The 288,358-nt window shown below is 45.4% G+C and overlaps 2 long non-coding RNA genes across 3 annotated transcripts; both read left to right on the top strand.

Annotated features, from left to right (window-relative positions):
• The first annotated feature begins 127,728 nt into the window (after positions 1 to 127,728).
• LOC135397206 (uncharacterized) lies at positions 127,729 to 260,432 on the top strand. 2 transcript variants are annotated; one of them, XR_010423612.1, is made up of 5 exons: positions 127,729 to 128,014; positions 142,522 to 142,639; positions 143,743 to 143,806; positions 248,789 to 248,995; positions 260,402 to 260,432. It is a non-coding gene; the product is annotated as an uncharacterized LOC135397206 (long non-coding RNA). The 2 variants fall into 2 exon arrangements; XR_010423611.1 differs by lacking the exon at positions 260,402 to 260,432 and adding an exon at positions 260,273 to 260,323.
• On the top strand, positions 131,201 to 132,596 carry LOC135397202 (uncharacterized). The gene is made up of 2 exons (XR_010423609.1): positions 131,201 to 131,263; positions 132,314 to 132,596. It is a non-coding gene; the product is annotated as an uncharacterized LOC135397202 (long non-coding RNA).
• Positions 260,433 to 288,358: the final 27,926 nt, after the last annotated feature.

Here is a 288,358-nt window from a genome sequence, read left to right as displayed (position 1 = left end):
GTTTGTCGCTGTTGTTTTTGTTACCTCTCTACCGCGCGGGTACGCTGTCGGTGCGAGAGGGAAAAGCGAATGATTTCCCCTAACTCATTCGCTGGGCGAATATCATTCGCATGTATTGCCATTTGATTTCACCGTGGGTCACGAACCAAATGTCATTCAGTTGCGAATATCATTCGCTGGGAATGACATTGAACTTGCCGTGTGACAGGGGTAGAACATCTATTAAGGAGGATTGCAATCTCCTAGGCTATGCGCTAAAATAGAGTGTAAAGGTTCGAAGTCCTTACCCCCTTCCCAAGTTTCTTCTTGCACTTTTTTTTCGGGGCTCACTCTTTCCTTTACGCGGCATGACAGTTATGGCATAGCCTGGCGATTCGTTCTTATTTGTGGATACAACGTAAACAACGGGAATTAGCCGGGGCAGCCTCTATTTAAGGACAAACACAGCACGTGGCGTCAACATCTTTTTCCTGAGTTGTTTGATTTCGTTGTTATTAGTATGGTTGATTTATTATATGGGGTCTCCAAACTGTGAGTATACTGTATCGTCCTTTTGCTTCTCCATTTCAGATTCGTGTTAGGTTCCCAGCGCTTACACTCAACTTCTCGCAGGGCAACTGGCTCTTACAGCTGGGCCGAAGTGTTCTCGGAAGGTTAGAAGGATTTGCCCGGCCCCATAAAGTAAGTTCCATTCCTTTCTTTTTCTTCGTCGCCATTTCAGCACAAATAATTCACCTATTTGTAACGTCCGACAAATGACCATCGTATGCAGGTTCCTCATAACGGGAAAAACATCTCGTACAATGTTGTCAAGTTACTGGGTGACGACACTAATATACGTCACATTACAAAAATCCAGGAAGCACAGACACACAAAAGAAGGGACATACCCTTTTTGTCATCGAACTCTACCACGTAGTAGCAGATGAGGCAATTAAACATAGAAGAACAAACACGACACAAGCCTCACAACGCGCAGCTGCATGCTTCAATTGAATAGTGGCAGTTGAAGAAAAGCCGACTGCTGGTGCCTTTTCTTCAACTGCCATTGTTCAATTGAACCTCTCCCTTCCCTCGCAAATACGTTAGACAGGTTCAAGTTCACACATCCATAGCTGTGCCACGACTCAAGTAGCTCATACCGTTAATGATGACCACCAACTCAGAACATTCATGACCAGTGTGCTGACCTTCATTCACGGAAGTTTGAACCGTGTACCTCCAAAAAGAAAAAAAAAAACATCCCCATGGAGACGGCGTAATTCCCCATTTTAGCCACGACCACGTTGAAACACTGGGAGAAATTAAGCCGGGGGTCTGTTAATGAATTATGAGGGACGTGGTTGCTGCTGAGCAGAAAAATGGCGTAGCGCAGAGTGAAGGCTCATTACGTCTTTTGAGCGGGAAAAATAGGCCCGGGATTTTTGTGCTTTGTTAGGCGGTTCCCGGCGCATTGTCGAGATTTATGGCGCTGGCGGTCTCACGACCAGAAAGCTCATGGAGCGGAACTTTGCTGACTATTCGAACAACAAGCCTAAACTTTCAGCAGACCTTTCCCAGTCATTACTCACAGCGAACACACGGAGCGCCTTCATATTTTGAAAAGGGAAAAAAAGCGAAGCAGTTCACTAATGTGAAGTCGAGGGATCGAAATCGGAAACACAAATGAAATGAGGGACGTTTTATAAAGCCACTCGAGCTATCTTCAGCCACTTTCTGAAAGCAGTTTGATTTGTGGCCTTGCCATGATATCCCGCTGCGGTGGAATGACTTTTTCTTGCTATTTTGCTGGAGTGACGACGAAAATGCTTGTTAAACTTCGGACCAGAACGACGTGTCTTTGCGTGACTGGTTTTGGAAAGCGGCTCTTTGCAGAGATGTTATTCTGTACATAGTCGGACATATATTGTAATTGTTGCGTCATTAATCTTTCCTTCGCTCGTACGTGGATGATTGTGGAATCTCTTATATGCTTACGCTCGTTCGCACTCCCAATACTTGTTACAAAACGATGGCGCATATAGGACATGAGATCCTGACGTGCGGTTACCTCGCCACAGGATCTTTGATCTTAGGGCATGTGTGGACACCCATATCAGCTTGCTGTTGCCCGATAGTTAAATAAATTATAGTCATATCGGAAGTTTTAAGGCATTTTTTTTAGGAGAGAAAGGCGGGTCGTCTCTGTATAGCAGTGCCATTGGCAGTAGTGTTCCACATATTTGGCATCAGACTATAAAATGGAATCTAGCAGGGAAGTATATATTTTTTTTTTCTATGCATGGTCATTTTGTTTGGAACCCAACTGACGACAACACCTGGAAAACTTATCTGTCCAGTGTACGCTCTGCTTGCCCTGTGCAAGAAGGTTTACAGAAGAAGAGGAACTCTCTATATAGTACATTTGGAAGTCCAACTCCACCTTTCCTTTCTTTTTTTCTTAATAAACATATCCCCCCCCCCCCCAACTCCACCTACGAACCAGTAAAGCCTACGCTTACTTTTCCAAAAGGACAACACACTTTTTAGTTTGGTTCGGTTTGGTGTAGAGCCGGCTACTCCAGTTCAATTAAATATCCAGTGAAGTAAAGAAAATGAGAGTCGAGGAGTGAAAATATAAAGAAAATAGCAGTCGTGCGTCACATACGTCACATAATTGTCACAGTGAAGTCACAGTCACAGCACGCCCACCAGCTTAGTGTATCTGAAACACTGCTCGAACGCCTGCAGGGCTCGGAACTGTTTGGCCGGGTCAGCATGCACCTTGCGTCAGACTTGCTGTAGTATATTTGACGGGCACGACCGACGCTCAAGTATATTTAATGTATGATAAATAGTTTACGCATTTGCTGTTTTACCATGATTACTTTCATTTCCAAGTATTTGTACTTTATCTTAGTTACACTGAGTACATTTTTCGTTCACTATATCGTATGTTAAATAGACGTAATAGCGGAGAATAAGTTGTTATTCATCATTGGGTGGTCTTATTTAGCTGTGCCACCTTTAACTTGGAGGTGCCCGGATCTCTTGGGAGCAAGTTGTGCCGTGTTGTTTGCCCCGAAAATAATATATAAACGCTACATGAGCAACTCAGATGTATTATGCGCCCGGAAGTAAAAGTGTCAGGGCAAATTCAGGTAAAGAGTTGGAGCTATTTCATCCCGGAAACGAAGTGGTGAGCAGAGAGTGAAAAGGCTCAACTTCACATTTCTCAGGTGCATAAACTGTAAGGTGCCGCTTCTGTAAGACGCCGTTAAAAATGACCGAGCGAAGGAAAAAATAGAAAGGAGCAGGACAAAGTAATGCACGTATTCCAAGTACTCTAATCAAATAAAAGAGACCCTATGGAGCCCGCAAATGACTTCGAAATTAAAGTTGTATACCTCGGTGAGTTACGTGTAGATACCGCATGCAAAATTTCAAACAACAGAGCATCGTTGTTTTTGTGATAAACAAGGAAAAACAAATGACAATGGACTGCTACACCATTGCGGACGCCATGCACGATGGAGTGTCGATGAGATAAATGTGATTAACAACAACAACAACTACATGAATGACGATATAGGATGAGGCGTTTCACCGCAGCAATTGCGATACCATACCTCAGTGCACGTGGGTTATTATATAAGTGGGATGGCGATGAAAAAGATGAGGCATACACACACACATGACAGAACGCATAGCAAATGAGAGGCTATATAAGGGGGCGTCGTAACTGTCGATGTTAGCAGTTCACGCAGTTGGTCACATGTGACGTAGTGCGATGAGGTTAAAGGAGATCAAGCAGGCCGGTAGATGTCAAGAAGTTATGAAATAAGAGCAGGCATTGCAGGGTTAGAGCAAGGATTCAAGATTGCGGCAAGGCTGAACGTAATCCCCTCCACACTCTAACAAAGCAGCCATTCACTCCCGCCGTAGAAGCCCGTACGGACCCTTTCTTCCCTCCGGGCTGTTGACCCACAATTCGCATGAACCTTTAAACACGTCACACCTAACCCTTTAAATACCATACCAATGATGAGGACGGTGCCCAGAAGAAGAACAGTCTCTGTTCGAAATATCGGCGGCTTCTGTCCTGAGGCAACTCCCTTCCTACATCTCCACCGGTTCGCTGGATTTCTACCCATCTATGTTGTTGATACCAGTCAGCTAGGACTGAAACATAGCTCTCTCCGAACTGTATATAGGTGACAGTCGATGAGAACGTGCTGAAGATCTTCCACCACGCCGCCGTTGGAACAGCAGCTAGTTGAGACGTACCCTAATCGGTGTATATGAATTGTGAAGTGAAAGCCACATTGAGGCGAAGCTTGTGAAAAAGGGAGGAGAAACAGCGGGGCAAACGGCCTGGGAGTGAGAACGACGAAGTTGGACCCACGGTGTACAGCACGGACCTGTCTGTAATGTCCCGTCGCCATTGTTGGGTCGCCATCGGTTGAGTCATAGCCGACAAGAATGTCGCCACGAGTCAACATATTCGGTACAAATGTGATTAAGAAGGGTATACGGACGTTTTGGTACAAGATATTTCGGTACAGGACATTCTGGTACAGACACCTCGGTACACGGACATTTTGGTACGCGGACGTTTCGGTGCACGGACATCTTGGTACATATACATACACATCTCGGTACACAGGCATCTCGGTGACGTGGCGCGCTGTGTTGCGCCCGTCGAGTTTGTAAATGAGGGTTAAAACCGTGCAGAATAAATTATCTTACTCAAGTGTTTTTTGTAACACAAACACCAAGGTTATTTGATGAGTCGAAAACACTTATGCTCATTCCTACTTACAACGTACCAAATGCTATGCATATGAAGAAATACTACGCGGAGAACACTGCGAACAGTAAGTCTCTGTTTCTCAGCTCTCAAATTTATTTTTGGCATGGCCGTTTCCCTGGTGGAAGGGAACAAATGAACTCTTCAATCAATTATATAGCAGTCATATTTATGAACTAATACGGCTAATTTTCCTGAAGTTTTGTCGTCTTTTAGAAACACTCTGCGGGCATCTAGCATTAGCTGTGCTTACTAGGGCTGTGTGAATATGAGGATTTTTTGAATACTGAATAAGCAAGTACTTGTGTATCCGATTCGAATTCTTCTTTTTTTTTAAAACTGTCGAAGAGTGGAATGCCCTTTCACCAGCTGTTGTGTCCGTCTGATCTCTTCCAAGCTTTGTCAACGAGATAAAGAGTTTGTTGGCATAGGGTCTTTTCTTTTTTTTTTCTGTTTATTCTTGTTTGTTATCATGTTTGTGATTTATGGTGGTTATAGGTTGTCTTCTTGTGAGTCAGATTACGGTGTTTGTTAACTTTATATCAGTTTGATTGTACGTTACCGTGTGACTGCTTTGGCCCGAGAAAGACCTGCAGATATTACTGAATAAATAAAATCGGAATCTAATGTGGAATGCTACATTGGAATTTCGAATCGCAGCGATTGCCCTTCGAAACCGAATATATTGGAATAGTTCGAAAGCTGCCCACGTGAGCCCGATAACGAAAAAAAATTTCGTGCTCCTAATGTCAGAAATATAACATTAATTTAATTGAGAGCTTGCCTGAACCTCAGCGGCGATCCCGATCGCCACAAAATTCAGCGGAGACAACATTATACCCGATTTCATAGAGTCCTTGAAAATTTGGTGTTTTGTCTTTCTATAGGCCCGCTGCCTCAGCCTCAAATCTACATGTCGAAAAAATTCCAATGTACATCCCCCTTTCCAGCTGGGCATTCGGTTAATTTATCACGAAAGCTGGAACTTGTAATGGCGACGAACCTGCGTGCAAACAGTTTCTCTACGCGACAGTTCTTGTACCGAGATGTCTATGTACCAAGGTGTCCATGTACCAAGATGTCCATGTACCAAGATGTCCATGTACCAAGATGTCCATGTACCAAGATGTCCATGTACCGAAACGTCCGTGTACCGAAACGTCCGTGTACCGAAACGTCCGTGTACCGAGATGTCCGTACCAGAATGCCCTGTTTTCGAAACATGTCTGCTCACTGTGGAACGAGACCTCCTATGTATATATTTTTAATATTGCGTGTTAGTGACGCGAAGCAACTGGGGCTATGAGTGGCGTACAGACGTGGACAGATGGAGTGTGGACAGCAGGAAGGAGTGGCGCGACAGGAGATCAGCATGCGGCCTGGGCTGACTTCAGGTGGAACTGTGCCGACATTAGTCTTGAAAGTCTGCCGAAAAAAAAAAAAACCCAGGGAATCCTGAGACAGCACAGCCGGTGCCGGTATTCGAAGCCGCGTCTCCTCCCAGTCTCGGCATGGAAGGAGATCATATACTAACCACGAAAAGTACGGTGTCATTCTAAACATGGCATATTGACATGATGTCGAGGATCGGTTTCTAGCTCCTCTGACCATTCTTGGCATGTGTTGTATTGAGGGATCTTGTTTATATGCCAGATAAAATGGCATACGCGCAAGGTAGCTTGTGGATCAATGATTAATAATTGGGTGTTTACGTCGCGAGACAACTGAGCGTGGATCAATGAGGGGGAAGCCTGAGCTTGAACTCCGTGTGTGGCCAAGCTCAGGTTTCCCCCCTAATGTTTATGTGTCTTTGTGAAGTAGGCATATATCGCAGACTGCTATTGTGAATCACAGGTACGGTTCGTTACCAATGAAGTTAAAATGACGCACATGCTTGGTATTAACTCGGGCTAACATAATAATGTTAAAGAAAAGCAGGATGCATCATGCAAGCGAGCTGGTGACAAGTAATCTGGGCAAGGCGACATTTCCTTGAGATTGAGTTACGACAACGGACGGACATGTCTTGCTTGCTTCATGTCCGTCCGTTGTCGTCCCTCAATCTTAAGGAATGTCACCGTGTCCTAATAATAGTACTCGTCCATTGGTTTTTATACATCCTCTAATGTGTAGCATGCTTGCTGTTGTCACTTCACTACGTTCGATCGTACTTTTATTTATAGCACACGCTTTCAATACAGTACAAGTATAGTATCTGCCGCTGCTCATGAACAGGACAAACACATTTTGAAATACCTCGTCAGTGGAGTTAAAACAATAATCCGAATTTTATTTTGCTCTGACTAGCTTACACTAGTCAGCTTACCATCACATGCGCTTTTCTCTTACCGAGCTTCGTATTCCTCTGCGCAGCCGGCAGATCATTATCAGAGTTGGAAGCATTTGTAAGTGACGAGCAAATCTTACAGAAATAATCGCCGACTTGGTACTTGATGATGATGTAGTACTATACGCTCTGGTTATATAGAGAGAGACGCTATGCACGAACTCGCAACGAATGTGACGAAACATTAGTTATTCAGGCGTTCATTCTGTTCCCCGTTAATTTACCTCATCCTTCTTTCATCATCTGGTAGTTTTTCGTTTTTCCTACTTCTTTTTCTTTTTCTTTATTTCTTATTTCGTAATTTTCTTTATTTATTTCTTTTTCTTACTTTTTTCCCTTTCTTTATTTCTTTTTCTTACTTCTTTATTTCTTATTTTATTTATTTATTTATTTATTTCTTATTCCTTCTTATTTCTTTCTTTCTTTCTTTAATTATTCTCTTTTCTTTTTATTTATTTATTATTATTTCTTATTTCTGGAATAGCAAGCCGACGTCCCGTTTGGCTGACCTTTCCCCGTTTTTTTTCCCTTTTTGTCTAATAAACATATCCCCCCCCCCCGTTAATTTATAAAAGAACTCCGCGGTACCCTGTTATCATTCTCAAATAATGGGTCTCGTATACCTTTTTCTTATTCGCACTTTTCAAAACTTGGGATCACGAATTATAAAACAAGCCCATCAGCACTCCTTATTTCGACGCGGTATATTTACTTCCGGATTAAGTACTACGTTATTAACCTCTGTCAGGATGGTGTAAATCAGATTGATCGACGTTTCACGAAGAAAAGAGAGAAAGAGCTTGATCCCTGCACGGAAGGACCCGCTAATGCCACATGTGAAACCACTCACATACACGCACACTCGCTCGCACATTGATTTATTGCATTATTAATGGGGCCTGCAGACATGATAAAATAAATCATAGCTCTCAGCATAGGAGAAGTTTCCTTGGGTAAAAAATGCAAGTCCCAGAAGAGTAGTAAAGTGCGGCAGCTAGAATATTGGGGAGTTTTAGTGCGCGCTATCGCCTTTGCGTACGTAATGGATAGCGGGGTGGTTCTGCGCAATGCGCGACGCTCTTCTTGCGCCTTGCGCGTGCGCAGCAACACAAACATTAGTGAGTTTTATTATATCGTACGCTATCGCCTCTGCGTACGTAAGGGGTAGCGTTGGTAGTTGTGCGCACACGCAAGACGTAAACAGAGCTTTCTGCATTGCGCAGAACCACCACGCTATCTCTTACGTACGCAAAGGTGATAGCGTACGGTGCACTAAAACTCTCTACTATCCCTTACGTACGCACAGGTGATAGCGTACGACGCACTAAAACTCGAATCGTACTTGGACTGTATGGCATGATGACCACACAAAGTAGTCATCTGAGAAAGGGATACAAGTAAAGACAAAATTGAAGTACCATTGCAGAGGAAACCCCGGGGTTGCAAGAAGCAGTTGAAAATGACTGAGCGAAGGAGAAAAGAGGTTTGAGAAGAAAGAAAGAAAGAAGGAAAGAAAGAAAGAAAAGGGAATTGGTGGCTTTGTTACTCGGCAGAAGAAAAACCGGAAGCTACTGACTGTGACATCATGGCGGTGACAGCGGCATCAGGGGCCATAAAATTCAATTGTAAATAATAGGCTGCGAATTCAGTTGAGATATTTTGTAGGACAACTCAGCATTTTCCAGCGCTCCATTTTCCCCCCCTTAGACTATCAGATCACGTCACACAACTCAACATAGTAAGAAAGCATGTGGCGGCGTTTTCAAATCTAACTTGAATGTTTTTGTAGTAATTGGTAATTTGAGTAGATTTACACGTAACGGTTTTTGTAGAAATTCGAACTCATACGTAGTTATTCTTTCGTAATACGTGCGCATACCGAAGACAAAAGGAAGAGACAAGACAACACCTTTCTGCTCTCTCCTTGTTTTTTTTTTTTTTTTTTGTGTGTGTGTGATGACATCTGACGTGACATTTCAGTCTTATACCAAAATGATTGATAATAATAATTGGGTGTTTACGTCGCGAGACAACTGAGATCATGAGCGAATGATTAAATTTCATGTCAGAGGGATCTTTCCAGTTTATAAAATTAGTGTGGACCCCGAAGATTTCTGTCTTGCTGTAGTCCGGTAGCTTGCTGTGGTCTTTTTGTTTATGTGGCATGTTAGAAGAAAATCAATCGAGTGCAGTGCAAGGAATATCACGCTAACAAACAGTCAAGCTGTTGGTTGTTTTCGCCTTTCCGAAGGCAGTTTGTTGCTGGACCCTTGTCTCGTTTATTGTATTTTAGAGTAGAAGTCAATATTCTAAGTATTCAAGTTTCGAGATTCGTTTGTTTGTTTGTTTGTAACGAAAAAAAAAAGAGAGGGAGGATAAATTGAACTCGTCTCCCGACTTGTTCTGCTACTGCTAACATAAATCCCCCCCCCCCCAAAAAAAAGAAAAAAACTATTTCTCAGGTGCTCTACCTCACAAGTTCGCTATTCACTATTCACATGTTCGCTATTCAGAAGTCCACTATCCACACGTTCACTAGAAGTCCACAATTATCCACTATTCATAATTATCCCAAGATCACGCATAGAGAATCATAGAAGGTTTTATCCATACCACAGCCCTGAAAAAACGTTTTGTTGTTGTTGTTGTTGCATAGCAGTATTTGTCCACTTTTGCCATTAAGTGCCCGGAAGATACGTAACCGCATTTATTACGCTGCTTAGCTATATTTTCGCACAGGCATTTAGTGACTGTCTCAAAACTTCTTTGAGTATATGTTGCAAAGCATTCAGCGAAGAAGCTTACACAACAGATGTCTCTAGAACGGTCTTAACACTCACGCTGATGCTCAAAAGAAATGGAGCTGCAGGTGCCCACCAGGGAGGCCACCTAGCTCCTGATACCTTTCAGTTAGAAGAAGAAGAAGGTTGCTATAGGCACTATCCTGCTTCTCAGGAGAAAATAATTTTGAAGCAGGCTTCTCTATGTACATTGGTGCCAATCAGTTAGCTATACAGTCAAACTCCTTTACAACGAAACTCAGGGGACAGCAAAAAAAATTCGCAGTACAGGTATTTTCGTTAAAAAGGATGTCTATTATTGGACCTATAGGCTCCAGCGGGACCGCAAAAAAAAATTTGCTGTAGTGGTATTTTCGTTAAAAAGGTGTTCGCTATAAAGGAGTTTGACTGTACACGTGACGTTGCGAAGAAATACGCACGCATGGAGAATGATGTCTTCTGGTCTTTATCCTACTTCAGATCGTCAAGAATCGACTTTGATTTCGCGATTCGGAACTGAGATTAAGCCAAGTGATAAAGAATACAACTGATCTTCCGTGCGAATAATCTTGTGAATCGAACTCACGGCAGGGCTGTGAAACCCGTGTTCTATATCAGGAATTATTAGAGTTGTGGGGGAGGATCTATTTATTTTGGCAGGAAAAGCGAGCCCGAAAGGACTGCTTGCTATTCCTTGGTAAAGAATTCCTTAGTGGGTAGTCAGAGTCAGGCGATGTGGGGTCAGAGGTCGTCCGCCGTCTCACCTACGATGTCACAGGCTGCTGAGGAGACCGGTATCCCGCAGGTAGTGGAGAATCGCTGCGGTTACGCCACCGCTGCGTGTGCTAAGTAATGTTGCAAGAGTTGGAGTATCCGAGGCTGGGTCAGGCGAGACTTGAGCTTGTCGCAGAAGGACTTGAAATGGCCACAGTCGAGACTAAGGTGTCGAATGTCTGCCTCAGCGTTGCAGGTAGAACACAGGGGTCTGGCTTGCTGGTCCATTTTGAACAGCAGTGACGGAGTGCGGGCGACGTTCAGGCGGAGCCGATGGATGACAGATTCTTCCCTCATCAAGACACGACTGCAGATATTATGCGCAATCGTTGGGTCAATGGACCCCAAGAAGGGATTGGTACTACAGTTGAGCTTGCACTTGGAATTTCGAGTACCCGTGAACAATTAGTTTTCACAGATCGCGCAACTACGCGTTTTTTGCTTATAAATCTACCAGTATAGTTGATCACCTGGCTCGGTCTCCTGCGTCTAAGGTCAGTCTGTGATTGCGCGGAGTAGATAGGGAGTAAAAATAGAATAGGGTATGGGGAAGGGAATATAGAGTGGGGGACGGAAGAAAAGAGAAATCCCACTCCGTTGTACCACCCGTAGGTATCGCAACGAATATGGAATATAGTTAGAAGAAAGGAGATGGAGAAAAAGAAAAAGTAATAGAAAGAAATGAGATATCCCACGAAACCACAGCCTGGGGGACGGACGGCAAAATGCGGATTTATTAACGTTAAATATTGAATACATGCATGAGAATACAAGAGTATTGCTTCTTGGCTTTATACAATAACTACTTTGTTGTTGTATAAAATCTGTTATACAGTGTCTTTGATTGTTGTGAGAGTTCAGACAGTAGATCTTCCCTTCAGGAGCAATCTTCTCTTGTTTGAACAGTTGCCCTGTTGCTTGTGGCTCAGTGATTGTGATGTCGTCTCTTCAGTTCTTCTGCAGGTTTTGACAGGGGGATGGTATAATCTCGGTAGAAGGGCAGAGCGGCTAAGCCGTTTGTAGTTGTGTATGCCGATCTCCTTGATTATCCATTGTCAAATTTGGGGGTACGAGAGTCATATTTATATACTGTATTATAGATCTTTAAGTAAAGTCGATGTCCGAGGATGTGTTATTATTTTCGGTACACATTTTTCGTCTAACGGTCTTCCGACTTCTGTGCTCAGTGAATTTCTGAACCATATAGTCAGCGAAAGTTTCATGTACTCAAATCAAACAACAACAACAGATAAATTAATGATGATGAATGGGGACGTTCGCCACACGAGGTGCGGCCCGCTACCCCAAGGGCAATGGACGGAATGAGATGTGACATGATGATGAGACGATGAACGACGCTGAAGTGAGTGGTCGACAGTCAGGGGCTCAAATCAAAGCAATACAAATTTTGCAATGTAAAATATGGAGTGATTTAAGCAGATACTTGGGTTGGTTCCAGTATTCCATGTCTTGTCAGTATTGCTACAGATAGTGTAGCAAGGGCAAGGGTTATGCTGAGCAGGTGAAGCATCTGTAGGCTGCCAGCCCTACTATTATTTTAATTTCGTACAAACTGAACCTCGCATGAACTGGCGTTGACGGTTATGCGACGCCTGTCGTGCGCCCATGACGAAATGCCCAGAAACTCCAAGCCAACCCTTCCATGAACCACGACGTTTATTTACGAAGGAGTTGCACCGAGCCTATCTACATGCCGCCCCTTAAACGTAAACTGAAACGGAAGGAGAAAATAACGAAGGTGTGGGGTCTACCCTTGCATCGGAAGTATAATAAACTGCGCGATCGAATCTTCCTGTTGTGTGTTGAACATCTGTAGTGCGATATCATGCACTCTTAAGCGCTATGATCGAGAGCTCCGAACAACATTATTTTCCGTCTCCGTAAACTACGTTTGCACACGAGATCAAATCACTGGAGCTCAATCCCGCCGAACACGTCCTACAGAATCAATAGTTGAGGGAGAGATAAAAAGATATAGAGAGCGGCAGGAAAAAAAAAAAGAAAAAAAGGAAGATACAGGCCGTAATCGCTTCTTTGCTGTCTATCTCCTCCAAACCTTATGTTCTCCGTTGTGCAAGTGCGTGAGAAATTCGCCAGGTGAATAAACTTGGCGGTGGTCCGTTTTTATGAGTGCCTCTATCCGTAAACACGATGAAATGCTGCATCTTCTGAAGGAATTCTCTGCCTTCAGAATTACGAGGCAGCATTTTCTCTAAATTTTCTCGTTACAAGGGTTGCTTCGCGCCGCATTGTTCCCGTTGACGGGGCTGCAGGTGCTAACGCAGATCTCACCATGGAAACCCTCTTCTTTATCACAACGGTAACCAATTATACACTGAGAAAAAAGAGAACACCTTTGCGAATATCAAGCTTATACGCGAGGGAAAAATTCTTCGAGTTGCGCTTCCCGAATTCAATTGTGCACGCTGTACAGTATGTATTTCGAGCCAGTGAGATATGAAGGCGAGCGTACGGAGTAAATTTCGGGCCCGTGATTGAACGTGTAAAAAGCATAAATTATTGTTGAGCCTGTAGCGTTACCTAGAATCAGAAACAGTCTGCTGTGCTTGCAGCTTTAGCAAAACGCGTTATACAGGGTGTTCCTTTTTAATTCGTTCAGATTTTTTTTTAAATTAAAAAGCTAGAGCAGCATAGATGCCGTTTTCACAGTTGAGTTACACGGCCTGGCGGACATCCTTTCGAAGGGAGTATGTAGCTACTACACCTGTGACGCACGGGGACGCTTGAATTCCTTTCCATTAGGGGTCCTTTACAGCTGCAAAGGACACCTTCGCGAAAGGAGTTCGTGCCGGTGAAACACGGCAAGAGGGAACTCCTTTTCGTGTTTCGTTTGAAAAATATAACCCCAAGATATCGCTCTAGATATTTCCATTAGAACCAGCCTACACGTACGGCATAGTAACAGTGAACATAACCAATACGATCAATGAATTCAAAATACGTACTGCAACTGCAATATCTGCGCGCAGACTCCGAGTATTTGAAAATTAAAACACGGTCTAGCCTTCGTTCAAGAATATTCTCGTCGTATCGCCCTTCGTTCGAGGCTGCGCAATACGCCTTTACATGTATGAAAAGGAGATCGCCTTTATGCTGTGGTGGTGGTGGCGGCGAAAACCGGCTTGCCGTTGTTGGCCTCACTCACCTGGGCAGCGTTACGACTGTAGCCAGGATGATATGAGATGATATGATAACGCAGGTAGGAATGATAACGGCCGAAAGTTAATAGGACGGTCACTGCCAGAATTGGTGGTGGTGGTGGTGGTGATGGTGGCGGCGAAAGGGCTCGCCGCTGTCGGCCTCACCGAAGTGGGCAACGTCACGACTAAGGCCAGAATTGGTGAGAAGTATGCTATGCAATACTCGGTACTATGCAATGCTCCAATCATGTTCATCGCTCCAAAGCGCGCGCTCGTTTCGGGAGTTTTTAACAACGACAACAAATAAGTAATAATGATGTAGTGGGGTGTGTTGAGTTTTTAAAAATAGAATGGCAAACATGGAAAAAATGAATTTCAACGGGGATTGTCTCTCATTCTGCTGTCTCACTTTTGCCCGAAAGCCTCCAATTAAAGAGTTCATTAATGAATTTTCTCTAATTAGTCATGTAGTGATTACATACTCTCTTCAAGAGAATGTCCGCCTGGCCGGATAATCCCCGTGCAAAAGCGGTATCTACGCTGCTCTCATAGTTAAAAAAAGAAGAAAAAAAAGTCACGAATGGAAAAGTACCTTGCATATAAAACAGAATTGGAATATTTGCAGGAGTGGAACGAAAATGGTGGCCTCCGATACTCAAGCCTGAGCAAGATTTTAGTGCGTAGAGTCTTTCACGTTTTATTTGATAGAAGCTAACTTCGTGTGATTTGTGTGCGGACAACCTTGAAGGACATGGCGTCGGCTCTAAAATGGGAGAGCACTGAATGGAAGTCCGCACTCCACGGAAACCCTTTTCGAACTCAACTTTATTTTACAGAATGAGAAAGGAAACAAAAAGAAAGGCAATTCTGAAAGAGGAAACTGAGGCAATAAATCCTCCGTCATCGAAGGGCACCGAACCCACTGCTGGGATGTCGCCCCTGCTTTCTGTGATGGCAGTCTCTTTTTAGTTCGCATTTCCCCTCCCATAAACGCACAAACATACACTGAGTTTCAACACCCTTCCACTTAATGAGCGCACATTTTTTACGAAGTCCTGTACCGTAGAGGTGCGTGACGGTGCGTCATTACTCTTCTCTAGTGGGTAGGGCGAGTTTGCAAGACCTAACAATTGCCTCGTCCCGGGATGTTTCAATCGTGTGCCACATCCTCCACATGCATATGAAGGCGCTCATCTTGCGACACCTTTCTAGAACCTAGGCACTGGTCGTGCTCTGTTAGCAGACCTCGATTCGTGCATCTACTCCTTTTGCACGGAACTCTCAATCGCGATGTCTGGTCTCTCCCGCTCCGACTGATGTCATACTCACCAGGCGGCCGTGTTGCCGTCGTGCGATGGGTATAAGCAAGACTCGTCGGATTCTGACCAATCAAGACACATGCGTCGGTGTAGAGCTATCTCAGTGGCCGGCTCACGGCTTCCACCTACACCAGGACACCTGCTCGCTCCTCGAAGACTAAGCTAAGATTGGTACAGCGCAGCCAGCGCAGCAAAGTAGACAAGGGACAGAGCCGCGTTGTGTCTTCCTCTGTCTTTGTCCCTCGTCTACTTTGCTGCGCTATGCCAACCTTATCAACATATCAACTACCCTGCGTCTCCACATTGCTACAAGTTCAAGCTGCCGGGTCCTGGAGCCTTTTGTATGGCAGTGGGTGTATATGTACGTAAACGGGAAAGCAGATGTTCTCAATAGGCAGGGTAATCTCGATTGTTCTTATAAGTCTCTCCCAAAACCCACTCCACCTTTTCGCTCTTTCAACAATGAAAATTCGCATGTTTGTGGTTTATATATGGTAGGCTTGCACATCGTCGCTCTTGATGCCCTCCAACATGGCTTTTAGATCTTTCGATGCACACTTGAAGGTTGTCGCGTTGTCCAAGTTCCCCTCGTGCAACAAAGCGCCTAAATGCCGCCAGAAACATACTCGTTGGTAATCTGTGAAAAGCTCTATCTGGCTAGAGTAACAGCACAAATAAATAAAGAGGTTTAACACTTGAAACCGTTGTCGTTCCTGTTGTAGCAAAGCTATCTAGGGAAGTCGATGCCTCTAACGTCAAAGGTTTGCTTCTACTCATTCTGTCAACACGTTTCTGTTTCAAGTCTGTTTCAAAATCTGTCAATATTACGTTGGCCTTCCGGAGCCACACAGGGCGATTCGCACTCAGCGACAATTGCTGGTAGCTTAGCCTTTTTTGCGTCTCCTTGTCCACCAGTGCATGAATAAGATTGAATGCATATTTAAAGAAAAAATATGGAGATGGTATAGTTCCATAAACGTGGATCCTGTTGTTCCATAACAACATAAGGCTGACTGCTCAGCGACTGCTTCAGATTACAGGATAAACGAAGGAGAAAAATTGAAAATATTAGAAAAATGGAAGAAATAAGATAAAAAAGAGTAAAAGAGGAGTGAAATTATGCTGTCGCACGAGCGCGCGAGACTATAACGCGACGAAGACGGACAAGTTCCACTTTCCTTCACTGAGATCCCCAAGGTTGGGAACTTCGTTACTGCCTCAATATCCACCATGAGTGCATATTCGACATAACACCGCTGTTTCTGCCACAGATGACGAGGATTGATTGATTGATTGATTTTAAAAGAAAAAAATGGGGATGGTAGTCTCGAGCCACTCGGGACTGGCTACTCCGTGACGCGTTATTAATAAAAGAAAGGGAAACTACACTAAACTCGACGCTTTGAAACGCTTTGAAAGAATAAATGAGAACATCATCACCTAGCTTGGCACCAAAAGCGAAGTCTCAAGGCACTAAAAACAAAGAGCGTCACAATGTGGCAAAGAGGTCCGTCGAAATTGCACAAGGGCGCGCATGGCAGGTATGAGCTGATTTGCTGGTCAGCACCCAAGAACCTTTTCGGTGGAGTATGGCCGATTATCCAGGCGAGACAGGGACGACACAAGGGTACATCGATGTGCACTGTACCTCGGGCAGTCTTGGAGTATATGATCCACGTCGTCAACTACATCACACAGACCGCAGTTGGGGGACGGTACCATGCCGAGCTTAAACAAAAGTCGTCCACTGTATGGCACGTTGAGGCGAAGCCTGTAGATGAGCGACGTGATGGGTCGAGGAAGCGCTGACGGCATATAAAAACGGAGATCTGGGTCCAACTTGCGCAGGAACGACGTAGAAGGGACACTTCTGCGCCAGTGTTCACTGCACAGACGTCTCATAAGAGTACCAATTGCTTGCTTCGCGTCCGCTTGGGTGAAATACGTAGGGTGCGTCGGTACGCCACGTGCCACATGAGCCCGTCTTGCAAGTAGGTCGGCAGCCTCATTCCCAGGGACGCCACAATGACCTGGGATCCACTGCAAGGTGATGTTATGTGTCTGTGTGACAGCACACGAATACTCCCTGAGGACGTCACACACCAGTGGAGCGAGGGAGCTCGAGCCCAGGGTGCACTGCAGAGCTTGGAGGGCGGTTTTGGAGTGACTGTATATGGTCCAGTGCATCGGTGGTTGATGGGACACAATGAAGGAAAGCGCCATAAGAATGGAATGCAGCTCGGCCACAGCAGCCGACGTCGGGTGCGACAGCCTAGCGCTTCGTTCAATCGACAGCTCAGGGATTACGAATGCACAGGTAGAGCCGGTCTGTGTCGATGAGCCATCAGTAAAGGTTTTAATTCTGCCTTCATCGAGATGAAGCAGGCTCAGAGTGAGTTGGCGAAGAACAGTTGTTGTAGCCGATTTTCTGGAAGTCAAGCCAAGGACATTGACATGCACAGGTGGTGCCTGAAGGGCCCATGGTGGGACTGCGGGTAGAACCAGTTTTTTTATGCTTTGGAATGAGGCTGCGGTGAGCTAAAACAGCTTGGCAGTATCCGGATACTGGTCGCCGAAGAATGTCGCGCACTATTGTGTGACGGTAGTGGCGAGTGGAGAGCCTAATGTAGTGCCCAAGAGATTGTGCCGTCCGCATAAAGACCAGCGAAGGCTCCTTGGCTTCAGCCATGACAGGGGCAGTTGGCGTTGATTTGTGGACACCAAGGCACTGTTTCATGCTCTTTGCAAGGACGGTTACCAACACTTGTTCAGATGAAGGACAAAGACTATGCAACACTGGAAGATGGTACATTAACATTTGTTGTATGAGGGACCGGTGCAGACCAAGCAATGCTCTTGTAGAAAGCCCCCAGTGGGCACCACAGAGGTATCGGAGGACACTCACTCGAGACTCAGCTCTACCTCTCAGACAACGAACCTCCGCTCTCCAGGACAGACAGCGGTCAAGAACCACACCAAGAAACTTATGGTGTGTAACACGCCCCACGACATTCCCACCTATATGAAGCTGAAAGTTCTTCAAATGACGGCGAGTAAAAGGCAAAAAAAAAAAACTCTTCTCAAGAGAGGTCCATGCCTCTGTTTTCCAGCAAAGCAGCAACAACATCAAGGGCACACTGTAAGCGGCGCTGGCCACTGCTTGCCGGCAGCATACAAACTGATGTTGACGAGGATGATAATACAGTTACCCGAAATTCTTCAGCGCGTCATCAAAACATTCCGTCCACGAATATATGCACCACTCTCAGCAAGAGCACGGACTCATTGTTTAGCTAGAACTCTCGTATGAGCTGTCGTCGAAAAGAAACAACTCCACTTGAGGCCCGCCTGTCATCTTTTACTGCTCTACAATGATGAGCTCCGTCAGCTTGTCTGGACCTGACGGATAGACTGCTTCAAAAGGTCTTCACGAGTCATTCGCGCATTTTCTTCCTTATTCAGGCCTTGAAGGGTGTGTCGAATAATGCTTGCTAGTTTTTCATTCGATACTGTTGCAACTTCTTTCATTTTCTTCTTTTCAACATAGAAGGCAGACTGCACTATCGTCTGGTGGCAGGCTGTGTGCCGCATTTCTGAATGATGGCGCCTTTGCATTCGCATCGCTTTTCACCGTGTCATCGAACTCCACATTTTGTGTCGTCCGTCTGTTATGAATGAAGCCTTCCATCACGTTCCTTTATTAGGTAACACATATTCCAGTCTGAAAAGTGAAAAAAAAAGAAAGAAAGAAAGAAAAATGTGACTGTAATGCTATTGATCGATTGTGGGCACAGACAATTGACAACAGTGTCAAACGTATTAATCACTGTGATGCATTAATAATAATATAGAGGATAGCTATAACTATGAAAGTTTACCCAACATGACTTCCATCTTGATCGTTATCCCATAGGGGCTTGGAGTTTTTTGGTTGCAACAGATTGCGATGTTGAATCGGTTTGAAATTTAAATTTACGACGAAACGTACCAATTAGGGTTCAACGCGGACACAGGAATTTTCCACCTCCATTGATTAATTGGTGACTACGGCGCGCCAGCACGAGCAAACCTTTATAGGGAGCTACATCAGTGTGACACATTCGAAACAAACTCGTCTATAGATGTATAACGCTGCAAAATCCTGATTTGAATGTACTCAAAACATGTGTATAATGTAGTGTACAGTCTGGTGCAACGTTGACCACAAGGCTTTACCAACGAAACGCACAAGTAGCACTTGATTTCACCCCGAATTGGATTAAAAAAAGATTGACCTGCCGAGTTTGTGAAAGGCATTTAACCCGAAAATGTCGGGCCTTACTTATGTAGCGCTGGATCGCTCTCGTGTGCTCCGGCACGACATTTTGCTGCCGGCAGCTCCTCCTCCTGCTGTGAACACTTTTATTTCGCAGGCACTATTTCGGAATCCTCTTCATTAGAAGTTGTGAGGATCGGATCACACGTAAAAGTCGTACGTTTTTATTTCCTAAGCACTTTGCGCGTTTCACCCATCTCGAATTTCTTCGATTCAAGGATGTGTGATTTCGCTTCAGCTGCAAGAGGATCACATCATGCTGGAGAGAAGATATTTAAAATGTGAACGTGGGCACCGTATAGGGTCGGATTGTAAGTCGCGAGCAAATTTCATTAGCCTAGGAAAGCTTGCGAAGATCCTTTCGCGTAAACCTCTGTGTTAAACGGCCCGGTAAGACTCACTGGCAATGAAACTCTCTGCTCATCATCATTTAAATAAAGTTGTTGTTGTTTATTGGTTCATGTTCATCCATTCCGTTATGCTACCCTTACGTGTTTTGCTTTTATTGTTTAATTAATTTGGGAAGGGAATCAACATGGTGTCATAAAGCGCAAACATTATGCGTATGCCCTATGATACCAAATGAGAAATGGTATAGTATCGCCAGAAAATAGTAAATAAATTCACACGAGCATTGTAACGGATAAATAGGGTTCCGAGTTTTCGGAGTTTTCATTTTGAAAAATTCGGAGGGTGTTTATCGGAGTTTTCAACTTTTCCGAAATTCGGAGTTTCTCGGAGGATTAAAAAGTCTGAAAAATGAACGGCGCCGATTTCGGAGTATTTCGGAGCAGTCATCGCAGAGACAATGAAAGGAAAGAAGTGCAAAAGTAACTGAGAGCGCACGATATAGCGCACTGATGTTTTACTACGCAGAGCTATTGAAGTACAAACAAGCGTATTTGCGCAAATTGTGAATCGTGCCTTGGCTCAAAATGAGTAGCAGCTGCGACGAACACAGAACTGTTCTATTCCAAGCTAGCCCAGTGCCCGGGGTCAAGTAGAGTCACTAGGATAGAGGATGCATAGAACAGACGGGACAAATGTGTGTACTATCCTCCTTTTGGGCCATTCATGCGTCCAGCGTCCCTGAAGTAGGCTACCACTTGTGACTCTTTTTTTTTTTTTGTAGATCAGTTTGAAGTCGAAAAGTAGGCATGGAAGAAGGGGGGCAAAGGGAGAAGGAAACAGGAAAGATCTTAACGCCGCCAAGTGGGCGTTGGAAAAATCGGAGTTCATCGGATAAATCCTATTTTTTTTCGCAAAAAACATCGGAGGGAGTTTATCGGAGTTTATCGGATAAATCCGAAAAGTCAGAAGCCTACAGATAAATAATTCCGAAGGACGACGCAGTGATATTTTTGTCCAATTTTCCCTTTCTATTTTGAGCTAGCGAACTTAGCTTTGTCGCCGATGTCGGTGATGTATTGTGCACGCAGCGCAGTGGTAAAGTGTTCTCCGTGTACGCTTTATTCTTTTCCTTTGCTCGGAATTGAGCACAATTGCCAGTACCAAAAACCTAAAACAGTGGTGGTGGATACGAGGACGGCTTGCTGTCGGTCTCACTCAAACTTTCGTATGTGGCATCCTCAAGAACCACATTCCGTGTTTTTTGTCTTCAAATGGAGCACAGATGCTTCATTTCCCTTTTGCTTTTGTATTTTCTCATTGATACTATAGACGATACTTCAACTGAGAGGAAGACGCTTAAGTCACCGATGAGAGAAACGGACAGGTAAGGAATTGCTCCCATATCACCAATCAATGAGATCAGAGCTGCTCTTATAGACTGCGAAGCTGCGAACAGCCACCGATGCGAGATTTCGAATAGAGGCCGTTCCTCGGAACAAGTCCTTTTCTTCCTATGGTAGAAGAAAAGGAGAAATGCGATTATTGATTTGTTTTTTCTTGGTTACCCTTGTGTGTGGCATCTGTCATAATTATTAAATTACGATGTGTACAGTCTCTGCAATAGCATGTTTTGCATCCTCAATGTTCTTTTTCCTTTCCTTTGTCCGTCCTTTGTCGGCGGCACGTAACAGATTGAACTTGTGTTAGGCTCGTCGGTGCTTATTGTATTTGGGCACATTATGGTGCTTTTTTGTGAGCACTCGTGTGCATTTTCAATTCGCGGTCCCCTCTGTAACGGAGCCTGTTTTATGTAACCGCGTTTGTGGCTCTCTGCATCAGCGTTTCTCGCTACATTTCTGTCTGTGGAGTTGCGGGCTACAGTCTATTTAGGTGGCTTAGACGTTGATCGTGTAACAGTGATGAACTGCAAAAAACAGATAAAGTTGGGGCAGTAAATAAATATATAGTAATAAAAATCCGTAAGTAAGTAAGCGAATTTCATCGATGATTATTTATTTATTTGTTTATTTATTTATTTACCCTCAGGACAAGAAGCGTTACAGAGGGGAGCTGTGTTAGGAACTTTCACACTTGGGTAACATAATCACAGACAGCGGTTTTAAATAGATTAATGGGTGAAATCGATGTAAGACAACCAGGAAGGTGGTTCCAATCCTAGCCTGTGCGGGGAACAAAGGAATTGGCGAAGCATGTAGTATGCGAAATAGGTACGTGCACTTTTTGGCGATGATTGGTGCGATGGGAGATGTATGGTGGCAGGACGGATAAGGTTAGTTCGCAGCGAGTCATTGCGGTAATAAATTTTGTGAAAGAGGCACAGTCGGGAAATTTTCCGGCGCACCGCAAAATCAGTTAGCTGAAGGTTAATTTTCATAGAAGTGACACTTGCGGTACGTTGATAGTTCCCGAGGATGAAACGCGCAGCTCTGTTTTGGATGGTTTCGAGGGCGTTAGTAAGCGTTACCTGGCCCAGATGGAAGCTGCATACTCGAGTTTAGGTCGAACGATGGATTTATACAGGGTTAGCTTGAGGTGAGAAGGTGCCTGATGAAAGTTTCGTCGAATGCAACCTAGAGAACGTTCCGCGTTGCTAGCTAAAAAGTCAGTGTGAGTTTTTCGAGACAAGCCTGATGAAATGAATACGCCTAGATATTTACAATGCGGAACTCTTTCTAATGTAATGTTGTCCAGTGTGTAAGAGTGGCGACATTTAATAAGCATTCGGATACACCAAGGTACATCGTTCACGGGCGTTACATTACGATGCGATACGATACTACGAGCAACACTATAATACCAATCCCACGCTACTAAGAGTTCTATGAGAATGCTAAGTTCAAGGCGCACAACAACAGACAACCCTCACGGTAACCAACAACAGGAGAGAGATACTCGGTCCTTAATGAGGGAAATGTATCGTGTAAACGAACGCCGCAGAAGCTCTGTCTCTCCGAGACGCATCAGTTGTGTCTCCAAATGAACGATGAGTTGCTCATGTAGACACGTAACAGACACGTAGAGACGAATTTTATTATGTACAAACAAAGTCAGATATACCGGAAAGTGAAACACGTTACTGCATCGCTGCATATTTCTTTGATAAGTGATATCGACGCTCAGAACTGAGAGTGTTCTTTTCCCAGCTGCCGACTGCAGAAATGGAAGGAACGGTGCAGTTGAAAATAAATACGTAATTAAATATTTCCTGTCGACCGCACCAAAAATGTAGTGTTCCTATAGTCATAAAAGTCATCAGCAATGGGGCAGAATATCGCCCCTGGCGATGAAACTCCCCATTCATCATCTTAAAAATAAAGTTGTTGTTGTTTGTTCTCCGTTCCGCACGGCGACTGCGGAGTGAAATTAAATTTCGGGTGCCTTCTGATGGTGGCATGTCGTATGGGTCAAAGAGACACCCTCGGGTTTCAGCGCCGTCTAGCGCTGAATGATATGGAAATGAGCGTAGAGAGATAGCATTCTGCTCCACCAAACAAAAGGGTGCAATAAAGACACCTTGTACAGACGCGACGGTGATAGGTCACAGCTCTTCGTCGGATAGTGTGAATAGCACGCGAAAGTTGCAGTCGTCTGTAACGGGCTCTGCTAGCCCCGCTGATTATTGCTTGCTTGTGTGTTTCTTTTTTTATTTCTTTTTCATTGTGGATGTTCAAGCTAGAAGCCGTTCGGAATGATGATACGATGTGGCTGTTGTAGCCTGAAAGTTGGGTCACTGTTGCATGCAAAACTACAGCGGGTCATACAGACCATCGTCAAATATACCGACACATATCGGTAAAATATCGGACACACGTCCACGGAGATTTTCGCACCCCTACACAGGCAGCTTCCACGCGTCACATACACAAGGCCATGGGGCCAGGTTGGAACCCAACGTTTGTTCTAAAAGTTGACAGCAGTTCAACAAATTATTCCAGGCCCAGCCTGTAAGGCAATTCACGTTTCTCCCATACACATACAGAGCTGTAGCACTCGTCTTTTCCATTTTCGTTTCACTTGTGCCGGGAAAGTTATTCTATGCAGGCCAACGTCTCCGACGTGCTTGGTCGCCCACTGGAGATGGAATCGTGCCTGTATTGTGGCGAGCGTGTTGGTTGTAGATGCGCGCATCGGGAAACGGGTGGCCTTTTCGAAATGCGAACTCTGGGTAGACTTTCTGCGTGGGAGTGTGCGCTTTCCCGAGAAGCGTGACCCTGGATGTTGTTCGGTAGATCTGCGGATTCTGTATGTGTATGCAAAATGGACCTATGCACGAAGCTCAGGAAGAGGGGAAAACTCCTTCAACTGACAAGGCAGTGGATGTGTATTACACTGCGCTGTAGTACGTATACGCGTTTTGGGTCCCCGAGTTCTCCCAAACGCGAGTGAAACACATTGTATTCTTTCATTATTTTCATTCCTAGTTTCGTTCTTTGCAGATGTTCTTTTCGTGTAAGAAAGTACGACGCATTTTTTTTGGCGTTTCACGAAAATTATCACAGTGAAATGTCTAGCAAGCGGCTGACTGTATACTGTAGAACTTAATTTGGATTTGACCTTTTTTGAGGGCGCCGCAATTTTATGTCATCAAAATTTTGCGTGGCGTTTTGTCACACTTGAGAAAAGCGCGTCATACGTGGAAACCGTTTTTGCTTCGAGAAATGTCGTTGCCGCTGTTTGAGGCTTGTGCGCGGTACGATTGACGCAAAATGTCGCGTATTGTGTATGATGGCAAACCTCGCCAAACACCTTTGCCAAAGACCGTTGGCGGACGAACGACGACAAGGATAAATATAATGACCGACCGAGACCCCAAGAAAAGCAAACTGACAAACAGAAAAATCTCAGGGCATTAACTAAGGAATATGATGCAAATTTGTCCGACGCCATCAATATCTGTGAAGACATACATTACTGCGACAGAACACGGACGGACGCACGCACGCACACGCATACGTTAGATGATGATGAGGTGGGCGATTCACCGCCGTTATTGCGGTACACTGCCCCATTACATTGTAGGAACGAATGAGGGGATGATGATGGAAAGGGTACTCTTAAAGATCTGTCGCCACTTTCTGTCGAAACACTTTCATGTGCATGCATTGTATAACGCGCTTTTGGACCTTTTTTTTTAGAAATGCGTACGAACGCTTCCGCATAAATTGTCCGACCTCTCCCTTTAACTATGGAAAATACTCGTGTAGCTCATAATAAATTATATTCGCTAAGCGAAAACCGTCTGTTCAGCATGGACAGCTGACCGCACAAACTTTGGGAGCCAACTTTATTTGGTCGAATGCATTGTCGGTCGCAGAGCTCCTTATGGAGTGCTCGTTCTTGCGTACTAGGTAATGAGCGTTAATGAAACGAGGTAGAGAAGCTCGTTAATCGTGTTGCAGCTTGTCCTCCATTCTCCCTTCTTTCCTCTTAGTCACCTTAGTTGGCTCCATTAACACCAATCCCGTGAGAAACATCGTGTAGTAATATGTTTAGCTATGCACCTGGCAAGAGTTATCGTCGTGCGATCTCTTTGGCGAGCGTTTCTGCGAACTGGGCAAGCCTGCGTGCATGTATGTAAGCGTGCTTCTTTAAAATCGGCGTGAGGGGCTTTGTACGCTCTGTAGGACCTGCGAAAGAGTTCCACGTTTTTAAACATATGATCTATTGCTACACTTATATAAAAGTGCAGGAACCATGTGATGACTCTATAATGAACCTTCAAGCGCCCCTATTGTTTATTTATTGCGTATAAACAAACGGAGCTACACACAATTCGCGAGAGTGCCCACAACAGTTACAACTCTGCGGTTTGTAACTATTGTTTGAGAATGAATGGTTCTGAAACTATGCGGCTTAGGTGTTTCTCTCGTGCCTATGAAAAATAATTTTGCACCGGCCTCGGTGGCTCAGTCCGTGGCGTGTTCGCCTTCTGATCCAGAGATCGCGGGTTCGAACCCGGCCGAGGGTACAAGTTGCTTAGACACACCGTCTTCCGCGAAGGACGTTAAATACGGGGTGCATGCCCAAGATTCGCGGACAAAAACTTCAAGCGTGCTTCGCCTGCATTACACCCATAGACGCAATGCATAAGAAACGTATAATTTCATTTTGACGGAGAACGCCGACACTTTTCACTGGTTCGCCGCTGGATCCTGTGAGATCTATATACAAGGAATTATGCTGAAAATGAATTATCCGTATATCTATTAAAGGCTTTTGTTCCCCCGCCGTTTGAAATCAATGTACATTGTACTCAATGGGACCGAAGTAGAATTCGCGCTCCACCGTGATTTCACAGTTACATCAAAATATATCCGCTTTAGGTAATTTTCCACTGCAGTTTCACAATTAGGCGGACCATGTTGGAATCTAAAGTGAAAGTCTTGGTTTTGTAGCGAGCCAATTTTGTTCCCGAGAGCATCAAACTGCGACTAAAATGTGAGACATCACACTTAAAGAGGGCTTAGCCTATCGACACTTCCGCATGTAGGAAAGCTGACTGAACATTGGAGCACGTGTAAATGGGAGGAGGAAAGAAACTCGAAAGGAAGGGGAATTATCAGAGTTCAGCGCGCATTCTCCTCTGATAACCAGCACCGCAAGAGGGGTTTGGTAACAACGTCTACAAAGTAAAGGTGCATTCAATGCGAAAGAGGCTGAAGAACATTTCTGGTGACTTCTGCTTGAACAACAGAAAAGACAAGGCTGCAGATACTGCGTTCCCCTGAGGTTCGCGTTGCATTCACACTGCATGCTGCACAAAGGTCCGAGGGCGCACGGCCAAGACGCTGCCTCATAACTGGTGCAAATGCAACATTCGGCCGCATGCGGTGAAGAAGGGATGCGTAGTGTCGCGGAAGGCGATCAGGAAGCGACAGTGAAAGAGAAGGATCCACTGCGTGGAGCAGAGAGTAGGGTGTAATGTCATGCAGCCACTGTGATCTTGTCTTGTCTGCAGAGAGAGCACAGACGAGGGCCTGACGATCACCTTTGGGCAAGATGATAGAGTGGGCTGAAGCTATATGATGACACCGCAGGGCCGCCCGGTCGGCCTCTTCATTGCCGGGTACGCCGACGTGACCAGGTACCCACTGTAATACTATGCAGTGATACAGATCCAGCAGCTCCTTGTAAGTTTCAAGCACGTCAGCAACAATGGACATGAGAGGACCTCGAATGCCAATTGTTGCGAGGCATTCGATAACAGCTTTCGAGTCTGTGTAGAAGACCCATGGCCGACCTGAACACTGCAAGACATGCATCATTCTGTGCAATTGCCTGCTTATTTTAGCGTCAAGTTTTGCGCGTGAAATAGTACACCCTGGGCGATTTTTGCAAACAGTCGAGGTGACGTTGTACTTCGGCTTCGACAAAGTACTGTCAATAGACTAAGATAACGTTACCCCAATATTCCCATCATCATGGCGATATCCGATCACTTTTCTTTTTCTTTTTTAGTGTACACCAGGGGTGCCGAACTCATTCGTGTCTGCGGGCCGTATTGAACTTTGGAGGAACTACGCGGGCCGCATACGACTGCTTTGGGGTAGCCTGCTTGTGGTATGCAGGGTGTCCCAGAAAACGTGTCATTGTATGCTAATAAAAAAAACTACTCCACATAAAAATATGCGGTCAACGGCATTTGATTTTACTTGGTTTTTGCCACCTCCTGATGTGCCTGTCGTGTAACCTAAGTTTAATTATGTAAATTTCTGCGAAGTGAACTTGGAAATTTGTCAAGTAAAAGTCACTTTTTACCCCAGCAACATGAAGAGCGTGCCGAATTCTGCCGTTTTCTGGGACACCCTGTAGATGATCGAATTCACTCGGGAGATCACCAAGCCTACCGGTCCGTGTCTAGTAGCTTTGAAGGCACTAATATTACAAATCGGCCTTGCAGGGTTTGCTCAGAAGTTTGGTAGGAGTGTACTAGTAATACAATCGAGTAAAAATCTGACGCTGAGACGGGTTTAGAGAGTCATTAGCCAAGACGTCGAAAGCAACTCAGAGGCAGACAGGAAATATCGAACTTTCAACTTTTTATCATATGATTAGAGGTAGAAATAACTTTTCATAAGTTTCTGCGCAACGCAGAACGAAGAAATCGTTTGATTGGAGTCGTTTTGATCAGGTAAACGAAAAGATTCCCTGACATCGCATTTGTGAGATTCCTTCACGATACCTGTGTACAGGTTGGGACAAAAGTTTACGGAACATGCGAGTGGCGTATTTTTTCTTCGGTGCGACACCCTAGCGGCCCGGCGGAAGCGGGTGAGTTCACTGCTTCGGAGGGGTGGAAGCGACACACAGGAAGACACACAGTGGTAGTTCCCTTGTCGCTTGGGTGTGTGAGCTGTAAGCTACCGCTGTGTGTCGCTAACAGCGCACCCTTCCACACCTCCGAAATAGTGAACTCACCCGCTTCCGTCTACCGCTAGGGTGTCGCACCGAAGAAAACATACGCCGCTCGCGTGTTCCGTAAACTTTTGTCCCACCTTGTACAAAAAAAACGACGCTAACATAAACCGGTGCGCCGTACCAATTCAGCACTGTTTCCAGAAACGCCCCGATCAAACAGCTCGCCTAAGGTGAAGCAATTGCGGGCTTCCAGTGACTTGTACGCTTTCACAATATCAGCTATGAACCGGCTCGGCGAAAATATTAGATAAAGTACAGTGTAATTGTGATCGGCGGCATGTTTTGTCGCTGGGCTGTCCACTTATCGATGTGTAGCGTAAAGAGATCGTCACGTTGTATACCGTTCTTGGTCTTGTAGCGACACTTGTCTGATTCCTTCATAGCTCTAAATTATACTGATATTGTGGAAGGAGACAGCCGAGAGCGGTGTAGCAGTGCAACACAGCCGATGTCGCACCTGTGGAAAGCATTCGCACGGCTGTGTTTATTTTATTTTTCAACACCACCTAGATAGCATCAGGCCTGCGCGCTTACGTCACCCCACGGAGGCCTGCCTGGCTTTTCGACCGCTTCCGGTCAAGAGATCCAACGAGTCGAGAGATCCATCGAGTCAGGAGATCCAACCGGTCACGTCACGTGACCGGTTGGATCTCCTGACTCGATGGATCTCTTGACCAGGTTGGAACTCTTGGCGCTTTGGATCTCTTGACGTGGAATCCTGTGCGACCTGCTTCAAGTTTTCTTCTGGTTCGCCCTTTCATCGACATCATAGCAGCATCCACAGCAGACTTTCCTGTGTGACGCCGTGTCACGTGGGAGCAGGCCTGATGCTACCTAGGAGGTGTTGGTTTTTCCCACACCAACTCCGCGCATGCGCTGATGGCGCCTCTTGTTTGAACGAACAGATTACTTCTTTTCGTGTGCGTTTGTGCTGCTGTTGGCCGGTATTTGGAAACTTTCGGGGCACTTTTTTGAAACCGGGGAAACAAAGAAAATAGAAACAGAACTGAGAGGAGGTACATAATCACAGGTAAGAGTATCGAAGACCCCTTACCTCTCTACAACTCCGCCATTGACAGTTTTGCTATAGTCCCTGCAGTTAAAAGGATCACCAAATAATTTTAATTAACGAATTATGTAATTTACGAGGAAACAAAAAATAGACTGAGTATCTCTGCACCCTTTCTAACATTACGCACTAAGTCTCGTTCAAGTGCAATGCACCATTTTTATAAAAATGTGTGACTCATTTTAAACGAAACGCTCTTCAATAATAGTGAAAACAGAAAGTGTCGGAGGTATGATGGCACTGGGCATGCCATTTGTACCAGCGATACTCCTCTAAAAAGAAATCTGGCATTTGAAAGCGAGGAAGCAGTTTGAAGAATCCTTATCAAGCTCGTCACACGGTGCCCGCTTTCACCAATCTAAAGGAAGTGACCCGTGATAAGTGTACGCTCTCTCCTGTCCACCTCTTTCCTTTCAGTTTTCATGCCTCCTCTCATCTATACACGAGTACTAACGTAAAGTTGTCTTACTTACACAACACGTGCTATTAGGCTAAGCGCACTTTAGGGAGACGTGTCCGCGAATCTTGGGCATGCCGTGTGGTGAGCTTTCATCGCTCGTTAAAGAACCCTCAGGTGGGCAAAAGCAATCCACAGACGCTGTGGCGTCGCTCATGATCTCAGTTGTTTCGCGACATAAACCCCCAATTATTTTAAATAATTTTGCACAGATTGAATACACTTTTAGGCTTGACGCACTTGTAGCTATGTTACGCTATCTGACTCGATTGATATTACAAGATGAGAGTCCCAAAAGAGGGAACGTCGCCAAAGAACAAGATTCACAGACGCAAGAACAACGACTGCGGTGTATTCTAGAACGTGTGTCTCGGCGTCCCGAGAGCTGCGGGAACGCGGATGGTGATAGCAGAAGCCCGCGAAATACCCATTGAAGTCTTACGGCAGAGGGAGACCATCCGCCATTACTTGCGACTCAGAGCTCACCACCCGTTTTCTGCAAAATCAGCGGTGTCCACGACGCCTGCGTAGTCGCTTCCATTACCATCGATCTCACTGTCAATTCCTGGCCTTAACGTCAAAAGAAACGAAGTGTCTACGCCAGTTCTCAAAGAGCTAGCAGCGGATATGATGCATAGTCGATATACTGACCAGACTGCAATTTTCACTGATAGATCCACCAGTCATGAATGTTCATCGTCTGCGTTTATCCCAAAGGATGATGTGTCGCATGGATACCGTCTCTCACACCGCACATCATCAACGTCGGCTGAGCCATATGCTATCCTGTTGTTTATGCCTAACACATCGTGTGACGATCCACGGACCTGGGTCATTTACTCAGATTCAAAGTCTGCTCTTCATTGTATAGCCAACATGGGGATACGTGGATCGCTCGCCCCAGTTGTCACTGATATACTCCATCAGGTTCAGCGTCTGCGATCACGGTCATCATATATCCCTGCAGTGGATCACTGTGGTTTAAGCGGAAACGAAGAGGCTGACAGAGCGCCATCGGCTGCCCAAGTCTCAGAGTCTCGGACGGTTGTACCAATAGTGTTGTCAAGAGGAGACAGGAGACCACTTCTGATTGAGCTCATCCAGCCACTAGCTCGCCAGCAGTGGAGTCGGGACATCACTGACAGGTCTCTCATGTATTCGGTGGATCCAACTTTGTCTTTCTCAGTTCCAGACCCTTTACCACGCTATTTTACGACCCTCCTGCACAGACTTCGTCTCAATGTAGCCTTCACTCCTCAATTCAAGTACCGGATCGGATACTGTGACAGCAGCCTATGCTCCAAATGTGGCGTCGTAGCGAACATTGAGCACGTCCTAACAGAATGTGAGCTCTACGTAACGGAGAGGCGGCAACCCTGTGCTCGTTTGAGTATTGCTAGCTGACAAACGTTCAACCTGGATGCAATTCTTGGCCCATGTCGGAGCCACGTGCAACACCGTCGATGTCTTCTGATGTTCTTGGAGTTCCTCTTGTCTACCGGATTGCTCCAGACGCTGTAGAGTCCTACTCTGTACCTCAATGACCGTTGGTGTTTCTTTCATGTGTGTTTTTTTTTTCTTTCTTCACCTTCCCTTTTTGTGGCGTAGTGCAGCGCCGCCAGTGGAGGAGAGCTCAATTGTTGTACTTGCACATAACTTTAACTTCATTCTCATATCTCACATCTAATGTTTCGCGTGTAATGGGGTGGTGTACTGCTTTCCAGTGGCGAATCACCCCAGGTCATAGTCATGATTTATTTGTTCTTGTTATTGTTGTCGCCAAAGAGCGCTACTGGCGAGCTCAACCACATCGTATTGCTTATTTAAACAGGAACATTGTGGTTGTGGTGGTGTCCTTGCTACCAAGCAGTTTGCTTGCCTGGCATGGCAGCATGCTGCTCGGGGGAATCGTGGGTCGTGGGCCGACTTCATAGGAAACTGTGCTGACAGTTGCCTTGCAGGAAAGGAAAATATAATCGGACAGGCACAGCCGGTGTCGCGATTCGAACCCATCCCACCAAGCACGTGTTGTCTGGTCTCTCTCTCTCTGTCTCTCTTTTTGTCTTTATCACATGTGTGACAAGATTCTGAGAGCATCTCTTCACGCTACCACTTTACCCACATTCCACATATGCAAGCAAGGCCGATACTGCAAGGCAGGATGTCGTCATACAGCGAAGACCACGCACAGTGCATTTTACAGTGATCGTGATGATGATGGTGGTGGTGGTGGTGAAAGGGACCTTAGACTGTCTGTTGCCTGGTCAGTGGGCTGGTTTGGGCAGCGGTACAAAGAACTACGACCTTTGAAAAGTGGGTGTGTCCGCCTGCGCAACATCTGCATCCTCGAGCCAAATCGTTATCCACCTCTTTCTAATCATGTCGCAACCCAGCGGCTCTTCATTGAACTACTCTTGTCACGGGCCGAAGACAAATCCAAGTGCATAGCACCCAACCATAAAACCTGTCTTGGAGCTTCGCCATCCGTGCTCCCGAGGTTTGCAGAAGTGTTCCGCCTGAATCAGGTGCGTAAAAATCCCCTCTGTCGAGTGCAGAGAGAATGTTGAGTTGCGCCTTGAATGGCATAGGCACCACGCGCATGCGCGTAGACAATTATGAAAGCGGTCAATTCGTGTTCTTTCCAGGGGCTCAACATTCCCTCGACTGCATTCGTCCATTTCCGGTGACATCTGGTCAACTATAAAGACGTTGATATGGCAAGATACACGCGATAGGTCCATTGAAACAGGCGTATACACGGCCGTGTTCTGCGTACGTGTATGCCTTCAGCGGCATTCCGCAAGCCAGGTCGTCGAAGTCAATTTTCGTCCATAATAGCAGGAGTGTCGCTTATAACAGACTTGTGTTATGCCATGAGCCCAATACCCGACGCGCGGAAGCAAATGCGGTTCAGACTGGGCAGTGACTGCCTGACGACTGAGGAAATGCAGCCCATTAGAGCTAAGCACGTGGTGGAGACAAATAATAGGATGCGAGCCGGTGGACTATAGGCATTCGGTGACATTCTATGTCGACGACACAGCTCGACATGGAGGAACGTTGGCAAAAGAAGTAGGCGGTGCAGGTTTCACGCGTATCTTTTGCTCCATTGTAATGGAGCTTCGTAATCGCACGAACGATTAGATAAGAAGTCACGGTGTTACGGAATATCTTTGAAACGCGTGCTGCCGATGTGTTTTTGTGGACTTTATTTGGATCGCTGTATGCGGTTACCGCTTGCGACAGCATGCTTCCCAGTTCCCAGGTTGGTCATGCGGGCATCCGAAATGCCCGCCACGTTCGCTCGTGGAACGATAGCACGTGGAGCGGTCCTATTGGCTGCCGTCGAGCGGCCGCTTCCGCTCTTCGCCGGATTTTTCTGTCCACCGCTGTCGTCGAGAAATCGGTGAAGTTCCCATTGCTCGCGTTGGCTCACCGGAAAAACGGTGACGGTGGCCGGTTTTCCGTCGAGAATTCGTCGTATGCGGTTACCGCTTTATGGTTCTTCGACGGATTGGAATCGGAGACCTTGGTGTTAGCTAGTGGAGACGTTCGCAGCTGTGCTACCTGAGCCAAATGAAGCATCAGGTGACGATAATAGTACACGGGTCAAATATTGCGATTTTCTAGCTCCGCACGCGGAGGAAGCGTGGTCGTCTCAGGTCAGTGTTGCCTGCTGTGGCGGCCATATTAAACAGGAAGAATAGACGATTTCAGAAATTGCATGGATGGCCCGCCAGAGAGCGCCGTGTTGCGAATGCCCCACTGCACCTTGGGATTTAGTTTTCATGTGTCAGACAGAAGAAGAAGAGCGCAAACGGTTTCGGTTTTCCCTCCTCCCTTCGAGCAACAGGCAGGCAAGCACGAATGCAAACCATTTCCCACGACGCATTGCGCGATGCGCGTGACTTGGTCGGTGGATGGCCCCCGTGCGGAGCACAAGGGCAATATCTGAAATCGCCTATTGGAACGAGTTCGTAATAATCTATTCCTAATCATAATCTATAGTTCCGTTATTTAATATGATGTAATGACATGAATCTCATGGAGTGATATGAGCATATTACAAAGCTATAACAACAGAAACGAAGGCTAGTCGAACTTTTTGAGCCTGTTTACATCGTAGAGGCCTAGCTGAGTTTTAGAAAGAGGTAAATTAGGAGGTGGAGAATGGTGGTGTAACTGCTTGGCCGTAGTTGGCCTCCTGAGGCGGGAAACGTCTCGACTAACTCAGGTCCAGGAAAGCAGAGGTGTGGGCTCGGTTTGCTTAAAAATTAGACATCATGGAACCTGAAAGAGAGAGAAACCCGGTCAAGAGAACCCGGCCCCAGCAACTATGTGATGCTTCGCTTCACCTTGCGCTGTCTGTGTGTTTAAACAAGGGCCTTGTCTACCTTACCGTCAGCCTTCTGACTCATCCTAATCTTAAAGTTAGTCTCAATCTTTTGTGGTTATGTTTCACAGTCTCCCGCGTTCCGTGTGGGCAATGCAATCACCTAACGAGTGCACACAAAAAGTACAGTGTGTCTGTACTTTTTGTCTGTGTATGTAGCCAACCTCCGTATTTTTCTCTCTTTAACCTACTTCGAACCTTCTTCAACTAACCGTTCATCACATCAACCCTGTGACGCGTAACCCTGTGACCCAATTATCACATTAGGCTTATGGAACATGCCTCTTCAATTGGAAGAACCCCATCCGGTCACTTGAGCGTCCATTGCCGAGATGGTAAGTGCACGCCGTTTTTCGATCAGACCGAGGTGCTGGCAGTTCATAAAGATCAGTTGGTGCGGGAGATAATGGAGGCATTTCTGCTAGCCACGTGTAATGACAGATGTGTCAGCTCCCCTTCTGTCACGTTGGCAGACGTGAAAATTGATTTTCTACGTATGGATACGACGTTGAGTGCTATCTCCCAGCCGGCAGCATAAACCTTGTCTTCTCTGTACATTTTTTAGCCGGTGACCTAGATGTTAGCGTTTAAGATGCTGTGTTCCTTGATTAAACGTCAGTTGAGAGTCTGCAGTCGTCCTGTCTACTTCTACCCTGTCCTTGTCTTCTTGCTGCTATTCGTCATCATCGAATCAAACATTTGTTGTTTGGCGCATTATAGCCATTGTTGCTTTTGCGCCAGTAAAAATCAAATTCTTTCTCTCTCTCTCCAACTAACCAACCAACCAACCTATCTTTCTTCGGTTATCCAACCTGCAGTGTGCCTGCAAGGATAGTGCTAAATATCAGGCGCATGATGAACTGCTGAGAATATAGTTGTGCATCAAGTAGTAAATTATCACTCTTTATAAATATACAAAGAACATACAACAACAATAAAGGAATGAAGGGAAAATGATGATGACAGGGGACGCGTTTCCTCGCGGTGGTTGCAGGACCCTTCCCCACTTCAAAGAGGTTAATATGAGAGGATGAATTATACTTCGCCACATGTCGACACTTACTATCATGGTTTACAACTGCTTTTCATGCCTCGTATAATTCCAGCTTCCCTATCAGGTAAGTACCATTCTGTGAAACTGGTAATTAATGGTGAGCGCAAACAGATGACAGGTCGAAGTTCTGTTTAGAGCTCTTCGAGGAGGCCGGTAGCTTGAACGAAAGTAAAGAGGTAACGAAGAGCCCGGCACTGATGCGTAGGGGTGCTCCCTGGACCAAGACTTTGGACAAGCTGAATGGTCTGTAGTCCAGGAGTTCAAGTTGGCGTCGGAGCACCCGTCGTTCACATGTGTACCGGTCGCAGTCCTCGATGATATGGGGAATGGTAGCTGGGGTATGGCAAGTTGAGCATCGTGTTAAGTCTGACCCGCATGGAGCGTTTTTTGCACGCGAAAACGCGACGCGCGACAAACTCCGTCGCCGACGCCAACGATGGTGCCCCCGCATGCAGCGAGCGAAAAACGCCGTCGTCGGCGCGTTCCCGCTACGGGATCTGTCCATGTTATTTGTGCAGATATAAAAAGGCGATCGTTAAAGAAATACATATTCAAAATGAGCTTGTAGTTGATAGCCAACATGCCATTTATTTTCTCTTACGGTCTCACCAAACTACGATGACGCCCTCGTAATCAAAACGGCATTCTCAACTGGAGAAGCACCAGGGCTATGCTGTGCTTGGTTATCCTGTTGTCCCAGAATACGTAGTGCTTTTCAACTTCGACAGACGGACCAGATAAGACGGAGTCTCCTGCAATCACGTGATTGCTCAGCCAGCTCTCATTGACGAAAGCTGCTTCCTATTCATTTCTGGCAACATCGTGACACCGAGCGGGTTTTTCTAGCCCACCTTGATACCGGATCGTCGACGAAGATCTGCGCGCGCGCGTCAGGACTTGGCGGCGTTGACGCCGACGCGCGTGAATCGCGAGGAAAATCCATACGGGTCGGGCTTTACTGTAACCCAGCCTAGCCCGGAACACAGGGGTGAAGGCGATGTTGTGTCGTAAACGACGCCCATGTGACGTAAAACTGCGAGGGAAGCCACCTGGCATCTTGAATGATAATGACGGGTCCACTGCGTACAGGAGTGACCATTGAGTGATGTATGGCACCATTGCTGGCGGGCAAGCGGTTACACCAACACAGGCAGGTGGGAGCGCCTATCTCCGTTGGTTACGGTGGGACGCAGCAGCCGTCAAATCTGCGCACCTCGTTGCCTTGAATGCCAATGTGGCCGGGGACCCACTGTAGGGTCTGGTGTCTGGATTTTCCCCCAGAGTCTGGAGCACAGTGAGGACACTCACTCCCTCCGGGGCCAAACAGCCACGGATGCCCATGCTTCTGGAAGCTACAGCTCTTCTCGCTACATCTCCGAAGAGGTCGACGAAGTACGTTGTGACAGGCGAAACCCACATGGTATGGACTCGTCCAATATAACAAAGGCAGCGGAGGAACCATCCGTCGTAGGAGCTATCGGGGATCTGGCTCTTCGGCCCCATGAGGCCAGGAATGTACCGTATGCCGAGAGGGATGGGCTCGACAGTGTCCATGGTGCCACCGAAGGGGCGCTCGCGGCCACAGTAAAGACAGGGATGCGGCCCGTTGCTGCTTGAACACTTATCGAGAGTTTACTACACTTCTGCATACATAACCTTTGTATCAGAGGGTGGCGCCGGTGGTGAGCGAGCAACAGTCGGAGGTTTTGGGGGATATAAGCGTTCGGTTCATAATAAACAGTTGCTGTGTCAGAGAAAATTTATTTTGTTCTTCCGTGTCTACGGTTCCAGCCCTCAAGAGGGATATCTCCAGCGTCGGCGATCACCATCCGCGTCTCAGCGTTGCGCGGAACACCAAGGCACGTCCGCAGGCTGCGTGGCAGCGTACACCGAAGCAGGGCCGTCGGAAGTCCCCCATGGCGGGGGGGAGCCCTAACCTAACCCAACCCAACCTAACCTAACCTAGAGAAGCCTTTGATGTGCGTATGAGAAACGACTCGTACATGCAATCCGATGACTGTGGAAGCCGTAACGCTATGGGAAAGGCTGCTCGTGTTCTTGATTACGTTGAGGCGATAACGAAATTCGCGTTTCAGCAGCACAAACTGAAATATTGGTTGATTGTCTCATTAAGTGCGATAAGACAAATAGAAGTAAGCGAGCGGTGGCGTGTTCTTTTATTTTTGATTTTTGTTCTCGTCAAAAGCGCAATGTATGGGTGTAATTATTGTTACACTAAAAAGGCTCTGTCGTGTTCTGCCTATGGCTCTGACAAAGACAGCGGATACGCTACACATGCCATCAAGCACACCTGCGGACTGCTTAAAGACTTGATCAAAAACAAGTCGACGTCCTTTGCTGGAGCGAAATCTGCGTTTTCCTGCATCGTCAAAGTAAGGCTGCCTCTTCGCGCAGCAGGTTCGCTCTTACAGTATCACATAGGATAATTGGGTGGATGGTACCTATTCGGGTGAATTTACTCTTCTACTATTTAAACGGGTGTTCGTTTTCACTCTGCCCGGTAACAGAGCTGAAAGCGAGTATGTCTCAGTCGACATCACAGATGAAAAATGGGGTGTCGGGACCCTCAGAACGAAAGTTCGGGGGGGGGCAACCGCCCCTTCTGCCCCCACCTTCCGACGTCCCTGCACCGAAGCTTGTGTTCAGACGTGGGTGATCGACCGTGCAATACGGGCAAGCTCTATAACTGAGTTGAGCTGTATATATTCTGGGTTAATGCCAGCTGTGTCGTCCTTTCAGTCCTCAAACTCAAGGTATGAATCTTCAGTGCAAGTTGTATAACATGGAGCCACGAACAAGGGTTTTGTATATTACGAAAAGATCGCGCTACGTGGAGCCCCAGCGCATACCGGCAATGTGGCGTATCACATTTCCTTAGTTTCTGGACCTTTGAGATGATGCAGTCAGTGTGCCTCCTCCACGAAAGGTTGCTGTCCACGATAACACCGAGGAACCTGTGAAACCTGACTTGTCGGAGGGGACAGTCGTCGACACGGAGTTGTAACCTACACATCTCTCTTCGCGTAAAAAGAAGGACAGCGCTTTTTTCGGTGGAGATATTCATCCCCGCGATCAAGATGTTGTTGATGGCGTCCAGTGCACTTTGCAGTCGATGTTGAAATGCCGGCCGAGACTTCCCGACAGTCCAGACATCTGACATCGTCCGCATATATGGAAAGATTTACTCTTCTCGGGAGACATTTTTGGAGGTCAACCATGACAATATTAAATAATAAAGGGCTTAGGAGACTTCCTTGAGGACACCCCGCGGTACAGCAAACTTCTCCGTGTCACTCTAGCCTGTTCTGACAAAAATTTCTTTTGACTGAGGAAGTCGGAACGCCATGCCAGCGCTTTCCCAGGCACCTGGGACTGGAGCAATGCATGAAGAACACAGGGGTGACTTACGGTGTCATACGTTGCTTGACGTCCAAGAAGACAGCCATCACTATTTATTTCCGGGCTTTCGCTTCCTCAGCAGCAGAGACCAAATCCATGGAACTACGATGCCTGCGGAAGCTTGACATTTCCTGGGGGAAAACAAATCTTCTCTCAAGCCACCACTCGAGCCTATGCAGTGCCATCCGCTCAAGGACCTTGCCCAAGCAGCTGATAAGTAGAGCTCGAAAATTTAGGCACTAAAAACAATGGAAACAGGCAGGCATGTAGTCCCTCAAAAATACCAAAATAGGCAATAAAAGGCAAAAATAGGCACGTTAATCTGGTGCGCTCTTTGGCTTTGTTGGTGTTTCAGAATGCCCCATCAAGGAAAACTTGCTCGTTTAAAGGCTACAGTATACCATACAAGCTTTGACGTCTGGTACATGAATGCTGAGGCGGCCTGGAACCACGCTATATCGAATAATACTTTTAGTTCTCCGGCCTGGAAGATCTTGAAAGGCTCAGAGAAGTCACATCTTTTGATCAAATGTACACGAACCCCTCATAGCAAACCAAGGTACTGAAGGAAACCAAACGCAAAAAAGGAACAAAAGGCGCAAACACGCCGAAACAAAAAGCAAAATGCAGCACTCAGCACGAGCCTGAAAGGCGCACTCGCACTTACACCTCTAAAAAAAGGCTGGTATGGCGTCTAAAAATGTTAAAAAGACCACAATCCAACAGAGTCGATAAAAAGGCAGGCAACCCAGAAAATGTCGCATTTAGTCGTTTATAGGCATTTCTAGGCAAATGCCTAAATATCCGGGCCCTACTGATAAGGCAGACAGGTCGGAAAGACGCCAGATACGAGGGATGTTTTCCCGGTTTCAGGATGGGGACAACTAGGGTCTCCTTCCACTAAGAAGGGATTTGCCCCTCCATCCATCATCCGTTGTAGATCTCTAAGAGTACCAAAAGGCAGATATCATTCAGGTTACGGAGCACTGCATAGGTGACGATGTCCGGGCTAGGTGACGAATTTTTCCGAGAAAAGGCTAGGGCAGCCCTGAGCTCTGCAAACGTAAGGTCTGCATCTATGTCGGGGTCAGAAAAGGGAGGAGCTAGCGAGCTATAGCTGACAGCTGAAAACATGTTATTGAAAGCCTGCACATTTCGCTGCCACGGAACTCGCTGCTATGATCTTGCAAAATTCGTATGCGACTTCCTTTTCGGGCTTGGAGATCGAGAGAGACAGAGATCGCAGCGGGTCTTCGCTGGAGGAGCTTCCCTGAGACCGCGAACAACCTGCTATACCTTCGCAGGGCCGATAAATGGGGTCAGGGGCGTACAAAACTGACGCCATCTACGTTCGTCCACGGCCTTCGGAGCCTTCTGTACCATTACGTTCGCACGACGCGCATCTTGGGCATCAGCAAGTTGGCACGATCGCCGAGCCTTTCGATCCGCCCGTCTCCTATAAACACGCCAACGTTCCGCTGCCGGATCCATACCTGCGTGACCCGCTGCGACCTTAGCAGTCGTGGTGGACGACGTTAGGCATCGCACAATGAGGTTCAGCAATTTTACCTGCCGTCATTCTCACCATGCACATCGTTCTTGTTCAGGTCGCGGAATGATTGCCTATTTGTCAACCGAGCGATCCTGGGCCCGTACCGGGAGCGTACTTGGAATACGAGATAAATATGGGGAGGTGGTCGGTGCCTCTGCCGTCCAAATCCATACCATCGCCTAGTGAAGTGCGGAAAAATATATCTGGAGCAAAGCCGGGCGAGACGTCTAGTGCGTCCGTAGAGAAGTCCCGACGCAAGAATGTTGGAGACCCATCATTTAAGACGCAAATATGCAGACTTCGATAAAGTCGCACCACAGGGACCCCTTGCCATCGCGCTTACGACTCCCTCACAGAGGATGATACGCGTTGATGTCACCAAGAACAAGGGATCACCCAATCCATGAAGAGCAGACCGTAAGTCATGCATTGTCACCGGGTCTGACAGCGGGACGTACATGCTCAGAACAGACAATGCAGTTCTCCCAAGCTGCATGGCCTCTGCAATATACATGGTCGAACGGCAGTGGCTTTGCCATGTGTATCGGCGTTGCGGACAAATCTTGCCGCACACAGAGCACTGTCCTCCAAGCTGACATCCCGTGTTGACAAAAAAGACATTGCAGCTACTAAGGCGAAATTCTGATTTCACATACGCTTCACTGGTGGCCAAAAGGGGAGTTTCATATTTCAACAAAAACAACTTGAGGTCCGGTTGCTTCGTACGCAGACTGCGTGCGTTTGATTGGAGGAGAGTAGCCCGTCTATGCAGATGTCCCATGCCTCGCTGTCAGCAACCTTGTAGCCGCGAGCAAGGCCTGCACCTCTGGGAGTCCAGCAGCACCCGGAAAAGCTGCTAAAATTGCATTGAGTAGCACTAAGACCAAGGGGAGTAGCACCACTGTCGGGTCACCACCGCTCGTTGCCACGCGGCCGGGTTGCCTTGTCTGGGCCAATAGGGAGTTTTATGAAAACGTACAAGTTTGACGAAAGCGTATCCGAAAACATGATAAGCCAATCGCCTGATTCTTTTGGGGTGGATGACGTCACGGTGCTGACATCTGATTGACTAACAGTGATACGGAATCGGAATCGGAGCGCGCTTACGATTTCCTAAAACCCCCAATACCTCTCGACTCCTACGTGTACCCATTTGGGTGACCGCGGCGGCCCTCTCTGCGACATCAGCATATGACTTTGGCAAAGGAGACGACGACGGAAGGGGGCCCTAAATATTCATCTCAAGCATGGGCACTTGTTAGCTATTCAGAGCCCGGTGATTCCGACCTGGGGGAGGTGCATGCTTGAGGGGACGCGCCAACCAGTGGTTTGTCGCTTCTATCGTGCTGCCCCAACCGACGAGGCATCGTTACCACTACTGGGCACAGGACAGACTACGCTGGGGAGTATATCCGTCTGGGAACACTGGATCGCCGATCTCTTCCGAGGACACAGATAATGTGAGGCTGCATGTGGTCCACCACAGTTAGAGCACTTTGGCTGACGCAGTACAAGCAGATCTTTCATCGTGTGGGCCAGCGGTAGTTGCGCCCAAGATGACCGAAACGCTGGCCATTATAGCACTGGATTGGGCCATCCACATACTCTAAACGACAAGTGCGCAAAATCCCCAGTGTACCTTCTCAGGAAGCTTCAGGGTAGGCTTAAACGTAAGGGTAAGGCTTGACGCTTGCCTACGAGACGTTGAAGCCTACTTGACGTATGACCAAATAAATAAAATAAATAGATAACGCTCCGAAGAGGAATGTAGCTGTCGGTACCGTCCGCGTGGTAGACATGACGAACTTGCCAGCGTGCAGACAAGGTCAGCGTTGTCATAGTCCAGTGGGACATCATAGATCTTCCCCATATTGTTCACGTAGGATGATGGGATTGAGATAAATACCGCCATCTCCGCCACAAGCTGAAGTTCTAGGAGGTGAGATACAGCTCCCTCAGACTTCACAAAAACACATAAGCTGCCATCCTTGTTTACGCGGTAGTGGGAAATTGCGTCTTGTGCCGCTGCGTAGACGTCTCTAGCCACAGCATTTGGGTTTACTATCTAGAAGGAACAGGTGACGTCGACGGGTTTGAAGATTCCTTTTGGCCGGTTCTTTCGCTATCTGACCAAAGTAAAGCGGTCCGCCATCTCATCATCTTCAGTGTCTTTTCCGGGGTGTGTACGGTACCGTAGTCTCCGACCAGTCACGGTGCGGTAACTCAGGGTTAAGAAAACCACTTGCCTCTGTCATCTGACAATCAGCACGACTTGCGCCGGGTGGACTTGCACCAGGAGGACTTGCATGGGGATGACGGTCCACTGGCGATCTGTCCTGCCATAAATATATTGCTGGACTTGTAGCAAGCGGGGTGTCACGCCTGCCCTACCCACCAGGCCCAAGGATGGACCTAAAGAGGACCTTTAGAACCTTTACTGTTCTGCATGATTCGCATAATTCGCAATGCTCTGCAGTTTTCGCATGATCCAAAAGAAATATACCTTTTCGTGCCAGCGTCACATCAGTGATCAGCGTCAGTCTCATCGTGATGGGGAGGTTTTTTAAATGTCCGCCGATGTTTCGCGCTCGTGTAAGCTTGGGTATGGCTTGGGCTCCCGAGCGAGCACCCCTATCGCAGACGCAACGTCACGCTGACGCAGAGACATCCGTAATACCGGGGCGGAGTCTCCGTGACCTGGCGGTACTCTAGAAAGAATAACGGAGATCGCAACACCCCCGTAAGATGAAAATCATGGACAAATTTCTGATCGGCTCTCCAACCACCCACAGTGACGTTGCTCAGCGACATTTTGAGACATTACAATCTGATAGGATATTTTAGATACTGTGTACGTCGTTTTCGCAGAAGTGAGTTAAATCAATAGGGGCAGTGCCAGACGACGTCGAACAAATTTAAATGAACGAAAATATATTAATAATATTTGTAGTGGCTGAGGCAATTAAACATTGATTGCAACCAAGCTGGTGTACTGTAGAAAGAGGTAACATTACCTTGAGTTTGAGGAACAAACAATACGAAGAGGACAACACAAGACTCAAGACTCAGAGTCTTGTGTTGTCCTCTTCGTATTGTGTGTTCCTCAAACTCAGACATGCTACCTCTTTCATCGATTAAACATCTCTGACCAGCAATGAGAGGGTGTCGGTTCGAATCGCACTGTTGGTGCCTTTTCTTCAACTGCCCTCTTACAATTCAATTAATAATATTAATTATTAATACTACGTTACATTTTAATATACAGCTTCATGAAATGTCACCACTCCGTTCCAAATATATATTCATTACGTATACCCCAATAATCATTCAAGCACTGTTCGAAAAGTGACGTCATCGTGACGCCACAGTGACGTCATCGAACGACATTGATTTTAGAACAGAGAAGTCTATAAAAGGGTCACTCCGGGGGGGGGGGGCTGAAATATACGCATCGCTTCTATAGAGTTTCATTGAACGACGCCGCAAAAAGAAACTGACATGCAATAAATAAAGAAAATGAAAATCTAGGTTACACCGACAGCGAGTTTTTCAAAACCACTTTCCATTTTTGTTTTCCTATCGAACACGAAGTGGGCACGGGTTGCGGCCTTTTAAAGATTTTCGATCCAATGCAGCCTCGATTTAATCTTCTTTTTGTTGAATGTGTATTTTAAAGGTCGTTATTTATTTATATATATATTTTTGCTACAGCTTCAAACGAAGAGAATTCTTGAATGCGGTTGCGGGATCCCGCTTCGAATGTCGTTTTGTGCTGGAACGTAATATTCTTTCAATATGAGAATATATCACGAACGTCGAGTTGGATCATTAACATTTTTCGTGAATGCGCAACCATCACTATTTCGATAAGCGACTGTTTTATAATGTGTTCAGGAGCGTAACTCTGCGTTCCAAACATCGTTGATCGATTGGTCTCTCGTGTTGTATTTCATCGTGAGGAATGGCACTTTTGCTTAAGAGCTCTTCATAAAGCATTGAAACGAAAGGAAGTGTCGGTCGACGTGGCAAGGTGGCCTCTTACAGCGGACGACGAATGAACCATAGTCATCGGTCACGAGGACCGGAAACCATTTTTATCGTGGCCCCCCTTGGAGTCTAATGACCCAAAGCAAGCCGTTGCTTCAACAGGAAATTGACTACCCTCCGGCCCTGGCTTCACTGGTGCAAAGAGTCCCGATGTCTCTGTCGAGGACTGCTTCCTACTGCGTCTACTCTGAACGGAAACGTTCTTCTTGTGCGGACCACGCGTCTAGCGATCACCCCCTGAAAACCTTAGTGAGACACTACTTCGTGTGATACATAACGTAATGTAAGAGGCCTAATTAAAAAGTTTTCGAACTTCCGTAAATGTACTCCAACAGTTTCTGGCGGTAAGACGCGACAGAACTGCTAGCCATAACCTCGACGAGCAACGCCTGTATCGCTCTGTGCCATCTTGAACGTTTCGTGTTCTGCACGTTATGCGCTTTTGGGGGCGCTCCAACGTGGCAAATCTTTTACCGACTAGCGTTGCGATGTTTAGACCGAAGTTCAGTATTTTAGATAAGATAAGGTCTATTTTCATTTGTTCAGATGAGAGAGGACACCTGAAAAAAAAAAAAGTGTTTTTGGCATCTTGATGATTTTCGGTGGACCATCAACACTTTGTCAAGACCGAAAGGAGCTTTTCTGATCATGTCAAATATAAGAGTCGCATTGATGCTTTTCTCAACGGTCAGGGAGTTCTGTATCAAGAATTTCTGCCAAATAGGCCAAATACTCTGCCAAATACTCAGTTGTCTCGCCAAGTAAACCCCCAATTATTAATTAATTAATGTGACAAAATGCGAAGAGGGAAAGAGCTGGGAAGAGAGATTAAGTAGCGGCTCCGGAGCGCATGGAGCACGCTCCTTTTTAGTAAATGGGACATCTCACTTTGCAAAGTGTGGCTGTCCCGCGCTCCTACCCACAAGTCGGAGTGCTGCTCACGCTCCCCACCCTCCTCTCCGGTTGGACCCACCTGCACCGTAATTAATCTTTTTAAGGCTGCAGAAAGGCAGGATCGGAAGACGGTTCTACTGGAAAATAACATTCAGTGATACCCAGAGGCCTAGAGGCGCTTTGCACACGTAACGTGCACACGCAACGCTCTCTTGGCTTAAAAACCCGTTTAGCAGAGGCTCCGGAGCGAGAGGGACAGAGTAGATGGAGCGCGCTCTGCAGATGCACCCCATCACTTCTTCACGGGGTCAATGCACAACCGCACGCATCTCTGTTCGCTACCCAGGCAGCACAATGTACTGAAAGTCGAGTGCAATAGGGGTGGACGGGTAGGTGGAAGGCCTTGAACGCACTCATGAAGCTAAAGAACATTGATAAGACACATACCGTTCACCCATATTGCACTCGACTTTCAGTACACTGTGCTGCTTGGGTAGCGACTGAAACGTAAAGAATATGACCATGTTACTTCACAGTCCGTACACTCCCAACACGGCACCTGGAGCTCAGTGGAAGTTGATACCTGCGGCGGCCTGTGGGGGACGTCGACCAAGACGCGTCTCTGTCGCCTGCAAGCTTCAGTTCTGTCTATCGGCATGTTCCGGGACTGACGGCCACGGCTTGAGAAGCTCCCCCCGCTCACCTAGCTCTCCAGGACATTCAATCATCACCGATCAGGACTCATGTAGAAAGATCCACCTGCTTTACATCTGTGCTGGAGAGAGGAATATTCGTATTGACAGGGGAGGTAGCCGTGATCCCCAAAAACAGCGTTCCAGACACACCGCTTAGAAAGGCGCTTCAAAGCACGAGGGCAGTGTGCAGAGGGAGACGAGGCCCAGAAAGTTACAGGTAATGAAGGCTATTTGCTTTTCCTAAAAAATTATAGAATATCGAACTATAACAATTACCGAGGAGAAATATCGGAAGCGTTCTAAATATACGTTGCACATGCCCCTGAAAACATCTGAAGTCCGCAATAGCGAAAGACTACACATTAATATCAGTACAAGTTATTGCTCTCTCTCTCTTATTTATGGCGCGCAGACAGCGCCGCACTTATTTCAGTGCTCGCACGTGTATAACCCTATATTGTCTGCGAATGTCTGCAGCTGTTCGCATAATGTTTGCCCGGGAGGACGCAATGTTATATGCCCGGCATAAAGTATCTCCCCCCCCCAGAACAGGAGCCTATTATAGGAATTAGTACGGAGAATTCACCAGTGGTAGGATACTGCTCTTCAGCGGGGAATCACTCCGTGTTATAGTCACGATTTATCTGTTGTTGTTGTTGTTCACTCGGGAGGACATCCGCAGTGACAGTAACTGTCTTTCCTTGAGTGTTGTAATGTCAGAACCACGCGTCATTGTAGGAAAAAAAAAAAAGAACTCTTATAATATCAGTAATATCCACCAAGGAACGGAAAAACCTTTGTTTCCTTATCGAACACAAAAGCCTGCTAGAATTTTGTTAATTATGCGCAAGGCCATCTCTGGGGGAGCGAGAACCAGAAAGCCGTGCCAAGAGAAATTGGCTGTCCTCTGCTGGCCTTATTTAATTGCCTGAGCTGAACGGGGAAACGCAGTCCTATTGTATTCCCCCGAATCAAAATCGCATCGGCCACGGACGTGGTTTGCAAGCACATGAACCGGCCTACGTGACGGGGCTGCTCAACTCGGAAATATTAAACAGCAACGTCGCCTTCCTCTTGCATCTCTTCCGAGGAACGTTCGGAATAAAAAAATTGGGCTTTAAGCAATTTGATTTAGACAAACGAGATATATTACGATGAGGCTTCCGAAGTTGCGCTTATCTGAAAGTGATCCTTCCTTGCTCTTTTCATAGGCGGCCTTCGGAAAGAGAAATAGGTAAATATGTGGATGCATTATCTCCTTGTTATTTCTATGCGGAGAAGGAGAAGCGGATTAGAAAAAAAAAAAAAACCCATACTTTTCTACAAAGGCGCATCTGAGGGAAAAACCTTTGTTTATCTTACGGCGCAATAGAGATGCGGGACTTGGCGTGTTCTTCAATTGCGAGCTCTTCGATGTGCTGAGCTCTAAGCGAGCTCCGCTCTAGAACCGGAGAGCTGGCACGCCAGATCACTTTCGTTTGCGGAGTACCGTGACGCAATACAAACAAAGGAAGCCCGTCGATCATGCACGAATAACGCTACACTATTATGCGTTCTTGCGCAGAAACAAAAAGTTTCTTCGTTTTAATCTGCAAGCGAAGTCTGGGGTTGGAGACGGCATTCTAAACATTTGTATGAAGGGCTTCGCGGCTATAGAATGCGTATATCCGGGAATTGATGATAAATGTTTGCCGATGGGGAGTCAGCTGTGGAAAACAATAGTCGAGCAAGCCTTAAAATCGTTAAGTGGCATTCAGCGACAGCTTCGAGGACAGCATGCCTGAATTACGATACGTAGGTGTTTTAACTGTAAAACCTACAACTTGGAAGGGCTAAAAAAAAAAAAAAACAAGAAGAAAGAAAGAAAACAAACAAACAAACAACACAAACGAAACAAAAGAGTTCGTACACGTTTGATAGCTGTGCATTTTGGACGGAGGTCTGTAGCTGCAAAAACAGATGGAAAAGAAATAGATACAATTTAAGTGCCGCATTTCGAGTGAAATACTAACCCACCTTCCCACTCTGGACCAAAACGAGCTTAAATTTGAGATGCAAAAACATTGGAACAATTTCTTCGATTTTCTACTCTGTAATAAGTATCATGTTCTCTCATTCCGCAAATGGCAGGTGGAAATAATTGCCTATACCACGAGCGGATATATTTTTAGTTAAGGGAGAGGAAAACGAACGGTTGGTTTCGGAAATCCGCCATCAGTCCGCGTTTGGATAGTAAAGCACGGTTCACAGTATTGCGTTCTTCTTCTTCTTCTGTCACATGGAGAATGGCCATTAACCACAAGGGAGATGGGCCAGGGCTATGGAATTGACTATCTAGACTATGACTATAATATGACTATGACAAACTGGATGGAGAATGTGATAGTGGGTGGATGAGGGATGATACAGGGTGGGCTAGAAGTACCGCGAGCGGGAAAGGAAACGCGCGTGCGGCTGCGTGCGTATGCGTTGACATCCTTCTTCTTCTTTTACCTGGAGTGATTTTTTAGTGATTAGTGATTTTTTTTTCGAGTAATTAATCGGTTTCGGTTTACATGTTTCTTACGCGGAGCAGTGCAGCAATGCGCTCTTTGTATCAGGTATCAGCTGTCAATTTCGTGTTCATCCGCCTGGTTCACGCACGGGTGTGGCGGAAGATTAGGAACAGCCACAATAGACGCTTTGGTATTCCTTCTCAACGCGACTGGTAAACAGTAATGCCGGTTCTGTGGTTTCGTAAGTCAGATAGCGTGCTCTTAGGTGTTGGCTCTTATCATGGATGATGACGAATGCGCCGCGATTACTAGTCGGGTAGAGAAGGAGAAGGAACACCAAAGCGTCTCTTGCTTGTCTTGTAGCTGTTCCTTATCTTCCGTCAACCCCGTGTGCCAACCACGCGGATGAACACGAAATTGACAGCCGGATAGCTGATCCAAGGAGCACATTGGTTCACTGCTCCGCGCAAGAAAGAGACCGATTCATTACTCGAAATCACTAAGTGTTGACGCGTTTTTTTTTTTTTTGGAATATTTCTCGCTGAAGGTCCCAATACGTAAAAGAGTGGTTCCCAAAGCGTGCGAAGTAAAATTTGAAGGTTAGGATGTTTATTTAATTATTGAGCGTATGCAAATGAGCCGCTCCCTACTAAGTTCATGCGACGTCCCAAGGATCATTACCAGAAAGAATGTTTTTCGATGGCGCCACCTGTTTACGAATTATTCAGCTGGGGGACCTTCGTGAAGCACCCGGTATATAAAGCAGTATAGACCGGCCTCGGTGGCTCAGTCGGTAGCGTGTTCGCCTTCTGATCCCGAGACCGCGGGTTCGAACCCGGCCGAGGACGCCAGCAACTTGGTGGCAGGGTACAAGTTGCTTAGACACGCCGTCTTCCGCGAGGGACGTTAAATACGGGGTGCCGTGTGATGAGCTTTCATCGCACGTTAAAGAACCCTCAGGTGGGCAAAAGCAATCCACAGACCGACCGCTGTGGCGTCGCTCATGATCTCAGTTGTCTCGCGACGTAAACACCCAATTATAATTATAAAGCAGTATAGAGGGGAAACAAACATTGTGACAGCGTTCACTCCACAAAGGGGGATATTTAGAGTTAAAATACGGGAAATACAGGGATGTCCTCTTACGTTTTTCGTTTTTGCAGCGCGGCGGTAGTGATGGAACTGTAGTCGGGATTTCTTTCTTAATGACGCAAGAGGCGAATACAAGGTAAATGTAAGGTGGTAGCGAAAGCCAGCGACAATACCAAGTCTGACCCATCGACACGGTCATCTTCAAAACGCGCGAGCGATTCTGGGTGTTGGTAGTAAAACTACGGTCATAAATAGAAAATTTTTACGACATGAGCATGATTTGTGTGTGTACTATTAGTTTATTCATAATTTCAATGAAGGAAAAAGTAATGTTGCCCCTTTTGTACACATATACAAAGTAGGGAACCGCCTGAGCATGCTTCCGGATCCTGCTCCTCTGCGCATGTGCGCCTTGTTTATCCGTGCTCACCATAGACCGTCTGCTTGTGTGCGTGCGTCATAATATGCAGTTAGTACTCGTTTTTGGGAAAATAGGAACGCAAGGAAGCGACGCTCACATCTCGCAGCTGTAAGCAAAGATTAATACGTATGAACAGATGAGCGGAATATATCCCCCGTTGCAGGCCTTACGAAAAAGCTTTCACCATGGGGAGATCGACCGGCCATGATGTCTGCATGAATGCCCGCAGGGACCAGGTTCGCACCAACACTGTCTTGGGGGGAATATGTGTAATAGAATGAAAAAAAGAAAAAAAGAATTGAAATGTCAGCCAAGCTAACGCCGGCTTGCTATTCCAAAACAAGAAAAACCCAAATAAACAGAAAGAAAAACGGAAAAAGAAAAAAAAAAGGAAAAGAAGTTAGTCGGTGCAGTACAGGCACGACATGGCACAAGAAAGCCCAGTGAGGGGGCAGACGCAAGGCCTCAGTCTTTCAGGAAGCGGAGCAGGGCTGTGGTGACGGCCCACTGGGTAGGCCGAGGGACGGGACCAAGCAGGGTGGCCATGGACATTGTGTTGCAGCCAAGCTGCATTAGACGACGACGGAGGGCTTGCCGTTGGGGAAGGTGCTGCTGGCAGTGCTGAAGATAATGAGGAATATCGGCCGCCTCGCCACAGCTGGAAAACAAGGGGGAGCTGGATTGGCCCATTTTGTACAGAAGCAATGGTGTGCGGGCAACGTTGAGACGGAGGCGGTGGAGAAGTTGCGCAACGGACCCATTGTGACCAGCTATTGGAAATATGCAAACTGATAATAACTACGTGTATATTTACCTCTGGGTGAAAAATTGACCTTAATTAACCTTCCTGATATCTGTGTGGTCATTAGGATGCCCCTCCTGCTAAGTGTTTCAACACCTGTGGAATCTGTATGCATTACGAATTGCCATGTGTCATCAAACCCGTTGTTAACGCGACTTCACCTGGATCAGCGTGTTTTGTCCGTTCTCGACTGGTACTGTTGCCCAGGGTGATAGGTATGGGTTGGTCCGGAAAAGGGAAAGATCCTTTAGTCTCGTGAGCCAAAGGCTTTCGAATGTGCTCCAGCTGTTCGTTATTGGACATAAATAAAACGCAAACGACACGCGCTCGAGCAGACACACCAGGGCTAACTATGCCTTGCTTATTATTTCATGCAGATGACGTCATCTTTGACGTCGTTTGTTCACAATCGTAGTAGTCCGCACAATGAAAGGATTTCGCTGACGGTCTTCAATAATAATAATAATAATAATAATAATGATGATTCGGGGCTTTGCGTCGCGAGACAACTGCGACCACGAACGACGCCACCGTGGTCGGGTCCGTGGATTAATTTTGCCCACCTGAGGATTCTTTAAGGTGCGCCGAAATCTCGACACACGACACACCACATTTAACGTCCCTCGCGGAAGACTGAGCCGCACGTCTGAGCAACTGTGTACCCTTCCACCAAGTTGCCACCGTCCTCGACCGGGTTTGAACCCGCGATCTTGGGATCAGCAGGCGGACACGCTGCCGACTGAGCCGCCGAGAGCAGCTAGTCTTTATCATGGTGTCCTTCTGAAGGCACAGGGGCCTATGGGAGTTTCGCTACCTGTCTACATATACATTGGCGAATATGCATACGCGGGCTTTCCGCATCACGTTTATCCGCTGATCTAATTCCTTCTCTGTATGAAAGGTATCACGCCAGTGCATCTGCTGCGCCGAGGAATTGAACGAGGTTCATCCATTCATCTCTGCGAATACATTATCCTCTATCGGAAAACAGGGTACGTTCGTTCCACATCGATGTGGATGAGTCTTTATGGGGCTTAGTTTCTCTCACAGGCGTTTTCCATACTCGTTTTCTATTGCAATGCGGGGCGGACAAATTGCACGGATTGTACGTTCACACCTTCATGTTTCAAAGATGAGAGTCCAACCAACGAGTTACGACTGAACCTTGACTAAGCATGTATACACGTGGCGCTCGTGATGGGCAGCTTATCAGCAAAATGCATGGCGGAAACGGATGTCGCTACTCGCCACTGTTCATCAGCCGCAAGCTCTGTGACACAAGTGACGGAGTCAACACTGGCTTGCGTGAACGCAGTTCGGAGTCGAGGCGTATCACCGAAGTCTGGACCGCCGAGATACCGCGGGACAAAGTGGACTTCGTGACTGTGCTGACGGCCGTGGTGAGGAGCACCTGGTTTGCATCGTCGCTTATTTACTGCGCGCTCCGCCTTTTTCCAAACAAGGTCCTGCAGGGTGATTCGGAACCAGGTACTATTTACATAAGGCACTAGGGAGGGATGAAGTAGTCCTTACAACGGCGAAGTTATCCTTTCGTTGCCAGGGCCCATAAAATCTGCTCCCTTACTAAATACAGATGGCTGCGTTCAAAGTTGCTCGAGTAACAGTAATGGCAAGCGAACGGGCAAATAATACGATGATGAGAGGGTTGGAATTCAGGATTACGGGCACGAAACACGGGCAGTGTTGGGCAGTTGCATAATGCAGGATAAATAGAATATTAGCCTTTACCTAACGGTTTGAAGGGATGAAGAGGGTCAACGATAACGTTGCGAACGACACACATGATTGCACCTAGTCGAAAGTACTATCTCAATGCTTTCAGATCAGACGGACAACCTGTCGATGAGTACGCGTGCGCTCCCGGATGACATATCCGTGTTCTTATTTTATGCGTACCGTGCGCTTCCAGAATTCCACTACCGATACCACAAGCAACAAGCCGCTATACTACTGCAGTCATTAGCATAAGCATCAGCATTTCACCAGAGCTGCAAGCATTGCGCCGTTTGTCTTCGTGTGTCTGTGTGTATGAAGGAACCCCGAGACGAATCGGAACCCAAGTTCTTTTGCGGAATGCCGTCTCTCCGCACGGTGCACCTATACGCTTGTGTCACGTGACAGGTGTTGAACGCGTAATCCAGCAAAGGGAAATTGCCGAGTTTGTTGTGTGCTATTGCAGTGCGCATCGACATAGGTGCATTACCGAGTTAAACGATGGTATGGTTGCCCTGCGTAAAATAATCTTTTTTTTTTCATTTGATTCGTTTAGCAGAAGGGGGCCGTTCAAACTTACCTCATCATAGTGCGATATCATGATTCGGGGAGAAACTGCATTTGTCGTCTGCTATGGCTTAGAGAAGACACGAACCAGCCTTACGGACGGAAGGAGGTACCACCAAGGACAAATTGAACAAAATTGTAAACGAATAACTGTCTCTAACCAGCCTGGTAACGTGAACAACTTGAGCGCACATTGAATCCCGCAGTGCAGTGAAATGTTACGTTCATGTTGAAATCTGAGCAATCTCGACGCGTAGGTTACCATGTAACCAACCAAACGTTATGCTAACACCGTGAAAAAGCTTTCATTGGTCTCCCAGACCTATAAGACATATCCCGGCTTCTGATCTCGTTCTGCCGAGATTCTGCCGTAAAAGTTTCCGCGCCCCACTCGAGTGTCCGGCATAAAATGATGGTCGTTCGCAAAGCAGCTGCAAAGAAAGGCAACGACCATTGGTAGATCGATTGTGGCTGATGGCGACAGACGCTACACAATGATGGGAGGAGATTTCATATAAAAGGGTCGTTTGCCGGCACCGCCACGCACTGAAAGTCATCGTTGTATACTCTTGTTTACCAAAACAAAATGGTCAGTGTCGCCCATATTTTTTTGTTTCCATTTTGAGCACGTCCCTTTCTTCTCTCCTAGAGATGAGATGGGAATTCAGATGGTGTGACAACGTTGGGAGCCGTCGTTACTGCATGAGGCGGTCGGATCTAGCGGAGCCTAGTTTCAAAGAAAAAAAAGACATCGGCCTCTGTGGTTTATGCCTCTACGTCGAAATGGGGAGAAGAATGAGAAACGAATGTTTAATGATGTGGGAAGGAACAAAATACAGATGAACTTGATATGGGTGTGTGTGTGTGTGTGTGTGCAAGAAGAAAGTATAGTGCTAAGATACGCGCAGGTGCATAATGGGTTACCTTCTCTTCCCCCCCCCCCCCCAAGTTTGACATATTGGAAAGAAGATGGTGGGTCGATGTCTTGAATCATGATTTCGTAGCATTAGGGGAAAAAACTGTCATTCGGAAATGTTATCTCAGTTACTTTACGCAAGTGGTCTCTCTAATAATGGTTGTTTTAGCGATGTCACTTTTTTGTGCTTGTTTTTATTAACGCTGAGATTAGCATTGTCAGCACGCGTATTGAAAAACCTCAGTGTAAGTAATATTGACCGACAACTCTGGCGTCGCTCATGATAATTGTTGTCTCGCGACGTAAAGCCTCGAATTGTTATTAGATTGACCTCAAGGAGCAGGGGGGGGGGGGGTGTTTGCTATTATGTTTATTATTAAGGGGAAAGGTCAGCCAGGCTGATGCCGGCTTGCTATTCCAAAAAAATTCCAAATCAAAATCAGAGCAACGACAAACTTCGTATGATTAACTAGCAGGCCTGATTTTGCAGTCTACTATTTCATTGCTAGTTCTTCGAGGTATGTTCAGTCGGCCGCGCACACAATATGCACAAACACACATTTGTAAGCACAACATGAATTGAGCGTACATTGCAGGACACTACCCTTAGAGTAAGAGCACATAGCGCTACTGAGATATTGTGGTTAAGCTACTCATTTTATATGTATATTTCTACTCTTGCGTTGTGATAATGCCTTTGGGAATATGTACTGTCGCAGCGCGCGCCATGAAACACGTGGCTGGCGCAACTTCGCGTGGCTCATAATATATGCATCAACGTACGTTCACGTTTCAACGTAATACTCGCATGCAGCTTTGTCCTATGGCTCCTTGCCTAACAAGCGTGTCTGGACACGCAGTAGGTTTGCTGCAGTAATCTGTCAAAAGGAGCCTGGCATTGCGTGTTGTCCTGATTGCAGCTACCGGAGTCTTCACACAGAACAGTGTAAGGGACAGCGTCTCTATAGATGCGAAAGTGTTGAAACTTGTTCCATAGAACATTCAGTTAGGTCTTCCACAAGTCGGTCGGTCTGAAAAACTACCAATCCGCATGAATTATGTTCAGGTACGTCTTTGCACCTTGCTGTGGCGGTTCGACATGAGCTTTGCGTTAACTAAGTTGTTCAAATTGGAACTAAGTCTACCTATAGCGAAAGACATGTATCTGACTCTGGGATCAATATGAAGTCTGCAGCGCCGTATTCCAAGTCAAACAACGCGAATCTGCAAAAACGTTTGCGAGTAACAACTCGTCCCATGAGGCACGCTCTCGGAAAACAGACGTGCTGGCCTGCGCTCATCACAAAGTACCGCCCTCAAGCGCTGAAGCGCAGGCATGTCGGGTGCTGAAGGTGAACGTTGTAATATATTCTGATTACAACGGAACTATGAAAATAACTTCTCAAAGGCAAGTGTAACCCCAAGAAATTACAGGCACAACATTTCAAACACTAGGTTGTCTTCTGATGGTTAAATATAGGGAGAAAAAGATGTAGTCGCAATGCCGCTCTTAGATTGAACACGACTATTTTTTTTCTTCTCGGAACTTTTTCCAAAAGGTCATTGAAACCACAATAACAACGATTTTATTTTAATGATGGTGATTGGGGATATTCATCGCCAGTGGGGCGATACTGTACCCAAAAATTCGAAGCGCGCGTCGAAAAATTCGAAGAGGTTCGACACGTTTGCGCATGCGCAACGCCCAAACATGCAGTTTTGATAAGTTTTTGACAAACTTCATAAACAAGTACACAAAGCGTTTGGAAAGCAAGAAAAATATTCATATCTTCCGAACATGCATTCCGTAACGATACTAGCATGGAGAAATGCAGACGAACTCCTCCAAACAGTGTTCGTATCAATTGAAAGTCTCCCATTATCGTGTTCGTCATCAAGAACCGCGGTCGAGTTCAGATGGCATAGTATAGAGTTCTCCGCACTCCTTCACTCGATTCACATTCCATTGTGCAGCCCCCAGGTGTCGCACCAGAATAGATTCTTTTTAATTGCGCACTGCTATAGCAATTCGCCTGAGACGAAGGCGATGACATTTGGAGAGGACACGGAACAGCCTTCTACTTCTGCCCTACACTGACCGTAAAAGGTCGTCACCGTATAAAGCACTGCAGCTCATTCATCCTTTAGCTCTGAAATGACATCGAGCCCTGCAAACCTGCTCGAACCTGCCACAAGATTCGAATGTTCTTCAAACTGTTCAAACCCCAAAGCTCGACGTCGAACTTTGAGGTTCGAATGGTTCGACGAACCTTCGAATTGTGATTCTTGAGTCGTGTTTGCTTTGACATCTCTAGTCACAACGCGAGGTGACTTCTGTGCTGTTGCAAGGAACCGTAGAATAGAAATCTTAAACGCCTTGTTTTTCTCACAAGCTTAATCCATGAAGTTGCATCCGATTGGTGAAAGAACAGCTGAAAACGCTTCACAGGCGCTGTGAAACCTGGTGTGACATTCACTTCAAGTATTCGTCCCCATAACTTTCATCCCTATTTGATTGGGAACAGTTTTAATGTTGTTGCCACATGATCATCGTAGAGTTCCCATAAACAGCCCAGGAGACAGAAGGAGAACTTGCATTAGCACACAGCACACAACAGCGACATATTCATTACATGAGCCTCCTGTGTTCTAACTATTGCTTCTCGTATGCTGCAGTGATTGCTATATTCCTTGAGGGGTACACTGGCCTGTGAGGTTTATTCCTATCAATGTGGGCATCTTGAGGGCTGCCCGTAAATAATATAGAAGTCGAACATGGAGCCAGTGAGCGCAAATAAATATCGACTCGATATGCACAGAGTTCATTTCCTCACTCGCCGTCACTACACGCAATGTTTTGTTTTTGGTGGTTTCTTGTATGTCTCCCTTTCTGCAAAGGTCGGGCATCGATGACGGGCGGCAGAGACGATAAAGCGAAGAGAGGAAAAGAACAATGGAGATAAGACACCACGCTACGTGTTCGCATCTATCGCTACTTGGAGCAAACCAATTGGCCTACTGGCTTTCGGAAGTTTCCAGAGCTCCTTCAGTTTCACTTTATGGTGTGTTGTAGAATGCTTACTACGTATCGACCTCCGAAGTTGTGTGTTCTGTGATGTGCCTTTCGTAGAAGCGAAAAATGACCAGTCGGTGACACGGACACTATATCAGCATTCTCGTGTGCTCAGATACTGACAGTAGCGCAAAGGTAAGGCGATAATTAGCCGACAACTTGGTCCCCTGTGGACACTTGCCAGTTCCTGCATTCTGATGGTGGTGAAAATCTCGCGTTCTTGCCACAAGACGTAGTGCTTGCAGCGCTGAATTGGTCAGCGACACAACTATTGTTTTATTTATTTTTTGTTTTTTTCTATCACGCGGAAAGGGACGCGGTACTCTGAAGCGGAGTTGGACTGTAAGGAAGACTGAAAGTCGAAGAACTGCGTGCGTGTTATGGCCAGTACGTCTGCGAGAGTTCATTTCACTGCACAAAAAGATGGAAGTAAATTAATGGAAGCGATATTAAAAGAAATAAATCCTGACTGATCGTTGAAAGGGCAAACATTGAAACGCTAGAGCGAATATAGTTTGGCCGCACAAGACAGTTCATTCTTTAGAGAAGTACTTGATGGGCTGTGTAACATTGGAGGGAAAAGAAGGGTGGGACAGAGGATAATGTGGACGCAAAGTGTAACGAAGGCAACGGGCGTGTCTCCCGGAGACAGTAGAGGAGAGAGAGCCGGGAGCGATTAAACACACGCACAAACACAGCCGATGTAGCGATTGTAGTCATGAATGACACAAAACAGCAAGCAAGCCACATTCTCAATGAGCGACTTCAGCACATCGCGCGACATGACTTGCTCAAGTGTTCAAAACAGGCCCATTGAGCATATAAAACCTGCAAGCCCCCCCCTCTCCCCCCCGTGTCAATCGTACACTATGCGGTCCTTGCTCCAGTGCTATCAGTTACAACACGATTTCATCAGCTGTTCCTAATTCCTTTGATTATCCTCATGCATGCCTGCGATAGGCTCTTGTTGGTGCGGCAATAGAACAGAGCATCTTTGGGTTACTTTGGCTGTTTGACACGTCATTTTCATCGTCATTTTATAGAAGTCTTCTCAGCGCATTTGAGGAAAACCAAAGACATGGTTGGTTAAAAGATGAGAGGCATGTGATAAAAATGTATCAGGCATATTGGAAAGCGCAGCTCGTGACAGATCGCAGCCTCCAGAAAAGTGTGGCTTTTCCTGCTCAGAGCAAAATGGGCTATGCATATCTTAGAGGTCGACAGCATGATCCCCTCCGAAGTAATAAAGCGCTGTCAGCCTTTACAACCTCTCGGAGCCCTTGGGCGTTCATCGTCGCTGCCAATGGAAACGACACTCTAGACGGAAAATGGCCATGCAGCTCTCGAACTCCCCACGGTTCCCAGGACGCCAGGCTTTGCCGCGCCTTAAAATAATAGGAAAGGAGCTTCATGGAGCAAGCAACGAAGAGAACCTATTTTTCCCATAACGCGAAAGTTGTAAAAATACAGAAAGGAACTGGAGAAAGTGACGCAGTCTGTGATTTAGTCTCCCGAGTTGGTGAGTCCCACTGCGCAGCGTCGGCGAGTCAATCGCCTCTTCCTCCTCGGCCATTTACCGCTCGCTCCCTTTATGGCAGTTGGACGTATCGTTCTGACCTTGTTCTGTGAAAAAGTATTTTGAGCCCAGCTTCTGTTTGGACGCTGTATGTCAAGAGGCGTCTCTCCCCCATCACAGAATGGCAACTCATGTTGTGCTTTGCTCCGTCTCAAAAATGTTCCAGTTGTGTAGAAGATGAATTAGATGCACCAGTCATGTGCAGAAGCATCTGATTTTTTTTTCTCGAGTGTTTGCCGGAAAAGTTTGACAAATGAACAGTTATGATGATGATGAAATATATGAGGTAGATTTTAGTTATGATTTTTGCATATGAACGCGTTTCCAAGACAATTACAAATGCGCTTTGTACGTCCACCACTTTAATGGATTAAGGCATTACGCTATTGAAGTGTAGCTCCACTCCTCTTCGGGACCTCTGACCCCACATAGCCTGACTCTATCCCAGGAACTTGACTAGCCACTAAGGCATTATTTACAAAAGAACAGCAAGCCGTCCTTTCTGGCTGACTTTTCCCGTCAAAATAAATAGATCACCCTCCCCCGCCCCCCCCCCCCCCTCTTCGAGTGTCACGCAAAGGGCCCAATACGTTTCATAAAAAAAGTGCTGCTGGGTATATAAATAGCTTTTTTCGTAGTACAACCATGAGAGTACAGTATTTTAAAATGTATTTTACATTTTGGGTATTTGAAACTTCGCTACAGGTTTTAAAAGTGTACCTTTCCAGGGCTTCAGAACAGGCTTCAGGGCTTCGATGAAGCTACGGGTATGGTAATATGCCGTGATTAGGCAATCGCTCAGCAGGAAATCTGAGTGCAGTGAAGAACGCAAGGCTGCCCTGAGGTTTGCACAGGGGGGGGGGGGGGGGTGGATGCCACGATATTCCACCGTTAAGAATCCACCGTTTAAAATCCCAGATGTTCAAAATCCCAATCCCAGCTTTCTTAACTAAAGCTTTAATGTGAAGAATGGCGGAATGATAGTGTTGAATAATTTACATATTACTGACAAACCTCGCAGTATTGCGTGATTTTTCAGTAGAAGTCATTGTCGTGAATAAAAACCAGGTTCTTGGCGACCGTTAGGCTTAGCATGGCGGTCACATCAGAGCCTCAAAAATTATCAGATTTTGGTTAGGTTAGTTTAAGTTTTCACCGGTTAGGTTAGTTTAGGTGTTTTTTGACAGTTCACCACGCCGTTGGGGGGCTCCCCACAGTTGGGCACGCACGCAACGCTACGCCAGCGCCGTTTGGGATTTTGAGCATATGGGATTCTAAACGGTGGATTCTTAACGGTGGCAATTCGGGATACCCCCCCACTGGGGCTATCAAGTCCACTTCTTGAACTTCTTCACAAATCGATATTCATGTACAGGGTGTATCAGTCAACGTGTTAAACAATTATATTGAAAAATATAATTGTCTGAAAATTATGGAGTCAACGACGTTTATCTTGGGCAAAGTTTTGCTATGACTTCCGCACACTTTTATCCATTGAATTTTTCTGCATTGAACTGCGAAATTTGCCAAATCAAAGTAAGATTTTTTCGCCAGAAACAGAATGCGCATGTCTGATTTCCCCCATTCTATTACAAAATACGTTCCTTACCAAAATCAAAATAGCTGAAAAAAAGAAAGAAAAAAAGCCAAAACCATAACGAACGACCAAAACGAAAACCAAGTTGTCGGGTGAGCTCTATTCTCCGTCAGGTTAACGCAAGATTCGACGGAAGAAAACTGTATCCCGCCGCTCCCGGTTTCCTTCTCACTGTTGTTTCAGATGACTTTGCATTGTATCCATACTGCAGTTATCAGCAGAAGAATGAAAAATAATAAATAAAGGGCACCTGTCCATGTCGTCCTCGCGTCGCTTCTTTCGAAGATCTGGGCACGGCCGACAATTTGCGCGACTCGAAACGACGGCTTTCGCTTTTTTCTTTTTTTTCAGCTAGTACCGTTGTTTTAGGGAATTTATTTTGTAATGGAATGGGGTAAGCTCGGCATGACGCTTTCTGTTTCTGGCAAAAAAAAAAAAAAAGAAAAAGAAAGAAAAGCAAGAAAAAAAAAAAACTCGCTAGGTTGACTTGGCAAATTTGGGAGTTCAATTCCGAAAATTCAGTTTCTCGCGATTTGAAATTGATAAACCTGCTCGAAAGTCATGGGAAAAGTTCGCCCAAGATAAATTGCGTCTACCTACGCGATTACCTCTACATTTTCAGACAAGCAGTTATTTTTGTCATTTTTTTAACACGTTAGTGAAACGCCCTGCATATGTGAGCAGAATTCAGGAACGACCCATTTTGTGGGCATTTGCTCGTGTTTTTCCTCAGCTCCCCTCAAAATATGTATTCCAATGACAGTTCCGTCACCGCAAAGTAAAGCGCTGGTCTCGTACAACTTTTTCTTTTCGATTCTGCAGCACTAGCCTGGGACTTCGGCCAGGAAGACGTTGTACGGTAGCTATTATAGCGGGGGCGATACTGTGTTCACAGCAGCGCTGTAGTCACTTAAAATTTCGGAATACTCCCAGCCCTACATAGGCAAGTTTTTTTAATAGTGAATATTGCGCTCTGACGGAAGAAATTTTTTGAGAAAGCCTACATAATGAAGAGCGGACTCATGCTGGGCGTGTCATAAATAAGAGCCCGACCGCCGGTATTGGGCTGCGCACTTTAATACACTGCTTTGCATGGAAAGCGCACGCCATTCATGTAAATCTCAAGCACGGTGTTCCGAGCATTAGATAAGGATTTGCGAATACGTCTCGTCCTACCTATTTTAGCGTCAGTTATTTATACCGAGGGCCCTTTAAATTGCAAAACGAATTCTTATTAACTCGGCCCTGTTCTGATTAAAAGGCTGGCGATGTAAACACGGTATTTTCATTTGTTTCGTTAGGTTTTTCCATGGTCGACGTAAACAGTATTCTTTCATCGAGTTTTTTTTTTTTTTTTTGCTTCTTTCGTCCGTGTCTAAATTATTCCTTCCCGTTAATGCAACACCGAGAAAAAAGTATGACATGAAAGGCTTCAACGGAACAAAGTGTGTCTACAAACTTGGTTTGAGGCTTACGTAAGCGTAAAGGTACATTTGCGAAAGGGTATGAACGTTAGACCTGTCCAAAGTGCCTCTTTACGACGTCAAGATAAAAGCTGGACTATTTTTACTTTCCAATCCAACCGCAAGTGGCGGGTGGGTTTTTCTGCACATGACGGAAGTTGCGCAGCCAAAGCCCGCTTTACAGGCGCTCGCTTTCTTCCTTTTTTTCGGTATTGATGTGGTCACGAGCGAACACGCGTACTAAAAACAAAACTTGATCTTTAGAACATCATACCACCACCACCATATTATAGAGGGCTACAAATTAATTCGGAAGATTTGGTCATCTGCGTGAGGGATGAGGCTTGGCCTCCTTAGTTTTTCCAGTGGCCGACGTCTTTGGACCTGAAAGAATTGTGGAAGAAAGCCTTTGTGGCATCAATTAAACGAACATTGCGAATAACAATTATTTTGTACCGCTAGTTAATAATTGACTTGGGGTCTTCAGCACAGCGAGCTTCTGTGTGAGATTATGATACTATATTTTATATAAAAACAATCGTTTGTTGTTTGTACGTGCGTATCTGTTTCCAGAAGGGGGTATTAAGGCCTGCTTTTATGAGTCACATTTCTGAGCCTCTCTGTCCTTGTACGAATACAACAATCTTTTCAGTTAATTGTGCTATTGATGTATGAGATATCATTTTATCGATACATTATTTCCATTATTTGGTTGCCGACCACTGGTATTTTGGCATCGTTCGGTCTCTCTGTGCCACGACTTTTATTTAAGAAACATATCTTTTTATACCTTTCAGAGTAAAATGTAACCCTGCTTTCTCGTCATTGTTATAGTCACAACAGCTACCACAACAACTACACTACTAGCTATCAGCTGACATCCACACTGACAGCACAACGTTGAAGCATACAGTATTGCACTATGCCTACTTGCGGTCACTCTCGCATTGGTCGGCCTGCTCTGTAAAGAAGGAAATCCCAGCGGGCTCCCGATGGGGCTTTGTAGCGATTTGTGTCCAAACTCCGGCCGTAATTATCTGCACGGTGTCTTCGGCAGCGCTTCCCTATCCGGAGTATCGGGGCCGCGTGCAGATCGATTTGTCACGTGCTGGCAGCGACATGCTGGGGACGTCGTTAGCGGTTATCACATTCTATGATCTAGTAGTGTCCTGCAGGGCACTGCTGTAATTAATGTCGCCAGCTTCCTCTAGCACACGCGGGATTAGCATCGCCGTTTCGACTTTTACACCTCCTCGTTGCGGGACTCCTCTTGCACAGCTTCCTGAAGCGTCTCGGCCGAATGTTGGGCGGGTACAGAAAGAGAATTTGAAGTACGATAGCGATTTGAAACTTTCCTACATTTTGAGAAACTGTCGTGCTCAAAGCTCCCATAGACGTCTACTGGATACACCAGGAGCCAACACGTCGTAGTCTGTGGACATTGGCAGAGGGAACAAATCTCGTCGGTTTAGTCTCGCTTCTACTAACGTTCGTATGTTGATGATCGCTTCCACGCCAGGACTGTATGGGAGGTAAAGCGGGTTCGAATCTTCGCACCGGCTGTGCTGTCTGGGGCTTTGCCTGAGTTTTCCGGCTGACTTTTCAGACGAATGTCCTTCCACAGGTCCCCCTGAAGTCCTCTCGATGTCCACGTCTGTATGCTGCTCATAGCCACAGTAGCTTCGCGGCGCTAACACGGAGTTAAAAAAAAACGTCGTCTCTTCTATCATGAGCGATTTACAGACTTTCTCACGTTTGCTCGTCGTCACTGTTTTCTCTCTCTTTGCCGCCTGTATGAAAATGGTAGAACACGTGACCAGAAATCGAAGAGGTGTGGGTTCGAGTCCCGCCACCGGCACTCGATGACTTTTTTGATCAAGTGCCGTCCTGCAGATCATTGCTTGAGCGTTGGTGAGGCTTAACTGTTTTGTTGTCCTAATCGTTGTTCGTTCAGCTTCTACAGTTTACGTTGTATCCGTGGGCATTCCCAGAATTTTTTTTTTTCAGGGGGGGATTTTTTCAAGCGCTTCCAGGGTGCAAAGTGTGCAGCCCCCTCACCGGAGACGGATGCTGCGCACTGTTTTTGCAGTGTGCTGTTTGCTCTTGTTGCGCACTGTGTGGGTGTTCAGACGTTCATATTATTATGATATCTGAGAAAAGCCATGACGACCTATGGATAAAGCGTTCATTTTCACAAGTGACCTTGAGCTCCAGGAAACACGACCCCCCCACTCTCAGGCTCTCCTCTCGGTACGCCCATGGTTGTGTCGGTCCACGAGAATGTGCCGTGCAAAGATCGCGCGACCGACGTTTTGCGTTTGCCACGGAAATCGTTTGCTTCGTATCGAAAGCGAAGTGTCTGGGCAATTCGCTTACCATCCTATACCTGAGCCGCGTCCGCTATACGTTTGTCCCAGAATAAAATATATCAAACCCGCGGCGCCGTATACAATATAACTTGGGTTTATGTTTTTTAGTTTTTTTATACTTAGAACCATCTTTAAAGAGCTGCTTGAAGCCCGTTGAGCCACTTTCCTTGCGAGAACCGTTACATGTTGGAACGCCTTCTTTGCACTTTGGACGGTTCGCTCAGAAGGAATCGATCATGGCCCAGTCACGCTATGCCGTGTCAAACGAAGAGTGTTCTGCCGTTCTTTGTGGGGCCGTCGTTCCTATGCTCTTGGCCGTCAGTTCGTGCACGGAAAGGGGGGCGTGGAAGGCTGCGCATCACAATACTAGCACGACTGCCCCTTTCGTTTTCGTTAGGCGTGTGTGAGTTTCTCAGAAAGGATGCAAGAAGGAACTTGGAGTACGACCTCTGTTTCTGAGCGCTTCTGCTCGAATAGTGTGAATGGCGTACTGGCAGACACGCCGTCAAATCGATACCGAGATGATTATTTTGAAGAGGACGACTGTAATTGCATGAAATTTAGACACAAACGCTTGAGCGTTGCTTGGACCAATGCTCGAAGTTTCCAACGCAAAATCTCTTTTTGATAGTGCCAGCGCAAAGTGCCTGAAAATGGGCACTGAAATGGCGGTGTCTTTCCCACTCGGGCTCGCTCGCGTTGAGAGTGGGAAAGGACATTCGAGAGGCTGTTGTGTCGGTCCGCTATACGTTGAATTAAGGCTGCTGCGGCTGCCTTTATTTCGTGTCTCTTCGCGTCACAATATTCTTTATATTACTCTTGCATGTATGTTTATATGCGCACAGTCAACAGAAACAAAAGCAGCATCGTCAAATCTACCACAAAGAGAGAGAGTGAGTGAGAGAGAGAGAGAGAGAGAGAGCGAAAGAAAAACTGTTGTTCTGTTATGAGACATGAACGGGATACAAGTAAGCATGATGAGATAAGAAGTGAGCACAAGACGCCGCATATCTTGAATAACACGCGAAAATCATATTTTCCAGTAAAACAACGCGATTTAATGTCGTTCTGTAAAGCGAGAGAAACAGAAGACATGAAAGGGGGGGGGGGATATTTAATAGCCTAGAAGGAACGAACGAAAAGAAAACGGAAACAAAATATGATGTGCAATTATGATGGAATGTGAATGAATTGCTTCGACTGTTGTGGCTGAAAACATTTGCGACAGAATGCCCCATATCAGTTGGGCTAATGCTCATGTTTTAGCAGTGCCCCTATCGGGTTAGCTTCATGTGTCACTAATTTCGTAAGTGTCTGTTCGCCGTTCTTAGTTACTGACTATCGGGAGGTGAATATTGTGATGTCGTGAAAATCTGGTACGGAATGTTCTACAGAGAACGATGTGCAACTAACAATATTTGGCCGAGCCATCTTCACAGAACAAAATCAATTAAGGAATTGGTGCAATATTTTGAAGGATATTAGAAGAGACATTCTCAATCACCCGTTTGAGATGACAGCTAAAAGGTATTTGACGGTCCACCTGGTAAAATAGTCCATAGATATATTTGACTCCTGTTGTTTCTGAGGCCTGACCTGATGCCTACATTCAGTCAAGAAATCTCTTACCCGTATTTTTCTTGCATGTTCGTTCGCTTCTGCACTTCCCACACTTGCATTTGCACGGTCTCGCCTCCCACGTAAGAAAAAAAAAGACTATGAAGTAGATTGCTTACTTTCAATTCGTTATTGTGTTCTTCCGCACTACAGTTGCCTCTGAAAACCAGCAAAAGCTAAACATCATAGCAATAATGACGCTTTGGAGGGAGCTACACTTCATTCCTATCACCCAGTTCGTCCAAAGAGAATGGCCCAACCCAATATATTATTAATGCCATACCATACACGCGATCTCCTACGGGGTTCCAGACCTTCACGATCCGCTAGAGGACCAACACACCGTCCCGTCCCACGGCACACACGAGACAATTTGACAGTTTAGTGTGTATTGTTTGAAGACGATGGTCCAAGATCATATTCTGCGTGTAGTTTGCGCGTATTAACGGCGGAGAATGACCCACCACATCATCATCCCATTTATGTGTGTGTGTGTGTGATGGTTGTGGCCGCACCTGAGAAAAGGAAGAAGCTCCGGGGAAAACGTGCAAGGTGTGACGTAACGGGCACGGACGGATGGGCACGGGCGATTGGGTTCTGGAAGAGAGGTACTCCTGGCTGACCGTCGGCATCGTCTCGGGGTCCTACCGCCTGGCTCTGGGTTTCTGGTTCTGGCTGCGGGTCTGCCCTACCAGGTTCTGGCTGCTGGTGTGCTCCACCGGGTTCTTGCCTCCGGCTCTGGGTTGCGTGGTTGCTGGCGTTGCGATGTCCGCCCCGAGGGTTACCCATGCTCACAGTAAAGTTTCTTATTACAACCTTGTTTGACTCTGTCTCATGCTGGCTTCTATCCGAACTACCCTGAGGGCTCTGGCGGCCACGTCCAGTGTAGGCACTGTGAATTGACCAGGTGTCACGTAGGTTGACTCACAGCCTGCCGCATCACAGTGTGTGTGTGTGTGTGTGTAGTTTACTTCTACTTTACATTCAGTACAGGTGCCTTTAAGTAACGTATCTTTAAGTAACGTGCCTCGTAACTGTTATAAGAAATAACACTGTGCGTAAACAGAAATACTGAGAGGCATGAAACGTGGGACAGCAGTAGAAAATATTGGACGAGTGCCTGTCCTAACGGCGCGATGTACTGAATGCACCAGTGGATAGACGGGTACTTCTTGCGACGCAAAGCACATTCGAATACCAGGGTGGATACAACACCCGCTCGTTGATGGCTACTCAAAGTCATGATTAAGATTGATGGTTGGATCAAATCCCTTCTCGGGCTGTGCTGTTAGAGGTTTTCTCAAGGCTTTCTAGTGAGATGTTGGCAGTGCTTTCAGTTGACCCACGCTGCATATTAGCACCTTGTTTCCCCCTCTTTTCTGCTCTCGCTCTCGCTTGTTTTGCTCATGTCTGTGCACCGCTCACGACTTAGTTGTTTCGCCGTGGTAGCACGGAATAAAGAATTTTAAAAAGATGCAAGAAGGTGGAGAGCATGTTGGTTGTCCATAAACGTGGTTAGAACGCCCAAGAAACACACGTAGAGACTGGGAGGTGACGCGGGTTTGAATCCCCGCACCGGCTGTGCTGTCTGGGGTTTTCCCTGGGTTTTCCGGCAGACCTTCTAGACGAATGTCGACACCGCTCCCCATGAAGTCGGCCCAGGAGCCAGGACATATACTAACCCCCCTGTCCCCCACTCCTTCCTGCTGTCCTCTCTCCATCTGTCCACGTCTGTTGCTTCGTGGTGCTAACACACAACAAAATAAACAAAATAAACACAAGGAACAAGGGAAGGAATAAGGAACAAGGGAACACGGACAGCGTTCGCTGTCCGTGTCTCTTTTTTTGTTTCTTTTGCATTCTACCGTGTTGATATACAGGGTGTTTTTTTTTTTATATACAGATTTTTCATAAACTATATGGGCTAGAGACATCCTGTTTTCACTTCTATCTCTGGGCCGGCGGACGTTCTTGGCCATGTGTTGCTCAACCGTCGAATGACTAATTACCTAAAAATCGTTAATCAACTTTTTAATTATAAAAGCTATGAAGTTGTCCCAATGAGGACATCTGGTCCCTTGTTTTGGTCACCTGAGCCGTTCTCAGAACAAAAATCCGTTCGATACATCGTGAGCAAAAAATTCGTGAAGGAACACCATTTTTTCTTTATTTTGTTCACTGCGCATCTCCAGAAACGCGTCTTCCCTTCACTCCCAATGTGAGAGGGTGAAGGAGCACAGTGCCGCCTCATGCGTCGAAGATGAGCTTTAACTTGAGGAAACAAGACAAAAACAAATGTATTGGGTGACGCTATCGGAACTGCCCTCATCTTGGGTTGCATTTTCTGTTTTCTTTTAATCTTTTTCCAGGACGCAAGAGGCGATAGTGCTCTTCCCCCTCTCACATTGGGGGTGAAGGAAAGACGCACTCCGAAGATGCGCAATGAACAAAATATTTTAAAAAATGGTGTTCCTTCACGAATTTTTTGCGGACGATCTATCGAACGGATTTTTGTTCTGAAAACGTCTACGGTGTCAGGTAACCGAAGGGACCAGATGTTCTCTTTGGGACAACTTCGTAGCTTTTATAATTAAAAAGTTAATTAACGATTTTTAGGTAATTAGTCATTCGATGGTTGAGCAACAGATGGCCAAGAACGTCCGCCGGCCCAGAGATGATAGAAGTGAAAACAGGTGGTCTATAGCCCTTAAACTGACACCCTGTGTAAATAGATGAACTATGACTATTGAAGACAGAACATCCATTGTGATTATTTCTAGTTGATGTTGCTGGCCCAGATATTTTACATAGAAGACATCACTAGTACAATGAGTATCAAAAGTCAGTCTCTAAATAGCACTGCAGTCATTATTTATTCTGGCGATAAATGAATTCGAACACCGAAATCTTATTTCGACGTGCGAGAACTCTGATTTAATTGTTAATTCAGTATGCAAACCAAGGAGATGAAAAAAGAAAAAGAAGAAGAAGAAGAAGGAAACAAAGTTCCTACGCAAATACCGGAATGCCCGAGCATATGCGGCAATTTGCACTCAGGCAATGGCAGATTGCCTCGGAGATCACCGGAAGAAACCTCCTTGATGAAGTACCACTGATGTACGGGGATCCTCTTCGCTCTCGTTTGTCTTTGCAGGTGCCCTCACGCTACTTCGTAACAAGCCGTGCATATTTTGCGTCTGTGAGCTTTCTGCTTCTGTGCTTCCCTTGCCAATCGTGTGCTGATTGTTAAGAGCAAGCAATATCTACGAGGAGCCGCTCGCAGCACTGCGAGAATCGTAGGCGTTACTCGAAAGTCTCGTGTAATAAGTTATGTGTCGTTTTTGTGATGAAGCAGGAGCGAACGTTCGGGCAAACTTATTCAAGCGCTCGCGTAGCATTAACATGCAGGTAGGAAGTTCCTGCGAGCGGTGATGCAAGTATTGTGAGTTCGTTGCCAACTAAGGAACGGAAGAAACTATAATGGGACGCAGATGCGGCTGCGCGTTTCTTGTGAAGTTTCAAGCGACCTACTTCCGTTTGCTTTGAGATGCACATTGTTCGCACAGGTGAAGAGAGAAATGCAATTCACCCCTCCGTGACTCGCAAAGGCTTAGAGGATGTGGTCGGGTCGTCAGGCGCCTCGCGACAGCAGATAGGGCATGTCACTCTCGCTGACGGGAAAGTCAGATTGAAAGTGGCCAAAGCAAGATTGCGAGTGGTCCTCAGACCAGGCATTTTATAAGCTGTTTGAAGTGGACGGCTAGAATCTCGTTGGAAAGAAAAAGAGAGAGAGAGAGAAAAAAAGGAATGATGGAAGGAAGCCGAACACAGAGATGTAGTTATATATGGCCAATGGTATTTGTGAGTTGCCGGCTTCTTGACGCAAGATTAGAGACCGCGAGGGAGGCCTGCAGTGGCGGGGGTCTGCTGAGGCCACGATAAGAGGCTACGCCATTTGTCAGCGAGGGCCCCAAACCAGCGCTGCTGTCGACGGTCATGAAATCCGGCCGTGGGTGGATGAGTGCCGCCCCACCAGCTAGGACACCACGCACCGTTAGGCTTCAATAGAACTTGTTTACGGCCTTTACCGGTCAGCGAATAACGATGGCTCAGTGTACGAGCGATGCAATATAGTCCTCCTAACTTTTGCAGCGATGCTCAAGTAGGAAAATGGATGAGAGGCGCACATAGAGCTGTAATAACGTCGTTGTTCACGAACTACTTACCTTCCTCTGGAATGATATGATGGTGTAACCACTGATCAATTTTTATACGTGGAATAGACATACACAGTGGTTAGTTACAGTAAGTATATTAACACGTCTTGGCACAGTTAAGTTTTGGCGACGGAAACACAACAATGCTTCCTTTTCCCTTTCATCTATTTTTCTAACTGGCTGTTGATGTGTTCCACTGTTGCAATGTGTCGCGCAGAATGAAATTTTTAGCGGTTCTTTCCGGTTCTTGTTGGCAATGATACGTCGTCTCACATTGTCCATTAATGGTGAGTGCGCACAAATGAATTTTAGATTTTATATCCTCTTGATTGTGAGTTCCTCATTCAACAAAAAGGGTTTTGTTATTGCGGAAGCTTTTTTTTTTTCTACACTCGCTACGACTTCGTTAATATCGCAGGAATACCGCGTTGGATCAACTCACCAGCGACGTATTGCCCACTATAGGCGTGAATTGCTCAAATGTCGCCGTGGCAGCACGTGGACTAAGACTGGTACCGGCCGGGCAAGCCGGAGGTCCACCGGCCCTGACCGGCCGGTGGGATGGGTTCGGGCCACCTATACATGTTCCGCTGCGAGTCTGGGCCTGGCCTGGATTGCTCTATGCATTGTGAATATTCTTTATTCCGAAAACAAGTGAGAATTGGCGGTGGAAGTGAGTGGATTTATTGGCGGATCGAATTTAGAAGCGGTGAGAATTTATGTTAGGAGTAGCAGAACAAGTCGGCAGACGAGTTCAAGTTCTACTTTTTCCTTACAAACAAACAAACAAACATTGCACACGGCTATGTCCTCCGTAAGGAATCACTTTTGTGTCTTTCCGAGACGTGGATGAAGACGGAGAGACCGATACAAGTCGACGGCTTCAAGTGCTGCTGCGGGGCGCGTCGCAGTGGCACGGGCAACCGAGCGGCCGGAGTTGCCATATACCTGCGTGCTGGAGTACCGGCTATACACCACTTGAAGTCACTTTCCTGGAGACGACGTCGGAGAATTTGTGCCGTGCAGCTTCCCACCGCTCGTGGTGGCTGTGTGCTACTTCTCGCCTTGCGCGCCGCGCCGGAACGCATCCGTGACTTTATCGTGTATGTACTCGCGCCTTACCACACGCACAAGCTTCTCATCGTCGGAGACTTCAAGGTGGACGTTGCACTGGCCAAGAACCCCGCGTTCCTAAGTGATATCTCCGAACAACTGGACCTTACGCTGTGCATCGATATCCTCTAACCCTCAACTAGACATGGCTCATGCATAGACTTGGTGTTCCAGAACAGCCCCCTCGTTCAGGACACCATTCACCTCGCCAACCATTTCAGCGACCACAAATCAATACTCATCGCGCTTAAATAAAGTTGTCTACACACTTTCATCCGGCCCATTTCGCCACACGCGCAGCTGACGTTGAATTTCGCGTTATACGAGTCGTAACTGTCCTGTAATTTTTTCATTTGTTCTGGTGCCAGTGTGCCTCATGATTTCGAATACTGAATGTCCACCCCCAGCGTCTGGGCCATTTTCAGCACTGTGAATAATGTGGACGACATAATAATACTGTAATGCTGCGGACGACATCATTTTCTTGCGCCATAATCTTTAAACAGCCAATAATGTCCTTGTGTGTTGGTCTGTGTGCGCTTGGACGGTGTCCCTTGTGCGGTGTCCGGCGTGCTTGGGTGATTTTTCAGCTCCTAGCGGCCGGGCGGGCCACGGTCGGGCCTTGTCCTTCTCTGACGGACTCGGCTCGGCCCGGCCCGGCCCTCATTTCGGAATGTCCGGGCCGGGCTGGGCCAAAAAATAGCATCCCGTGTCAATCTCTATCGCGTCTCTACTCGTCAGCATGCTTTACTCGGGTTATGTTGGACAAGATGGTGCTTGAGGGTCACGTAAGCGGTGTTGGCTTCTTAGCGGCGAAGGCGTCCCGTTCTTGGTGCCTCAGCATGTAAAATATGTAAGCCGAATCCAATTGGCTAGTGCGTTCCAGTATGAGCGAAATTGTACCGCAGATGTTATGTCAGGTGTAGAGGTCTAACAAGGTTGAGGAACAGAGAAAAAAGAAGGCAGGTGGAGTAGTGGCACCAGGAAATGAAAGAATACATTTTTCGGTGACTGCTGAGCTTCTTACATTGGCGCAGGCGACATAATAAAGATAACTTGTACGTTTTGGACTAATGAGATCGTTCAGTCCAGTTCATTTGCTTTCGTTTTTTTTTTCTTAATAGAAACGATGCTCCGAGACAAATGCGTATACGTGGGGAAGACTAGACCCTGAAGGATTTCATGATTACAGTGGCTCCGCGATCGCAGGACCATTCATCGTTAGTCTTTTTCTTTTCCCATTGGAAGCGCTCGAAAGGCTGGGGTTGTAATTAGACCTCCTATTGTCGTAGCGTCTTTGTGCGCCGCCGATGTCCCTTGTGCCTTGCAAATTGCCCCGACATTCCTGCAGAATTGATGCGCGATTGACGTTGAAAAGTTTTCCCGCGTAGCTGCGCTGATCTGATCATCAAGCCGTATTGCCAAGTGCGTGTTAAAGCTCACTACGTGGGAATGTCAGCTAATTTAGTGCGTGGTTTTCGCTTAAAGGATTTTGAGTGTGTCATGGAAGACAGGCTCTGCGAGGTCGCGGTATTCACATTATCGTGAAGTCCGATGGGTTAAAAAGTGGGTGAAGAAGATTTTGTAACATCTTCCTCAACGATACCTCGTTTATCAAGGCCGGCATCATGCTCTCGAGTTGGAATGTTAATGATGTCCCTATACCCATGAAGCCGTCGCGTTGATCTGGTTCTTGACCTATGATCTGCTCGGCTTCAGAACTCTGTCGCCGCTGGGCAGGGATTTTATCTTGATTATTATAATGAGGTTTACTGTCATATGTGTTACCATTTGCCAATCTGGAGGATATCAGTGATTGGAACAGTTTCCGGAAACTGACAGGTGCTTTCATGCTCTTGTCTTGAGTCTTCCGTCGAGTGTTTTCCGTCCGTTTTAATAATTAAATAAGAAATCATGACCAGCATTTCCCGTTCATTCTATGAGGTTAATTGGTAGACTTACACACCGCATCATAATCTAGTCGTTACCACCCTTGCATAAAATTTATCGACGCGCCCTAGAACATCGTCGTTGCATTCAGTCCGTCTTAGCATGCCGCACTCATCACGGCGATTTATAATATTTTGCGATCTGCCTTCTTCTGCCTGTACTCTTAGAAAGAAAGATAGAATTTTCTACCTATGCGGGTAGAACGACAGTATTTGTACGGGCCGCGTTGAACCGACGCGCCCGTCCTCCTCTCTGGGTATAAGCGGGAGCCTCCCTTTCCCCAGTCCTCTCTCCACTTATCAAGGCCCCAGTTGTCATGGGAGGGTACAGCGCCAGCCTCGGTAGTTTCGTCCTTTTGAGCGAAAAAAAAAAAAAGGAAAGCCTCGGTAGCTCTGTCGGTAACGTGTTGGCTTGCTGAGCTCAAGATCACAGGTTCAAACCCGGCCGAGGACGGAAGAAGTGTGGGGTGGTAAACATTGCTTCCAGCACCGTGTGTTGGAGATTTCCGCATTGCGTCAAAAGAACGCAGGACTGGTCTGCACGTGCAGGACGTGCAGACCAACCTCACGTGTAATATAACAGCACGCCGCCTACTAGTCCCGCTGCAGTCCTAGGGATGGATAGATTCGCGCTTGGATGCCGACAGCCAGATTTCCTCAAACCGTATATGTATATAATTTTGTTATAATAACGGTCGAACTGTTTTGAGTACAACTGTTGTACTACCAATTCTACTCAAACCAGTAGAAACGTTTGTATATACCCTTGCAGTTTCTGGTTTCAACGCAGTTCTACCCAGACGGGTAGAAAGCTCTGCTTTTTTTTCTTCTTATAGTGTGCCTACTGTCTCTGCCGAAACACAACGTGGCGTATGATACACACACTCGAGTGCACAGAGTCATGTATTGTACATGGGTGACTCCGTTGAACTGCCGGGACAATGGCAGAACCAGTTGGTTACGGAGCAGGCCTGAGAGGGACTATGGAAGGCATCGTGGTCAGTGAGATTTTAGAACCAAGCAAGTGGACAAACTAATTAACCTTGCGACCTTTAATGGTGACACGGCCACGGTATCTGAGTTGAGTTCCCCTCCTTTAGGACCTAAGTGTTGAACTACAATTGTACTAACTTTTTTTGGCCGATGATCAGCAAAATTTTAGGTACATCATCTTATTCGTTGGTCGTTGCGTGACGACCAAGAAGTATCCATAGATACTTCAGCTTTGACTGTACGGCATTCCGAGACCCAGATATGGTTCTTGAACATAGGCAGAATAATCTGCACACTGAATATTCCTGTTGGTGTGCTTGCATTGCTTAATGCCTATCTTGATAAGCGTGATAAATGTGTTCTAATCAATGGTTCTAAATCTCAAATGTGTGAAATCAACTCAGGTGTGCCGCAGGGGTCGGTCCTTATTGGACCACTCCTGTTTCTTGTCTTCATTAATGATATCACTGATGGTATTTCTTCAAAGATCAGACTATTTGTAGATGACTGCTTAATTTACAGAGGAATTCGTGGTTACGAGGACGGCTGCTACTCTTCAAAGTGACATTGATAAGGTCTTTAATTGATCTATTGATTGGAAGCTATCCTGAACCTGAATAAGTGCAAGGTCATGTCTTTCACTAGGAGCGAAAACCCCACCGACGACTACTTATTCCTCAGGTAACGCAGTGTTGCAAAATGTCGAAAAATACAAGTATTTGGGAGTCATCCTTTACAGGAACCTTAAATGGCATAGTCATGTGGGCAACGCAAACACCAAGGCGAGGCGCACTCTTAGAATGTTAATTAGAAACCTTAAAAACGCACTACTGAGTACCAAAAAAACTCTCTACTTCACGTGTGTACCCATACTCGAGTATGCTTATATTGTGTAGGACACACCCACTGTTGGATGTATTAATCAATTGGAACGAATTCCAAATGGCGCTGCACGGTTTGTATGTTCTCGGTATGGGCGGGACAGTGCATCGAGTATGAAGCCCATTTTGCGTTGGCATCCCTTGTCTGTTCGTTGAAAGAATCTAAAATTGAATTTTTGTTTATACTTTATATCATGGTTTATATCGAAACACAAGTCGGTTTAGATAAGTAACTACTGCAGCAGTTACTTATCTAAACCGACTTATGTTTCGTCTAGAGTTGATCATTGCAAAAAAAAAAAGAAAAAAAATGTTGGAATATGTTTGCAAAACTGTATTTAACTACTGTATTGTACTCATATTTTCCATGGACAATATCAGCTTAGAATGCTGCTGCCTGCTGGCCGGTATCAGCCCCATCTCATTATCGTTTCCTTATGTGTTTACGTGGAATGCTTTATATGACGAAACTGTTTGTGTACATATATACATGTGTTCTATTCGATATTATTTTATTCACACTGATTTGTATTTTGATCATCATGACGTGTGCTTATTACATATTGCTTTATACTGTTATGCTATGTCATGTTTCCCTCCCCTCCTACCGTAATGCCTATCCGGCGAATGTAGGTACGCAAATAAATAAAATAAAGCCCGCCAAATAATGGAAAATGTGAGTAGGTGTAGCAGTCATGTGGTGATGAATGCGCTGGTCTTATTCACAAGTTAGCCAATCGCGTGACCAGGTTAGCCAGTTAAATATGCCTGGAGTATGTAGTAAAAAATGACGAATAACGGAAACCAGATTATAAAGTGTAAAAAAATATTCCAATGCAGTCGTACGAGCGCACGGAAGCCGATTAAGAGTAATAATTTTCACGAAAAGAGACTTATCGGATATCAGATAGATTTTACTATTCCGGAGCGTCTCATCATGGAACGAGGACAATAGTTAGTGCACTATACTCTTTCAGACACACTAAACTAAACACATACACACACAAAAAAAAACTCGTCCGAAGGAATCTTCTTTGACCGGAATATAAGAGAGTTCACGTTTCCTGAACGTGTAGGCGCGAAACAAGCCGTATACATAATACCTGACCCTGCTGAGTGTACCCGCATCAAGAGCAATGTTCTGTTCGAAATAAACATAGCTTCCGGGTCATTTCAGTTAGCTTAATAAATCAAGCCCGTCCCATTTTATTTCCCGGGCAATATTGCACTACCATCCATTGCTACACACAACAGAGGTTTTCTGCTGAAGAGGACGTGACAGTGGTGAGGGAATAATAACTGGAGCCGCGTCCTGCACTGGAAAGCAGGTTCTTTTAATGATCGTCATGCTCCATTACCCGCACAATGCCTGCAGCTACGTGTGATCTGGAAGATGTCAATAAAACCAGCGCTATCTCCACTCTCTTTATGGAGGCACGTGACTGGAGCGGCGATAATGTGTTGCCCGTCTCATATACAGCCCTTGAGCGCTGCACTGCTACTCTGACGGGGAGCATCACGGGGAAAGATTGCCTTTGTCGGAAAGGTGCCGGTTCATATGAGGCCAACTGAACAGAATGACCGCACCAGTCAACAATACGCCGTACGCAATTGTGGCGCCAGCCGTGTATAGATTCTGTACTCATATATTCCTTAAATCTGATTTGAAGTTTCATTTGACATTTGCAAGCTTCTTCATAAACGAGCTGTGATAGTAACTATTAACTGATGACAATAAGTAGACCGCGGCGTGATATGCTTTCGTGTCGATAGTAGGGACAAGCAACGACTGGGCAGATTGGTACAGATCCATGCATAAGTGATAAAGAGATGACCGCACTTGACAAAGTTTCTACATTCCTCGATTGCGTCTCTATACATTAAAAGATTGAAATTGCGACTGTATTTTTGTGTGTGTCTGTACCTTAGTGCCTCCAGTTTTTTCTCTTTTTTTTGTCGTTCAAGTATGGATAATATGGACATACTCGTAAAATACACACTTACAGCTTAGTGCACCTAAATGTGAGCTGTAAACGTGGTCCAGTCAGGATGCAATGTGTCTTTTATGCGCCACATACCCATTGACAAAATAACGACCGTTGGCGTCTAGGTCTGCACTCATTTAATAACAATCGTAAGGTTCTAGTATCTGGTCAAAACTTCAAGTAATTTATTTATAATTGGTGGCACGTCCCGAGGCAACTCGAAAGTTTAAGAGAGTGATCGCTTAGATGGTGAATCAGTTTGAAAGCCGTTTTTATCATACCGTAATCGAATTAACGCAGATGTCACACTGGGAAAGCCGTCGAGACGTGGCTCATATTACGCGCTGCGCAGCCCTTACTTCTGTCTTAGCTCACAGAGTAACACAGATGCGGATGACATAGCAAAATCTTGAAGTATCTAGCTCGCTTGCGTCCGTTTAGTATGTTCTGATTGTTTGCATATTTTCTTTCAGTCAATTATTTTTTCATCTGTTTGGCTTCATTAGTCTCCTGGTAATTTCTTTCTGTGAATGGCTCTCTTCAGTAGGGGCCGCCCACGGAAGCTTTCTCCAACACCAACGTTGCAAAAAAAAAGTAAAAGAAAGAGAGAGAAAAGGAATAAAGCCCCTGTAAAGCGTGCTTCGCCTGCTTAAAAAGGTAAAACTGCAACGAAGCCTACCTTACAAATTGATAATTGAATAGGCGGGGTTTTCATACAGATTTCAGGTTTGTTCTTTCAACACTTAGCGAATTCGTTTTTGCAATCGAAGAAAATAACCGGTGTATATTTTTTACTGCCTATGATTATTTTTTAATTAATTCTTTAAATCTAGATTTGAGTTGTGCGTGCCTCGTTGCTATTCACTTGAAACTTTGTGTAACGAATTAACGACTTAGGTGCGTTCGGTGAAATACGCAATCAAGCTGCTATTAGCAGCTTTTTACATACATTTACAGCTATAAACCGATTACCTGGATGCCGTGTGAACGAGTTCGTCAAATTGTTACTCGTACTTTGCTGATCTTTCCTTTCGTACTGGCTTCTACCTACAGCCTTCAGATGATCTTAATGTTAAATGTATTCAATGTCACAATGTTAATTGTAAATACCATACCAACATCGCACGATCACCGCATTGTATTTGTTACAATTAGAGGCTTATATAGTCTTATAACCCACCAGAAAGCTTTGAGCTAAGGTGTATATTCAGTCTGCACTGAACATTTTCATAGAGCCATCGCTCAAATTGTATTGTTCTGCGCATGGCCACAGGAGGTTGCATGTCAGCAGTCATATCCCATGACACTTCATCTCGCTCTTAAAATGCTAAGGGACCAGCAAATCCCAGTCTGCGCTGGTCCCATAGTCAAAATTGCGCTGTGTCGTCCCTAGAACACGTTGCGTCGCCTTAATTATGGTTTATTGCGCACGTTATCAGAGCCATTCTTGCTCGGAACAATGTGCTAAGTTGCTTTGCTGAAAATAATGTTGTCGGCGGGAGCTTGCACAGGGGATTTTCAGAGAGGATGAAGCAGGGAAAGGGCACCTCAAATATTGTACACAGTACCCTTCTTCTTTTGCCCCTGGTTCTATATCGCTTTTCCTTCAGCTTCTGTATAGTTCCATGAGTAAGATAGGAAGTCCAGTAAGAGCAACATGAGCACTAGAAATATATTTATTAACACACATTAATTTCTTACCCTTTATGTGTTGCAATTACAAGGGTCGTTCAAGGTTGACCAATACTTTTTTTTTTTTAAATACAATGGAAAATTCAGGAAGCACCAAACTACGTCAGCTTTTCAAAGTATTCACCGTGCGCATCTAGACAAGTTGCCATCGCTGTGGCAACTCTTTGATGCATTTCGTATATCAAGAAGTGGGCTGCTGTCGTAGCCACTGCAGGACATCGTTCTGGAGGGATTCATCTGTGCAGAACGTCTTTTCCTCCAAGATGCTGTTTAATCCCAAACAAATGGTAATCGCTTGGGGCTAAATCTGGGCTGTAAGGGGCACGGGGCACAACCTCTCAGCGCATTTCGGCCAGAGTTGCTACTGTCCAGTTCGCCCTGTGAGGCTGGGCATTGTGATGAAGAAGAATGACCCTTCCACACAACATCCTAGGCCTTTTGTTAAGAATTACGTTTCGCACTGCACCCTTTATCTACGTGGAGTAGTACTGGGCATTAATCGTGACATTAAACTGGGCTTACTCTAAGAAGTCCACCTGGATGACATTCCGCTTGTCCTAGTCCTAGAAGACAGTTCGCATGGGGCTCCCAGCAGACGGCTGCATCTTGCGTTTCTTTGCCGGGGGGGGGGGGGGGGGGAGCCTTTTTTGTCGCCATTCCATGCTGCTTCGTTTTGTCTCGGGTGAAATGATGCATTCAGGTTTCACCACATGTGATGATTGATTGCAAAAATTTGTCCCCCTCGGATTGAAGCCGGTTCAGCGGTTGCTCAGAAATTTTCATGCGCGCTCGCTTCTGGTCACAAGTGAGGCGGTGGGGATCTCATCTTGCACAGACTTTGCGGAACAGTAAGTGCTCGTGAATATGATTGTCTCCACACTGCGGGCACTAGTATTACGCTGGGCTGCAATGTCCCGAATGCTTTACTCACCAGTGCTCAAGGATGGCTTGCTCAGCGCCTACAATGTTAACTGGCGTGACTGCAGTAGGGACGTGTCCATGTGGTTCATTCGTCACCATATCCTGTCCTTCGCCAAACTGCCTGCACCATTCGTACACTCTTCCCCTTGACATCTTTGTTCCCCATTCTATGCCTGCAATCTTTGCAGAATCTCAGCTGGTTTGGCGTTCTCCTTCCCAATGAACTTGATTATGCATCGCTGTTTCACAGCTACAGACACACTGCTCGCCGCCATGCTAGCTGGCTCTGCTACACGTACACTGCTGCACGTGCAGTTGACCTGAGGAGGATTGCACTTCGTCCTCCGAAACAGTATCTTTATTGTCATCCTCGGACAGCAACGGATATATGCAGTAAACCCACTTTGATCCAAAAATTGTGTAACATCCTTCTCAGAAAACGGCGTACCTAAGAAGTTTAGCAAAATTGCTAGCGAACACTAGAAGTAAATTCATACATTGTGCTGACACGTCACGTTTACTCACTGTTTTTCTTTTCTTTTTTTTAGGAAAAGTCTCGGTCAACTTCGAACGACCCTTGTATTTCGTATTGTACGTTCTTCTTCATTTGGTGCTCATACTTCATAGATGTGTGAATGAATACGCAAGAAAAAAGGAAAGACTCGGCAGACTGAGACCAGATACTCCTATTTTAATTTCGTCTTTGCAGTGCTTCCCATTTAGTTTTGCGTGGTAAGTGTGGATCTACTAAAATTCATTAGTGTCAATTCTTTTTCAACGTAATTTTCGTATTTTAAAGTAGCAAGGAAACGATATTTATTTTTTAATGTGTGGCTACTATTGAATGTTAGAATCCTTGGCTACAGATGCATGTCGTCACCTTTTATTCGACTCGCCTGATGAATTTTGCGCATTAGAATTTCGCGTTTTACTTATTACAACAAAGTCGTAACACCTGTGAACATTAGAAAGAACAGAGCAGGATTGTTGCGCGGTTATGCTGTCCTGAACATGGGAAACGTTTTTTGTGGGCGACACTCGTCACGCATTCCACATCACTGCACGCTAAAATGGAAACTGGCTGCGGAGTTTTGCGAAATCCCTCGCACCGGCCTCCACTTGTGAAGTCATGACTTCGCATTTGAGGGGGTGTTAACGTTGCGTAGACGAGCAGCCTGCCTGCCTAAGCGGGCGGCCCGTTGCTTGGGGAATGGAGAGTGGGGGAGGGGAAGAGAAGGTACTGGAATCAGATGATTGTGTGACTTTTTCTGTATGCATAAGAACTCCTAGAAATATAGTTCTCCTACGTTACGCATTAGTGAGTTTTATTGCATCGTACGCTATCGCCTTTGCGTACGTACGGGATAGAGTCTACGCAGGCGTAAAACATAAAGAGAGCTTCGCCCATTGCGCAGAAACACTACGCTATTCCTTACGTACGCCAAGGCGATAGCGTACGATGCACTAAAACTCTCTACTATCTTGCGGGCGAATCGCGTAGCGAGAAGACCCTTCTTGGAGTCTTCGCGGACGAAAGAGTCCTTGCACGGGAAAGGGGGTCATCTCCCGTGCTTTCCGTACATACTTTTTTCCGGACGGGGTTTGTATGGGCCTGCGATGTTTCCTTTTTCTTTCTTTTGCATGCACATAAACCAAAGCAGACAAACACCGTGAAGCAATCATGTGGAATGCGTAAATTAGGTGCGCGTTTATGGGAGGAAAATTGGAAGAGCGGTTCGCGTAATCTGATTCTCGTAAAAACGCCGTTATCATTGTATTATATATTCTGGTACTCTTTCTCCTTCGGGTAAATATGAAGATTGCTCATTGTTATTCGTATATATCACATATATCATATCGATAGTCATATACGCTATAAGAATGACATACAAAGTGACGTATCGCTTTGGTCATAACATTAGCATTGGTAATTTCATGTCCCATGCAACCATGGCCGGAGTCTACTTTTCGCCTCCGGGGGGGACAAGTGGGAAATCCCCCCCCCCTTATTCTTGAATTACTTTCCCTCTTCTGTCGCCCTATAGCGGCTTCCTGCCCGAAAGGTGTCTTTTGGAGTTCCTATAGGCGGGCTCAGGGGAGGGGGGGCGGGCGATTGTTCCCCTACCCTCCCGTAGACGCCGGCACTGCATGCAATGAACATATGTGCAGCGCCGCCGCCGCGCGATTAAGACAATGCAGCTTCGTGCCTGCGTATTAAAAGGACACTAAAGTGCAAAAACAACTTGCTCTCAAATGAAAGTCCGTGTTTCAATTGGTTTAATGCAAGCAAAATTAGTTCACACAGCACTGCCGTTTAGAAGAAAAACGCAATGAAAACAGGGGCGTCTGTGACGACAACGAATGGATCCTCAGGAGGCAAAGATTCGCGGCATCCAATGGGACAGCAGGAGAAGCGGCCTATCGTGGCCGTGTAGACTTGGAACGGGTCCGATCTTAGTGTTCCGTATATGCGCGGCATGATGCGCGCTGCTGCATTTTTCAATACCGCTTCACTGAATTGTAGCCCACAACAGTTCTCGCGAATGTTCCACTGACAACATTTATCTTCACGTCCTTCGGAGAGCGACGCCGGTCTGCTTCGCAACGTGCACTATGTTTTTCACCAGGACTGCTCCATGGACTCCAGGACTGCGCGTCCACACGCAGCGTGGACTAAAAACGCCGATGCACGAGCTGAAACGACATTCACTGCTAAGATTTCGATTGTAGCTCCGTAATGGAATCGAAGTTTTGAATTATGATAACAGGTACGAAATTAACATAGCATGGAACGTAATTTGAAGTTAACTTGTTTTTGCATTTTAGTGCCCCTTCAAATCAGTTGTTGCTGGAAGCCGAGCGTCTTGGTTCTTCATTTTGTAGCTAGCCGATACCACCATATGCAATAGACCCGCTTTGATAAAAAAAAAATTGTGCAACATCGTTCAAGGAAAACGGCGTACTGACGAAGTTTAACGAAATTGCTAGAAGCACGCAACCGAATCCCGAAGTAAATTCATACAGTGTGCCGACACGTTAACCAGTAGACCACCGAGGCTAACGTCGCTAAATACGCTTCGTTTTAGAGTAGAGGCTCTAAGGTCTGCGGTGAAGCAAATCGACGCCATTTTGTCTCTGTTGGTTTCTAGCACCTCCTAATGACGCTTAGAAGGGCATCTGTCGGACACATTGCAGATCACTGTCAGCTGAAATAACATCAAAATATTTTTTCGTAACTCGTAGACTATCAGATGGTATTTAGTGACGCTAACCTGTCATTAATGTTTACAAAATGAATGGCAAAAGTATAACGGAAGACAGAAGGAAAGAGAGTAGAGGCATAATCTATTTATCTAATGATCGTCAGTGATCCTTAGCTATCTCAATACACATCGATACCGAGGGCACCGATAACTTTTCTCCCCCACACTAGCCCCGTAGCCGTAGTGAAAAACCTCCAGAGGGGTGCAGAAAAGACAGTGGGACCTTTCTTTTGAGCAACGTAATAAAGGGGTTCCTGCATTTCTGTCGCTTGCGTTGAGAGCGCGTCCGGGGTAATGATGTGCTTTCTAATTAATGCTCGGCACCACGGATTGCTCTTTTCTTTCCGGGAAACACCGCGTGCTACAGAACGAAAGATGGAGAAAATTGCTCCAATCGACAATTAGGAGCCCAGCTGTAAGTCCGTGGCTCAGTTCGCGATAAAAGCAAATAGCGGTCAAAGAGAAGGCGAAAGGTGGAGGCTGAACGCATTGGGAATGGTGGTTAATGTAGTGTGGCCCGTCTCATTAAGTTTTGCTTTTTTTGCCCTGCCTTAGTATTATTTAGCGTTTTTGCTTTGTCTGACTTCGTCGCATCCGTGGCGCTAATTTCTTTCGGGATAGAACGAACCGTTGCTGCGTGATTTCACGGCGCTGTGCAGTATTCCGTTTGGAACCATAAAGGAAGGTAATTTGAAAGGAATTCCCTGTTCGTAATTTAGAATGAGCCAGTGCATGTTCACGTGTTCGTTGGTTTTGAGTTTATCAATGTGCGTATATATTGGAATATGCTGATGCGTGCTTTATGGCGTAAAACAGAAAGCAAATAACGTAGGTCAGTTCTTCACCGCTAGCGATCCTGTGGCAATTTTTGCTTGAGTATCTTTTTAGGACATTGTTGTCTCGCGACATAGAGTAACGAATCATCGTCATTATCTTTTTAGGATACGTAGAATCATGAATTATATTTCGTTAATTTTTATTATTTCTCACCAGCTGCCGTGAGATGGGGTGGCCGCTTTCCACGCTGAGACTGGGAGGTGACCCGGGTTCGAATCCCCGCACCGGCTGTGCTGTCTGGGGTTTTTCCCTGGGTTTTCCTGGGACTCTCCAGATGAATGTCGGTACTGTTCCCCTTGAAGTCGGCCCAGGACGCATACTAACCCCTCTGGCCCCCACTCCTTCCTGCTGTCCTCTCTCCATCTATCCACGCCTGTACGCTGCACATAGCCACAGTCGCTTCGCGGCGCTAACACAGGATAGTAATAGAAATTATTATTTCTATCAAACTTTATTGCAAACAACGCCTACCGGGTGCAACACTCCCATCCGGGTATCGCGCAGGTCTTGTCTAAGTAGGACAGGTCTTTCCGCCTGTCTCCCGAATTTATAGATGCGTTTCGACTTGCTCGAGCTCACGTCCTACAACCTAGTGGTGGTGGTGATGGTGAAAGGGCTTGCCGTTGTCGGCCTCACGTATGTGGGCAACGTCACGACTGACGCCCTGGGGGAATGTGCGTCCTGGGCCGACTTCTAAGGGAACTGTGCCGACATATGTCTGAAAGCGTCTGAGGAAAACCCAGGAAAAACCCCAGACAGCACAGCCGGCACCGGGATTCGAACCCGGGTACCTCCCAGTCTCGACGTACACCTACACCCGCTTTTCGTAAACGCTTGGGAGACACGAGAAGCAGCTTCCTGGGATGGTAACAGCTGCACCTGCCGAGTAGCGCTAACGTTACCCACTGGATCTCCCCGACGTTACGTATGGGTTTTTCTAAGCTTCCGAAAGTATTATAGTCTGTGAATACTCCCAAGAAGTATGCAAATCATGTTGGAACTGAATGTGAGAATGTCTAATATTAGCCACATGTATTTTCATCACCATGCATTATCGCAACCGTTTCATGACTTCTTTGCTTTGCAGCAACGACTATTACATTTGATTTTTCATCGGCACACATTCCAACCCACTCTCCATTCATGCTCCGACGCGGTAAAGCCCCGCAACAACGAATGATATGGGACTCCAAACCTGAAAGGGATATCCTTATGATTCCTCCAATCTGTTCTTCAAGTCCTGGAGGCACTTTTCGTTTACGCTATCAGTGTAAGTTAAGCTCGAGTGAAGCTCTTTTTGCTGCTTTGCTTCCTTGCAAGCGTCGTAATTGGAATAGGGGAGCTCGGGAAAGCGTGTCGTTCATTACTCCCGTACTCATAAATTTCAGGCTCGCTGTCTGTTGTCGGCCATTGAGAAATCGATAAAGACCTACGTTGCAGGTAGTCAGAAGGGGGCAATCTCTTGCACCCGCGATTGCTCAAGGAAAAAAAAAAAAAAAAGGGGAGAGGGAGAGAAACAGCGGCGAATCTCTAGAAGGGGGAGTAAAATTTACGAATCGCCTATCAATCACAATGGGAAGAGCAGATGGAGCTGCAAGGATGCCTTCAAGGTTCCTCTCGCCGAGGAAGCTTGCCCCCTTTCAGGTTCCAAAGTGCACGAAGCACATCGATATTGGATGCATCGCAGGCTGACAGAAATCCAACCGCTACCTCAGGATAGGCGGTTTCGTTTTTCATCTCGTAGCAGAGACGAGAAACTTGAATTGGATTTGTATTGAGTTCTTTATTTTTCCTCTTTTTTTTTTCTTTTTACAATGTGGGTAGCCAGGGCAAACAGCTGCAGGCAGCAGCTTGGTTAACACTACAACACATGATAACACTACTATAATCGACATATCACTTCATACGTAATGACGCGCTTATACATAATGATATCTACGTGGTAACCCTTGTCATGCAAATACATGAAAATATTACAAAACAAAGTTCTGGAGAAAAGGAGCCAGGGAAGTGCAGGTCACTTGGAACTACTGCGGTCATTGCAAGAATTCGCGAGTTTCTTTAATTGTTGGACTTGCATCTATTTGAAACCTATTTAAAAGTATGGGGGTTTGAAAAGATAATATTTCGTCATCATACTTTGTTCTAGAAAATGAAATTCTCCATTTTTTTCTGCGGCAAATGTGGGAGTTTCAAGATTCAATAAGCAAAAGAAAGTTATTGTACACCTTGACAACACTTCCGTACGATAATAATAAACGATATTGATATACTTTTTGAACGGGTATCATACTGTATTAACAAAACACGCGTCAGCAGTGTACATAGATGAATACTTTTAGCAAGGTTGCACCAGACGCTTTAGTTTTTTCTCGTGTTTTCATCCTTCCCTTATCATCTTCATATAACGTTCCACGTGCAATGGGGTAGGGTACCGCACCACCGAGGTGAAACACCCCATGTCATCATCAGCATTTATTGTTGTTGTTGTACTTTTAGCCGTCTCTCTCTCTCTCTCACACACTCTCTCTCTTTTTCAATACAAATAGAGAGTGGAGGTTCCCATATCTCGTTGTAGCTCAGGTTAGACTGCAATAGTTTAGATATGAATGCAATAAAGCATTATAGATAATTAACTTTTATGGTTTGATGGGCACAACGTTACTATTTCTGGTGAGGATATACCAACAGCTTCGGACACTTTCCTTCTTATATACCTGGCGTGGTTATCTCAGGTGATCTTGCTTAGAAAGTGAACACCAAGTAACACTAACAAAATCGACACTATCATCCCGATTTTGGTCGTGTGTTTCAGCAAGGCTCGTTTCACACGACCGTGTTTGTCGTCCGTTTGCTTCAAAAATAGAAGCGAAGGGCAATCGAGCCCGTAGGTTCCATTGGGTCCGTTTTGGCTCCGTCAAAAACAAGGATGAGGAAAACGTTCGTCTGAAATAGGCCTAAATTTGAAAATCGGGTTCTCGTGTGCACGTCTGCTGTCTTAGCATGCACTGCGCCCTGCAAAAGTGAGCGGAAAGGAAGTTCACGTGTCTTTGCCTTGATAAACACTGGGCTGGATGGCGCTACAGACACGACGCGTAACCGTTTTTGAGGGAACCGTTTTTGCGGGTCATGCTTGTATGCGTGTGTGTATGCTTCATGTTTTTCATCGTCATCCCACTCATGTATTATCCCACATGCACTGATGTCATGCACTCATGTATTATCCCACTACATGTATGGCACCAAATGTAGAGAAACACTATCTCCTCTACAATTCATTGAGTGGCATTCACCACCAGGCACTTTCTGTTTGTAGTAAACATGTTATAGATTATTGCTTTTCTCTCTCTCTCTCTCTCTAGCCGGTCTATTTCCGAGCACCAAATGCTATGCATTCCAATTATTTGATTTCTAATACAAACGCCACGAAACTTAGGCATTTACATACAAACGAAACATTAAAACGGAATCTTTAAAAAAATCGTGCCTTTCCTTAGCACTGTTTTCAAATTGCTGCTCCAGATCTTAATAATATGCAGAGATGGGGAAGTTACTCGACAAAAGGAACACGTTACCAGTTAAGTTACTGTGCAAAAAGTGCAACTAAGTTACTACCGAAGTTACAGGTAATGAAAACTTACGTGAAGTTCCTAAACTATTTTGAAGAAGTAACGAGTTACTTTCAAGTTACTTGCTACACTTTTTAGTTCTTGACCCTTCTATAATTAATTCAGATCTTGATCTCACAATGGGCGGTGCAAGACGTTTTTGTAACAGTTTTGATATTCGAAAGCTATACCAATATCTGATATGACGAAAGGAGCCTGTCTTTATCTGCTTCTTTAGGAAGGAATTTGATGATTTGATCTCGTAATAAGGTTGTTGAGCGGAGCACAAAACAGTCATTGAAAGTTTAGGTTCCATATGAGTTGTCCTCTACGCACAAGTCGTAGAATCGCGCCAAGTTATAATCCTGCTACGCAATGCCCTCTGTCATTATTAATGCACTGCTCGTCGCTATGATGAGCGTCACCTGAGCCTCCTAATGTACGGCCAAAGCAGACTTTGTAACGTTCACGGCGTAACAACATGGGAGTCAGACGCGCCGTGCACATGCGACCGGCGTGCACATGGCTGTCGTCTCACTGGGAAGGAGGATGCAGCTCGCGATGTTTGTAGACGAGAATCGAACAAAAGGAACTTGAATCTCCCCCCAAGTTACTTTGACAAAGTTACCGAAAAAAAGTAGCTTAGTTACAATAACGAGTTACCCCCAACACTGATAATATGGCAGTGTTTTACTGCCAGTGCCGCTTCTGCATCAACCTTTTAACCGGAGTTATCGAAAGACGCGCGTCATGTATCAATTGTGTGATGTAAAAGCCTTGAGGTTATATTGCTACGGCTCACGAAGCGCAAATATAGGCCATTGTTCCCGCGTTTGCTTTGTCCGGTTTATGGCTACGCGGCGTGTGTCACCCGCTCCAGACTGGCATTCCTCTTCATTTTGCCTTGTGTATTTGCCTTACGTTCGGCAAACATGTCGGTTCCAAAGTGTATACAGGGACGAACAGTTTGCACAGCTCATTACGGCGCGTCATTCACTGCAGGACTTCAAAGAACTGCGCGCTTCGAATACTGAGTCGGTGCCTATACCTATTGTCTTTCTGTAGAGTTTGCTTCTCACGAATGTTCTTGTGACAATATTCGGAATACACGAAGGGCAGGGTGGAGGAAGGTTTGGATGGAGTCGAATATGCTGTTGCTCTTCAAGGAAAAGATTAAGGAATGTATCAAAATTTGGTAACTGCGAAAGAAAGTCAGAGCGCTCTGTGCTTGGGGGCTAGCGAGGTACTGGTGAAGAGTGGATCGTTGAACACATTTTAAAATATAAGAGCCAAGTTGTATGTTGAGAGTGTGCTCAGCAGAGCCTGTTATAAACCTCTTATTACACTGTTACAATTTTAGGTTCCTACCGCAGTTAAAACTGGCTAGTGTGTACCTTCACAACGAACCTTTGTACGAATTGGGCCTCTTCTTCTATAAACGCAGTATTTAAGAAAAGCGTATGTAGTAAAGTACACGGAAATACGTTGACATACCCTAGCTTGTGCATATGTTCAGTTCCACATCCTTTCTTGCAGGAGCAGTCTTCCTTTTCCTTCAGGGAATAGCAAGCCTCTTGTATGGCTAACCTTTCCCTTTTTTTCACCATTAAACAGATCCCCTCTTTCTTTCATTTCATCCGGTTATTCTTTTCTTTTTCGTGGGTTAATTCTGCCGTTTTACATTATTATTTTTCATTTGCAGATGTTGAATTGAAGCAGCCAAGCTGGGAATTTCGGGGCGGGCGTCCTCAGATTCAAGGAACCGTCGCCGTCTTACATGTCGCCCTAAAAACTGTCACCCTAAGACGACATTCACTTCACATCCGAATTGCAAAATATATTACACTTCCCACACTGAAAAAGACAAACCGCCCGCTACCACAAGTTTGCCACCGTTGTCTTGCAATGCACCAATACGGCAGCCGTCGCATTGATTTTAGAGCACCGTACGATAATGAAAAATGCCTTCACTCGGTATCTTTCCGCAGTCTCCCTGCAAGAAACTGCTATTATGCTCGAGGGTATCCACGCAACGTGCATTGTGCTCAGAAAAGAAGCCTGCTCCTGAGCGATGTGTCTCTCTCATCGAGGACTCCACCGCACTATGAAAGGAGGGATTCCCCGTCTGCTTTTCCGACATATAATATCTGTCACCTTACTACAGGTACGCGCTTCCACCATAAATATACGTCACTGTGTATACAGCGCCGTATTATTTCATTGGGCCGCGCTCTGCGCTCGATAATCATGATGTCCATCCATCAATAGAGATGCATGGACGGCGCAAGCAATGCTGGTTCACGCTCCGTTCGTTGTTTTTTTTTTTTTTCTTTTTTTTTTACGACGTCGGGAAGCTGTCTGTGTCTATCTCTTCCCCCTTCATAAACTCTTCTCTATAACGACGCTTTATAGTTGACGACGAGGCAGAGGACCCGTATAGTTTAAAAATGGCGGGTTCGTATAGCAGATGACAATCGTAAATGATTTTCTTTTTGTGGGATAGTTGGTGTTGCAAAATCGAGCTCAGTTTTTGAGAGTGCAATGTCCGTTTATTAGCTATAATATTTTAAAGGAATGACGTTGCATCTCTGTCAGTTGTGTGGAGCACATGCGTAAAAGCGCGATTGGTCACGCCTAGACCGTTTTCGTTGTGGCACGCATCGTTTTTTTTTGTTTTTTTTTTGCCGACAGGAGGCACTAGTGTCATCTCTGCTACGTCATGTTGATTGTACAACGCGGGCACAGCCCTTTATTATTCCCTGCTACTCTTCCGGCGTTGTTTGACGATCGCGCTTCGCGCTGTTTACGGCCTGGATAAAGTGCGACTGTTGTCGTACCTGCAAATGTTAAACGTTTCTACGATGCTATTGCTACTGAGAATCGTGCGAATAACTTTTCGTTTTTTGTTGTAATTCGCTTCAGAATGCATAGGCTGTAAAATCGCGACGGCTTTTAATTTCTCCCGGTGCGCTAGTTTCGTCTCGGACGATGCATCGAATGCGTGCAGTACGCAAACCATGTAAAGAGATCACGTTGTGCTATAAATACTGCAGTTGCGTAGACACTTAGAGAATTGTTCTTTTTCGGTTTTTTTAGTGCTTGGCGAGGAACGCAATTGGAAGCACAAGTGAGCTGCAGTTCAAACATTTTTAACGATCATACGTTCTACTACGGATAGCCAATGCTACGTAGAGGCAACGAATAAACTGCATCCGGAACCTCCTTCCTCTGAAATAACGTTCTCCATCACATACCTCTATTCTTTGAATCGGGACTCATTCCTCCGTTGTTTTCCCATCTCTCTCTCTCTCTCTAACCCACCCCACCAAACCCTAACACTTCGAAGGGAAAGGGGTGGTATTGAAGCAGCCATTCCGATGACAAACGGGGCCGATCATCAACAAGCTATACCGGGTGTTTCACGAAGGACCCCCGGTTGAATAATTCGTAAACAGGTGGGGCTATCGAAAAACTTTCTGTTCATTGAGCATCCCTGAGACATCGTTCAAGAACTGAGCAGTGAGCGGCTTATTTGCATAGGCTCATTAATTAAATAAAACTCACAACTTTTAAATTTCACTTCGGACGCTTTCGGAACCTATGTTTTTCCGATCGGAACCTCAAGCGAAAAATCTTCCAGCAAAGAAACACACACACAAAAAACACGTCGGCACTTGGTGATTTTTTTAGCAATTAATTGGTTTTAGTTTACATACTTCTCAGTTCGCGGAGAAGCGTACCAATGCGCTCTTTCACTCAGCTATCCGGCTGCCAATTACCTGTTAATTGTAGAAAACCGGTGCTTCCTTGTTTCGTAGCCGGTTTTCACAATGCGAGAGATTTTTCACAGAGCGAGCGAGAGCCCAACGGTAAGCGGAAGAGGAGCAAACAGCAGGCTCTCGGCTTCAACAAGAAGAGGCGTATAGATGATTCGTCCGCAGTATCGCAGGATCAACGAGCGTCGGTATTGGAGCCGGGAAACAATTTTAGCGGTGCTGTCCAAGGCACGCAGGCGGCGGCGGCGTCTGGGGTGGACTATATTCCATAGAAGGAAGAAGACGTTATGCCTTTTTTTCCCTGTGTTAGCGCCGCGAAGCAACTGTGGCTATGAGCGGCGTACAGATGTGGGCAGATGGAGAGAGTACAGCAGGAAGGTGTGGGGTACTGGGGGATTCGTATGCGCCCTGGGCCGACTTTGGCGGATTTGTGCCGACATTCCTCTTGAAATCTTCGGAAAACCCAAGGAAAACCTCAGACAGTACAGCCGGGTCACTGAATCACTGTACACAGTAAAGGGGATGTTGTAATGGTGTGATGTATCTGAAAGTATCGTATGTATATCTCGAGTACACGGTATGTTTTCAGTGAAGAGAGGGAGCTCTACATATCTGCTGCTCGTCATGGTGAAGAATCTGTCCAATAGGCTGATGTCACAGTTTATCGCGGCTGGGTTCGACTCTCGGCGCCTAGTTTTTCCTGCGTTTCCCTCAGACACCCTATTGCAAATACCGGTTGCATAGTTCCTAATGTGGACTGCCCAAGATGCACTAGGTCCTTCTTCGTCAGTCGTGACATTGCCCACCCATGCGAGGCGCAATGGAAAGAAGTTTTCAACCAACACCACCATGGCAACTGCCCCCAACATAATTGAAGCCAAGAACGACAGACCAAGCCTGACTGCTACTGTGGTGTGTCTGAAGACGACGCTGAAAGCTACAAGCGCCAACCGCTAGTGCGCGGTGGCGCGTGAATTAAATCATTCAGTTTTCGTTCCTCTGCCGCACGGGTCGTGTCGTCCTTCTGTAGCGATACGCTACACTACCACCGTGGGAACTTTTCACACATACAAGAATATACAGATGTGTCGAAATGTTCGTTTTACAATTTGGGGCCCGCCTTCAAATATTCTACATGTTGCGCCTACCTTCCAACCAATTCGCTCTTGTTACTCGCCAAGTGTTTCACAAATCTACTGTCTCATTGTCTAAGCATTGTGTTTGTAACCAGTGAGAAAGTTGTCCCTCTATTTGTGGTATAAACACATATATAAAACGAATAAATGTTTCGAATTAGTTTAGAACCCCCTAAACTGAGAAAGAAAAGCCCCTGTTTTAGATTTACTCGCATTCCTTTCACCTGCCTTTCTATATCGTTTGTCTAGCGACGTAAAGCCCCGGAATTATAATATTTTTTTTATCACAAGCCTTCTGACGATACGTAGGCCCGAAAGCACAAATTCGTGACTCTCGGCTTCGTCTTCACTCCGACTCTTTCTTTCTTTTTTGACACCATTCAGTTCATACATTAGAGAGAAAAGATGTTTGATTATTTCATGCCCTAAGTACCAACTGTGAAAAGAGAGAAGGTGGAAACAGCCGTCATATTCTTTAGAAAGACTAAATGTTCATAAAGCAAGCGTATAATGCAGTGCAGCAAATTTCGTGCAGCCATCGTTCCCAAGCTACAACCCTTAAAGCTCTCATTATTAAAAATGACAAAATGTGTTCAAGAAGAAAAGCTAAGCAGTGCGTTTATTATATTCGTGTTATTACTATTAGAACAAGTGAGTAAGGAAAAAGAAAGCACGCTCAGCAATCGAGTCCACGACTTGTAAGTCCATGAGCCATTTGAAAGAAGTGCTTGGAAGAAGTCCTTACACATTGATGAAGTTTCCTATGGGCCGATTACTTTTCGCGCAGTTTATAGCTGCTCTCAAGAGCCAAGGCTGGTTGAAACTGGAACCGCCTATCCTACAGTTCCTTACACATTGGTGTTGATACACCATGTGTTGTTTCCCGCAACCCAATGTGCTGAAAGTGTGTAAGTCGACAGGCTAGTACATAGAGATGTTTTCCATCATGAGCTACTAGTTCTGGATACCTCTAGTACGAACGCTGATGAGACGCGATCCCCGATCATCTCAGCTTCCAGTATCTACATTGTGCACCGGCTCTCAGTGCCTTCATTTCTATGCGCCAGTCCATCGCTATCAACGTTGGATGACCCTGTAACCACTTCCTTCCGTACAGCTGTATTACGTAATCACTTATGCTCCGCAGATTCAAATTGACCAGCGTGCCGGTGTATACCTCAGCGCTCTAAGCGCCGAAAGTAAAACATGAACAACCAAACAAAACAAAGGAGATATCTAGCTCCTGTCTGGCATTCCAGTTACTGACAAGGGTGAGTCACCAATGTCGCGTGATCTTCTAGTTCACCGAGGACGATTGGCGTGACATGATGGTAAGAAAACCCTCCGCCTCCGCTATGAACGCTGCTGAGCCCAAGGCATAAAGTCACAGGATTGGTGAATTTACAAGGCAGTCTTCCGTGCGCCACCTCTCGAGCGTCGCTTGCGAACGGCGAGCGGTACCGCCTTAATTACTCGAAAAATCACTAGGTCGACGTGGCCTCCATAAAAAAACCCGGTATAATAGCAGAGCTTTTTCCTGTACATTTAACAGTTATTGGAGTAATTAACCGTACAGTGTATTGAATAACATTTAACCTGTCAACCAGCAAGTTTGGAACTATTTTCAAACTGTCAGATGTCACACCTTTTCGTTCGATTTTGTTTTGCACGCAGATTTACGAGACGTCGCCCTGTAGTGTATTTTAATTGCCGTTTCGCGCTTTGCTTTTCGTTTTTCAGTGTCTACTGTATGTATGGACTGCGGTATTATGTTTTACGCATTTTGAGTCTGATAAATGGCACTCAAATATGCTCAAGCAGCAGTCAAGCAAACTGCACTCGCGTCGAAACACCTGTTGAAGGTCTTCAGTAAGAATCACTCGCTTTTTGCTCTCTGGTTGCATTAGCGTTTTAATTACGCAAGCTATCACAGTACAAGAAAGCGCATACTAGACCTATAGCTAATCCTTCTGTACTACTAAGCTTGTCTACCATCACAATTGGCACAAGTCGTATGCCAGCGCTCTTGTTTCGTTTGTTCGAATTCAATCTCTCTATTTTTTTTTTTTGTCAGCATCAACATCAACATCGTTTGTGCTAGTGAGTGTTGTTACTTCTCTTTGTTACTGGCACAAAAGAAAAAGAAAAGGAGAAGAAAGAAGCACGTACGCGACACAACAGCTGTCTCAGTGCAAAATAAAATCGGAGAAACACAATTAATTGTGGGCTAGAGCACGTAGCGAATAATCTTGCGGAAACTCTGCGCCAGTGCGGAGGTTGCGCTGGTTATCGAGCGCGGTCGTTCTGTTTGCGTGGCAGAGTAAACAAATGGGTGCCGCGCATTTTTAGGCCGTGCTTGGCTCGCAAACGGAATCTCGCACTCGACGTGTTGACCCTGCAGATTCTGAACGAGTGCTCGCTTCGCTGAACCAATTCTGTACTCCACATTAAGAGGCTAGGAAGATGCTACTTGTGCACTTGGTAGACTGCAGTAGAGTTGCTTCGTCTCTCCAACCTGCTCCGACTCTTCTGGAAACAAAGTATCTCTCTCTCTCTCTCTTTCTCTCTCTCGAGAGAAATCTTTAGCTCTTTGAAACTTCTGTATTCAGAGGCTGTTCTGAAAGTTTGATTAGGCGATAACGCATAATTTGATTCAGACAGCATGCGTAACATAGCCGAATGGGGGAGAGGGGATCTATTGGCAGAAAATCAAGAAAAAATGAAAGGAAAAGGTCAGCCATGCAGCACGCCGGCTTGCTATTCCCTAAACGAAACAAAAAAAAAAACATAAATAAGGAAGAAAAAGAAATAACAAAAAGACAAATAAATAAATAAAAACAAGAAGAAAGAAATGAAAAAGAAACTCGGCTCACAGGAGCCCAGGAGGCCCGTATCACGCAGAAAGCGGAGCACCGCTTGACCAGTGGAACCGCTTTTGTGACTCTCCACTGGTTAGCTCGCTGCACGGGGCCAAGGAGTGTTGCGAGAGAAACGTCTGTCCGTCCGTCCGTCCGTCCGTCCGTCCGTCCGTGCACCCAAGATCTGAGAGGTGTTGCCAGAGCACGGCCCCATGATGGTGGTTACGCTGACAGTGGAGGAGCTGATGGGAGATATCGTCTTCTACGGCGCAGCAGGGGCAAGTGGGAGATGGGACGCGGTCCATTTTGAACAGGAGTGAACGGGTGAGGGCAACGTTCAGCCGAAGACGATGTAGAAGGGACTCTTCCTCGCGGGTACACACTGTAAGAAAATATTCCGTTTCAAAACGGGAACGAATGCTGCTATCCGTTGATGCCAGCCAAGTGCCCGTAGTCTTCCGTTACGGCTCTGATGGTAGACGGCGAATGTACAGGAATGCATCCGTAACTGAGAAAAACGGTGTTGAGTCTGTTGTGAACTGCCAACGGCTACCACTCAGTAAATAGTACATCATCACCGAAGTGCCGTTTGGGCAAGGTACTGCTATATATCAGTAAGTATAGGAAACTGTACTCGTGATGTGCCTCTTCATTACGGCAGCAATTTACTAATTATAATGACGGGGCGCTGTCCAGTAATGAAACGATGATTCCGCTTTAAAACAGGGATAAATGCTGTCGGCCATGATGCTAGCTGGTTTCCTGTTGTTTTCCTTTACAGTCCTTATGATGAATGTGAGATGTCCAGAGATTTTGTTTCATTGTTAATTGTTCAATGCTCATGTTTGTGTGTCCAGAGAGGATAGCTTTTCAATAATAACCCTTTATTTTGGAGATTACTGGAAAGACTACAAATAACTTGTGCATGACTTTGGTGGCGGAACATTTGACCGCTATGTATCACATGAGCTGAAAAGAAAAGAAGGTATTACTGAGCCTCCTTAGTCATAATACTTCCACGGCAAATTAAATTATTTGATAAATAAAGAAATGTAATATGCTCGTAGGAAGCATTTACAACTTACATGTTCCCACTTCTTGCTATGTTCAGCTGCTGCCCTCACTGCCTCACGCATTTATGTATGTAGCCCTCTTGATTTTTTATGCCTGCTGGCTCCCTTTGTTCTCAATGATACCAACCAGGTGCCTAAAATCACAACCAGTTAATAAAATTTCCTTATGAGTATTCAAAATAATTGCATGAAATATTCTTAGTTTCACATGGTGTAATGATCAGGACAAACACTCCATTTCTCTACCAACTATTCCAAATAAGTTTATGAAGAACACTACACGTCCACCACTGCAAGTGGCACAACAAATTTCTGAGCACATAGATAGGATTTTTTTCATCCGTGAAACATGCTTATCAGCATAGTTCAGCATGGCAGAGACATCACCATATGTGAAGCATATGAATGTCTCTGAAAGGTTAGCAGTTGATATGGCCTCTGCTATACGTATGTGTTACATCGCCTGCTGTATTTACTGCAGTATGTATCGTACCAGCCGAGTAAATATGTAGTATAATATAAGGAGGGTTCTTGCGAGACAGGCCCGCAGATACTACTACTACATGACGTGAGTTTCAAAATGATATATTTTACCTGTATGTGATATGCTCTCCTACAACATTTCAATGCATGTCACAACATTTTTTTTTATATCTGCTGTACTCTATCCAGGTAAGCCATGCAAACAGCAAATATACCTGTGAATAAATATCAGGAGTGCCTCCCACCTTCAATGGATATGCAAGGCCATGACGCTGCCATGTGTGCCACTTCCTGTCGTTGAGAGGGAAGCAGAACATTGTCTGCTTCCAATGCATCAAGTACTGTCTTGCTGAGGCTCTCCCAAGGGTAATAAATTCGTGAGAGCAGAGGAATTTGTGGGATTGGTGAAGGTGCACTCACACATGTTGACTGACCTAAACAGGAAAGCAAAACAAAAAATGGCACTTAAAGCCCCAAGCAAGAGGGCAAAGTGGCATCTGGAGATGTATGCACTATACCTTGTTTCCATAGTCCATTTTTAACAATGAAAATGTCATCGAGGCATTTCTCAGCACCAGCAACCATACAGCGAAGTGATAACTCATCCACTAAAAACACCTAGAAACAAATAACTGGTGTCACAAAGATTTTTAGAACAACAATGCAATTGAAGCTCATACGAGCATTATAAACGTTATAACAAAAGTGGCATACCTGTATGTCGACTTCCTGACAAATTCGATGACCCACAGCAACTCTGATTAGCTCCTCAAGACATGTTACTGACACCAAGTTTTTCGTTTTGTGATCTCTACTCCTGATCTTCAGAAATGCCTAGTAAAAAAAAGAAAGAGAAAAAGCAGCAGCATTGAGCAAGCTTTGAAAACCACACACATATGTAGCAATCACTGTAGCACGCATAGGGAAATATATGTACCTCTCATATGGAACTTTCTGTGTCAGAAAACTAGAAGTTAGTAAGCGAAACCAGAAGTATTGTATATATTTGGCAAAAATTTGGTTAAACAGACTATATATACCTCCATAATCATGGTTGAGCAGTGATATTCTGGGGGAGACAACAATAGAGTTTATTACTTCATAAGCTGAATATGGATGACTGTCCATTAATTCTGAGGGTCGCACACAACAATGTTCACTTGTACCTGAGATTCAAGATGGTATAGCATGAGGTCTAGTAGGAAGGTTGATGGCGTTATGCGAAAAAGAAAAATTGGCATCACCTCCGGTCCAGTTTCCACAAAGATGTGTACCAGTTTCCCATAGCACAGGTTGTACTCGTCTCTGGAGACCACAAGGTAGTGTCCTGTTGTATGTTGAGTCCCATGGATAGTGACTGTCGAAGCACACAAGAAGGGACTGTCAACTCACAGTGCACGATGCATCTGTAATGAGGTGATGATTTCAGAGTGCAATATGTGCTTCCTCACTGTCCACACTGCTGGCTGCAAGAAGTCAGAGAGCAAAACTTTTGAGACAATACTTTTTGTGTTGAATGTGTTGGCATTTCGTCAGGATGACACCTGGAGGAATTGGTTCTATAGCTCTTAGAAGCAGCATTAGGTCCCTCTATGGTGCAAGGAACACCACTTGCAAAATTTTCATGTGATAGCAGATGGTCGAAAAGAGCTCGACGAGATGAAAATTTCTGCAGGAACAAAGTGCACCCGTATACCACCTACCAAGAGAGTGCAAAAAAGGGATCCATTTATGTCCAGCCTTCAGCTGTGCGAGCAGGAAACTGTTACTGGTGAAAATTTTGACGCCGCTTTGACTAGTAAAGGTACATTTGTCTGGAAAGACTGTGAAATGTGACCTCTTTGATGAATTGTAAACTGTAGAGGATTGCAATTTTGCAGACAGGAGGCCTTCCTATAGTGCAAATGCAACAGATTTCAATGGAAAGTATAACAGGCCATATCGGAATGATATCCACTTTGGAGATTGGGACACCTTCAGGTGAACCTTCCACAGCAAAGGAATTCTGTTTACTCCAGCTCCAAGGGGGAAAATAAAGTCACAACATTTATCAATTTTTAGTGCGAGATTACAGCAAAACACAAATTATTTCAGTAGCCTCCCCCTGAATAACTAAAGGTTAGGCAACTCTTTACGTTTCTACTCATGATCCACACACAGTGACACACACAAACACTGCTTTCCTGCTGTTGCACACCGTTGCTGAAACGCGTCTGCAACGAAACAATTTTTTCAACCATGCATAAAAGTGGTGCTTATTTGACTTGGTATATAGTAGTGGAACAACGAAACAGAGTTTCAACTCACCTTTGCTTTGCGGGGGTACAGTCGGCCAAAGACCAAACACTAGATGCACTTCTAAACACTTAAAACTTCACGGAGCGTCTCATGCGTCTACGAGGAAAGAATTTCGCGGGCTTCCAGTTAGCGGCTCAGGTGACAATGCTGTATTGCTCCGTGCTGCGCACTCGCTGACGGCGAGACGCCGGCGTCCTTGAGCCTGCCACATTCATCCGAGCAAAAAGTTACGCCCGAATATCGCGATATCAGTGTTGGATCGTTTAAAAACTGTAAATATGTGCTTCGCTGAAGACATATGTATCGTCTTCCATATTTCTGCTTGTATAATCGTGACGTGGTCTGAACAAAATATTTCATTTTCAGCGATATTGCTCTACTCATTCCTGGAAAAGACGACGGGATAGCAACGGTTCATGTGCCGCTACGGAATTGGAGCAGCAATGAAAAAGAGAAGCTCTGGTTCCGTGGGCGCTTTTCCGTAAATTTACGGTCTTTTTTAACAGTGCAGCGGCAGCCGATGACAAACTCCAGTGAGGGGTCGATAGACTGCAGGAATACATGAGGTCGGATAGCGTCTACAAGAAACTGGCGGGTGCCGTCGCCACAGAGACGCCGTATTAGCAGGCGACACGCAGACACCGGGAGCGGCAGTAGCGGCAGCGGTGTGGCCGCCTCAAGCGCGGCGCGTCCGAATGGGTTTCAACTGTGCCATATGCGCTAACGTGTAGCTATAAAGTTGCTTTCGCAGTATGAAATGGTGGCATCTAGCGGGAATTTACGCAGCGACTACGTGTGACTCGCCTGCAGATTTCGTAAAATGACCTTGTTCGTACGCAGTACTGCGCACAAATTGCGGAGAATAACCAAGCTGTTTTACTGAAGGTCATGTACCTTTAGTGTAAAGTTGGACTAATATAATTTATTGTCCCTTTAATTATGATATATTACTGGAGTGGACTGCTTTATTGTGCGGAATGAGTCTGAGCACCACAAGCATGCGGTAACAAAGCAAATATTCCGGACCAAAAGAACTTTCATGAATTCCAAATTAGGTGTTGTGCACCTGGCGCAAATGCGAATGGACGATTCGCAATTGCTCGAATTGCTCGATTCGCTTACGACCGAACGGCCGGTTCGGTCTGTCTTGATCGACTTGGCTCGGTCGACTTCATCCTTAAAGAGCCCTACGAAGGTTAATCAAACAAAAATGCACAACTTGAACGAACATATAGGACCGCGGACGTTGCACAGCAATCCATAAAGCAGTGTCGTATAAGGTATATACATATCAACCCTTGTCAAAAGGGTAGCTGCAGGACAGAAAGTATGCTCTGTACAATGCAGTACTCAGTATCGATTTCTCTTGCGTTGTTCCGTGCCACAAAAAATAAAATGTAGAAGTCTTTATCACAAAGCAGCTTGCATGCAATGCAGAAACATCTAATTATTACGCAAATACAGTGCATCCAGTGCGCAACTTTGCAGGTGTTGTCGCACCCCGGAACGCCACGTTGTCTCTACAGACGACAAAGACAAAGCATAATGACGTTGAAAAAAAAAAGAAAAAAAAAAGCAGACAGCAATATTATCATCTGTTTAAGCGATTCAGTAGCAGCTGGTAGCCGGTTGCGCCATTTGCTGGGGTTCCAGGATATTACGCTCAGGTAGCTGCTGTAGCCGATCGTGCTTGGATGCAGTGATGGGCAAAGTACAGTCGAACCCTGTTTCTCCGGGCTTCGCATATCCTGCGCTATCCAGACGAAAAACATGAGCACAGATGTTAGTTCATAAAATTTGCCTTAGTTTATTCAGGTTCGCATTTTCCAGAATTTCGGAGGATTTCGAGGAACTGCTGAGCAAAATATCCAAGAGCGGCGTTCACTTATCCGCATGGATAAATTGTTGGCGGGGCTTTTTGTAACGGGGGTCAGCACAAAGTGTGCTACTGGTTGATTGGTTGGTATAAAAAAGAAAAATATGGAGACATGTCAGTATAGAGTGTGGTGTGTGTGTCTCTGTTATGTCTTGTGTTGAGTCAGAGACAGCGTGCGACCTCCATTTCGTCAAGCCGGGGAGCTAACCTTGAGGAATTTTCCCTTTTCCTGTTGTACCCATGTGCCCCACATTGACCAGTGGAATCATTTGGCGCCGTTAGCAAAGATGACTCTGTACCTGTCGACGATGTCCTCATAATAGCAATTAAAATGCAAAGCGAAGCTGCAATATGCAAGAAGAAAGAGAGGGGAATATGTTTAATAGAGTGAAAGAAAAAAGGAAATGTCATCCAGGCTATTGCCAGCTTGCTATTCCGAAAAAGAAACTGAAAAATAAACAAAAAAGAAAGAAAGCAAAGGAAAAAATGAAAGAAAAGCAGGCACGCAGTGCAGTGCAGTACAGTACAGGCACGAAAGAAAGTCCAAAGAATGTCCAGTCAGAGGGCAGACGCAAGGCCCGAGTCTTTTAAGAAGCGGAGCAGGGCTGTGGTGACGGCCCACTGAGTAGGCCGAGGGACGGGACCGAGGAGGGTGGCCATGGACAATGTGTTGTAGCCCAGCTGTATTAGACTGCGATGGAGGGCTTGCCATTGGGGAATGTGCTGCTGGCAGTGCAGAAGACAATGAGGAATGTCAGCCACCTCGGCCCAGCTGGAACACAAGTGGGAGCTGGATTGGCCCATTTTGTAAAGAAGCAATGGGGAGCGGGCAACGTTGAGACGGAGGCGGTGCAGCAGTGATTCCTCCTGACGACTGCAGCGAAAGAGAGCTTATGCATGATGCTTCCGGATATCCAGGAGTGGAGAACCCAATGTTGTGACTCTTGCGGACGCAGGAAATGCACTGAGAGGGCCAGCTACCTCAAAATTTTACTTACAGCTATACCTGGTGTCACTGGTATTTAAGTAAAGTACAGTGCTGGACAAAAGTTTACGGAACACGCCTCTGAGCATTCCTGCCTCCAAGTGACACGTCAGCAGGGAATGGGACCGTACGGAATTACAGACATCTGCTTAGGTAACCCAGTCACCTGTTTGCAAGTCCGTACGATACCATTCGCTGCTAGCGTGTCACTGTGAAGAAGGCATGCGCAAGAGCGTGTTCCGTAAACTTTTGTCCAGCACAGTACAAAGTACTTTGCAGAGAGGTGGGGGGTATATGTTTATTAAGAACAAAAAGAAGGGTAAGGTTAGCCAGGCAAAGAGCTGGCTTGCTATTCCAAAAAAGGGAAAAGAAAAAAAAAACGAAAAAGAAGGAAAGAAACTTTAAAGTACCCGTTAAGTGCACCGCAAACATGTTTGTATCGCTCCATGTTTCACCACTTGCTGATGACCAAACATAGGGAGTAATTATGTCTTGAAATTTACAGATAATGTTTCGTGCTCATTTTTGCCAGATTTGCTGCTTACACGTGAATGTCGACTAAAACAGATGGCTTAATCTGTATGACACCTTCGCAGGTAATCTGTGGCTTTAGTGCAACATTCTGCCCGAATGTTCCACTAGCGCCACAGATGAACTAAGAATTGCATGCTTTCACACGCACACAGACACACATACACGCTCAGAAACACAAACAAACAAAGACAAGTCCAAGGTAGCTATACATTTCTGAACACTTACCGCTGCATTCTAACATGTCCCATGCGCCATGTACAACAATTTATCGCTATCATCCTCAATTATGAGAGGATATAAAGCTCAATGAAAAACACATTTTCTATAACCATGTGAAAACGTAAAACAAAACACGTACATGCCTTCTGCTTTTACTTTAGTCATATAATAATTAGGAGGCAGTCAGGAATTTTTAAAGTGAATGACTACTGCACATAAACTACTACTCGAACAAGCCAAATGGGCATTGCAATAATATCTTGGAAACACGAAAGGTACACACACGCCACCGTGCTGCAGTGGTGATGGTGATGTGATAAAGAAAAAATTGGGATGTGAGTTTTGACGAAGTCCCATCGTAGTGGATAACATCATGTGTGTTTATTTTCGTGCTCCCAACACCTAAACTGTTAAACGATATAAAATTATCACCTCCTATGACTTCTCAACATTTCAAGCCTGTCATTTTCAGTTTCAAGAATGCCCTTTCCCGTCTCAAAAATTAGTTGGTGGTATTTCCAATTTTGTCTTCGCGTTACTAGTCGAGTACTTGAATACTTCATGGCAAAGTATTGGAGAAAAAGTACTTAGAGTATCAATATAAAGTGCGCAATTAGAAGTGTACGTGAAGTAACGTACAAATACTCTGAAATGTACTTAAAGTAGTACTTGAGTACTTGGTACTTCAAGTACTTCCCATCACTGCTTGAATGATACTGCGCATAGGAGTTAGACTTGTCCTTTTGACTTTTGTCAGGAATCACTCCATGTACCTAACACTCATTTGACTACGTAAACAATGCAACAGGAGTGGGAGCTTCATCTATTGAACACAATTTTCGCAGACATGTCTGTGTACACACACATAATTGTGCGATATCTGAAGATAATTAAGTATATGGAGTATAAAGGTTCCGAAATACCATCACAAGATTTAAATATTCGTGCGCCCGTCAGACATGATACTATAGAAATGTATTTAAATACGAGCCTAAATACTGAAGCGAGAATGTACTTGAGATACAGTACAGATACTTGTAAAAGAAAGTAATTAGAGTAGAATAGCAAATACTTCAAAAAGTACTTAAGATGCATTTAGGATTTAGGACTTAGATGCACCAAGGAGAAGGAGTCAATAAGTTGCATGTACGTCGACGGCAAAGTGGTGTCTGGCAAGTCGCTAGCTGACGCATTTAATTCATTTTTCGTTAATTTGACAGAGTCACATGCTCCATCCTCGGAAATTACGTTACACTCCAATATAAGGGAATCCTTATTCTTGGAACCCACTACATCCACGGAGGTCATCTCTGTTTTTATTTCTGTTAATAACAGTAAGAGTATAGATTTTGATGGGCTCCAAGTGAAACCGCTTAAGTACGTCATTGATATTTTAGCTCCATATCTTACACATATCTTTAACATGATATTAGTAACTGGTATATTTCCTGAAAGCATGCAAATTGCGAAAGTGTCCCTAATACACAAAGGCGGAGAGAAAGATAATATGACCAATTACAGACCGGTCTCTATACTTCCCATTTTCTCAAAAGGTTTAGAGAAGATAATTCACAAACGGCTAATGGGTTTTTTGGACAAACATAAGTTGCTATCTAACGCCCAGCATGGCTTCAGGAAAGGTATGTCAACCGAGTTAGCTTTGCTGAATCTAAAGGAAACCATTTTAAGTAATTTTGAGAGAAAATGCATAGTGCTGGGAATGTTTATTGATTTCTCGAAGGCATTTGACCGTATTGACCATGATATATTACTAAAGAAGTTATATAAATACGGCGTGAGAGGAAATGCACTTGAACTTTTTCGAACATACCTAAGCAATCGAAAACAATGCGTGCAAATTGACTCTGCAATCTCGGACCTCCAAAGGGTAACTGCTGGTGTGCCTCAGGGTAGCATCTTAGGCCCCCTTTTATTTAATTTATATCTTAACGATATTGTTAATATCGATAGTGTAGCGTCTTTCGTTATTTATGCTGACGATGTGAGTATTCTCCTATCAGGGTGTAATGCAAATGAATTAATACAAAAGGGCAACGTCATTCTTAAACACCTCCAGTCGTGGGCCTTCAAAAATAATTTCACAATAAACTACAATAAGACAAAAGCTATGATATTCCGACCCATTAACAAACGAGTAGAATGCGACGCTCAACTTACAATTAGCTCCAAGTGTATAGAGATCGTGAGTAACTTCAAACTCTTAGGCGTATATTTTTCAGACACTATGTCTTGGGATTACCACTACCAACACGTACAATCTAAAATTTCCGCAGTGGTTGGAATCTTGTATAGGCATTACTATTTACCTATGCAGGTTAAACTTACATTATATAATTCATTGTTCTTGTCTCATATTCAATATTGCCATCTAGTATGGGGTACGTCAAGTAAAAGGAATATACATGCCTTGTTTCTTTTACAGAAAAGGGCAGTTCGTGCGATCGTAAATGCCGAATATTATACAAGCACAAAACAATTTTTTCTTGACCTATCCCTCACTAAAATACCCGATATGTATGAGTATCGTTTGATTATGACATATAGACGCTCCCACCTTCAGAACAATGCCCCTTTCTGCAATCTAGTTGCACTTGTGAGGAATGACACTAACGCATATACATTCCGGGCCCCCTTGCCCTGGCAGGTTAGAAAACCGCGTACGAACTACGGTACACAGTTGACATCATACACGCTACCCACACTATTAAACAGATATAAGGAAATGGATTTTAGGTACACAAGCGTCCGAAACATCAAACTCCTTTTCCTTGGTGCGTAACCACTAACCCCGTATTGCTGTATTTCCATTCTTGTCATTGGCGTATCTCCATCCTCGTCATATTTGTTATTACTACCATTGTCGAATTAATAGTTGTAAATATACCCCTGCAGTGTCAACTATTCACGCATGGTATGGAAATGTATCCATATATGCTGTATCTGTTGCTGTTTCTTCGCGTTTGAATGCCATTTGTACTCACTTTCTACATGTATTTGTATGCTCCGCTGTGTGAGGCGCAGGGTCTGGGACTCGTCAAGCTACCCAGTGTAGCTTTTTTCCCAGTACTCTGGGTCCAATGTTGGATCAAATAAAGTCATTATTATTATTATTATTATTATTATTATTATTATTATTATTTAAGATGCTTGAGTATTGGTCACGAAACTGATTACCCCTTTTTTTATTGAAGCACGGACTCGTTGTAGGAGTTGCGTTTCGCAGCGTTAGTCAGTGAGCCTTAATTATCTAGTTCGTCAGGAAGTCGCTTTCCTTTCCACAACGCATTGAAAAGCAGAAAAGACAATGGAAGCAAGTGTACCTTGTTGTCAAGCTGAACATGGTATCAAGATGATCAGACAAACGAAAAGTAATTGGACTATTGAGTATCGAAAAAAGTACGAATATACCTTTCTGGAAAGGTACTGAATAATGTACTAACAACAACAACAGTTATATTTTGACGATGAAGTGGGGAGGTTTTCCACTCTAGGAGTGGAACGCTACCCCATAGCTAGGGGGTCTAATATGAGTGGTGACAATGATGAGTGATGACGATGCTGAGCGGTGACGATGATGAGAGATGACGGTGATTATCGGAGTGGCGATGGCGATCGTGATCGTGATGGTGGGAATGTCCGAGAGCGCTGTTGGGGTCGCAATGACTCCCTTAGGCCAGTCGCCTGAAAAAAAAAAAAAAAAAAAACTACATGACGTAAGGCCGCCCTAGAGTGGGCCGCGGTGTACCAAGGGCCGCGGATGCTCGAAAACTTGAAGGGGCGGCAGCCAGGGGTGGCAAGCTGTGACTGCAGTGTACGCCTTTAGTTGATATAGGTCCGACGGCGGAGGAGTATGTGCGTTGGCAAGTACACCAGAGTCGTTGCACATAGGGCTAGCCTCACAGCCTAGCTGGTAGCGATAGAACGGAGTGAAGGCCACATTCAGACGTAGCCTGTGCATGAGCGACTTCAGGGGACGAGGAAGCTTCGCAGGCAGCCGGAATGACAGCTTTGGGTCAACACTTCGCAAAGAGGACCTGGTTGGAATGTCGTGTTGCCACTGTAGGGTAGACCAGGAATCTTCTGAGGAAAGGAGGGATCTTCTGTCTCCTCTCGAGAGTATAATGGGCATAGAAGGCCATTGTTGATGTGCAGCGGCAGCGGCAGCGGCGGCCTCGTGGTTCCCAGTTATTCCGTAATGCCCTGGAACCCACTGAAAGGCAACGGAGTGGGAGCGATCTTGTAGAGACTTCAGGGCGCACAGGATAGCTATCACCACTGAGGAAAGGGAACCGCAGAAGCCCATGTTTTTAATGCACAGGAGAGCTGCTTTGGAGTCGGTATAAATTACCCATTGCCGCGGTTCACAGTCTTCCGCATATGTCAAGAAGAGCAGGATAGCATAAAGTTCAGCGGATGTCGATGAGGTGCGGTGAGACAGATATAATGTACTAAAATGCTAAGGAAAGTATTTAAAATACATTATCGGAACAACGACATAAATATATCGCCCGAATACATAATTACTCTCCTACACATAAAATACAAACAAAAAAGCATCGCCTTCCTGTTTAATAAACGCCTGTACGGCGTCTGTTGCACAACACTGCTCTATTGTGAGTAGTTCTTCCTGGCGAATGAAAATTCGATTCCGAGGCTTGATCTCGAGATATTTCCCACATTCCAGCAAGCATTTCACCCAAAGAGCTCTCTTTCGGAATGCAGTAGTACAGCAAGAGCCGTATAATGCCGCGCGCTGGGCTGAAGAAAGTGCCTTCGGCGACATATAACTGGTGAAGAAATATAGACCCGTGAGCGCGTTATTCCACGTATTTTGCTCCGTGCAAATAAATACGCAAAAGCGAGACGTCCACCCACCGTGATACTGCGTGTACACGCTGAACTCATTGGTCCTGGTGACTGGAAGAATGTTTATTAAAATTCAGGCACCAAGCGATGTCTGCCTCCACAGTTGACAGTGGATATATATGGCTTTCGATATTATCCGCTGTCTAGCTCTCACCGACGGTGCTAGGATATAAATTTAATAAACATCGTTACAGTATTGCGTATTTTATATTCTGTCGAGTATATTTGACATGTGGCTGCGAAGAAGAGTCAGTCTGGTGATTTGTTTCAAAACCGTAGAGCCAGGATACTATTTTTTTGTACCGTGATTTAATAAATACAAATAGTGGAGTGGAAAGCTGGTAGCTTGGTGGAAAGAGAAATTGGGGAGGGGATATGTTTAATGCTGATAAAATATAGAAAACAGAAGGGAAAGTTTAGCCATGATGTAGGCTTGCTATCCCTAAAAGCAAGCAAACAAACAAACGAAAGGAAGATAGAAGCAGCAGAGACACGGAAAAGTATGAAGAAATACAGGCGAAGACAGCTCCTTCACTAATCGTTGTGCAGACAGTCATGTGGGAGGTATCAGATAGTGCCCAAGAGTGCCGAAGAAATCGTGTCAGCGCAGGCGTGACTTCAGCGTGCTGAGTAGGGCCAAGTACCACTACCAGGGAAAGCTCTCGGTAGCCTAGATGAGCGAGACGGCGCCGGAGACTGGACCGGTGATCTTCGTGATTGGGCATTTCTACTCAGCTTGTGTGGATCGTCTACGCTTTATATGTTTGTATTGTTGACTTGACTAGGTGAGTCGCCATATAAGGGGCGTTATCAATGCCTCGTAACAGAACGCTAATCCCGGTTACCTTCTTGACGTTTAAGTAGCGACATTGTACATCTTGGGCAAAAGTTTACGGAACACCCCTGTGCCGCATTTCTCCAGTGGAGCGACACCCTGGCGGCAAACAGGAGAGGACACACATACTGATGGCCGAGACTGGGAGGTGACACGGGTTCGAATCCTGTCACCGGCTGTGCTGTCTGAGGTTTTCCCTGGGTTTTCCGAAGACTTTCCAGACGAATGTCGGCACAGTTCCCCCTGAAGTCTGCCCAGGACGCATACTAACCCCCTCTCTGTTCCCCATTCCTTCCTGCTGTACTCTCCGTCTGTCCACGTCTGTACGACGCTCATAGCCACAGTTGCTTCGCGGCGCTAACACGAAATTTAAAGAAAACACACATACTGATGGATGGATAGCATGGCCGGTCACCCGTTTCCTGTTCGATCTCTTCCTGATAGCTAGTATGGGGCCGCTGCAATGGAGAAATGCGCCAGTACCGTGTTGCATAAACTTTTGTCCAAAGCTGTACTATGCAAGCGCGAAATGAATCGTGTGTAGTTGCACGGTCACTTTTGCGGAACTTGCTCATTGCTATATGTCGCGCATTGCTTTTACCGGAACATCCTTGTACTGTTGTTAACCTGCTAAACGCCGTAATCCCCTTGATTTTTATTCAGCCGACCAGCGCGTGTTCTCGGGTTAAAAATGTGGAAGTACTGCTTGCGACACACTTGTCCGAAATCTTCATTCGAAAGTACAGCAGCCCGTATTGGCTTGCCCGCCCCTGAAGGAGCTGTACCATTATTGCGTTTGAGTGTGGGCAGTATGCCGTACGCGCCTATTTGTCAGAAGATTAATAATTCCGGGCTTTACGTCGCGAGACAACTGTGTATTTGTCAGAAGAAACAACCTTGCAACTGCTATAGAAATTTCAGACCGGATGAACCGCGAGTTGTCGATTTCAGACAAGTATGTCGCAAGCAGTACAAGAAGAAGACACGTAGCCACGTAGCGTTTTGGAGTAGCCAGTCCTGACTGGGTCGGGAGTCGGGACTAACCTCTCCATATTTTTCTTCCTTTTTCCAATCCCATCCAAGAAGACACTAACGCCATGACAATTTTCATCCCTATAGTGGACGGTACATTCGAAGTGTACCATTCACTGGAGGTGAAAAGAGAAATCTGACTTTTTTTTTCTGTCTCTCTCTCTCTCTCTCTGTCATTCATTCTCACTAGGGCTCTAAATCCCGAGCCCTTTTTAGAGTCCAAGGATTTTCTAAATGTGTATATTGGGATCCCGGAACGGGATCAGGATTTTTGTGCCATTATCCGAATGAAGTCGTATTTGACTGTAAGCACTTGCGCATCCACGCAGTTTCTTTTCTTTTTTGTTGTGTTCTCCATGGTAACTATTGTATTCTGGTCCGGGGTAGCCGAATCTGGTTTTCTGGAAACGCGGTCTTCATTTTTTTTTCTTTGGACTTTTCTAATCAACCTGTTCATCAAGATCAAAAGAAGAAAAAGAAAAAAAAATGGAATGGAGAGCGAGAGACGCACTTTTGCAATATTTTGTGTTGCCTCACAGATCGGAAAAATCATTGAGAAGTATTAATGGTACCTAACGGCTTGATGGAGAAATGTTAACGTTATCGCGTTTGTCACGTGTCGTGGACGACGCAGTTTGTTCGGCTCGGGGTTTCGGATTGCAATGGATATTAGTTGCGGGAAAGACGCCTGAAGGACGCCTGGTGATGCTCTTACCTTGACTGGAGACATCACGTTCTACGTGACCTTCTGACGCCAACTACTCAAACGTTGCCTGCATGCGCACTACTGACCATGTCCCGTGCTGAAGCAGCTGTCTTACGGACACTAATCTGATATGGCGGCGAAACAGCTGCCCGGCTGGTATGGCCAACAGCTAGTATGGCGACGTTTGAGTTTTCAACGCCAGAAAACAAAGGTCGGTAAGATACTGTTCTTTCCTTCTCACACGTACAACCAACCATTCGTTGTCAGAAAAGCAAAAATTAATAACACATGAAAATATGCCAGGATCCAGGGATCTCGGGATCCCGGAATCCGAACCCTAATTCTCACACCTCGTAACAGTCACAGGCAGTTTTTGTACACCGTGTGGCTGACTAATTTACGTGGTAAATTCTTCCTGCTTTAAAATCCACAGCGTGTGTTACGAAAATCCCCAGCTGAATAATTTGAAGACGGCTGAATTTATCGAAGAACTTTCTTTCTTTTTTTAAATTCCGTGTCAGCGCCGCGAAGCAACTGTGGCTATGAGCGGCGTACAGATGTGGACAGGTGCAGAGAGGACAACAGGAAGGAGTGGGGACAGCGGGGCTAGTATGCGTCCTGGGCCGACTTCAGGGGGAACTATGCCGCTATTCTTCTGGGAAGTCTTCGGAAAACCCCAGACAGCACGGCCGGTGGTAGGATAACTTTCTTTTTGGTGAACATCCTTGAGACATAGGCCATCGACCTCTGGCGATGAAACTCGCCAATCATCATCATCAAATAATAAATAAATAAACAAATAAAATAAAGTTCTTGTTGTTGTTTTGAGGAGTCCGCGCTCGTCTTCAGGAGGCCATACACGCTGCTAGACTACGCTTCGTTCCTCAATATAAAAATCGATGCCGTAAAGCGTTCCCCTTTTGATGCAAGAATGTACCCAATATAAGTAACAGCCGATTTAACCTGTCGCTACGCCAGGTAGCTAAATTGCTCAATAAAGTTACCGAAGTTCTAGTTGGCCATCGCCTTCGTCGACTCCCTGCGGTACACGAGAGGGGAACCTGCTCCGCTGTGGCAAGTAAAAGCTTGTTTTTGAGTAATGACGTCGTAAAAGCAGACGACACCGTTCCTGTCTTACACTTGTCACATTGTCATAGCGTTTATTTTTGTTGCGGCCGAACGTTTGTTCCATCTCTTAATTCCTGTAATGGCAAGACTGGAGCCCAATTTGGCGCACGCCGAATTTGGTGTGCTCTGCGGCTTGCGGAAATTGGTGAAGGAATAAAGTAATCCCAGATGTGTAGGCCGTGTTGACGACCGGCCATAAAGGGAGAGGCTTCGCTGCGTCGCTGTAGTGAACCCTTGGAGCGTAGTTTGAACACGAAGCGTCGCCTTTCGTCGTATAGGTTGCAATTTTAGCATTAACGCATTCGGGAGTGACGATAGTTCTCAAGAGATGGTGGGTCGATAGCGCACCGATCGCTTTATGAACTCCAATGTGCTCTTGTAGCAAAACTTGTGATGTGTTGTAGCAAAATGTAGGATTTGTAAGAGGAAAGCGAACTGCCCTATATTCCATAAGCTTACATTTTATTTTATTCCTTTTTTTATTTCGAGGGGGAGAACATATAAAAAAAGGTATACGGAGAGTCATATAAAGGATCCAAAAAAGGTATACAGAGAGTATACGGAGATGGTCACATACAATGAGGATTTTTATTCCGCCTTTAGGAGTTATCTATATTCCGTGGGAAATGGAGCCAAGTGCTCAAAGTGGAACTTTGTGTGATACACGCAAATTCAACGCACCAGCATTGACATGGTCTTCGACATTAAGCGTCTTCATGCATGTCGCACAGTGAGAGGAGTGCATTACCGCAGGGACAGTGCAAAATAGTTGTCCCGGATATGTGAGGAAAATCTAGGAAGCAACACTGTTATACGGTACTAGAATGTCGATTTCACCTAGAGGCCATCATCATCATCATCATCATCATCATCATCATCATCACTTTCTCATCTCTTCCACAAGCGCAATGGGGCAGTGTACCGCCATAACGGCGGAGAATGACCCACCACCATCATCATCCCATTTATGTGTGTGTGTCACCTAGAGCTTGTTTTTTTATAAACCGTTTACGTTTCAATGACAAAAATACATTGTAAAAGTTTTTAATTTCTCGGTCTTAATAATTCGCGAATTTGTCTGGGAACGCGTTTCGGGAATATTTCGCAGGACCTTAATTTTGCGAATTCGAGTGGAAGCGGAAATCGCGGGATCAGCGTGATCGGGGGTTCATGACACTACCGGCAGTGTCATAAACTGATGACATGTCCGTCGGTCATGGACGACGTTGTCACAGCAAAAACTGTTGGGCATTTCATGTCAAAAATTCAGCCATACTTGTAAGTGATTGTTCAAGTCTGTTGGTGTTTATTTAATTGTGTTGGTGCTTATTTGAGTGTTTTTGTTTGTAGTGTGTTTGTGCTTTGTTCTCCTGTACACCCCACTCCTACTTGGGCTTCTATATGGGGGCCAGTAGTATTTGAAAATAAATAAATAAAAGCCTCAGCATGCCAGCTGGCGTAGAGGCTTACCCTGAACTCGAATCCCGTGACAATGACATACGTGCTGGTTTTGTGAATGCAGGTATCTGCAGTGCCAAGTGATACAGTATGCCAATAAACTACTGATGTTGAAGTGGCGTTTCAATTATAGCATCGTTTGACAAGAACAAATTTGTGAGAATAAAGATCGTCAAGTAAGATTTGTCTTTGTGGAGCTCATATCGTCGCGAATTCCAATGCTAATACTTTTTCATCCCCCCTGCCTATATTTCGCGGAACCTTAATTTCGCGAAAAAAGTTCGGTCGCGAAATTCGCGAAAATTAAGTCCTCGCGAAAATTTCTACTGTTACATATTTCGCGTATTTGCAACATATGTCCCACAATGCCTTTCCCCATCTTCATTTGTTCTTTAATAGGCTGTATGAGGAAGAACCAGTAAACACGCAACCGAAAACAAACTATTACAATGCGTGCCAATGGAATGAGGCATCACTTAGAACACTCAATTAGGAACTGCATAAAAGTGCTTCCTGCTCCGTTATTATTGTTCTCCTTAATAAAGCCACCGCAGTTCTAATTGTGTTTAGCGCGGGCCGCTTAGCTCCGTTATTGCTTTTTACTACCGTGCTGCCGTAAGTGGCGACACAAGGATGTGAACGATGCGAAAGACAAAGCGCATTCTTTCCTTAGCTTCACTCCCTATACACAGTGCAAGTTTCATCCAGCTAAGAAGCAGGGAAGGGCTATTCCTCGGGGGAATCCGAGTCATGTTGGCAAGAGTGATTTCTTTTGGCTGAGCTAATCAGTGCTGGTACATCAAGCCAACAATCTGCCGCCGCTTCACGTGGTCGAGTGGCCGGCCACTCGAGCGTATGTTTGCGCTGCTGCCGCCTGATGAACCGAAGGAACCATCTCCACTCTAGGAGAGATAGACTGCCCGGGCAGTGAATAAGGCTCAGCTTACGTCACAAATGACTACAAACAACGAGGGCCTTGGCGAAAGGAAATTTAGGTATTCGTATCATCGTGCTCATGTGTATTTGTATTGCACAGCTAAAGAAGGGCTTCGAACCACACAAACTAAACCATTACCAAAGCTCAGTGTTCCGTGAGAAAATGCTGCGCGCCATGTTTGCAAACTGATGAGTTTATTTTTTGTGAGTCTAAATATTTAACTTACGAGTTTAAATAATTTTCATTTATTGTAGGCGCTGAAAAGCGATCGGTGCCCCTCCTATAACAGACTATTGCCAGGAACTCTACGCGGACAATGTGTCAGCTAATCATGTGAGGTGGCACTATTTGGCCTCTGGTTGTCCTTGCGCCATAAAACACCACACCAGATATACCGAGCGATCAGCGCTGCATAAGCGCCGCATACTATGTATGTTAGTATACCTTTAAAAGTCGACCATTTACAATCGTCTTAGGAGCTCTCCACATATGTATGTATAGCAGTGATCGGGTAACTCGTTACAGTAACCATAACTTAATGTTTTGTTACTTTTAACTTCACTCATTACTTTTGTGTTCCAGTAACTTCTTAAGGAATTCGTTCCGTTTTTTATATAACATTGTAACTTGGAGTAAATTCCTAGTTCCTTTTGTTCAAATCCGGTGCACAAATAACGTGAGCGACCAGCTCCTGTGGCATAGTGGTTAAGATGATCGCTTTCCACGCAGAGACTGGGAGGTGACACGGGTTCGAATCCTGTCATCGGCTGTGCTGCCTGAGGTTTTCCCTGGGTTTTCCGAAGACTTTCCAGACGAATGTCGGCACAGTTCCCCCTGAAGTCGGCCCAGGACGCATACTAACCTCCTCCTGTCCCCCACTCCTTCCTGCTGTCCTCTCTCCCTCTATCCACGTCTGTACGCCGCTCATAGCCACAGTTGCTTCGCGGCGCTAACACGGAATTTAAAAAATATATATAACGTGAGCTGCGTCCTCCCTCTCTAATGAAACGACAGCCATGCTCATGCGCGAGCCTCCTCGTCCGACTCCGATCCCTTGTTGTCGCGCAGTGAAACGCTACGAATTCTGTTTTGTCGTGTGTTTTGAAACTCGTGTGGCCTTCATCATAGCGGCGAGTAGTGGGCTTCTAATGACGGAAGGCACTGTGTAGCATATGTCACACTTGACGCGGTTCTACGAAATATGCGTAGAGGGTTAGAACGTATCCAACTTAAAATTCCGACGCCCGCTTTGTGCTCCGTTAAAGGAGTGTATTAGTTACAAGTTTATTAAATCATAAAGCCTAAGCAAGCACAGAAATGCACGGCTCCTTTCATCGTATTGAGGATTGGTCTAATGTTGATGTATCTAAACAATTATAAAACGTCTTGCTCCACCTCCATTGTGACATCAGCTGATTACGCAGAGTTCAAGAACTAAAGAGCGCACATTACGTAGCAAGTAACTTGAAGAGACCTCGTTGCTTTTCCAAAGTAACTTGGGAACTCTCAAGTTGCTTTTCATAACTTTTAACTTCGTTAGTAAGGTGTGATGCTCTGCAAAATGCAAGTTACATATGATGCCCCATCTCATCGTCTCTTTATGTGCGAGCGTGTGTTTGTGTACATATGCTGCTTGCGTGGCATGCTACAGTGGTGAGGAAGTTACTCGACAAAAGGAACTCGTTACCAGTTAAATTAATTTAACTGGTAACGAGTTCCTTTTGTCGAGTAGCTTCCTCTTGATGATGAGATGAGGCAGCATATGTAACTTGTCAAGAGAAACATGCATTTTGCAGAGCATCACACCTTAATATCTGCTGTACAATGGCGTTTCCCTTAAAACTGCTGGCTCTTGATTTGTCTCTTCCGTTGGTCATGCCTGGCTCGCGTCATCCACGTCGTCGGTATATTATGATCTGATACAGCCAACGTGAAAGGATGCTTTGCTATCGCAGGAGAACAAGGGGTGCTGTAGAGACTGTTTCTGTCTCAGAAACAGTCCATGACAGAAACAGGTACGTTTCTGTTATAAGGTGTATAGCTGTGTGGCGCGAACTCCACTGCTGGTCTTTAAGATGGGCCACCTTTCGTCACCCAATTGCCCCACCTGTCATGGAGACATCCCGCACTTGCTGCTCCACTGCACCCGTTACCGCCAACATCATCTTCTCCTACGGTCGCGCATGGCTCGCCTCAGGATTTCGGACATTTTCCGAGCTACGCTGCTAGGCCCCACACAACATAGTCAGGTGACAAAGGCACTTGTCCAGTTCCTGCGGATCTGTGGCGTTCTGGGTGAACTGTGATCAATTTCGTGTTTGTTTTCCTTTTTGTTTGGTTGTTGTTTTGTTTGTCTCTCTTTTTTTCCTTACTTTCCTGGGAATAACAAGCCGCCGTGGCGCAGACTTACCACTCCTTCGACACCTACGCATTGATACGCCCCGCGTGTACGAAATGTCATCCTGTGCCCGGTGGCCGGTGGGAAATGAAAAACGTAACAAGAATAACTTATAGAAACGTGCACCGCTACGAACCAAGCACTGCTTCGACGTCTTTGTCTGGCGTGGCCCTCTACCTTCGACACCTCCTACCGATGCTCTTCACAAAGCCGTTGCCGTCAATTGAGCAACACCCGTGAGCTGCACCAGCCTGCATTTGAATCGCATCGCTCGATGACGCAAAACGATGCCTGGGACAGCTTCCAGACACGGTCCTCATCATTGCCATAATTGATGACAGCGCGGTGCGTCGTTGTTTTTACTATTGTTTTAGTCACTTACCGTAGAGCGTCTCTATAGTTTTTGCGTATGCTGCTTTGTAGACCACGCGCGTTCGAGTATTTCTTGCCCTGATAACTCACCAATGTTGAGGATCCTCCATTGTGAGTCTGTGCCCCATCTTCTCTGAGACGTTGGACTTCGCACGGACAACACAACTCGAGTAGGAACCACAGGGGTTGAGACACATGGCCGACGTACCATATTTCTAATAGACAGTAGCGTTGACTATATTGTACTACATATTATATGCGGGAAAGTAAAAGCCGATGCCGTCGTCTTGAAGGGCAACAGCATTCGGACACGGAAGCTGCTATAGTTCGTCACTAACGCCTAGGAAAACTGTCTACCTGAAGCACGATGTTCGGCTGTTTTTACCAATGCGATAGCTCTTCAATATTCCTGTCAATTACATTGAATTCGAGTAAATTCGGCACGCTCTTCACATTGGTGGGGTAAAAAAGTGACCTTTACTTGGCAAATTTCAGAGTTCATTTCGCAAAAATTAACATAATTAAACTGGCGTGGCGAAAACCTAGTAAGAACAAACGCCGTTGACCGCATGATTCTAGGTGGTGTACTGTTTTTTATTATAATTCAATTACACGTTTTCTGGGACACCCTGTATGCACAGGAATAAGAATAATAATAGTAATTCGGGGCTTTACGTCGTGAGACAACTGTGATCATGAGCGACGCCACAGTGGACACAGGAATGACGCACGCACGTAATGATATGACACACACACACACACACATAAATGGGATGATGATGTGGTGGGTCATTCTCCGCCGTTATGGCGGTACAGCGCCCCATTGCGCTTGTGGAAGGGATGAGAAAGTGATGATGATGGAAAGGTGTCCTATTAGAGTTCGTCCATTAGTCCAGTGCTGGAGAGGAACTAAGCAACAGCTCGTAGGCCTTGCATCAGATGTGAGGGGTCCGACCATGGCCCGATAATTTTGGCTAATTCGAACTGGCGTTGATCGACGCGTTGGAGAGCAGTTTCCATGAGGGCGCGCTCGCGATCGTACTGCCCGCAGACGAGGAGGACGTGATGGAGGTCACCGCGCACAGCACACGTGGAACAGAGGCTGGACGCGCCGACACCGAGGAGGTGTTTGAAAGCCCGTGTAAAAGCCCCATTAAGTCTCATGCGGTGGAAGACTGTGGTAAAGAAACGCGGCATTCGGCGGGGGAGAGTAAGGGACAATGTAGGGTCAACGGAGTAGTAATGATATGAACCAATAGTCCTGCTATGGAATTAGCTGCGTGGCCCGGCCGGGCTCACGGAGACATGTTTGTCGACGGGTCCGACCCGGGCCGAGCACAGAGCAAAGAAGATGCGCGACCCGACCCCCGGGGCCGGTCGGGGCCCGTGCAGATCTCTACCTCAGGGACATGCACTTGGAACAAGAGAGAAACTGATGTTCTGAGGCTGGAACAACATAGAAGGGACAGATACAAACAAAGCCTCAAATTGGTAGAGCCCTGGACCGGTAATCCAGAAGATGTGTGTTCGATCCCTACAGCTGGCTAACCTTTTCAGTGACTTTCATATTTCATGCACTTGGAAGTTTGGCATGGTCATGCTCCCTCTGAAAGCTGTACAACAAGAATTATCCATGCCATTATGCGTTAGAGCTATCATCTTGCAAAATCTTCAGGAAAGTCTCAAGCTAAGCTGAGGCATCACAAAGGAAACGTAATTATTACTTTAAAAACCTATTCTCTTTTTCTTTTTTTCCAGATGAGCTGTAATTGCAAGCAGTACTGCTTCACATGAAACAAGACCGTAATGGCATAACAAAATGGGGACATCAATAGCTTGAAACGGAAGGTGTCAACTGTGCCCCAAACTTTCTATAAGAAACGAACGTTCATAGGATCGTTAAGACCTCTGCTGCATCGAGAAACGGCACAGGGGTGATGAACGACTGAGAACATATCACGGTAGCGTATAGTGTCATTTATCATCCATCTCTTGTCTTTAGATGTACCATACCATTGCGAAGGCCTCACCTAATGTCCCAACATGACAGGTTCAGCATTCAATGTATCTTCTTGTCGCCATAGAGGTCGCTTCCTTGTTTTTTTTTTTTTTTTTCCCGAGAAACAGGCTAGAAACCATCCAATCATAGATATTTGGCATTCGCCAGGCGCGGTGGGTGAAGGAGTGTCGACATAGCGGAAGAGGAAAGAAAAGGGGCTTATGTTTTGTTTTTGACAGGATAAAGCCCCGTCTAAACGTTCATAATGCTTTTAAGGTAGTCTGTGGTGTATTTAGAAGTATCATTCAATATTCACTAAGACAATATACACTAGACATCCACCTGTGCCCTCGTTTTGTCACCACCAAATCTTTTGAACACCAATTCTCCGAATGTTTCATTTACCCGTACACTTTCTCTTTCCTGATTCTTATGTGACGGTTGCTCACGTGATGCATTGTATTACTGTCTGGTTGTTTTCTGTTTACTTGGTTCTGGAAACATGTTTTATTGTATCTGTTCTCTTGGGTTGTATATATACTTGTGTCGCACTTCGTTTTGTAACCTGAAGAAGTGCAGTCTCTTGCACGGAAGTTCTTGTTCAAATAAATCTTAGTTGCTCCTAACCGTTTTTCATGTTACGTGTGTAATATTCACTAACATAGAATGTAACGAAAAGCGATAAAACCCCGTGCCGAGGAGAGAAAAAACGACAGGACGGGACAAAGCGCTGCCAGTGCCCTTTGCCCCGTCCAGTCCTTTTTTCTCTCTTCGGCACGGGGTTTTATCGCTTTTAGTTATGAAGAACCAAAGAGCCCGATTTTTAACTGGGCTTGTTACGAGCAACACAATCATGTAAGGAAACTAGCGTGCAAGGTGCGATCTAGATTCCCCCGCCTTCAGTCACCTCTCGCGCTGCCATCTAACCAGTTCCTTCTCTCTCATCGACCCACGCGCTATTATTTTCTATGTGCAAAGGGTATAGATGTACATACAGGGTGGCCCAGAAAACGTGTCATTGAATTATAAAAAAAAAAAAAAAACTACGCCACCTAGAATCATGCGGTCAACGGCATTTATTCTTATTAGGTTTTTGCCACCTCCTGATGTGAATGTCATGTATCGTAAGTCCAATTATGTAAATATTTGCGAACTGAACTCTGAAATTTGCCAAGTAAAGGTCACTTTTTTACCCCACCAATATGAAGAGCGTGCCGAATTCACTCAAATTCATGATAATTGACAGTGATATTCACGAGCTATCTCATCGGAAACAATAGCCGAACATTATGCTTTTCGGAGCACCGGACCATAACGCGCGATGGCTTTTTGAGCGCAATCGCTCTCACTCCGACGAAAGCAGGTTCCAAAGCCAGTCCACAGAGTGATAGTAGAAAAAGTAAGAGTTCCTAAAATTGGGAGAGGGAAAGCGTTATCCCAGCGAAAGTCGGATGCGATAAGCCATGCCTGTGTTATTTCTTTCTGCGATGCCGGGGTGGGCTGGGTTTCCAACCTCCTTTCGTCGGACTTGCAAAGATTGCGCTGAAAAATTCATCGCGCGCTATCCCGTGGGAGCTCCGTAGAGCACGATGTTAGGCTATTTTTTCCGATGGGATAGCTTCTGAATGTGCCTGTCAACTATCATTAACTTCAGTAAATTAGACACGCTCTTCACATTGGTGGGGTAAAAAAGTGACCTTTACTTTGCAAATTTCCGACTTAAGCTCGCAAAAATTTACATAATTAAACTTACGTTACACGACATTCACATCAGGACGTGGCAAAAACCTACTAAGAACAAATGCCGTTGACCGCATGACTCTAGGTGGTGTAGTTTTTTTTATTATAATTTAATGACACGTTTTCTGGGACACCCTGGAGATGTACACTAAAAAATTGTTTTGTTGACCGAATTGAATCCAATCAACTCAGGATCACAGATTCTCGAGATCTGCGCCAAACATGTTCGAACGCGTCAAAGCGAACAATAATTATTCGATTTGAGTTCAGGCACAACCAACATTACAGATATTCAAGCCTATCTACTATTTCTTAAAGCTACCAATAGTCTTCATACCAAATTATGACACTCGCGGCAAATTTTATACTGTGTTGATATAAACCGAAATCTGTGGGACGAAGGAACAGAATCCACGCGGGCAAATAATTTTTTCTACCTGACATATCATAATCATTTCTTAAAGCTACCAGTGGTCTTCATATCAAATCACAACACTCACTACAAATTTTACAATATCATTCGAAAATCTGAGTATGGCCGAGTGGGTAAAAGCATCAACTGGTTGGTGGCCGCTGAGGCCGCTGAACACTGGGAGGTGGTGGGTTCGAATCCCACCACAGGCTGTGGTGTCCGTAAGACAGATGTTGCGCCTTACCTGGGACTGGGAGATGCAGGGTGTCATCCATTGGACTTCTTGGCGCAAGGGGTTACGATTAATGCCCAGTACTAGTCCACGTCGATAATGGTGCCATCCGAAACTCAATTCGCAAGAAAAGGCCTGGGATGTTGTCCGGAGAGGTTATTCTTTTTCATGACGATACTCGGCCTCAGACGCCGAATTTGAGGGTAGCAACCCTGGCCGAAATGCGCTGGGAGGTTTTGCCCCATGCCCCTTACAGCCCAGATTTAGTTTCAAGAGATTACCATTGTTTGGGCCTCATAAAGAAGCTCTGAGGTGACCCCCCTTTTTTTTCTTTTTTTTTTCGTTGTGGACTGTTCTGCAACGAATAAAACGCAGATGACCTACAGAGGGAGCGCGAGGCCTCTGTACCGCACTATTTTCAAAAATCCTCTCCTCATGAAAAGAGCGCAGCGCAGAACGAGAGGGTGTCGTGACGTAACGTGATCCCCCGGCACGTGATCCATGACGTACACCGGAACAGTTCAAACATGTACAAGCGGCGCGTGAGTTGAGAAGAAAAAAACAAAGAAAAAAACGGAAAGGCTCGGGGCTCTCTCCCCGTCACGCGAGGATCGTGTCAGCCGTCCGGGGCTGTTTTCTCCGACTGTTCGATTGTGCAGCTATAATACACCACAGAGCGGAAATATTTTGCATGGCGACTCCTGGTGGACAGCTTCACGGATGAGGCAGGGTTTCGATCCATGTTAAATGTCACATCACTGCTCATCAAAGGAGCACCATGGAGGAAAGACGTTCCATACAGATTGAAGCCCTTCGCAGAATGATGTCCTGCAATGGCTACGACAGCAGCTCACTTCCTTCTACGCCAAAGGCGTCAAAGAGTTGACACAGCGGTGGTAGCGGGGTCTAGATGCGCACGCGAATACTATGAAAAACTGACGTAGTTTGATGCTTCCCGAATTTTCCATCTTGAACGACCCTTGTAATTAGTCCCCAAGGTGACTAGAATAAAAGCTGCGCAACAGACAATCACTGTTACCTCATTTTACGTTTCCCACTCTTTCTACTTTTTAATGGCGTACGGCTGAGTAAAAGCATACTCGCCTCACGCTGAACGACAGTCTGCCCCAATGGATAGGTCGCCCTTGAATGTTGGTGTCCGGTGCGATACGCTGCATCCTCGTTGAAGAATATTATGCATACACAACGGTTCGGTATCCGTCGGAAACTGGCTCGTTGACAAAAGAACAATTTCGTTTCGATCATTGATCACAGTTTTGACCCACCCATGCATATTTCGGAACGTTCATCCATCTCAACTTCGGTCCGCATGCCTTTTCAAAAGTACACTTTTGTGCTCGCTCCTCTCCTAGGTGGCTGTAGGGTACAGAAGCAGGATGGAGCAAAAGGATGGCGATACGAAATAAATCTCCACGCGGCTTGCTGGTGTCCGCTCTATAAAAACGGGCTTTCGGCGATTTGAAACCCAAGTCCAAGATATCGACCCGCTACGCTAGGGACCTCTTTTGTACGACTCCAAGAAAGATCCATGCTGGTAACTTGGTTGACGGCGCAGGCTAGATGGAGAAGAAAGATTCACGCAAGAAATGTTACGACTGACTGCAAAATATTGGCTACATTTGTATGGTGTTCATTCGCTGCACGCTAAAAATAAGGAACGTAGGTGCTGTGCGTTACGGCTACTCAACTCGGAATTTGCGTGGCCATGTGTGTATAGAGTCTCTGCGTTAACTGTGTTCAGATTTTTTTTTGTAATTAAGCATTTTTTTAGAAATAAGTCTTTATAAATCTGTTTTAATATTTTTTAAAGTCTGGAAATACCTTCTCTGAAGTACGATAACTGGTGGTATGTTCTTGGTTAAGTGGGCCACCTTATGGCAGCAGTTGCGACCTCCTGGAGCATTACTCTAATTAATTTTCACTAATGCACTTAACAATTACGAAAGATAGAAGTTCGGCCCAATGACAACATCCCATTTGGTACGCTGATGCTGTTGCCGTTTTCAGAAAAAAAGGATCGAGGCAATATATCCCAAGGAAATGGCCCCGGAAAAACGGCAGATATGGAAGCCATTTTTTTCGCTCCCCCAGAAACGTTCTTTTCCCTTGCCCAAAAGCAGTCTTGGGTAGTAACCAAGTTACTTTTAACTTGTAACTATAACTAGTTACTTTTGGGGGTAACTAGTTACAGTAACTAGTTACATTTCCAGAGAAGTAGCTTTTAACTGTAACTAGTTACTATTTCTGTCAAAGTAACTGCAAAATGTAACTAGTTACTCGAATAAATGTCGTTCTTTTTTTTCTTTGCTCTACCTTCCCCTACTTCCCCCTAACAGTGTCTTCCTTCCTTTTATCCCTAATCTGTATGTGCCCCGTGCCTTGGGCTCTTGACCAAGCGGGGAATTCCAGCTTTGCGAACAGAAATTAGTTGAAGTTAGAGACCCTCAACGGTCGGAATGAGTCATATATGAGTAATAGTGTCACTGCCCTAGCACGGGATACTGCCTCCTGTGGATATGGACAAGGGAATGATTATGCCCAAAGAAAAACTTCCCGGTCAGCTCATTGCGCTCCGACCAGTGCAATGGCTAACCCTCCTCAGGTTGCTGCTACCATAAGCTTCCGTGGCCGCTCTATGAAGCAACCTTCGAGTTTTTATCGTGGAAGGACGAGAATAATTTAACTGTAAAGTGCAAGCTATGGGATAAGACGTACTCGGCAAATAGGACGTCAACTTCAAACCTGAAAAAGCACCTGAGACGAGTTCCTTGTTCTTGTGTATGTCTCTCTACACGCTACGAAACGCGTGCGTGTCACCTTGCTCTTCTTTTTCACCGCGATGCGCCAGGTCGCATGCACATGTCGTATTTTTCCGTGTGGGATAACCGCGTATTAACTTATACTGCTTCTGGTTAAGTGCAAGGAAACTTTTATTGCGCTTCAGTAAATGTAAATAAATGTATGTTTTTAACAATTGTATCACCCTCCCATGGTCATTTTTATAAAAAGTAACTGTAATGTAACTAAGTTACTTTCTCTCAGTAACTGTAACTGTATCTAGTTAATTGACCAAGAAAGTAACTGTAACTTAGTTACTATTTTTGGCAGATCAACTGTAACTGTAACTCGGTTACTTTTTAGAAGTAACTTACCCAAGACTGCCCAAAAGTACGAGGGAGAACAAGCGGTAACTATTGATCTCCTTCGCATTTATGGGCACGGGAAAAGCGCATTTTTGGGGAAGCAGCAAAAGGACCAGGAATTTCGCCGTATCCAGTGCGCGGCCATTTTGTGGCGACTATCGCCACCATGCGGGCATTGCCTGTGGGGACTTCGGGCGCTTCGGCTCAATCCATTGGCGAAGGCGTGCGCTCGCGATATAGCTCGTCGTTCAGGCACCCCTTTTGCTTTAAAGGTGCATAAGTATATGTTTTTTATATGACTGCGTTCAATAAAGCTTAAGAATAAAACAGAGCAAAAACCCAAGTTGTAGTAACCCCTCAGGAGGAATAACACTCAAGTCGGAGGCCAGAGAACCACGGGTTAATAACAACATGTCACGGCGGCTCGAATCCTCGGGGTCCGTGCCAGGCAGCAGGTGAAGCGTGGGTGGCAGGCATGCTCGTCGTCTTCAGCAGCTACTACACAAGTCAACAAAAAATCTGCTATCTAATGAACTTCTGCGATGCTGCAAGTGCAACATACGATTCCCAGTTCGTTGAACCATACATCGAACATAGTTATTACTTTTCTTTGTGCACATGGTGTAGTCTCTTCGCAAAGCTTTTGCAGTGTGGCGCAAGGGACTATAACGTTGCGGCTAGTACTCAATAGATATTTTCTGTCATGGTATGATTCTGTTTTCTCATATTATTTCACCCGTGAGCTCACTGTTCCTCCTGTTCACTGTTCTCATTTCCAATTAAGTACCACCGTTCTTGAATACCAGAATATTACTGTCACATATTAAGCATTGCGGGCACTGAAATTTGTCGCGCAGGAAGGCTTGCTGCGAAGCGCGCAGCGGAAGCAACGAAAAAAAAAAAAAAGTTGTTGTTTCTGATACATGGACTTCAAAATGCTTGCAAACCCTGCTACGTTGCGCTAACAAGGTTTTCATAATTTTGTTTTCGGCCTTGCTTACTCAAACTTGTTTATGCTGTGCACAACAGGAATTTAGTAGTTTGCGAATAACACCGGGTAGTTCGCTGTGGATCCTGAATTAAAATTTGCTTGAAATTTCGCACAGACACACATAAATGGGATGATGATTATGTGGGTCGTTCACCGCCGCTATGGCGGTACACTGCAAGAGAAATTTGAATAACGACAGGTGATCACGGAAACCTTAATTGAAGAAAGCATTGGCTGCTGTGTACACATTTTGCATTAAAACGTGTAATAAAAGAGCCTTCGGACTTAGTACCACAATGTGTGCTGGATGCGGGCAAAATTAACGAGTTATTAACTATTGCATCGCAGTTTCATTTGGGTGAATACGTAAAACACTGTGCATCAACATGAAATCGTTAGTTGTTCCTACAATCAACCACAGTGCAGTCCCATCCAGATAAATACCTGTTGTTCATTGAGAGCGATATCTGCACGAAAACACTGCAAACCAATACCGTACCTACAAGGAAACTTGCGTTCCGCGCGTTTCTCCCGCAGTCCCCACGCCGCCCGTGCCTGCAGGTGGCGCGCTGCGTCGAGAGTAAAGGGGGGGGGGGGGGGGGGAGTCTCGTCCGCGCTGGTTCGTAGCTAAAATTCTTGTCTATATTGCCTCGAACCTTTTACTGAAAACTGCAATGGCGTCAGCGCACCAGAGGGAACAGATATTGTTATTGGGCCGAACTTCTATCTTTCGTAATTCGTGTTGTTTACTGTGTTGTTTGCCGGTGCGCTGAATTTATTAAACATGTCTACTCCCGGCCTCTGGACTATATTCTTTCGTAATCCATAAGTTCATTGGTGAATATTAATGAAGGCAATGCTCCAGGAGGTCGCTAGCGCAGACGTAGGGTGGCCCACTTAACCAAGCACATATCTCGAGTTCTTGTAATTGAGAAAAGGCATTTCCCTTTCGTTTTTAAATTCTGACCGCAGTTAGTGCGGACGCCCTGTATAAGAACATGCAAAGGCATCGAAATAATTGTCACCTCTCCAACAAGGGTTTAACCAGGTCTTTTGATTTTGAAGTCAAATGCTTTAGAACAGAGCTACTGCCTTTTTTAGACATAAACATCACCTGTCAGCAGCTAATTACAGTGTAGAGGTGAGTACTGATGGTCGGTAGTATACATATGAGTTACTGTATGTACACGTGTAGACAATGCACCAATACATAAATTGCTTATGATGTGCACGTACATATGGTACCATGTCTTGAGTAGGGTCATGATGCTCGCAATGTGTACTATTTAAGACGGACAACAACAACTAGTGAGGTACATACTACCGATGCGATAGTAGATACTCCTGGTGACTAACCCTCGCGCACATTACCGATTACTAAACTAATTACTGAATGCAGCTTAACTGCGCTCAGTAATGAGTTGAGCTGGAAACAAGAAGCTCGAGCCAGGGTACCAGGAGGGGGGGGGGGGGGGGGGGCATCGTCGGTGCGCAGCGGCTGCGGCCTTGGCAACTCTACAAGCACGGTAGGTCGCGGTATATGCTGTCCACCACAGTTGGCGCACTTGGGCTCTCGTCGGGCCAGACACTGCTTGAAATGATGCGGGACTGAGCACACTTCACAACGCTGGGAGCCTCGGCAGTCTCAGGCATAATAACCGTGAGAGAACTGATGTTCTGAGGCTGGAACAACATAGAAAGGACAACAGTTGAAGCGCTGGACAAGGGGGGTCAACATACTCCAAGACAGGATAGTAAGTGAAGCCGAGTTGGAGCTTGGCACTGGGCGCGCGGCCAGGCTCAAAAGCGAGAAGGACACTTGACTTAACGATGACGTTGGCGGGAGCCATCGCTCTCGCGGGAATAGGCACCTCTCTCTTCACCCCAATGACGCCGCTGTCCCGGAAGAAGTCGAGGAGCTGTGCATCGCTATACTGGCGGGGAACACCGACTATTCTGCCCGTGGTGCGAAGGTATGGTTAAGGGGTGTAGAGGAGAGCGTCGACTCCAGCAAGTGACCGGAGGGCCACTAGGCGGCGCGCCGAATGTTCAGATGGCACATGCACAATGAGGGGTCTGTTGCACAGCCTGTGCAGGGCAGGAGGTATTTACAGAAGGAAATCAAGAAGCTACGGACGGGCTGCTGCGCTTGTGATATGTACTCAGCAGGTCTGCGGTGTGTTTTTCTTCAATACACGCAGGTGCTAATGACATTGACCAGGTATTCGGTGTTGTCACAGCTCATGAAATTCGTATCCCAAATTATTTACTACATTTTAAAGAATGACAGGTTCTGCGTTAAACTGCAATACAGGCCTTGGAATTTTCCGAGAGGCAGCGGTACTGGTCACATAACGACGTTTAAAACTTGTAAAGTCGTAGGTACATAAAAATCCATTCGGTAGATATGTATTTCGCTGGTGCGGTATTATAAAACGGGTATGTCAATGGTACGTCCAATTTCTTACTGATACATGTAATACGAGTTCCATAAAGACACCTAACTAACTAAAAAGCTAACAGCGTTCTCATTACACATGGTCTAGTGGAGAAGAGATATCATTTGGTGTCGCTCATTGCCTTTATCGTGGTTACATTACGCATCCAATTAAACAGGAAAGGGGGGGGAGCAGAAAATTCAGATGAGAGCACCCTCGACGGGAAGAAATGTTTTCTGTTGAAATACATTTCGTGCATACTTTATTGTCCGGAATCACGCATTACTTCTGTGAAACTAGCTTCCGCTCATCCTATATGCCACATTTCTCTTGCTACACCAAACCTCATTCTTCTCAAGTCATTTTTGTAGGGATGGGAATGTGTTCTAGAGCTCGATATCATCTCTGCATGTGGATGTACGTATATAACGCCTAGAATATGTCGTCCATTTTCTGGATATCAGTAAATTATTGGTTTCTCTGGCGACCATCACGTTAGCCCTACTAAACTGTACTACCCCCAAGTGGCGACTATTCATCATCACTGTATCATCCACTACCGTTTATAGCTCGAAGAGCGCGGTGTAGGATACATTTCTCGTACTTTTTCTCGGGCTTTTCCCATACATATGGAGTGCCGTATTGTTGTTTCGTGGGAAAAATAGAAGAAGAAGAAACGATCTATCTTTTCGGAGAAGTTGCACGGTGCACTCATCTCTATGATGGTGTGTGGAGGCCCCAGCGGAAAGTAGTGCTTTGTAAATGTGTGCTTTGATGCATAGTTACGATGGGGTGGTAAAAAAAAAATTGCAGGCGTAGGAAGGGCGCCGTTTTGGCGCAGAAAGTCAACTTTCTGATCTTGGGAAAAGCTTCCGAAAGAGGCTCTCAAATTGGGGACCTGGCCCCGAGAGTAATACTCCAATGCAGTATGGTGCGTGTAATCGGCCTGTGAGTGCGTCTGTTGGCTGCCCCCATCCTCTTTTCCTCCGGTAAGCCTTGCGTGGTTCCGTCGTCCGCTGGGTAATGAACATAGGCGCCGACTGACGCTAGATCGCAGTTGGAGAAGGATTAGCAAGTGAATAAGGAACTTCCTCGTCTATGTGTTTCGCAACATCAACTTATAAACGGTGGCATCTTCTTTGGAGACCCGGTCTTACTGCGACGGCACTCCTGTATTCAAGGCACCGATGTCTGCGATAAAAAGCTATCTGATCGCTGGGCTATCTCGTGGTAGATATTTCTAGCTCATGCTGAGCCTCGCTCTCACTGGTGCTCAGGGGCACTGCGGACGATCAACGCGAAGGAATATTGCATAGGGACTAGATGTGCTGTAGGCGCTGGATGAATTTTTGAGGACACGTGAGTGTCGGGCGCAAATATCTTCTTGCCGTTACATGCGCGGTGCTTTCTCCGTTTTTCTGAAGGAATGTGGAATGTACCACCATTTCAGTCGGTTTCTGTTGAAGCTCTCTGGGGGCATGGAATATACAAATGCATGCGCATAGTACATATGTGTGCGTACACGCGCACAATTGACCTGTGCTTCGAATGGGAGAGCATCTACGTATCCTCTAGAAGCCATGTCATTACTAGGCTCCTCATTCACTTTTATATGTGATCTTTTACCGCAGCACAGATACTTAAGAATATACAAGGTGAATTTAGGTATTATTACACATTTCGATCACGTCGTAAAAATACAGGATGGGGTCTATCCCATTTCAAACTTTTCAGACTGATAGCCATTTGTCTGAAGTTTGTATTGTATTTGTTTCTGCAAACGTTGGTCCTGTGGAAATGAAAAAAAAAAAAAAATCTCACTCTATGCATTTCGAACGGCTTACTCCACTCAAAAGCCGCCAGAGACTTTCCAGACGAATGTCGTCACAGTTCCCCATGAAGTCGGCCCAGGGCGCACACTAACCCCGCTGCCCTCCTCCCATTCCTTCCTGCTGTCCTCTCTCCATCTGTCCACGTCTGTACACCGCTCGTGGACACAGTTGCTTCGCGGCGCTAACACTGAATCAAAAAAGAAAATTAAGAACCGCCATTGATTTTCCGTGTCTGGATCAGTTTCGTACCACCGCACACAGGTGGCGCAATACAGAAGAGGATTAGTCCATGGGTGTGAGCATGTCGCATTGTATGCAGCGCATGGAGTGATACTATGGTGAGCTAGTGATACTTTGCTTGATCTTTAGTTATGCTCCTAGATTGCAACGTTTGCAAAAAAAGAAATAAAAGAAGAAAAAAATGCAATAAACTTTCAGAGAAATAGCTATCAGTCTGCAAAGTTTGAGGTGAGACAGGCCTTGGCCTGGCCAGGCCTTGGAGCCGAAGCAGGTGACATAACCTCTGGATGTGACCAGAAGAGGAATCAGGGATCACAATTGTCATGTGTTGAAATTCGTGATGTCACAATTTCTTTTAAAATACTTCTAACTGTATTCGAACCATTGTGTTCTGAAGAAGACGATGTTTCCGCCTCAACGTTGGCATTCTTAGTATAACAGCAACAGTTATAATAGTATAAATAATAATATAATATAATAGTACATAGCAGTAATAGTAGTATAGTAATAGTAATAATATAATAGTATAAATATAGGCTTGTCACTTATTAATAGTTTTCTATGTTTTTTTCTCTTTCTTCGTTTTCTTCTTGTTACTTTCTCTATTCTAGGTCCCCTATACTAAATATATATTCGCGAACAAGTAAATGCCTTACATTTACTCTTTCGGTAATAAAGTTTCGGTACTGGTGCAGCTACAGAATCCTATTAGGCAGATGAGCAGAGTTAAAAAAAAAAAAAGCTGAACTTCGAATTTTATTTCTTTCCAGTTTCATCGGCAATTGTCTGATTAACCCCGAGAGAGCCGCCCGAGGAACGTTTTAACGTTTACTGCCCTGTTTGCTTGAAAGGCGGTGTACAAATATTTTCTCAGCCACTTTGAAACCTCGTCCTTCGCTATTTGGAAGTTAGTTTTCGATTTTGCAGGGTTAATGGCTCAGCTGGCCTCGTCGATAGAAACGGGTCCACCTTTCTTCTATACCGAGAGTGGACATAAAAAAGGTTAGACACGCTTTCTTCAGTCTACCGTTCTAGGCTCCGAGCTTTAGAAGCGGTAATAAAGGTTTCGTGTTATACGTTGTTTGCAGCGGTTTCTCCCCCCCCCCCCCGCCCCCTAATTCCCGAGAGTTTTCGTAGTTTTTGAGATGCCGTAAAAAGTTTGTTTTAGAAAGCAAACAGCGGTGTTTGTTCCCTATTTTGTGCGCTGTGTTCAGAGGAAATAGGTAGAAGTGAAATATCCCCCATCAACACGACGGACATCATTTTCGAGGCGGACCTAGATTCGGTTCTCTGCTTCAAGCTGTCGAAAGGCTAACGCACCTAATGTTTTCATTGAAAGGCAATACCCATTGCTGCTGCCACTGGTAATCAAATAAAGCTGTAAGAACACATTGCAGGATGTGGCCTCAAGAAGCTTAACAGGCTGCTATGTGCAGTGTAGAACAGGCAAGAGCAGCTATTTACGCGTCCACACCAAGGCGCGGTAATGTGTATAATCCTTGTTAATGGAAATCTGATTGGAAATTTGAGGAACAAGCTACGAGGCAAAACGAACAAGCCACCAATTCGGCGCTTCCGTAAGTTCACACTCTGTGCATTATACAAGGCGATCGATAACAATGATAATCTTTCTGACACTACGACTACAAATGCATGTATAACGATGGGTGAGGCACCTCCAACCAGCAATGGCCTTAGATGTACACAACCACTGGCCGACGATTCCTTATGAGGTGTACCAGCTTTCCATGCCGGCAACAAGCACTACGCTACATGCTAGCAATGTCTTTTTCAGTATTTATTATTTGTTAGGTACCACGGATGATTTTTTCGTGGTACGCAGCCACCAGTAGGCATAGAGGCAGCGACTTCGTTGTCCAGACGTCCCGTTTCGCTAGACTGCCGCAGAACGCGACATTTCTCAGGAACAATTTAAAGTTGCGTAAGTCTAACAGAATTTCCAACATGCTACCAATATTCTGGCTTACAATGTCGCAGCCCTGTTGTCTGTTGAGAATATGTTTTGTTCTCTCTTTCACTGTTTATTATAATTTTTATGCATGATACCACCTTTGATATTTATTTATTTATTATTTGGAATCCCAGAGGAACACGAAGGTCGATTGCGCGCATCCCATCTTCCTCAATAATGTACCCGGATTCAAGGTGAGAATTTTAAAAGACAACTGAAAGTACTCAACAGGATGACAAGGGCATCTAACGCACTAAAAATAAAACGAACGCTCTTCTTCCATAAGTGACGTACCGCAAGAATGAGGACGCGATAAAAAAGGGGCATTTTCGTCCGAACGGCAATTATCGAGTCCACGACGTCGTGAAGCGAGAGGTTTCGAAAACAAGCCTTATGGGAAGAACACAGGCGTGTAACACGACGCCTGCGGGAAGAGAGTACAAGTACAAAGCTGAACAACCCAGCCATGGACATTCCGGTAGTTTGCTTAGGGAAACGACGTAGAAGGAAAAATGTGTTGCGAAACACAAAAGGGTAAGGAGGGGGAAGTAACAAGCACAACGAATAACAGCGAGGTCCTGTTGGGCAGCCGACCATGCGCTCCCGACAGGGCGACAGTGCTGCCTCGCAATGGCTGTAGTAAATAAAGGGAGAAAATTTCCTTCGCGTTTAGGGAAGCTCGTAATACAGTTCGTTCATTGAACATGAGAAGATTTTCTCTCGGAAGAAAATTTCTAATTTGATTCTGCGAATGTCCCGTCTAAAGTATTTTCGGTTCACGTATCGCCGCGTTGTTCCTTGTCAACTTTATTTGCTGACTGAGCCGAGGGCCGTTTCACAAGTACACCCCGCGGAAAGATATTTTCCCCCCACGAGCACATGTTGCGTGAATTTTTTCTTTTTCTCGATAGCCGGATTTCTTTTCTCGCGGTGGATCAAAGCAAATCAGAAGAGACCTGACGACTACTCCTGTCGAAAATCGAAAAAGTGCTATGCTTTCTGGACACGTCATAACAGATCTCGCGTTCTCTACAATCCCAACAGCGTGCAAAACATATTCCACAGAGCAGACGTGTCCTTCCAGTCATGCTGGGCGTATGCGTAGGATTTGGTAAATTTGTCTTCTTGTGTGTACATCCCGCCTTCGATGCTCGCAATTTTATCTGTAAGCTTTTGAAACCTCATCCTTTTGGAAAAGAGCGCTTCTCGTGTTGACTCGCCCTCATATGTCAATCTTGTCCCAGGTATGCCTACGTTGAGACTCCAGGCACGGCAAACGGAGACGAAAAGTAGAGTGGAGTGCCTTCTTGCTCGCAAGCAAACGGCCGCTCTTTCGACTTGGAAAGAAGCCTCGAAGCCGAAGACGCTCTGTTTATACAGTAGACGTCTCTCCATGAGAGGAATAATTTATTCTGTGTTCGACGATACGTGTCTCTGTTATTTCAATGCAGTTTCAGGCCGTGCTTGACACGGTTACATTATGGAGGAAGGAGTTGTATAGGATAAAATTATTTTTCTTCCTCTTTAGTCAAGCGGTCGTCTCGTGATTTACCGGCTACTTTGTTGTGTGTGTTCTGTGCTCATCTCGATACTTACTTGCAAAAGATTAGGAGCTTCTGTAGGCAAACCTTTGGAGTTGTATTGGTCGCATTTGTGTTAACCCTTCAATGCACTTAACTTGGAAACTGGAAATGTCGTTTATGTCATCTTCGAGGCGGTAGTATGACAGTGATTGTTAGTTACCAGTAAGCTGTTACTGCTGAAAAATGCGGTGAGGCTCTTTGGGTCCTGCCACTCCCTGTGAAACCTTAGGGGTGATTGAGCACTAACAATTTACTATCAACAGCAGTTAAACGTTACCTCAAGTACCTCAGTGTGCCACGGGGGAGAGGCCGATGAGAAAATTTGGTGAGTTGAGTGTGCTGAGTTTGAGTACACATTGGATTGTCGACGGGGATTTTCCACGACAAATGATCCAGAGGTGCCGCTCGACCCCCCCCCCCCCCCCCCCCCCCCCTTAGATTTGTATGCGGAATTTTTACATGGCTCTCTTTCGCTTGAGCAGTAGCGGAATGAAATTCGTTTCGAGGAAAATAAAATATTGTGGGGTATGCAGCCGTCCAGGACTACAATGTTTAGCGAAAACATCTGTCGCCTTGAGAAGAAGCTACATCACAGGTAGGCCACTGAGAGCGTTATAAAGCATCTTATTCGATAGAGGAGGGTTCACTTTGCCATACCTTTGCAATATTCGCCGTCACACTCGAAGCGGTCCACGCTTGCGGCAAACAGGAATTTTGCGAAATTTCAAGTTTATGATTTAAAAAAAAAAAAGAAAATGCAACAATATGTCTTCATTGCGGGTACTACTGGTACAGCACTATAACCGCAAACCGCACTTGTGACATGATTGAGGACGTTAACTAGGCCGGACAATGGACAACCTGGACAATGGCATATAAGGCGGGGAAGAGCATTGTGAGAATAGTGACAGATACGATGTCCTGTCCCTCCGAAAGGGCCGGGAGTCCGTCGTCCGTTGACCTGGGGAGATGGGCGCGCGGCTTTTGGAGCCACTTGCTTAGACAACAGAGGCAAAGGACTGCGACGAGCCGTGATGAGCGAGTGCGGGTGTCTCGAGACAGGCAGCTAGGGGTGATAAATGGGTAGTATGGGGGTATGGCTATGAGTCGAACAGTCATTTGGCAGAGAAGCACTGAGTACAGGCATGGTAAGTTGCATTGTGGTGACCACCACAGTTTGCGCATGACGGCTGTCGTCGTGAAGTACATTGTTTATGATCTTGTGGGCCTGAGCACACTTTGTATTTTTGGGAGTAGCGACAGTCTCGAGCGTATTGGCCAAACTTCTGGCAGTTGCAGCATTGGGTGGGCGGGCTCTTGTTTACAACCTCCGGACGACATCCTCTACCCCGGTGGTTCTTATGCCGAACATGCTGCTAAAGCAAGAAACCTTGTTTCTTTCTGCAGGAGGCGGGTCTTGCTCAACGACCCTTCTTACACTTTGCTCTCCCCGACGAACTCACGCACTCTCTACGCATCTCCACCCTTCATCCGTCTTTTTTTATTTTTTGCTATAGTCGTGCCGACACCCACATCTGTGTGGCCGACAACGGCGAGCCGATCCTGCCATCACCCCTTCCGGGTGGGTGGGTCAATGTGTTCTGACACTGGGAAGTACGTGAAGCCGAGAGAAATATGCGCTGGGGGCGCATGGCTAGGTTGAAATGTCAAGGCACGCCAGTCTTGACGGTGGCGTTCGCAGAGCCATCACTCTCCCGAGAGTATATAGGCTAGTTCTCATTTGATTCTAAGGCAGCACTACAGTGTATTGCAAGCAGGGGCATTCGAGGCTCCTTGGCATCAATCGCTGCTGACATATGCTGCAACTTTACAAGCGACTACACGAACAGGGACACCGACATGTTTTACAGTGGATCCCGGGCCACGTCTGTATACGTGGTAATGAAGACGCAGACTTAATAGCTGCAGAAGTCCACCGCCGTCGACATACGATCTCCATCATATTGCCAAAAGGGGATAGACGATCTTAACTATCGTCGCTTGCATCAGCAAAGGCCCCCCATCAATGGTGTCAAGACATCCCGGAAGGACCACTCCTTCATTCAGTAGATCCCACACTATCCTTCATAATGCCGTCTACCCTTCGTCGGACCCTTACGTCTATTGTCCATCGACTTCGTTTGAACATCGCATTCACCCTAAACTTCTGCCACAAGCTGGGTTACGGTAACGCAATGCTACGCCCTTGCTGTAATACTCCAAGTACTGTCCAGCACATTCTCGTCGACTGTCAGCAGTATTCCACTTAGCGACGCGTCCTCCAGCGCCAACACGAAGCCACTGGGACACCCTTACTTGCCTTCTTCGACTGCTTGGGCCTCCGGCCAACCCAGCCCATCAGCTACGCGCTCTTCAAGCCATCATCACCATCTTAGCACCAACAGGGCTCCTACGTGAACTCTGAACATTCATCATCATTCACCATCTTCTCCCCTTCAAGCAATAGGATAGGGTGCCGCGTCAGCGGCAAAACATCCCACTACATCATCATTACTTATTTGTTGTTGTTGTTCAGTGACACCGTTTGAACGGAAGCTTTCGAGGAGCTGGTCCTCGCTGTAACGACGCCAGTGACGCTGTGGGGACGCCAGTGATTCTGCCAGTGGTACGCAGGAAAGATTATGGGATTGATGCTTGAACTGCGATTCCTGCGTGTGTCCTAAGGCCCAGTATGTGTTGCGCTGAGTGTTCCGATGACACGTCGACGATGAGAGTGCCATAACTATTGATTCTGTGGCGGAGGACCTTCTCCTGCGTCGTTGTGAGCACATAATGGGCTATTGAGTTGGGGTTTACATTCCAGAAGGAATACGACGCTGCCACGTCTGAAGACAACTGGGATTCCGCTTGGGCGGTCCTTCTTATGGGTGACGAGATGAAATAACGAGGCATCGTTGTGTAGGGTCGGGTTGAGAGTAGGGTCAGGCGGAACATCCATGGGCAGATCGTTACACTCCGTCCGCGCTAACATCACCTCCACCTCGTCATGCAAGTCGTGAAGTTCCGTTTGCCATGTCCCTGACTCGGGCAAAACGTCTTTCCTCACCAGGGAGCGACTCTTGTCACCCTCGCTAGTCGCGTCAGGCCCTGCGCCTTCAGTGTCACGGGCTCCAGGAGTGCTGCGGCACCATCCGTCTCCTGCCATGAGTGCACTACGGAGGTTGATCGAGGTAGAGGTTGAGGTCCTCTCAGTAAAAAAAAGTAGGTAAATCAGAGAGCAGGGAGAGAATACGTCCTTGGGCAGTTCGACTACATCTATTTCATTACTGCTCCTCTCCTCGTTTTCTTCTCCTTCCTCTCTTTTTTTTCTGCTTGCTGCTCTGCTGCTGCTTTTTTTTTTTTTGTTCTTTGTGGCCTGATGTTCTCGCCGTCTCTGTAGTCTCGGGTTTTATGAAATGATGGAGATCGTTGCAGGAGAAAAAAGAATCATCAGTGGATGTGCGCAGACCCTTCTGTAACATCACCAAATAAATAAGCTATCATCTTAATATGCCAAAGCCGCACTGGGAAACATATTGCTCACGAACCTGTAACACTGCTGACAGAGGCAATATTGGCGATACATGCTAGTGACTAAGCTGAAAGCAGACTTGTATACGAAACGCGTTACAAGTAATTGCGTTACTAGTAATCAATTACTTTCTCGAGTAATTTTACGAGTAATCGATTACCCTTCCGAGCAAGTAATTTTTTAAGTAATCATTACAATTTTGAGTAATCGGTTACATTAAAAGTAATCGGTTACAAGTAACCGATTACTTTTCGACTAGCTTTATTCATATGCGAAACCAACTCACAGGCTCCATCATTGCCTTTCCTATCTGCTTTGCTTTCCACTATCATGAGTGGAGGACATTGTAATAGGATTCCGCACATACATTTTGAGTCTCTGGGGGGAGTCTCTGCGGTCTCTTCCGACCGCAACCTACTGCATGTGCAGTCGATCAAGCTTCGGACGTAGTGAATCACCTAGAATTTCCAAGTTAGAATGTAGCGCAGCTCAGCGCTTCTATTCTGAAGACCTCAAAGATAAACGCCTTTGTCAGAGATTCACAGAGATGACGTTCACAACATTGAATTCGTAGTTGCGATTGTCCTTCCTCTTCGATACTGCCAAGTCAACTAGCTCTCCTGATTTATCGCCATGGCTTCAGCTTTTCGGAAATGTTCATGGTGATGGAGAGAAAAGATAAAAACAATGTGTTGTTTAAATGAATAATGAGTTTACATAAAGAAAAGCTCCGAAGGAAGTGTCGTTGCTCCTATCCCGTTCAAAGGCGCGAACTCAAATCTCAGAAAGCGGGTCAAGGTGTGTGTAATTTCGCGTAAATAATAACTTTTATTAGCCATGTGACTTATTGTTATCGAAAGTAACCGTCAAAGGAACGCGTTACATTTTTAGCCGTTACGTTATCACAATTTTAGCTCAGTAATTTGTAGCGGTACAGATTTACTTTTGCCACTAGGATAATCGTAACGGTAATCAATTATACCTTTTTCAAGTAACGTGTACAAGTCTGGCTGAAAGCAACCAGACGACGTAGTAGACGACTGTCTAAGATTGCAAAGGGACAGCAGGACACGTCTAGTCATCCCAAGCCTTTGGAAGAAGGCCGACATGTCATGTGTTATGACCGGGCGACATTCGTAAACATACGGGCATTACTTAAAGCCGCGTACGTTTGACGTTTGCAATATGGCATTTTACTTTTTGTTGTACCCGAATATATGTACTTCTGTACGTTGTATCTATTTTCCGACGTGTATTTTTAGAGCCTGCGGCAAATTCATCTTTGAAATCGGTTCCAGAAATTGAATCAAGGAAATATCATTACTTTTACGATGTGCTTAAGAACGTGTCATCTTATAAGCTGTTAATTCAAAACTCGACGATAACGAAACGCCTAATAAGGCGTGCAGCTTTTCAGTATCCGGGCGCTGCCATTATGGACGGCACGTCCCAGCGGAAGATTCACTGGTAATTAATTGTACCTCATTAATCTCGACTGCGTTCTGAGCTCAAAAAAGAAAGTAAAAAAAATACGACAGTTATGGATGGGTATGCCTTAGCGCCGCATGCTCTTTTAGGATTGCGTCCTTTTCCATATGCATATATTATTACCTCATATTTTGTGATGGATTTTGCGAACTTGAAAACACTCTAGGTAATTAAGGACCTATTCATATTCTGACGCCTATCCTGATTAGCCGACGGGTGACACAGGCTTCCACAGCATTGCAGTCTCAAAGGCTATTCCGCTATGACCTCTGCCCGCCTCATCTTATTATCGGGTATTATTCATTTCGTGATGGAGGTCTTTACGTACCTTGTGTTCCAGCAGAACGTTTTTTTTTCTTCTTTTTTTTGCCTGGTATATATTATATTCATTATACGCGAAATTAATAGAAAGATAATAACGGGTGTTGCAGCACGTGCAATGAGTTCACGCTACAATTACATGACTGTAATTGGAATGAAATCCAATTCAGTCATGTAATTGCCACTTAGAACAAACAAACAATGGAAGTGAAAGTCAGAAGGATAGAAAAACGCAAGTTTTCGAACTCACAGGTGATTGTCGATGTTGTTCAACAGCACATCTGAATCTGAGGTGTTCTTTCTGATTATACGTGTTTCGTTATTTGTTTGTCTTTGACGCTTTCTGGCATCATCCGAGAGTCATTACCTTCTGGTACACAATGCTTTCGTAGATTTTAGATTCTTTCGATTTTGACGACACTGACATCTTTGTGACAGGTGATTGCCTTCAAAATTACAATTGGGATCAGGCTGCTGCTAGCGTCAGGAATAGGAAGACCATGTATACGACGTCGCTCAGAGGAAATGCTGCACGAATATCAGTGAAAACAAAGCAAAAAAAGTCCACTCACTTCTGGGAACACTCTCTTCTTTAAAAAAAAAACATGACATGATATTAGAAGCCGTCACGCTAACCGAATCATCTGCATCTGCGAAAAAAAGAAATAGAAGAAAAAGTCAGTCTCATGTTTCCTGCAAGTGAAGACACAAAACAACTAAAGCATACAACTTTCGTGGGCTGGTTAAGCCATCTTGCGGAGACATCTGTAAAAGAGAAACCACGTTCGTGTTTGCCATTGCCATTCAATGGAAAAGGCAATGAAGAAAGCGCTTCTTTTGGGCCACCTGCGAAACGATGCCGTGAGCGGTGGGTCGTATAATAGACCAGCGTCGGTGAAACGCTTTTTCCCGGTGTAGAGCTTCGCGAGGCACAATGGACGGAGAAACTCTGAAGTGTGTATGGACGTAAATACTCCGGAAGCGACCGCTCAAGACGAAAAGAGGAAGTGGAGAAGAATGAGAGAACCTCATCCGCTAGAGCGGATCAGTGGGACAGAAGCAGTCCAAATTCCTTCCTGATCTTCTCGAATCAATGCCTCGCTCTGGCGTTCCTTATTTTTCCTTTACCTGACAAATATGAGATGCTGTGCACAACGAAACCGTTTCCACGACAGCAATACAAAGAGTTCGAAGATTGGCTTGCTGCGAAAATAGAAAGAGTTGCCACGTAGGATACGTGTAAAACACATGCACAAGCAAGACATATACGGAAAGAATTGCTAAATAGCAAGTGAGCTGGTGATTCGAATACATGACTTCGTCCGTGTGTGTTGATTATCATCGTAGTCTCGAGGTTTTACCTCGACATACGTATGTTCAAGATGTATGTTGCGATGGTAGATTATTGCTAGAGGCCTGCGCGGTTGCGGGTGTACCCGCGGATCAGCACGGAGACCCGCAGTAATCTCAGATTTACGGGTAGAATATGTCACTTGATGCGGATGTTTCTCGCTCCTGATATACTCGTAATATACTGATATACTCGCTCGTAATATACACTGATGCAAAATCAGCCCCACAATGTGTAGGAAGCATGGGCATCCACGGCTCTTTGGCCCCGGTGGTAGTAAGTATCCTGACGGCGTTCAAGGTTCTTGGGGAACAGGGACACCGGTTGACTCTACAGTGGGTCCCCGGCCACACTGGCATCCAGGACAACGAGGAGGCACATTTGGCGGTGGCTGCGGCCCACCATATCTTCAGAGCCGTGCCTATTATGCTCTCCAACCGAGATAGACGTTTCTACTTGTCTGCGTTGGTGTCACGTACCTTGGCCCGCCAGCAATGGCGCCATGACATCACTCAATGGTCACTCCTCCATGCATTGGACCCGTCATTATCATTTAAGATACCAGGTGGCTTCCCTCGCAGCGTTACGTCGCTTCGGCGGCGTCTACGACTCCACGTCGCCTTCACCCCTGCGTTCCGGGTTAAGCTGGGTTACAGCAATACGGCGCTGTGCCCAGCTCGCCACACCCCAGCTACGATTCCCCGTATCATCGAGGACTGTGACCGGTACACGTGCGAACGGCGGTTGTTTGACGCCAGCTTGAGCTCTGTTACGTCACTATGTGAGGGGCAACCGCAATAGCTCCTTGACCATAGCTAGACCATTCAGCTTGTCCAAAGTACTTGGCCCATGGAGCTCCCCTGCGCATCAGTGCCGGGCTCTTCGCTCCCTTCTTGCTTTCGTGCAAGCCACTGGCCTCGAAGAGCTCTAAACAGAACTCCGACCTGTCTTCGCCGTCGCGCTCATCATTAATTCATCTTCTCATATTAACCCCTGTGAAGTGGGGTAGGATCCTGTGGCTACCACGGGAAACATCCCATGTCATCATCACTTCTCCATCATTTATTATTATTGTTGTTGTTGTTGTTGTTGTTGATGCGGATCGCGGGTAAAGTGTGGGTGCACCCGCGTTGCCGCTGCAGGCGGGGCGGGTATAGCCGCGCTCTATCCACGTTCATGCTTTTTCGCCAAATAAACGGGCAAAAGACCGGACTTCCAGTGCGTTTTATAGTAACTTGATGGCTGTTCTTTCAACAATTGTGTGTCATGCATTTGATGTACCAAATGTAACGTGCGATTAAACGTCCACAAACGCTTTCGTTTTTTTTTTCTTTTTTGCGCTGCAGTGCTCTAACTTGTGCAACTCGGCTGCACGCCAGGGATTTCACTGCACCCCCTTGGTATTTTGCAACCCCCCCCCCCTTCTCGTAAATTTCTGAGATTGCCCAATACAGCTCAGCTACCAATACGAAATCCTATAAACATGTATACATCCACATGAGTTTTCATTATGATCCCACAAAAAAAAAAAAAAAAAAGATAGTAAAAATAAAGAAGCAGAAGGAAACACGTCGGAAGCCATGGCTAATCAAATTAAAGATGGGGAAAGGAATTTCAAACACGTTGCGTGCTTGTAGCAAGCACTTCAGCGAAGCAGACTCCCAGTATCCTGTCGGCATCGAAACGCTTGGCGGCAGATTTGTCTGTGACAGCTCCGCCAACTTTTTTGTGTTGTGAATGTGCAGCACAGCAACTATGTTATTGTATCTCTAGGTTCTAGGCAAGCAGTATCATAGGGGAATGAAGGGTCACCTCTAACATTACCATGCACAACCAACCCTTCTGTTACCAGTGGGGGAAACGGTGTACGGTAGCCACATTACTGTGCGCTAGCTGCATTGTCGTCCAGTATGACCTGCCTCCAAATTGTTGCTTCCCCGCTATTGCGCTTTTGGAGTAAATCGATATTAAGACGTGGTACCAAGGGCCTGACAGAGGTTACTGATTTCACCGCTACGCCGGTACACGCCACAAAACACCGTTTGTTTCATCGACAAGACGTTCGTCAATGACCAGATAATCGGAAGTCTTTGAGAGGGCACGAATATCAGGCATGCCACACATTTCCAACCGTCAGAGCCATATTAGCTTATTTTGCGATGCCGAAGCTCCGGTTCCGTCTTCCAGCTGACAACCTGCTTTGCACATGGATGATGCGCTGTCAACCTTTCTATCCTCGATTACCACACGCACTTCGTGAGGGTCCTGACTCAATACTGATGAATGGAGCACAAGTGCAACAAAAGTCATGCACACATTGGGCGCGTTAAGTAGCGGCTCCGGAGCGCATGGAGCGCGCTCCCTTTTACTAAACGGGTCATCTCCTTGTGCGGAGTGTGGCGCTCCTGCGCTCCTAGCCACAAGTCGGAGTGCTTCTCACGCCCTCCACATTCCTGAACATTAATTAATCTTGATGAGGTTACAGACAGCCGGATCGGAAGACGGCTCTACCGCAAAAGAACATTCAGTGACAGGCGGAGGCCTGGAGGCGCTTTGCACACGCAACGCTCTCTTGGCTTAAAAACCCATTTAGCAGAGGCTCCGGAGCGAGAGGGACAGAATGGACGGAGCGCGCTATGCAAAGGCGCTACTAAGTTAAAACACATCTTTGGGCGTGTTGGTAATAGCTAGACATATTTAAAAGCGCTAAAAAACGAAGGGTGTGGCTAACATGCGCACGTCTGTCTCTGTTGTCCGTCCTTCGTTTTTTTTAGCGCTTTTAAGTATGTCTCGCTACTTAACGCGCCCATTGTCGTCGGGCACAATGCTACACTAGATGACGTGTCCGGCTTTCAAGACTCCCTCAAGTAAACACGTTTATGTTGTGTTATTTACGTACTACACATAACACATAAAATTTTTGTTATTATGCATTGTTTTATAATTGCATTTTCATTTATTTGTGTGCTTTCTATTGGTTTCACAGTCAGCATCTTGAATGTGTGAGCGAGAATATCAAGAGGTCGCAGATGGTTAAGCTGCGTTCCTAAACGAGCAATATTTAAACGCGAGAGCGAGAAAATGTGAAGTTTATCGTCTTGCTTCTCAGTATAATATTCCCAAGCTAGCGAGAATGAGACAAATCCGCAGATATAGCGTGAAATCACTGTCTTGCAGAAGAAGATACGGGCATACGGGTCTCTGGCAGTGTCGTGTGCTCCGAATCCTACCCTTGACGGCACAGCTCCGTGTCCGCACGGCGGCGCCACTGCAAGATCTCGGCGCACAGTACCAGGTATGTACCCCGGGGTTACTGAGGAGGCTACAATACCACTTACCGGAAACCCAGCGGTCGGCCACATGTTCCCCCTCGCTTTCGTCACATTTTCTGGCTTTTACCCCTGGCTTTCGTCGCGGAGAAAGGGCTTCTTTTGAGGACAATGGCCGTTTTGAGGTTATTCTAATTTTAGAGAACCGTTGTGGCTCAATGTGGTCTTTTGCATCCCTTATGGGTTCGTCAAAGTTCTACGTGAGTTCATTCTACGTGAGTTCGTTCAACGTAAACTGTAAGGGCCTGTTCTCATATACAGCGCCTTGCTCCACGGCGCTATGAACCACTGGAAAACAGCGCTTGTCAGAGTTGAGCTCCTGGCAACTTTTTCAGTGCACGTTTCTAGCGCTGGTTTGTGAAATCAAGAGGCTGTTTTACCTATGACGTCGCGGAGGCTGTGGGATTTTTTTCCTTCCTTGTTTTGCGGTGTTGAATTGGTGTCGTGGTGAATTGAACATGGCGTCGAATTTAACGTTTGCCCAGCCAACTAGGCTTGTGCGTCCTCATAGCTAACGGGAATCACGAATCAACACAAGACGAAACGGCGCTGCCGAGCTGGCTAGGTGGTGTACGCTCCGCTTTGCAAGTGAGAATACGAAGGTACAAAACAGCGCTTGGTTCCCAGCGCTCTGAAGCAAAGTGCTGTATGTAAGAACAAGCCCTAAGGGTAACACATACCGCGCATATCATCATTCAAATATCGTGAATAAGGATAGATACTCATGCTATGAATATCGTGTTAAATTAACAGGAACTATAACTGCTTGAACTGCCATTATTCAACTGAAGTATGCAACTGGGCGTCGTAAGGCTTGTGTTGTGTTTGTCCTTCTATGTTGAATTGCCTCATCTACTACTACGTGACAAGAACTTTTTTTTTTTTCGTGATATTGCGAGATACTTGAAAAGAAATATATATTGAACTCGAAGATTGGCTTTTGGCAGCTTTCGAATTCCACTAATGATTTTCGCTTCTTTCCATTACAAGCCAATCCTGTCGATTGTGCAGAGAGAAAGAAAAGTCAATATTGTACCCACCATGTAATTTTGACTCCTGTATTGTGCAGGGGAAGCCGGATCGACACTTGACCACTGGCAACCAAGTCCCTGACCAACATCGAAAGGTTCTGTGTGAGTATTGATACATATTTACAAAGCACTAGTAGTTTGGAGCATAGCTGGGCATCCTCACTCATGAGGACCCTCATGAAAACGCCTCACCCTCACCTCATGACGATGAGGTGAGGGTGAGTGAGTCCAGACAACGCCGAATGTTCCTCACGAGGACAGTCGTGAGGCATTGGCCCTCGTGAGGCCCACTCTGAGGGCCCTCATGAGGGCAGTCGTCGTGAGGCCATGAATACATGAGGGTACAACGTATTCCGTGAGAAGCCTCACGGATGAGGCCATGAGTCCCTTTGTGAGGAACCTCACGGATGAGGCCGTGAGGCCTTTCGTGGGGAACCTCACGGATGGGGCCGTGAGGCCTTTCGTGAGGAAGCTCACGAATGAGGCCGTGAGAACTTTCAAGAGGGGCCTCACGGATGAGGTGATGGGTCCGGGCTCCTCTTTGCTGATGCCAAACGCTAACGTTAAACCTCACGGTGACAGTAACAACTGTTACCAAATTTAGCCAAGCACAGCACGAAACCCTAGAAACAGTTCAGTGCCGCGCAGTATCATTAGTACCAACTACCGGCGCAGTAGTTCAACGCCGACGTCTCATCTGAACATGACGGAAAGTTCTTTTGAGGCTCTTGTGCCTCCTAGTGACTTCAAGACACATCAGGCCATGAGGGTATTTACGAGGCGAGGGCTCGTGAGGATGACGGGTCGTGAGGCCACGAGGGTCCTCATGAGGAGAAGGTACGTGAGGCCATGAGGGCCCTCATAAGGTGAGGGCACGTGAGTATGAGGACTCGTGAGGCCATGTGGGTCCTCATTAGGCGAAAGTACGTGAGGTGCCGTAAGGACATGAGGGCCCTCATGAGGTGAGGACACGCGAGGGTGAGGATCCTCATGAAGTGAAGGCATGTGAGGATGAGGATGGTGAGACCTCTCGGGATCCCGATGCCCTGAGGTGAGGTTTGTGAGGGCAAAATGTAAAATGGAATGTGAGGGCGACTGAGGTTTAGTTACTGGTGAGGAAAATTTGGTGAGGGTAAGTGAGAGTGTGCTTCGTGAAGTGAGGATGAGTGAGGCCGCAGGAAAATGCCCATCTGTGGTTTGGAGAAGAGAAGCTGACAACTGAAGCAAATCAGGAAGACCGTGAACCAAGCAGGTGAATAAAAGGAGAGCAGTTCGGTGTGGAGCAGAAGAGGAACGTAAATGATATGGTCGTATTGTGTGATAGGGACTTGTAAGTGGAACCCAGTTGCAGTTAGATCAGTAGCATCTCTCAATGGGAAGTCCCACTGTCACCTCTCAGTCTTTGAAACCGAAGCGTATACGAAGAGGGGAGTCAAGTCCTGTAGATCACATAAACAAAGTACAGAAACCGACACTGAAGATTACACTTTGAAACCGCCAATAGTCTTTCAAGTACAGCCAAAATACAACTTTACAACTGTTCCAACGTCTCCAACGACGTACCTTGCTTGTAATGGTCAAACTTGGCAGAACTCCGCGTTTCCTGCTACTGTATGTTCTCAGAAACACGAATATGATTTCATTTCCTTATAAGGTGAGAAAGCCAGTCTAATTTTTACGGTTGCATCTATAAGCAACGCCATTCAAAAACTGCCACCCACGGCCACAACCATGCTTGGTCGAACTCGAACAAGATGCGTAACCAACACTTGCCAACCACCTCGTAACGCTCACCGCAGCAGACGACAGCATATCCATCTGTTTTGTCGTTGCCCTATAGTCGAAAAATGTACCGTCTCGAGGTGCACAAACAGACGAAACACTAGACACCCCGTCTTTAAAATGCATTAACTTTTACTCGGTGTACATACAAGTGCGGTATAATCAAAGTACAGAGAAAGAAACCGAAGTATAGACGCCTCATCCTTCAGAGCACACTTGCATGACTCGAATGGCGAGCTGTGTGGGCAGTCGTCCCCCTTCTTCACGAAGATGGGACGTTCGTGCTACCAAATGTGAGACGTATGCAAATCGCATCGATTCTTCAAGACCCCGCTAAGGCTCGGGCACACTGCCATACAACTATATTGCTAAGCCTTTCTTTTCTGTGTAGTTTTTGCTCTCTCTCTCTGTCTTTGATTACAGAAGTTCGGCTATTTGGTGCAATAACGGTGAAGACGTTATAATCGATGTTCCAGAAACAGGTAGCACGAAAAGGATCCTCTATAGAATAAGAAGGAATGAAAATCGTTCCTCGGAACTCGAAAAAAAAAAAAAAAAAAAAAAAGAGATCCGAGCTTATATCTTGAGGAGGGGGGGGGGGGGGGTAGTTTAAATAATTGTAATGCAAAATCAAACGTCTCGGGTTTACGGTTGAAGGACGAGTGTGACGTGTGGAAAGTAGTGATACACAAAGATCGAAACTTTCGACATCGATAAATATCAACATCGTAAAAAAATAATCGATAAAAAATCGACTAACACGTCGATGTTTATATCCATAAATTATTGATCTATATAGCGACATTTTATCGATATATCGGGATTTTGAAAAGAAATATCGAAAAATCGATATTTGAAAAGCTGTCACGCCATTTACTTGACCAACTGAAAAAAGTTGCCCTTGTTTTATCATCTTCCATGCGTATTGCCGCTGGGGCACGTGATGAAGACGCTATCGGGTAAAATATGTTCGTGTGGTTTATCTTAATGCAAAACCGTAGCCTCTTCAAGTTTCACTTCACCGTACCTTTACATTTTAACTTCAAATAGTTTATCTGTGCTAACTGGCCTTGAAATTATAGATTGCGACACCGCTCGGCTCGAAGGAATGCCAAAAGACTGGATTCCTGAGAGACGTCTTACGAATAAACAATTGGGTTTGTCGACTTTGTTTCTGAAAAGCGGCATCTAAAGTATTTCCATCGACACAACAGACACAGTGATTCGACTGAAAGGAATATACACGCCAAAAAAAGAGCACGCGTCTAATATACCAGAGCTCGGCGCTTGCTGCCCTCGACTCGAACTCGACGTGGTTCACTAATTCTGCAACATCAACACTGATAAAACCCTAACGTGCATCACATCTTTATATGAAATATCAGCATCCTGTTGTTCAGCCGTCTCCCCATCCCCAACCCTTCCTCACCGCCAAAGCAAAACCAAATCAAGAGGGAGAGAGGAAAAAAATCTGTCGTTTGGTTAAACTCGTCGACTCGCTCCTTTTGTCACATCCAGTTCGCGTGCAGAAGCCGCCAAATTACTGATATTTCAATATGCGTATCGATATCTATATAAATGTAATATAGATATTTTTATTGATAAATATCGATATTTTAAAATATCGATAACATCGCATACATAAAATATCGATAGTATAGATAAGAATATAGATATCGTTGCATCCCTAGCTTTTTGGTTAGATGTTTTACGGTGGAAGGACGCTATGAAGTAATCTAAGTGCATGACATGCATCACCACCACCAACAACAACAACATATAGATGATGATGATGCCATGGGGCGTTTCCTCGCTGTGGTGCAGTACCCTACCCCATTACATGTGAGACATTAAATGAGCGATATATGAGAAGTGAAACGACCTAAGTACGAGTCACATGGCATCTACTGCTTTGGTTACTTGCGAAAAATGCATATCTGGTCAACTCGTTTATCACCACAAAATTGCTGGCACCCAGGCTTCGTTTAAATCCAGCGGTGAATCACCCCATGTCATAGTCGCGATTTATTTGTTGCTGTTGTTGTTAAAGGCGGCAACTTTTAATCACTGACTGGGTAGATACATTTACAACTGAATCATTGAGGCCGGTGCGCGGGAGCTGCTGCTGGGTATGCGTCGCTCAGCAATTCTGCACATCCACGAAATCAAAGCATGTAGCACGAACGAAACAATAACACCGAAATATAAAACGTTGTCTATTTAGCTATACACTCAGACAACAGTTGTGTTGTTTGTGTTGGCCGGTGGTGGTGATGATGGCGTTTCAATGTTGTTTAACTGGCACCCTCTTAGCCATCCATTACTCAGAGCGATATAGTTATCTCCCCTTATTTACCATACCCTGGCGTTTGACATTAATTCAACTTATTCCCACCGCCATGATATTTTCTCTTATTTGATTTTACGTTTTCCCTTCGGGGCACACATAACGTCTAACAATTAACGCATATGCGGGGGTGATACCACTGCAGGTTTAGTAAAGTAGGTGAGACGGGGAGAGTTGCCACACGGGGTCAGTTGTCACATACGCTACTTAAAGAAGACGAAGTACAGCAGCTGAGCCATTTTCCCGCTGTTTGTTAGCGGTACGAGCAACGACTAACTGAACAACAACAACAACAACAACAAATAAGTGATGACGAGGTAGTGGAAACAGAAGAAACTTTCATTGTAATGGAAAGTATGACAAGCTGCACACGGCACAAGACTTGTTTCAGTGACGAGTAAGTAAAATTTTCCGTCCTCGCAATTTTCAAATTTTGCACGACGCACACTAAAGCTCTAAAGAATGTACGTGTTCGTAATGTGTATTCAGATTTCGGAAATATTTTCACGGATTTTCAGCGGAATACGTTTCACAGTTAAGTCCACTGCTAAGATAAAGTCACTGTCGGTGTTGTAGGGGCCAGTTGTCCCATATCTGGTGGGGTAAATGGGGGCATGCTGGGATTGGTCCATTGAACCCTATGTTTAAATCTGGAATTGAGGGGGGGGGGGGTCCAACCCCTGGACCCCCCCTCTAGATCCGCGCCTGGTAACACCTGCAATTCGTTTTAACTCAGTTCGAGGTTAATTTCACACATAATATACGCGTATATCGCCAACACAAAATGCGTACATATGCATGCGACACTTCGTCGTAGCTTGAGGGCGCTGCTGTCTGTATACCTCGTCTGGACACCTCGAACTACAGCAGCTCGCTGTTTGCACAAAACACCTTTCTGGATCACACTACTGCTTCAGGCTGACCTGCAGGCTTCCATTACAAAGGAGAAAGAGAGAGAGGGAGATAGGAAAAGGTGGCCTCCACAATGCAACGAATTGGAAGAAGTTGAATCGAGCTCAACTTTTGATAGATGCCCTCATCCATGTGGAGCGTCCCTCCAATCATCCTTTTATGTTTGACGATTTGTATTGCTCTTTCCTGAAACTGGAGCAACTCCACGATCAGCACTGTATGCTATATATCTTGAAACGCTTCACTTCGTGAGCGGAACAATGGCACGTTCAGAATTTTAAGAATGGCAACGCCGTGGAATTTGCATGCTATTTTCTTCTCTTACACGAAACGAGCATAAAGAATGTTTACAGCGACGGGAAACTAAAATTGCTCGTCATCACTGAACATCGCAGTTGTGTGAACGAGAAAGGCAATTCGAAACTTCCAGAAGCCTGGCATCTTTCAGAAAACTGCCTAGAATGTGAAGACGTTGCCGTGCATCAAATATATGCGTGGGCTACATCGACAAAAACGAAAGATACCCAACTGTGTCTTTGAACTTAGAAGCAGCAGAAAGACGCGCCCGGTAAATATTTATGATCTCTCTGTCTGCACACACGTTGTTGAAGTTTTAATTATGAAGACAGTCGAATACAGCTGAGGTAAACTTCTTTATTTGAGGCTGAAAGAGTGGCGGGACTTCCTTGTCTCTTATGTACTTGCGCATGGCGTAGCTTCTTCATTGAACGGCCGTTTTGATTGATGAGAGACCTCAACTAGCAGCGGCAATTTGCATTCCCCGCGGCGGGGTCCGGGCGCATATATGTATGCAAAACGGAGGTGATGGGAAATCGCATCGGGTGTGCGCTCTTCGATAAAAACCCTGAACGAAACTTTGCATGACAAAGACGCCGCTCTTCGATCTCATCTGCCTGCTATTACGACGTAGTGCACACCAGCGATTAGAGGGGGCGTGTTTTTTTAGACGGCCGGCTGCCTGACACGTGTCGCATTCACCGCGCATTCCAATTCATTGACGATGCTCACTCCTCGGCTTCACTCCATGCGCAGCTTATTTTCATGGCCTCCGCGGATGCTTCCATCGTTCGGTGTTTCACGGAGGAATGGCGAAACGGAATTGCTTGCGCCTACATCGCTAAAAGCCCGCAAAAACTTGTCTTCGTCGTCAGTGGCCACTACGTATTGGGCGTCCCAATACATGGAAACATGCATCAGCTATCCCACAGAGACTATCGTGAAGCATGCCTTCCAGCATGCGGTGATCTGATCAAATTCACGCAAACATCATTTCAGCTCAAATGGCTTCAGAGAGTATCCACAAAAACTTCCATTATCGCAGTCGTTCTACACTTGTGCCAGATGCTCTCAATGGCTACACAATATAAAATACTGCATAGTGCACGTTGGAGGTGAACTTCATGTCGGGAGCCGCCAATATATTTCGAATACGAGACTACGCCCAGTGGAAGAACGAGGCTCTGCCTCCATCTACCTTTGCCGGTTCGCTGAATTTACCTCTTTCCGTATAGCACGCTGAGTGCCATTTGTTGTTCCAATAGCTGTGCAACTGTTAAGCTGGTAGTTCTACAACGTCGACGTAACCAGTAACGTAACCCGTCGTAGGAGCAACAGTCTGAGATGACTCTGGTTCAGTCGATGTCCTGTACGGAAACACGATGATCTAATGAGACTATATAGTTACAGATAACGCGGGGAGTAAAGAGACTGGTGGGTAAAACTGGCAAGCCTAAAAGAAAAAGAATTTGTTTCCCTCACGGACATACACAAAAAGAAAAAGAAAGCCACGCTGAAAGGGTTTCTGCGCATTACCAGGGTGCCGGGAAGTCAAACGAGAATTTGAATGTATTTTGTAACTCTGATAAATTCCTGCCTTATCATGCGTAAACAGTATCGAGAATGAATGAAAAGATGTCGTACGGAATCGTTGATGCGGAAATCGAATGACTGGTAAAACTTGGTAATTGCTGGGTATGCATCGGTATTTGACAAATCGTCAAAACGGGCTGTAATCAATGATAATCACAAAGAAGCGAATATCGAAGGAGCGGCGCGGCTGTCTCACGTCACCTCTGCTTCGGCTGCTGAAGTTCATGAAGTCCTCCTGGCACTAAGTTTTATCCACTCCCGATCTTCAGTTGCTCGCTGGATCATCTATAGCGACTCAAAGTGTGCGTTACAGACTCTTGCTTCCATGTTCACTATGGAATCTCTGGCATCAGCAGTACAAGATATCTTGCACACGTACTACCATTCTGTAGTTTTAAAAGGTCATGACATCCAATTGCAATGGATCCCTATTCACTGCGGTATTGTAGGCAACGAGGCTGCGGACGCTGCTGCACGTCGGGCTCTTCAACTCGGGCGCGTCCAACTGATGCCCATTTATTTCACCAAGGGTGACGCGGGGTGAATGCTGAACGACCTCAGGCAACAAGTGTGCAGTACTTCCTGGCTAACAGGATCTGCTCGGGACTCGCTTCTGTACAAGGTTGATCCAGAGTTACGCTTTCGAGTATCACCTTCCTTCACGCGAAAAAAAACGACGTCTCTCCCACATAGGCTACGGCTCAATATACCGTACAGGGCACGTCTTCTCTTCAAACTGGGCAAGCGTGACTCTCCGAACTGCAGTGTGTGTGGCGTTGTAGATGACGTAGAACACATCCTTCTCAGGTGTCGGATACGTTGATCATGGAAGGGTTTTAGGGTCGAACCTGTCTAGTGTAGACTCCCGAGCCTTCGACATCGCGAAATTGTTAGGTCCTCAGTCGTCCGACAAGGCGCTGAGGGCACTTGAAGATTTTCTACGTACAGCGGTGCAGCCGTACAGCCTTGTGGACGTTCTATGACTTACTGAATATATGCTGTGTGTGCCCCCAGCGATTCCGACATTTCACACTCACTTGGTTCAAACATTTGAACTACCCATGTTGAACTCCATCACTTTAACTCGTTCATCTGTTCGTATTTTCTGTGTAAGCGTCCTGGGGTAGCCAGTTCGACTTCGTCGTGACTCACATCCCCCTTTTTTTCTTCTTTATCACATCACCATCACCACAAAGAAGCTTTACTAGAGTGGCACTAATCCCACCTCCGTCGAATTCGCAAACCTTTTGTGCGCTGAGCCTTTGTAAATGAGATGTGAGACATCCTAAAATATCTCAGGTCTCGCCACTTTGTGGCTCGTCACTTTAAAGCTTGGTGCTGTTTAATTAATCAACACGACAGACGTTAGGGTAAGGTGAAACCCATCCATCCGAGACAATCTACGTAATACATGGTGAATAATTTATCAACGCCTTCACTTTGATGTCACATGATAGGGGGGCCGTGTAAGCGACATTGCATGAATGTTAAGTGAGTTCATTAGGTGGAGGGCACGAGCACGACCTCTACATAAGCAGGCTCAAGGATGGTCCTCCCAAACGGTATCTCGGGCCGACTTCCATCGTTCCATACAATGTGAGCTGGTTTGTGGAAGTTAGTTAATTAGCCTGACGTGTAAATCTACTCCCAATTATTATTATTTAGCTAATTAGCCTGCTAGTGGTTAATTATCGCCATGGAGAATCTAATGCGGTCCATTTAGCTCTGCCTATCTTGGACATATTCCATGCTTAATCCCCATAATTCGAACGCAAAAAATAGACGCAGCTTTCCTCGTGAGTGCTGATACACCTGTGGAATTTTCGCGAGCCTCAAATTCTCAATGAAAAAATGGCTAGGAAGCAAGCAAGCTGGTGAAGATGACGTGTTCCCTAATCTCGGGGTTTCTACATTATGCTTAAATTCTCGTCGTATACGGTTCTCTGGCGCTAATGGGGTCTTGCCTAACGCATGATCCCGAGGTATTTTTGGGAAGAGCATAGTATATTGGAGGGGGGGGGCGATGTTTCAATACGCCTGTCAAATGGAGTGTTTATTAGTTTTGTAATATTCCCCTTGGCTTTATGAAATAGGAGCGCGATGGGAATTACTGGTACCATCCAAAGGGAATCGCAATTCGCAAATAGCGTTGTTTAATATATCGACTCTCTTCCTGCTGATCTTATTACTTCTCGGAGGTTCATAAACTCCTTTCCTCAGAGGCCTATATTATGCCTCAAAGTGGTATTAAGCTGGAGAAAGGCAATACAGCGGCTTTTAGAATGCACCAGTACATTGTTATGCGACTCTGAGTCGCACGAGACTTGTCTATGCAGGGACACATTATATGAACGCAACAAACGTGTTCCGTTAACAACACCATGGCAAACAACACCAACAACACCAATTTCTAAAGTTCCGTGCTTCGAGTAAAGAATGACTGTTATCGTGACAGCTTTGTCTGTGTTGCGACTGTTCCTGAAACAATTTTGGCCGTGTTTGCGACTGTTATTGCGACAGCCTTGTCTATGTTGTGACTGTTGGGTTGAAGCTGTTTCTTAAAGGGACGGTCTCGTTCCCCCCTGCCCTTCTCATAAAATGTACCATTCGATTGCCCTTTGTTGAAAATGGAATACTGCGAATTTACCCGACAAAACACGTCACGGTTATTAAATAACCGAATTAAATTGATAAAGATTGCAGAGCATGCCGCGATCTGAGAGACAAGTGAAAAGTCGGGGTGTTGTTTCCAATGCAGCCCCCAATAGACGGATTATCTCCGATGAATAGAAGGATTAGCCATTGTGTAGGGTACACCACTAGAGGGCGCTACGAGCGACGCCTCACCACTAGGGGCCGCTGCTGTCGCATTCCGCGGATGACGTCATTGCTCCTTCGGGGAGCATGGTGAGAGATAGCGGGAGGCATTGGATGGCGATGCGAAATAGAGCGCCCCCTTGTGCAAGGCTGTGGTGGCGCTGCGGGCGACATGACAGACGCTCTCGGTGGCGGCTCTCCACGGCGGTGTCATGGTCTCGTGACCGCGATACGCGGCGTCGGCGGCAAAAGGGTTTTGGGTCCAGCGTTGTGTACGAGTCTTTGAGCGAGTTTATATTAATCTCACTCCATTTATTGTTCAACTGATGGTTGTTGTTTGAGAGCTCAATTGCTATGCTGTGAGATTGGGGTGTACGGCACGCATACGGCATACGACAATATAAATAAATAAATATAAACAAAAGGACGTGCACGATAAATTACGCCACATTATTATGGCTTCCCGTGTTGCTACACTTTGCATTATAAAGGCGCTTTCGCTAACCAGTCCGTTCACAAACAGCCGTGTGCATCCCTTGGTGTATTTATTAGACTTGGATACTTTCCTTTTAATTGCCTAATAACGCTTTTGTGACTCGAGCGCGTATATTAGAAGGCTCCAGACTCGCGCAATATTATTTTGGTGATGGCGCATATGTTCAGACAAGAGCGGAGGAAAGTTGTTCCCCCCCATTTGCTTTATGTATTTATTCACCTCAGTATATCATTCTCACATACTAGTTTAAATTTAATTAGCGATTAGTAATACTGCAGTATATGCAATTTAGCACACTACAGTGCTGTAAGATATATTGTACAAGCGCCTTGGCTGCAGAATCACTGGGTGGATATCTGTAAAATTTTAGTGCCTTCTTTTCTGTGGTGGTCACTGTCACTAATAGGGATTCAGCTAAGTGTTGTGGCAATTCCAATGTAAACAGTCATCTGCTATATTGGAAAGTGAGTGATTATGGTCAAACAAGTAAAAAAACATGATACCTTCTACAATACCATCTGTGATTCCTAAATGTCAGTATGACAAGATATGAAGAAATGTTAACATAGTGCATGCTATTCAAAGCAAGTTCTTCCACATCCCCCCCCCATCTACAAACACCCAGAAAAAACAAAACAAAAAAAAACTGGTCTTGGGTTTGCCTCTGGAAACATAATTTAACTACACAAATGCAGATATGTGCAGCCAAACACATTTGCTATAAGGAAAGCATGAAGATTATTGCAGTTGCAACGGTCATGTCAGTAGGTCATGTACATCTTGGTATTTTCGAAATTTCGCAAACATTTTCATGTCTTTTATATTCAACATGCTGGACATCTAGTGTGCAACACCTGATATCGAATCAAAATCTGAGCCAGTATTGGGTCATAAACACACCGGTGTAACATGAGCAACAAAAAGGCAGACCACATGTCAACAAGTTGCAAACCGTTGTTTCATCTTGCACATTTGTCTTGCTCATCTAGGTATTTTTGAAATTTCTCAAACATTTCCATATCTTTTATATTCAACGTGCTGGACATCTAGTGTGCAACACCTGATATCGAATCAAAATCTGAGCCAGTATGGGGTCATGAACACACCGGTGTATCCTGAGCAACAATAAGGTAGACGGCATGTCAACAAGTTGCAAACCGCTGTTCCATGTTGCACATTTGTCATGCTCATCTAGGTATTTTTAAAATTTCTCAAACATTTCCATATCTTTTATATTCAACGTGCTGGACATCTAGTGTGCAACACCTGATATCGAATCAAAATCTGAGCCAGTATGGGGTCATGAACACACCGGTATATCCTGAGCAACAATAAGGTAGACGGCATGTCAACAAGTTGCAAACCGCTGTTCCATGTTGCACATTTGTCATGCTCATCTAGGTATTTTTAAAATTTCTCAAACATTTCCATATCTTTTATATTCAACGTGCTGGACATCTAGTGACATCCAGCACGTCTAGATGTCTAGATGTCCAGCACGTTTAATATAAAAGATATGGAAATGTTTGAGAAATTTCAAAAACATATGGTCTGCCTTATTGTTGCTCAGGATACACCGGTGTGTTCATGACCCGGTACTGGCTCAGATTTTGATTCGACTTTGACTCACTTTCCAATATAGCAGATGACTGTTTACATTGGAATTGCCACAACACTTAGCTGAATCCCTATTAGTGACAGTGACCACCACAGAAAAGAAGGCACTAAAATTTTACAGATATCCACCCAGTGATTCTGCAGCCAAGGCGCTTGTACAATATATCTTACAGCACTGTAGTGTGCTAAATTGCATATACTGCAGTATTACTAATCGCTAATTAAATTTAAACTAGTATGTGAGAATGATATACTGAGGTGAATAAATACATAAAGCAAATGGGGGGGAACAACTTTCCTCCGCTCTTGTCTGAACATATGCGCCATCACCAAAATAATATTGCGCGAGTCTGGAGCCTTCTAATATACGCGCTCGAGTCACAAAAGCGTTATTAGGCAATTAAAAGGAAAGTATCCAAGTCTAATAAATACACCAAGGGATGCACACGGCTGTTTGTGAACGGACTGGTTAGCGAAAGCGCCTTTATAATGCAAAGTGTAGCAACACGGGAAGCCATAATAATGTGGCGTAATTTATCGTGCACGTCCTTTTGTTTATATTTATTTATTTATATTGTCGTATGCCGTATGCGTGCCGTACACCCCAATCTCACAGCATAGCAATTGAGCTCTCAAACAACAACCATCAGTTGAACAATAAACGGAGTGAGATTAATATAAACTCGCTCAAAGACTCGTACACAACGCTGGACCCAAAACCCTTTTGCCGCCGACGCCGCGTATCGCGGTCACGAGACCATGACACCGCCGTGGAGAGCCGCCACCGAGAGCGTCTGTCATGTCGCCCGCAGCGCCACCACAGCCTTGCACAAGGGGGCGCTCTATTTCGCATCGCCATCCAATGCCTCCCGCTATCTCTCACCATGCTCCCCGAAGGAGCAATGACGTCATCCGCGGAATGCGACAGCAGCGGCCCCTAGTGGTGAGGCGTCGCTCGTAGCGCCCTCTAGTGGTGTACCCTACACAATGGCTAATCCTTCTATTCATCGGAGATAATCCGTCTATTGGGGGCTGCATTGGAAACAACACCCAAAAGTCGCAAGACAACCCCACCCACAATCACAAATCTGAAGTCGCCGGCTATCGGCGCGCGCGGTCGCATTACAGCTCCGACCAAAAATATATTACGCGCGCTTCCATTACATTCCCCGTTGCACACTGATCATGTTTCCAAATGAAGTGTCGCTGACGACGTACATGGAGAAGGAGTGCGTGTTTATTTAAGAACCGCATTAAATACTTGCGGAAAGAAAACACGTGATTTAGCTTCCACGTATCCGGTTATGCGCCACATTGTCGGAGACCCCACAGTCAATGCACGGACTACATTCTCCGCTCGCGGAGATATATTCCTGCGTGTCCCCATTTCGAGAGCAAAGGGGATGACTCAACCCAAGGTGATTCTGCAAGTTAGTTACCGTGACAACGGCGACGTAGGCGCAGGCCGACGACATGGGTGACGTTGCATGAGAGACGCGCAGGTTTCGTCGTCTGCTATTACGGCACGTTTCGACAAATTCCTCGAAAACGACTTGGTTATTCTGAATGAAACTTTGACTGTTATATGTGTACAGTACTCGTGAAGATAGTTTTGGCTAAGTTTCGGAATCGCCCCGGCTGTACGAGACCGTCCCTTTAAACAATTTTGGCGGGGTTTTGTGCCTGTTTTGATGGGAGGTTGCTTTCCCCCTCTGGGTCTTTGTGTCCTGTTTGTTGGTTTCCTCCTGTCTTTTTTTCTCTTTTCTACTCCTTCCCCTTCCCCCTTCATCATTTTTCGTTATATTTTTCTCTTGTGTTATGTCAAGTGTATACGTACACCCGTAGTGTCTTTAAGTGAGTACGTGCCATGGAGTAGCTGGTCTCCAAGTACGTGGAGTCAATTTTATCCGTTTTTTTTTTCTTTTTATAATCAATCTATGGTGTTCCCTATCAATATTACCGTTTTCAATAACAAAAGTATTTGCCCTGTTATGTGCATGAAATACATAGGAGTAAGAGATGGAAGGCACTGTTATGACCAGCGTTCTGCTGAGCATCTGCTCAGCACTCGTCCTTGTACACAAGTCAGTCACTATAGGTACAGCGGGGCTTTCTTGACGTATCCCACGGGAGCATGTCTCTTCATAAATACGGAGAGGACGAAAGTGCCTTCTATGCCTGAAGGAAGGAAGCATCGCCACTCGATGCCGGATGAAAGCTCTGTCGTTGGTGAAATTGGTTGTCTAGGAAAGAAGTTCCACGACACTAACCATCACAAGGCAATGTCGAAACGAAAAGGTTTCCTGTTCTCTGTTCCGACTCGAGAATCTCACTCCGGAAATTGAGGACGTTTGCAATTATTATATGGAGTAATAATACAAGGTGAATGTGCTACTGCGCATATTATTGCATGCCTCTTCCTAGTTTAACGATATTGGTTCTACTTAATGTTGAAAGTGTTTCTTTTGCTAGAACCCTGTATTACGGGAACCATCTGTGCATATCCTTCGTGATAGTGTCGCATTACGCGCGTACATGCGTTATCTTGCCCGCCATCCGGCTCATCACCTCCGTGACATTGCTCAGCGTTATCCCACGTCTGCATTCGGTCAAGCTATTATCCGTTTGCAAGGCAACATCCCCTCAGCTTCGGCCCTGACCTCCTATGCGCCACCTATGTGGAGACTTCACTGCCTAACCGTACAAACGTCCATTCCGAGTCTTCGGAAAAAGAATGATGTGCCAACAGTTGTGGCCTGTCAGCTGACCCTGCACCACATCCACACTCACCACCGGCATCGAACTCAAGTATACACTGACGCTTCAGTCTCTGGACGTGGGTCGTCTGCTGCCTTTTGCATCCCAGAGGATGGAATTCAGCACGGATTCAAACTCCCTCTCATGTCATCTGCGGAGGCCGAGGCATTCGCAATACTGGCCGCTTTGAGACTCGTCTCCTCGTTGGCGCCCAGGGTCTGGACGATTCTCACCGACAGTAGAGTGGCTCTGGAGGCGCTGGCTTCTTACTCCGCTGCACTGACACCTGCACCACGATCATCGCCGAACTTGCATCCCTGGGACACGGCGTGGTATTCCAGTGGGTTCTGGGCCATGTTGGACTTCCTGGCAATGATCGTGCTGACACTCTCACTATGCATGCCATCCACGACACTCAGCAGCATACTGTCCTTCCTCTTACGCTCTCTATGTGCCAGCTGAAAATCCGTCGCTTTATTGCCAACTGCACGCAGCTCTTTCAGCAAGAAGCTATACGCACCAGTACCTTCCTGCGATCCATTGACCCGCTAATGACACATACTGTGCATGGCCGCATCCCGCGCATCGAGGAGACGTTGCTTCATCGGCTGCGGCTGAATGTGGCACGAACTCCTCTCCTCCTCTTTAAGATGAGCCATCTGCTTTCACCTTTTTGCCCCACGTGTCATGTAGAAGCACACGTGCAACACATCCTCCTTGCCTGCCAACGGCACGAAGGTCACCGGTTCAGTCTCGGGCGTCGTCTCGCTCATTTGGGCTACCGAGAGCTTTCCCTCCCGGTGCTACTTGGCCCTACCGAGCACGCTGAAGTCACGTCTGCGCTGATGCGATTCCTTCGGGAAGCTAAACTCTTGGGCACTCTCTCATACTTCCTACATAACTGTCTGCACCGCGACTAGTGAAGAAGCTGTCTTTTCCTGTATTTCTCCATAACTTTCCGTGTCTCTGTTTCTTCTTCTTCCTTGTTGTTTGATTCTCTTTGCTTATAACAGCACTGAGTTGGTCAGGTAGAAGATAAGTATAGGAGAAATGATGTTTTAGAGAAATCAGGATATGTTTAAAGGACGTTAAGTAAAGTTAAAACTCGGTCGGGTTGGTATGTCATACTAAAACCAATTAAAAACCCCATTTTTGCAGTGTCTCGTCGCCCTCGTCTCTTTGTATCGTCCCTTGTTTTCGCCATCACCTGTTGCACTGGGGCTTTTAATTGATTTTAGTATTCTTAACGGACTCTATATGTTCCGGAAGGGACGTTCCAGTCATTAATTGTTGTGGAGGGGAAACATTTCTGAAATGTAGGTGTACGGCATAGTGGCCGCTTTAATTTGTGGATATGATTGTGACGTGATGTGACGGGATGAGATATAGCCCGGAGAAGAAAAAAAAGAAAAAACTCTCGCTGCTGGAGAGGATGATATATATTTTGTGGATAAGAGACAGCCGGATTTGCCGGATGAAGAGATGATGGGTTTACGTAACGGTGATGGATCGCTCCTGTACGTGTTGATGTTACACATAGAATTCGTTCAAGGAGATAGCTTTTGCTCATTCTAATTTAGCAACCATTTTGAATTTGAAAGCAATTTGAAATGTGAATGAAAAATTTAGAAATGAAAATACATCAACCATCAAATCCAAAGGCGCAGCATCACGACAGCAGGCGGTATACGTGAGACGTCATGTCGTTAACCTTCTGCATCATTCAGTGGTGGTTATAGTAACCTATTCTAGCACAAATACGAAAATTTGGTATGATAATACTGGTGTAAAGATTAAAACCCGATATAAGCAGCTCATAAATGAACTAAGTACGCCGGACCAACGGACGCGTCGTATTCTGCAAGGGACGTTACAGTGACGTGTACTGAGACTTCAGCGCACGTTAAAGAACCTATATGTGAACAAAACTATTCCCCATAATTCACAGTTAAACTTTTCTCGCGACATAAAAAATTATCAAAGATTATCATCTAGCATAAGAAGCCAAATGTCGGCAAGGTATCTTTGATCCTTCACGTCGGCGATGTCGTATTCAATGCCATACGTCTTATTCACACCCATTGTGTTCTGTGCAAACGCATTTGTCGAAGCTTCGAGTCTACTCTGAACCAGGCCTCATCGCTCGTATTATTAAGTGAGAAGTCTGCTCGCGTTTGCATATAGCGTGCGATAAGGCCGCGATAGCGCACGCCGCTGGGCAATCTACACATGAAACCATTAGCGCAATAAATTCCCAGTTCCCTCGCTATCCGGTGTGCAATCATCCCCTGTGTGTCCATGCTTTGCGTCGTGATAGCTTTGGTCGTGTATTAAGGGCCGGCGCTTTGTGTGGAGCAGACAACGGGTTCCGACACTGATGCAATTTGTGTAGCCTTCACAGTATGTTTTGCATAATGCATCAAGCGTCGTTCTTTTTCTTTTCCCCAAGGAACCTGTGGGGATATGGTGCTCTGATACATTTTACCCGTGTTAACGGTCATTACGCACATAACAATACATTTTAATCAATGCTCCATCGCTGGTATATTATCCGGTAAAGCATTAGTGGTTTGCTTCATTCCCCCGTTTTCCGTGGCGCTGGTAGCTCGATGTAGGACATAATATATTGATCGGATGCCTGCCCTTGAGTATTTAAAAAAGGTACTGCGAGCTGAAAATGGGGCTGTTTCTTTTTCTATCTTTTTCCGTGACCTGCAAAGTTCAGGATGAAGACGTCATAGCTTATGGTGGAGTGCTGCTGTTTTTTTTATTATTAAATTTCATGATCTTTTGCAAGAATGTGCGAACGGCATATAGAGAATGCTGTCTGAGAAAGAGCTTTTGACTTCCTTGAAGTGTGATAGTATGACGCATTAGAGAAATGCACACAACTCGAACAAAAATTGAAAGCCATATAATCGGTTTGTGCGTCTCGAAACGCGGTATTGGTGGCACCTGCTTGTTCTGGCTGCCTGTCGTCGACTGAATTCGGACGTAAATCAGTCTATAATACCACTCAGTCAAGAAGTCCCGTAACATGGAGTGCTGCAAGTTCCGCTCTGCCCCTGTGGACTCTCCAGCTGCCGACTGTTACTGTGGATATACCCGGAATAAGAGGACCACTTAAATGCATGTACTAAGACCACTTACCCCGGAAGTGAGTGACTGATACACAGAGACGAGAAAGATTCACTGATAGTTCGACGAAGGACAATGCGTCAACCTGCGCGTGTGCACGATGCCAGCTGTCAGGCTATCACAGGCGGCCGAGCTTTATAGGGTATTCAACGCCGCACGTGGTATATAATGCCGAAGCAGAAATACCGGACGACCGGATGTATTTTTTTAGTAATTCAAAAAGCTACCTTAATGCACTGGTGCAGCTCAAGGCACAAGCGGTCGTGCAGATCCAACGCATATACCTGGAGATCTGCGGCACCGCCTGATACTAGCTATCGCCGCCATTGGCCCGACCAGTTGAAGCTTGACTACACTGGCTGAGACTGAATGTCCCATTCCGGAACAAGCTTGTATGCTCATAAGATTGGTTTCACAACTTCGTCGACGTGCTCGACTTGTGGAGTGACGGAGGAAGGAGTGACATCACATTCTGAAGGAGTGTGATTTAGAGCTCGGCACGGGCCCGGGCCTCCACCATCACGCTCGCAAAGCTTGGGTAGAGGGGTAGCGATTGGAAGAAGGAGTCAGTCCACCCCCACCCCCCCAATATCCTCTACTACTCCCACAAAAAAAAAAAAAAAAAAAAAAACGTAGTGCAACGATAACGCGCTTGCCCGCGTGCGTTCTGGACTTTGTGACCTTGTGTTCTGTTATGCGTAAGTCGCAGCTGGAGATGCCAGGCCGAGCATTATTCGCTGGGTCAGCGGGCCGGGCCGCATAAAAACAGGAAGGCCCGGGCCGGATCGGGCCAGTTTTCGATGCTCCCGGGCCGGTCGGGCACGAAAAACAGGGCCCGTGCAGAACTCTACAGTGTGATTGTTTTTATACGAGCCGGCACGCAATGCGAAGCAGAGAATACCCTTTGACGTATGGTGAAGGTCTTAAGAATGTGGTCAGCCGTCTATCGACATACTCCACGAGAAAGCAGAGTTTACGAGTCATGACAAGAAACTTGAAAATGTCCGCGAATAAAGCTTCGCTATCGCCTACCGATATACTGTATGCCCAAGCTGGGGCTGTGTTCTCCATGTATTCTGCGTGTGTTGATTTCAACCGCAGGGTACCGAGCACAGTAGTGTTGGCTTCCGACACTTATCTGAAATGGTGACCACCTACACCACTACACTGCTGCAATCAGTCATTATGTGTACACTCTTCTAATACAAAGCAGAAAAGATAGGCCCCCGAAAAAGGTGAATAACTGGAGCTATCCGCCATCGCCAGGTGGAAAAGAGTACGTATAACAGGCAGTATCTTATTCCTGCGACGGACTTGAGCCATCCTGTACTTGAGATTGAGCACATTCCTTTTGCGCGTGAAAGAGTTTATTTTCAATACGTTCCTCCCACAAGTCTCAGTGAACGCGCTCTTCGATGCGAAGTGATGGGCTCTTGGGCTGAATCCAACTCAAAATGCTTTCTGCAAGGCCTCCCAAGTGTCGAGTCGTTCGATTACCCAAAATCCAATTACTGGGAATCAACCGCAATGGGTCTCTCTGTAGACGACGACTGGACAGGCAGGAATTGTAAGCGGCTTCTCTTAATCGAAACGTGAAACTCGGGCGATACGCTTTCATCGATGCTCGGCGAGCAATCTTGCAGTGTGCTTTATGCGTCGTTTCTTTCTGTGCATGCTCTTGATTTCATTATCGTATCTTCGTATTATTTTTTACCTGAGAGCCTCGCGTTCGGATACACATGGAAATATGGCGCGCTGGTTCGGAGAAGTAATATTTCGTTCTTTTGCGCGTGTGCCCTTCTAGCACTGGACACAAGAATCAGCGTAGCGTTAGTATGTTTTCGAGAAATAATGGCTGCACAGTAAAGTCCCCCTCCGTAAAGGCCCCCCTTTCACACAGCAAAAACGCATTGTGTAATGTAGTTCATTGATAGCGCGCATGTAAATACGCTTCGCCGACACTAACGCTGCTAGCAGGGCGAGAACCTGCCTCATCGAGGATTGTCCGCAAGAAGCACTTCGTATCGCAAATTTCACGGTAAAACTTCAACTTGCATCGCTCACCCAGGTCATAGTCACGATTTATTTGTTGTTGTTACTGTTGCATCGCTAACGTCGGTGAACAAGTTATTTCGAATAAATGCCTTTTAATGTGCCAGATAATGGAATATGCCTCATTTAGGATGCTAATAAAACCAGGCGATGATCTTCCTTTAACACGTCAGCGCAAATCATTCTTTTATGAAACCCTCAAGGAGCTAGTGTATTAATAAGATGTCATCACATGGTTATGAATATGCGAGTGAACCAACGTTAGCATATACCTGTCACACATCACATCACCTTGTGATTAGTAGGTAGGTGCACAATGATGTTCTCTTATTACCTATACCCGACAGTGCACACCTCGGCATGTGTGACCTGACATAATGCCATTGTGGGTGTGATGAGATGAGGTGGGATAAATAACCCTTTCCACGTTTGGAAGAGCATGTGGAGGCTTCCTGGTCATGGGGGGGTCCAGCCTTGAGAAAACGGTTGTCCGCGATAACACCGTCCGCCGAGTCATTCATCGGAGACAAAAATGGGCAATCGATTCCCTCCCCGAGGGAACCGAGCGTGATTTATGGACGTGCCTTTCGCCTTATTACCTTCGAGAACACTGCCGCCAAAGCATCGCCTTCTAGCTATAGACTAACTTACAGGTAATTTCCTGTCGCTTATCGTAAAACTCGTGGCCGTCTAGACCTGTGGGACTTCCGCCGTCACGCAGGGAACCTGCATTTACATGATCAACGGGGTTGTGTGGCTCGTGTTGCAATTATTGCTACGAAAGAATAGCCATACGCAGCGAGCTAAGTGTTCGTCAAATTGTCTCCTCAGTTGTTATTGCAGAGGTGTCCTCCTAGTTACTTGTAGTAGATATCATTGCAATCTGATTGTAAGCCATGCTGCCACCTGTAAGTGTATTAGGTTTAACAACATTCCACGTTTCTAGCGTAACTTTTCATATTATTTATACTTAAACTAAATATACTTTTCGGTTCATGTCTGCACTATGCATGTAAAGTTATCAACTGACAAGAACAATCCATTTTAGAAGCCCAGTTCATTCCCGCATTTATTTCGGTTGTTTAAACAGCATGAGTGGTAGTTCGGTAATTTTTAGTTGATAAGTGCACATTAATATGGGCAGTTGTTAGTGTCCTTTCTTCCCAGCCCTAATCGTTATACTGCATCCGGGAACGTAGATTGCATTTCCTTTCGGTTTGCAACCTCGAAATGCTTCTCACCGCAGTTGCAATTTGAGATAGTAGGGAGCGAGACCATAAATAAGTAAGGAAAAAAGTAATTGGTTCTGTACACGCAGGTCTAAATTTTAAACTGTACTCGTGGCAATTCAATGCAAGCATTACAACTCAGTGGAAAGATGTTCCGAATGCTCCATTTTTAACCCACCAGTTTAGTGTTGAAGCCATGTGTGGCAGCCTAATATAACCTTATTAAAGCGCGCGAATGCAAAACAATGCAAGCCCAAACATCGTAGACGTGAACGATTGAAATATGGCAGTCGTCGAAAAAGCCAAACAGCAGCGGGAGGCGTACCACGAACCTCTCAATTGCCGGTCGAGTTGCGCAACACACTACGCTACGCTGCCAACGACTGCTCAATCGTTCGTGTTCTTAGGCACTGTGAAGCGTGTGTTGTGTTTCTGTCTGTCTCTGTGTTCCAGCCTCAGAACAGTTACTTTCCATCGTAAGACGTGCTGTGAGAAATTCTCGTTGTGTCGCATTTCACTCACTATGGCGTACAACAGGAAATGTTCCGTCGCATGAAGTTTGCCTTCAAACTGAGTTCTAACCAGCATTCTACTTTGCCGCTCGGCGCGAGAACCCCCTCTGTGTTCGTGAATAAATAAGAAGCTCGAATGTGAACCTGGTGGCTTGCTGCCAGACACACCCAATCAATCAACAGCAGACTGGAATATTGCTCTCTTGTAAAGTCCGTTTTCCCCTCGGGAACACCCGAAATCTTAATATAAGCCCAGAAATAAATCACAACGTCAGTTCTAAAATATGGACGGTAAAATGAAATGCGTTCCCCTCAGTCGACACGTAAAGGAGGGATTTGCCTCCTTTCCTCTGAGGAATTCCACGAGCAGGTCGCCAAGAGACTAGCTGCTCGGTGGTTAAAATGTATTTAAATCGTATCGCGTGTATTTGCCGTATGCGTTTGCTGAATGTCTGACGGTTCTAATTTTATACTTTAACATCAGTAACGTGCTATGTGGAAGGGAGTTTCTGAAACTGTGGAATGGGTGTTTTCGTATAATTCGATAAGGGGGGGGGGGAGGGCAATAGTTTAATTTATATTTCGGATATGTGCGGGGGCGTTCTATTATGCGATCAACAGCACAGAAGAAGGCCTGATAACACTTTGAGCCTTGTAGAAAAAAAAGAGAGTGACATTTTGTTCCGACAAATTGTAAAAACAAATGACCATTCACGCCTAATTGGTTTTTAGTGAAGTACACTGCCAACAATAAATTCTTATGGCGGACAGGTATTGCAGAAGATATTACAAAATAATCGGAAAAATTGGTTACGTTTACTGTTTACTAACGAAGGTATACAAATTTTCAACATTGAGCTAGAAAGCTGACTACATGTTTGATGTTGGCGAAAAAAAGAAAAGAAAGAAAAAGGAAAACTGAGTAGACATTTTCGCAATATGACGGTTTCTTTTTATTACGTAGTGTTGCTAATACGCTTACAGACTGGGAGGTGACGCGTGTTCGAATCCCCACACCGGCTGTGCTGTCTGAGGTTTTCCCTGGGTTTTCCCGCAGTCTTTCCAGACGAATGTCGGCACAGTTCACCTAGAAGTCGGCCCAGGACGCATACTAACCTTCGCTTTCCCGCACTCCTTCCTGCTGTCCTCTCTTCATCTGTCCACGTCTGGACGCCACTTCCATTCACATTTCACGAGCTTTGCGCGCCCGTGAAATGGGGTGCACCTCGATATTCCCGGTTGCGAAATCCCCGAGCTGAAAATTCCCGTTCTCGAAACAAGGAAAATCAAGGAGAATGCCCGATTACTTCGTAAGACGGCATGCTGTGCTTAAAGACACGGTATCACCATTTAACAACCCAAATTCACGGGTTTTCGACGTCTGTCCAAGTCGTTTTAGCGAATGAAAGCCAAACTTTAGTGGCCGTTAGGCTTAGCAGGGTACACACGACGGAACACCACGTTGGGTAGTTTATTATTAGGTTAGTCCAAGTTCGGTGCTTGCATTGCTATGTCCAGGTTGTGTCTAAGTTCGCTGTTGGCAGTTTCCCGCGCGCGACTGCGCATTTTATAGTCAACACACACACACACACACACAAAGAGACTATGATGAGATGGAACTGATGCCGGCCAGAAGGCTGAGCGCTGCCCCAGTGCCATTTGTAGATAGTGAGAGACGATGATGGAGATGATCAAAGCAGGGCGGAGGCCTGTTGATAACAGGAAATCTCAAAGGTGACGGAGACCTTGGTGCATATGAACCCTACTGGACAATGGGCCCAGAACCTTGCCGGGCGGTGGTCGATTGCATGCACTCCGTGCTGCAAGATCTCGCGCGCCCGCTGGTAGTCAGGGCAGTCCATAAGCATAAGTAGGTGGTGCAGGTCAGCGCGCAGATTGCATGATGCATAATGGTCCGATGGCGCACAGCCAAGGCGCTGCCTCATAACTGGGGTAAATGCAACATTCAGTCACATACGGTGAAGAAGAGGTGCGTAGTGTCGCGGAAGGCGATGAGGAAACGACAGAGAGAGAGAGAGAGAGACGGATACACTGCGTGGAGCAGAGAGTAGGGTGTCATGTCATCTAGCAACTCGTCTTATCGGCAGAGATAGCACGGACAAGGGCCCGACGGTCGCCTTTGGGCAAGATGATAGAGTGGGCTGAAGGTATCTGATGACCCCGTAGGGCAGCCTGGTCAGTCTCTTCATTGCCCACATGACCAAGTACCCACCGTAATACTATGCAGTGGCACAGGTCCAGCAGCTCCTTATAGGATTCAAGCGCGTCAGCAATAATGGACACTAGAGGAATGCGAATGCCCATAGTTGCGAGGCATTGGAGAGCAGCCTTTGAATCTGTGTAGAAGGGTGTACCTCGAAATAAAATTATCGAAATCCCCGCTGCAAAATAAGCTACTGGAAATAAACGTTATTTGACTATAAAATGCACAGTCGCGCGCGGGAAATTGCCAACAGCGAACTTAGGCTAACCTGGACATACAGAGTGGGTGCAGATAAAGTAGCCTCACATTTTCGCGCAGAGCGCGTTCCCTGCATACCGTACGAACTTCCGGCGGCGCACGATGGTGCATTTATGCGGTATACAAATCGAGAAAAAAAAATCGTGGTAACCAAACTTTGCGAAATAAAATCGTGAGCAACGCGAACTTCATTTCGTGTGTGTGTGTCCAATAGGACATGGCAGTGAAGCACAGTTGCATCGCCCTACCGCTGGGGGTGCCACTCACGCAGAAACAAATCGAGGCCTGGTACGCCTAGCGGTAGCTAAACGCAACTGTGCCGTGACCGCCATATTGACTTCTGCATAGGAAAATAGGGATGCACGGATGTTCCGTCGTGTCTGCCCTGCTAAGCCTAACGGCCGCTAAAATTTGGCTTTCGTTCGCTAAAACGACTTCTATCGACATCGAAAACCCGTGAATTTCGGTAGTTAAATAGCGATACCATGTTTTTAAACACGGCATACCATCTTACGAAGCAATCGAGCATTTTCCTTGATTATCCTTGTTTCGAGAGCACGACTCCGGTGTAGATTCCTTCATTTCTCGTATTCGTTTTTCCCATGGACCATAACCGAATGGAACTTTCTTCCCCCAGGCGCTGGTCACCATTACACATTTTGAAACCTTCAAGAATACACTTTCTCAATACCTAGGTTTGTAAACGTTAGGTTCATTTTTTTGTGATTTCTCATATTGTAGCACTTTGCTCTCATTGTACTCACTGTAAATGTCTTGTTGCTTTGATGTGTCTTTCCTCTTTTTTGCCTTCCCTCCCTCATGTAACGCCCGCAATGCCTTTGAGGTACAACCACAAATAAATAAATAAATAAATTTCCAGATCGGGGATTTCGCAACCGGAAATATCGAGGTCCACCCGTGTAGAAGACCCATGGTCGAACAGAACACTGCAGAATCTTGTTTAATAACGTTTATTTCCAGTAGTTTATCTTGCAGCGATGATTTCGATCACTTTATTTCGATGTACACTTGTGAAATGTCATCAGCAAAATTTGCAAGATACATCTCCTCTTTTTTTCCCCGAAGGGCGGCACCTCTTTTTTCTACCTTTCTCGTTAGCGCCGCGTGGCAACCATGGCTATGAGCGGTGTACACACGTGAATGAATGAAAGAGAAGCGGACCAGAATGGCGTGAGAGCCATGGGGTAAGCAGGCGTCCTGGAGCGACTTCAGAGGGAATGGTGAAAGTCATCTGCCTGGAATGTCTGCAACAAAACCCACAGCTGGTGGTGGTATTCGATCTGGCCATCTTCCAAACTTTAACGCGACGTTGGAGCAACTCGTGCACCACGCAATAGGAATGTGTCAGTCCATATGTGTCTTCACTCTCTTTGTTTGTCGGATACACACTCCCGCAATCCCAGTGGCAGAGCTCATGGTCGAAATTCTTGGAACAAACATTTCCTTTGAGCAACTTTCCATAACAAGCTGCCGAATTTTTTCTTCGTTAACCATTTTTGTTTAACCATTCTTCGTTAACCGTAATGAGATACAATCCTCGAAGGACCTTTTATCGGGCACGATCTACCCTGCATACATCGCGCTAAAATTAATGTATCAAAATGGTTAACGAAGAAAAAATTCAGCAGCTTGTTATGGAAAGTTGCTCAAAGGAAATGTTGAATGAAATGAATTTCGACCATGAGCTCTGCCACTGGCATTGCGGCAGTGTTTATGATTGTATCTCATTACGGCCGAAGTCTCATTACGGCCGATGTCTCAATACGACCGAAAGTCTCAATATGGACGATAATTATTTAATCCCCAAGTGTCTCATTACGGCCAAAGTGTCAATACGGCCGAAGGAGTCGACGTGAAAGCAGGATATGTTGCGTCCAGAGACACAATGAAAATTGCGGTGATGAAGCGCGAAAGGAAAGGTAGATTTCAGAATTGCGCCCTCATCAGGCTAAGAGCATTCTGGTTTTTCGTATCTTGCTCGCAAATGTTTTTGACAGATACCAAGAAACACAAACCTACGCATAGAAATGACGGAGGAAGTGTAGGAAGCGAGGAGGAGGGGCTTACGCTGACTACGGCAACGAAATAGGAGATATCTGGCGAGAGATATGAGACTGATCGAAAAGCCGCAACTGCCGTTCAGATTGAAAATGAAATTGACCCGAAACGCTCTCTCGCTACATCGCCGTTCAGTGAAGCGCCTGTGCTTTAGTTTCTTCTTCTTTTATGTTTCCTTTTTTCCTTTTTTGTCTTTACTTCGATTGGGCACGGCACAGGATACTCCCGTCGAAAATTTTATACCGCCTTCTTTTTCTTCCGTTTAGATTTGCTCCTTATCGGTTGCCCGCGCTTAGGGCCTTCAGTACAATAAACAAACTTCTTCAAGCAGCCGGGATCAAGCCTTTACCTTTTTGTACGCTACAATTTACCTTCGTAGTCCCATGGAGGACGCGCGCAAGTTGTGAAATTTACTACAACAGTCACTCTGGATATTGCATTGCGTATGCTTTGAAATTGAAACGCCTTGTTTTGCACAGTGTCTTATGTGGCACAATGGGGGTCAAGTCTGAGAAGCTGTCCCGCTTACGGTGCACCGGAAAATTAAACGGAAAAATTCCGAATAAATTGCCAAATTACCACCCTGCCCAACTGGATTAAAGTAAGCTTAACAAAGTGAACACAGACTGCAATTTTCATATGCAGTCGGTCGGTTCACATTCAGAATTATTTATCGCGTCCCTAAAGAAACGCGTGCAAACGGACTCCACAGGACGCCGTGACTTAGCACAGTTTATTCGCTTGCAGTGCGCTCGTTCTCACTGCACTACATGAACCACGAAGTCTGCGCAGTGTTTGCACGTCACCGTTTGCGAGCATTTATCACAGACTAAGGACGTTAATCAATTAGACGGTTCTTTCTGCCAGCATCGCCAAACAATGTTTTCAACGTAAATTAGTACTGACTTTTGGGTCGTCCCGTCATAATATTTGAGCTGGTAATAAATTTATGCTCCTAAATATTCACAGGAGCTCTAGGTCGCACGTCCGTATTCGTGGGCTGTCATTATATGGTGTGGACGTCGCGTTTCAGGAACCTCTGTAGCTCGTTAAGTGTCCCCCTTGGTTGGATACATTCACCTACCAAATGCCGTGGCACTAGTATAACGTCGTAAATTGTTCAAAGCAACTCTCAGTCAAACGCACGGTAACGGGAAGACCGTGCCGAGAATCTCAAGTTCCTCCCATTATTAATGGCTTACAGCTGCGCCAAGGCTTCGACCACCTGCTACACGATTGGCCTCTGTGTCATAGAGGGGACTGAAAAAATTAGGCATTAGAACTCATGAAATATGCATCCACTTGTGCATTCAGATGCGCCCGAATAGGCCGCAGGAGTGTTAATATAATACGAACTATGCTCCGCTATTGTAGATAGTGTTTATTAGGGACAACATACGTACAGTAGAGGGGCCTCTCTGTTAGCTACGGTAGGTTCTGAAGACTGATGAGGCAACGTTCACGACAACAACAAAAATAAATCGTGACTATATGACATGGGGTGATTCACTGCACGTTCGCGGCAGGGATCCACATAAACGTAGACGTTCAACGTTTGGTCTCTGGCAGCTCCTTGATTCCTCCGGGAGGACCTCGATATTCCCGGTTGCGAAATTCCCGTGTCACGGTCTCGAAAAAAAAAAAAAAAAAAAAAAAAACGCTCGACTGCTTTGTAAGATGCCTCTACGTAGGTGTACTGAGGTAGCCAGTCCATAGGTAGGTATCCACCATCACCATCACCATCATTATGACATGCCGTGTTTAAAAATCCGACATCAATATTTAACCACTCAAATTCACGGGTTTTCTATGTCTGTCCAAGTCGCTTTAGCGAACGAAAGACACATTTTAGCAGTCGCAATAGGCTTAGCAGTGGGGACACGCCGGAATAGCCTGCTGGTTAGTTTATTATTAGGTTAGTCCAAGTTCAGGGTTTGTATTTTTATGTCCAGGTTAGTCTAAGTTCGCTGTTGGCATTTTCTTGTGCGCGACTGTGCATTTTATAGTCAGATAGCATTTATTTCCAGTAGGTTATTTTGCAACGGGGCACCTCATGTGGCGAATTTCCCCATTCATCATCATTAATTTATCTGTTGTTGTTGTTGGAGATTTCGATCACATTATTTCGAGGTACACCCCTTCCTCCCTCTCTCCGTGTCTTGAAGTTCCCTACCATACTAGACCTTCGAATTGTCATATGTTGTCTTATCTAGTTTTCGTTGCTCAACTCAATTTTTCTCTCTTTCTCTGGCAATTAACGGCAAGCTGTTACCATCACCTCCACCACCACCCATCTGACAATTAACTGCATAAGTGTCACAAAAAGGCCTCTCGTTTTCAACCAATCAGGGGAGAGAATGATGTCATCTGAGATGCTATAGGAGCGTGTTGTGCGGTGAAAGCTCTGGTTTAAGTTCGTAAATGATATAGGAGCCTGAAAAATACAAGTCTAAACTTTGATGCCGGTGGCAAAACTAACGTTTCCCCTATCGCATTTCTGTACACAAGCGATCGCTCCGTTCGTCGTAAAAGTCGGATGTTTATGTTTACAAGAAGTTCTGTAATACACATGTCCCTTATTCTACTAGTGCAGGGTGTGTCTGTCAGTTTACAAGATACGCATGGCTAGTCTCGATAAAGAAATGCTGTTATAGTCTGTGAGATTTTACAGGTCGTCTCGACTAAAATACCTGTGCGTGATCTTGCCGAAAATTATGTGTCTGCAGTCAACATTATGCACTCATGGTTGAAGCTGAGCGTCAAAGACGCTTAAAATTGTTGCAACGGCATTTCTTCTAGCTTCAGTGAAGCCGTTCCGCTTTCATCTCGGTCCCCTGTCTGTAAAATCATCGTGCTGCTTGTCCTTACTTTTCTCCCCCTTTTAACACCTCTATACACACCGTACCCAATAGAAAGCGTTCGGCGGAGTAACAGCCAGCAACGATAACGTTGGCAAACGGCGAGCTCAATTTCCTCCACTTACTTTACGCTCTTTTTTTACGACAATTTTTAAGTTACATGTCCTACAAAATGGCACGTTTCTGCATTGATAGAGCATGTGGCCCGTTGTCCCGTACATTCCCTCTTTGCAATTTTACCTCCGCTCCGTTCGACATTGTTGAGAACGCGTTCATGCTTTTTCACTTTCTCGAGCCTTCTTTCAAGTATAGTAGATCTCTTTTGGCGATTGTAACGTTTCTTCCCATAAGCAATATGGGCACCATTTCGCCGTACGGATCTCGCTGGAGAAACTTTGTTCGACAGAAGTTGGAATGGTTGCATGTCGACGAAAAATTCTGTTGGCAGAAATGGAGGGCGAAAGATAAATAAAACGGAATATGTGTTGGCACACTGCGTGGAGGGAAAAGCCGTTTGAACGGCTACATTACGTGTGTTGGTTGTAAATAGATGCCACAATAACACGCACGCGGTGCGCCGCGCTCCGGTCCTCGCGCGACGCAAGTGGTACTGGCCTCGTAATATGTGTTTGGTTGATAACGCAGGAAATAAGAACGTGGGGTGGTGATGTTTATCGCCCTGTTTGGAAGGCTATGAAGGAGTCTGCCCCTCCTTCTCAGGCCCAATCATAGCTCGGTAAATTACTTTTATTTTGTAACAGAGCTGCAGTACCCATTACGCCATCTGGAATAAGTAACGCATTAAAGAAACAAGGGAAAGGGTGCAGGCTAGCTGGTATAGATCCACGAAGAAGACCGAGAGACGCGGACGACCTACGTGCGTCGTCCCTTCTGTGTCCGTGTGTCTCGGTCTTCTTCATGGAAGTAACGCATTATTTGAATAATTGCGTCAGAAGAAAAGTAATGCCATTACAGATTCATTTCAAGGCGCTTTCCCTTTGTGCAAAACTGCTGATGGAATGCGTGCGAGCTATAATTATTACGTACGGCACACACCTCCGTGACCAAATTACGGGCAATTACGCCGAAATTCTTAAAAATAAAACATTAAAGAATTCACGCCTAATAATATACCCGTGAAAATACACTTTCCGAAAAAATCGCTGCAAAATCCACGCCCTCGAAATAAACAGTGCCAAAATGAATCATTGCTATAGGCTTAGGGAGGGTATGTGGCATATGTTAATGTAAGGGCGACACAACGTTGTTTTCAATGCAACGCACAATTCGAACGTTTTTTATGAATATTTCTACGATTACTAATGAGGTGTCTTCAAATAAGAGCTGGTAAATTGAAATATCCAGATTAAAAGTGCCGAAGACGACACGTGTATGAATACAGGAATAACAAGCACCCACTATACACGCACCCTTGAGCCTGGTTGAGCTGTGAACGAGGCTAAACTCGAATACGTACTTCCGGTGGCTTCTCATGGAAGGCAATGGACGACCACATCAGGTACAGCAAAGTAGTCTCGTTCTCAGGCGAATGCCCATACGGCCCACACCAAGTACGACAGGCGTACTATTTTCCGAGGCGGACGTAGGGAGCTTCGGCCGTCCACCATTCAGAAAGGATTTATTTTGAAAGATTTCTTTTGAACAGTTGATTTCTTGAAATGTATTTCTACGGGTGGATTTTGCCATCGAGGATATTGACAGAGTTTATTGTTGAAAAGTTATTTATTTTGAAAAGTCGCTTTTTACATTATTTATTTTTCATTTTTTTATTTTTAAATTATTTCTTTCGGCGTCGTCCCTTGCAGATCAAAAGCAGCATTCTCAGGCCTGTTAATGGCATGATAACTTAATCACTGTGCCTATTTATGTTAAACCCGTAACCAGATCCATTGAAAGAGGTATACATCTCCTTAGAGAGGCTCATAGCGCCATGCTGTCTGTTCTTGAGGCTTTTCTCCCCTGGCCATAATGACGAGCTGACCCTTTGAAGAGGCGTCCCTCGAACAGCGACAACTTCCCGTCGCCCTTAATTTGTGGGAATTACCCTGTCGCACGGACTTTACTGCACGCTCATAAAACACGCTTCCTCGCTTGGAATCATCACGAACAATTTGCCTAATGCAGGCTGGGGATGGCGACCGCCGGGGGACTCGCTAATCTGGGCCCGCAGTATACGGTCTCTGGTGGATATCAACAACGCATGACGGCGTCACGATGGCACCGGCCCAGGCGCCAGCCCTGCACCTTGGCCCACGTTCCACACCATAGATTACGCACAAAGCGCAGCCCCCCCTATGCTGCTGTAATTTTCGCGCTCTGTAAAACAGAAAAAAAAAAAAGAAAAAGAAAAAGCACAAGTCAGTTGTACTTTCTTTTCTTTTCTTTCTACCAGTATACAGCTTCTCGACGAACAGCTTGCACGAAAGTTTCGCACGTCCCAGGCTATTAATCGACTTCTAGGTCCTTTTTGCTCCCCATTGTGCTCGAGCTGTATTCAAAATATTAAGCCCGGCGTTCATTCGCCTCCTAAATGGTCGAGTAAGCTGTATATCTTGTCAGCAGATATTACCATACCACCCATTAACCCACTATAGTGAGACCATTCAGTGAGGACAGCTCCTGAACTCAAAAACAATGAAGAAGCCACACTCAAGTATACTTCGACCATAATAGTGTTAGGGTTGTATTCGTGTGTATGTATGTCGAAGTGTATAATCTTTCTCTTATGTAATGCGCTAGCATTACCGAGCCTACAATGCCCAAAAATTAAGAATTTTTGCACTCTCCAGTTTACGTTATTGTGAAGCTATTCCCTTGCAGGGTTCCATTCCAGATTACGGGCACACTGTCGATCAGCAGCGGTACGCATTGGCCTTTCGTAAATTTCGAGAACTGTTTTTCTTTCTTTTTTTTCGAAATATTGGTATCACTCTTAACATCACGTTTCTTTATCTTTATAGTGAGGGCACTACTTCGAATGGAGTGGCTTAAATAGAATGGCGTATAGATGCAAGCTAGCAGATTTGAGCCTTCGTGTTGCGTTGTTTACATGTCTTGCCCATCGCTCATGCTTGCCTATCATGGAGTAGCTTAACATTTCACAGAATACGCTATATTATGCTGGATTACAAGTAGCCGCGTTAATGTTATAGACTGTCAAATCCATTCACTACATACCAGCTGTGAGTAGCTCGCATTTAATATACTACTTCCGAAACAGCGTAAATTGAACTCGCAAAATAACATAAACGCGGGCTAGCTGGTGGACGAAATCCATGAATTGAACTGCAACTTCGACTTATTCTTCCAGTATTTTTATAGTGTGTTCTTTTTGTTTGTTTGTTTGTTTGTTTGTTTTTTGTTTTTAGCAATACCTTCCGAACAGTTTCATTATTTTGAAAAATCCTTACGAGCATCTCAAGTAGACCAGCTGTCGTGCCAGCCCCCTTTCCCATCCACGATTTCGGTGAAGGACAAGCACTCTTCTTTCCTCCTTACGTTACTTCCTCCTCCTAAGAGTCTAGCCCTAACACGAAATAGAATGATGCAGTTGATGTCAGTACCTAATGTTGCAGCATTACGCCATTGTTTCAGTAAATGGTTATGACTCGAGGGAGAAGGGAGCCGTGAGATGATGAATCGCCGGCCCGTGATGACCGCGAAGTAGCTCACTCCTTTTTGGCCCTATTTACCCCCGGTATAGCATTTTGTAATGGATGGGTGCTTGGTAAGTTGGTTAATCATCACGCTATCCCGGCTCCTTTCCGGTATGTTCAGGAAAGTGATCGAGTCGCATTACGGGGGCATCTTCCTGTCGATTAGATGTCGATCCATTCGAGAGCACATCCGTCTCGCTCATCTTCCAGCTTTTGTTGCGATCATCTCGTGCTTCACTTAGGCGGAGAGGAAATTCTGTGAGGTCATGCGGCATCTCTGCCTATACACGCTTGAAACAGAACTTCACCGTTTTAGAGTTACTAAATAGGGTACAGAGTAACGACACGGAGGTACACCAGTGAGCGCGCCCACCATTTTGAGCCCAGATCGCAGCAGCGCCGCCAAGAGGCGGGCCGCTCTCCCCATCAGCGTGCGGCTAGTCTGCGGGGTATACCTCGAAATAAAGTGATCGAAATCGCCTTTGCAAAATGAACTACTGTAAATAAATGTTATCTGACTATAAAATACGCGGTCGCGCCCCAGAACATGCGAATGGCGAACTTACACTAATCTGGACATAAAAATGCAAATACTGAACTTTGACCAACCTAATAATAAACCAACCAACATGCTGCTCCGTTGTGTCCACCCTGCTAAGTCTAACGGCTGCTAAAATGTGGCTTTCGCGAGCTAAAACGACTTGGACAGACATCGAAAACTCGTGAATTTGGGTGGTTAAATAGTGCTGTCGTGTTTTTAAGCACGGCATATCATCTTACGAAGCACTCGAGCATTCTCCTCGATTTTCCTTGTTTCGAGAACGTGAATTTCGAGATCGGGGATTTCGCAACCTGGATATCGAGGTCCTCTCAGTTTGCGTTACTCGTGTAGGCGCCCTCTTCACACGTCTGGTTCGTTTCGGTGAAGCCGGGTATTCTAGGCGTCATTGTGTGATGTGTCACGTGGTGTCAGGGAACCGATTGTCGTCTGCACGGCGCACAAAATTATTGACCGCGCCCCCCTTGTTTGTGCAAGATATACCCTAAGCGTAATGTGTATTGCCTTTTTGTTTGAATCCTTCAGAGCTCATTTCAATGCAACCACATACTTCACCACATAGCACGCTGAAGAGGAGCCATTACACAGAATAATACTGCCATCACCCCTGATTTGTTATTTTTCTTTTTTCTTTGCGGAATAACAAGCCGACGTCCCGTTTGGCTGACCTTTCCCCCCCTTTTTTTACCTTTGGTCTAATAAATATACCCCTACCCCCCGATTTGTGGAAAGCGAGAGGCGTTCGCCTATTTTGTGACAAGTAACATAAGTACATAAGTGTCATGGTGGTGGTGGTGATGGTGAAAGGGCTTGCCGTTGTCGGCCTCACGTATGTGGGCAACGTCACGACTGACGCCCTGGGGAAATGTGCGTCCTGGGCCGACTTCTAGGGGAACTGTGCCGACATATGTCTGTGTCTGACATAAGTGTCATAAAAAGGCGTACACCTCGTTTTCAACAAATCAGGGGACAGAAAGGTGACATTCGGGATGATGGTTGGCTTGGAAAGTGTCACGCGGTGAAGTTCTGTTCAGTTCCACCACCACCACCACCAACAACAACAACAACAACAACAACAACAACTGTTATAACATTGTAAGAGGATCTCGATTCTGCAAGAAAGTCGCGAGGCGGGGAAGTGTCACAGCCTGGAGCAGCTGGGGTCGTTTCGATCGAGCGCTTCTTCACGTTAGCACGTGCGTGTCATTTTTCTGGCAGTATATGCTATAGAGTTGCATATACAGCTGTAAATGTATATACCATGTACGTTTGTTACGTCGGAACACGCTTTCAACTAGTTGAAACATGAGTGTAATGTCACTAGCATAACACGTGTAACATATGGCTTGAAGTAACGTTCGAGCCGGAACATCCTGTTTTGACGGTGGCTCAGAAATGATAAGCATTATCCGTGTGCACCCCGTGCTTAATGCAACAAGGCGTAACTTCTATTGTTTTTCACGTCCCACAAAGGGACACTGGCCGTTTGCTTCATCCCTTTGTTTAGGGAGGAGTCATTGTTCTCTTCCGTCTTTTTCGCCGACGTCGTCGCCCACGAGGCATAACGGTCATCATCGCCATTCTTGAACAGAAGCCCCCTAGTCGTCATTGCCCGGCGGCGGCTGTTCCTCGCTGCTTTTTAATACTGCCGCACTGAAAGTAATTACTGCCCCCTTCTGTTCTCCACTGTACATACATTGCAGAACAGCGCACAAAACTCCTAATGATTCAGTAGCCAGGCTTAATTTGCGAAACTATCTCCCGGAACAATGACTGCGGCCCAGATATGCGCTGGAATGCAGGTCCTGTGTTGCGCCGTTCAAGACAGCCTTTTTTATGCTTTTTCTTTTTACCCAGACGATGGCGTTTTGTTTCGACGACGCGTGATAAGATTGGTGGGATAAGTAAGAAGAGAGGCGCGAAATATTGATACTTCCTCCAACTGTCCTCTTTTCCAGCACGCGTTTCGCCCTAATTGCGCATTACGCTAATTGTGTTTTTATGTGGAATTCCCAAGCGCCAGCTATTTCAGCTGCAGAACGGCGCTACTGAAGAGTTTTCTAAGCCGAAAGCGGGCGGGGAAGAGAAATGGTATAATTAGGTAAGGCGATTACGAGCTTAATAGGCTACGAAAAGACTGGCCAGAAAACTCATAATTGAGTTTATTTTAGAACGTATACCCCATAGGTGCGTACTGTATTTATAGCTGGGCAATAGATGCAGATGGGTTCGTGAAAAGTTTTTTGCGGCAGAGTACTGGGAAGGAGTTTATGATAACGCCCATTGGTTAGTGTGTTTGGGAAGGGGGGAACTATAACGGGATTAAGATTTAATTACCGCCGAGGTGTCTGGCTCTCGCCATTTGTGTGTTTCGTACTGAATGGGGTTTCATTCAAATATGCCCTCAGTTATAATCTGCATTCGCGAATCGCTACTTTGTTCTTATTCATGAGCGCTTCAGTGCGGCTTAAACAATGAGGCGATTTGCAACCATTAAAATGTATAATACTGCCCAAGTTCTACAAAGAACTATGCGTGCTTCGAGAAGCGCTAAAGTCCTCTTACTTGCGGACTTCCTAATGGCCCGTACTTAAGGACCTCGGCTCGCTATTATGAAGATTAGTTCCTGAATCATTCGGTAAACTCCTTAACGTTAACTGGGCCGCGCCTAATAAGTAACAGGGAAAACTGCACCGTAGCGCACCCGTTTCCGTTGGCGCTCTCGAAAGAACGGCCTACAGCATTTGTACTGATATCGCTCAAGCGTCCTGCCAAACTTTTATATGCGTGTCAAGGGAATCGCAGTATAAGCGAATCGGACGAAGTAATTGTGCTGAATATCGCGGCGGAAGTCCCAAGCGCGCTGCCCATGCGCCAGGGCCAAATTATTAGGTGAACCTTTCCTTTTTCTTTAATTCAATGTAACTGTGGTGTCGTTCTTATGTAAACTCAAACCTCGCTTCTCTTTGCCGTTGAAGGGCGCTCTGACGCAAAATTAGCTATACTACGTGTGTCGCAACAAATATACAGTGAACCCTCGTTAATATGACCACCACCATTCCCGCAGATTTTGGTCATAAAGCGAATTGTCATACCAACGAGAAACGCATACTCTGCTAACCTCAGAGACCGCTTCGTTCCAGCCATTCATGTGTACAACAGCAGCAGCACAGTGTGACCTAATTGGGTGGTCACTGCCTTTTTTATCAGGTGTTGGTGTATCGTTTCTTTGAGTGTGTGTGTATATTTTTTTTTTTTTTTTGCTTTTGTCAGACGTTGTTGGGATACATACGTTAACTATATTGCAAAACGCCGGCTGAAATAGAGGGAAAGCTCAGCACTGAGGAATCGCAATTTTCTACCTCAGTGTTTCCCACACTGTGTCTGCCCCGACCCTCAGGGGGCCTTCCACAGGCTTTCTGCTTTCAAGCTCACTAACCACTGCGCTTCGCAACCTGTGAAGAACGTAAGAAACACACCTACTCACGTTTATTACGTATTATAAATACGCCCTCTCGTTCCCGGTATACGAAAGGCAAATAACAAACAGTAGCTTGTAGGCTTCGATGGCTTTGAGCTCACTGAAACAATTCGACTGTGGTGGTTTGTGTGAAGCGGCGGCTCTAGCTAATTTCTCTCTCATTAATACCTCATCAGACAGGATGAGTAGAACGGTGATGATTGTAAAAGTGGACTCGCGTGAACAAAAAATCAAAACAGTGCATGGGATCGTTCGCAACAGTTCCACAGCTAATCTTTCCAACTGAGTAATGAAGCGTAATGAATTGAAAGAACGGCGTTTCTCCCCCTCTAATCATTCTACTCCCAAGATGTGTTGCACATGTTTCAGTACTTGCCCCCTTTACTTGGCGTTCCGATCATGGGCTCTAGTGTACTAGTGCCTCAAACGTAAAGAATTACATCGCATTACAGTTCATGTATTAAACTCATTACACTTCGCTTATTAACATGCTTACGCAGAAGTGACTGAGCTTTCGCAAATGAGGGGGAAAATAGCCGGGGGAAAATAGCCGAAGCTCTTTGGCTGCACGTAGTACATGTGTTTACAAGTCCCAAACGTCGCCACACCAGCACTGGACAGCTGTTTCGGCCTCCTTGGGCATGTTCAACAGTGCGCAGGTGGGCAACGTTTCAGTGGGTGGCGTCAGAAGGTCACGTGGAATGTGATGTCTCCCCGTCAGGGTGAGAGACTCGCCACTGAAAGCCCAGTGCAAAGCCAGTGAAGTGCATATAGAGGGGGAAAGTAGCCGAAGCTCTTTGGCTGCACGTATAGTACATGTGTTTACAAGTCCAAAACGCCGCCACACCAGCACTGGACAGCTGTTTCGGCCTCCTTGGGCCTCTTCAGCAGTGCGCGGGTGGGCAACGTTTGAGTGGGTGGCGTTAGAAGGTCACGTGGAACGTGATATCCCCCTGTCAGGGTGAGAGACTCACCACTTAAAGCCCAGCGCAAAGCCTGAACGAAAGAAGTAAGGGAAGACGCGTCTTCTAAGAAGCGCAATGAACAAAGTAAAGAAACAAATGGCGTTCCTTCACGAATTTTTTTCGGGCGATCTATCGAACGGATTTTTCTTCTGAAAACGGCTACGATATCAGGTGACCGAAAGGAACAGATGTTCTCATTGGGACAACTTTGTAGCTTTTATAATTAAAAAGTTAATTAATGAAGGTTAATTAAGACATTGCCTTTGGACTTTGCTAATGCCCTGCTAGGGAGTGCCGTTTAGCATATGCTATAGTGCAATTGATTTCATATTGGAAAAAGTGTTATATATATTTTTTTAAAATCTGTTCACACTTAGCATGGACACCTTGTGTATATATATATATATATATATATATCTTGAAACGTTGGAGTTGGGTCGGACGGCTACGTAATTATAGTTGAAATAAATGGGAGACAGAAGACGAAAGTAGGGGAAGTAACAAAAAAGGGGTTTATTAAAACTTAAAAATCATAAAAGTTAGGGAGGATGTCTACGTTACGGCGGAAGCTCCGCCTTCTTCGGGACATTTAGCTCTTTTGTCCCGAAGAAGGCGGAGCTTCCGCCGTAACGTAGACATCCTCCCTAACTTTTATGATTTTTAAGTTTTAATAAACCCCTTTTTTGTTACTTCCCCTACTTTCGTCTTCTGTCTCCCATTTATTTCAACTATATATATATATATATATATATATATATATATGTATATATATATATATATATATATATATATATATATATATATATATATATATTCGAAAACCCAGAACCTAGTTATAGGGTCCATGTTAAAATACAATTCGGTTCTTTAACGTTGTGGGTGTTACAATCTATGGTTGTATTCTGTACCCTGTCTCCTCATTAAACCCGCGCCATAATTTTCGCTTCTTTTACGACACACTCTAAAGAAAAGAAAAGAAAACATGAAAAGAAAAGACAAACCGACGCGTGTTTCTGATGCAGCAGAGAAGTACGTAGTTCGCATAACCGAGTGACTTCTGCTGTTAGGGTGGTCCCTTCAAGTCCCTGGGGTCTCAGAAAAAGCTCCTGTCGGCAGCCATCATCTCGAACTTCAATCTGAGCAGCACGGCGGCGGTCGCTTGGGACATGTACCACTGAAACGCGTCATCGGCGTCACATGAATATGCACGCCGCTGCGGAGTCGACATTAATAATTCGTATAGAGCCCCGATTCTATGAGTGCTCGTGCCGTGTTCCGCCCATGCACGGCAGCAGGATTAAACGTTCCCGGTTTATATTCACTATCTTCGTTGTGTGTACCCTTGCGCGTAGGTCTGCCGTCTGCCCCTATACAGAGATAATCCCTCGTCCAGGCAAAGTGAGCATTCTACACGTATCGCAATTGTGGCAATGTCGAAAGACGCCAAGTTGAGTCGACTTTCAAGTGAGTCTTACTGGTTTAAGGTGAATTCCCAGCAAGAACGTTCGTGTGAGAGAGACCCGCACCGTATTATCTTACTGTAATTGAGTCACCTACATGAAAGCTTGTGTAAAATAAAGAAGACGGATCCATTGCTTGTTTTTCATTAGTACCGTCAGCTTTTTGAACGTTGACTGCATCCTTGTACTTCCCTCAACTGCACAGCAAAAGGAATACAGTTGAATGAACAAAGTAGGGGTAGGAAACTAGCTGGTGTGTATGTGAAACGGGCAGCGCTTCCCTGAGTTTGAAGAGACAACAAAGGACAGAGACTGAACGAAGACACTCTTCGTGTCCACTTTGTTCCCTCTCTGTGCTTTGTCGCCTCCTCAAAACTCAAAGAACTGCTGCCTGTCTCAAAGAATACTTGTTTCTTGGATGCAAGTGGCACATTCGTCGGTGCCTTTGCCTTGAAGCCACCGCCTTAGTCGTTTTCCTACAGATCACATAATAAAAGAAGAGGGGGGGGGGGTGAGGATATGAAGGTTTATAAAAAAAAAGGAAAGGTCAGCCTGACAGAGGTCAGCTTGCTATTCAAAACCAAAAAAAGAGAGAGAGAAGGAAAACGAAAAGAAGGAAAAGGGGAAAAGAGAAAAGAAACATAAATCACACACACGATCACAGGGCGTTGATAATGTCCGTAGTTTGGAGAAAGCGGAGAAGGGCAGTGGTGACGGCCCACTGGGTAGGCTGCAGAACGGGAGTCTAGATAATGTAGCCAATGAGAGAGTGTTGTAGTCATGTTGGGATATACGACGTCGGAGGGCGTCACGGTGGAGAAGGTGTTGCCGGCAGTGTAGGGTGCGGGATACCAGCCACAACCCCACAGCTGGGGCAGAGGGGAGTGCTTGATAGACCCACTTTCAATAGAAGCAGCGGTGTGCGGGCGACGTTGAGGCGGACGCGGTGAAGGAGCGATTCCTCGTGACGAGCGCAGCGACACGTACCAAAGAAGTCCACCGAGGGGTAGATTGACTGCACGTTGTAGGAGGCAGCCTCAGCTCGGAACGAACAGCAGACCGTCAGCGGATTGACAGACGGCAGGCAGAGACAGTAGGGGGCAGATGTACAGTGGTAGCAGTCACAACTGCGGCAGCACGTCGTGCAGCCGGATCTGCGCGGAAATTACCGGATAGGCCCACATGACCGGGGATCCATTGTAGAGAAAGAACATGACCATTGGCGCAGAGCCAATTTTATGTCTGAATGATCATGCTGGGTAGATCACGTATGATGTTGGGGCGGGAATACTACAGGAAAAGGAGGAGGGACGCCCTGCTGTCAGCGAGGACGACGCATTACTTCTCAACAACAACAACAACTTTATTGTGAGATGATGAATGGGGAGTTTCATCGCCAGGGGCGATACTCTACCCCATTGCTGGTGGTGATGCGGGGAATGAAATAATGAGCCCCTTCACAATAAGGATCGAAGTCCTATGGTATCCAGAAAGGTGAAGAGAGCTTTGAGGGCAGAGCGTTGGTGGGCTGGATGTGGCCAGGGACTTCTCAAGTGGCAAGCCAGCAATGTATTCTAGGGCTGCGAGGATGGCATACAGTTCCGCCTCATTAGAGAACATGGGGTAGAGCATCGTGTAGGCTTGTCTGGGATCCGTATCTGTGATTTAAAAGGCTGCCCCCGACGTAATATATGGGTGATGAAATATGTAATTGTGTAGCTGAGTCACCATCACGACTGGGAGTCGTTTGATCACGTATAACAATCTTCGGACGAGATAGTCCATGGCGCGACCACCAGAAAGGCTTCCATTTCTTTCGGCACCGATACTTGTAGGTGAACCCAGCTCGCCGATACCAGCTGTTGGTGTCTCGTTTCTTTGTGTGTGTGTGTGTGTGTGTGTGTTTCTTTCCTTTTTTTTTTTTTTTGACAGATGCTTTTGGGATACGTATGTCAACTATATTGCAAAAAAGCTGGCTGCAACAAATGGAGAGCTCAGCACTGAGGAATCGCAATTTTCTACCTCAGTGTTCCCGAACCTGCGTGCGGCGACCCCCAGGGGCGGGCCTTCCACAGCCTTTCTACTTTCAAGCTCACCAATTAACCACTCCGCTTCGAACCTGTGGAGAACATCAGGAACGCACCTACTTACGTTACGTATTACGTATTATAAATACGCTGTCTCGTTCCTGGTAAACGAAGGCAAATAACAAAAAGTAGCTTGTAGGCTTCGATGCCTTTGAACTCGCTGAAACAATTCGACTGTGCCGCTTTGTGTGAAGCGGCGGCTCTAGCTAATTTATCTCTCATTAATATCTCATCAGACAAGATGAGCAGAACGGTGATGATCGTAAAAATGGACTCGCGTGAACAAAAAATCCGAACAGTGCGACGGGTTGTTCGCAACAGTTCCACAGCTAATCTTTCCAACTGAGTAATGAAGCGTAATGGATTGAAAGAACAGGGTTTGTCCCCCTCTAATCATTCTACTCCCAAGATGTGTTGCACATGTCGCATTACTTGCCCCCTTTACTTGGCGTTGCGATCATGGGTTCTAGTGTACTAGCGCCTCAAAAGTAAAGAATTACATCGCATTACACTTCATATATTAAACTCATTACACTTCGCTTCTTTATTAACATGATTACGGAGAAGTGACTGAGCTTTCGCAAATGGTCAGCAATTTATTCAGAATATTTCTCCTACACGTTTCAGTCAAGCGTTATACGAAATTTCTGACACAATTCATTGACTGTACTTGATTTCAGCTGTTTCTTTCAACCAAAGGCTGACCTTTGCGGCAGATTTCTATTTATCAGCACGTTTGTAAAAATCAGTATCGGAGGTACTCCAACGCAGGGCGAAGGTGTAACGCTCGCGCGCTGCTGTAAGAAACACTACTTTGGTACTGAAGTGATACTATTTAACGCAGTGGAGCAGCCATGGTAGGGCTGAACACTTCCCCACACCGAAACATGAAAAATATTTCATTCCGAACGAAATTTTCGCGAAAGAGAACCGGAAGCCTCCACCGAAATCAGTAAAGGCTTCCACAACAACACGAAAGAAGAGAACGCTCAGGCTATGTTGGTGGCTGTTGCACCTGCCATCTGAAGTCTGAATGCACTTTTTTCATGCAAAATATGCCATAGCGTACCAAACATACATTTACTCGTATATGCACCATAGAGCCCTTGTAATCGGTCTCAAACCAAGAACAAAACCATTATTTCATCGTCCTCATACGAAACCACACCACAAATAAATTAAAAGAAAGACCGGCATTTGCAGGAAAATCCACGCTGTAGTCATCATGATCTTCTTCTTCAGCCATCAACTTTTATCTCATCCCATCTCATCCTCGCTGCTGTCGTGACGCTGCCAGCACGTGTGGGGTCGTACAGCAATAACACCAGGCTGCCGGCTGTCGACCACGCTCGTCGCAGTTTTGATAACTACCGGTTCCTGTGTGCAACAAGAACAGGGACACTTTACATTCCAACGCCTTATTCGAACAAAAAAAAATATAATGATGATGATGATGATGATGAATGGGGAAAAGAAAACGAGCATTGAACTATGTCATTTCCATTGCTGTAGCTGTCACATAAATCCCTCGACATGAACATGAAGAAAGCAAAAAAAAAGATATCGGCTTCATATCACAGTTTGTTTTACGTGGTTACCCTTTGTGTATTATAAGGTTAGACAGCAAAGCAACCAGATATTGGTGCAGTGAAAAACTGCCCAATACTATACGACGTTAATGAGGGATTCATGGAATTGGATTCGAATTTATTGGGATGAATCGTGGGTTCGGGAGATTCACGTTGTTATAGGCAAGTAAAAATATAGAACAACTAAGTCACCCAGCACACTTTTTGTGCAAACAAATCAACGCTTGAGAGCTCAGTACGGTGTGCCTTAAAAGCGCCTGTCAAATTAAATGCAATACTGCTGCCATTTGTACTAGTGTTCCAGGCATGTAGGTACTTTCACTCCGGTGTGTCTTTTAACTCTTTTGAGTCTTCTGGCACGGTCGCATCTTTTGACTGGTAATCTAATGATGAGTAACAACAACAACTACATGAATGATTATGGGATGAGGTGATTCAATGGTGAGGAGATGGTAATCTAACCATCGAAAATGCCATAGTCTCCCCGTGTATTGCCGGCAGCCTCATTTGTCATACTGCTGGTATGTGTCACCTGTAAAGCGTGCTTTGCCTGCATAATAAGCGTGCTTTAGGTGAAGTCAATCTTAGATTGCCAAAACCGCAACTACGTGCTACGGATGGTGTATTCTACTTTGTGTTTGTAGGGGCTGACGTAAAGTAACTTTTTAGTTAATGCAATGAATATACCATATTTTTCATAAAAAGTGAAGTGACAAAAACATTTTTCTTGACAGCACATTGGCTTTCATCCAGTTCATGAAGGTGACCTTTATCATCGAAAGGATGGTTAAGTAGCAAGCAAGCTGGTGATAATTATCCACGACAGCGAAACCCAGAGACGATGGACAAGAACGCATACACACACCAGCGGCGTAGCCAGAAAAATACTTCAGGATGGATTCTATGAGGAGTTTACGTGGGAGAGGAGGATTATCCCTTGTTTCCCTCTCCCAAATGTACTAGCAAAGGTACCATTTCGGGGGTTGAACACCCAGAACCTCCCCTCTGACACACAACGTCGAGGCATTGTATGTATATGACCCTTCTTGTCCCTTGTCTCGGGGTGTCGCTATGGGCCTTTACCATGTTGTCTTTCGGAAACATGTGTTTTTATGTAGAATTGTAAAGGCACAGCCAGACACTACACTGTTTCCAAATTGCAAAGTACTTTCCTTTGCAACAACAAGCCATAGAAGTTTAACTCTGTTCTTCAGCATTGCAGATACATGTAGTGCATGTTAGTCACTTTGATAGATGTACTGTATAGATGATACTGTCATAGACATGCCATGGAAGTTGGCACACACATGCTTAATACTGTTCAAGGGGAAGACAACTCTTGGTCATATCATGAGACCGTGGATTAACAAAATAAAAATAAAAATGAAACTCAGTTTTGGCACCTGACTATGTTGAGACGGGTACGTATATCTCCAGATATTTTGCCATACCACAAATATATGATGCAACAAATTGAGTCTCGACTTTATTGTGGTTATTAGTGAATACTGCCAAGAATGTGGGAATACAGTCTTATACCACCTACACTCTTCAAAATTACTTTTACGGCACAACACACTGTAAGCCAACTAGAGTGCAGGCTCACGAATGATATCCCTCTCCCTCCCCACTGACTGAAAATATTTTGTACCACTTCGCATAAGGGAAAGTTAGTACAAGAAAGGCATACGCTTCCTTTTTGAGCCAATCGGGATTCAGAGCGTTATCATTTTGAACCCGTGTTTGACCAGCAGAGAATTTTGTGGTGTAGCACACATTGTAAAAACTTTCACCGTAGAACATTTACCCGTTATATTGACGGTGTCCTCCAGTCTTTCAAACTGTCATTTGCCATAGTGATTTATGGTATGATACAGTATTTCTAAATGTTTACTGTAGTTTACCATTTCTACCAGGAAACAGATACCATTGTCTTCGAACCCAAGGAAAAATGAGGACACGGGCCATAAATGCTATACGGCAACACTGCATCATGCTGTCTAATAGTTCTTTATGTCCAGACATTTCAACTGTAGAAATTATCCTGTATGACATACCATGCTACATGATATGGTGCATACGGGATAAATTTCACGTTTTAAGTATGTCTGAACATGAACAGCTATTAGATTACATGATGTATTATTGGTGTCTAGCGTTTACAGCCTATGTCCACATTTTTTCTGGGATCAAAAACAATTGTTCTATTTTTACCCATGCTGCCCAGCACGGCAAGCTGAGTTGCACAAGAGAATATAAGTTTCATCTATTCTACATGCACCTTGGACATGCAGTGCGTGATGTGTTGTGATTGCAATACCATTGCCAGTTGAAAAATAATGCTCCAGGTGGATTGTTTCGGCGAAAACATTTATTGAACTAAAACGTACCAAAAAAAAGGCTACCTGTGCGGAAGGTTTATCTGGAAGTAAGAACGTACAAACAACAACAACTTTATTTTGAGATCATGAACGTGGAGTTTCATCGCCACGGGCGATGAAAGGGGCTTCAAGTCATCTGATAATTATCATTTTTCATATACTGCTGCAGATCGTGCCAATAATAGCACACAAAATGCAGTGCAGGAATATCACTGTACTATCAATATCAGAACAGCAGCAACACAGAAGCTTAAAGGGTCACTAAGCCGATATCAGAGCAATGATGTAACAGTTGGTATACGTTCATTTAACTATGAAACACTGTTTCTTAAATTATGAAGATCGACAATGAGATAGTAGCGCACGCGTCGTGGACTATTTCTCGAAATTGCTCCACCCTCAAAGTTCTCACAACAATAGCGTCGACGTCATTTTAAAGTTGCATGAGGGCCACCACGTATGGTACTGCATTTTTCACTAAATGTTTTAGAGCCACTAGACTACGTTCGCAAGGAATGTCCTTCCACAACGTATTATTTGTACATCTTTTCCGACCGCCTTCACTAACAGAAATGAGATTACTTTATAAGCCGTACTAATCCTTTGAAGTGAAACCCCTCCGCAGCATTGGAGCCGCACCAATGCGGCAGCGAACAGGTTGGAAAAGTTGTGGCAGTTGCACTACGTTCCCGACTTCTCCCCCGAGGCTGACCTTGTGGAAGTACGGGATTGGTTTGCAACGAAGAACGTCATTCGGGGCTGAGTCTGGAAATACAGGTTTCTCATACGTCTGCCGCGTTCGATGTATCCTAGTGACGTTTGTTGACGCGTTAGAGGAAGGAGAGAGTTGCGCTTATCTAGCTCTTTGATCTACAGTTTAAATAGTGGAAAGGCTTGGGCTACACAAAGTCTTAGGTAAAGTGAGACGCCTGCTCTCACTCTGTGTCATTTTTAAGATAACATCAGTTTAGAGCCCCTTTAAAACATGTGTAACGGTCGAAAAACGGCGTGGCTGAGCTTTAACGAAGTTGAAGAGTGTTTTCCAGCAATAAAAAGGAAAAACGAGCATTCATCAGCATTCAGAAAGAGAGCATTCATCCTCGGGCGTCTTGGACACAAGATTGCTGACTGCATCTTTTGACAACACAAAAACAAAAGCACTGTATCGTAGATTTATTATGGTAGGAGCCCCTTTTTTTTTAAGTTCGAGCGTTTCCTCAGGTGCCTGGTAAGGACCTGAGATACCTTCCAGGTACCTGAGGAAGCGCAGCCTCGTGCATGAAAGCTCGTACCATAAGAAATCTACGATCGTCCTCAGTGCTTTTGTTCTTGTGTTCTTCAACTACGGTCTTGACTGTCCTTCTACGTTTTTGTGTCACCGTGAAGCTAGTAAAGTTAACCTGTAAAGCGTGCTTTGCCCGCATAATAAGCGTGCTGTAGGGGAAGTCAACCTTACACTGCCAAACGCTCAACTATGTGGTACGGAATCGGATGATGTATTCGCCTTTGTGTTTGCACGCGCTACGAAAAGTTACTTTTTAGTTATTGAAATGAATATAGGACAGTTTCTATACGTAAAGTGACGTGACAAAAACGTTTCACTTAGAGGAGCAATCGCGGAAAATTGTGCTACGACATTTGCTAATTGATATTTTTTTACCGTTACTTTGCGTAAGTAGTTTTTTGAACTGATGTTACGAGTTGTTCATATTCGTTCCGTTGATATTAGTGTTTAATGTATTGTATTAGGCAATATATGTATAAGTAGACATAACTGTCACAAGGACGACGTTAAGGACGTTGAAGTGTGTTTTCGAGCAATAAAAAGAGAAAATGACGGGGTAAGAGAGCATTCATCCTTGGGTGTCTTTGGCACACCATCGCTGACTGCACCTCTTTACAGCGTAACGTTAGTAACGTTACGCGTAACCTGTAAAGCGTGCTTCGCCTGCATAATAAGCGTGCTTGAGGTGAAGTCAACCATACATTTTCAAACGCGCAACTACAAGGTACGGATGATGCATCCGCCTTTGTGTTTGCAGGGGCTGACGAAAAGTTACTTTTTAGTTAATTAAATGAATATGTGATATTTTATTATATAAAGTGAAGTGACAAAAACGTTTCACCTAGAAAAGCAATACACAGAAAATTGTGCTACGACATTTGGTGATTGATCTTTTTTGACTTTGCTTTGCATCAGTAGGTTTTGTGAGACCGATGTCACTATGGAATCATATTAGTGTTTAATATACTCTATTAGTTAATATATATATAATACTAAGTAGTCAAAATGTGGTTAGTCACTTAACAGTAATAAAGTAACGTGTCCTTTCGCGGATGTCTGCCAATTTCACTTGAATCTTGCTCTGTCACTGTCAAGATCAAGATCTACTTGATCGAAACTCGTTGCAGACTAATCTGGTTTATCTATTGCTATGTGCCTCATTGAAATATTTTCTATACCTCTTGAATGGTGCTTTATTTATCTGGCATTAATCTAACTCAAACGTGGATGTTTCCGAGATGCCGAAAGACCTCTATGATTCTATGGAGGAAACCTGATGCTTTATTTATCATCGGCATCATGTATTATACACAAACTTCTTTAAACGGGTATTAAGTAAGGCTGAAATACTGGGATAACGTTCGTGCAATGCAAAATACATAATAGAAGATTTTGATGGAAAAGCCGGTAGCTGAAGGTGAGAGGTAGACTACGCTTCAATGTAAAATTGTTAGTAGCAGCTTACAATTCGACACAAAACCACCAGTGAGTGGATATACTACGCAGAAAGAATTAGAATCGGAGTACAGAAAGAACGGATCGAAAGAAAAAGACGATGATGCTCTGATTCCGGTCTGACTGCTTTTTCGAGAAACAGTACGAAGCAGTCACGTTAGATGGATTGCGTCTCCCTTACTAGCTTTTACTCTATACCCGGAAACCATCAACTGGCAATCCTCTCAACGTCAGAAAAGGGAGGACAGCGTAGCTAAACGTTTTAATCCATGTGAAGCTGCAGTTTTTATAACCACTTCTAATTCATTTCAGAATAAGAATGTCTCATATGAGAAAGAAATGAAAGAGGAAAAAAAAGTGCATTTGTTTCAAGTTTTACCTGTAAGCGGAGAAATATCGCCATAACCATATCTGCAAGACTTGTGTTTTTCCGGTTAACCATATCCACAGTAATCATCTTTAAAATCAAGCACTCATTCCGATACTAATTAGTAAAAAAATATAGCATACTGTAATTAGCACAGAAATATGTACGTTTTATATCGTCTTTAACTGTTATTTCTCGATCCCGGCAAAGTTGAAACAAGCTTCAGCACATAACGAATTACCAGCAGGCGCGAGTACAGCAATGCCACAAGAACATGCGACAGTTCAACAGGTTGAGAGTTTGGTAAGCCAGGTGAATGAAACTATTCTGAACAGACAGGGGGTACAAGGACAGGGGGTACTTATGACGTCCATACCGCACTCCCTTGGACAGAAACGTAACACCATGTATGTTAGAAAACAATTAGTAGCAGGCGGCTCTGTCCACTCGAGTTCGAATAAATTATGTATGCGCACAATTGTGGGTGTTCTCGTGGTACCCCCTGCCACTGCGGCGGTGAATCTCCCACCTCATCATCATCCAGTGTCTGTCCGTCCGTCCGTCCGTCCGTCCGTCCGCGTGCGTGCGTGCGTGCGTGCGTGCGTGCGTGTGCGTGTGTGTGTGTGTGTGTCTCGTGGTACCCTTGCGAACTTCAGGTGTGACGACACTGGGTGCCTTTGTAACCTTTAACCAACTCAAGCTCTAACACACTGAAAGCTTGACGGTACATTTAGTATATTTCAGTTCCGTCTTGCATACACCAAAAATTATTTCACAATATTAGCGACAAAGGCGTAAGGCCAATCTCCGATAGAACGCAGTAGAATCGCATGCCGTCAACGCGAGCTTGAAAGTCGTCACGCGGGTAGTCGATAACGCAGCAAGAACATCGTACTTTTAGGTACTTACCGCAAATTTATTTCACCACTCTGGAGTAGACGAGCTCGGCAGCACTTCCTTCTTCCAATCTGTCCTTTATTTCACCAGAATTTAGGCTGCCAATTACCTGCCCATTCCATTCGGCCTCTTACGGGAAGTGAGCGAAACACAAGCATTTCGCTTTCAAAGCACATGGCGTGCAGCCACGGGGACGAGAAAGAACTAAATGTACTGAGCTTGAGGAAGGCCTACCATGTTGGCAGCAAACGATTTCGTTTTGAATGGGGACGTAAATATCGAATTGTCACGCGAAACCAAACTCCCCAGAGCTGCAAATCGCGTTCCTGCCCTAATGCACATTTACCGAGAGGCCTCCTCAAGCTCTGTGTACAATCCCTACCTGGACAATTTCGGTCCTGTTTGCGTGTGCTGACTAAATGCATCTCACTCTGGATATTGACTTGGTTGTAGCTCTTCCGCAGAGCATTTCAAAATCATCCCATGTACCTCCCTCCCGGAGGCATTGCGTCACCATTGCATCGGTTAAGAGCACGCAGGATTTGAGCGAGGTGACTCACATGCTATCTGCCCCCTATATTTGTTTGTTTCCTGCTCGTTGCAGATCACATCTTATCTGACTGTTTTTGTCAGATGCAGAGCGCCATGTCACTAATTTCAGTTTTTGCATTCATATAGGCAGACAAAATATGTACGTGCATCAAAGCCATGTCTGCATCTTCGAACATTGTGCCAGACACGTTTAAATACGGTAGCTTTACATGACCATTCAATGGGCATGTGGTGGTTACACAATTTCGCCGATCACGTGATGGTGGTACGGTCACGTGACCCCATAAAGCTACGAACGGACCTACACAGTCGTTGGCCCCATAAACCTATCGCTTTACAACGTTAATTGGTTTGTAAGGACAAGAGCATGGCATACTCTCTTTCACGTTATTGTCAATTCAACTGGTGACGAGGACATCAAAATGTGTCATGTTGTCTGTAACCGTTCTCCCTCGAAATGATCTTGTATTAAAGCGGCTTGCAAGGTATACGAGGGTGCATTCAATAAGTAACCTTACATAATTTATCGACGAACAATGAAAATGATTGATTGATTGATTTTTAAAAGAAAAAAATGGAGATGTTAGTCTCGAGCCACTCGGGACTGGCTACTCCAGGACGCGTTATTAAGAAAAGAAAGGGAAACTACACAAAACTCGACGCTCTGAAACGGAATGGAAACAGAATTGTTCTACGTAGTTCCCCTGCTTTTTAATGAAGGTACACCGTCGTTTGGGGAAGCGCCTGTATTCCAGCAGAGAAGTTGGTTTTGGGTCGGGTGCGTATAGCCACTCATGCACCACAAGCTCGTTACCATTGCGACTACGCATCTTGCACATGCACGCACGAACGTCAGTTCGGGTCATTCCTTATAGTATACATCACAGGAAGGTACTAAATGACCAACGGAGAGAAGCACGAACCAATCTATCGAATCACGAGCACCCTTGATTTATTCAGGATAGAGCTATTCATCTTGGGCTGTCCTCATTGAGCTGTGACGACAGCTCCGGAGGCCCCACGACCACAAAGAACGAATGTTACTGATTCGGTGCCGTTTCCAGAGAGGAGAGGCAGGCAGGCAGGCCCTTTAAAGAACCTTTCCTTCGTTTGTCCATCCCATTGTTCGGGAATGAGGGCTGCTTCTGCATATCCATTATCCCTCTGAAAGCATTCGCGCATTGTAATTATCCGCAAGAACGCTTCAAGAAAAGAGTGGGTTCGAATCTGATTCGGGTTTTGCGACCCGCCCAAACCTTCACACTTATTGCGCCGAGAATCCGGACAACCGCTTCTTCTGCGATGCTGCTGAGACACTTCATTTTCTAGAATTAGCATAAGCTTCCTTTCGCGGAAGTATTATCTCCGTTGTGCTGACGTCCTCTGCGTCCCTAGCTCAACACGAGCCATTCCGGCTCACGCCACAAGCACGGGGATTTAGCTCAATGGGTTTCTGTGTGACGATTTTTGTGTGTCATCTTAAGGAGGGCGCTACCGTGTCCTTTTTCACTATTTTCCTTTATCGGCTCAACAGTGCCCCTTCGAAGCGGTGTTGCAGGACTTTGAAATGATTCTACGTGAGACAACGAGGCGTTTCCGAAGCATCATTGTCACATATTATGCGCCGACTGTATGATTCACAAAGAACAACTGGAAGAGGGCTGTAATATTAACATATTACTTGCTAACTTATTTACTTATCAACTTGTCTTTAACATATTGGAAATTGGACCGTTTGGTCGGATATCCAATATCATATTGTCAATATCATATCCAATATCATATTGTAGACTATTGTTCCCCCCTTATGTAATGCCATAGCGATGGCACTTAAGGTATATAAATAAATAAATAAAATATCATCGTGACGCAACCACGAGTCGGCAAAAAAGAAAAATACTCCCTGTATGAAGATGGCCTGAGACTTTCACTTAAACATATCCAGTAGTACGTATGATTCTCACTATAACCCCCTTTTTTTATCCATCATCATCATCATCATCTCGCGATAACCTGTAGAGATGGAGAAACAGTGCCGTACCCCGAATGCAAGTGCTTATTTTACAGCATAATACTCCCAGGTAGTTAAAAACCAGACATGCGGATCTTCTGCGGCAAGACTTTTGTTGTTCACAAGCAGGAATGGCTTTTGGTCAATGAGGCCAAGACCTAACAGCGTTCATCGCAGCTCATTATTACAAGTGCTCCCGCCGAGTCTGAAATAATTGCGTTTGCTCCTTTTGCCCTCCCCATAGCTGCATTACAGCTGCTGTAAAACTCGAAGTGAGCAGTTCCTTCAAAATGTAAAAGCCCGAAAAAAGCCTTCGTCCACAAGCTAGCCTAGCATCTATGCCATTTTGGCAGTCCCTTCAAACTTCTCTTATCCGGCGAATTTCGTACTTTTCAAACACAAGCAGATTCACTAAAGTATCCGCCATAGATGCAATATCCATCCTGGGTCTTTTTGTATTTGTGCATCCGTGTATCAGTTTCTGTTAGCGCATCTCAACCTCACGTTCCTCGAGGAGAAAAGAAAGATTGCCGAGAAATATTGAAAGGCTGCAGGGCCACACCAACCATGCCTGACGGTGAGCACTGTGATTTAACGGAGACAACCTTTTCCTCTTTTTACCTTCTTTTCCCTGCTTTGCTTTATACACCTTCTAGAAATGGTGCTGCAAGCGCCCCAGGGGGCTGCGTCTCTGCTCCAGCAGAGCTCTGCAGATAACAGCGAAGGCCCAAACTGGGGACTTCGTTCGGGGGAAATCGAATTGAGCATGTGCGTGTGTAGATCACTTGCACATGTCAACAACAACTTTATTTGGGCTTTGGAGAGTGGGGAGGTTCATCGCGAACGTCATATTGTAAACTCGACGAGGAAAATAACGTATAGTTGATATCCATCCTTCGCCCTGTTGTATGTTATTGCTAAAGAAAAGTGTTACGCAGTTAACATGTTCAATAATTCTCTGCGTACGTTATCATTGTTTCCTTTTTGATAAGCACGGCCTCACATGACAGTGAGCTTGTGGCATGCAGTTGAGCTTATTGCGGAAAATAAACTTTATTAAATTAAATGATAAGAAACTGCCTCCACTACATATCCTTGCTACGCATCCGTCACGATTTGTATGTTATGCAACAGTCCCTTGATAACATTGATCCCTATTGGCATATTTCTCCGTATGCGAGTTTTGAAGCACGGTGACCAACGCAAAACTCACGCCACCGTGCGTCTGTTTTGTTTCAAGTCGTGCCTCTCGCATTATGTCCTTTGTGTGGTGTCTCAAAAATGAGAGACAATTCGAAGCGTACGGATGCAGCGTCCCCCTTCAAGACACATATTGGTTTGACTTTTTTTCACTTCTCTCGTGAAAGTAGAGTTCATCATGAGCGATGATTGACATTCAAAACATAGTTAGTGGCTCTTTAACGCTGCCCTAAAAAAGTTATGACTCGCAAGTATTGCTGTATATTTATGTGCATGTGTCTCTACCCTATTTCCTAATGCTGTCCCCTTGTATTACTGGTTTGAGTACATTCTGCGATCTCATATCCGCAAGTCAGGTTTTCACAGCTACCTATATTTAGAAAAATATTTGCGCTTTTCAGACGCGCTGTCGTCTTCAGGGCTTCGTTATGAACTCCACGTTGTTTATGAGAACGTAGAAGACTTAAGTACTCATGCCCCCACTTTTATCTTTACGAGAGGCGTTCAATAAGTCTACCTAAGCTTCGAGTTGAGCTGAGTTAATAAAAAAAGAAAAAAATTGAGAAATTGGCACTTATTACGTTAGCCGGCTACTTCAGATAACTTAGGAAAACAAAAAAAATGGCTAACTACAATAAAAACAATGAGTGACCAAGACACTCCGTCAGTCACTCACACACACTGTCAGTCACACTGTGTCCACCAACTTGGAGTCTGCGCAAAATCGCACAAATGCCTGCATGGCGTGGAACTGATGGTCGAGTGTCCATGAGCCCAGAACCTTAACAACGTCGAAGGGTCTGCCATCAAGCCGAGCTAAAGAAGCTTGTAGAGATAGTCTGTGCAGCTGATACCGTGGACAGGATAATAAGATGTGTTGAGTGTCCTCAACAGTCCCACAGGTGCCACAGTTAGGTGAATCTTCCTAGGCGTCCCGTGATTCCAGTTCCCACCTAAGTTTGATGCAATAGACTGGACGGTATTGCAATGTTGCACCATCCTTCTAGGTCAGTGGTTCTCAACTTGTTTGAGGGAACCCGTGATTTTACGAGCACGACCTCAAGGGACACATAGGCAACTGTGTAGAACTGTGTGGGGCGAACTAGATGTTGTACAAGCCGCAAATTTTTATTCTGTCCAACTGATTATTTAGTTGTTTAATTGTAAATTATTTATTTTTTTTATTGTTTCGTCGCAAGCTGTCGCCCGAGGGTTACCGGATTCATTCGGCTGTTTCACAGTACTTCCCCGCAGATAACACATTGCTGGTTGCAACTGAATCTGGTAAATCTAAAGTTCGTGTATACATGAACATCCTTCCTATAGGAAGGAGATTAACTCCGAACTTTCTCGAATTAGCTTTGACTTTCCGAGCCCCTGTAATGCTTTCGAAGCACAAGATAAAAGCAAAAGCGTCGTGCGGGGAAACTGTCGGGTTGAGTTGCGGGTTGAGGCGACCGATGAAGACCCACAGCTGCTGGCTCTACCCGTTGCAATAACCGTCTAGCACGGCAACCTGGTCCTCCGATCTCGATGTCAATTGCAATGCCAACGATCGCATATCGAGTACTGTTCGATATAACAAGGCTATCCTAGAGCGAGCCTTGGCATGCGGTCAAGTTACATTCGCGGATGCTAAACAGAATCCTCTTCGCGGAACCTCAGGACAAGGCTCGCGGAATCCCGGTTGAGAAACACTGTTCTAGGTAATAGTTACGAGCCACATGGCTCTCCTGGCATTAAATCTCGCGTCACGTCGCGTTGAAGGTCCAAGCAATGGCTGAAGCAAAAGAACATCATCAAGCATCGTACCGTCATCGAATGTTTGACGAAAGAGGGAACAGCGCTGGCAAGTATTGATGAACGCATGAAGGATGTGTCCGGAGAATGTTCGCCGTCATATGCGACAATCAAGAGGTGGGAAACTTTGTTTAGGCATGGCAGGAAGTCCTTGGAAGATGACCCACGGGCCGGTCGCCTAGTTGAAGTCGCCACTGAGGAAATTTCCCGCAAAACAGAAGACATGCTAGAGCTCGGATAAATATGCAGTAAAAACTCCCGAAATTTGCAAACAACTATGGGCTGAAAATCTTCGAAATATGCGATGTTTTTCATTGTTTAAGGTACGAAAGCAATGTACCAAATGCCTTTTGTTTTAAGTCAGTATTTTGTTAGGGATAACATGGTAAAATGAAGCCTCATTCGGTCTGCAGCACACAACAAAGAATACTTGCGCCACAGATATAAACCATAGAGCAGAAGGCTTTGCGTTCGTGATTGATAAAATAGCGTAAACGCAGGCTAGCTGGTGGCCGAAACCCCAGCGAAACATGGAACAACAACAACAACAACATAGATGAATGGATGATGATGATGTGGGATGTTTCCCTGCGTTGAGTGCAGGACCCTACCCCATTCCAAAAAGGTTCACATGAAAGGATGACGAGGGAAGGAAACCCCTACAGTGTTTCGGCCTCCTTCACGAAACATGGAAGATATTCGATTCCGACTAGAATTTTCGCGAAAGATGAGCCAACGCCGTCTCAAAACTAGCAAGATCACCCATGAAAAAGTAGTAGTAAGCTCTCTCACCTGAAAATTGGGCAAAATATGCACTTTTCGTGCACTTTCATTTGAAATATGCCACTACGTGCAAAACATGCATATGCATGTTCCAAAACAAGCATTGTCCAGATACGAAACCATATCGAGAGAGAGAGAAAAAAAAATTGCATTTGCATGAAAATCCGCGCTCTAGTTATGACTAGGGCCCGGGACTTTATGCAAATGCATTTTTGGAGGCGTCCCTGCGAATACCCTGATATTTCCCCACACGTTTCCAAGCACGGAGAGCAGGAAAAAAAAATGTGTTTCGTTATGCATATATTTGCATATTTTTGACGAAATCGTAAAAGTGCATATGACAGCATATATCTGCATGTCTTCGTGCATATTTACATGTTTCTTCTACATCGTCGGGTTCTTCACCTGTTCATGAACTTCCTGTCGTCCACTGGATTGCTCCAGACGCTTTAGTTCTTTCTTGTATTTTCATCCTTCCTTCATCATTTTCACACAATGTTCCACGTGCAATGGGGTAGGGTACCGCACCACCGCGGTGAAACACCCCATCTCATCGTCATCATTTATTGTTGTTGTTGTTGTTACATGTTTCTACTGCACATTGTTTTGCTCTGGTGTGCCTTCCCAGGCTTCCTGCGAGGTTGAGCTCTGACGCTGTGAGCTCTATAAAAGCTGACTGACGTTTTCTCGTTCATCAGCACTTGAAGGCAGCGAAGCACCAACAGGCCAGTCAACGAAAGTCAGGTTGCTTGCAGCAACCTATGGACCAGAGTGCACCTTCTGTGTCCAAAATGTTCTGGGGTGGGGGGGGGGGGATGTTCTGATTTTGCGATGGAGCTTTGTAAAGCATTCTGTGCTGCGTACAGGTATTTCTTGAGAAGTACACCCAGGCCAGCAAATCCCTCACGTGTCGACAATACGAAAAGGCTATTTGCATCGTTGCTATGAGGCTACCCTACAAAAAATCCTTGAGAATCTGAAGTCACGGAAAGTTTGGATATCCATAGACGAAACAACAGACGCTTCAGGTGGTTGTCGGCCTCACAGAGGTGTGCAACGTCACGACTGACGCCCTGGGGGAATGCTGCGTAGCCTGTGTTGTCGTCGGACCACTTGGGCTGTACACATGTGAAAAAGAGCTACTTACTGACAGCCGAGGAGCTTCCAAAGGTCAATGATTCGACAGTTGCACAGCTCTTCGTAGACTGTGTTCAGATGCTCAACGCGTATGTGGATGCAAATGGCGGGCTGCTTTTTGTTACGGACGCAGCTCCTTACATGGTGAAAGCTGGTGCCGCTCTTCGTGTCATATACCCAAAAATTTTTCACGTCACCCGCGCAGTTGACGCGCTACATAGAGTTGCAGAGGAAGTTCGTGGTTGTTTCCAAAATGTTGATGACCTCATATCGAACACGAAGAAAGTGTTTGCAAAGGTCCCCTGCGCGCCCAGCTTTTGGCACCAGATATGGCTTTGCTGTTAGGGTGTACGCGGGACCTCAACGATGAAAAGGACCAAGCAAGACGTGGCTGACGGTAATGCTCCCACAGGTTTTATAAGAATGAGAACAAGTGTCACGAGACACGCGGCTGGTTGAGCACTCAGCTGATAAAACACACATGTGCTGCCCCCCATGAATGACATATTGTCAATATTATTAACATTTGCCTCCTCAGCCTGTGCTGACCAGATGGGGCACGTGAATCGCAGCAACAAAATATTATGCCGCAAATTTTGAAATCTTGCGTCAAGTGATCAGCAAGCTCAAAAAAGAAGACGCCGCAAGCATTCGTTCGGCACGGCGACTCTTTGAAGACGTTATCGCGAAAAATGGCTTAGCAGCTATTGAAGCTAATTCCTCGTTCCTTTCCGCTTCCATCACAAAGGTGGAGTCTGCAAACTTGACTCTCGTAGGGGCTTTGGACATAGTTCGGGACGTGCAAGATTCCTTACAAAGGGATCGAGGTACATGTGCATCTGTTGTTAAAGCAAGGCTTGAAGCCGTGCTTGACAAAAATATGGGGCTGAAACTGTTGCAGTCCGTGGGCGCCATTCTTGAAGGCAAAGAACAAGACTCCTAGGCTCTGTCTGCATATAGCGCAGACGAACTAGCTCATTTCAAGTTGGCCAGGATAACGTCTTGCGATGTAAGAACGCACAATTTTTTCGATACAAAACTATATTGTCCTACAACAGGATGTCTTTCAAATTTGAAAACTTAAAAATGGCTTTGGTTAGTACTGTAATGTCGTATAGTTCAGAGTTGGCTTCAGTGAATACTTCAAATGTTTGTCTCGCTTCCTTGCTGTATCTAGCATCAACCATTCCATCTTGTAGTCGTGCCTTTATACAGTAAGTAGCTATGAGGAATAAAAAAATGAACGAAGTGATGACGAACAAATATATCTACAGCACTGACACACCACTCTGACTTTGGCGCTCACATTGACTTTGCTGCCACAGGAGCACTCTCTAGTCTAGGACACCATCGCAAGTCTCTTCATCCTTCCTATTATCATTTACCGTCATCATCCTTGTCTTTGCGCACATCGAGACGTTTCCCACCAATGTGAGACCAACTCTGACAAGCGAACACAACATCGCCGCCACCACCACCGAAGCACCCTCTTCGTTTGGAAGGTATGTTTTTGTCTACTTGCGTAACGTTTATCTGCCGCGTGAGACAGATATGGCACTGTTCTGGTAGCTCCATAACACTACAGCACTGTTTAGAAGTGGTCCATGTCAAAAAGTGTTCTTAGTCCGCTGTTTTAATTGCTTCCACGTCGTCGTCTCATTTCCTCCACGCCACTCCAGAAGCCTTGTCACGGCGTTATCGCTCGTGACGCTGAAAAAGTTGTGCGGGGCCCCCATAAGGGACGATAAGGCGGCCGTTATCCGTCGTCCGGCTGCTATCTAGCACCGATCTGCACGGCGTCCACGTCTAAAATCCCGCCTGACGTTCTATCCTGACGGGACCAAGGATATGTCAGGCGTATGTGACCCTCGTAGTATTGTGTCAATGCCACATATAAAAAGACTCTGCCACGTTCCCGGAAGAGTGATGGCTCTTACCGCCCAAAATCGCCCCATCTTGCACACGGCTACAGAAAGTAAAAAGGTTCGTTTCCATTCGTTTTTGTCTTCTACTTTTACGGAACTTTAATCTTCAGCGCTCGGTACCGCTTTACGGATCTTGTTCTTTTTTTTCTTTTTTTTAGTTTCATTTCCGTCGCACGTAAGGTGCACCGTTTAATACTGGAAGCAGTTCCGATCCTGTTTGTACGGAATAAAGAAGTGCGGCGACGAATAATTTATTCTCCGATGAGACTTTTGCGCCATATGCTTTGATAGCTGAAACAGTAAAAATTGCGCAATGTCTTGATTTTGCGTATTCAGCATTTGTTGGGGTAATAGGGAATGAACACTGTGTCGTGAAAGAAAAGGGTTCGATGTTTTTCTTCCTGATATATATATATTTTTTTTCTTTTTTTTTCACGTTCGTCTTCGCATATTACAAAACCGGCAGCGTTTTAAAATCGAGCTTTTTTCCATGACGAATGTAAAGGAGGCTCGTATTATGTAAACGCCAGCCACTGAATGAAGTGCGCGGAGAGAACTGCCTTTGTACAGACACGCGTGGGGGGGGGGGGTAAATATGTAAAATGCGATAACACGTATGCCCGAGCATACATGCAAAGAGTCTTGTCACAGTTTGGGAACATGTGGATTCTTTCCTCGCGAGAAGAGGGTAATCATATGATGATGACGCCTGATCATCTAATAACGTGCCTCTTTTTCCTTTCTTTTTTTTTTTTTTTTCGTGTTAGCGTCACGAGGCACTGTGGTTATGAGTGGCGTACAGATGGGGACAGATGGAGAGAAGACAGCAAGAAGGAGTGGGGGACAGGGGGGTTTAGTATGTGCCCTGGGCCGATTCCAGGGAGGACTGCGCCGACATTCGTCTGAAAAGTCGCCCTCATATGGTGTCACGAAGGCAAAAAGGAAGTTGGCCCAGTGGAGTGGCGAGTCCGTCCAACCTTGTCGCCGACTCGCATACGCATTTTTTTTCTCTCTCTCTCTCTCTCTTCCAATCACAATCAGAAAAGGATATCAAACGGAATGTCACAGTCAAGACTGGTTTGAAACAAGACTTCGACATGCTTTCCAGGTGTTGCTGGATCGCTGACAATCACAAGTTACAGTAGTGTTCCAGCAATAAAATCAGTTACGTGAAGCTGGAGTTGCTAGCCATAATATGCCCAAGAAGGTAATGACTCACTAGGTTCCCAACCTGCCGGGACCTGAGTGATAGAATTCTATGAGAGGACAGTGCTGTGATTATCGAATCTGCTCCCAGCGGCACATAGGGAGCTTTCGAAATATCTAGCGCCCTGCACACTCTGTGAATGGGCACAAAACTCTAGACCGTTGGCATACAGAAGTGTCCAAATCTGTCATCACGTTCCGCTGCGGTGGTGGGTGTAGCGAGCTTCCTACGCTTTCGCTACGTGGACGTTGTTGTGTGTCCTATTCTAAGGCATCGAACATGAAAGCTGCGTGCACACTTCGCACGACGAGCCTCGAGTTGATAGAACATCAGGTGACGAAGCCATATTATTAAGCCTCTTCCTCGCAGACTAGCCTTGGTAGATGAGTCGATAACGTTTCTGCCTATAGATGACGTGCGCCCCTACGTCATTGATTACGTAACGCCACGGCGCAAAGCCAAAACCCCCTAGATAGTAGAAGGCCTGCGTGAGCTTTGCTAGCTGCTTGTCTCTTGTTCGCTCTTTCATTGACGTCATAGCAGCATCCACAGCAGGCCTTCGTGTGTGACGCTGTGTCACGTGGGATGCAGGCCTGATGCTATCTAGGAGGTGTTGGCAACGCATGCTGGTGAGCACTATCAGCTTTATGAGACTATGGCTGCGTTCCAATACCTCGCGCCCGTGAAGCCGCCTGACTAGGCAGCTGAGTAGATCCCTTTGCTTGTCACTATTGGAACAGGCTTGCCTAGCCGAGGCACCTGTGGCGCCATCTCGTTGCTCACGCAAGAAATGCGTACGACGCATGCACAGCAGGACTCTAATGCGCTAAGTTTGTAGGACATCGTGCATAAACTGTCACCTTCACAACTAAACATGTGTTGCAACTCTCTACGCAGTTTTGAAAAACATACCCCTATGTGCAACTTTACATTTAAAGCCAGCAGAAACAGCGGGCACGCTGGTACCGTCAACGCGCGTCTCCATCCCGGCTGTCAGATGCTCAGGCGTATAACTAGACTGCATCGATGCGCACTAGGCGGTAGCCGACTGAATAGCGGACTTGGCGAGATTTGGAACGAGACTTAACATGGCGGCACTTCCGGTTAGACCGCTAGGCAGTCGACTAACCGGGGTATTGGAACCAGGGAAGGGTAATGGTAGAGGAAACAGAAACGGTATATTACCGAAATTGGAGATGGTAACGATAACAGAAACGCATACCACGGTCCTCTATTACCGGAAACAGAAACGGGCACGAATTTATCGTCCGGTATTGAATCGGGTAATGACTATTCCTGTTGTGCAATGACATCTGAGTGACTTTTTTTTTTTTTTTTTTGATGACTCCATTCCCTGTAATGCTCTAAATACTACATGAAATTCATGGAAGGAAAGCGGCAGTATTGGATATCGAGGGTGCATCCGTCGCTTACATCGTCCCAGTCCTCATAATTCCATGACATCAACACATGACTATACTCCATCATAGCACCAGGATGACAGCCTACTATTTAGTTACGTATTTTGTACTTTGTTCTTTTTATTTAATTTCACCGTGGCCATGACAGTATTATTTACTACTGAGAGCGTCTGCTTATGAATGCGACATTGAATGAAGGTTACGCCCATCTTGAGTTGCTCGACTCCAAGTGACTGAAGACTGAAAACATGTTCCGAGACTGTTTTTTTTTTTTTTTAATCTTGCAAAATGTGCGCATCCCAACGACGTAAAATTACTTGTGTAGTGTGTACGCGTGACACCGAAGGCACTTCGGCCAAACAGGGTGCTGACAGAGCCGGAAGGGCTGTCCTCTCGAAGCTCTGTAACAACCGTTCCATTACCGGAAACAGTAACGGAAACGTAACGGAAATTTAATTGAAGGGCCGGTATCAGAAACAGATAACGGAAACGAAAATATAGCAGTAACGAAAATAGAAACGGCAACCAAAATACGTCCGTTATCCTTCCCTGATTGGAACGCAGCCTATATCAGCCGACGCGTTTTCTCCCGTTTCTTGCCCACCAGCCACCACAGCAGAATATAACCTCGAACCGATCTGTAACCGAACCTCAAGCCGGTTTGTAAACATAAAGTCGTCTTATACAGAGTGTCCCAGAAAACGTGTCATTGAATTATAATAAAAAAACTACGCCACCTAGAATCACGCGGTCAACAGCATTTGTTCTTATTAGGTTTTTGCCACCTCCTAATGTGAATGTCATGTACTCCAAGTTTAATTATATAAATATTTGCGAACTGAACTCGGAAATTTGCCAAGTAAAGGTCACTTTTTTACCCCACCAATATGAAGAGCGTGCCGAGTTCACTCAAATTCATGATAATTCGCAGTGATATTCACGAGCTATCCCATCGGAAAAAATAGCCGAATATCACGTTTTTCGGAGCACCGAACCATAGCGCGCGATGACTTTTTGAGCGCAATCGCTCTCAGTGCGACGAAAGGAGGTTCCGAAGCCAGCCCACAGAGTGATAGTAGAAAAAGTAACAGTTCCTAAAATTGGGAGAGGGAAAGCATTATCTCAGCGAAAATCGGACGTGATAAGCCGTTCCTGTTTTATCTCTTTCTGCGATGTCGGGGAGGGCTGGGTTTCCAACCTCCTTTCGTCGGACTGACAAAGATTGCGCTGAAAAATTCATCGTGCGCTATTCTGTGCGACCTCCGTAGAGCATGATGTTCGGCTATTTTTTCCGATGGGATAGCTCCTGAATATCCCTGTCAATTATCGTTAATTTGACTAAATTAGACACACTCTTCACATTGGTGGGGTAAAAAAGTGACCTTTACTAGGCAAATTTCCGACTTAAGCTCGCAAAAATTTACTTAATTAAACTTACGTTACACGACAGTCACATGAGGAGGTGGCAAAAACCTAGTAAGAACAAATGCCTTTGACCGCATGACTCTAGGTGGTGTAGTTTTTTTTATTATAATTCAATGACACGTTTTCTGGGACACCCTGTAGATGACTTTCTATTCACAAACATGTGAGCTTACATTAGACTAGTTCGAGGTTACATTTTGTGGTGCGCAAGAAGTGGGAAAAAACGCGTCGGCTGTTAGTCTGATAAAGCTGATAGTGCCTACCAGCATGCTTTGCGCGGCGGCATTACGTAATCAATAGCGTAGGGGCTCAGGTCGTCTATACTGGTTCCAAGGCTGCGGTTTCGAACATGGGGAAGGACGCCAGCAACTTGATGGCATATAGTACAAGCGATCGCCGCGGTGCATGCAGCATCCCAACTCAGGCTGATGAGAGATGCTCGCATGTTTGTTGTAGTGGGCAGCTCCCTGGGACTGCTCAAACCCCCGTAGCAAATAGAATCGCGCCCGTCCCTAGCTCCCTCTCCTCTAGTACTGTTCTCTTCCTTTTCACTCTTTCACAGATCCCCTTTCCCATCACCTTGCACTTCCCCAAGAGTCAATCTCCTCGCGATCTGCTGTGCACACGAGGGCGAAACCATCTTGCACGTCCATTATTATTTGGTGATCGTGTTTCTTTGTTGGGAAAGGTAATGCAATATCCCGTTGACAGCCGCATAGCGAGCGTGAGGAATGTCTATCTCCACAGATAGTTCTTGGTGGCTGTATGCTTAGGATCCAGGGATACGCACTTTCACATTCCCTCTGTATTTGTTTTCAATATTAGATTAGGTCTGAAATGAAGAGCGCTCTCAAGAAAGAAATGGTGCGCTTACTATAAATCCTATTTCCGCGCACTCCACTCCCTCGCCTGTACCTTGAGCTGGGGATCCTTCTTTCAGGAACTATTTTTGCAGTCAGGTTATTTCGTTTCATAATCTCACCTAATAGAATTTCGGAGCTTCCTGTCTTTTCCGTATCGCGGTGATACTTTTTGTCCGACGTCAGACAAAGGCCTGTATCTCTATGGTATTCTTCTAACAATAGCGTATCACGTTTTACGGTCGTGCGTCTAATTTACAGCTATTGCACCGGTATCAATTATTCCGTAGAACGAGGTATCAGGACGCGCTCATAAATCGCACTCAGTGTTATCTTGTAGCAGCGTGAGAGAGAGAAGGAAAAAAAAAAGATCGTATATGTTCTAAATAATGAATGAGGTTTCCTCCTAGTCCACCCACCGAAGGTGGGATACTTTTCAGCCCTGGGCACAGAGAAGACTTTACAACTCTCCAATCCATTATTTTGCTCCCAGTAGTCGGAGTGTGAGGCCCCAAAACTAGTTCTAAAGAGATTACTCTTTCAACCTTTTGAGCAAGAGAAAGAAAACGAGTTCGACTCGAAGCTCCATCTTCGTGCAGGGGAGACAAATGTTTCCCGGTTTAGGTGGGATTGATATTGATCCTGCTATTGATTTATCGATGAACCTTTGCGAAAATGGGAGGTTTTATCCGAGGGACCGACCGGCGTTCGTCGCGTTCCGGAGTCGCCAGGATCATCTCCGACAGCCCTGGGCTAAATTGCTTTCCTCTGCAACGCGCTTTATCGTGGCGTTCCGAATGTCCCGAGGCTCGCTCATGACATCCACAGCCGAATGTGACGTTCGATACTGGCCGAAGAAGGCTCGAATGAAACCGCCTAAAATGCGTCTCACAAATTGGTCGAAGCGCATCTTCTCGGCTATGCTATGCCTTGTGGCATTCGCTGGATTTCTCGAGTCGCAACTCTCGTGATCGCGGCCACTGCGTAGTTCCCCTCAGAGAAGTGAAATTGAGACACAAGTGGGAGAACAGGAAATAGGTCTATGGACTATTAAGGTTTCTGCAGCAATGTCCCCTATGAGTTTTAGATGCAAGGACGCATAGTCTCTGCTGAAGTGGCTTGAACAGCAAGATCAACGTGGTGCTCGAGGATAACCCGTCCTTTATGTCCATAATGTCGTTGACCATGCATGTGTACAGCGTTTTCCCAACCATGGATCTTCTACCGAAAGGGATAAAGATTCTGTCATGTGCATCGGATACTATTGTGACGTTAGCGAACTTTCACGGAGCCGCGCGAATGCGCCTCGATGTGGCTTTTACAGCTCCGTGGCGTTACCGCTTGAGACAAGTTGACACTCTGCAATGCAGTCACTGCGGTGCTGTAGAAGATCTAGAGCACATTCTTCTCCGTTGCCCACACTACCAACCTTCCCGAACCGTACTCTCCGACTAGACTAACTAGACTCTCGCCCCTCTCTATCACAAAATTGCTTTGTCCCTGGCCACATCCAGCCCACCAACGCTCTGCCCTCAAAGCTCTCTTCACCTTTCTGAATACCATAGGACTTCGATCCTTATTGTGAAGGGGCTCATTATTTCATTCCCCGCATCACCACCAGCAATGGGGTAGAGTATCGCCCCTGCCGATGAAACTTGCCATTCATCATCTTGCAATAAAGTTGTTGTTGTTTCACGAAGCCAAGCTAGATGCCACTTCCTCTGTCTCTGTTAAGTGTTATCACTTAGATCCCAACGCTCAACTGGTTACCCCTAGCTGGAACGTGCCAGTGATTTTGAGAGCTGTTAATCACATAATCAACTGCGTCTTCCGCGTGTCTATAGTGCCGATGTCGACATTCCCTGGTGATCGCTGGATGTAATGGCCTTCTCAGTCTGATGTTGCATGCTCCTGTGTTGTCATTGTCGGCTTTTGTTAAAATGGGGAACACGCCTTATGTATATCACACAGCACATATTCTCACGTATTCGTGTACTATACTGTGGATGAACAACTGCGGCCCATCACGTCACCTCACGTGTTCTTTCTATATTGCGCGCCTCACCTATGCGCGTAGCAACTTCTGTCATTCTTATTTCTCGCACCCGGTGATGCCAATTTTTGACTGCATAAACACTGCAACGATTTTTGATGATGATGTCATGGGAAAATTTCTTAATCGTTAGTGAGTTTTAGTACATCGTACGCTATCGCCTTTGCGTACGTAAGGGATAGCGTGGTGGTTGTGCGCAGTGCGCGAAGCCCCCTTTGTTTTGCGCGTGCGCAGAATCACCAACGCAATCCCTTACGTAAGCAAAGGCGATATCGTACGATGCACTAAAACTCGCTGTTATCAGCGCACATACACCTTGGGAAGAATTTCATGTCCCGTGCATGCAGGCTTGAACATGATCATCCTGCACCAAGCGCAAATTTCAGAACGCGCATTCTAAATAAAACGTCGAGATTCACTCAAAATTGGAAATTTAGAACGCATTTTATCGGAACACCCTATAGTGTTTCGCGACGATTTTTAGTTGACTCGACAGGGTGCAGAACACAGTCATTGCAAATATCGGAAAGAAGGAGCCAACGCTATAGAATTGTCAAGTTATCACTGAGGGCTTTTCCATATTCTTCAACTTCTTCTTTTCATATTGTCGTAAGGGACGGTGAAGGAGATAGCAACACGCGGCGTAGTCGCTGTCAGCTCTAACAGTTATCGTCACCCTTGGCGGCCTGTCAGGGCTCACAATCCCATGGATATAAATATGCAGGAAAACGGAAAGAAGCAGCTTATTTTTCAAAATGTACTCGCTTCCTATCATTGGCAATCTCTCTTTTTTTTTTTTTCTTGTTATACTTTCGCACCTGAAATTTTGTTTCACTCGCATCTTTGCGTTTTCTCCTTCTTTGACAAGTTTGACGTGCCGACACTTTTTCCCCTCTCTCCTCTTGTTTACTCCGTCGTGAAACCAAAGTTATTTAGATGTTACCCGTCTTTTTCTCGTGTCTGGAACCTCCTTCCTGCCTCCCATGGGTCACGCAAAACGCACAAATTCACACATGGGGAAATGTAAGGCCGTACTGCGGCATTGGGCGTGATAATCTAGTTAGGATTTTTTTTCCTCCTAGAATATACGTGAAAGAAATGAAAGTATACTGCGCGATGCGAAACCGAAGCGAAGGCTGCTTTTTTCGGTCTCTCTCTACTTTTCCTTGGCTTCTCGGCAACATCTTGTAAGCTGTGTTTGCGTGTGACTAAGACCAGCCGCATAAATTTGCCCCGCATTTCTAAGAAGTGACGTTTTTAGCTTGGTGTGTCAGGGAAGTCATTTGTACTGATACACTCTGCTCTATTTTCCTCTTTTGAATCTGCGTTAATGGTTATGAAAGTTAACGTCGTCGTAAGTATATTTTTACACTCATGTGACGTTGTTCTTGTGTCTCTTTTCTTCTTTCTTTCCTTCTCCGTTTTTTACCCTTTCCCTTTTTCTTTTTTGGAATAGCAGGCCGGCTCTTTGCCTGGCTAACCTTTCCTTTCTTTTTTTCTTAATAAACATGCAATTTGTAAACTTGTACAGTCAACGGTTATGTACCACAAAAAGTGTAGACACGACACACGTTCGTCGGTGGTGGTGGTCGTCGTGGAGGATGTTAGATGGTAGGTTCGAATCCCGCCACCGGCTGTGCTGTCCGATGTCTTCTGTGAGCTTTCTCGTAGACTTTCCACACAGATGTCGCCCCAGTCCTCTTCACGTGTCGATCTAATGCTTTAAACTTTTAGTTTTTTATGTGAAAGCTTGGCAAGTTGGACAGTGTGAAGAGGTAAAGTTGCAATTACCTATTCATTTTGTCGCCGTTCACAAACTATGCAACTTATCAAATGCCACGCGGGTCAGCTACACACGTAAAACAATGAGAGATAGAACTTGTACTTGTTTGCAGTCGAGCACTCCGGTAGTTCTGGTGAAATACTGCAATGAGACGAAAGTAGGCAAAGGAAATGATCGATTATCGACAGTATTGTACGTAGCACCCAGATAGCAAAAGTTGCACGCAGCCAATTTCTTAGCTCACGAAGCCAAAATGTAGCCAACCAGGCACAGCTCTTTGTAGCTAAATAGTAGCCAACGGCTCACTAGGTTTACCTTTACTTTTTCACCTTGCCTCTCGTGGCGAATTTGGACTGACGAACTGTCTGAAATGTTTCCGTATCCTGCTCCTTGCTATAGTCATCATCAGTTCCTAGTACCCGTGCTAGCACTCATCAAGCTCCACTGGTTTTAGGAAATCTTCAACCGAACTCTAGACTTGCATATAGTATACATGACGTGAGGCTCTATATAGATGACGTGCAGTGGCGTGCAATACATGAATAATGGAATACACTGATGGGCGGCCCCAGTCCCGAAGCTTCAATTGAGCTACCGGAAACAGAGCACCTTATGAGTCACTGCTGTGGTCCCCCAATTGCACGCACTGCAAGTATATCACTGTTGAACTTGCGCAAAAACTTGTCAGAGAGGATCAGTTCCACGCGACGACAAGTGCTGTTCTTCAGGAGTTCGAACTTTACAACAAGTATACTTTCGAGGTTGTTCAGAGCTAACTGTCCCAACTTTGTGAGGTGCCCTGGCTGAACGCTCTGAACTCTCAACAGCTGCGTTAGAGACCGTGATTCTTGGTATTCAGATTGCAAAGTCTGACAGCTTCTGAAGGGAACATGTCCTGTCCAATGCTGTTCTTCATACTACGAAGCTTGCTGCAGATATAGTGCTGAATAATAAAGAGATGAGCACCATAGGGGTATGTGGTTCAGATAGCAATAGCAGAAAGACATTTACTGCTATGTACTTGTACTATGTACTATGTATTTACCACTATGTACCCACCTCTGAATTCTGGGTCATGTTCCCAGTCACTTCGCCCTCTTGCCCCCCATAAATGTGGTGTGTTAACCCGGATTAGCTAAATGAGATTAAAATAGGAGCGCCCTAGACTGTTAACACAGAACTTCACCACATAGCACGCTTATAGCGAACCATCATTCCGAATGATATCATTCTGTATATTCATTTGCTGAAAATGGGATGAGGCGCCTATCTGGGAGAGATTATCTTGTCCCACATAGTCGCCTCCCCCCTGTTTTGAACAAATCAGGACACAGAATGATATCATTCGGAATGATGGTTGGCTCAGGAACGTGCTATGTGGTGAAGTTCCGTTTTAACATTGTACGTCCTAACCATCACGCAACCATGTTCGGGCGCCTTCTGACAGGTCAGACATGTACACTTTTAAAAATGAACTTCACCGCATAGCATGCTCCTAGCCAACCATTATCTCGAATGATATCGTTATCTGACCTAATTTGTTGAAAACGGGAGCCGTACGCCTTTTTTGTGACACTTATGCTGTTCATATTTGTCACAAAAAAGGCGTACGCCTCCCGTTTTCAACAAATCAGGGCAGATAACGATATCATTCGAGATGATGGTTGGCCAGGAGCGTGCTATGCGGTGAAGTTCATTTTTTAGAGTGCGGCCAACAACGGCAAGCTACCTCGACACCCCCCCCCCCCCCCCTCATTTTTTAGAGTGTACGGCAACAGCGGTGAAACCTTTTATTATTATTATTATTATTATTATTATTATTAATTGTTATTATTATTAATTACAGAAAGGAGTACTCAAATCGAATCGCGCGCGCACGGCAAACTTTGCTCTGCGTTGTGCCGGGAGGTTGTAAACGTACTGCGGTTGAGCTGAGCGTGCTGTGGTGTGGACACCGACCTTTTCGGGCAGCGGAAAGGAGGAGGACTCCTGAGCAAGTGTGCAAAAACCCGCAAATATAATTTCTTCACGTTTTGCGGGATTGCTCAGTAGGAACTCGGAAGGGTAGCCAAAAAATAACCAAATAGCCAACTCCGTTCTAAAGACGCCAATTGAAACCGAAAGTAGCCCAATCTGTCAACCCCGAACACCGTTACCGTAATCGATACTTTCTTCGGTATCGAAGTGCGGATCACGACACTTTTTTAAATCGGTATCAGAAATGTATTTCCGTTACAAATTTATGGTAACGCGGTCTCCGTATCGTTACAGGTACCGATCTTGTTTCAGTACCCCCCCCCCTTTTTTTTTTCTTCACCGATCATATTTGATAATTTTTATTCACGGTCAGTGGTTCGCCTGGCGCGGACCAGTAACCAGGACATATTTCCGAACGTTTACTGTGTATTAAAAAAAGTGAACACGGAAGTTCCCGCTAGTGCTCCAGCAGAACGTTTGTTCAGCGTCCGTGCAGACACGCTTACAAGAAAGCACAATTGGATGACAGGCGAAAACTCTGAGCGCCACCTATTCCTAAAAGTCAACCGAAGTGTCCAAGCTGTATAATAAATATTTTGCTTTGTCCTTCTTTCTTTCCTTTCTTGTCCTTTCTTTCCGTTTTTTTTTGTGTGTGTATGTGTGTGCAAAACTGTCTTCTCCCGATTCGCTGCTATCCAAATGGAGTGTTCACGTAAGCCAGGTCTCGATGTTGCTGAGTTTATGGCACTTGTTCGTATTTTCAACAAAAGTATCAGGTATAGCGTCGTTACTTTCTTTAGTAACGGTAGCGGTACTTCGTTACCTAAATTTCGCTACTTTTTACACAAGTAATGAGTATCGGTGTCGCGATGCCGCATTTCGGTAACGGGTACAGCACTGAATTTACCGGCTACTCCCCACTGAGGACTAAATCTCGTGTCCTATCATTCTACCGAATTTATGCCGTTGCGACCCACGTGCCTCGCAACGTATATAAAAATAATTACCGGGATCGAAAAATGTTCACAACGGCGCACAGAAAGAGCAAATGCGTTGTTTACAACACGACCTACTAGATTATAACGACCATGTCATAATCGGCAACCCCTATGAGGCGCCCGTCCGCACGATCCGCTAGGGCCGCTACACCTCGGCCCGCGATATCTACATTATGATTGGACAATGGAAATTTGAATTTTGAACGCGCAGAAGCGGGCGGGCGACTACCGTAGCAGACGACAGCAACAGCTCCTATGAAAACGTGCAGAATGATGATGATAATCAACTTTAGAAAGAAGCATCTCTCGTGGGACATCCACCGCTTTTACAAAAATACTAATGTAAGCTGCAGTACAAAGTATTGCAGAAATTTAGGAAGCAATAACCGGCCCGATGGGTCGACCCACCGCTTGCATCCTCTGTTTTTATTTATTTTTTTAATTCTGCGTTAAGGCCGCGAAGCCACTGTCGCTATGAGCGGCGTACATATGTGGACAGACGGAGAGAGGACAGCAGGAAGGAGTGGGGGACAGGGGGGTTAGTGTGCGTCCGGGGCCGACTTCAGGGGGAACTGTGCCGATATTTGTCTGGAAGGTCTTCGGAAAACCCTGGGAAATGACTCAGCCGGTGGTAGAATTCGAACGCACCACCTCCCAGTTTTCAGCACGGCCTTGACTACCAGAAACGAGCGGGACGCCACCGCTTGCATCCAAACCCGGCGCTGGGAAGGGGTGCCTATGGCATGGTCGTTATAATCTAGTCGGTCGTGGCTTACAAACGGTTTGGCCGCCGATCACGGGCGCGGCCGTCTTTAAGGTCACGTGTGCTGTGACGTTTGCTGTGGCGTGTGACTATGACTTCTCCAGAATTCATAGCGTTCGCCCAACACGTTTTCGTCCATGGAGCAATACATTGGATGGCACCCCTGTGTTTCCGTCTCCTCACCACAGCTGCTGGGAGCCCTCCAACTTGAGGCGAGAGCAGAAACCGGGAAGGTGCGCGCATTGTTGCTGGGAGCTTTACGCCATCCTATTTGCTATGCAAAAAATATCCGCCAGTCCAGCTCAGTCCTGGGTCGTCTTTACAGACTCAAGACCCGCGCTCCAGTGTGTGGCCAACTTGGGGATACGTGGACTCCTCGGTCCTGTTGTCTTTGACATCCTGCAAGCTTATAAGAAGGCGACCATTGTAGGGCACACTGTAATATTGCAGTGGATCCCCGGACATGTCGGTATCAGCGGCAACGAAGAAGCAGACAGAGCCGCATTGAACGCCCATCAGCACGCAGCTTTTTCCCCGATCATGATGTCGTCGGGCGACCGAAAACACCTCCTCTTGACTCTCACCGGTCCCAAGATGCAGGCTCAGTGGGAACACGACATAGCTCACTCCCTTCTCTCTGATGTAGACCCCACGCTTTCTCTCGTCCTTCCTCCGCGACTACCGCGCCCATTAACTGCTCTCTTCCACCGCATGAGGCTCAACGTTGCCTTTACACCTGCCTTTCAACATCGTCTCGGCTCCACCTCGTCTTCCCTCTGCCCCACTTGTGGAGTGCACGGCGACCTCAGCCACGTCATCCTGGCTTGCGGGCAATACCACCACGAGCGTGCCCTAATGGAACTCTCTATGCAACGCATCGACAAGCGGCCGTTCAACCTAGCGAAGATCCTCGGTCCGTGGTCGAACGCTGCCCACCAGACGCAGGGCCTTCGTCTTCTGGCGGAGTACTTGTGCTCCACCGGTCTGGCGACGGCTCTTTGAAAGCCCCATCATCATCCCTTCATCCTCCCCCAACGCGAAATAGGGCAGTGTACCGCCTCAGCGGCGGTGAATCGCCCAGCCCATTACCATCCAATGTATGTGTGTGTGTGTGTGTGTGTGCTGGGAGACAGACGCCAGTACTTCCAATGACGTCACCTGCTCGTGGAGAATCCGAAACTAGGAAGCTTCGCGGGTTCGAAAGAACCCGCGAATAGTAGGAGCGCGTAATATTCGCCGACGACATTTATATTTGAAATGTGGCAGTCATATAGAAAAAGCCAGACAGAGGCGGGATTTGAACCACGCGTCTCTCGCACGTACACCGATTTATATGTTTGCGTACCGATACTTTGAGCGACGTTGATTTGTAATACCTATCAAATTGATGTTTTGTTTGTTTTTTATCCATAGCGATATTAGTGGAGCAAAATACTCTACCGAGCATCTTTAAATACTTGTTGCTAAATCTAAGTCGTTCTTTCAATAGTGATGAAGATATGCACGTGCAGTTCGTCTACAAGCTTTCTGTCAGTGCACCTTCTATTCACGTTATAACGAGAATCAAGATCGTCTTACATGTCCTTACGTTCTTCAAGATGAGAACGCAATACTCTTACGAATACGAACCTGATACGCAGCCGGTGGTCACTATAAAAATGCCAAGAATATCAATGTTCCTCGAGTCTTTCCTTTTTTTTTCTTTCTTTGATCAGTCGCTTTCGACCCAGAATAGAATGTTCGTCTCCTATCACGAACTAATGTGTCTGCGTACGCCGTATCATGTAAGACATTTTCTTCTCTTTGGCAAAAGTATATTGCTTCCTTCGTTGGGGCTTCGTCGTTTTGGTATTTATGCGCGCATAAAAGTTAAACATTGCTGTCATTACGTTGGTTTGGATTGCCGCATAGAGCTCCGAAAGTGTTGCGCATATCTCGATTGGCAGTGATTTCTAACTGTTATCACTGAAAAAAAAAAAGCTAGAGCGTTTCCCATTTCTTGCGTTTGCGAGTGTCTGTACATAGCAACAAAACAAACAAAGGAGCCGATCGATCTTGGTGTTGTTTCCACAGCGGCAGGAAAGTACTGAAATGCAAAAACAAGCATACTTTTTTAACTTGGAAGGAGAATAGCGCAGAAGTAAATAGTCGAACGCAACATGGTAAGGTGCTCCGGAAAGAAATCTTCATCACCGAAAAATACGTACTTCGCAAATGCAACAACATTCACGTTCATCTTTTCTATGCTATCGATGAGACACAGGATATAGTAGATCTGGTTATCGCTATGCCGCTAAACGTGATATGTATGTCCAGGTCGATATTTTTGTGCTTTTTATTCGCAGCATGGCTCTTTTTGTACTCCTGTTTACTTGAGCCCATTTCGTTCTGTTGCGAATTCTTAGCGATCCCCTTCTGTTTTGGTTCATTGTCCTATCCCTTACAAAATGATGCAGCGCGCATTGTACTCGGAAGACTGTAGCCTACTTGTAGGTCGCACTTCAGTTGTATACATACGTGAATTCGGTATGTGGAAAAAGTACGTATAGTGCAGGTGTATCTTTCTCCATTGAGAGCAACTGTGTCGACCACAGAGCAGCAAAATGGGGAATCTATGAGGTTTTTGTTCATTGAAATGCCATATAAAAGTTCTCGAAATCCTACTTAGTTAATCAAGCGATCTGTCAAGAGCGATCATGCAAAATATGCGTTTTTTCTCTTTTCTTTTTTTTTCTGAACGATGCCTTATCGCTGTGCGATTCAACTGAAAAAAAAAAAAAAAACAGGAAAAATCAGTCTCGTGCGGAGCGGCGTGACTGTGAAGTCATTTCCAAGTAACAGCAGCAGATTTATGAACCAGCTGGTTCATAAATGTGCTCCCACGAGAGGGATTTCAACGCAACAGTTATTAGCATCACAGTTGTGGTGGAAAGGACCGATCTGGCTACAAGGTCCCACAAATACTTGGCCAACTGACGATATCCATCTTACGACAGACCTGAGCCATTGCTCAGAAGCAACGCACACTGTGTTGCAAACGACTAACGAACGTGCACAACAACTGCTGAACATGGAATGCTTTAGTAGCATAACGCGACTTCATCGAATGACAGCGTGGGTTATCCGTTTCTCAAAAAACGCAAGACGAGGGAGACAGGAAGGTCCACTGTCTACAGAAGAAAGAAGATTGGTAAGGTCAGTAAAATCTGCCATCCGAAAAACTCTCTCGAAGAACGTGCTATGCTTCACCGACATGCAAACACTACTTACGGAGGTCGAGGCAGTGATCAACTCCAGACCGCTAACCTTTGTCTACAACGAGCACAGGGAACCCGTACCTCTAACACCGGCCGACACGATAATGGGACGTCGTTTAACATCACGACCGTCAACGCACTAGGCGATACCTCCAGCGAGTCTTCTAAGGAACTCCGCTCCAATCCATAGATCTGCTAAGAGCCACGTGGAGGAGGCAGCAAACATACCTCGAACAGATTTGGAACAGGTGGCACAAAGAATACCTGGCCGGACTGCACTCCGCATACCACTCGGAGGGCTTGATAGCCACCGACGTCAAAGTGGGAGACGTCGTTCTAATTACGGACTCCAACCGTGCTAGGCTACAGTGGCAGGTGGGAATCGTCGAAAAAGTCTTCCCAGGTACAGATGGGAGGGTTCGAGTTTGCTTACTGCGCACTTCCAATCAAAACATCATCCGAAGGCCAGTGCAACATTTATACAAAATAGAGGCGTCAGAAGAACAGCAACCATATAGTCAATTATCGCCGCAGGGGCCAACCTGTTGCATCCATGGCTGAAGACGACAATGAGTCATCACCTGCCTCCCCATCACGTGACGAGCATCTCGTGTATATCATTCTTTCTTATCTCATTCGCGGCAATATACACATCGTCAACCTGCCTGGCTGTCTCGTCTTCCACAAATTCCCAGGTAGCACAATGTACTGAAAGTCGAGTGCAATGGGGGGCGTTGTATTTGACCTTTCGGGAAGAAAGGTAAGTCGCTAGCATGCGCATGCGACAAACCATTTTAGATGGCAAGTTTTTCACTGTTGTTGCGAACAACGGTCGCGTCTACCCAATTACCTTGTTATACGAAGCATCTTCGACAAATTTAATTCAAGCATTTGTTCATCGGTGCCTGTGGAGAGGCTGTTCTCCTTTACGAAGCTGATTGTACGGCCGAACAAAAGATGCAGTCTTCGAGAAACTTCTAATATTAAAATCGCCATGATAATCTAACAAATAAATGCGATTGTTCGTTGCTGATTTGTTGTTATGATCATCCTTATTTCTGTAATTCCAGATGACATTTTTCTCACAGTATTTATGGTAGTAGTTACGGTATTTAAATACTGTATTTATATTTTGTATTTAAATACTCATGTTGAAAAGTATTTATGAAGAGTATTTAAATGCCCCTTACAACAAAGTATTTTGTATTTATATTTAAATACTCAAAAAATGTATTAATGCCCATCCCTGCCCCATTGCACTCGACTTTCAATACATTGTGCTGCTTGGGAGGTGCAGGATGTAATGGTCGCCCCGTTTTGTGCATTAGTTGGCAGTGCTGTCAATGGCAACCAAGCGTTTTGATTTGTTCGCCGCAACAAAACAAAGTCGGTGATCATCGCCACTTCAAAGGAGGCTGGCGACATTATGCCATTATTCGCACGGCCTACTACTAACAAAAGGAAAGCGAATTCTTGGCGACCCGGCTTAAAAGGTGGCGCTGGGTATCTGTTTAATGGAACGAAGATTTATTCTGGAATAGTACCGTTGAGCGAAAAGTAAAGCAGAAAGCAGAAGGTGCTCCCACTCGCGTGTAATGTGATTACTCGTTCTACGGCTCTCAAGACAAGGTTTTCAGAACCGACCGTTAATGAATTTTAATTAGGATTGGCTGCTCCTCCTTGCTATTTATGCAGTGGGCTTTGCACAGTATGGACTCTGCCTACCTTCTCTGGCATGCTCCGGTGAAGCGTGTCGTTGCGGCCTGGCTCAAAGGAACGACCGTCCAACGGCGCTTAATTTTATTAAGCGTCTTTCGGGCTTGACCTGTGAGCTTAAAGAAGCAGGCCTCTAATACAGAGAAATGATGTTTTGCGGAGTTGCTTCGGCACGGTCTCTTGGTAATGGATAATCTACACTGTAACTCTATTACGTGGTACGTCTGCCTTGTGGGCTGCGGTCTGCGTGGATACTCTAATATTATCAGTGAAATTGTTCCTTTTCTTCCGAGCGGCGCTTTAAGGAATATTTCAAGTATGATAGATGACACGTCCGTTCCTGGGAACAAAAGGTCGGTAGAAAAGTGATGATGTAACTATTTTCGTTCTAGATAGCGCGCTCATAGTTCCTAGCTATCGTGGAATATTCATGCTTGCCGATAATTCACAGACGCTGCACCACTGGTATTCCATGTGTTTAGAAAACATTACATTCTCTTCACTGTTCTTTCCCTCGACCATAACTTGTGATCATAGCGATGCTTGCTACGCTTCCGTTCTTGTTGATCTGTCATCGTCAAGATCGTAGTTTGTGTTCTCGTCTTTCGGACCACCGTCAGTGGGAGACCTTCCATAATTGGCAGAGAAAGACAAGTCAGTATAGTGTCTTAATGGGAATGAATTGTAGTTGTAAGATAGGGTGATGGTGATGTGATAAAGAAAAAACGGCATGTGAGTCGCGCCAAAGTCGGACTGGCTACCCCAGGACGCCTCCACACGATGAATACAAACAGATGAACGGGTTAAAGTAATGCAAGTGATGGAGTGCAACATGTAGTTCGAAGGTTTCAAACGAGTAAGTGTAAAATGTCAAACAAGAAGAGGAATCACTGGGAGAGCACACAAAGCACGCACTTAGCAAGTCATAGAATGTCCATTAGCCCAGTTGTACGTAGAAAATCTTCAAGTGCCCTCAGCAGCGGCTCGTCGAACGACTGAGGACCTAACAGTTTCACGATGTCCAAGGCTCGGGAGTCTACACGAGACAGGATCACCACTAAAATCCTTCGAGTGTCTACGTATTATCGACACCTGAGGAGGATGTGTTCTGCGTCCTCTATACAACGCACTCACTGCAGTTTGTAGAGTCATTTGCCCAGTTTGAAGAAAACACGTGCGCTGTACGGTACATTGAGCCGTAGCCTATGTAGGACGGTCGCAGTTTGTCGCGAGAAGGAAGGTGGTGCTCGTAACTCTGGGTTGACCTTGTAAAGGAGCGGATCCCGAGCAGATCCTGTTAGCCAAGAGGGGCTGCACATCTGTTGCTTGAGTTCGCTCAGCATTCGCCCCGCGTGACCCTCGGTGAACTAAATGGGCATGAGCTGGACGTGCCTCAGTTGAAGAGCCCGGCGTGCAGCAACGTCCGCAGGCTTGTTGCCTGCAATACTACAGTGAGTAGGGGTCAACTGCAATTGGATGTCATGACCTTCTAAAACTGCAGCATGGTATGTGTACAAGACATTTTGTACTGCTGATGCCCGTATGAGTGCCCGTAGTGAACATGGAAGCCAGAGTCTGTAACGCACACCTTGACTGACTATAGTCTATAGATGATTCAGCGAGCAACTCAAGATCGGCAGTGGATAAACCTTAGTGCCATGTGAACCCCATGAAGTTCGGCGGCCGAAGCAGAGGTGACGTGAGACAGCCGTACCGCTCTGTCGATATTTGCCTCCGGGATAACAAACACACAAGGAGCTGGATGATGTCGTAGATGCATCCGCGAAAATCTGTATTCTGTCTCCGATGCTCTTTAGTAACTCAAGACTGAACTGACGGAGGATATGCGTTGGTATATCTTTCTTTCTCGGTAGTTCAGGCACACTGATTCTTACGTCGGGCGGCTGCAAAGCCCATGTTGGGATATCCGGGAATGCATGGTGTCACGTCTCATGATGGCTCGAAGCTGAAGGTGGCAATGGTGGCGTGTTGCCATACGCATACAGTGGCGGTACGTGTCATGCATCCTGGGATCTGGTAAAGGTGGTCCCCATGCTTCTGTCATGGCTAACGCGTTTGACGTCGCTCGAGGAAGGCCAACACAGGGTTTAACGCCCTTTTCTGGGATGAACTCTAAGATATGATAACACATGACACATCTGTCGAATAGGATTCATCGTTTGTAGGATTGCAGAATTTGATGTATTGGTGTGATAACAACTGAAATAATTAGGGCTATATTATACATACGACTCTTGGCATAACAAACGTGCCTTGTCTATTCTCCAGCGTTCGCTCCTCAACCTACCCAGGGATTAAAGATCCGCATCTTGTGGCCCTGCGTCAAAGAGCCTGAAACTTGTGAATTCTATGCAGAAATACTGCTTCGAAATGAACGGCTCTCGCGTCCCTTTTGTCTCTTCCACACTGCATGCACATTGTTGGCTTAACTTACAATCATAGTCCCCATCGCGCGTGACCATCGGATGGGGCATATTATAATCGATGTGCCGCTGTGTAACCATTACAGGATTTCACCTTACAGGATTTTCACATTCGATATCATGATCTGCTATGCCAGAAGACGTTTAGCAACGCAATGCACAGTGCGATATTGTATTTGTTGAGTCAATCCCTACCTAGCCTTAGTTTTAAACGATTCTTTCGCTCCGAGATCGAACGAACGAGATCGAACGGTGTCGGCGCGCTGCGGAGAACGAACAACTACTGTCGTGTGGACGCGTCGTCTGCTTTTACACGTTTATTCCGCGATCAGTGCAGTAGGTGGGGCATTGGGGAACCGAACAGCATCGTACCATCGTGGTACAAGTGATCTTCCGGTGAACGTACACATGAATTACGGAAAAGAACCATCAACTCCGAACATCGATCCGCGTGTTATACACACTAGAAAGGTGACACTGTCGCCCCCTATAGGTCCATCTCGCAGTGAATAGTTCGGTTGACAGAAAAAGTCGAAGCTGCGGTATCGCAGGTTCAATTATGTGTCTGCGCATGAGTACTTTCACCCTCATGCTCTAGATTCTGTTGTATGACAAAGTGATTTCTCGCGACCTCATCGTACCGTGCGTTCTAATAATATCAGAGTGTTTTTGTCGCCGCCTACTAAGTCCGGTTTCCCGCTGTATGAAGTTGCATTTATCAACTCAGAGAAAAGGCTATTTTTTAGCTGATCTTGAGAAACTGGTTCTTGAAACGGCAACACAATATCGCCGGGGGTTTTGAGCGTTTAGAGGCATTTTTCTCCTGTAAAGTGAGCCGACCAAGTTGTTTACTTTTGCGAATTTCGAAAGCCACCGTGTGCTCCGACTGTAGATTACGGTTTCAACCCCGCGGCTACCCTACCCAAGCTTCATCACTGCACCTGGCTTGCGCTTGCAGCGCCATTCCTCAGCCACGAAAGGAAACAACTTCCAGTTTTCCTTTATGTCTCTCGCTTGCTTGCTTCGCAAATCCGATTACCGATTTTGCCCACCAGGAAGGGTCTTATCAAACTTTCGGCATCACTCACTCGACCACGCTTATGCTGGATGGAAGTTGTTTGCTTTTATATATGAAAACTCGTTTGAGTCGATGTACTTTTACTTCTTCGCCTTCGCGTAATTATTCGGTGACCCGAATTAAGGAGTCTCTATAAGCGCTCCGCGTATTATCAGTAGGAAAGAGGCTGCTCTGCAGGGTCAGCAACGCCATCGCGGTTTCCACAACGTCACCTGACATGCTGGACATCCATAGTTGCCTAATTGAGCCCCATAACTTGATTAGAAGGCGGGTTTCCTCCGCACTCCTACGCTGGCTTGTCGCAGCGCTCGAGAGTGAGCGCTGTTTACACGGAGGATTATCCGTGGCCCAAGTACTCTGCAGTGCTAACATCTCTGACGGGCAGGTAGTGAAAGAAGTCGCTCCTGTGTAAGGAAGACGGGTGTTGAGAAATAGCTTGCTCTCAGAGCACTGCTGTGCTTCACCTGTTCTTCGCAACTAGATAGGAACCCCCTATGAAATAATAGTGTCAAACTTATCCACCCGCTGCGTAAGCAGAAGCTCGCAACTCCCTACATTCTAGTGCTTCGAGCTTCAATTCAATTCAACGTTTTAGTTTTCATGTGGTTATAAACAACCTAAACTTCTTAATCGCATGGATTATTTATATGATAAATTGCACGACACTTCTGATTTGTGTGTGAAGGTCCAGCGGCTGATTTTATGCTGTTACTTTTCGCTCATCCTTAATGATTATATCCAGTAAATGCATATCTAGGATGCGCTTACTGTGTCGAAATCGACAGGTGGCAACGATTACGCAACTCCATATTCCTTCTCCTTGTGGTGATAGCAGCAGCAGTAGCACTTATCCAGTATGTATTACGTGACTGCAACCTGTCTGACCGTTGGGAATCCAATCCAGAACAACTGTCTAGCTGTTATTCAGCAACAAACTGTCCAGCATCATGAGAAGCTCGAATATGTGCGGCACACTAAGATAGGGGGTAGCTTCAGTGCCTCATTACATACATCGTTCTATAAAGGTCTTTAAGACGTTAGACGTTGTGAATATCATTAGGCATGAAAGCGCAAACGACCACACGCTACAAAGAGAGGCGCTTCGGTTACAGCGGGGGGGGGGGGGGGGATATATTTATTGGAAGACAAAGAGCAAAAAAAAGGAAAAGAAAGCAGGAGAGGTCAGCCGAACGGAGTGCTGACTTGCTATTCCACAAATATGTGATAAACAAAATGAGTGATTAAAAAAAATAAGTGAGAGGCGAGGGAAGAATAAGCCTGAGAGAAAAAAAATACATTAAGAAAAAACTGATGAGAGTAAGCGGATCCATAGGCTCCAAAACAGCTTAAGACAACACACGCACAGGGCACCTCCAGAGTAGAACATAGTGGTAAAGCAGTGGCACTTAATGTTTTTCCGTAGATTAATCTCTCATCGATGCTGTAGGTGGCTAACCATGATGGCCTTTTCATTACGTGCTAATACTCAAGTATCTGCCGCGTTTTGCAGCAAAGCGGGAGATAGCGTGTCAAGCAGTTTATGATGATGTGAGTGCTCTAGTCCGTACAGCGGTTGACAGCCCTGCCGGACGTGAACGGCCTTCGCTATCCGTTTCCCCCCCCCCCTAATTGTGGGTTGCAGCCCCTCGCCTCGGGGTCAGTGTGCTGCCTAGATTGCCTCTTCCAATCGGCCCGGAAGAGCTGCTCCAATCGAAATGAACTGTCTAATCGGAGGCGAGAGCCGTAATTATTGGGGAATGAGAAGCTCGCTTCCGAAGGTCGGATCTTGCACGTATTTGCATAAACAGCAACAATGCGCGCCGTATCACGCACCCGCCATAGAAAAGCAAGGATTAACGGGACCTTCCCAGTCGCCAAGATGGAGTTAAACTTTATAACATGCTCTTATAAGAGCAAGAGGAGAGGAGACACATTCATTTGTTGAGGAACCAGATCGCATCATTGTCTTCTCGAGTTTTCGTCTTTGCTGGTTCTTTTCCACGTTACTTTAGTCACATTGTTCTGAATAATAGTGTATCTGTTGTATTCTTGTCGTCCGTAACATAAACTGACGATTTTTTCTGAAGGACTCCGCTGAAAAAATGATAGGGAGATACGAGAACAGTCAATACCAGAGCAGACCTTGCCTCGGCCGCATTGCATTTAGTACATAAACTGGTAATTTCTAGAGAATTTTTTATTATGTTTCCCCACAACTGGCGATTACTGGGATACAAAACCATTTCTTGGCACGCAAAGTTATTTTGACAAAAGCTAGATATAGCTCACGTTTTTAAGTATAACAACAACAACAATATATTGATGATGATGTTTGGAGTCATTAAACATCAAGAATGGCCGTGAAAAACGTACAAAAGCGTACCCGCCACGAGCGCCATCTGTTTACGACGAAGCCAGATTTTTCGCTGCGGAGGAGGGGGTACAACGACTCTGAGCAAGACTTCGTTTCCTCTTCATAAGATTCCTTATCTGGCAGCGCCGTAGGGAAAGCACATAAAATGCCTCGGTAATCTAATTATCGGTAAGGGCCAGGTACATCTGGTAGAAACAATAGCAAAACCGGATTGTCGGTTATAAATAGACAAATGGAAATCTAAAACAAAGCCTATCGAGTCAATTCACTGCTGGCTAACAAAGCCGCGTCTCGTAGATCCGTGCCCCTCTTAAGGGTGCCATTTTCCTTGTTATCGGGTGAGCCATACCTCGCTGAGAGCACGCTCCCCACGTGCCCACGTTCTTTTATGTGCGACGGCATTTTTCTTAACCACCGTGCAACATAGAGAGCACCACTGGCATAATCCACAAGGTTCCAATATTTACGCTCTGTACGTGTGTAAACTGTGATTCAGTATGTGCATTTAATATTTGTATTATCGTTTGCGTTTGTGTTTTAGCACAAAAAATCACGTGATCTCTATTGTAGAAAAAAAAAACAGAATTATTAAGGTTCATTACTACTGCATCGTTATGATGCAATGCATTTTTTGCAAACAGATAATACTTTTTTTATTGTGCTTGAATGAAATTACGTAAGACGAGGCACGATCATGAAGCGCCTTGCAGGTGTAAATGCTAATTTCGACCGATTAGGCACAGTTTGCTCATCCGTACTATATAAATAACGATGTCGTCCTGGCAGATTTTCCGGAATTATGTACGCCATCCCCCTATCATTCCTAAAGCATTTCCGGAAAGCGTGGAAGCGTGCAAAGTGACGTCGATCCAGAAATTCTGTAAGAATATATAGAACTCTTTCCTCGAGCCGTAACAATTAGCGCTTCATTTTAAAACTTTCCGGTGTCGCTTGAACTCTTCTTTCTTTAACATCTTCGCTCTGTGAGGCTAGCGCCAGCCATTTACTGGCTCTGCTTTCCAAATAGCCCTCTGTGGGAGCCTCAAAGAGATCCCGTAATTTCTTAACCATTTCCTACTTTTCGCGAACAAAAATTAACGCTCGTAAATCTATATAAATCGACGTTAGCCTCATTAGCCGGCGAAAGAAAAGAAGGTGGGATTGGAAGACGTCACTGGTGGAGAACGCGAAGCCATCATCATTAATTTCGCGAGAAACGAAAGCAGCCGCAATGTGCAAACCTGCGAGCTAGATTAGAAACAGAAACAACGGCTAAATAGTACGTTGTCCGCATCGAGTTGGCCAGAAAAGAGGTCTCTAATCCCGCCGAGCTCACATACGAACGGCCAGCCTTATCTGGTGCGACTTGTCGTAGGCACCGACCATAATTAATCGCCTCACATTCGAGATAAAAGCTTAGGTTAGCGGAATGTGAGTTAGATATCGACAATACATTAACGAGGTGCCAGACAAATCGGCTATGTTTGCATCAGGGCCTAATTGCGCTTGGAACTCGAGTTACGTGTATTCTTGTTGTTTGTTTCAAATCAGTCCAGCCTCTTTCCACGATGTAGTATGCACGAAATGAAAACAATGTCGGCCCGGCTGATGGTGATTGAGGTGTGGCTAGTGGTTAACGACAATGATTCGTCGTTCTTCAGTCGGTTTAGGATCAGACAATAATGCGTGCCGTAGACAGCTTGGGACCCACTAGCGAACTATCGATGTAGAGATTGAGCCTCTGATAGTCGTAGTAAGTGTCGTGCTGCACCCAGGCTCTTCCTCGGTCTCTCCATGTAGCCGCTGCCGTCTCTGCTCGCTCTACTTTGGCCTTCTTCGTTATGAATTCCAATGCACTGTCTTCTCGAGGCGTGTATCTGTGCAAACCCGAAGGGGACTTGGCGCGTTCACAGCACGCTAGAGGGCGCTGTTATCGGGGCTGCCTTGTGACATGGACTTCTTTCTTTTCTGACTTTTTAAGTTTCGCGGGCTTTCTTTAATATATGATTGCAACCAAGCAAGTCCGTTCTTATCTTATATCCAGACTTTTAGCCAAGTACCGTATTTTCCGGTGTATAACGCGAGCGTTATACAGTAAAAAAGTGTTCTCACGAGGTCCTGCGCGTTATCTAACGGTGCGCGTTATACACGGAAATATTTACGTGCAGAATTCTTTTTCAGGTCGGTGACGTACAAATTCTAGGCTCTTCCAGAGTGTGCTGCTTTCTCCCATATCTCTTTAGGGTCAGTTGACAAAATCGGCGAAAGGGCCCTTCATAAAAGGTTAATGATGCTGCTTAAGGATGCTATTCAGCTGTCAATAATTTTGAATTCATTTCGGAAGAATGGCGTGATTGAGAAGGGACGCGAAACGGAAAGCAGGGAGGAGACTGAAGTATGCTATGACAGCGACGCTGTTGCATCGGAGTTTAACGGATTTGACGAAATGTGTTTCAAATATAGCATATGCATATATGATACACCGATTTGGTTTATTGTGTATACTGGTGGCAGTACAGAAGCTTGTAGCACCATTGCGGTGCGCGTTATACATAGAACATTTTTCAAATTGGGCCCGTTTTTAGGGGTGCGCGTTATACACCGGAAAATACGGTACTAGAACTAGCAACTAACTACTAAGACTAGGACTAAGACTAGACTACTAGAACTAAATACTAAGTACTAGTACTAGGAAAAGAGAACTAGCAACTTCGAGTGAGGAGTTGTATTCATATTGACTTGCTGGTTACAATTCATTCGTCATTTCGTAACCGAAGGAAGTAAATAGAGAATTTTTAGTACATCCCAAGAGCTCTACCAAAACGGTACGGTAAACGTAGTTATCCAATCGAAGCTTAGCAGTATGATGTCACTCGCTTCAAATGAGCAGGGCGATGGGCTTATCATGCTTTTGGAACTGTTATCGTGAACACATTTTGATGTATACTAAAACTCGCTATGTACTACTACTAATACTACTACTATGTACTTCTTACTACTTGTAACGACAGCTTCCAAGCTGCGACAAAGGAGGAGATGTTGAGATACTCATTTGTGACTTCCGCTCATGCGGCTGGTAAAGTGAATCCCCCAGATAAGCTGGCCAAGCGGGGAGCTCTTCTATTCAGTGACTCGATGATGACGTTATTTCGCAGCCCATTTTACAGAATTTATGATGACAGGGAGAAGTTCACAGGACTGCACACAGTATGTATTCAACGCATCAATATGCAGTACTGTATCATTTTCTGCTCACCTTCGTGATATTGAATTCCGAAGTAGCCGTGTAGCAAAGTAAAAACGTGGAAGAACGGCTGATGTCCAATTTAAATATTAAATAAACTCGCGAGCAGGGGGCGGCAGTCACTTTCTCTTCGCACCGCGCTTAAGATGCACCTGATGCAATCTTCACATAGTAAACAATGCATTCTTTTTCAGTTCGCATTATATTTCGACGGATCGACGTCGTCGTGGTAGCAGTTGTTCGAGAATATTTAAAGCTCTATCGCAAGGTTCTTAGTCGCGACGTATTACATGGTGCTACATCCTGCTTGTTCGGACCCCCATGTTGAAATATCTAGTTGTAGGTTTTTGTTTGCAGTCGTGAAAAATGAGATAGCTCGCTCTTATTCTACTACTGGAATTGTTATCTTTATGTATGTTTTGTTGCTATTGATGAGGGGATGTAGGTGAAAAGAAACGCAACACTTTCTTTTACGTCATTCTCACTCACATGAAAGTGAGGTTTAGTGTGTAGCCAGCAACTTGTGAAAGATGCTATTATACTGGTATTTTTAAATATTCGTTCTTGCTGGGCTGCCCGTTATCAGAATGCAAAAACCAGAGGACTATCTCATAACCCAATGTAGAAAATTAGCACAGAGACACACGCGCAAGAGAACAACAACCGGACCCCAGAACCTGCAATAGTGATTTGGGACAGAGTTAACACAGAAGAAACATGGGGGGGGGGGGATATGTTTATTGAATAAAAAGGGGGAGGAAAGGTTAGTCAGGCGTAGGCCGACTTGCTATTCCTTTAAGAAAAAAGAAAGGAAACAAGAAAAAAAGAAAAGCACAGACACGCACACACACAAAAGGGGCATTAGAGGCTGGTCCAGAGGCCGGTGGCACGAAGAAAGCAGGACCGGGCCGAGCAGGGCAGCCAAGTTGTCGCAAGTGGCGTTGGAGGATGAGTCTTTGTTTATGCCCAAGTCATGATCAACGACGATTTGTTTAAGCAGATTCGATGTCGGATAAAATAAGATACTAATGCGCACGGACGCGTAAATTGACCGAAATCAATAAATTCACTGTGTCTAAAATAACTTTTTTCATTTAGTATACGATTCACTTTCTGTGGTTGTTTTTGGTGCGTTATTGTATACCAACTGGCCCAAATGCAAATACTTCTCAAGCCTAATCTGTTACTGATTGATCCATTGACTTGCTAGTAACAAAGTTCCCATGTGTTCACGTGCGCATGCCCATCATGTAGGAGGCTTCAAATTACTTGGAAAACCTCACGGATAGGCTTCATCTGTATGTCACCTTCTGCGTGACCGGCGGTGTGTCTGAATGGGAGCAGCATCCGCTGGTTGGTGGTAGCTCCAAGGTAATGGCAAAGACTGCGAGGTGACGCGAAACCAATCCCACCGCCGGCTGTGCTGTCTCGTGTTTTCTCTGGGTTTTCACGGGAGACTTTCGAGACGGATGTCGGCACAGTTTCCCACTGGAGTCCCCCAATCTGACACTCCTTCCTGCTGCCATCACTCCATACTTTCACGCCTGTGTACATCACTCATATCCACAGTTGCTTCGCGGTGGTAACACAAAAAAGGCTTTTTACATGGCTTTAATCGCTGCTGTACGTGGGTGACATAACACACGAGTGGCATGACGAGCAAGACGAAAACCCCATCAATAACCGTATGAAATTTTATGAAACATAGTTCGATAAGCACTCGAGGTGACACGCTTTTACGGGACGTTCTCTCTCTCTTCTTCTTTCTTTCTTTTTCTCTTGTTCTTCTCAGTGATCCTAGTGCTATTAGGAGCAATCGGAAAACACGGCACTCTCAATCTAATGAACACTGGCGCAGTAGCCAGCCGTAAAAGGTTCCTCCCAGGATGTGAGAGCTCTCACGTGCGCGGAGAGAGGTCTTGGAACAATCGAGGTCAAGTTGGCCTTACCCCTGTTGTCCAGTCGGAATGAGAAGCATGATAAGCCGGAGCGGAAGAATGAGGCGACGCGGCACATCAAGATGGAGACTCAATAGGAGACAAACTGGAAGGTACGGAGTGCTGTGACTGCCATTTAGTAGCTCTTGTGCGAAGTGGACGAAAAACAAACAAACACACATTTCTTTTAACATGATACAAACACTTAATTAGCCGACTTGGCGTACGCTGAAAGCTGAAGCCACATTGTGACGTCAGCACTTTAAGCTAACTATACCTTCTACGAGACAATGAACTGAGTGAGCGTTTTCACTGGGTTCTGTGCAACGGTGCGACGTGAGATGGGGAGATTAAATCCGCATTTGGCACGGAGAAGTCCGTTTGTTGTGCTCCATTGCTTCGATGGCTCAGACACTTATGGCGCCCGAAGTCGCCCACGCTCTGACACACTGGGACTAGACATCGAGCACATAAAAAAAATCGCCTGAGGTTGGACTGATGTCCCGTTATATGTTTCACCCTCGAAAAATGAAAAGAAAGGAAAAAGGCAGCATTCCGGGCTTGTTAAATGTTCATATTCGCTAAATGGAAGCTATTTTGGCACTCTCTGGATGCATCACGCTTAATTCCTCATGTGTACTTGTTTCCTGGTGGATAACATCGATATGTTTTTGAGACCAAACCAAATGGCGATGTTATTGTTTTCCAAAGTCTGCAATAACGCCACAGTTCGTTTTGTTTAGAATTTCTGGGCCTTTCTCTGAGGTTGAATAGAATATTTATTTCACTTGTCTGCTGCTGCTTATACAAACAATTCGATTAAGAGTCAAAGGTTGTATTTGTACGCCGATAGCACAATGATATAGTATTGATGATATGATTGATGATATATGGTTTGCCAACCTTGGCTCAACGAAGGAAAATTCGGCGTCTCAAGCTTTTGCACGATATAGTTAGCGGTACTAATGGGCTCAAGTTCTGCGATTACTTAACTTAAAATTCGAGCCGATCCACAAGACTGAAACATAGTAAATTAATCCGTGAGTTTCGTTGCAATAAAGATGTGTTTAAATTTTCTTTTTTTCCTCGTACTGTACGAGAATGGAACAAATTGCCCTCTTGCCTTACACAAATTTCATCACCAACCAAGTTTTTACAAGGTCTTGTAGACTAACTTTCTTTCTTGACTTCAGATGTTTAACACATGACATTTTGCACTGTGTATAGCTGTATGTTGTATGTGTTGTATGTAGTGTACTCACCTCATCTGCCATGGCCATCAAGAGATGGCCGGCAGTATCTTTCAAATAAAAAATAAAATAAATAAATAAATATATACGTCATCGCTATATTTGTGCATTTTAATATATATATATATAGGCATCATAATAGAAGCATTTACGGAAGAGTCCGAATACACTCTACGCTAGAAGAGCTGAGTAAGATGCCAATAAAAAGCGAAAGTAGATGAGGTGCTCAAAAGACGAGCATTGCTCATAGTCCAGTCATACTTTCCTTGCCAACATTTTCTTCCGGCTCTCCATCAGATTGAATTGGCGTTCTACTACTCTACTATCATATTATTATAATGCCTTGCGTCACGTCTCCCGCATTATACAGAACCCTCTCCACCCAAGCGCACTCTTTCACCCTTGCCGTGAATCTTCTCGAAGCTCTCCTGAATGTTTGACGAAAACTGGAGCGAGCGCCTCGCGATGCCAACGATGATGATACAGCCATAATAGACGGCGCCCTACGCTTCCTAGAGGTTGAGCCAATGAAATATCGCACGACTGCTAGTAGATCACGGGGGGGCCCTGGAAACGTGATTGGTGTTACGACTCTGTCTCTCGCAGCCGAGTATATCTTCAGTATGCGGGCGCCTCATTCTCTTAATGCCGTATACTTGCTTTTCTCTCGCAGCATCCAGATGTTCCCTGTTGCGGTGAATCGTTTTGCCTGGACGAGTATAAATATGCGCTGGTCGTCTCTCCGAGTAGTGCACGGAAAGTCTGTATCTTCATTGTGTACCTGGGATATCTCAGTGAGTAAATTAGGTCGCTGTTACTCATCGGCGACTGTGCAAAGGGCTAAGACCGTTGTTTCCAGAGTACGTTTGAGAAGGCGTTTTTCTACATGGTTCCTGTGTCGTCTTGATGGCGTTTGTATGCTGTGGGCACTTTATACGGCTGCGGGCAACAGCTCAGACGATTAAGTGGAAAACAACAAAACAATTTATTGTAACTTCGTGGAAAAGTTGTGTGACGTTCGTTCCTTGTAAAAGTTCGACCAGCGGCTTCTTATATTGAATGACGCCGTAGCCATCGAAGCAAGAAAGACAACAGAAGTTGGCTATCGCGGATGGCTTCTTTCGCTGCAGCAGGCAGAAAATCAGGCTTTGGTGGGATTAGCCCATCAGGCGCCGCGCCCAGCCAATACCGCTAGACTAAACAAAACCAGTTTACTGCCCGCCTAACCTCCGAATATTCAATAGCCAATCTACGAAACGATTACTGCCCTACTTGTCGATCAGTTGCGGAGCCTACTAGGCAACATATGTTACTTAACGTCGTGTAACGTCGTGTAAAGGCAAAATACGCTGCCAGTATGCTTACGCTATTAAATATACAGGGTGTCCCAGCTAAATGCGAACAGGTTACTTAAAAATATGTATATAAATCACTTTTTTCGAGATGAAATCAACTGCAATATAGCACATGCGGAAGGGCCCTCCTTGGGAGGGCAGCAGCAAACTCCTAAATCAATGTCCTAATTAACTTTCAATAATTAACGTTTTAATTATAAAAGCTACGAAGTTGTCCCAATGAGAACATCTGGTCCCTTTGGTCACCTGATACCATACCCGTTTTCAGAACAAATATCCCTTCAATAGATCGTCCGCAAAAAATTCTTGAAGGAACACTTTTTTTTTCTTCATTTTGTCCATTGCGCATCTCCAGAGACGCGTCTTCCCTTCACTCCCAATGTGAGAGGGTGAAGGAGCACAGTGCCGCCTCTTGCGTCCTGGAAAAAGATTAAAAAAACACACAAAATACAACTGAAGATAAGGGCAGTTCCGATAGCGTCACGCGATGTATTTGTTTTTGTTTTGTTTCCGCAAGTTAGAGCTCATTTTCGACGCGTGAGGCGGTACTGTGCTCCTTCACCCTCTCGCATTGGGATGTGAAGGGAAGACGCGTCTCTGGAGATGCGGAATGAACAAAATAAAGAAAAAAATTGTTCCTTCACGATTTTTTTACGGACTATCTATTGAACGGATGTTTGTTCTGAAAACGGCTATGGTATCAGGTGACCGAAAGGACCAGATGTTCTCATTTCGACAACTTCGCAGCTTTTGTAATTAAAAAGTTAATTATTGAAAGTTAATTAGAACATTGCCTTAGGAGTTTGCTGGTGCCCTCCTAAGGAGTGCCCTTCAGCATATGGTATATTGCCACTGATTTCATCCCGAAAAAAGTGATATACAAAATATGTTCTGATTTAGCTGGGACACCCTGTATTCCATCCTAATTGCAATGCCAGGTAACCTGGCATTCAATTAAGCACCTGAATGCGCTCCAGCTCTCCGTAGAAACGCATCACGGTCACAAGATGTCACTAAATACTGGGCTTTATTTAGTGACTCGAGATGTTACGAGCTACGCAACCTGAGTGTCGAAAACACAGCCTCACATCAGTGGGTACATAGGTAAGAGAACGTTCGTGTAAAGTGCGTATGATATCTATCTTCTCTGCGCCCCCTAAAACAAATAAGTATTTCTCTGTGCAATGTAATGTTCCGAGTGACAAATTTAACAACTTCCTTTTCTCCTTCATCCTCATCTACACATCGATCGAACCGAAAAACACATCATTTGTCTTGGCGGTCCCACTAGGCACATTGGCTGCGAAGCGGGGACTGGATCTGCACTGTAATTAATTTCGCGCCACGTCCAGGCGCTTCGGTCCGCTTTTCTTCCCTCCATTACAGCAGCCGAAAACGACTGTGGTTGCCCGGGTATAAGATTCGAAAAGGGGGGGCTTTGCAACGGCGCCCGCCCAGTATTAGCCAGAGTAATAGAGGGCACGATAGTCGTATTATGATAACGCGTTTTTGTATCTTCCGGAAGAGGAAAGATGACATGAAGTATGGGACCTTCTGCTGCAGATACCAGGCGTTCGTCAATAAAACTTCCTCACGTGTCATTGGTCTTACGTAGAGAGTTGTTTTCTCGTGTTCATCATCTCAGTATCATGCCGTACAAATCGCAAGTGGAGGAAGATTGTGGGCCAAGAAAAGGCTCGGAAGAGATGGTGCACTGTGGGGTCACTCTATAGTGCACACCACATGACTATAGTGCACTGCAAATTCATCGAAAAAATTTAGAATGGAAATAACTGTCGTCTGCACATTGGAGTTTTAGATTATGATCCTTATTCTCTCCTTCGTCCCAGAGTCCTGTCTAATTTTTTTTTCTTCTTTGCCTTCGTCCTTCTCACTTTCTTTGTTATTCCAATGCCCGGTGTGGTACAGAGACAGACGATCTTCTCAGCTTCCTCTCTCCATTTCAGGAAACGTTAAGTTTTATCATCATAACTATCGCCATAGACATTTCTACTGTGTTGTCACAGCACATTATACGTGGAAATTTCGTGCGCTACGTCCAGTAACGGCGGAAATTGCGCGTTACGTTCGGCGCGCTATAAGCCTAAAACATCCTCCCCACCTTTACCGAAAAGTGATCTAAGAAACAACTTGGGTGCAAGGTGCAATAACACTAATGCTCCCCGTTTAATCGTGATGAGCCGGAAGCTCCGTCCGCTTTTGCGATTATCGTTATTATGAATGCGTAGATGAAGAGCATATTTCAGCGTAGCCCGTTAAAGTATTCATACCTGCAACGCTTCCAAGATGTATTGTTTTCTGCGTTGTCCCGTTCCTGTTGGATTGGCTTGGCTTCCCGAGGAGCCTATGAGCTTTGTCCACAACCACAATGGAGTTTAGTAGTTGCTGCCATCAGTCATAACGCTTGCCTCTCCCAGTGTTGCTCTCTTTTTATTTATCTGGAAACATCGAGGGCTCGAAGGCATTAGGTAAGAGGCGGGCAGTGGACATACACATATATGAATATGCACGTATAACCTACATAATAGACATAGGTACATTACAATGAATTATCGCACGACGCATGTCAAACAAGCACATATGGAGTGGAAGTAAATTGCAATAAATAACGTACCATGAGAATACAATCATCATCCATACACGCTAAGAATAAAAAAAAGAAGTATTTTACTCCTTTGGGAGACTAGATGCATTGCCACAGCCATTAGTCCCTTTCAAGACTAAGACGAAGACGAAGTTTGGGTGTCACTTGCTGTGGCTGGGGAGGAAATTGAAGGTCAGGGGACTAAGGTGGGGTGTAATTGTAATTCAGAGGAATAAAAAGTTTTAGTAGAGCCCCAGCAGTCGCCCCCGTATACCACCCTGCATCTATTAACCCGGATATGATATATATTTGATTTCGACAGCCGCCAGCATGTCCTATTGCCTTTTTATTGCGTTTCCGACGGGTATTATTACTGATTTTTTGAATATTAAAATGTTTAGAGGGAGACTTCGGAACGATCTTTGTAGCACGACGTCTCTGGTACATATTGGCTTCCAAATACCAACTATGGGCATGGTTTCCTTCTTACGCGATGTATTATACGCGGAAATATCAGATAATCTAAATAGAAACCACAGTCGGAGGTGGACGAGGCCGAATTCCCCTTTCCGATGGCACCCGCCCCAAGCCGACGCATGACGTCACAGGGTACATAGAAGCAGCAGAAGTACGCGTGAGTCGCGGCTGGTCGTATCGGTGTAGGAGCAGTGTTCCGTCATGGGTTCAGACCATTACGACCTGGCCCAAGCAGCAAAATGCACTGAAAGTCGAGTGCAATAGGGGTGGACGGGTAGGTGAAAGGCCTTGAACAGATTCGTGAAACCAAAGAACATTGATAAGACACATACCGTCCACCCCCATTGCACTCGACTTTCAGTACATTGTGCTGCTTGGGGGCATCCCTTTCGTCTGACTCGGACGAGTGCAAGGAAGTTTCTTCGGAGTCACCGTTGGACGCGGACATCAACGTCCGTGTTGCACGGGTGTTCGCCGCGTATGACGAGTCTTCCTTGAGACTCTCATCTACAATGTATATATTTTTAGTTTTATCAGACTCATTAGACGATTATCAATGGAGGTAATATCTGCACCACCTTGTATATTCATACCTCTTCTTCTTTTTGCGTACGCGCCCCGTTGAGTTAATATCAGAGCAACCCGGGAGAAACAACGTGGTTCTGCAACACTTTTTGTTCTTGGAAGACAAATAGCTGGTGCATCAGACGGGCTGTGGTGCCGAACATTTTAGATTCGAAATGGTCGGAACATATCCTGATCTGTGTCGAATCATTCCACTCATTCCAGTCTTTCGGAGCGCTGCCTCCCACTTCACGACGACGCGCTTTTCATCTCTCGGGAAGCGAATACAGTCAACCCTCGATTTATGAACACCCTCGGTTCCCCGAAAAATCGTTCATAAATCGAGGGATTCATAAATCGAAAATTCAGTTAACTAAGCACTATCGAGCAAATGCAACAGTATTTCCGAGTTGGGATTGTGTTTATAATGCCATATATTGTGTAATTTTCCTTTTGACCATGCCTTCTGCAGTATCAATCTCACAAAGAACAGACGTTAGCGCATTCACACTCTGTTTATTATGTAATACTAAATTGTTTAATTTTGCCTTGGACCAATGCCTTCCGCTGTGTCAATCTTGGAAATAAGAGATGTCACCACATTCGCACTGGACTGGTCTCGGATTTCCTCCGGGATTTTTAACCTCCGTTTATTAATACCCGGGTGACAGCGACCACCTTATTCATCAACTGAGGTCAGAAACACCTGGTCGCACAAGGTGCGACCCCGGAAAACCCGTTTGTTGTTCGGATTTCGAGGGATTAAGAACCGAGGGTGCAATACCTGGAAAACGTTTTGTCCGTTCAGGCGTCATTCATAAGAACACGGAATTATCCCTTTGAAGGTTTCTGTTGACGTCGGAACGATCCGTTCATAAATTGAGGGCAAGAACGCTGGGCAACTCCTAGTTGGTTCCCAGAAATTCCGTTCATTATTCGAATATCGAGGTTCATAAAACGAGGGAAAAATGAATGGAAAAAGTTTGGTTCCCCGTGCTCGTGTTCATAAAACGAGGGAATTCATAAATCGAAGGTTCGTAAATCGAGGGTTGACTGTATAAGCAACACCGGATGTAGAGACCGACCTGTTGCCGCTAGTTTTCATGAAACGCCTCGCAGCACCTTTCTTATCGCTTATTGTTGCCCACACACAAACAAAAAAAAAGAAACAAAACAAGAAAACTAATGGGCGTTGAATGAACACAAGCACAGATCAGGCGGACGCATACCCAGTGATGCAGGAGGGCCGCCCAGTGTTGCTTGCAACACAGTTTTGCAGCGGCGGCTCAGAGCCGCCGCTCCTTACCCTTCAAAAACCATTTTTGTGACGTCTGCACCCTTTTCAGCCGAGATATTCCGTAACTGCGTTCGAAACATGTCAATGATCGTAAATTCAAGAGAAGAATGCAACCGATTTTCTTCCGAAGTCTCCTTTTAACGCAAAATATTTCTCTAAGCTTGACAACAGGTGCGAAGGCTGCGTGTTTGATCGTTTCTCTTTGACCACATAACGCAGAGTCTCCTCTGCTGTTTTTCATTCACTGGTATGACATCACGCACTATTTTCCATGATAATGATCTCCCTTTTCTTTCTAGTCCGAAACTATTCGTCTACATCCTTCCGTTGTTATGATAGAATGATATTGTTTCATTGCTGCTCTTCGAAGATCTGTCAATAATTCCCCACGGTGCATACAGTATAGTCTTGCCTTAGTCTAACCTCTTTAACTGCAGCAATGTATGCGTCTCTGTTCTACAGATTGCTGGCTGACTTCTGGACATGGTGCTCTGCCTTTTCCTCCTTTTTTTATCTCTCTAAAATGCTTTACGTCGATTCCCAGCCAAAATCTTGCAAACTTCTGTCCAATGTTTTTCCCGCTTAATATCTTTTAAATTTCCAGTACAGCACATGCCCCTCAAAGTGGTTTCAGATCAGAAATCTATATTATTCATGGATAATTTCATTCTCGAATTTGGTGTCAAGGATAACATGCAGCTAAGGTCTGATTTTTAGCCTTTCCGGGATTTGGGGAGGGGGGGAGACGCGTGCAATTTTTACATTGTAATTCAGTAATATCGGATGCTACTGACACATTCGGGTGTTATCGGGTTATTTTTTCTTCCTTTCCAGCAAAACCCTCGCAGTTAAAGTGCATACATTCATCAAACATACGTACCTCGCCAATTTATAGTGATAACCACTACCGCACCGCAAACACTGCACGTTGCAGCATCAAATGTGCTTCGAATAGTTTATTGTTGCACTTAATCGATATTTTCTTCTGACATGCCTACAGATTGTAAATAGTGCACGCGTGATAATTGATAGACCTCATACGTGATCGGGAGTTCGGGGAGAAGTTGGTTTAACCCGAACTGGTGCTAAACTGATTCGAGAGGGAATAATCAGGAGGGATCGATTTTAACCCGGAAAAGTCAAACCTTACGTAGGGGAGAAACAATGGTATATGTGTTGTTCTTCCTTTGTTACTCTCCTACAAACGCGGAGACTGTGTCAACATCAAACTTTCAGGTGTGGAATATTCATGATATAGCATGCAATCATATTAGCATGTCAGTGCACAAGCATGTCGGCACAAAGGACGCGTGCACACAAACAAGTTCTGCGGTTGTTCAGCCACATTGGCAGCGCGTTTGGCTGCGGCACACTCCAGTTCACGAGTGCAATGATAGTTTGGTATGCGATATTTGCTATGCACTCTAAGAGAAAAATGTCGAATTTTCTACCCATCCCGGTAGAGTTCTATTGCAACCACATTTCTGCTCAAAGCAATTTTACCTTTTGGGTGTAACTGCAGAGTAGAAACAGACTATACAGAGTTGAAACCCTCGTTCTACCAGCGTGGGTAGGATATTCTACACCTTTTTTCCCTTGGAGACAACGCGAGAGAGAGGAGCAAGTGAAAGGGACGCTGTCGCTTATACCCGCAGTGGAGAAGGCGCGCGTGGATTGGCCCGAAATGGTAGAAGTGCTGTCGTTCTACGAGCTTGAGAAAGAAATTCTACCTTTTTTGATGAAAGATGAAAGTCACTGAAAAGGTTAGCCAGCTGTAGGGATATAACCCACATCTTCTGGATTACCGATCCAGGGCTCTACCAAGTGAGCTAAGCTAACACGCCTCTCTAGCGACTTTCGAGGTGCGTCATCTGAAGGGACAACAAACCAGCCACTCACTCTCACTCACCCTCCTTTCACTCTTACATTTTTTGCTCACTCATACACACATTCATACGACGGAAATCGACGCAAGCGGCACCTGTTGAACAAGAGAGAAACTGATGTTCTGAGGCTGGAACAACATAGAAGAGACGGATACAAACAGCCTCATTTGAGGCTGTTTGTATCCGTCCCTTCTATGTTGTTCCAGCCTCAGAACATCAGTTTCTCTCTTGTTCTACCTTTTTTACTTGGGGAGTATGAGGTAACAGAGCGCGAATCCTATTCGTTGTACATATACGAAGTACTTTCAGAAACACCACATGAAGAAATGCACCACAACAAAGCAGCTAAAGGAATCGCAATACAGTGTAATATAATAATTCGTCTGCTGTACGTTAGGCCTACAGGCCTACTCTTGCGTGTTACGTTGTGTCTTGATATGGTGACTGACAACTGTGCTGGGTTTAACAACTCTGCTGACTGTGACGCTTCGTCTTCTTTCATCGACAGAACTCTTCCTCTGATACCGACGTTACCTTTTTTTTTCTCTCTCTCTCTCTGTGCGTAGGTGTACTGGCTTAGCCAGTCCGATAGTCGCGACTCACCTCCCCATATTTTTTTTCTGTCCGTTATCATCATCATCATCACCATTGTCATCATCATTGTGATAACAATAATAATAATAATTGGGAGCATAGGTTTATGGTATAGTGTGGTCAACACAATCGTCAATATACGTATTATGTGATTGCAATATGAAAGTGGTACATTGGAACGCTCGCGCGTATAATAATGTAAATATTAATTAGGAGTAGATTAGCAGTATTAGCAATAGCAGTATTAGCAGTATTATTGCGAGTACTATGAAGTGACTTGTTTTCTTTAATGCCTGTTTGAACTTCCCGTGAATGTCGCTTCACTGCCACAGGCCCAGTGGCACAAGCCTTTCGGCTTAGACGGGCCTGCTGTATTTTGCTCTTGTGCATGGAATGGAAAAAATAAAATTATTATTATTATTGTTGTTATTTTTACTGTTATTATTGTTATTATTATTATTATTATTATTGACACGTAAGGGGAGTCCGCCCACATATTTGTGCGGCCTGTGCGCTCCGACGGTTCAAGATAACCCTAGAATATACAGGGTTAGTTTAGCAAACGTCGCACATTTCGATCGCATCGTAAAAATAGAAGACGGGGTTTATCCAACCCCAAACTTTGCAGACCGGTAGCCGTTTGTCTAAACTTTTGTTTGAATTTTTTGTGAGCGTTATGGTCCTGTGGAAGAATAAAAAAATCAAGCAAAATCTCACTCTATACATTTTTTATGGCGCCAACATAAAGAACAAGGATGGAACAAGAGGATTGGTGCATAACGTCAGAATGGGCATGTCACATCGCTGTAAGCAGCGCCGCCTGTGTGTAGTCATGTGAATGTGAAGCAGACACGAGAAAAAATGGCGGTGTTTGTGTGGTATAGGCCATTGAAAATGCATGGGGCGAGATTTTGCTTTAATTTTAATTTGCTTTCTAGATGACCATAACACTTACAAAAAATTCAAATAAAACTGCAGTCAAATGGCTATCAGTATGCAAAGTTCGGGGTGGGTCAAGCCCCGTCTTCTATTTTTACAATGCGATCGAAATCTCTATTTTAGAGATAGGAAGCAATCTGCGGTGATAAATGGTGCAGTTTCAAAATTAGTAGATGTAACATCTGGTGTCCCACAGGGATCCGTATTAGGGCCACTAATGTTCCTGATATGCATAAATGACCTTGTCAAAGTCGTGGATTCTTGCATCAGGTTATTTGCTGACGATTGTGGTAGTATATCGGGCAATTCACTCAGCGGATGACATTAATATCCTACAGAAAGACCTGGTCAAAATCGAGACCTGGTGCAGAGCATGGGGCATGACATTAAACACCTCTAAATGTCAGTCTATCGCGTTTTCTTCAAATATACACACTTTAACATATAATCTAAATAACACAGTCCTTCAAACTGTAGAAGACTACAAGTATTTGGGAATCACGCTGAGCAGGAATTTAAAGTGGGACAAACATATCGAACGGACTGTTAGTAAAGCTATTAAAACACTTGGATTCCTGCGACGAAATTTTAGATCAGCTCCTAAAGAGATCAAGATAACAGTTTACGAGTCGTATGTTCGCCCGATCTTGGAATATTCGAGCGCAGTATGGGACCCATCTGGTATTGGTCTTCGGAAGACAATAGAAAGGGTACAGAATCAAGCTGCAAGTTTTGTTACAAACAATTACTCTCAGGGTGTCAGATCAGCAGATTTAAAAGCAGCCCTGGGTTGGACATCACTGGAAAATCGCCGCAAGGCGTCTCGTTTGAAACTTTTTTACGACATGTACTATAAGCACACGGGTGTTTTCCGATACGATTATTTGTGAAGTCCCCATTTTATCTCGGAACGACTGGATCACGCATGCAAGGTCGAGGCCGTATCGTACCGGTCGTCGGTCTTTAAGGATTCGTTTTTCGTGTGAACCATATCAGAATGGAATGGCCTTCCACGGGACCTAGTTGCCACCAACAGTAGAAACAGGTTCTCCATGAATCTTTGTTTATTTATGTCTGAATCTTCCTGATTCTTAGAAAGCACTGAGTTTCTGTTAGCTAGATATAGTGATTGATATTGTTGTTATCAGCTGTATTTCCCTCTCCCCTACGCAATTCCACAGTAGTGGAGAAGTAGGGTACTTTGAATAAATAAATAAATAAAATGTGTAACGTTTGCTAGACTAACCCTGTAGATGTCGACTAATGTCAGTCAACTGTTGAAGAGGCACTGCATGATGAAGCTTCTTTTCTCGCCCTTGCACTCGACAATACAGTGGAGCACGTCGTCAGACATTTGCCACTGCTTATTTTTGCCCCCACCCCCTTTTTTTTCTGCTCGCCGGCTAGATTAAAGGTTGCGTAATTAATTGCGCAGTCAACGGTAGGCAATCGTAACTGACATACAAGTATTGATAAAAGCATAGATCTTGTCACAGTGGTACGTCTTGCTCACTCTTTCTCGAGCTGCAACGCATACAAGCCCCTTTGAGAAAATCTCCTTCTCAACTGTTCAGCAACTCAATTTAGCATGTCGCAATGGTTCGGATTTCTCGCAGCGTTTAAATTATTGTGTGGCAAACATTGGCCTCGCATTAGTTGAACGAGGGATCCGAGTGATATCTAACCCAGCGTTTCCTTATCAACCCCAAATTTTATTAATGAGTGGTGACTCAAAATAATCCAACGCTCGCTTCCCGGATGCCACGAAATATCACTCGTCAGGATGCTGCAATAACTCGTCGGATGCGACTAAATGTCGTTCACCTCTATTGCGTTACCGCTTGCGACAAGTGTGCTCTTCAAGATGCCGTACGTCACTGTGGTGCGTGACTTCGAAAATCCCTCAGACATCCTTCTCCATTGCCCGCACTACGAACCATTCAGGACATTTACAGTATCTTATTCAGTATCATCTTCTGTCGCCCTTTCACTATGACGAAATTGCTCGTTCCGTGGTCGAATCCAGCTCACCAATGTCACGCCCTAAAAGCGCTGCTCACCTTTCTGAACAGTGTAGGACTTCGGTTCGCACTGTGAATATCATTAACCAAATTAGCGCGAGCAATGTGGTAGAGTACTACCTGTGGCAATGAAAAACCGCAATCATCATCATGGGAGTCATCATCGAGATGAAGTCGGTGTTGTTGTCAGTGGAGGTGGTTTAAACCGTGGGTCATTATTAAGCTGCACGAAAATATTAAACGGACAAATGAGATTCTGTGCCCACGTTCGCTATGTAACGAATATCCAAAGCTGGTTTAATCACGCAGAACATAGATTGACGAACTATTATGGCGTGCGATTTGCGCTTGTTAGCGTCGGTATACCCCCCCCCCCCCCCCCCGTTCCACTTCGCAGAGTTCCTGAACGGTCGTACAGGGCTGTAACACTCTCAAGAGAAAGTTTCCAGCACCTGATTACTCAATCGAACGGGCGGGCCCAAAAGCAAACGAAGCGCCTTGAACATCAGCCTTTGTTCTTGCCGGATATCCCCCCTTCGCTTTTCTTTGCTTTCCTTAATTGGTCTTACGAGTAAAAAACAGCTATGAAACGTGTAGCTTGCTCTGTCCCCTGAGGGAGCAAGGTTTTCTTTGTGTAAATTAAGTCTGCGCCGAGGAGTTTAAGTTAAAGCATTTTCTCTAGACCAGGTCAAATTGAAAGATTCATTCACTAAGGGAGAGTGAGGAGTTCGGGACACACTGCTTAACGAGTCCAATCAGGATTCTCCTAAAGGGGGCGCCTTTTATTTCGCTCCTCTCCCTCAGGGCTTCGAATACACCAATCGAAGATCGATACTGAATTTGGAAACTAATTTCCGCGCCGTTCTCATCCACCCTGGAACGAACGATGTGACGATCGTTGTCTTGCCGGCCCCCATAGCACTAACCGCTCGATAGACTTTTGGCGGGCTTTAGAACCAGTTCCTGTTTTTGACGTGTCAGGCTCTACTCATGCGACAAATCCTCCACCACTTTATGTGCCCTTTTACTGCAATGTACGGACAGTTCAAGTAAATGCGCACTCTACCGATAGATTATGACATAATATCGGACAAGATATCGGCTCGGGGTTTTCAGTGCGCGTTACTGAAAACAATGAAAAGGAGGTGCCCTGTGTAGATAAACTAATTCTTTAAAGATAATCGATCCTTAAGCAACGCTGCGGCTTTGCCTTTGTTTGGTATTATTGCGTTCATAACGTATATTTCTTAGCTAAAGCTGTTGATCCGGTATGTATTTTAAGTAGTAAGCCTCGTTGGTAATTAGGAGCAGTATTGATTTGGATCACGGGCTTAATCGGGACGTAAATTACTCGATTTTCCAGAACGACGCCTCTCATTAAAAATCGACAGCTGATGAGCCAATCTTCTCACCCTCACTAATGCTCGCGAAACCCCAATCAACTTTTCACCCTTGTAAGTTAATTTTAACTATCAGTACCTCATAGTGCTATCGATGGCTCGATTGAGGTGTGGCCCGATGTTGCTGACAAGTGGATGTGCTTGTTCTTGGCCTCCAGCCTCATGGTCATGAAAGAACGAAAATTGGATAAGCGAACACAATTAAAACTTCAAGCACTATTTTATGTAAATTAGAGTATAACCAGGGGCGGATCTATGGGGGTGTCCGGGTGTCCTATCCCTCCTCAATTTCAGTTGTTGCATAGAGTATCAGTTGACCTTGGTAGTATAATAGCATGCTTTCCAAAGCAGGACCCCCCTCAGAAAAATTTTGAGAGAGAGAGAGAGAGATTTATTTTATTGATCCATCAGGGTGTGTACAAGTTATTTGGTAGGACCGCTAGGCGAACCTGTATTGCGGTCCCGCAAATCTGATGTAATGCTAAATGTGCATACAAATTAAATATATAGATGAGCAAAACAAAAGTAACAACATTGTAAGTACAGTCCTACATGAAGAAACAGTGTCAGTCACGACAAAAATATGTTAGCTCACATCTTGCTTGAGAGCATATTTCTAAAAATATGAAGGCTAGTCGCTTTTTTAACCTCAGATGCAAGTTCATTCCAATTTTTGCCTGCGAAATATCTAAATGAATGTAAACCATAATTAGAACGTGGACGAGGAAGTTGAATACAATAATCGTTATTCCTTAACGTATATGGGCCTGTGCAATAACTAATCGAGATTAATGAGGATTTAACCATGTTATGAAGAAGTTTATACATCAAGAGAAGACACTTGTACTCGAGTAATGAGAAAACATCTTTAACATTAAGAAATTGAAAGGCGAAGGTAATTGAGTCAAATGGTGAAAGACCCATTATAATTCTCAAAGCTTTTTTCTGAAGCAGATACAGCGGCGTAAGATTTGATTTGTATGTAATACCATATGCTTCGATACAATAAGAGATATGACTATGGATGACAGCGAAATAAACATTTAACGATACACTGATAGGAACTAAATATTTTAGGCGGGACAACGCAAACAACCCTTAATTGTGAGATTTTTTTTTTCGAACGAAATTTATATGAGGTTGAAATGTTAAACACGGGTCTACATATAACCCTAAGAATTTTACTGTATCTACTGCTTGTAGCCGAGTGCCACAGTAGCTAATGTCAAGATTTTGATGAGCAATCCTACTCTGCCTGGGGTGAAAGACCATATAACACGACTTTTTTAAATTAACTTTCAGCTTATTTGTCGCCATCCATTGGGAAAGCCTGTTAAGAACTAGGTTTGCCATTTCAAAAATTTCATTTATTGACATGCCATCAACAAATATGTTTGTGTCGTCCGCATATAATATGGTAGTGGTTGAAAGTACCTCAACGAGAACGTTGACATACACTAGGAACAAGAATGGGCCCAGAATAGAGCCTTGTGGTACGCCACACGTAACATTTTTTTAAAGATGAGTAATCATTATCAATTATGACATACTGTTTTCTACCCGTTAAATAATTTCGCAAAAAGTCGAGCGGAGGACCACGAATTCCATAGCACTCAAGCTTCTTTAATAAAATTGTACGATCAATTAGGTCGAATGCTTTTGTTAGATCGATGAAGATACCCAGGGTTAGAATTTTGTTATCAATGTTTTGTTTCAGGTATTCAACTATATCCACCAAAGCAATTTCTGCAGACTTCTTTTTGTGAAGCCATACTGTAAAATCGAGAGCAAATTTTCTCGCATAAAGAATTCTTGAAGCCTGGTTAGAATGGTTTTCTCAACAATCTTACTAAAAATTGAGAGTAACGATATTGGACGAAAATTGTCAACTAATAACTTGTCACCCTTCTTAAAAACAGGAGTGACCTTTGCAATTTTCAACTGCCCAGGAAACACACCTTCCGCGAACATGTGATTGATCAACTTTGTTAGTGGACTGGACAGTAGGTGTTTATACCTTTTCACAATAGAAACCGGAATACCATCATCTCCAGCAGATCTTGTATCTTTCAGGTTTTTAATTATGTTTTCTAATTCCATGGCGTTAACTGGAGCAAGGAAGAAAGAATTTGGATTACGACGATTAGGACTTGGATCCGCCCATGGGTATAACTATACAGTGAATACAGCAAATTAGACAGTGACTCTCGTCCCTGACGGCGACGATAAGCTAAGTGGATTTTCTCGTATATCAAAAGCCTCGGTTTTACTACTGTTACCCAAAAAAGAGCTGCAGCCGCACAGTGTCTGCAATGCGTTGGTATCTGGGTGTGTTCGCTTCGTTTCTTGATTGGTTCAGGTCATCGGGGCGGTTGACAAGTTCTGACTGGCTCTCTCCTTCAGTGTCTGTGCTCATTGTTCACACTTCCCGTGATAAGTGTATTCAATGTGTGGCTTTTCTGTACCTTCCTATATTATCCTGCTCTCTTCTCTCGCCCCCCCCCACACACTTTTTTTTTTCTTCTGTGGTCAGTGTCATACAATTTTGCGATCTAAGCGATGTGGTCTAGCCGGCATCCACATAGAGGGAGCAAATTTCTCCACATTATTTTTACTCATATTCACTCACTCACTCACTTGCTTAGTGAGAGGAATTTGAAAGTACAGTAAAACCTACAAAGTCGGACACCTCCCTACCTCGGACAAGATTTCATTGCACAGGCAGGCTCCCATTGAAACGACATGGGGACGAAATTCTCTGTGTCGGACACCTCCCTATCCCGGAAGTAGGACAGGGTTTTCCCTGTTAAGTCGGACAAAACCCTGGCCAAATTGACTCAATCTCGGCCCATCTTTGCACCAAAGACTCAAAATGAGCCAGTGGCCTTGACTTTCGCCCCTTTTTTCCCCTATACTGGTCTCAGCATTTTGTTGCTTTAGTCTTTAGAGTCCAAAAACAAGTGCTGTCAGTCCACATTGTAATTCTTTGTGTGAGCACTTGTCTTCGGTTTGTCTAGAGCCTTTGAACGCGCACTGCACCAAAGCAATGAAAAGCGGGCTGACGCTTCAGAGACATGTCCTCGCTGCTCGAAAAGCTCCAGAGGTAATGCCATTGAGTGGAATCTGAACGGAATTGAATCTACCAAAATCAGTAATAATTATCAGTGAAGTATGGGTAGAGGTACCAATACCACCAGGTACCACGAAGGACCATAAATTGAAGGGGGACATTTCTGGCAACACAGCTGTGATCTTTTCCATTTTTTGTTTCCCTCATATTCTGTAACTCGGACACCTCTATAAGTGGGACACGCTTCGGCTGCACCGCGGGTGTCCAACATAGGAAGGTTTCACTGTAGGTAAAAATTGATCCCATGCAGGAGCTCCTGGGAATTTAAGTCACGACAAAGTCAGACTGGCTACCTCGGACCACCTAGCCGCAATTAGTTGAAAAAAAAGGGAGAATACCCAGTAGGTGGGGCGGGAGACAAACATCCCGAACTAGTGGGAATGGGAACACTTGTCATAAACGAGGGACAAGAACGTGTCACAAAATGTCAATCAGATGCGTTTCTTCCAGGAAACGTATAGGAGCGCTTTCAATGCAGCCGCTTGATGAGGAGGGCCCAGGAGCTTTTACTAGGTCAAATGGCCGGTCGTCCAGGCGAGCCAGACTTGCTTCTGGTGTCCTGCGACTGTCGGCGTACTTGGAGCACCTGAGGAGGATGTGCTCTGTGTCCTGCACAACATCGCACTCACTGCAGTTTCGAGATGGTGACTTTTGTAGGTTTGTATTTGTATTTGTTTGTAGAGCCGTGCAAAAACTGCCGAGCTGGCGATACTATAGTATTGTTGCAGTAGCACCTTTCGGTTGTTCTTTTCTTTGAAATTACTCGGTTCATTCATTCACGTTCCCGCATTTCATTGTTTGTTTTATGTGTACAAACATGTCGTACACCAGCTACCCGAATATTGGTGCTTATGTGTCCGCGAACTCCATCAACTTCGGGTTGTTCTCACGAAACACTAAATCCTGAAAGCCTCAACAGCCTTCACTGCTCGGTTGGCAACGACACAGACACCCAAACGACACCGTAATGGTAAAGACAGCTTCTCGCGAGCGAAAATTCCGGTCCGCAAGAAAGAGAAAAACTACAGGAGGTTCAGTCCTTCACATATTCCTCAGAACGCGGATATGTAGTCTGGTTTCAACATATCCGGAATACATTAAGAGCAGACAATCTCGTTTCCATTACGTTGAGATGTACTCGGGGAAACTACGCTTCCGTTTGTCTCCAGGGCGAAGAAACTCAGGTGTTGCTGTAGGAACATGCGAGGAAATCAAATAGAAGGGGAAATTCAATCTGGCCATCTCCATAGACAATGCTGGGAAAGTGTTTCTATTCACACGATGCATGCCGATGCAATCAAGCAAAAGCTTTCAGAAAAGGACTGGATTGAGTGTAGGGAGGGCGAAGCCTACAAAATTCGAGTCTCTATCGTAAACAGCGGAGCATACACAACTGTCAACCACAGGTATAGAACGTCTAGTACTTTTATGGATTTTGTAGTGGTTGTTTTTCGAGATTTTGCTCGCTTCGCGTCATGAGACTATAGCGTTCCCACATTCGCAGCATTGGCCTCGGTTCTGTCTCGCTTATTTCTTACTGACATCGAGGAAGCAGTCGCTTCTTCCTTCTCGTGCTACTTTATCATTTCCTGTCAATCAGCAACTTGATGATTGATTGATTGATTATTTAAAAGAAAACCAGGGAGAAATTGAACTTGTCTCCTGACTAGTTCTGCTACTCCCAAAACAAAACAACAACCTACAAACAACCAAAAACAAACAAAGTACATTCCCCATCCCCAACAATTAGTGTGTTAGTACACTAGGTGCAAGTGAATAAATATCACTAGAACATGCAGAGAAACAGATACACACTAATGCAAAGATACACACTACAAATACACACTACAAAGATACACACTGATACGAGGCACTCGCACAAAATCCTAAAATATGAGTTCCATGCCGCAGCTCACAAGGAACTTCTCAAGTGCCGCAAAGGCAGTGTCTCGCTTTCTTGGGTCCCACAGTCCGAGCACTTTCACCACGTCAAAACGCCTGTTGTCCAGGCGGTCGAGGGTATACATCAACCTAGCCCTTTGTGGAGCATACTTTGTACAATGCAGCAGAATGTGCTCAGTGTCCTCCACTGTCGCACACACTGAACAGTCTGCAGAGTCTGCCCGCCCAATCTTGTGGAGGAACTGTTGACCGTACGGGACATTCAACCGAAAACGATGCAAATTATCAGCAACTTATTTTGTAGTAGCTCTGGTCAATGCACAATAGCAGCACCTCTTACCTGCGTTACCATACTTGAGTACAACTCGGCTGCTCCAAATATACTCAAATAAGGGCCACTAAAGTGCAGAAATTTCTGCTCTGGGAATGAAAGATGATGTCACCTTGACACCGACACAAAAGGAACAGGATTCGTTCGTCATTTATGAGAGAAAGAAACCACTTTCCCTCTCCTTCTCAAGAGGGCCGACAATGCTGAGCGGGCTCTCATTGGTCTCCCCAAACGATTTGTCCAATCATCGTGGGAGACGGGCATTTGAGGAGACCATTCCGAAGCCCCTCCCCATTGTCGCGCTTCTTGAGAAGGAGAGGGAAAGGAAAACCGTAAAAAAGTTTGCATTTTAGTGCCCCTTTAACGAAAGTAAGAAGTCCGACAACATGCAGTGAGCATGTTTGCATTACACTCTTACAAATGGTGGTGGTCGCCGTTGTCGGCCTCACAAGGGTGCGCAACGTCATGACTGACGCCCTGCGGGAATGTGCGTCCTCGGCCGACTTCTAAGGGAACTGTGCCGACATATGTCTGAAAGTGTCTGAGAAAAGCCTAGGAAAAATCCCAGACTGCACAGCCGACACCGGGATTCGAATCGGGTACCTCCCAGTCTTAAAAATGAACTTTCCCACAGAGCACGCTCCTATAGCCAGCCAAGACAGGGGGCGTTCGCCATTTTTGTGGCATTATGCACTTCATATAGTTGCCCCCAAAATGGCGTCGCCCCCCTTTTCATCAAATCAGGGGAGAGAACGTTGTCCTTCGGTAGGATGGTTCAATAGAAGCGTGCTATGTGGTAAAGTTCATTTTGAACAGTTTAGGTATACGATAACAGTCTCCTAATCATCTGTCGTTGTACTTCGTGACTTCTGGATACGGCGTGCTGCAATACAAGACGGTTTTAGAAAGTTCTGTTTGTAGTTTTTTTTTTTCGTTCTTTTTCTCTTTTTTTTTCGTTCATTTTCTTTTTTTTTTCGTTCTTCTTCTTTTCTTTCTTCTTCCTTTTTTTCTTTTCTTTTTCCTTCCTTTTCTTCTTTTTTTTGTGCAGTAAAAAATAAGATAGTGACTCAGTCGTGGCAATAGCACTTACTTCCAGAAAACGTACACGACGACACTTCGGGTACAGATGTCATGGATGTTCAGGTCTTCTAGAAAGGGAGCGATCTAATAAGATGCCAATGGACAGGTGATGGGTTGCTCATGACACAGTACATCCACGTACTGCTTGCGACGTACTTGTCTGATATCAACATCTCGCGGTTTATCCTGTCTGTAATCTCCAGGTGCTGCATGATTGTTTCTTCCGGCTAGTAAACTCGCATACGGCATACTGCCCACCCTCAAACACAATAATGGCACAACTCCTTCAGGGGCGGCCAAGCCAATACTGGCTACTGTATCTTTGAATGGGGGTTTCAGTGTGTGGCAAGCAGTATAGATTTAGTCGAAAGCAGTACAGTTCCCATTGTAAACGGGAGAAAACAGTTTTCTCAGAAGAAGCGTCCATACCTCTCGCAGGCTAACATTTCCCTCCTTTTTTTCTTTTTTCATAACAAACATATATCCCCCCCCCCCTTCTCGTAATAAGAACCATGGTCGCAGCGTCGACGGGTATCCGCAGTCAGGATTGCAGTGTTGGTGACTGCACTCTTAGAACAAACAAAGTTATGAAAATGTGGTAACTGGCTCTATTACCACCCAGGCTGCAGGGCCCTCTTGCGGAAGGGTATAACGGGACTGTTTACCTCCTAAGGCCCCTGTTAAAGATTGTCACCCGTGCACCACATCGGAACATCATCGGCATCACCGCTCGTGAGCGGGCCTCGTTCAATGCTGTTCTTCATCGTATAGACATAGGTGTTCGTTAAACGTTGTCCATCTTTCGTTATACCGATCCCTTCTTTATATTTTTGCATATTTGGTAGCGAAACCCGGCAAACCAGAGTCCGCGCAAGAATTACCGACGAAGGTTTGGACTCAACAGGACTGCATCAACTTAGAACAGCTGGAAAGGGTCCGTGCTGCTTGTCGTTCGACAGTTGCGAGCAACATCAATGATATAACGACTCTACTGGCCGCAACCCCATTGGATACCTCCCAGCTGAAAGTGAAGCTTGCGTTTTTGGAATTGAAAGTTGCAAGATTGACTGAATTGAATGAAGCTATCCAAGCTCTCGTGCATCAAGACTTGTTAGAGCGAATGTGAGTCTAGCGATCGATACCTGGGATACCACATCGCTAGCATGGTACGAGCCCGAGCGGCGCTAGACTCTTCAGTGAGTCATGAAGACTGCGACATGGTGTATCGGTCACGTATGATGGAGCTTCCTAGGTTTGGGTCAAAAACGGCTGGCAGAGGACAGTTCTTCCGAAATAGTTCTCGAGTCTATAGCTCAACTGTTTTAAATGACTTCGATACTGGGAGTAAGCTTGACCTTGGAGACAAGACAATTCCCTCGGTGCTTATGAGCATTTCTGCAGTGACCTCCATCCCGAAGGAACAACCACAGCCCGAGAATAGAGCCCAGCACAGTGCAGAGATCGTAGGCTGCAACATTGTTGTGACGCAAGCTGACTCTGAAGCCAGCAGCCCTCAAAAATCACGTTCTGCTACGAAACTTAGAGGCTCAAGAGGCAATGAGCAACGATGCAGTCGAGGACAAGGCGTCATGTGTAACAAAAAATGAGGGAATGCCGTCGAAACTTGGAGCTCGCTACGACGAAGTTCAACACGACTTCAACCTCGACAGGACTGATGTCGTTGAAGAAAGTACATGGAGCAAATGTGAAAGACTCGTTGACTCAACTCTCCGGAAATCTGTCCGAAGACGAAGGTGATCGGTTCATCACGGTGAACTTCTAAGAGTAGTTTACGTAGGACTCGACAAGGCGAGATGATAATGATACGCCAATGTTCTCGGTGTCTGAAGACTTCTTCGTTAGTGGGAGAAGCTCCAGAAGCGTCCAGACGGACTTTCCCAAGACTCCAGAGAATGATGTAGGTCCCCTTGTGTCTGCAACGAGCAAACAACGAATTCAAGAAGGTTTAAAACAGAGACCGGAGGACGTGAATCCATAGTGGTCAAGGAATCACGTCCAAGACGAGCACAAAACTGCGACGAGCTCAGGGATGCCTCAGGGATGCGCACCTTATTTTCAGAAGAGCCGTCAAGAAGTGGTTCAGAGATGTACCTGGGAAGCCTGATTGCGTCACTTCGTGAGGACGACGTGCACAGAAGTAGTAATTACCAGTACTGCGATGCGACTACATCGACCAAATTTCTCCTGGATGACCTAGACGTCTTCCTGAAAGATTGCAGTCCCATCAGAAGGCTTCAGGAGGACGCTGGGGTCAACCGGTTCCTGAACCAAGTCAGCATATCAGAAGGAGAAATGATTGCGACAGTACAGTCCCATCCGGAAAACATTTCTCCAGAACAGGGCGAACGGATGTCGGCGAATGGCGAGATGATTCTCAACAAATTCCCCAAGGACGCGTCCACTTTAAAAGAGCAGCTGTATGGTCTCTTCGTAAACTACTGCAGCAAGGTGATACCGGAACCGTCCGATCCTGACAATATCCTGGGAACACACGAATGATCTTCATTGACGGAGTCCTGCGCGCCGGTCTTCAAACCCGCTGGCGTCTCTCTCATCAAGTCCGAAGGACAAAGAACAGGTACTCTGAACAAAACGTTTGGTGCGGGAGCGTGAAGCTCGATAGTTCAGAAGCCTCCGATTGCCTGCCGCCAGTTTGTTTGTGGCGGGGAGTGTTAAAGATTGTCACCCGTCACCACATCGGAACATCATCGGCATCACCGCTCGTAAGCGGGCTTCGTTCATTGCTGTTCTTCATCGTATAGGCATAGGTGTCCATTAAACGTTGTCCATCGTTCGTTATACCGATCCCTTCTTTATATTCTTGCACAGCCCCTGTATAAAGGGTTACTACATAGAGAGGCTTTATTACCTCTATTGCGGCGCCATCTTTTGGTCGACAACATATGCTGGGTGGTAACTGAGCCCATTTTTACCACCCAGGGTACACTAGTTTATTACATGACAACGATAATTTCTCGTAGAGACAGGATCATCGTACTTGAGGAGTAGCCAACACAGTTAGCAACATGGTTGTATTTTAATCTGAAATGTTACTTGTGACGACATATGTTCCGGTGCTACGATGAGGAAATCTCCGAACCCTCACTTGCAAAGTCGCTTGTCAGACGAAGAATACCTCAGAATTTGCGAAATCGCCGGTTATAATAGTTACAGTTCTCCGGCAAATTACTCCCACGTTTGTGATTCATACATGTTCCTACGCTGTGCCGATGAGAGCCAATAAGCTCGAAACGGCCGTCTCACTTCAGATCGGCGTTCTAATGATCGCCGTGGAGGGAATCAGAATTGTGCATGCCTGCTCTTCGTTTTTAGGGCGAGAGCAGTGCTATTTTTGAAGCGTGACGTGGGCAAGCATTGCGCTTGTCCCATCCTACAGTTGGCAATACAAAGGTTCCTTACACGATGACAATACACACACATTTGTGATTATGTTGCGGTAATCTGCACGACCTTTCGCCGTATAACACCTGTGCGTTGCGCGAACGGCCTCGCGCGCGAAGTTTGCAGGTTTGTAAGCACGGTTAGCTTTTGTTTGCGTCTTTCCCTTAGTGATCGGTCGATGAAGATAATTTCTTGATTCCTAGTTTGATGACCCGTAATAACCCGTAAACCAAAATTTTACTGAGAAGTTACTACTGCTACATAGATAGAAATTTGCACACACAAGAAAAATACCATGAATTTCGTGTGCATGTATCACGCTGACAAACGTAATGAAAAAAAAGAGAGACAACAGCAACAAAACATACACTATTCGCATATTTCGAGGAAGTCCTACTGTTCACAGCTCAAATGCTATAGGCTGTCGGACAATCCATATGTACGCTTGAAGCGTATAAATTTGACACCCAGGGCGGTAAAGTTAGGACCCACGTCCAGGGTTGGACAGTGCCATCCTGTCAAATGGGTTAAACTTCACACATTTGTGACAAGCCATTACCACCCTAAAAGGTATAACATATTGACCACCTTTTTTTAAAGAGTGTGCTTTCCTGACGACCAAAGGCATCCGCATAGAGACTAATACTGACGCCTTCGAGTGAGCAGTTGAGGTAGAGAAGACAGAACGTCGTTGTAAAGAAGAAGACTCAATACTCCGCTTTCAGGTACCCCTGTTAGTTTTCATGACACTGACTGTACCCGCAGACATGCAACAATCACCCGAAGGGAGTAACCGACCATGCCCTGCTTGTGCAACGAGTGGCGCACATGAGTGTGAATGGACCGTGTTGTCCTCTTGATGTCCACATAAACGACTATAGTTACGCGGCCGTATACGCTCGCTCTTCTTTAATACTGGTAGTGAAATCCTGTAGGTACGCAGTCCACTGCACAGCGAGACTTCCTGAAAGCCGCAGTAGCTTCAGCTTCAGGAAGGAGGCTGTATGATCCCAACTCTCTTGGGCACTTGCACTGCTTCAAAGTGGGAGCTATTTTGGACACGTTATCCAGGATTCTGGGAGTACCCCACGTCTCCATTTCTCTATCTCGGGGAGTACCCTATCTTTTCAACTTTTATTGCCTTGGTCGAGCATCTTGTTCAGGGCCAAAGGGCTGGAGATCACATCCTATGTGATCACATTGGGGAGTGGATAATAGCGGTGCCTATACAAGCACATATCGCTGCTTTCAATTCGCGCAGACTGCAGTCGCTGTCCACAGGTCCACCGTAGTTTGCAGGTGCGGCAGCTAGATCTAGACGCGCAGATCGAATGTCCTCTTAGACCGGCTAGCAAGACGTGCCAGATGGCGACAGACAGTTCTTCGAACCCTACAAGCTTCTTGGGAGTGCCTATATGTATTCCCTGCTCACAGGAAGACGGATGGAGCGAAGTCGTTCAAATTGAACATTCACAGCACTGTACTTAAAAGATACATAAAGAAATTAACTTTATCAGGTGCATGGCCGCGCGGGTTAAGACGTGCCGCTCGTTGGTGGTAGCCAAGGTCGTGCTGGAGACTGGGAGGTGATGGGTTCGAATCCTACCACCGGCTGTGCTGTCTCAGGTTTTCCCTGGGTTTTCCGAAGACTTTCCAGACGAATGTCGGCACAGTTCCCCCTGAAGTCGGCCCAGGACGCATACTAATCCCCTTGTCCTCCACTCCTTCCTGCTGTCCTCTCTCCATCTATCTACATCTGTACTCCGCTCATAGCCACAGTTGCTTCGCGGCGGTAACACGGATTCAAAAAAAAAAAGAAATGATCTTCGTTGACATGGCAGCGCAGTCTGCTAACACTGAGCTGAAGTCATCTAGTGAGGTCACAATCTGAACCATTAGCTCCACCCCTGCTTCAAATTGACCCCAATTAGTATCCCTAACTTTGCGCATTACCCCGAGGATGTCCTCACAGTCGCACAGATGATCGCTCTCTGCGCGGCCCACAGTCAACCATCCAGGACACCGGTCGGACAAGTTGTCAAAGCAGAGATTGAATCCTCCGGCTCTTTGAACCAGTGTTTCACAAACTGTGGGCCGCGACAGATTCAGATGGGGGGTCGCTAAACGGCGGTAACTTGAAAAAACAAAAAAGGACCGGGAATGGTGTCCTCAGACCAGGGTCTGCCATCTATTCTGCGTCACAGAAACGCTCCTGGTAGCGAACCCGAAGGTCTAACAAACAAGCTCGCTTTGGTGTGGCATGCATTTCTCTCTTTTTTTTTTTTGCGGCTTTGAGAGCTGACTCACCCTGACTATATAACTGTCCAATTCAATTGCAGCGTCAATTTTGTGTTACTGTTGGCGCACTGAAACCGGAAGGGGTGGGAATCGCGACGCGATATCTTATATTTTCGATGGGTCGCATAGGGAGTCTGGGAAGCCCACTGCTTTAAACCACTTTCCTCAGGGAAATTTCCCCCCACATCATCATCATCATCACCATGATATTGTTGTCCATATAGCGAAGAAGCCCGAGCTTGGGCGAAAAACAGAGAGACAACACAAACGCAACAGCTCAAACAGCGACATTGTTATTGTTGTTCCTTAGGAGCGCAGAGATGTAGCCCTGTTTCACCCATCCGGAACGTATTAAAGAAAGAACGGTTTCTTTCCTCTGAAGATGTACTCGGCATATTACCAGTTCCGTTTTTCTCCGGGGAGAACGAAACTCAGGTGCTGGTGTAAGAATGTTCAAGGAAACTGAACAGAAAGAGAAACTCAATCTGGCCATCTCCATAGACAATGCTGGGAAAGTACTGTTTCCATTCGAACGGCACACTTCGCCGCAATCGACCAAAAGCATTGGGAAAAGGAGTCGATTGTCCCGGTTACCGAAGCTCTGCAATACCAATATGCATTTTGCGGGCCATCCGAAGTGTGGCTCAAAGTGTCCCTAAAAACGACTATGACTATTGGATCGTTTCAGGAAGGATATCTCCACGATGGTGGAAACACAATAATAATGCGTAGGACAGAAGTCCCACGCGTCGTTCAGAAGGGTTGGTATAGCGCTTCGAGGGCAGATTGTTGATGGGCTGGATTTAACCGTGGAAAGCAACGAGAAATTAGCCGAGGCGGGCTACAAACATGGACGACACAAACTCGCAAGCCTCCAAAGCCCAGAATCAATTAAAAACTCAGGACAAAGGTGATTACGCCAGGATTCGAACCTTGGCCTTCTGATTTCCGGTCAGATATGCTAAGCGCTACACTACGACAGCTGTCTTCTTTTTTCTTTTTTTTTCAGAGAACGTTTTATTTCGCGCAGTTACTGTTCAAGATGTACGTGTCATTTACAATGCAAGACGCGGTATGTGACTAAGAGGAATAAGGAGGACCGGTTGCTCTATATGTATACAAAGGATGATATATGCTTGTGATGAAGTATGTACAAAAGTGTGGATGTGCGTTCAGGACCAGGATGAGTCCATCCTGTCGGGCTTAACACAACAAGCTCAAGTACTTTGAGCCATGTGGGGTACTCCACACTACCTGGTCGGGAGAGGAGAAACCTACACAGCGACATCACGTACCTCCTGAAGAGAGGCCCGGAACCAACTGGAGGATCGTTGCAGTCTCTGATACGACGGGCTACCAACAACGAGTACAAACCTAACAAAATGAGTACCCTGTGAATAAGCTGTCGTGAAGGCCGAAGCTTCGAATCCTAGCGTCAGCACCTTGTTTCTGAGTTATTTAATTTACCCATGCACCAACTAATTTTGCCGTAGTGCAAAATAACATTTCATACTCTCATTTTCAGCTCCCAAAACTATATGCATCAGTATATAGATGGCAACCATTATGCTTGACTCTGGAACTCCTATAAAGTGTGCATCCGTTAAAGTGTCTATAGAGAGCCAATAAAGAGCGCATAAATATACATACTACCTACTCGCGGAACGTCGCCGTCAGCTCATGACATCCACCTGCACACCCCATACCCGCCTATCGGGGCCTAGCAAATTAGGAGTGTACCTAGAGCTTTCAAAAGAACAGTGTGGTTTAATGCATATCGAAGACGAGCAATTGAAGTTCACGTGTAAAAAGTGATTCGTGTCAAATCCAAGTGCTTCCGTAGAAAAAGAATTCAATTAAAGTTAAAACCGTCCTGCAGAAAAGTAATTCAATCCATATCCAAGTCCCTCCTTAGAACAATAATTTTATCTGTCTTCATATATATCCCTCTGCAAAAATATGATTCAATCCAAACCCAAATGGTGCCCAATAATTGGCCGCCTATTTAATCCACATCAAACCCACCGATGCCGTATCCGAGTTTAAATAAAATCCGATCGAGATGTCAAATCCGCAACACTGCTGAGGATATATGCTCATACTCGTTCATGTGCGCTGGTGCAGATGTACACTATGCTTTTCCAGAACGGACGTCTAATGATTCGTACATGAAGTTCCCTGTATATCTGAATGATGTATTCCACTCTGGCGACCATACACTGCCCTTTTTGTGCGACATGACACTTCCGCTCTTGTTTTCATAGCTAGAATTGTAGGTGATATATATTCTTCACTTTGTTGTACACTCCCTACACCTCGACGGTGTTACAAAACATGTCACGCGCTTTGTACGCCTCGGTGCTTTAAGTCTCCTCGTGGCATCAGCTTTCTAAATGTGATCGTTCGGAGCATATTCTGAATTCTCACTTCCTCCTCCTATACACGTGTGTCGCAATAAATGGAAAATGGAAGAGAGAAGGGCTGCGCCCTGGTTTCACATCCGCGTGACGCATGACAGAAAGGGAGGTCGTATTCAGCCCTTCATGTAAATTATGAAGCACGACGACGTGAAGTTTACATTCGTACTTCCTTGCACGCGCACATACCTTCTATGCATACGTAATATCCCTTCGGGGTGCAGACTCTGCATATATAGAAAATGCATTACAGTGCTTCGCGGTGCAGGCTCCACATTCGCAGTGTCTTTGTATATCATCATTAAGTAATCACCCATGAATAGTTGAATTTCCAATTGACGGTCATTTCCGAGCGAATTTTTTTTTAGAATATCATGTGGAAATTCGAACCGTTAGGCCAACATGCATGCAGAGGGATGTTGAATCTGAAACTGGCCCAATTTTAAGAACTTTCTGTTGAGCTGAAACATATTTTTCCTTCAGCCTGTGAAGCAGAGCAAACCCTTTGTTCTTGATTCGGCTGCGAAGGACAGGGTAGGCCTAAGTGCACACTTTCGAAATTTCTTTCGTACACACTCGATTCTCTGTGGTCACAGCTGCCTTTTTTTACAGACCTGGGCGAAAGCAGCAGAAGGAGAGAAACTGTGACGAAGAGGAAAATGCAGATTAAACGCTGCGTTTAGTCTGTGTTCCAGCACTTGTATTCATTTCATGAATATGCCGCTCTTTTTTCCTTTATAACCCAACATTTCGACGTTGTTTCGAAGATGAGGTCGAATAACTATGCTCGAATTACGCTGTTCGAGCTATATACTCTCTGCAGCGCCCCCCTTTGACCACCTCTCTGACTGTATAGTATACGACCTTATTAAAAGACTGCGAGCGAACAAAAAGGATAGGCGTACTGTAAACGTCGACAACATTTTGCGGGTATAGTATTTGTTTCGTTTTTGTTTTTTTTTTCATTAATACGATGAGTTACACCTTTGGCGCGATATATATATGAATGAACTAAATGGGTTGTTACAGAATACTAGCTCGTTAGGGGATAGGAAGGGCGATAAATTTTCATTAGGATCAGATTGCAGGAGGCCGATCCACGACGTCCCACGCGAGGGCTGTTTTCGTTCCCTGCCGGTATCAAAAAGGTATAGCTCCGGGATCTCGAACCAGAGGCTGCAATAATAATGTCCGCCTGGGGTTGGTTGTGTCAGAAACGCCTGTTCCCCATTATTCATCACCTCTGTGCCTCAGGAGTTCGCTACATACTCTGTCGTCTCTTAACTGCAATGAAAAAATATCAATGGTTGCACCGCAGCGTTATCGTACGCAGGGTATAGGGCTGTTGGCGTATGCTGTATAGGGTCTGTCGGAGTTTCCAGTGTCTATTAACGGAATAAGGCAAATCGATACCCAGGGCTAAAATTAAGTTACCACAGCTGACTATTGTTGTTGTCGGCGTGTTCCTAATGCTAGTGACCCGCGGCTCGGCTGCCTTTAATGTCATATTTATAACGTCGTCTTCGTGACGCGAGCAATCGTAAAAGTGATGTTCGTGATTGCTTGTCAGTTGTGGTGAACAGGTTATACATCTGACGTGTACGGTTGGAGGATTGGTAATAAACGACCTGACAAAATCCAAGACGGCGGGGTGGTGGTGGTGGTGGTGGTGGGGACTATGGAAAGTGGAAAAATTTCGTGGATTTTTTCTTTTATACAATTTTTTTGTTTCATTAAATAAAAGTTTATTAGATTTACTTTGACAGCTCAATGTACTAAATTTGACTAGGAATAGTCGTGCGTACCTTTAGTGATCATCGATGAAATCGCAAGGAAAAGGACACAAGCCAGCTGGTGTAACGCTGAAGTGGAAAGCCTTCTGTCTACATCGTTCCTGAAGCTCAAGGTGATGCTTCCCACATCAATGAAATGTCGTACGTAATTATTTTTTCCCACACAAATATGACGAAAGGGCCTCACACACTTGAATCACCGTGTACAAGCCACGGCTTCCATACGTTCCATTCAGCTAAACTTGAGCCCGTTGGGCGCTAGCCGGGTCAACTGGGTTGTTTGCCTTCTCAATCTATCACTGATCAAAAGTCTGTTAGGAAAGTATAATTTTGTAATGGTTCTACTTCGGTAAGGAAATAAGGTTTTCCTGACTTTCTTGAGTAGCGTCAACTGAAACTGTAGATGCGTTCGAAGGGATTTCGAATCCTGCAGAAGCTCGTTAAGCCGTGATAACGACGGATATGGCTCTGGAATATGTAAGCCTACGAGAAAGAGCCGTAGCATATAGGGTGAACGCTGCGGGAGTCGTTATGATAATGCCTGAACCCCGTATCGCCTGCACGAGCAGCGGCGGAAATGTGCACCTGGGTTCAGATGAGAAGGCAGGGTTCTGGTGCAATTTATGGCAGCACGGTTTGAATAGCGTGCGACGAGTACGCTCTGATATAATGGCACCTGTGGTGGTAAGTATAATGCTGCAACCGAACCACTAACTACAGGAGGGAATATTACTGGAGCGCATCTCTTCTGAGATATCTGGATCAGATATAATTCCAAGTCGGTAGTGACTAGCGAGTGCTCGTCGCCTGGATATGTGGACATTTTAAAAATATGGTCATGTTCTGCGCAAGCATATCGTGTTTCTTGTGGTGACCGTTAACCCAGGACGCTTTTACGTAGATGACGATCAAGTCCTTGCACTGTTCTTTTATGCGCAGTCGTACCAGCGTGAGATGTGTCAATGAACGCTGCATGCACCCATATTTCTGTTGGATCACCTGAGCTCTGTCAGCATAGCGCAGTCGCCCGTGCCACTGATGGCTTGATTTCAAGCTAATTTAGGCCCGTAACCACATCACTGTACGAATTGCACTAGACGCGCTTGCAATACTGCAAATATTTGTTAACTTCCTGTGTTCAAACTACTTGAGTGAAGCTTAAAGAGTATAAAGCATAATGAGTGCAAAAACCTTGCTGAAAAGTAAAAAATCCTCTGACGGTATATTCTGAGATTGGGAACTGCCGATGTTTCGAACAAGAGACTGTTCCTTATACGGTCTATCCAGCGGCTTTTACTCCTTTTCTTTGTCGCTGATTTCCCCGTTTTTATTTTTTCTTATCACACTTACTTCGATCCACAAACAGCTAGGGCCCAAAGGTCAGGCAATGTTATACCCGCGCAAAATACATTTCACACTAGTCGTCTGTTAAGCAGTATATGCTGCGGGCGTGACTTCATTTCGTTGCCGGATTTATGTTTCTATGCTTACTTCACCTATACTGCCCGTAATAATGACCATAATATCCGCACCCATCCTGAAAGTTCCCATCGCCATTAGCCATCTTCACCGTGCTACTCTGCGCTGCCAGTCAACGTCGAAATGCAGATCAGGTGTAATAAAGTGCATCACATGGTTGCGAACTGCGGAGGTAATGCAGTTTCTGGAATGGCAAAATATTTTACCGTAATTGCAAGAGCAGCCACATTAATTACCCTTCTATTAGTTGTCTCGTCCACGTCCGATGGTGTGGCTCGCACATATTTGCATTTCGCCGACGTATCTCCGCTTTCTTTCCCCCTCACCCCCTTTTTTTTTATGACGCTCCTATGGGATTCTCTAAATGAGCTAGTCGCAACAAGTTGAAAGGATTAAGACGCAGTAAAAACAAAAAAGAAAAAAAGGAGGTCGAGGAAAAAGACGACGCCACGGTTTTGGCGGGTGCCGTTTTAGTCCTTGAACGGATTATATCACAGTCTATTCTCATCTTTGAAAGTCTCATTTGCATAAGCGCGTAATCCTTTGTTTTAAACGGACGGTTAGTGAGCAGTGTCGCACAAAAACGTGAAGTCATCTGCAGCGCTGGCTGTTTTAGCAGCCGGATAATGCGGCAGTGGCAGTCGTCCCCCTACGATGCAATATTGTGGCATGTTGTCGACAAAAGGACATTCCTTTCGCTTCGAAGGTTGTTGCGAAGTATTTACATATAATGACCTACAGTAAAACGTAAATAATGCCCCTGATGTAAAGAGCGCATAGAACCAAGAGTGCTATGCAAGTTGCATGCAAGTTCTATACATACTGTTGTATAGGCAATGCACAACCTACAAGCAGAACTTTACCGCATTACACGCTCCTAGCTAGCCTACATCTCGAATGAAATCGTTCTCCCCCCCTCGGGAGGTGTACTCTTTTTTGTGACACTTAAGTGCGTAATTATGTTAATTGTCCCAAAAACGCCTACATCCTGTGCTTTCCACAAATCGTAATCATACCGCGTGCTCGTAAATGACTGTGAGATAAGCGCACTTCTAGAACTCCACCCGGCTTCCAAAGGAAACGAATTCCAAAATAAGATGCTCGACTAGATCGTCGGAAAGACCGCTGTCTGCTCGCGCTGGTTCAGCAACAGGTTCAACCACTGCACGCTCTTATGGGATTTCTCCGAACACCTGGACTTATGCATAGATAAGAGTGGATAAGTGAACAGAACGGAACAGTTGGATAAAAGAGCAGATGATAAGGTATGTATTAGTACGTCATACATACGTTGTGTGGTGTGCGCGTGTCTTTTTGCATATGAGTCCCAGGCTGTAAGGACGACCGACCTCTTCTGTTTCTTACATATGCATCCATTATGCGAGAAATATCAAGATTTAATTGCTCCATGGCGAGGGGTTATGAAAGCGCTGCCCACACTACTTGGCTGATAAAAATAATTCGGATGAGCTATAGCCTATAGGTCAGCATTGCAATTTGCAGTCCTTTCCTGACTCGCGTTAATATGAACGAGACACACAAGTGAAACAGACACACCTTATCCGAGTAATGTGCATATGACATCGCAGGTGAGAACATTGAATGTGGCTGATATGGATTTTTCCCAAGTGCGAAAGCCTGGGGGAAGAAGCCGGCGATATTTCACACAAAGACCGTTCTCCTCAAAGCCCAGATGAAGAATTGAGTGTTGGAAATATTGGCTGTCCAAGTGAGTACCCCTTACATTGGAGTATGAATCACTGCACCGTGATATAAACTCGATCGTGGATCTTATACACCTCCCTGCTAAAGATGTCTCCCGTGCTGCAGAGCGCAGGCGCGTAAGGGATGAAATATGAAATTTATTCCAAGTTCCCTGCCTTCGAAAGGGGAAAAAGAAGTGAGGAGCGCGCAGGAGAAATACGGGTACTGTTCCGCGGGAGATCCTACTTGGGAGTAAGCTATTTGTACGATTTATCATGGGAAGCACTTTACGCGTAGATGCATGGCAGCTCTGAAAGAAAGCAGAGCCCCGCGTGGCCGGCACAAATTGAATTTTTAATCGCGTGATGGTACGCAGCAGGCGGGCGACTTTACAGGCGAATCCAACTGCAGAGCGTCTGCTGCATGCGCCAGTTGCGATTGCGTGTGGCCGATTGCATTGCCGACCGGAGTAAAAGAAACTCGCCAAAAGCTACCCAAGTCCACACAGAAAAACGTGATAAGCTCGGTAAAGGTGAGCAAGCAGTACTTCAGCCGGAAAGTGGGTCAGGCAGTTTCCAAATGTGCATTTGTTAGGGCCTGCAAAGGAAGTTGCTTGAGCTGTCGTTCACCATTAGAATCGACGAGGGCTGAAGAGGCCCAGACGGTGACTTCGTGCACACGCGTCGTGAGCTCAAATGGCCATTGAAAGAACATCGGAACCGTACAGTGGTCATCGTTAAACTGTTTCTCTTGGCACTTAGGAAATTTTGCGCTTGAAGAAGCCTTCAGTAGTAGGCGATTGTTTAGGTGTTATATGGCCTACACTCTTAAAAATGAGCGGGGGGGGGGGGGGGGTCGAAGTAGCTTGCCGTCTTTGGCCGCACTCAAGTGGGCATCGTCACGACTATAGCCAAAAAGAGAAAGAAAGATGAACTTCACCGCAAAGCACGCTCATAGCCAACCAGCATCTCGGAAGGTATGGTTATCTGCGCTGATTTGTTGAAAACGGGAGGCGTACGTATTTTTTGTGACAATTATGAACGGCATAAGTGCCACAAAAAAGGCGTACGCCTCCCGTTTTCAACAAATCAGGGCAGATAACGATATCATTTGAGATGATGGTTGGCTAGGAGCGTGCTATGCTGTGAAGTTCATTTTTAAGAGTGTACCGTCGCCCTTTGGTTTCTACCTCTCAAAATCGGGACGAAACAAGCGAATTTCTCTTTATATCCTCTTCTCCGCGCATCTTTGCGACTGATTTGGTGCGCCGTTGAATACCCGAAACTTTGAAACCTCAATTTTGGGACTTTTTTTTGGGCAGTTCCATTTGCAATATCGAGCGGATTTCTTCGTGGATCCGACTAAGTTCGCTACGGGCTCTCTAATTCTGTAAAAAAAAAAAAAAACCTCTGGTTGACTTGGGAAATTTTTGAGTTCAATTAAAGAAATTTAATTTCTTTTAATTGAAATCAAATGAAAATATTTTTGCAAGGTGGCAAATTTAGTTGCCACACAAATGCCGTTTACCCCGTATTTTTCCGTCACCCCGTTTCTTTATGACGTCCAAATGACACGTTTTGTGAAACAACCTGTATATATATTTAAACACATCTATGCACGGGCTGAAGGGCACAATTCAGAAAGTGCGCACTTCGCAGGGAGAAGTCCCCGAGAAATTAAGGTATAACGAGGAATTTAAATTGATGTGTTTGTTGACAATTAAATGAAGGAACTTCAGCCATTCAAAAGCTCGTCGCTTACTAAGCGGCATTAAATTTGTATTGTTTACCTCACAGTCACAGGAAAGCGGAGTCACAAGCGCCTTGCCTATACGAAGGCGCGCACGTGACTGTCTTCTCATTAGAGAGGGGGGACACAGCTTGCGATATTTATATACCAGCATCGAACAAAAGGAACTTGGAACTTACCCTGAGTTACTTTGACAAAGTTACCGAAAAAATGAACGAGTTCCTCGAGAAGTTACAGGAGCTCAAAAAGTACCGAAAAAAGTAGCATAGTTACAGTAACGAGTTACCCCAACACTGGCATTAAATCTATCCCCCCCCCCTCATCAAGTACGTGCGAATCCGGAGGACATAAACTAGCGCATCTCTGGCCCTCATTCCAGGTTAATTAAGACCCATAAGGCTGCATTAGAAAGGCAAAAAGCAAGCCCGGGACTTATATAGTGATGTACAACGAGGAAAAACGAAGTTGGTTGACGGGTGCGGAATGTGTTCTGCCAGTCAGTGATGATTATTCAGCTGTCAGCGCGGGCTAGCGAGCCTACAGAAGACCAATCAATAAACTGACTGCCTGCAGTCTTGGAGGCAGAAGGTTGACCGGGAAACATCTCTTTCGCTTGCCTCACTGATGCATCTATGTATTCACGAGCTGGATCAGTATGGCGTATCTGTAGGTTTTTGAACGGGCTCTCGTCTTCTGCGAGGAGAACATTTTAAAACTGTAACTTATACTTCGCTTCGGCTAAGATAGCTGCGCTCAATCCAATCAACCACCAAATGTAGAATCAACGTTGAAATAACATTGCAAATTCTACAATAGCTTCGTAGAATCTACGATAGCAGGCAACGTAGATACTACGTAGAAAATGTCAGCTGGAAAACACGCAGAATCAACTATAATTTTATAACGCTATTTCTGCGTTGACATTTGTTATTGCTACGTTGATATAACGTTCATCGAGTGCCTGAATCATTGTTTACTCTGCGTTATCTATTGCTAGCGCTTCTACTATGTTATATAATGCTCCACTACTGCTGGCCCAAAACCGCAGGTATCCTGAAGACCAGGTGTCCAAATAAAAGCTTAAAGTGTGTAATTGTGAATATTCAAGAATACCTCGCAGGATATCATTAGGAGATGTCTGAACATGACACAGGATAATGTGCCTGCGCGGGTTTGTATTTGACAAAGTTTGTTGTCGAGCTGTTCCAAAGCTCACATGGAAAAACCTTTCCACGTGCAAGGCATATGGGCAAGCAGAAATCAGACACTTAAATTTCTTGTCCTTCCGCAAATTCGAGAGTCCTGCTCGTCCCTGAGTCAAAATGACGGGCGACGTTTCTATACATTTAATCCGATTATATACTTATACAACATCAAAGTGAGTATTAACTCACCATCAGGATAACGTCTGCGTTCCTTGCCGTTTTTTTTGGTTTGAGACATTGAGTAGGTCCACAAGCACATTGAAATTATATGGCGTTTCCATTCTAAATTTTGTCCAACATTGACATTGTGTTGAAGGTAGAATGCAGAAGCAACGTTACTGGTCTGTTTGTTATCACCACTTTAGCCGCAACAGGGCTCCAGCGTGAACTTTGAACATTCATCAACATTCACCATCTTCTCCCCCTCAAGCAATGGGATAGGGTGCCGCCTCAGCGGCGAAACATCCCACTACATCGTCATCACTTATTTGTTGTTGTTGTTGGATATTTAGGGTTGAAAGCCTAGTGTTTAATTAACGTTTTACAGCGTCAGCTGTATACTAGAGACTTTCTCGAGATCGCGTCGGCGTCGTCGGCATTCGCATCTCCGCACAAAACACTTATCGAATGTGCTCTCAGCACTGGGAGTAAGGAGGAGAATCCCGCCAGTTTACAACCGCTATCGATGGAAAGTGGTTTAAAACCACGCTCAGCCGTGCAACCGATATCCATCAATTCTACCTGACTTCAATGACTTCAACTTCAATCACGGAAAGGCAAATATCGACAGAACTTTGGCGGATGAATTTCATTGACTGCAAAAGCACCTCGTACGCACCATCACTACGCGGTGCGTGGAAAAACTAGACAAGCTCCACTCGTTGACACTCGCAGCCCTAAATGTACGCTCCGTACAGCTCCACGCAGAAGACGTTGCACACGGCTATGTCATCCGTAAGACATCACTTCTGTGTCTTTCCGAGACGTGGATGAAGACAGAGAGGCCGACACAAGTCGACGGCTTCAAGTGCTGCTGCGGGGCACGTTGCAGTGGCAAGGTCAACCGAGCGACCGGAGTAGCCATTTACTTGCGTGCCGGAGTACTGGCTACGCCACTTGAAGTCACTCTTCCTGGAGACGACGTCGGAGAAATTTGTGCCGTGCAGCTTCCCACAGGGCTCGTGGTGGCTGTGTGCTACTTCTCGCCTCGCGCCGCGCCGGAACGCATCCGCGACTTTATCGTGTATGTATTCGCGCCTTACCGCACGCACGAGCTTCTCGTCGTCGGAGACTTCCACGTGAACGCTGGCCAAAAACACCACTTCCCTAAGTGATATGTCCGAACAACTGGGCCTTACGCTGTGCACCGACATCCGCCAACCCACAACTAGACATGGCTCATGCACTTGAACTTGGTATTTCAGAACGTTCCAGAACGTTCCTCGTTCAGAACACCACTCACCTTGCCAACCATTTCAACAACCACAAATCAATGCTCATCACGCTTAAGTAAATTTGTCTACACGCTTTCATCCAGCCTCATTTCACCACACGTACAGGGCGTTCGAATTTTGTTAGTTCTCCGTTTCAAGTACATATTGTTGTTGCTCCATTGGCGGTCATATCGTGGATATTAGAATATTTTTGACATTTTTATATTTTTATATGTACGAGTTATATTTATGCCTCTGTGTTGACAAAAGACTGCAATTAAAAACGTTCCCTATATGCTTGCAACATTTCTTGTCGTAAATCATTTGTCACAGCCACGGCAGGCAAAAATCACGCGGTGTGATGGTCTGAGAGTCATATAGCTTGAATTCACGGAATGGCGAAACGGCGGGCCAAAAAGACGGAACTTACCCAAGCAGCACAATGTACTGAAAGTCCAGTGCAATAGGGGTGGACGGGTAGGTGGAAGACCTTGAACACACTCTTGAAACTAAGGAGCAGTGATAAGACACATACCGTCCACACCTATTGCACTCGACTTTCAGTACATTGTGCTGCTTGGGTACAGTCCTACAGAAACAGTACAAGCTGGTGTCTCGCCTATCTTGTAAGGCCGCTGTCCTTGAGGCTGGCCTACGTCAAAGAACACTCTCTTCCCCTTCTTCATTTTGTCTCATTTTTATCAATATCAGCCCAAGCAGCACAATGTACTGAAAGTGGAGTGCAATAGGGGTGGACGGTATGTGTCTTATCAATGTTTTTTTTTTACTTTCGCGAGTCTATTCAAGGCGTTCCAGCTACCCGTCCACCCCTATTGCACTCGACTTTCAGTACATTTTGCTGCTTGGGAGAATAGGCACACGAACGAGGAATTCGGTTGTGTGAAAGTGTGTGCCTACACGGCGAGCAGAGTCTGTGAAAACCGGGAAGGGATAGGAGCCAGTGTTGTACATATCGCCGTTACAAGTAACGCCGTTACTGTAATCGATACTTTTTCGGTATCGGAGTGCGTATCGCGATACTCTTTAAAATTGGTATCGGAAGAGTATTTCCGTTACAAATTTATGGTAACGCGATCTCCGTATCGTTACCGATACCGATACTTTTTAGTGCCCCACCCTTTCTTCACCGACGACATTTCTCACTCTTGTTCATTGTCAATGGTTCGCCTAGCCCTCGACAAGAAGCCTGTGGACATGTCCAAGTGCTCCGAACCGGAATTATAGAATTACTATACCAAACACATGTTCACTGCTTTTCTTAGAAACTGGAGAAAATAACCACAACAAAAGAGTTGAGGTCAACGAACAGAGGTCAAGTCATTGACAGTACGCTCTGGATTCCACTGCTTAGCTGCCGTGTCGCACTGAGTCACGCTCACATATACTGTGGTATTGTCAACTTCGGATAGGATTCCTTGGTAATCGGACTCCAGGGTGTGTGGGCCTGACACTAACGTAATTGTCATACTGGTCTCTGCCAACTGCCGGAGAGACCACGGCCTGAAAGGATGGCAGAAGACGAGTTCCAGAACGAGCTATTGATAAAAGTCTGCTGTCTTTTTACTGCAAAACTGTTTACGTAAACGATACAGTATTTCTATGTTGCATCATCTTCGTGTTTCAAACAAAAGTATCGGGCAAAGTATCGCGTTACTTTTTTTAGTAACGGTAGCGGTATTCGTTACTTTAAAAAAGAAGTATCGTTATCGGTATTTTGATACTTTTTACTCAAGTAACGAGTATCGGTATCGCGATACCATATTTCGGTAACGGGTACAACACTGGATAGGACACGCCGAGAGGTTCACGGCACGGATACGGTCCGTCAAGAAACGTGCATGTGTGAATAGCACCATAGACTTTAGTGGGTCCGTTTCTCGCCCGTGAAAAACATGGACGAGAAAAACGTTTGTGTGAAACCGGCCTTACGTACATAAGATAAGACCTGATAGGCTAATACGATTATCGTGATTGCAAGTAATTGACGATGTTTGCACTATGTTGTTCCAGCCTCAGAACAGCAGTTCTTTCATCTTTCATGCTGCAAGTAATTGTTCTGATGCTGGCACGCAATCTTTCAATCTCCTATACGTATGATAAAACTTGGTGTCATCCGCCTACTTATAATCAAGGGGCACACCGGCGTCTCTTACTTTTTCCCGGCGATCCACTTGTGCATACCTAACTGAAGAAAAACACCGAAGCCGACCTTGCAGAAAACCAACAATGTGCTCCATTAGGTAGCAGAATTAGTTGTGGTGCACCCATATTAGTTCCGCCCATATGGTTCCGTTGATTCTAGCTAGACCCGGTTTTAAACATCCCGTTCTTTTGTGTGTGTGTGTGTGTGTGTGTGTGTTAGCGCCGCGAAGCAACTGTGGCTATGAGCGGCGTGCAGATGTGGACAGATGGAGAGAAGGCAGCAGGAAGGAGTGGGGGACAGGGGGATTAGTATGCGTCCTGGGCCGACAAACATCGCGTTTCTAAGCGATATATCCCTGTCATTATTTCCTACGTTTCTCTCCGCTCCAGTGTTGCCACTTTAGCGACTTTTGGCTGTACTTAGCTAGATTTTTTCGTAGACCTTGTATCGCCAACTGGATGGGACAAGCGTTAGCTTGCCCACATCGTAGACCTTTTACCGATTTGCATAGCTTATTGGGGGATTATGTCTGGCGACAATGACGAACAGGAACGCTGGGTTACATCTAGACTATGGGGAGCTAGAATGGTGAGCTCACCATATCTAGACTGCACGACCCTGAAAGATCCCTCGGTTCAGGCTGGAAGCACGTTGGACGAAGGAACCGCCACTTGCGAAAAACACACGGCGCATGCGCACATCCCCCTCTCCCTCGTGCTTCCCGTCGGGTTTCGAACTGGCTGGAAAACAGACGCGATTTCGCCGCTGCTGCAAGCCATGCCTGTGAATTGCGTCTCTTATGGCTGTACGAATTATTATGTGCAGGGCAAGCAGTTCCGTTCTTTTTCTTTTTCTTTTTTTTTTTTTAGGTTTCCATGTAATATGTTATATCCTCAAAAACGGGTTCGGTGGGTTTGGGCTGTGAAAAGACAGGTGAATTGCGGGACATGACAGCATTTCCAACCGTCCAGGAAACACAAACGTATTTCCCAAAGCTCTTCGCAAGCTTCCCAACACAAGATTAGTACTCGATGCGACTGAAGTCAGAATTCGGAGGGCAGCCTCACTAAATGCACAGAGACAAACTTTATCGCATTATAAACATTACAACACCAGTTGTTGTCTGCACCCCGGGCGGTTACATCAGCTTTGTTTCCTGTATCTGATCCCGTGTTGTCCGTATCTGATGTGGACATGGTGCAGAGTACAGCATTGTTAGATCGCCTCGAAGAAGGTGATGCCATAATGGTAGATAAGGGCTTCAATGTTCGGTGTCTCCCCCAAGGAATTGAAGTGTACAATCCACCATTTTGGGTGAGAGGAGAAGTCCAGATAGCCAAGAGCAGTGTTCAAAGTACAAGAGAAATTGCCAGTGAAAGAGTGCATGTTGAACGTGTGATCCGACGTGTGAAACAATTTCACATTCTTGATCGGGCCTTTCCCATCAGCATGGTGGACATTGCTGAGCAGATATTTTATGTACGCTGCTACCTGCTGTCAGCTCCCTGATACTGTCTACGACATAGTACTAGGGTTGCCACCAGGCCGGTATTATATTTATATTATTTGCGCGCTCTGCCGGTTGCCGGTAGGAAGGTGATACCGGCAGCCTTTTGCCGGTATTTGTGGTCAACACCTTTCATAGGGGCTTTTACGGGGTTTTCCTTTCAACATTCCACTACAGCTTGAATAAATCTGGAGCACAGACACAACTCCGTAGTCACCAGACGTTTTCTTAGTTATTCATTATTATTATCATTGTTGTCTTGAGCGAGTACCCTCGTTCTTTTCTTTCTCTCTCTCTGTATACTCCCTTCACCTCACCCACTTTCCCTTTCCCGCGAACATTTCCTCCTTTCCCTCTATTCCACTTCCTCTCCCTCAGCCGGTATTTTTCATTACGAAAGGTGGCAACTACAGTCACTATATAGCTTATATAGTGACTGTAGTAGCAACCTTACATAGTACCCATTTATATACTTTTTGTACGGGACTAATTCCCCAAGGTTCCCAGGCGGCGGATGCGTTTGATGAGAACTTCTGGGATGAGAGCATGCTAAAAAATAAATACGGTCCACTCGAACTCCAAGAACGGAAACGGGATGCCGTCCTTCTCGATCATGGACAAAAATTCTCAGTCTTCTCGATCTGACCGACAAACACCCAAAGAAACAGTCAGACGGACGGCAAGAAACAGGCGAAACCACTGCGATATTTCAAGAGCGTTCTAACCGAACACTCTCGAACGAAGGAAGCCCTATAGTTCCCGCGTCCAACAGACGGTGCCAGTTTATGCGCAAGTGGCGGAAAAATTTCGTAGATATACGATTTGTGAACAAGAGAGAAACTGATGTTCTGAGGCTGGAACAACATAGAAGGGACAGATACAAACGAAGCCTCAAATTGCCTAAGAAATCAACGATGAAAGATGAAAGTCACTGAAAAGGTTAGCCAGCTGTAGGGATCGAACCCACATCTTCTGGATTACCGGTCCAGGGCTCTACCAATTGAGCTAAGCTAACACGCCTATCCAGCGACTTTCGGGGTGCGTCATTTGAAGGGACGGCAAACCAGCCACTCACTCTCACTCACCCTCCTTTGACTCTTACATTTTTTGCTCACTCATACACACATTCATACGACGCCATTTCCGTCGTATGAATGTGTGTATGAGTGAGCAAAAAATGTAATAGTGAAAGGAGGGTGAGTGAGAGTGAGTCAATACTACGCGCTCGAGGTGGCAACACTGGCTGAGACTACCAAGTGTTACGACTCGCCATTTTCGCCTTCCTCCCACCAACTCGGGAAGCCATCTTCCTCACAGCCCAAGAGCCCATTCATGAGGGACTAGGGGAGGCAATGAGGTCAGCTTTCCTGGAACCACTGGCGACTCCGACCTGATTTCCAGGGACGTCGCCTATTTAAGCGAACGCTGTGACCCACTAAAGAGAGAACTCTTGTATACTTCTGTAAATACACTTTCTGTTTCGTTGGGCTCCTTGCCTCTGCCCACGTTCCTGCCCCAGGATGTTGGGATCGGCCTCGCTATCATCCGGCGGTTCACAACACAAGTTACTGACATTCTGTTGTTTTCCTTCACACAAATCCTGGCTCTTGTGGATTTGCCTCATTATACTGTATCCGACCACAATGCCGTCTAATGCAGACTTAGGAAAAGAAGTCAAAGCTATGAAAGTTCCGTGCTTAGCCTAATTAGCCTAATTACCTTGGGGTAATGGGCCGCACCTCATGTGGCGAATGTCCCCATTCCTCATCACCAATTTATCTGTTGCTAGTGGGCATGAATGTCCGTTGAGCCTGTTTAACTTTCACTTCTTCCTCCCTCTCCATACTTTTATTTTTCACACCACCATTATCAAAATACGGAAGGACATAGAGCCGAGGCAAGCTCCACCTAGGGACGACACGAAGACATAGAGTCTGTAAACACCTAATGAACGACGAAATTCCAGCAGCTTACAAAAAGGTCAATCAGTGTCGGCGCCAGGATTCGAACCTAGACCCTCCTGACATCCGGCTCACTAATTGAATTGTTCGTGAATTACTCGAATTCGGCTCGCCAGCAGAAAGCAAGGAGAAGTTTACGTAGTAAAAAAAAAAAAAAAAAGTTGCTTTAATGTTGGACGGTCCTTTCACCGTGTGTCGGAGATTTCCGGCGCACGTCAAAAGAACCCCATGTGGTCCAAATTACCCACAGTCCTACCCTGCGGCACGTGCAACATGTCGCCATACCATAGGCAGACTACAGTGCCCTAGAAGGCACTGTAGTCTTACACTTCTAGGGCACTGTAGGCAGACAAACCTTACGTGTAACGTCACGGTACAATTATTATTATTTCATTTTTTTCAAGTATATCATGGTTTCACGTCCTCCCACTAGCCGTGAACGGTGCATCTTCAGCGGAGACGACACTGCAGTATTTGCACTAGTTATACGCGGAGTGAAAATTGAATTCCGGGGCTGGTTTCGTTTGGAAGCCATACGAAACACAGCATAGCGGTAACGCGGCAAGACACATGGAACCTGCAAGTACACGTGCACAACCAGAAGCCATGAACCAGAAGTGGTGAGAAGTTCATCGAGAAGCTACGCCTCCTGGTGAAGCGTCTGCGTGCGCTGTCTGTCGTAGAGGACGATGAAGGAGACATCATGAAGGCATCAACGAGTGTGCACCAATTTCTGTTCCGTCTCGGAGGAGAAAAAAAAAAAGAATATGGTGGACACCAAAATGACGCCACCGTATAAAAAATGACGCAATGTGAGTTGTGCACAGAAATTACATCCTTGACGGCCACCTATGTACGCATAATAAGGGCGTATCGTAATTTTATTCTCTCAGTACGGGACAGTCGGCGAACACCCTTTCTTCCCAGACATGTCTTCTCTGAGAGCCCTTCTGAAGACCTGCAACGTCTTGTGGCCGTCGTCGCGGTCTGCAGGCTTCGATCGAAACCCGATTCATAGCCAGTTTCCATTCTTCTGGCCGAAATGCGATGATTTGTTTGCTTTCTGAAAAGAACAACCTTCGCGAGGAAGCATTTCTATCTTCCTCTCTATTTCTCCACTCCTGAAAATCATTATGGCGAAGTTCCATTGTATGGCGATCGACCGGCAAGAAATATTATCAAACTGACATTAAAAGGGCAGCTCCGCTCGAGTTTTGCACTTTCTACTGCGCTCAATTGAAAGAAAGAAGCGTTTGGGAAAGTCGGAGTCTCGCTTTTCGTGTCTGTTGTCAAAAAAATCAAAAAAGATACAGTGCGAGAATGGGTGGGTGTATCTTCAATGTACATTTGCAGCCATTCCACATAACCAAACATAAATCTCGACCGTACGTCTGTTGTACATGATCAATGGGGATGAACGGTTTCATGTTGGAACACGAAACAATAACGAAGAAGGTTCAGTAGCGCAACGCAGAATTATTTTGTTTAGACTTAGCTGCGTTATTGTTCCTCGCACTTTTGGCCGTATACTGCCAAGAGCGAAGGTAGCATATGCTTCTTCTTTCTGCGTGCCGATTAATATGGTAGTCATTTCGGCGGAGGATCCGAATTTGATTTTGAAAAATGAGTTAAGAGATGAATTCGTATCGTGCACACACCTTCCATACTACTTTTCAGGCACAGGAAACTGGAGTTCGAATTGTTTGACATTTTAACAATTGCAGCCCTTTTTGTTTTTGGAAATATTTTCATTCTATAGATGGCGGGCCTTTTGAAGACAAGGTGTGCGCATAGAGCACCACTTGGCTCACGGCTGATCTTTCGCTGTATCGCTTTACGCTTAGCCCGCGGATTGAGTGAATTATGTGATACATTTGGCATTCAAGAACATTCTGCCGTCGCCGTGCAGGACGGACGTAGAGGGACACTCCTCTGAATTTGGTGGCCTCCCTACAAACACCCTTCTCCGCCACACTGGTCGGGATTCCACCATTCTAAACTTGACTGAGCCATCCTGCTGGACCACAGCTGGAATAAAGCTGAACGCGAGCGGTTATTACAAATTTACGGTGAAGGGACAGAGGTGCTTTTGACAGCTTCTTGCTCACTTCCTTTTCACAATGTATATCGTGAATAAACAATAAATAATAATAATTGTTATTATTATAATTAATAATATATATTTATATATATTATATTATTTTATTATATATAGTATATATTTATATATAATAATTATTATTATTATTATCATCATCACAAGTACGCCGATAATGACAGTATGGCTTGAGCAGCATGTATCCGAGATACAAAGTATGAAAGCAGGAAGTCACAGTATCCACTTGTCGTGGCTTCATTGACGGCAGAGCATATGAAGCACACAGTTCAAAGTCACCAAGGGGATGAACATGGTTGGGAATCACCTATAAGGCCTAGACTTTTTTAAAACTGCGTTCGTATATGACACTAACATCAGTGCAATAGGCTGCTTACCAGACTGATTAACACTTTGAATAGAATGCGCCTACCGCGTATATCCACGATCTGATTAAAAAAAACTAAAGAAATTGAAGGTTTGTTGTTGCTAGGCGCTCCCATTCTTTCGTGCTGCCCTGCTGTGCTTCGCAGTGCCAAGCGAAAAAAAGACAAGAAAACTCAATGAGTCGTCGATAAAATGGCGGCTTATTTTGCTCCTATAGTTTCGATAAGCGCACACCGACCAACTTCCCAGTACGGCTACCTCTCTGCAGAACCGTACCTTGCACTGTTATATCGACGAATCTGACGAAAAAAGCGTATGCCTCGCGCTTTCATTCTGTGCAGTGGATGGCGTTCAGCGTATTATGTGTGCGCATAAGTTCCTGTGGTGCGGTTGTATAGTGGTTTTCAGAATGCGGCTTATCTTAAAGGTTTGCTGTTGTTGGATCTCCGACATTGAACAAGAGGGACGCAAGCTCTGCCTCAGAATGCAAGTTTGCGCCTCCAGACTTATCATTCGCGCAAACCCAGGGCATGTGTACTGGTACGTTTTAAACTGGGCAGTGGAACGAGCTCTAATTTGAAAGGATACATTTCATTCCCCCTTCTACACGCACACAAACGAAAACCGGATGTTCCCTGAACAATGCTCGAAGAAAGCAGAGGAAGGAGGAACGAAAATAAATGAACATCGGGGGGCCTCGAATCAAAGTCGTTCGCGAATTAAAAATTGGGAGGGGGAGGGGAATACTGAAGCGGTTCGTTGTAGTTTCTTCGCGGGATATTCATCGTGACACACAAAATTATGGGTTTCCTTTTGTGTTCGTCATTCAAGCTCTGTCCTTACTCAGACTAGAAAGGTACATATACCTAAAGAATTTCAGCTTCGTCTCATCCTGTTCATAGCAAGTAGTTATATCCTCAGAGAGGGAAGGGTGTCCCTTCTGAGCAGGGGCATTTATTGCGAGCCTCTTTATTGTACCATGTACTGAAAGTGAACTCGTTATACTGTGATTTGCGTATTTATTGTTTTTATGGCTGAGGTACTGTCACGATTATTTCTCACGTCGGAATTGCCGATAATCCGGCAGCTGACCAATTAGCAAAACCTCAAACGCTCAATAGATAGCCAAAAACCTAGTGTCTAACCCGAACACCAGGTTCGCCATCTCCAAGGCATGTCCATCACTTCAGTCTCGATGCCTCTCCAGGCTAACAACTTCCAGGCGCCATCCTATAAGCAGGAATTATGCAGACACGGACGGCTTGCTCCACACCGCCTGAAAGCTACGCAAGATGCAACACGCCTTTACAGTCTTGCAGCACTCGCCAAAGTAGAACGTAGCTGTTGCACTGCCCTGCGTACATTCAGGAAAGACGCAAGCACTTCGACTCCTTCATCGTCAACGCTTCATGACGACAATGACAATTACCGACGGCTCACCTCTAGTGGAAAGCCACTGTCATGCCCCAAAGCTGACTCCTTTTCTGAAAAGACACCAAGCTGCTTTACCGTGTCTGAGCAAACATCACAAGTGGTCACCCTCCACTCTTCCCTAACCGTCTACCATACTCTCAGACCTTTTTCATTTTCTGAACACTACCATGACCCCCAACCTTTTTGACTCTTCTTCTTCTTCTTCTTCATGGATGTGTGTGTGTGTGTGTGTCTACTTTTTCCCTCGACTTTTCTCATCACAAATCCGAACCGGTGTTCCTGCTTTTCTAGGTTTGTACTAGGCGCCCTCACTACGGGATAAGCCCGACTCTGAAGTGTCGAGAGGCACAACAAGACGGGAAGCGGCATCTTGCGGACGACGTTCCGGCCGCCCGCAGCAATAGTTTTCCGTGGGCCATCGTTTCAACAAGAGGGCAGCGACGGTTCCGGCCGGGACATTTCATCGAACGCCCTTTCACCCTTTCATTGAAGAAGGGATAAGTCCGTTTCAGCGTATCGTTTCTTGTTTCGTAAACAGCATTTAATTCGTTACAGATGAGCCGAGCTGCGTACCTCCCGAAACGGAAAATCAGTGCAGGTTTTCGTATTTGCTTATAAATAATATTAGTTACCGGCATCCACGTGAAGCAAGTTACTCCATTCGTGCATCTGGTGACTGCATCTTTGCTGAGTTTATTGCCACTAAGTCACTAACGATGAACGCCGCTTCTCGCGTGCGTATACAGAGCTGAAATCGCTGTTCTGAAATTTGTGCCAAGCTTGTGTAATCTGGGCAGTTACTTGTGTAATTAGATAATTATGTTAATAAAATATTCTGAACAACTTGTTGCGTTGTCTCAAGATGACAAAACGGAAATGTAAACAGGATAACTGTTAACGTACCAGCTTTTTTATCAGTGATACGAAAATGAAAAAGTCACGTTTCTGCAGGCATTGCGATTTTCGCTATGTTTCGAACAAAAAATTCAAGTAATGCAAAGGTGTTTGACACTGTATAATATGCCCTTATCCCCTTAAAGATGAACTTCGAGCAACGTCAACTTCATTTTTCGTAATTTGGTCTATGGTCAAATCCTTAACGCCCTACCTACAAGCACTGGTCTGCTTTCTGGACGCTGTAAGACTCCTATCATCATTGTAAGACTCATAATTGTATTTTCACCAATTTGGTAATGTTTGGTAAGAAATGGGGTAGAGTATCGCATGTTGCGATGAAGAACCCCACCCGTCATCACCAAAGTAAAATGTTGTGGTACTTCTTTTTTTTTTTTTTTTTGCGCCATTAGCAAAGCTGCAGAACGAAATATTAAACGTGTCTCTCCGTGTACTCATGCATCGTGATGTATGAGTAGTGGCAGTGCAAGTGGCAGTGATGCGTTCTAATGAATGGTACTAACAAAAGTATGCACTCCAGTCCTTGGTGGCTGGTTACCTTTCTGCAGTCACGCGCATGTCGCGAGCTGTGGGGCTTGTGTGGAAGCCGAGATTGGAGTCTCAGTGTTGTGTTTTATTCGTATATTGTGCATAGTCATTTCGCATTCCTCAAGTGAGCTGACCCGACAGTCTGAAGGTACGTAACACAGAACACACGATTATCCAGACAACAAGCCGAAAGCGGCAATTATGAGCGGAGCACCTTATAGGGATGATCGCGACCGTTACTGATAATTGGGATGAAAGATTGGCCTAGTTGGTACAGTATCATGACTGAACAGCGCACAAGCAAGACAAGGACCACAGAAAGACACGGACAAGCACTGTGAACGCACTCTGCATGTGGCTACGGCAATAAGTGCCACGATGGAGATTGGCATAGTTGGTGCAGCAGCGCTTGTCCGTGTCGTTCTGTTGTCCTTGTCTTGCTTGTGCTTTGTTCAGTCGTGATAATTGGGGGTTTTAGTACCGCGTACGCAATCGCTTTACGTATGCAAGGAAATAGCGAGTGCATACTCCGCGTGCGCTGAACGATGCGCAGTGTGAACACGCTATTTCCTTGTGTACGCTACAACGAAAACTCTCTAATGATGAGAGTCATTCGTGGTCTGACATTGGGCGGGAACTGCATGATCGTGGGCGACGGACAGTGGTTAATTCGTGGATTTCTCTACGCACGGCGCTCGCGAGATTGGTCCTTAGACGTTGTCGTTCCCTCACGTACGTTTCCACAACAAAGTGGGCGAGTTGTTCCTCAATTTCCTCATTTCTACCAGTCCCTCTGGAAACACTGTGACAGAGCCGTCAAAGCGAAAGGTCGGGGACCTGTCGATTTTTCCATGTACCCATCCTTTTTGAACTGAGCGTTACGATGGCCTCTACGCAAGAATTCGAAAACAACACGGCTCATTCGATAAACGAAATGCAAAACTCCCCCTTTGTCTATCTTTAATTTCGCGCAACCGGCAGTCACGGCGAACGTTTTAGCGGACCAAACGAGCGTTCATTTGAGCGTAAAAGGCATCTTTCGTCTTGCAATGTGTAGGATGAAGTTAGGGCTCAGCTTTACGATGCCGTCCCATGAAGCGCGTCAATACAGGGGCTGAAAGCGAAGCGGACGTGCCCGTCAAGGGTGCGTTAGACAGCCGCGGCCACACAAAACCAAATTTAAAGCCAGGCAGCGGAAACATAAAGACTGGGAGAGGCTTCGGGTGCTGCCAATGGAAAGGGGCTTAGTTTAAGTGTCCATAAAGGACAAGGGAATGTGCCAATCGTGCCTCCGCGATAGATAATCGATCGGATCGAGCACGTCACTGGAATGATGGGCAGCGAGGACGATGCAATAAAGTCAGCCCAAGGCATCGATTTTCATATAAAAATAACCCTCACCAGATGAATGAATCTTCGACGCGTATGTAGTTGCGTGGAGGCAAGGCGGAAATTAATGAAAATTAGCATCATCAGATGCTCTTCTGGGGGCTCCTCAGGAGATGTTAAATGAACGCGTACATTTTGATGAACTCGTATAAAAACAAGCGCTCTAAAACACTCAGCATCACTGAATGGCTCGGGGCCAAAAAGTCGAACGCTGTAACCTAAAGAGAGGAATGATATTCAGAAAGAGCAACGTTTCACAGAGAGTGCAATACATTTTGAGACATGCAATTCTTACGGTTTGGTTATTAGTGACAAAAGTAAGTACACAAAAGCATGTGGGATTCGTAGGACACAAAGGCTTCCTCGAAATCGTTCTGGTGTGGGTTACTTAGCACATTGTGATTCCGAACAGTCAGGGCAGCTTTCCTTTTTTTTTTTTTTCTCCCTTCCATGCAGTTGAGAACGTGTGCTAATAGCTCTTTAATCAAGCTGTACTGCAGAACAGGCTGTTATGTACAAGCACTTTGGCTACTGTGCATTTTACGAAGGGCTTTCAAAGAGAATGCTATTGGTTCTTCATTTTGAGAAAGGGGTACGTACCGAAAGACCATGTTTTGTCGGAGCTTCCTCCAACTCAAGGAATATGTTACCTATACAACTACTGAACTCCTATGTTCAGAAAACTTTCCTATGTCTTTTCATTTAGTTCTACTTTTATTGTTTCGCTCCCTCTCCTTTTCTTCTTTTTTTTTCTTTTTTAAATTGTGGAAAGCACACACTACATTTTCATCACTCGCAGTTACCCAGTATCACTCATTGCGAATGTAGGGAGAGGAGGTTTTTTCTTTGGTTGCTACCATTAATAACCAACCATACAGGTGTGTTGTTATAATCCAATATGCATTTTATTGTTAATAAAAAGGCAAGCACTGCTGTTATCATTTTAATTGACATCCGCCATCTTTCCAAACAAGCTGTCTCTCTTTTATGTTCTGCTTGTCGCATGGAAGGCGCATGAATGTTTCGTCCATAAACTTCGTTTGTCCCGGGATGGACGCGTCTGCCTTGATCAGAATGGAACACTGCTGAACGGCTGTGTCAAGATACTAGGCAAGGTTTGTTTGTTTGTTTTTTGTCTGTTTGTTTGTAATGAAAAAAAAAAACAAGACTAGGCAAGGTACAAGATACTGTGTACTCGCTTTGGTGTCCTAAAAATAAATTGTATTGTGTACGTCTCTTTGTGTGTCCCAGCCTCAGAACAGTTACTTTCCCTCATAAATAAATTGTAATTGGAAACTGTAGGTTACGAAGTGAGGAGAATGGAAAATAATGCAAATAACAAAACCAGGTAAGAACTCTATAATCATCGCGTAACTTATTACTAAACTTAATAATTTACTAAGCAGTACTCTTCAAACGTAGTGTTATAGAAAAAGGGTATACAATACAACGGACGTTTTTTTTTTAATTGTTTCTCACCGCCTACGCGTGATATGAAAACGGCGTCACCTTTCCTTTATTTATGGGACGTTTTCACATCGTATTCTGCTCCACCTAAAGCTTCTGCTAATTATGCAAATCAGCACATACTTATTTTATTTATTTGTTTCCAATGTACTACAAATCGGGGGATACAGTCACAGCATAGCAGTGCACTCGGACGGGCGTAACTCGATTTTGCATTGACGAGTACACTTGCCATGTAGATAGCAGACGTAAGCATTTGTAGAAAGAAGCCGGTGAGACGACTGCAAATGTGGGGTCAGAAATAACACAGACATGATATGCAAACGCACATGCTAGGCAAACTGGACATACATAGTTTTCACGAAAAGCAGATTCCGCCTCTTCTGTATAGTCAGGGTGTGACTTTTTCGGGTTAAATGTCCTCCCCAGATTTGTGACGAGAAAACTGGGCGCTATTTTTACAATAATAATTGATAATTGGGGGTTTACGTCGCGAGACAACTGAGATCGCTATTTTTACATTTTCAATTCGGGGTGAAATCGGGTGCTGTTGATACATTCGGGTGTTGTCGGGTTATTTTTTGTTCTTTCTGTCCATCAAGCGACCCGCAGTTAATGGTACATGTTTGGTGAAACATGCATTCCTTGCGAATTATAATCAGAATGATAAAATGCCATATAGGCAGGCAAGCTAGCTGGTGGGCGAAATCCATCGAAGAAAAAGCCAGAGCTTGGGCGACATGGAGGACTAGAAACACAAACACAGAGAGCTCAAATCAGCAACTCCCCCACCCCCTGTCCCCCACTCCTCCCTGCTGTCCTCTCTCCATCTGTCCACGTCTGTACGCCGCTCATAGCCCCAGTTGCTTCGCGGCGCAAACACGGAATTTATGGGGGAAAAAACAGCAACAGCAATTTGTACAGTACAGCGTGGGAAAAGGCAAGGGAAGGTGACAACAGAACAGAGAACATCATCAGAAGCACTACACGTTATAACATCAAATGTGCTTCGCATGGTTTATTGCTGCACTAAAATGGTTGTATCAAACATGCGTTCAGATTGCTACTAAATAGTGGATCTTGCCCATAGTATTCGGTCGGAAAGCGGAAAATGCAGCGACCCGGTGAAGGTAGATTGCAGCCAAAGCCTTTCAGGTCGGGATACTGACACTATTCTTCTACTGGGCACCATCTTCATCATTGGCATTGGTTTAAAGGGATTATGGGTTAAAGAACTGTAGGGCATTGCAAGTCAACTCTTCTGCTGACAGAAAAGTCCAACCACTGGCCCCTCTGACTAATCATGTTTCGGTTTTTCCTTTCGCATGCTTCTGGCCCAACTTGTCCATGTGTACGTCACCGCGGTCACGTGATTATGACATTCCCAGGAGAGCATGACGTTTCTGTGCACTGGGTTCTGGCGCTCTCGCGTCTCGATAACCCGACGGGCCGCTGGATGAGCTGTTGTGTAGTGAGTTATGCCGATGAGTCACGTACCTTTTAGACCGCATTGCAATCAATACGTTTCCTTGCCAATAAAGCAGGCCAATCCGGCCGACGAAGATCCATGCAGTGACGGATCTCCCATCTGTCGAATGCGAAAGCTGCAGGCAACGTCAGGGGTACGTGCGCCAAGTGTGTTTACGTGCGCTACTCCGCACGCGGACTTATTTCAAGAGGTATGATTGTGCCTGTAGAGTGTAGACCCGAACAGAAAGACGGATACTTTTACTACCGTGAGGAACGCGTACCTGACATTTGCACCGCTCTGTGACGCAGCCGCAGCGTGCACGAAGCAGCACGCGTCTCTTCCCATAAAATATAGAATTAAATGAAAGGAAACAGAGGACACTGAGAACAAAGTTGCGGACAGAATGAACGCTGCGCACAACGCGAGCGCCTTGTGCGCCTTGTGTGTGAGCGTGAGAAGACAACCGGAAGTTGCATATCTCTTCAACCTGGGTACGTCACGGCAGAGCAAGCTGCGGCCTCTATTCAGGTGAAAGGGCCAAACGAAAACGAAAAAATCGATGAAAACATCGGATCTGATATTTCGTCCAAAGTATTTGGCGTGGCGGTTGTGACAAGCATTAGAAATCATATGACAGATGTCCTAGACTTGTGACCTACAGCGCGCGCGCGCGAGGCTTGCGTTCTGCAACCCTTTCAAAAACCATCCACTCTTGGAAAGAGCGAATCAGAGAATGAGGGAAGGAGAAAGGTACGTTGTGACGTAGTCTATTCCCCTGGCATGTGACTCGTGACGTAGGAAAGAAGCAAAGAAGAAAGGGCACGGGGTGTTATCGACGTCAGTCGAGGATCGTGTTGGCCGTCCGCGGCGCTTTCTCGGATTGTTTTTGTAAATTTGATTGCGCACTGACAATGCACCACACAGAGAAAATATTTTGCGTGGTGACTCCTGATGGACAGTTTGACGAATGAAACAGAGTTTGGAGACATGTTAAATGTCACTTCATTGCTCCTTTAACCTTCGTCATTGAGGCGCTTTGCTAACGTGAAGAAATAATAGGATAGTTCGTATAGCGACTAGTGAGTAAAGTGAAAACGTTGAGACCAGATCTAAGTAAGGAATGGGAGACAATTTTTACGCTTTACATATCGGTGTATCCGTATTACTTATGAACACTGCTAGTTTCGAGATTATTTGCGGTCGTCGCTTAAATATTTCAGAGCCAGCTGTCAGTGGACAACGGTGCGAAGAATATGTGCTTCGTGTATCGAAACAACTCAGAATAAATCAACGCCAATTCCGCAAAAATAAAATAAAACGGACAATTACACTACAGTGGTAATACAAATTAATTTGTTCAGCATTTGTATTGCAGCGACTCCCTCTCTCTCTCTCTCTTTTTGTACGCCCTTAGCTATTTTTTATTAGCCAAAATTATTGTAGTTTCGTTAATCACGCAGAATTCGTTACTATTTAGGAATATATTATTCCTTTATGAGCGTAGGAGACGTAGAACGAAGCAAGTTATCTATTCTCTAGCTTTTATTTCCGACTAATTGAATTATTCACACACAGCGTGTTCATTTTCTTTCCTCAATAAGACCCTTATCCGCATTTCTGCGCCTTCATGGTAGAGACCGGCAAATGTAAGGAAGCAAATTATTGCACCTAAGCGCCGCGATTCCTTGCATAACGATGAATATTTCTGGTGACAATTTCGCGTTCTTCCAAACAAAAAGGTATCCTTGCGCCAGTAAAGTCAAATCAAATCAAATCAACTTCCAAACAAAAAGGTTAGCTCTGTTATGAAAGTGTAGTTGCTATTGAAATAAAATATTGATACATTAGAAGTCGTTAACTTAAAACTGAAAAGGTTGTTGAGCTCGAGGAAACAGGATCTGCACCCAGCAGAAATTTCGTTAGTCCTCCCCAATCCGAAATGCCGGATACGCCCCTTTCGAGAAGGATATGCTGGTCGTGCTGATATTTATTTGCTAGCGATATCGGTATAAGCGGGCTGAAAGTGGCACCTTGTAGAACAGGCGCCTTTTGAAGGTCCGTAGAAAAGTGTAGCCAGACCCCGATGCAGGTTACGATCGACCGCCAGCGCTCTTGTGGCTGATCCCATGGCGTGACTCATTAGCGATACTCTCGGGTATATTCGTTATCCGACTCATTTGGCTGATGGAGGCCACTGGCGTGTAATTGCCTCAGCCGTAGTTGTAGAAAATGGCTTACAACGGCCCCCTTTGAAGCAGCGGTCTTGTATGACAGCTGAGCCTCTCTCGTGCGCTGGAGCAAAGCTCGTGAAACGTAAGCTTCCAAGGTATTATAGGTTTACGTGACAAATGACTACCCCCCAATCCCTCGTTGTTTTTATTGTCCATTGTATTTTGTATTCTTATTAAAAACTCGAACTGTACTCGATGTTACGAAGTGTCAGGTTGCGAAAGAGTTGGAGAATGGTACAAGGCACATATTTGGAATGCTCTCCAAGTTAATTACAAAGTAAACTTTGAACACTGCAAGATGCAGAGAAGCACCAAAAGAGAGGAAAAAATAGCTAGGATGAGCATGGCATTTAATTGCGAAAGGATGTAAGTACAAGAAATATCTTGATGTCCAGGGTTGTCAGGAAAGTGAAAATATCTGCGCTAACATTTTAATATAACCGTTTTAAAGGAGTACCGAGGGCCATCCAAAAAAATTTCGGATTAAGACGTCTGATGAAAGTGTGTGTGTCATTTTACCGAATGGCGCTAAAGGTTTTGATGTGTGCAATTTGTTTCCCAGAAAAAACTCACATAAACATGGGTCCGCGCCTTAACCCTGAACTCGCCACTCTGGGTATTACGAGGAGGAGAAGGTATGATGCCACGTCCCCGATGACGTTATAAGGAGAACTCGTTCTGGTTCGCCGGTCAGTGGGGGTCAGCGACTTGTCTTTTTGCCGCCGCAAACCAGTTTTGCCAGTTCTCCCGGGGAATTGGGGATAGAAGGAGCGGCCGAATCATTACCGAGCCAGGAGAAAGGCTTTTTCAGAACCCCAAACAGCCGAGTAGCAGACGACAGAGGAGTAGCAGACAACATTTCTCTAGACCAATCAGCGAGCGTTCTCCTTATAGCGTCAGCGCGAGGTTCCAGGCAGATCTCAGGCTGGTACTGCTCTTCACCGCCGTTGCGCACGGTCCCTTTTTGCGACGTACTTTAAATTCAATTTCTGCGATAATTATGACTCTGTGGTGTGAATTACTTCGCATGGTGTATCTTACCGGCCTACTTAACTGTTTTATAGGAAGAAAACAGGGTGTTAAAAATGACTTCTGTGCTACTTTAACATGTTACGTGATTCCTAGAGGGGAATTTGTACGTATACCCATATAGTGTTTCAGAATAGGGCGAACCACCCGCAAAAATTGGGGGGGGGGGAAGAGATGCACGAGATTGTGAAATTTATACTAAGTAACCTGTTGTTAATTGGGCACGATACATGCGCAGAAATTATAGGTGACAGAATTCAGTCGACATAGATGTCCCTATACTATAGTTCAAGAGCAGCGTACAGTCGTGGGACAGCACGGTATTATTCCCGGTTGTTTCGGTTTGAAACGCACAATACCGCCGCCGTTGTCGAGCGACAGCAAGCCCTCTCTAGGTATTAAAGCCCGGGTGTCGGAAAATATGATCCCCAGAAAAATTGTTCCCCCGAGGAAAGGCTCGTACTTCTTGGAAGTGGTTGCTCACATAAACTTCGCCTCGTTTTCTTTCGTTTTCCTTTGTGAGCGAGGAACCAGCCACGACGTCAGCGAATTATGAGATATATTCTTAATCTGTATTTCCTTTTTCTCCGTCCAGAATGACCCGAACAGCGCGCAACAGACCTTAAAA

This window comes from Ornithodoros turicata, chromosome 1, assembly GCF_037126465.1.
Source record: "Ornithodoros turicata isolate Travis chromosome 1, ASM3712646v1, whole genome shotgun sequence".
In the NCBI taxonomy this organism is placed as follows: domain Eukaryota; kingdom Metazoa; phylum Arthropoda; class Arachnida; order Ixodida; family Argasidae; genus Ornithodoros; species Ornithodoros turicata.
The sequence above is the reverse complement of the archived record's forward strand: the minus strand, read 5'-3'. Positions and strand labels throughout refer to the sequence as shown.